Source organism: Sturnira hondurensis, unplaced genomic scaffold, assembly GCF_014824575.4.
Source record: "Sturnira hondurensis isolate 20B ecotype Veracruz unplaced genomic scaffold, ASM1482457v3 Scaffold0022319, whole genome shotgun sequence".
In the NCBI taxonomy this organism is placed as follows: Eukaryota; Metazoa; Chordata; class Mammalia; order Chiroptera; family Phyllostomidae; genus Sturnira; species Sturnira hondurensis.
In genome coordinates, this window is record NW_028094950.1 from 1,898,195 (window position 1) to 2,186,552 (window position 288,358).

General features: G+C 43.2%; 1 long non-coding RNA gene across 2 annotated transcripts; it reads right to left on the bottom strand.

Annotated features, from left to right (window-relative positions):
- Positions 1–19,920: 19,920 nt before the first annotated feature.
- On the bottom strand, positions 19,921–237,831 carry LOC118979398 (uncharacterized). 2 transcript variants are annotated; one of them, XR_005064902.1, is made up of 5 exons: positions 237,664–237,831; positions 237,473–237,561; positions 234,659–234,731; positions 62,260–62,302; positions 19,921–19,980 (listed from the first exon to the last, which is right to left on the bottom strand). It is a non-coding gene; the product is annotated as an uncharacterized LOC118979398 (long non-coding RNA). The 2 variants fall into 2 exon arrangements; XR_005064901.1 differs by lacking the exons at positions 19,921–19,980; positions 62,260–62,302 and adding an exon at positions 202,936–203,127.
- Between the last annotated feature and the right edge of the window lie 50,527 nt (positions 237,832–288,358).

The window sequence follows — 288,358 nt, forward strand, 5'->3', positions numbered from 1 at the left end:
GAAAAGACTATGCCTTCAAACCATTGCTTTGCTGAAGTTATTTGAAGACTCCTAACTTAGAACATGTCTAATAACTTCCTGAGTTATGTATGCTACCTGGCAGTGACCTTTTTGTGTCATTTCTCTGTGATGCTTCAATGTTTTTACCAAAAACTAATTATTTTGTTTAACAAATAAATAGACATATCTATATACGGGGTTTGGCACAAATAACACCTCTTTTATCACATATAGATCTTTTATTACAAAATGATGAGCATTTAATTCTGTAACGTAGCAAATTCACACTCAAGCACACCATACGACATTTTAGGTGAAATGTTCAAATTGCTGTCTATCTCATGCAAGACATTCAAGGACCCTTCCAACCACACTCAGTGGTGTTACTTCTGCCAGACCCTGTGTGTACGTGTGTGTATATATGTGTATATATACACATACATATACACATATATATATGCTTGTGTGTATATTATATATTCATGTGTGTTGCATGTATACATACACATGTGTATTATATAATACATATCCATGAATGTGAGTTTATGCAGGTATATATTTACATAGACATATACATGAATTAACAAAAAATATATTGGTTTGTTCTTAAATGCCACTGTGTAGAGTAACAAAAGTTATTTAAGTGGATGAAAACAGGGCCAGAAAATTATTGAAAAGTAAAATCAATTTCATTGTTCTCCTTTTCAGTTATAATTATCTATAATTATAGAAATATATAAAATTATGTTAGACTAGTATGTATAATTGTCTACAGCTTAGGAAACAAAAAACCTATCATACAGTAATTTTCCTCCCAAGCCTGACATAGAAGGTCACACATTCCAGCAAAGGAAAGGAAAGCTAAACGAAGGGATGCCATTCCATGTGTTTCTGGGCATGAACGTGTGGAGGGGCAGTGGGGCAAGGTCACAAGCACAGGGCTTAAAATCCAAATGAGAATGCCCGCTTGTTGTGCCTCAGGTTCTTAATCATGGCTTGGCTGAGCCAAGAAAGATGCAGGGAAGGTGTCTGAACTCATCTCCCAGGAACTGAGCCCAGATTTGTGCTCTCCCTTAAGATGGACCCAGTGTGTAGCAGTATCCGGGTGTGGGGTGCTGGCTGGGCACTCCCATTCCAGATGTGGCAGCTGGAGCCAGCACCATGTCCACATTCCAGAGTCTGTCTCAGCTGCCTTGAGGTGAAGGCTGTGTCCCCACTGCCTGCCTGGCATTGTGGTACAGGTGACAAATGTCCATAAGGCCTGCCTGAAGAAGCAGGGGTGTCCATGAGCTCTTGTGTTAGGGAGACTTAATGCATGGCCTCAGTCTTGCACACTGCGCAAGGGGAGACACTGCAAGCGCATGAGTCCCTTCCTTCTTTAACAAGCACAAAGGAATCCAAAAACAAGGAAATTAAGTCTTGTTGGCCTCCCTGAGGATGGCACACAAGTAGTGATCGTTAATGAAAAAGGCAAGACATCTAACTTCATTATCTAATTTTCTAGTTGGAGACAATCATTTTTTTCCTCCCATTATCTGCATAACAAATATTCTAATGTCATATTACTTCCACATCCCCCAAATGAGTGTAAGGTAGACAAAGAGAATACACGACCAGGACATAAACTGGAGAAATTCTAAGATGGGAAATTCGTTGAGAAATGATGTTGGGTAGTACATTCATAAGCTGCAGGTAGGAGTAACAACCCTAAGGAGACATCCTGACTCGGTGTTTGTTTTCTCCCCCACTCCCTTCCTGCTAATGGTGGTCTCCACGCCACAATGGTGTGCAGAACAAACAGCTGGGCCTAATGAAGACTCTTTTCCTTCTAATGAAAAAGAGACCAAAAATTTTCTGATAGACTCCTGAAAATCTTGACTCTCGTGAGACCATTCAAAGCTACAAAGGTCAAATGCACATTTTGACCTGGAGAATAATCAAAAGGACTTACATTTGGACTCTGATCCTATAAAGATAAAGGCAGCAAAGATAGAGAGGTGGGCAGTAAGATGGCAGAAGATGGCATGGTGTAAGTGAGATAGTATGGAATAACGCAGTGTGGTGTGGTGTGATCCTAGTTAAACTTTTATGGGATTATTTCCACATCATCCCAAGATACACATTATTGAAATGTGCCCTGTTTATAAATATGCATCTTTATACTACCTGACCCACCCTTCTGGCTCTTATTAATGTGCACATCATTTAAGCAACCTCTAGTATGAACTAAAACCAATCAGTTCCCATAGTTTCCTTTTAAAAATCTATTCTTCAGCTGCTATAAAAAATAAATAGTAGAGGGAGAGAGGGCTCTTTCTTAAACTTAACAGTACAGAAAAAAAAAGGAACAGATAGCAAAATACTATAGAGGTAGAAACTGCAAGCAATTTCAAATTTGCTTCCTTGATAAGTGAGAGTGAAGACATTTGTAGACATCCCCACACATGCTCATACCCTGACATCTTACTGCGCACCAATGCAATAACATTGCACTCAATTAGAAAGAGTGTCAATAGTGAATAATCAGCATGGTCTTTACCATACTAATACGACATAGTCTCGTTTTCTGAATAGGGGTGCTAAGACTAATAAAATTTGGACAAAAACCAAAAGAATTTAATTAAAAACCTATAGACCCATGATTTTTAAGTTAATTTTTGTCTGGGGAAATGCTACCACTCATGGGCTTTGTCCATGTGGTCAGGAAAACAGAAAAGACAATGGGACCTACTGCACCATCCTCATTGTTGCACCTGAAACAGGACATGAGATGCTTTGTCTTGGTCCACCCCAGCCAGCTAGTCCTGTGTTTGCAAGGTCAAATCCCACAATGCTGCTGCAGGTAGCTCCGAAATCATTCATGCCTTAGATAGCAAAATGGGAAGTATTTTCTTATAACAATATTCATATTTTTATTTTTCATTAAAATTAATGTAATAGCGATAAGATAGAAATATTCTAAACTTTACATACAAATATGAAAAAGAGAAGTGATGCATACCAATGGTCCATTTAAGAATGGGCGATGGAACGAAGGAGTGAGAGATGTTAGGGCCAATCCCACTTCAGGTACTGACCAGGGGAGCTGCGTTTGTAAAGTTTTGACACAACCTGAGTCAACAAAGTGACGTGACTGCCAAAGAAAAATTTTTAGGTAAATTAACAGAATTATAATATCCAGATCCACGAAGGTGTTGGTCAGCCCTCTCACGTACAAGGGTAATGTACCCAATTCTGAACACTAGGATGGACGAACTAATAACCTGGAGAGCTGTATTAAATACTGAAGGGTCTAGGAATGTATGACTTAAGGCAAAACTGAAAGCAGAGAGGGCATCTGGCTTGGAGAAGAAGATTTGGAAAGTTAATCGAAATTGTATTGAAATATTTGAAAGTTACTCAGTAGAGGAGGGAATAGTCATGCTGTGAGGCTCTAAGAGGCCAAAGTCCAATTGGTGGACATTGGAAGATGTAAGTTCTTTACTCCATGAAAGGGATCATTTTTGACCATCTGGGGAGGTTATCGACTTCCTATCACAGCAGTGCTCAAATGCAGACTGAACATACACTCAGGGAGGGTACAGTGTCAAGTGGAAAGAACTTACAGGTTCCTAAAATGCAGCAATCGCTCCCCCACGGTTCTCCCAACTCTCCACTTATCCCCTAAGGTCACCATTCGGGCCAGAGCTTCTTGCATAACTTTCATCTCTAGTTTCTTTTCTTTTCTTTTTTCCAGAACTGCTGCTCTCATCGTGGGGTGCAATAGCCCACCAATTTCTTATGCTCTCTTGCTCCCTTGAGGAATGTCTTCCAGTTTGGGTAATTACATTCTGCCAGCCTAAATTATCCCTGCACTTTACATGAGTAAGGCATTTTCTGTAATATCTATCCTAAATTGTTGCATAGTGTTTCTGTGTACCTGTAAATATTACATACAAGTCAAGGTAATAGTCAGAACCGTGGAAACAGCCCGCCCTGTGTACAGGAGAACAAGGCAAGATTAAAACTAATTAAAATTCACTTCGATTATTCATACCCTTTCTGCATGTTTGGGCCTTTATGTGGGCACTTAAGGGAAATTGGCTTCATATAACCTGCACTTATTTTCCTGGGTTTCATGAGTCTTTGGTGGCTCCTATTTCTTTCTAATCCCTATTTTACCCAAAGGGCGCCCCAAAAGGTTTGAAGAGGTAGAGGTTTAGCCTGGACCCCTTTATCATGGAGATGATTTTTAATTACAGCTCTTCAAATTCTATCATAGTCATGGCTGCTCCAGTCAGAGGAGAAATGCCTTTTGCTTGTCTTCCTCCTTATTAAGAGTATTTATTCTCGTTACTTTCATCGCTGACCTTGGGAGTTTATTGCCAATATCATTCCTCTTGTGTGCTTGCTTTCACCCACTCTCGTCCTCACACACACACACATGCACACACACACGCTGGTCTCTGACCTCTTTCCTTTAACGATCCCAGTATCTCAAGATAGCACAGTTTCCATACACACATCATTTTTTCCACCCATGCTTCATATTAGGCAAGGGGTACATTGGAGCACACAGAAACTTGTTCAGAGATGTGAGCATCAGGGAAGTCTGCAGATGCCAGCACTCACTCAGATGTGCAACAGTTCATTGATTATTGGCTCTGAGGCCCTAGACAGCACAGGCTGGGTCTCCTTATCTTCATCTCTCAAGGGTTAACACAAGGTCTAATACAAATGCATGTCCAGAAAATGAGGTTTAAACTGACATGAATTGGATGGAAGAATCGAATTGAATGAGTGAGACTCTAACCTTCAACACCCCAAAGCCCTCTTAAGCATTTGCGCCCCCCCCCCCATGCACGAGCTTTGTTCTCTGATTTCCCGGAGCACATTTCCTCCTTCAGAATAGATCTTGATTTCTCTTTCTGTCTTTGGCAAAGCACAAAAGTTTCCTTATAGGAGTATTCTTTGTCTCTTCAAGATTTGGGTCTGAGAGGTTCATTTATTTATACATGCATTTATCCTCTCACTTGGCAAATGCTTAATGAAATGTACTATGTGCCCAGAACAGCACAGTGTCAGGTGATACAGAGATAAGAGCTGTGTTCANCCCCCCCCCCCCCCATGCAGGAGCTTTGTTCTCTGATTTCCCGGAGCACATTTCCTCCTTCAGAATAGATCTTGATTTCTCTTTCTCTCTTCGACAAAGCACAAAAGTTTCCTTATAGGAGTATTCTTTGTCTCTTCAAGATTTGGGTCTGAGAGGTTCATTTATTTATACATGCATTTATCCTCTCATGTGGCAAATGCTTAATGAAATGTACTATGTGCCCAGAACAGCACAGTGTCAGGTGATACAGAGATAAGAGCTGTGTTCATGAAACACACAGTGTAGAGAGAAAGACAAATATTAAATAAGTACTTATATAAATAATTATTCAATTTCTGCTTTAGAGATGAAAAGTCCAGAACGGGAAGAGTGTAACAGAAAGAACACAATCCCATAGTCTTTACTTGAGGCACAGGGGCATCTATCAGCAATCTTGAATGTTCGTGCTTGTTTGGGACCTGCTAGATGACGATTCACCTGTGGTCCCATGTCCCATCACTTCACAGGCTAGAGACGGGGCTGGAGAGGGAGAGGGAGAGAGGAGGGAGTCAAGAACTAGGAGTCAGGAAAGCTCAGGTGTTGCTTAGACCCCGCTGCAGAGTTCGTGGGGTCCTGGGACAGCCCCTTCCTTTCTGGGCGTCCCCTTCTCTCCAAGTGGGGAGGGTATGTGGCATGATGCTCCTGGTGGCAGTGGCCCTCCAGGTGCTGACACTTCATACTTCTCCAGCAAACACCCTACCTGATGAGAAACAGCAGGCTGGAGGGACTGGCGTAAAGTCACTAATTAGGCAAGGAGCACAACCTAGTTCTACTTCATCTGAACTTTAGATAATTTGCTTTGGAGTTTACTCTTTCCTACCCACAATTTTCTCATCCATTCTAAACTGATTCACAAATGGTTGCAAGAATCTGGGGGCTTATGCTTTTGCAATTCAGACAAGTGACTGGAATATTCCTAGCACATACACTTAATCAAAACAAGCCCAATTAAGCTCACTACTCCAGATTCCACCTCATTAGCTTTCTGTTCCTAAAATATAACAGATGTCATTGCTGCAGGCCCAGAGGTACAGACACATTTTTCAACTAAGCACTTACAATGCAACCTAAGTTAGAGGAAGATTTAATTATTACTTTCATTGTCATGGCTTCCTGTGGAAGCTCATTTTTCACTTAATAGCAATCTCTTCCTACCTAGTTGCCCACTGCCACCAAAACAATGTGTCTTTTTCCTCGAATAGCGAGTTCATAAAGAAGTTTTATACCTATCATCTGTTTTCGTGCCTGGGAGATTGATTTCGGTTGCTCCTGGACTGCTCCTACTCTCTGCACTCGTTATGTGAATGGAAGAAGGAAGAAATGCGACCCAGTGATTCCCTCACCTTTCTTAGCAACGCCTGGGCTGGTTTACTGGCTACTCGGGCACCCTTACCCGAAGGAAGTTCACATTTCATTTTTTCTCAATGCACTTTGGACAATATTGTATTAATTTGCATTACAATTCCTTGGACATGCTTTCTCCTCAATGCCATCAACACTTCTAAACCTGGACCCTATCCTTAAGGACCCTATCCTTAAAAACTGAGAAGAATATGTATGTCCCAGTGATGTATACATTAGAGTTTCCTTTGGGGATTAAAAAATAATTCCAGAAATGGTAACATCTCTCAGAACTTCTAAAACTTTCATTAGGAAATTTGTTAAGGAAATTTGTATCTTCATGGTCCCAGCTAGAAGCACACATTGGCACACAGTAGGTACTTGTTTTTAAGAACTGAAGAAAAATAAATAAAAGGAAGAACTGGATCAAGCTCCACTCCAGGCAATAAAAGAAAAAAAAATGCTTCGCATAAGACTGAGAATTGATGACTGAGTCTAATAAGTGGAATAATTAGTGATTATTTGTCCAAATAGCACGTGGCTGTAAATCTCATTCTTATACATTATTCACGGATTCAATTTTTCAAATCAATGTTAGCATTAGTTCACTAGGTCTTCCTTTTTTAATTAAATATGTCCTTAATTATTGTAAAAATGCCACATTTTGAGATACTAACACTCAGGGAAGTGATGAGTATTCTGGCAAGATAAGTGTTCATACAAGTAGCGCCTCTGCGCTTTCCCTCACAGCCCACGGGGGTGGGTCAGACTGAGCCTCCTATTCCAGGTCAACCCGGCCTCTTGCATGTTTCGGGATTGGGTTTTATTTGGGGGTATGTCTCTCCTCTCATCCTCACTTTGTATTTCTAGGTAAGTACTTATTTTCTAAAGAGACCTAGGTAGTTTTTATTCCTGGAGACATTAAACAACAACAGTCCAACATAGGTACACTCCATAAATGTATCTTAGTTTTCTTTAGACTAGCAAATGGCGGTGGGCTTAGAATTTATAATCCAGTGGGGGACTAAATAACATGTATACCATACATATACACACAATGAGATTATAAATATGATTTGTAATTTTAAAAACTGAGAAGAATATATATGTCCCAGTGATGTATACGTTAGAGTTTCCTTCGGGGATTAAAAAATAATTCCAGAAATGGTAACATCTCTCAGAACTTCTAAAACTTTCATTAGGAAATTTGTTAAGGAAATTTGTATCTTCATGGTCCCAGCTAGAAGCACACATTGGCACACAGTAGGTACTTGTTTTTAAGAACTGAAGAAAAATAAATAAAAGGAAGAACTGGATCAAGCTCCACTCCAGGCAATAAAAGAAAAAAAAATGCTTCGCATAAGACTGAGAATTGATGACTGAGTCTAATAAGTGGAATAATTAGTGATTATTTGTCCAAATAGCACGTGGCTGTAAATCTCATTCTTATACATTATTCACGGATTCAATTTTTCAAATCAATGTTAGCATTAGTTCACTAGGTCTTCCTTTTTTAATTAAATATGTCCTTAATTATTGTAAAAATGCCACATTTTGAGATACTAACACTCAGGGAAGTGATGAGTATTCTGGCAAGATAAGTGTTCATACAAGTAGCGCCTCTGCGCTTTCCCTCACAGCCCACGGGGGTGGGTCAGACTGAGCCTCCTATTCCAGGTCAACCCGGCCTCTTGCATGTTTCGGGATTGGGTTTTATTTGGGGGTATGTCTCTCCTCTCATCCTCACTTTGTATTTCTAGGTAAGTACTTATTTTCTAAAGAGACCTAGGTAGTTTTTATTCCTGGAGACATTAAACAACAACAGTCCAACATAGGTACACTCCATAAATGTATCTTAGTTTTCTTTAGACTAGCAAATGGCGGTGGGCTTAGAATTTATAATCCAGTGGGGGACTAAATAACATGTATACCATACATATACACACAATGAGATTATAAATATGATTTGTAATTTTAAAAACTGAGAAGAATATGTATGTCCCAGTGATGTATACATTACAGTTTCCTTCGGGGATTAAAAAATAATTCCAGAAATGGTGACATCTCTCAGAACTTCTAAAACTTTCATTAGGAAATTTGTTAAGAGCCATACCTTTGTCAGCTTAGGCTGCCATGACAAAATGCCACAAAGCAGGTGGCTTAAACAACCAAAAAATGTTGTCCCAGCTCTGGAGCCTGGAAATCCAAGATCGAGTTGCCAGCCGCTTTAGCTCCTGGTGAGAGTAAGCTTCCTGCCACCTCCTCACTGTGTTCTCACATTGGCTGTTTGTGACTGTGCACAGCGAGACAGCCCCTGAGCTTTCTGGAGTCTCCTCTTAGAAGGGTACCAATCTCATCCGGCAAGGGCCTCACCATCATGACCTCATTGAACCTTAGTTATCTCCACGGACAGTCACATGAGAGGGTAGGGTTTCAACACTGGAATTTGTGAGAGGCAAAGCCTTCAGTCCATAGCACACTGGTTTAATAACAATAAGATAAAAGTTCAACTGAATTGTCTTGGAATCAGAGAATTTGTGTTTTGAGAGGAGAAAGCATTGCTTGCTCTCCTTAGTCATCCATACTCATCTGGGATTTATTCACTTGACTTGGCTTCAAATAATCTTTGGCAGGTCCTAATACTGAAATTCACCATAAACATCTAGGAAATACTGCTACAGAAATTTAAAGAATGTACTACATAGACTGAAGACAAGTTGCAAGAAGGAATTCAATATTTATTTGGAATAACTACAGTATACTCAGGATTTATGCATAGGTGTTCAGGTTGACTGTTACAGAGGAAAGAGCCTAATCGGAAAGAAAAGTTGGGGTATGTGGATGAAGGCAACCAATGGCCTGTGTTTGTAGCCACACCGTCTAGTCAAACCACATTACAACCCACCTGTGGTTAAACAGAATCATGTCACATAAGAGGCAGCAGAGCAGAATGAAGTTTGCCACTATGTCCATTATTGTTAAACTCCTTCAGTCTAAGACAACATTGGACTTGTTCTTGACTTTATCTCCAGGGGCTGGAATAACGCTGATCATAGGCTAGGCACTTAGTAAATGCTTATTAAATGGAATGAACAGGTAATTCTCTACATGCCTTACTAATTGGGTTCTGTTAAAACTAAAGCCTCTTTAATATAAAGCAAGGGTTGGCAAACTCTATACCTGGAGTCAAATCTGGCCCCACCACCTATTTTTGTACAGTCTGTGAACTAAGAACTTTTTTATTTTTTATTTTTAAAAGATTGGGAGAACAGGGATCATAGAAGGGAGAAAATTATGTCACGGTGTCACTTAAAAAATTACCTAAAGTTCTCATTTCAGTGTGCTTTATTGGATCATAGTATTAATGTTACAGAACAAGCAGGGGCCAAGGTTCGTTATGGTCACAGCCCTCTTGGAAAGACATTTCTCAAAGGCACAGATTTGTGAAAAGGAAAGGAAATGTTTATTTAATGCTGTACAGACTTAAAGTAGTAACCTAACATCTTCATTAAAATACCAAAGTTTTTTAAGATACCCACAGGCACACACAGCAGCTCCCTTCTCCCCCTGCCCTAATTCAGGTACCGTAATTCAAGAAAATAAGTAAATTTCCAGGATCCAGGCTCCTGGAACCATCAGCTGTGTCGCTGTCCAAGCAGAATCTATAATTAATCCAAAGCCATGTGGCACCTTCTCATGGTCTACTGGCAAGAGTTCTTTGTACCCATTTTCCAGGCAAAGTCTTTTCTTCCTGGTTCTCTCCTTTTTTCACCAAAGCTGTGAGGGGGTCTCTACTCTGCCAAAAGTGTGTGGCTCTTCCCCCCTTCACATGGCTGTAGGGGTCCCCACTCTGGCAAAACCTCGTGGCTCTCTCTTGTCCTCCAAAGCTGCGGAGAGGGGAGGGTCACCACTCTGGCAAGGCTGAGTGGCAATTCTCTGCTAAGGCCACATGGTGATTCTCTTTACCTGCAGCTACAGGGGTCTGCACTCCAGCAAAGCCATGTGATACCCCCTCAATGGCTGCCGTGTCTGGGTTTAAATCCCTGTGCCAATCTTCCTCTGTACCCCAATTTCTGACTCCTCCTACATTCAGTTACATCTGCCAGCATTCCTGTATTATTCCAAGTTTACTGGGCTGCCATCGTGAGTCATGTCATGGGGCCCATGTCATGGGGCCAATCTTCTCCAAGCTCCCACACAGGCACTGTGACTCAGGGGACCTGTCCCCCAGTTACATTTTGCGGGAGGTGACTTCCATGCCCCTGGCTCCAAGCATGGCCACAGCTATTTAACACATCCAAGTGACCTGCCAAAGGCTACAGATATGTTAAATGATGATGCCATGGATTAGCTGCAAGGCTGTGGCTGTACAAAACAGCCCTGCATGTTCCTGCTCCAGGTGTCCCTTCCCTCAACTCACACCTGTGGGGGAAAAGGGTGAGGACATCTTGTATGTCTCTCCAATATTTCCTAGACACCTTGAGTTCTAGATCCCACTCCAAATCCCTTTTTGCTCACACCCCGCCCCCCACCGCCACCTTGGCTGTACCTTGTATCATTAACATGGTGCTTTTTCTTAAATTCAGACTTAGTAAAGAGGATTTTATTTGATAGGATTATTGGGTGGGGAGGGGACTATGACAATAGGTAGAGTTGAACTTTTAGAATAAAAAGAAGGCTCTGACCATAAGATCAGCAAGCCTCTCAGAAGGGAATGTGCAAGACTAGAAAGACCCGAGGGTTAGTTGGTAAAACATTCATGGGATCAGACAGTAGGTAGAGTCGCAGAAAACTCCAAAAGCAGCCCTTAAGGATGGGCTATATGCTGGCTCAAGCTAAAGGTGAGACAACATTCACAACCTTGTGGGGAGGTGAGATCTTAACCAAAGTTTCATTCAAAAGCAGGTTGGTCCCATTCATCAGTTGGGATAAAACAGTTCAGCTAATTATTAAGAGGCAAATCATGGGAACCTGGAAGATTGGTACCCAGCCTTTTCATGGATAAAGGGAGCCATGAGTTAGTCTTAGATAATCTAAGTCATGGGGAAGGCTTTGCAAAAGACATTTTCTACAAGGCAACAGAGTGAGGAATTTCTTCACATCTCAGTTGCCCAGGATCTCAGGGCTCAGGTAACATCCACCAGGGTCAGTAGCCACATCCATCCATTTCTATGCTGTGTGTGGCTGCTTCCACAATACAAGGCAGCCTGAGTAGTTGCACAGAAATCAGAGGGCCCAGGAAACTATGGCATTTACTGTGTGTCCTGTTACAGAAAAAGTTTGTCAGCTTCTGATATAAAGGCATGGGGCTGGGGGCACATTGGGTTGAATTGGTAGAAATTTTGAATGTGTTAATCTATGAAAAGTAATGTAGTTTAGCAAACTATTTAATTAAACTCTGAGACTGTAGTGAAGACAGTCAGGAAGACAGTGAGTCCCATCTCATTACTGCTGGAGGCTGTGAAGGGCACCTTCTCCATGAGCTCTTGACCCCCTCCCTCCCATGCCTCCCTCCTAGCAGAAGCTCAGTGCATTGAAATGTCTGTCTCCTCCCTGCGCACTTGATTTCTTGAGGGAAGAATAAGACTTTGCTTTCTTTTTTTTTTTTTTTTGAATTCTTAACACCTAGAACAGAGCCTGAAAATCTAGAGAATGAAGAAAACAACACAAGAACAAACAAACTTTGATATTCAAAGTCATTACTAACAAGTATTGCCAAAGACAAGTCTGGCTCCAGGGAGAAGGTAAGAGCAATCTTTAATCACACTGTGCATATGCAAAGCTACTGTTAGAGTGCAAAGAAACACTTTGTTCTCTTTAGTAGGTTAAATATGCCTCTCCACAAATGTGTTAACATCCTTCCTTTGCTTAGCAAATCCTCTTTTCATGAGCTGTTCAAAGGTAAACTGTATCCCCAGGTTGGATTATCATAACCTCCCTATCTGTGCGCATGCATTAAGCTCCTCTCTCCCCTCTTAAGAAGAAATTACTCTTCAACCCTGCATTCATCTCAAATATCAACTAACTTTTCTCTTCACTTTCATAGTCAAACATCTTTAACAAGTCATTTGCATTCTCTTTGCAAAAACTTCTACCTTTAATGACTTTCCTGATACCAAGCCTCCTTTGGGGGCTCTTTCTTTGCCAACTCTTCAATGTTAGTGTTTCCCTAAGCTTTCACTCCAATTCTCTTCTGACGCTCTGCAGTCTTCTTGGATGAGTTTGCTCCCATGGCTGACTATCTAAGGACTCATCATGGACACATCAACAATCTCAGCTCTTAACATTCTCTTTGAGTTCCAGGACTATAGTTACCATTGTCTACTAGAGACACCTTTTCTTGAATGGCCCACAGAGGCCAACACTCTAAAATAGAACTAAAGCCCCTTTTTCCAGCCCTCAAGTTCCTCATCTTAGATTTCCTGTAGCAGAGAATAACACCATCATCCACCCACTGGGGACTCCAGATTATCCAGAATGTCCCTCATAAAATTAGTCACCAATGCCTGTTAATTTATTTCCTAAAGAGCCCTCATATATTTTCACACCTTGCAATTCCACCTGTGTCTATGGTGCTTCTTTTACCTATAACAGCCAATGCTTTTACCTATCACAACCTCTTAATGAGTTTTCTAGTTCTCAGTTTGACCTCCTGTAGATCAAGGTGCACACCAGTTTTAAAATACTTTAGGATAAGTCCAAACTTTCTAATATGATTTAAAAGAACCTTTGTGATCAGGGCCTCCAGACTTGCGTCCCACTTTCCTCCTCTCACTGCACCCCTGACCCTCACACCCCTTCACACACACAAGCCTTTAACCACACAAAAAAATATTCTCTGAGTATGTCTTTCTCTCTCTAGCCTCCAAGTTTTATCCTTTCAGAGTATCTTTACCCCACCCAAACCTTACCCTGTTTCCAGCCAAGATCTGCTCATTATTCACATCACAGCCTAAACACCCATTTCTCTAAGCAGTTTTCTCTGTTGGCCCATCCCACCATGATTCAGGTCTGTTAAGGGGCCTCGCTCTCTTTCCCTCCGAGCCCTGTACTTTTTCTCCCACCCCACAGACCACATTGTGGTTTAATCACCTACTTCCTCATCTAAATCCCACATCATTGGCATGTTGTGTGAAGTCAGAATGCATGCTTATGTTGCTCTGTCCTATATCCCAAATCTTGCTATACCACCAGGCACATGTCTGGCATTCAACAAATAAATGTGAAATAAATACAAGAATGAAATCTTTTCTAAATGAAATCAGTAAAATATATTCCTTCCTTTGTCCCTCTCCAAAAAATTAGCACAGATTATTAAATAAGCAATCAGTTTATAGGTCCCAATCTATAGAAGTAACTTGAAACACTAAAAGGCTTATGGCATATAGATTTTACCAGAAAGTCGTTGCTGTGCTTTTGTTGGCATTGTATTCGGTATTTTCTAAATTAGTTCTGTGGCTTTGAAATATATTCCTTTGGTCAAATTTGGGAATTGAGAGTAAGCTCTTAAATGTGATCAGCACCGTCACTTCGAGGGATGATACGAGATGCTCATAAATGCTAATCTGTGTCTAAATATGCTTCACAGTCATAGCCCTTTAAGAATTCTTGACTCCTCCAGGCAATTGCCCTTTCTGGTATCCCCCCACAGTCTGTTTTCTGAAGCCCACCTTGCAATGGGTTTTCCTTGCCGCCGATTCCCTCCCCCCAGAGCCCACGGGCATGTCACGTACATTTCTGCCATCCCTAGAAAATCTCTGGAAAATCGGGGCAGAGCTTCTAGAAAGATACAAATCATGGCAGGTTTGGCATCAACACACCACCCATTTCAGTTGATTTGCTATTAGCATCTGTGATGAAGCCTGGAGGTGGCTGCCAAACCTTGAATGTCACTGAGATAAAATTTAGCTAGTGGGGCTGAAGCCAGGCTTATTACTGTTCCCATTGTGGAGCTTCGTGACTGTCCTCTCTTGTTAGCGGGCCTCCGTTTGAGCACAAAAAGCATAGATTGCTTGCAAAATCTATCTTAATTAATCATAAATGGTGCCTGATGGGAAGATTGCTGCTTTCATCTTCGTTAAATAAAACACAATCACAAAATCCTTTTCTTGCTCCAGGTTTTCACAGCATTGTGCAGGTTGCCTCCCTACGTATTTGAGATTCTAGGAGGTCTAATCGCATCGGTGTGTTCCTGATAGCCTCATTAGGCGAACCATCAAGAGCCACTCCCGGCCCCTTCTTCACCAGCAGGGCCAAATCCCAAGGAGTTAAATGGGGACATTGGAACAGAAAAGCAATTCCACTCCTTCCCGCCAGCTAATTAAGAAGAAGCGTGAAGCATTGTGCTAAAGACTTCGCTGAGTCGGCCATGCAGCTCCTCAAGGCTGACCTTGTAGCAAAGAGGGAGAACACAGGAGAGGGTCACAGCTGCGTGTAAATGATCGTCCGGAGAACTCAGGTGCTACCAGATGGGTGGCTAAGTGGGTTGTCGTGAGTTTGCTTTGTTCTCCGCCCTTTGAACTCACAACGTTTCCTTTCAAATAGAGAAAGCAAATAATGAAGAACTTAGCCTTCTACTGAAACGGACAATATATAATCAGCCACTTTCACTAGTAAGGTAAGTGCTGCATATTGGGGCCTGAACATGACAGTTTGCCGTGGAACACCCACACAGTACAATGGGCCTGTGTACCTGCATAATGAGTAGTGTAATTGTCCTTTTCTCTCACCAGCCTCTATATAAAGAGCTTCAAAAAAAGAAGATAAGAATTCAATTTCCCATCTTTTCTTGCAGTTTCAGGCAAGGGTCTATAACACTAATCTGACCAAAGAAATATAGGGAGAAATCTGCTGATACCAGTCCTGTTCCCATCTCCTTACTGCTTAGAATGAGGACACGTACCAGCCCTTGGGACTAGGAAGACAAAAGCCACATGCTGAGGATGGAAAGATGAGAAGACTAGAGAAATCTGATTTCCTGATGTCACTTGGATTGGCCTCACGATCCCTGGATTGCCTTTGCCCAGACGTCTTAGGGCACGACACACACGCTGTGTATTTAAGTCCCTATTAGTCAGGACACCTGTTCCAGAGAAAAGAAACCTTTCCTTCCTGATGGAGAACACCAATGACCTATGATTACTTCCTGCCTTTTTTCTTTTAAAGAACTTCCTATCTTTTTCCCTCCGTGGGTCTGTAAGATATATCTGAGTATTGACACAAAAGATCAGACCTGGCTGAGCTCCCTTTCTGACAAATGTGACTGATTCTTAATATTTAGGAGTTAATGTCCTGGAGACCTTGAGTTCTCCGATTCACAAACACCACTTGTCTCAGTCAGAATCCAGCCAGGAAAACAAAACTGACATGGTGCATTTATACAGACGGAATTTAATATGGGAAAATCAGAGGCGACACTGAGGCATCTCAGCAACAACAACAGCAGGGAGCTGTTACTACCCCCAAAGCTGGAGGGACAAAAGGGAGTAGGTAGATGTAAACACAACTCCACCGCTCCGAGACACAGCCTCAGACAGTGGGTGGGCAGATCTCAGAAAAGGAGAGAACCCCTGGGAAGGGAACACATGTAGGATCACAGAGGAGCCTGATGGAGTGAGGGTGCAGACCTCTGAGGAGGTGGCATTGCCAGGCTGTTCTGGGACCTCTGAGGGTGTTCCAGGACAGCAGAAAGATGCCAACTGCTTCAGCCGGGGTTAAGTGCAGGGCCTAAAGAGAGGCTGTTGCTAGGGTAACGCTGCCAAGGCCATGAACACAAAGGGAAAATGGAAGTGTCTTCTGCCTTTTTCTCTTTTCCACTCTCCTTTTACTGCCTCTTATTGGACAAACCTAACAGGAAGCCAGCTGGAAAGCAGCTGGGAAATGTAGTTCACAATGGCCCAGCCTGGCATCCTATCCCAGGACAGAGAGTCACAGAGTAGGTTAGGAACTGTAAGGTGACAGGCAATAACGGACATAGCAAGAAATGTGATAAAAAGTAACTGAAGCTCTGGCTGGTGCAGCTCAGTGGATTGAGCTCAAGCCTGCGAACCACACGATCGTGGTTCGATTCCCAGTCAGGGCACATGTCTGGGTTGCAGGCAAGTTCCCAGCAGGGGACTCACGAGAAGCAACCATACATTGATATTTCTCTCCTTCTCTCCTTCTCTTCCTCTCTAAAGGTAAATAAATAAATAAATTTTAAAAAAATAACTGAAGCATTAAAGGGATCCCATAGGGGCAGTATTCGTGAAGAACTGAAGTTATTTCTGAACGTATTAGGCAATTCTTCCATAAAAACAAAATTCTACTTTTCTGGATAAAAATCTCCAGTAATGTTAAAAACTATAAATACTATTTTTCTTTTTTCAAATTAATGCATAGTCGTTGTAGGAAGATTAGAAAACAGGTATGCAAAAATTAGAAAATAAAATCTACCTTTAATTGTATCATTTATGTTTCTAACATAAATATGGTCAGAAGTTATTGTTCACATCTTTAATACTACACCCCTTTTAATGCTTTGCACGTAGCGTGTCTTTAATTCTCAAAACAGCCCTAAGAGTTAGGTGTCAGTATCATCACCTCTATTTTGCAGATGCGGAAACTGAAGCCCGGAGAGATTAGGAGAACACCTGAGCTCATACAGCAAGCAAGTACGGGGACTGGGCTTCCAACCTAGGCAATCAGACTCCAGAAACTGCACGCTTCACCACTACCCTGTACTACTTACTGCTTTCCCTATGCTGTCTTCAGTGACCTAAAACCCCCTTTTTGACACATATTTGATAAAGATATTTTTACTTAATAACATAAAAGGTGTATGTCCTCATTATTTCCCTAGGCTTCAACCCTTGACATGGAATTATAAAGTCATAGGATCCACCACAGTGAAAAATGGAGGGAAATATCTCATTATTCATGATGGTTACAGTTCATTGTAATCTCAAAAGAGCATAATGAGAGAATCTGTTTCCAGAAGGTCCACCAAAATGGTCATTTAAGTTGTTTACTCTTTGTTTGTTTTCCTTCTATTATTATGTCCATTATTTCTTCTCTTGCTGCTGTTTTTTCCCCTTCTTTTGAAATTTCTATTAAGCCTGTTTTAGATATCCCAAATTTGTCTTCATGGATCTCATACTTTTCTTTCAGTACCTTTTTCTTTTTTCTCTAACTCCCGATCAACTGCCTCAAGTTGAAGTTGATCTTCTAAACCATTGATTGGTTTTCTACGTAACAGACGCTGCCATTCACAAGTTTCTTTGAAGTTTTGAATTCAGCAACCATAGTTTTCACTTCCAATTAGTCATCACTGACCTCAGATTACTTATGATTGTAAAAGCATTCTTAATATCACAGGCACAAAGACATTTGAAATTCAACTGAGTCTATAAATTAGATATTTGCTAAGATTTTTTTCTGTGTTTAAAAGAAATTATTTATAAAGATGTATGTTACCGTACTTCCTTATTTTCAACCACAAAATTGTTACATATGTCTGGTCATTTTTCTGGTTTTTATTTGTCATTGACTGAGAAATAAATATGTCCAGTAATGATGGGTTCTTTTGAAATGATGGCTGTCTCCACTCAAGTATTTCCAGCAGAGCTGAATGGAAATGAAAGAATTTTGAATTTAGTGTAGTTTTTATTTGCCCTATTATAATTCTGTAGCATTTAGAAAGAGCAAAGCCCCTATAGCCATCAACTAGCAGATACTCCCCCCAAAAACCAAGAATTGAAGAACTGTCTTTTGTATTGTGAAGTAATAAAGAAATATATACATTGGTCTCTGCCTCTGATGCTAAAAGAATCTCTTGTTCTAATACTTAGTCTTCCATTTTGCAGTTCTGACACAGAATTCCTAATCCCTTGGAATTCCTTGGGTGATACCTGTGTCTTTTGTCCTAATGTGACTTTTAGGGGGGACTCCTAGAGGGGGGCTGGCCCCTAGGAAGACCAAGCTATGATTGCAAACTTAGAAATTTCAGCTCCATCTCTTCTTCCAGAGAGAAGGGAAAGAGGCCGCAGACAGAGTACTCGATCACGCCTACATGGTGATGCTCCGTAAAAACCCCAGGAGTATGAGGTTCAGGGAGCTCCCAGGTTGGTGTTCACACGCACGTGCCAGGAGGCCGCACACCTCAACTCTGCAGGGACGGAAGCTCCTGCCCCTGGGGCCTTCCCAAAGGCCACCCTGTGTGTCTCTCCTCTGGCTGTTCGGCTCTGTCCTTCGGCATATCCTCGATTACCTAACAAACTGGCGAATGTAAGTGTTCCTCTGACTTCTGCCTGCTCTTCTAGCCAATAGTCAAATATAAGGGGGAGCCCACGACAATCTTCTATTTGCAGCCAAGTCAGTTAGAAGTGGTAGGGAACCTCAGGCTCTCCTCTCACACTGGTATCTGAAGTGGGAGGCAGCCTGGTGGGACAGAGCCCTCGTCCCGGGGGCTCTGTGTGAATTCCGGTTAGTGCCAAATTGCACTGAGTTGTAGGACGCCCAGCTGGTGTCATGGAGAATTGCTTGGTGTGGGAAAAACACCTCACACATCTGACGTCAGACGTGTTTGTTGTGAGTGTGGTATATTGGGAGACTAAAAGGCAAATACACAGGAAAAGTACATTTTCCTTTGAAGTACATGGTAGCTGAAAGTCAGCAGAGCTAAAGTACCTTTCCTTAACAGGTATAACTGCCCACACATCACCAACCAGGCCTGCACTCCCACTAGAATTCGCCTTTCTCTAAAGGATGAACCGAGAGCAGGCGCCGGAGCGGACTCCCCAATGTCTGCGCTCTTTCCAAGGGCAGTGGTAGCGTTGAACCCTCTTCCCATCTCTTTTCCAGGGCAATGTTTGCTGGTAGAGTTCCCTCAGAAGTCTCTGCCCCTCCCGTGCTCAGAAAGGCTTTTCCTTCTCAGTAAATGAAAAGCCAGGTGGCTAGTGCTTCCCCAAACTGACTTTTTCTTATGGTGTAAGTCATGAAACTTCTGATTCACAGATGGCACTCTTTCTGGTTTCTTGACCTGACATAAATATTTCCCCTTATCTTAATGCTCTTTTCTCATGTTAATAAAAATCTGAAACAAGTATAGTTGCATGCATACGAACAGACTGACACATTTATCCGAACCAAGCGATCAGTTTCTACAACCTTGCCAATGTATCTTTATTCTCAAACCAGAAGTTTACACTTGCACAAATAAATAGTCTGAATCATTTTTTAGAGTTAAAATTTTATATAAGGATTTGTATTCCACATTCTAGCAAAAAGTGTGTGGTTCAGACACATTACAATACTACAGGTCACACCATTTGCTAATACAGAATGTTGTGAAACCTAAATAAACAATGTATTTCTAAGCACCTCTTAACTGATGGCAGATCAGCTACCACATGTGAATTTACACGTTTTCTCAAAGGAAGTAAATACTTTGGTAATTTAGAGGAGGAAATTATCTTGGGTTCAGTGTACTTCCAGTGTTGAATGCAGTTCTGAAGGGCTTTATGGGTAGCCTTGAAGCAAAAGGAAGAAAAAGCAAAATGTCCTTCTAAAGTATGCTGATAAGTAAGTAAGTAAGCATTCTAAAGTATGACTCAGATTAAAAGCAATGCAATGTCCTTCAGGGAAGTGAAACTTATGTTAGTAAGCAATACAGAGTACTGTTTCCAAAACACCAAGAAAGTCTGAAGTTCCTATGGCTCCTTAATGATGACTTAGTGAAGTCTGGGTCAGCTCTTGGTGTTCTTAGACATTCTTGCCCAAGGTAACAGGCACATGCAACAAGTCTCCTTTGGTAATCTTCAAGACAAATTTGCCTGTCTAAACCTGGGATTATTATTATGACCTTATGTTCCTACTTACATTCCATAGATATGTCCTCCCCTTGCTACAAAAGATTGACTTTATTAGTCATTACTATTAGCTGCAACAAATCAGCATGTGACTTTTTGGAAACTAGAATAAAACAAATTCCCTTCCATGGAGACAATGCAAAGGAAGGGGAAGAGCCTTTGAGGATTTCGGTTGGGGCGTCATGATGATAGCCTGCAGGTTCAACAAAAGAACCCTTCCTTTTCTAGTAAATCTTTCTAACAAATAGAAGACATATTCACACTAAAATTATAATGAAAATTACATTGCGACTATAAGTTTAATAACTGTTGGAGATTTTCCCAAAGCCGAAGATGAAAAACACGGAAAAGGGCTGTGGTACTGAGTAAGAACATAGGGATGGAGGAAAAACTTCAGCAAACAAAAAGCTCCAACTGGGAAAGTCACCCGGTGCTGGCATTATTAAAAATGAGCCCATCAAAGAATCTGCCAATGTTCAACCGTGGCTCTTTATCAAACCTGCCAAGTCAAATAAGAGCCAAAGTGACGGTCAGATGATGGGTACAAATCCATCTCCATCACCCACCTTGATGTTTATGAAAAGTGACTTGAAAGAATATCTAATTCACATACACCAATAAAATACTAGTAAGTAACTGAGAACAGGCATCGGGAATCAGCAGGACTGATGCCAATTCAGATGCATTCTCCACTTGAAGACCAGGCAGGAAGTTCTTTTTTTCTGTTTTCCAGTTTGAATCCCAGAGCTCTTACACTGCCATGAAGGTAGTGATGCAAGCAACCGCATTACCGCTTTTATCAGAACTGCGTGTCTTTCGATCCTCTGATGCGGGCTGGGCCAGAATGTGGCCTCGGGCACCCAAAGCTAACACTCTTCAGTGGTGGGAAACAGGAGAGGGAGGGACAAAGCAGGGGTTTGATGGATGGATGTAGCTGTGTTAGAATCAGGAACAAAAATCATATAAACTTAGGATAAAAACATCTTTTCATTCCCCTTATACCATGGAAGTCCATCCAATAGCATGCCATTTGGAAAGGACATCATATATTAAATTGATTAAAGCGTGCTTTGAATTTAGTGTGGGTTGTGACATCTCAGGTTGGGATCTCATCGGTCATCTTCTTTGAAAGGAATGGGATGGTTGACTGGCTTTCCACAGAGATGTTCAGGGTAGGCGAGCCTGCCTAACTTGAATTGTAAATACAAATGTTACTTTGGATCTAAATATGACATTTCAATCAGTCAGCAATTATTCTCCATTTGCTCAAGACCTTGTGTTCAAAGATCTATACGGAGGCCTTGGGTGGTGCACCATCTAATTGATAAAAGAGGAGGAAACCACTTTTTAGAAAAATAAGAATAGGCCATTATAATTCACTTTTAACCACGTTGCAGTGACTACACACCCTCTAAGTGTGTAGGGAAGGTGATTGCCGTGAGGGCTAGAACTACCAGAGAGACCAGAATTGATGTAGCGAGATCTGAATGGACCAATAGGATTTCAATGAAGGAGGAGGATATTTTGGGCAAGGAGAAGAACACAAGCAAGGGCAAGGAGAGGGGACTAGAAAGAAAAATAGTTTTCTTTTAACTTTAGCAAATAAGCATTTCCTTGCCTCTTGACTTTCCTACTCTGTCTTAACAACTATCTCTGAACTAGTGAAATGATGAATGGCCCCAGAAAAAAAAAATATGGAGCATACAAATAAGTGATGGTAGATTTAAAAATAGAAAATCATCAGGAGTTGAAACCATAAAAGAAAAATTAAATTGCTGGGACTATATAATGGATTCAAATTTTCAGTCACACACTGATATATGCAAAAATGTAATTTATTTTTCTATAGTCAAATATAATTTCTATCATTAAACTCTCATTTCTGCTCAGTAACAGAAAACTGATATGAAGTTGCTTTCAGGTAAATTTCTTCCTATTCAGGTACTTCTCAGTCAATTCAGGTCCATAATGTAGCCATATTCAGAGTTTTTAAATCACTCTTGGATTTTATTCCTTCTCTGCCTTTTCCCCAGACTGATTCAAATCTCTAGGAAACAAACAACCATCATTACAAAAGCAATAAGGGAGAGAAAAGGAATCTCCACTCCACATCTCATGGTTACGTCCTAAGCGGCCCTTCTCTGAGATGTCCCGTGTCTTATGTGGTCCTCAGATATGCCCCCTCCTGCTGACACCCACTGAGGGGAACAGTCATCTCCTTGGAGGACTGGGGTTCACCGTCTCTGTCCAGTTACTTTACTGACGTGTCCGGAGTCCTCCTTCAGCCTCCAGGTTGTAAGGCCAGTATAATCACTCAGGGTCTTTCTTGTTCACATCCTTAGGGTTCCCATGCTCTTTCGGTCCTTCCTCACTCTTTCTCTGACTTTCCTGTGAGCATTGGGAAGGCTAACCTATTCTTCTAGCCCGTCCTGAAGCCCTAAAGGGTCTGAGTTGCCAGCAGATACTGTGCCCTCTAACAAACCTCCAAGCATCTCTTCTCTAGAATATTTGCACCACTATATCCAAGAGACATAGCCTACCAACTGTCTGTCAGAAGAAGGCTGGGCTGGACAGACAAAGCTCAGATACACGCTGTTCCCGCCTGCATTTGTCCACACCAGTGTCATTCGCATTATCCCCAGGGGTTAATGCAAACAGTGTCACAAATTCAACAACTGTCCTCTCCCGCTTCCTCTCATCTCTTAATGAGAGATTTTTTAATTGGCTTTATTTTGAGAACTTGGTAGGATAAGGAAATTGAATCCGCCATAGCTGTTCTCATTTTCCATTTTTTGCTGCCTTATAGGTAAAAGTGCCTTATGAACTTAAACATAAAGAATATGGTATATGTATTATTCCTTCTCCGGACAACTCAAAATTTGAAGGATTATAAGCAGCTAAACTAAGAGGATGAGAAAGAGTACAACACACACCAAAATTATAATTTACCGATCAGTCTACTACATCTAGGACTTTGATGTTAAAAAGTAAAACAATAAACTGAAATGTAATGGTGACTCAAGCATTGAGCAAGCCTTGAGTATGATGTCTATGACTCTGAGACAGAAATTCCATTCATTCACTATTTATTTACTCAACTACTTATTAATTTAATAATATCCATCTAGCACCCATAATGGCAAGGTATTGGGATACATCAGCAGACAATATTTCTGTTCTTACTGAGTGAACATTATAATGGGAAAAGATAGACAATAGACAATAAACCAATAATTTTTAACAGCTTGTAAGTGCTATAAAAATTGGCTATTGGGATTAAAACTCTGGAGGTGAAAGCTACCTTGAGATCAGTAGTTAGAGTGAGGGATACTTTAGATGAATAGTTAGAATGACGTTTTTTTTTTCTTTTATAGTTTTTAATCAAGTCTAGACTTTCCAACCAAATAATGCCTGAGAAGACTGCCTTACTAAGCTAGAAATACAACAACTAATGAGAATAGGCTCCACAAGGCTTCCTCCTCCTAAAATGGAGCTTTAAATGCTTGGAAACAAGGAGTGCTCCAGACTCCTGCTTTGTGCTGCTTTTGTGAGAGTTTAATTGCTTTTGAATGCATATGAATGTCGATTGGAACCAAGCTAAATATGTCTTCTTGGAGACAGAGCATTTGGTCTTTCTTTCAAGCTCTTTTGTTTGCTTGAATTGGCTTTGTAGTTTAACAGATGTTTTTGGAGGAAATGGAGACATAAGCTTTTATAATGCTGAAAATTAAATGAGAAACAATACTCTTCTCCTCACCTTCCCCCAAAATATGCAACCCAGCAAAATTGGCAACCCACCTTACACTGCAAAAAAATCTTCACTCTTAGAGGCTACCCCTTCCTAAAATTAAAGATAATTTTTGTGTAACTAGAGTTCATTATATATTATTCATTCTTTGGGGAGATACATAATTGAATGTGTAAGTGATTATCCTTTTAGCCCTGGGGAAAGATAGTGTTTCCTAGATTCATCAAATTTCCTCCCTTTAATTAAAAATAAAGTAAAATTGCCTTAGGAATATGAATGCCTAGATATTCTGGGCCAGGCCTTACCCCTCCAACCTTCTAATCTACCACATAAGCAAACTGCTTGTGTAAACTCAGAAAAAACCCTGCACACACTCTCTGCATGTTTTTGCCACCTTTGCTTGTGTGACTTGGTTCATTTACCTAGGCTCCAAAACTTAACATTACTTGTGTGCTACCCTTGCTACTATATTATTGGAAGGTCCTTACTGGAAGATAATAGAATACAAAGGGCATGAGCTTTGAAATTAAATCCATGCTAATTTTAACTATAATTTTCTGCATTTGTAATCTTGGATCAGTTAACCTTCCCCAACCTCAGTTATCTCTTCTGTAAAATAAGAATTATCTAGATAGAAGTTTGTATGACTGTTATATATATATATATATATATATATATATATATATATATATATGTGTAAATTATATAATATATCTCAGTGACTGGTACAGACTCTCACTGGAAAGAAAATAAAGTTATTCCTTTTATTTTATTTTATTTTTTTACGATTATATTTATTTATTTATCTTTAGAGGAGAAGGAAAGAGGGAGAGAAACATCAATGTATGGTTGCCTTTTGTGTGCCCCTGCTGGGAGTTGGCCTGCAGGGAACTGGACTACAACCCAGGCATGTGCCCTGACTGGGAATCGAACTGCGATCCTCTGGTTCGCAGGCCCAAAGTTATTCCTTTTAAACATGGAGGCTCTGAACTTCTGGTTTCTGGTCCAGAGTTTGAATGTCATTGTTCCCACTCACACAGTAATAAAAAAGCTGGACACACAGACAATCAAACACTCTTCTCAGAGTCATCAGAGAACTGGTCACAGGGAAAACTTCTTCAAACATGAGAGACAGATAGCAGACACGGAAAAGCCTGGCCTACCTGCAGCAGAAGTCCAGGTGCAGAAGCCTGCAGCTGAAGGCACCCAGGTGGGCGCCCTCTACACTGTAATTGTAGGGCTGGTGGAGATTCGGTGTGGACGGGCAGGAGAGTTGAAAACTCATCTCACTTTGCAGTCCAACCACCAGCAGCCCTACCAGGTTCTCACTGTAAAGACTGGAGAAAAATCTCCTCTATGTCTGCTAGGAAGACAGGAAAAATAAGCATTCTAAAACATGCTGAGCACTTTCTGTTCTCTTTCACAAGGTCTGATACAGGGTGCAGCCAGGGGGGGCCCAGAAAAGATTTGGAATGGTGTCCAGAACTCAAAGTGTACAGGAATATTGGGGGAAATATTAAGATATCCTCACCGCCCCCCCCCCAAGGTGTCAGTTGGGGGAAGGGATGAATGGAGCAGGGCCATTGAGAGCTGTTTTGCATAGCAACAGTTTTGCAGCGAACCTCTGGAATGGTCATTTAACATATCTATTACCTTTAACTGGTTTCATAGATATGTTAAATAGCTGTGGCCAAGTTTTGGGCCAGGGAGAAGGGAGTGGCAGCTAACCAGGCTGGAACTGGAGCTGCTTCTCTGAGAGAGGGCCTGCTTGAGAGCCATGTGGCTTTAGCAGAGTGGTGGAAAACCAGGCTGGAACTGGGGCTGCCTCTCTGAGAGAGTGCCTGCGAGAGAGGCATGTGGCTTTAGCAGAGTGGGGGCTAACCAGGCTGGAACTGGGGCTGCTTCTCGGAGAGAGTGCCTGCGAGAGAGGCATGTGGCTTTAGCAGAGTGAGGACCCCCTCTTGGCCAGGTGAGGGGGAGAGCCACGCTATTTAGAAAGATGTAGACCCCTGTAGCCATTAGGAGGGAGAGCCATGCAGTTTCAGCAGAGTGCAGACCCCCTCTTGGCCAGGTGGAAGAGAAAACCACGCAACTTTGCCAGAATGGAGATCCCTGCGGCCAGGTGAAGAAGAAAGACGCGGCTTTGGTAGAAGAGGCCCACACGGCTTTGGCGTGCTCCCTTTGGCTGAGTAGCCTGGAAAGCAGGAGAGACTTTGACTAGAACTTGGTACAAAGAACTCTTGCCAGTGGAAGGTGCCGCATGACTTTGGATTAATTGGAGATCCTGCCTGGACAGGCAGGCGACACAGCTCACGTGCCAGCGGCCTGAAAACGGACGTGTGCTCTTTTCCCGATTTACGGTACCCGGAGTTGGGACAGTGGGAGAAGGGAGCGCTGTGTGTGTGTGTGTGTGTGTAGGTGTATACCCTTAAAGACTTTAATATTTTAAGGAAGGCATTAGGCCTGAATAGCATTAAATAAACATTTTGTTTCCTTTTCACAAATCTCTGGCATTGAGAGATGTGTTTCCAATTGGTGGCGGACAGAAGAGCCCTATAGATATTAGTGTATCGTTCTTGGGAGGGGCCCCTGTTTTCTGTAGCAGTTTTTGGCATCCCTCGGTGGGCCAAGTATTGCCCCCCCTCGGACCCTTGTTCGGTAACAGGTCCACTCTCCAGGAAAACTATTTCACTGGAGTCTAAACAAATGGGGTTTAACCAGCACCTAGCTGACCAAGGGAAGGGAAATACCCCGCCCCAGCCACCTCTGTTCTTTGACACAGTGGGAAGAAAACGCCAGGCTCACTAAAAGACTGAAATCAAACCACAGGACTGACAAATGCGTACTATCGTATATATTAACAGAGGATTAAAGCTTAAAGAACTACAAGTCTCAGGCCTCATTGAAGGAAGAGTCTCTCAGGACACCCACCCAAAGACAACAGGGAAACAAACAAAAATGACACTAAGGGAAATTTTAGCTTCTTACACTACAGTTACAGCAAACAATGAAGTCAGCCTAAGCCCTAGCCAGAAAAACATGAAATCTCGCCATAAAGACCTATCTACCTCATTGAATTACAAGGCACACTACTGGCAAAAATCAGTCTGAAGAGACAAAGTGAGTATCAGAACCAGACGCAAATATGTCAGGAATGATCACACTGGAAATCTAAGACAATGATGATCCATATGCTATGGACACTAATAGAAAAAGTGAACAGTATGCAACAACAATGTATAACGTAAGGAGACAGATAGGAACGCTAAGAAAAAAATCAAAAGGACATGCTAGAATTCAAAATTCTGTAGCAGCAACAGGAATGTCTTTAATGGACTGATCAGTAGTAAATTACACCCAGTCAAGGAAAAATATCAGTAAGCTTGAAAATATGTCAGTAGAAACTACTCATATTGAAATGGAAAGAGGAAAAATGAAAAAAACAATGGAGTATCTGAGATCTGCATAAAAATTACTAAAATTGTAACATATGCGTATTATGAGTACCAGAAAGGGGGGGGAGAGAGAGAAAAGAGAAGAAGAGAGGGGAGGGGAGGGGAGGGGAGAGGAGAGGAGAGGCTGAAAAAATTATTTGAAGAAATAATGGCTAAGAATTTTCCAAAATTAATGACAGATAACAAATCAGATTCCTGGAGCTCAGAGAAAAGCAAACACGGTGGGTAGGTGATAACAAAAATCTATACCTAGCCACACCATATCCAAACTGCACAAAATTAAAGATAAAGCCTTGAAACAAGTCAGAGGGGAAAAAAGCACTTTAACTATAGAGAAATAAGGATAAGAATTACAACTACTTCAGAAACCATACAGGAAGAGAATGGAATGAAATATTTAAAGTGTTGAGGAAATAAAAGCCTACCAACTTAGACTCCTTCACCCTTTGAAGTTCCCCTTCAAACATGAAGAAGACATAAAGACTTTCTAAGATGCACAGAAATTGAGGAAATTTGCAGCAGTGTATTTGTCCTGCAAGACATGTTGGGACAAATTCTTCAGAAGAGAAAGAAAATAATATAGGTCAAAAACTTAGATTTAAAATAAGAAAGAGCTTTAGAAAAAATAAAGTTAAAATGTTTTCTCTTATTCTTAAATGATCTAACAGATAACAATTTGCTGAAAATACTAATGACAACAAATTGTTGGATGATTATAGTTTATGACTAAGTGTATGGGTAACGGTAATATTACAAGGGGTTGGAGGGAGGAATTGGGAATATTGCTATAAGATACAGCATTATTTGTGAGCAGTACAGTTACATTTGAAAAATGGACATCGTATCATCTACTCATCTATGGTTAATTCATTTAGGACCCTTTAGCTTAAGCCAAAATAGAACATACTGGCTGTCCTGACCGCAAAGTCCAGAAATGGGGTTGGAGAGCTTGATGCTCGGTTCAAATGATGGCTCTAGAGCAATTTCTTCCGTCTCTCAGAAAGGCTTTCGGAGGCGGAACTGTCACATTCAGAACGATCTCCCTGTGGGTATCTGTAAGAGCACCGAAGCCGCTCTAGACTCAGAGGAGAGAAGGACCTACTAAACACCGAAGATTCGGGGTGATTTACGAGCCTAAGGTCACAACTGGGTAGCTGAACAGGCAGATCACGTTCACCAGGAGAACACCTCGTGCTGCCTGTGTTATTCACAGGTGCCCCACTTAGATCTAGAAACTCTGTGAATGCCACCAGAAACAATGTTTCAAGGACAGCGGAGAGGTGGTGTGTGAGACAATTTCCAAACAATGGAACACAACAGTTAGTACATCATGAAATCATTTTGGTGAGCTGCAACCAATTTTCCAAGTATTCTTTTTGTATTGTTTTTTTACTTTTAGTAGATGAAATAGAAGAGGATGGTATGAAGAACAAAAAAGAAGAGAGAAAGGAAGGGATAGGAAGGGAAGGGGAAGGGAAGGGGAAGGGAAGGGGAAGGGAAGGGGAGGGGAGGGGAGGGGGGAGGGGGAGGGGAGGGGGAGGGGGAGGGGAGGGGAGGGGAGAAGAGGATACTATAGGTAATAAAAGTAAATATTACTTTATAAAATTTCTATTCTATATCCAAGTGTTTACTTACTAGGTTGCAGTGTTAAATACTTTCTTATGAAAACCAGTATCCTAGTAGAAAATTAAAATATGATTATCAACAAAGATAAGGATGCAAAGCAAGCAAAAATCTCTATAAGAATTCATCACATCAGGAAAGACTATATATAGTGAGTACTCAACTGATATTTATTGAATCTTTTAACCTTATATTTTGACTGATATGCCTCTTGTCATTGAACTGAGTTTAGTCACACCATCTAGAAGACAGTTTATTCTTCCATGCATTAGAATCTCTGAAGGCATTGGCACGATACTTGAGTTAAGTGTTTAAACTACTCAGGTTTCTGAGTAGCCTGAGCTGAAGCTAGAATAATGAGGTATTCCAAAACTAGGTGACTTTGGCAACTGCAGAGACAAGAAGGGGTGCACAGGGGATGTATGACATAAACACAGCTTATCTTTGACCCCACATCTCCCCCACCCAGAGATCACCCACCCTCCCCATTAACCCAAGCCAGGCCCTGCACTCCAGGTTTCATACGCCCCATCTGTTTTCATAACACAGGTCTGTAGGATAAATACTGGCTCAAAAGCAGGGTAACTTACTCTGTTGGAAAGGACAAGAAAGATGGGGAAAGAAAGTAAGAAGGAAGCAAGGAAGGAAGGAAGGAAGGAAGGGGAAAAAGAAAAAATAATGGCAAGATACTTTGTACTTTTTCCAGATCATGCATACCTAAAATAAGAAAACAAACCCTGGAAGAAATTAATTTGACAACATTAAGGAGACAGCTGGAATTTTCACATTGCGTGAAGACCCAAGTACACAGCCCAAAGGAAAATTGTAAAAGCCAACAATGGCTGTAACAGTCTTATAAAACGTAGTAACAAATAGCCATAGAAAAAAATGAACCCAACAATGGCATACCATTTAATTCTAAAATCACTAGTAAATATTGGTTATGTGTGTGAAAGGCGCCAAAAATAGCCAGACAAAAATTAAATATGTTATAGAAAATGAATAGCATCTTTTAAGTGAGGCAAGATTTCTCCTCAGTCACAGCCCTCCTCTCAGCCAATTATAGGGATTGGCATCCCAGTGCGAAGAATAAGTTTGTAAATAAACTGAGGCAAAATGTCCATCTTCCCTTTTTAAATTATCTTCATCTACATCTAACCCCTTGTATTCATATAAGACTTAATAAATTTTACTTAATTTGATCATATCAAATCCTGGAATGTCAGAGCCAGAAGAGATCTTGGATAACCCCCTGTCAAAACCTTGAATTTTAGGAGAAAACTGAGACCAGAAGTTATGCAACTTGGTCAACAGTATCATAATATGACAACTATGGTAGAGCCAGATCGGAATTAAGAGTGAAACAAGACTAACCTGTATCCATGACTCCTTTCTGGCAGGAAAAGGCAACGCAGGTGGCAACACTCACGGACTGATGTGATTTCTACAAAGCAAAGACATTGAAGCAAGACCTGACCTTGGTCTGGCAGACAACTGTCGTCTGGTGGCAGCAGCAGCAAAAGGGCTACAAACCAATTATCAGCAAAAAGATTTTGAACACTGTTTTGATCAATGTAGTGAATCTCACGACTGACCAGACTGTTATGAGCATACCTTCTGTTAGGACGGAAACGACTCTCAATGATTCAGACGTTTATTCTCCAAAGAAAAAAGTAAAGGAACCTGCTCACTCACCAGGAAACAAAATGACCTTCTCTGCCCTTTACAGGTGTTTAGTTTTGAGGTTTAATAAATAAGATGATAATCCTCAAAAGCATTAAGTTTTAAAACAAAGCCGCAAAAACTGCACATTTAATTCAGTTTAGGGAAACTGTACCTATATAATGTGTTTATCTTTCATTATGAAATAATACCAGGAAGTTACCTTGTCTGATTGATGATTTCAAGATTTATAATCTTGCCCTGGCTGGTGTAGCTCAGTGGGTTGAGCGCGAGCCTGCAAACCACACTATTGCGGTTCAATTCCCAGTCAGGGCACATGCCTGGGTTGTAGGCCAGTTCCCAGCAGGGGACTCACGAGAGGTAACCAGACATTGATACTTCTCTCCTTCTCTCCTTCCCTTCCCCTCTTAAGATAAATAAATAAAATATTTTTTTAAAAGATTTATGATCTTAAAATCCTGAGTACCCAGTCTGACACCCAAAACAGGGCATATACAGTAATCTGTAAAGGCACGAGCTTTCTATGATAAGATAAATAAGTCCTGGTGATATAATCTACAGCATGGTGATTATAGTTAGTACTCAATACTGTATATTTGAAAGTTACTAAGAGGCTAGATCTTAAAATTCTCATTGTAAGAAAAAGTAAATGTGTAACTAAATGAGGTGATGGATGTAAACTAAACTTGCTGTGGTGAACATTTCACAGTGCACACAATTATCAAATCATTATGCCATATACCTAGAACTAACACTATGCTGTATGTCAATCAAGCCACAATAAAACAAAAAGAGGCACAACGCAGTGTCACTGAAACTGAACCTGGCCTCTCAAGAGGGATGGCATGTTCCCAAGGTAGAGTTAGAGACAGAAAAAAGATCTGTGCACGCTAAACATGTACCAAGCTAATCTCCATAAATATTGTAAATGTGACCCCACCTCATAAAAATGGCAAAGGCTAAGCAGAGGCTTAATAGGTAACAGCCAGATTAATTTGCTAAGAAACACTCTTTGTCCTTTGGAAAAGGAAGCAGGCATCAAAAACTCAAAGGACTGTCACGGAAAGTATTCTTTTTCTTCCATTTTTTCCTTCTTTTTAAGTTGGAAAGCCAATAGTATTAAATATTTAGGGATGACATTTCTTCTAGACATTCAAGAGACCACATTTTGTGAACACAATGAAAAAGAACAATTCTTAGAAATATAAATAGATGGTCATTTTTTTGTCTCTGCTGGTGGTGTTAAAATTATGCAAGACACAATAACTTTTCGCTGAATGTCTCTCTTCCTAGCTGGGGCATCTTTCAAATGCTAAATGCACTTCTAAACTCTCTCACAGAGCAGCACAGTGAGCTTCCTCTGAAAAAAACCCAGTGATCATGTCCCTTCTTCCTGCGGCAGGAGCCTGTGAAAGAGACCTCAGAGGACTCCCAGCGAGACGATGCTTTTCCATTGGTTGTTTATGGTTAGAAAACTTCAGGCATAGTACAAACCCAGAGAGGTAATTACTTCTATTTTTGTTTGAGAAACAGAGTCAAACACATTCCAAGAACCTCATTAGAAGTCAGGTGCCTTTTTCCCTGAGCCTGCATGCTGTTTAAACTAATAGGACGTGCATGGATGCTCCGTAGGTATCCACTCACCCTTGAGAGTTCACTAAGTTTGTGGCAGCTCTACTCTAGGCATTTTGTAAGCCACGTATAAATATAAGGCATGACCTTGGCCCTCCTGTTGCTTAGAGTGCAGCTCAAAATACACAGGGTAAGTATATTATTGCTCTGAAATAGCTCATTATTCTCGTATATACTGGGCACCGCCAGCAGTTAATGCTCCAGTCATTCTGAATAAGGAGATCGAGATACAAAAGCAAGTTGGTAGGGGCAAGGGGGAGAGGAGGTTTAAGTTGTACCTTTAAAATGAGGAATGCTATCTCTCTTCTCTGCATTTTTTATGGGACTCACATAATGTACAGGCTTGCGATCTACACCCCCAGAGCTATGTCAGTCTTCTCTCAGCACACACGCATATATACCCTCAGGCTTATATTGAATATGATGCATGTGCGTATAAATGTTAAGTCAAATTTTATAAAATTTCCAGAGTTCCGCTGTGCTTTGCTGCCATTTAAGACCTTATCTAAGTCTGAACTTTCAGACAACTCAGCTCAGACAGGATGAGGTGATTTTCACATATTGATCTCTAAACAAATACCCTTCACTGGAACAAATATTTGTTATTGAATTTCTACATATGAGAGATAAAACAATATAGAAAATAGTTCCCCTTACTCAGAGACCTGACTCACGGAGAAAACAGATGACTTTACTGGAATGTGTTTTGGTACAGCTGTTAGGAGTAAGCCAGCACAGAGTAGGGTCATTAAGTCCAGAGCAATAAGAGGAATAAGGTTGGGTGAATAAGTTAGTAGAAAGAAGAGGATTCAAGGGAAAGAGTAGCATGAACGAACTCACCATGTTTACTAAATGAATAAGTACTCCAATGAATGAATGAACAGAACTTTAAAAAAAAAAGGATAATCCATCCATTGGGGAAAATAATATGAGAACGGGTATTACAGAGACAAATTTAACCAGATTAGAAATCTTAGGTAGGGGAAGTTTGGAGGAGTTGATTGGGGCAACTCGGGTAGCGTTCTGGCTCTCGGTTTCTGAAGTAGTGCTGCTTCCTCCTTATTTTTAGCCTTTCTACCCACTGTGATATCAAGGCTGGGAAGCCTGGATCTGACCAAGCCTGACTCTGTCAAGACCAGGTCTGTTCACCCATAGGATGTTTAGAACTGCAGGTGAGCGCTGAGAAAAAGGTATGGCAGTCCTCGACCTGAGTGATGCCATCACAATAGGCATGCACACAAATAAACATACACATGTGGGTGCCGCTGTTCTACACACACACTAGTTTGTCCTAGGACATCTGTGAACTAAGGGATTCTATGCAGCCCAGAAGCCACGATGTCAGAAGAGCTAGAGAATTTGGCCTCTGTGTCACATTTTATATGAGGCCAAGAGTGTGGTGATTTCAAGTCTGTATTTCAGCTGTCGAAGACATCCAAGTTGACTCTACATCTCACCTAGCTAGGAGGCCATGATCATGAATTAGACCCCTAGAGATAATGTGGATAGCAATTTGCCGTGGGAATTAGAATGCAGTGGATTCATCGGCACTGCGTAGTGGCCAGAGCAGAACATGTGGAATCTGACGACCAGGGTTTGGAACCTGTTATCAGCTATGATTTGGGTCTTTGTTCCCTAATCAATTTGAACTACTCTTTACTTATCTGATGAGAGTTATCAATTGCCTCTGAAATGATGAATTCAAAAGAGTCTAACTTCTCAGCCAGTGGTTGCCCTCTAAATACTTCCTTTCCACCTCTCTGGCTTCTCTTAAATCATCTTACCCTTGTGCCCAGTTTTCTCTCTGTTTGTTTCCCTTGCTCCATTTCCTCCGCCCCCTCTTTACACATTTGTGTAATCTGGGTGTGTATGTAACTTTAGTTCTTCAGTTTCCCTGGGGAATCTCATCTTTGATGGCTCTACTGCAATTGAGAAGGAAGTGTTTTTTACACCTTTATCTCCAAGTTTAGCTTCCTTTAACTCCAGATTCAGACATCTGACTACCCACAGAACATCAGATAATCATAACTGACGTAGAGCAGAGTTTGTACTTGTCCTGCTCTTCTTCCAGATAGCACTGGGCCAGGTATGCATTTAGAAGCAATACCTACCTGAGCGGTGTGAACCTCACATGTCACATTTGGTGTATATAGTGGACTGAGGGTAGAAATGGAATCATAAAGCTCAGAGAAAAGAACACATTGAGGAGGAGATGAGAAAATCTGAGCACCAGAGAGGGTAATAACTACAGTAGATGGGAGCACTTCAAATATATTTAAATGCACCGAAATTCATCATTATATTTATTTTCATAAACTCCCTAGTCATCTTTGAAAGATGCTCAGGAGCCTAATGAAAATGGGCCATGGAAGGAAAGAATCAGGTATTACACATGCTTTTCTCAAAAGGAATATATTTCAAGGTAAACAAGTAGCTAATGAAGTAAACTTCCTCTTTTTCTAGGGAATATTATTATGATTGAGTGAAGAAAAAATGAAAACATTAGATATCACCATATTTCATGTAATGTACCATAAGGAAATAATAAACTCAGATGTTGATAATCGATGGCTTCCAACATCACAGAGACACAAGCAGTTAAGATTAGCCCCCTAATGGAAATAAACAATTCCGCATCTGCAGTGTCCTTGCTCAATCATCAGAACCTGAAACTCATCAACTCTCTAAGCCTAATGTCAACTTATAAAAAATTATGTGGATGAAGAGGAAACTTAAAAGAGATCTGAGAGATAGAGCAAACAACATCACTGTATGTCCTTTATTTGGAATCTGGTTGTATAAACTAAAAATAGAGGATATATAGACAATAGACACTGGAGAAAATGTAAACACTGGAAACTTGCTAATATTAAGGAATTATTGTTTATATATGTGAAAATGGTGTTGAGGTTTTTTTTAAATTTTACAATCCTTTTGAAAGTGATACTTAAATATTTACAAATAAAATGATATGATGTTTGGGATTTGTTTCAGAAAATTAAGGCTGAGAGGAAGGAGTAATGCATAGATGAAACAAAATTAGCTCTGAATGGTTGATTATTGAAGCTAGCAATGGATATATGGAGTTTTATTAAACTATTCCCCCTACCACTACATATGTTTGAGATTTTTCATAAGAAATTTCAAAACATCTAGGGAACTTTGCTTAGAATAAGGTCTTAAATATCCAGAGGCTTGTTATAAAATCACTACTAGGAAGGGAACCTGTTCTAGGATATGACATCAAAGATGACTCAGGGTAAGGCAGTACCGTGGACACAGAGCATAATATGGAGCTCTTGGTACACTATTCATTATTAAAGAAGAAGGAGAGGTATTGCCAAAAAGTAATTGAGAAATCTGTCAGTCCCTCAAGTCAATTACACTTTTAAACACTTTTGTAGCCTAAGAATCACTTCGGGTACTGATTAAAAATACAAATTGAGGAACCCATAAAGATCCAATTGGAGAGGGGCTGGGAAGTTAGAAGTTTAACTAGTTTTCAGATGTTCATCACAGTTTGGGAATTAAAGTAGTTAATTTTAAGGCCCAATATGGTATTCAATTTGGAATGCCTTGTAAGCAGTTGGAAGTTGGAGGCAGTTACTAGAATTAGATGAACAAGAAGTGATACAGATTTTGGAGTCATGTTCATAGATTTTCAAAAATAATTCAAGATAGGCACTCTCCAAAGTGGAAGAAAGGACAGAAACTACAGCAGGCAAAGGACACTATTGGCAATTTTGGGTACTAATCACTTGCCATTCTTGCACTCAATGTCCCAACTAATTCAGAATTCCACACACAGACTAATAGGACTAAAGTATCCATTACTTTTAGGGCAATGAATAAAAAAATACAATTGAGACTGGATGCTAAAACGGCAATTCCTATTCTTTCCCGAGTATGGTTGAAGTTACGCAGCCCAGGTAGAGGACTCACCTGGTATGTGTACCTGCTCGCTCATGCAAGCCTTCAAGAGGTTGCCTGGCCTAATATTTTACTACTGAACAGGTATGGACGAAAGCACTGGCCCTTCCAATTGATCAAGGAATTAGGTATCTAGAGAGACAGGTAACTAGGGCCATTTTCCTGGTTTTCTGACATCGTGCATCTAGTTGTGGATAGAATGGCAAATAGATGGCAGGTTCTCCAAAAAGAGTGACCAATAAAAAGACACCAGAAATGTCCCTATTAAACCAACCAACTCACACATAGGCCAAGGCAGAATTCAGAGATCAAAGTTATTTGCTATTCGCACCATTTGGACAAGTCTCTTTATTCTTCTTTGATATTTATTCAAAGTTTGCATAAAATGATGTAGCAAGCTCTTAGTATAATAGAAAACTGAATTGGGTTTTCCAGATTTATTCTGGTTGTTTTCTACAACTAAAAAAGGATCAACAAAGCTGACAATTTTTATTGAAGTTATAAGTTAAAAGTTTTGCGTAGTGGTGATTGCTGGGGGGAGGGAGGTATAAGGGGGCTAAATGAATACAGAAAAAAATACAGTAAAGATTTTTTTAAGTTTTATTTTTTTCAATTTTGTTGAGATGTATGTACCTGGAATATAATAAGTTCCTGATAAATGTTTATTTCTGTTGTTGAATCAAACTTGTTAGGGAATAATAGCATTTATGATAGAGTGTTTTAGAGGAATTAGTTCACTTCATTAGACCTAAAAATTGTAATATTTATTATAACCTTAAAATTTTGAGTCAACCCTGTTGAACCCTGAAAAACAGACAAAGGCATGGGTCTCACATGGTTGCAAACATACTCTGTTTTATAAGCAATCAGCAGAAAGTGCCCAGGTTTGAAATTCAAAGCAGAGTTTAAATCTGACCTCTACCACTTACAACCTGTGCTGCCTTAAGCTGGTTGCTTGACCTTTCTGTCATGTTCTTCATCTGTAAAACAGGTATAAGAGTTGCCTTGGCTATAAAAGAATGATGATAACTTTACATCCTTCCAAATCTTGTTGGAAGAATATACGGAATCACATAACTAAAGTGTTTCTCTTGTAATACAATGTTCACACAGTGTTCTAGTATTCTAATGTGCACTTAAATATATTGTATTGCCACTTTCATAGTTTTAAAACGCTATGACTAATGTGGAACAGATATTCATAGTTACTGTATTTTTCAGACTATAAGACACACTTCCCCCTACCCCACATTTGGGAGGAATAATGGTTGTTAATGCTGCTGTTGAGTTCTGTTTACATTTACATTGGTGAAATATTATGTTATTTATGTTATTAAATATTTTACCACATTTTTTGCTTCAAATTTTTTTTTCCTATTTTCCTCCACTAAAACCTCAGTGCATCTTATGGTTTGAAAAATACTGTATATGTTATAACTATGGAGGCCAATATTCAGTGAATCACTTATTATATTAGTTTGCTATTGTTGTGTAACAATATTACCATGAACATAGCAGATTGAAAAACTCACATTTGTTTTCTTGCAGTTTTTACGGGTCTGTGTCTGGGCATAGTTTGTTTGTGTCTTCAGCTTGGGGTATGACACGGTTGCAATAAAGATGTTGTCTGGGGTTGCACCTCATCCAAGGTTCACCAGGACAGAACTCACTTCCAAGTTCATCGGGTGTTAGGAGAGAGGAAACTCCAAGCCACGTGAGCACTGCAGTATGACACAGCGGGAGTGTGCAGCCTCATACAGCCCATTGCCTGGCTGACCTTTATTGATTAACAGCGAGTCATGGACCTGCCTGCACTACAGAAGAAGGGCTCACACAAGGGTGTGGCAATCAGCAGGTGGAGGTCAGAGGTCCACCTTAAGAGTCTGCCTCCCACACTTACCCAAAGGCATGTTTTGAGGAACAGAGTGAGAATTATAATTACAATTCAAAGTATAATTTTGAGTTCCTATGTTATGCTCCTTCCACTTACACAGTCGGTTCATTTTCAGAAAGCATTTAATGAGTATTTACTATACATAAGCCACTACTCAATGTAAATGAGGGCTGCAATAATGAATATGGTATGAAAGCAAGGGGAATATAGAAGGCACCCAAACAATTATTCCACAATGATAAGAATTTTAAGAAAAGAGGGAAAACTGAGTTGTCGCTGATATGTAGGAAGATGAAAAGTAGAAGAGTAGTTACACCCAATGAAAAAAATATATATTAGGTTCACAGAAATGGACCATGTGCTGGGAAAAACTGTAACTTCCAATAACAAAGTAAAAAGTTTTAACTTCGTTGTGTAAGCAATACAGTATAGGGTTGTTGTTTTATTTTGCTTTTTAACATCTGATTTTCAAGAAAAATAATGTTTTAGTTTTTCTGAAAATAATGCTGCTAAAAATACAGCCAAAGCAAGTCACAGATAAGTTGGCCACAATGGTCGTTCCCTGTTCAAAGATATTTTGTACAGGTGAAAATAGAATTTGGTAAATAATGGTTGTTTTAATGCTCTGTAATGTGCTGCATAAAGAAAACCTCACGATAAGTACTGGCAATGATACCATAGTTATTTCCCCTACATGTCTAGGAGCAAGAACGCTAAGCTGTTATAATGTTAAGCCTTATCAGTGGAGGTATTGAATTGAAAGGCTTTAAGCTGAGGAGAGAAAAATGATTTAAGAGTCTGGATGAATTGCACAGGCCTGCAAAATGGCATTAAATCAGTTCTGAAAAGATTTGAAGAGGACACAACACCCTGTAAGTGTGTTATACATTGGTATCATCAATGAGTGATTGGACAACACAGAAGAGGGAAGCGTGAGGTAGGAATATCAGAATTGCACCAAACACTTAAAGTCTTAAGAGGCATCTGCACCATGATAGTTGACAACTAAGTTTTCGCTCCTTATCACACTGATACTGATCACTGTAAGAAAACTTGCTCTCAAAGCAGAACTCCCAAATCCAGGGACTGATAGAGGAAACTCAAAGACAACATTTTGTTTTTTGTCTTAGATCAACTCAAGAATGTTGTGGCCATGTGTAATTGTGATCATATTGGAAATCAGACTGGGGAAGACTTAGGAAAGCTAGGTTATCACCAAGGGAGAAGGCAAGAACAATGTTCAACAACATGAATTAAGCAAATAAAATAATATCTTAACCTGTACGTCCAGTGCCCTCACGTGGTCTCTTGGCTATCTGGGGACCCCTTGTATGGTGCTATTGTCATCCAAAACAGTGTTTTTAACCCGCATGTAGCATGTTTTCTAGTCAGCAAAGAGAGGGAAACATTTCAGTTGAATATGATGACTAGGTTATTTCAATGTCTTTCTTTCCATAACTGCTAACAATTATGGGTGTGCAAGTGGACACAGTAGATGTCAGCTGATTTTTCTTGATGACCTTGTTCTACCACCTGTTCTAAGCACTTTCCATGTCTTAAATTTTTTTAATCCTCACAAAAACCCCATGAATACATTTTCAGACTAGGTAACTGAGATCTAGAAAAGTTAAACAACTTTTTCAAGTTCTGGCGGTAAGTGAGGATGGAGCCAAAGTTGAAACCTGGCCACTGGGCCCATGAACCCATTCTCTTTTCCACTGTACCCTAAGGACAGCTATTTTGGGTGCTGCCACCAAAAATTCTTTATTTTTCAGCAGTTGGAAGACAATGTGTTGCACGCTCAGGTTTGCAATAAATTAAAAACCAGAATTATTTTTGAGTAAGGCAATAAATTGCAGCTCCAGAGCCTCTAAATCTGGTTTGCAAAAACATTTGAGCCATCCAGTTCATAGACTATAGTTGTCTGTGTCACCTCAGAGGACAAGCGTCTGCACTGCTGTTCCTGGCTGGTTCTCAGAGCCAGATGTCTGGGTAGCAACAAAACGCAGAGGATGGGAGAAGGATGCTATGACCCATCCCTGCTGACATTTGAGGTACTTCAGTAAAGAGCAGTGATACGTTCTCACTTAACAGGCAGGGAGTTGATATTATGACTACTATTTTTACAATGCCATGGGAGGAAAGCGCACTAATATGTTATGCAGTGGAGGAGGATTATAAAATACTAATTAGCCCAAGAATGACTGAGACAGGTGCCTGAAAAGCTAGGTCCTCCCAGGACAACTCCTATGTCCTATTATTTCCCCTTCTAATTCAGACCTCAAAGTAATGGACTAAGGCTAAGGCTTATTTTCTGTAGATTCCCATTCAGTACCTGGAGCTTTTATTGTACTTTCATTTTAACTACAGTTTTAATGACTACAGAACACCAAAAAGTTAATTCTCAGAGTACACACGTACTTTGCAAGAGCTGAAAGCCACTTGTGGCACAGATTCTCAGTCTGGGGTGGCCATAGCACGTGAAGTGATGTCAAAGCAGGTCTCTAAACGTCAGTGCAGTGGCAGCCAGGTAACAGTGGGTCAAGGTGAGAGACTTCATAGGAAATGACTGAGATGAAGAGGCCACCCGCTGGAAGAGACACAGATGCTGGAGGCACTCTGGTTCAGGAAAGCCAATCTCAGGGAAGAGCAAGGCTATGAACCAACCCTTCTCAAACTTCCGTGTGCACTAGAATTGCCTGGAGATTTTGTTAAGATGCTGATTTTGCTAAGAAGGCTCGACCTGGGGCCTGGGATTCCATATTTCTAGCAACTTCCCAGGGATGCTGGTCTGTAGATGGTACTTGGAGTAACAGAGGTACACAGCAAACAGAAAGATGGGCTTTTTGTGGCACTGGGCAGAAGAAAATGGGAGGCATGCCATTCCCCTACCAGGGAAAATGCTCAGGAGGCTGTGCAAGGGAGCACAATCATAGGGCTTTACCCTTAATGCCATAGCATACATTCAACTGACTGTGTTCGTCCAATCACCGGTCATTAAAGAGCTTTTATGCTGGACCTCGTGCTTGTGTAGCAGAAAGTTGGGCCTCTGCCCCGTATGTAGAGGAGACATTGTGGAGCCAGAGCAGGAACTCTAGATTTACATGTTGTGTCTTAAGTGGAGTTTCCATTTGCTACTTGCCATTTTGACCTAATCACGGTTGGCTTTTCTATGAATCATTCCTTCCTTAATTGTAAATCTGGGGGAAAAATACATCTTCTTCTATATTAATCAAGGAGGGCTAATCACCTTAAGAAGCAACTCCCAAAATAAAATGGCTTAACCTAACACAACTCTATTTTTTGTTTGAAGGACAGGTCAATAATGGTGTTTGGCATTGGCTTCTGACATTGTAATTTAGGAATTCAGGATCCTTCCTTCTCACGGCTGCATTTGTCACTATACCATCAGCGTCCCCCTATTTCAGCCAGTGCATGGGAAAGCAAATGAAAAAGCACACAGGAGGAATTTTATCTTCTATCAGCTTGGGCAAGACATGCCGCATAGCAATTCTGCATGTGTTCTATTGACTGGAACTTTGTCTCTTGGCACATTTCACTTCCAGGAAGGCTGAAGACTGTAGTCTATCCTTGTGGTCAGAACAAAGAGGAAATTAGTTTGGTGAATGTCTATTCCATGCTTTCTCAACCAAAGAATTAAGTCTTAATGCCCTATGACACCCATGACATGTGCTGAATTAACTTCTCTCCTATGCAGATAGAATGGAGTCTTCTATGCGCTCTCCTTGGAAAAACTGAGAAAATCGCCACTCAAGTCATTGTGTAGCATTTGAACAATCTCTGCTGTACCTTTGTATCACTGAAGATGGCAAGAAGATTGAATGAGGAAATATGTGTAAATACTCTTAAGATACATAGGACTACTTGAATAAAAGCTGCCACAGAAGAAAAAACAAATGAATCAGTCTCAGGCCGGGGGAAGTAAAAGTCAGAGTGATAGGAGAGGTATCGTGCTCTGTGCAAGGTGGTTTTCTTTTTCTGCATTTCTTTTGCAAGATTTTAAACTTCCTGTTCTCCCTAATGACCTCTTAATTCTCCCTCTGAAGTCACTCTCCCCATAAAGTAGTACTGAACCTTTCCCCCATGCTCAATGTATCACTAACTTCTCTATAAACCCCAGGCAACATAATGCATTTCTCAATTGGCATATTCCATGTGTGCAGTTATTTATTTAGATACTTGCCTCCCACTGAGAACAGAAATCACTTTGTATTCCTCCCTCTTTGCTTGGCACATAGTATTAGGCATTCAATTCACATGTTCTGAAAAGCTTTAGAGTTTTTGTCAGAGCAGAGAGCCCTGTTGTCTGTCTGGATTAAATGGAGGCTCCGTAAGCATGTTTACATCCTCTTAGGTTCAAAAGCAGGGTCCTCGGGAGCTGTCTCATATTTCTTGATACAATTCAGTTGTTAGTGCCATCCTTAAACTGGTCTTTACACATATCCTCAAGTTGGACCAAAGGAAGAAGCACTCGATGGGACTTGGCAAGCATAGTGATGATGGTTTCAGAAACTGAGGTAAGCTGGTGCCAATGACTCGTGGAAGCCAAGAAGGTTTTGTCAATGTTCCCCAAATTATACTTCATGAATATCTACATACAGTATTCCATTTGGGTACATGATGGCTTCAGTACGATGGAGAAGTACATTCTTCCATCCCTCAGTCTTATCTGAGAAAACAGTTTTGTTTCCCGGAATGATTTGGAGCTCTGGTTTATGTCTCTAGAAAAGCTCTATTGAAAAGACGAAGACAGAAGACTGCTTTATCTGTCACTCACTGGTGAATACAAGAGATGAGCTATCTGTCTTACAAACCACCTTCCTCAATTTAGTTGCACCAGAGAATCAAATAGATGTGTGTTTTATCTACTTAATCTCATGAATTCTATGCAAGTCTAGCCCAGTGGCTGACTGTGACAAGCCATCAGAAATCTCTTCTTAATTTTATATCCCCCCATTTCACAATTGCTTGATAAATGATTACATCTGACAGCTTCTAATCCATGTAAGAGTGATCATTGGCGATGAGAGCTTTGGAAGAATTGCATGTATATTGTCCTACCTGTGCTTCCCTTACCTGCTTTTTAATCAACAGATATGCCACACACTGACAGAGTCTTTCATAACACGCTCTATTCAGGGCTTCGGTATAATTTTACTGCTGGTACATGATAAACAGCAAAGACGCACCCCCTACTACAAAAACAGATTTATTAATAAATAGCTGACACTTTGTACTTTTGCGGAATGCCAAAGCAATTAGTGACAACAGTAGAATGATTTTCAATACTCACAGAGCAAAATATCATATTGATTCGAGCTCAAAGCTTTCTCTAAAAAGCAGCCAAGGAACTGTCTACTGTACTTGGCCAATTCTTTTCAGTAGCATGTGGTAAAAAAAGACAATACATCGGTAAAAATGCTTTGAATGTCGTTCCTCTTTGGTCAACTGGATATGTTAACCAACTCACCAACATAGAATGACTAGTAGGATAATGACATCAAAAATTATTTTGGTTTGTTTTTTAATCTTATGTTTGCATATATATGTATATATACACACATAGGTGTTTTATTAACATATATATAGAATATATGTCACCAATATAATTCATCATCTCTGAATTCGATGTAAAATTGAGTTATTCATTTTTTAAAAGCAAAGGGTTTACTGTGGGAGAAAATGGAACATTTAGATTATGAAATTTTAGAATCACAAAGTCATTCTACTATGAACCAGAAGAAATTCAAAGAAATGAACTGGTCCAGGTTCTTCCCTGGGGAAATATGATGTTTTTCCTACTCCCAACCTCTCCTAAATCACACAATATTATAGATCACACATTGAAGCCAGTGAAGAAAACCTGATTATACAGCAAATAAGAATTTGTGAGGGATCTGGAATTCTGCCCTCCCCAGTTCGCAGCACCTGCCCCCAGGGAGTTTGCCTCCATTTCTTCATCTTGTGCTCTCTAAGGCTAGGGAGGCAGCAGAGAACAAACACAGAGAACATTCCAGTCTTCATGGACCTTCTGTTATACTCAGAAGAGACAGACCACAAATGCATAAGAGATAATTAGTATTTTAGGAAATGATAAATGCTATGCAGAAAAGCTGGGTGAACCGAATCGAGTATACCGAGGGACGAGAAAATGAGCTGCTCTATTTTGAATGCGATGATCAAGGACAGCCTCCCTGATAAAGTGATGAATGAATAAGGACCTAAAGGGAGGGAAGAAGGGAGTCAGTCGTGCCCTTTCTGGAGAAAGAGAGCTCTAGACAGTGACCAAGGGGAAAGCACACTTACTATGCTCACATGTATTCCTACCACGTGGCTGTTTTCCCTCTGATTTACTGTATCACGTTCTACCCCTTTCAACTTCTTCATTGAAACTGCTTTGTCTTGCTTCTATCGGAGACTAAGCTAGCTCCACAAATCATCAGCGGCCTCTGCCATGACTCCCGAATCTTGGAACTGTCCCATTTTTGAGCCACTTCCTCTGCTTCTATTCCAGTCTCTCAGCATAATTGTCAGCCTCCCCCTCCCAGGCCCATTTCGCTTCAGAACACCTCCCTGTTCTTCAGCTCAGAAGGGTCGTACATAATCTGTCCCATCACATTCAACACCTGAGGCTTATTTCACCTAGTTTTTTTTGTTGAATTTTAGTTCTAACTCCTGTTTCATCATCCTTTGAGAGAACAATGAGGTGACGGACTATAGAGATTCTGGTTACAAAATGGGCCTGTACCTTACATAGACTCACAAATTACTTATGCCTCCCTATGTACAAATAACCGGGTGCCCACTCTGTGCTGGGCGTGATGCTAGGCGATGGAGAGACTCAGAAGGCCTGTCCTCGGAGTATCCACAAGAGACTCTTCTTTGCCATCAGCAATCCCCACGCGGCTGAAGGCGGCTCCATCCTAGTCCTTTCCACATAAGCGTATCTTGGGGAGCTGTTGCCTTGTATATGTGTGCGTGTTTCACTAGCACTGTGCAAGGTGCCATATGGCAGAACAAAAAGCGAAACAAATGATTTCTCCCAAGGAGTTGGGTGTTTAGTTGGTATGACGAGATACAAATATACACCTGGGAAGCCATGTAGCAAGTGCCATGAAAACCAGAGCCCAAAGCCACGATGAAAGTGCTGTAAAACCGAAATGACTGGTCCTTGCCCCCGGGCATTCCCCAACACTCCATCACCTACTCTAAGGCAAATCGATAACGTGCAAAGGTACCAGCAGTGTTGCTCCTCACAGAGATTTGGACTTTATTGATGACTTTCTTTACTTTTTTTTGTGTGTTATAAAGAGCAAAAATAAATTTTTGAAAATAAATTTGCTATGGTTCTATTTTTAGAAGTATCAGTATGTATCCCTCCTTCTAGATTCAGGCTCTCATTGTAGGTAGGTAAGTATAGGACTCCATTAGCCAATTTTCACTTCTGCTAATAATCTTAGCAGTTTACCTATATTGGTGTGTTTTGGAATCCTACATGCTCACTATTTGGTAAAAGTTATGAGATATGTCTGCTGTGGGACTTTCGGCTATTTTTTAAATCTTCCTCAAAATGCTTCACGTCTGAGAAGCCCTCCTGCCTAAGAATCTGCTCCACCTTTTCCACAACTCTTACACAAGGGCCACAGTCACGGTCCGCCCTATTCTGTTTCTCCTCTTCACTCCCCTGCTCATGCCCGTTAGTATTCCCTGTGTGGGAGCTGCTCCATCAAGCTACAGTCCTGTTAAGTGTGAAGTAAATACATAGAATAATATATTCAGATATTATCATTTCTGGTTGGAAAGCTCTAATGAAAAAGAAATACCTGTGCCAAAGCAGGCATATTAAAGTTAGAATTGGAGGAGCAGCTCTGAGTCTATGGCAGCCCCAGTTTTGCTCAACAAGATAGGATTTGGATAGATATACTTTTCAGGAGTCATCATTTATTTGCAGGCTAACTAGCGAATGTATTATTTATCTATCCTCGTGTCAAATTATTCTCTCTGATGTGATTTGGAACATCCTGGGTGACATTAGTCTGAATTGTCATCTGCCAAAACCCAGGATTCTGTGTGCATGCCATTATTAGCTTGACCCAGACTTGATGACAGCAGATATGATGGAGGGCCTTCTGGGGAGCGGGTCTTTCTAATGATCGTCCCATGCAAATCCTGGTGATTGGCCCTGGATGGCCAGTCAGATCCTGGAAGAGATGATGACATGTTCCTTTCAGAATGAGGAAACTCCTGATTCCCCCCTGCCCACGATGCTACAGCAACAGACATTGCAGCTCAAGGCATGAGCCAACATGGGCTCCAGACATCAGCTTGTGGTAAAGGGTAACTAACCATTTACTGAAAATATGCTTTCCATGTTTCAAGGGTTCCTGTCCACATCACTAATACTACATTTTCCTCAGCTCCTAAGGAGCAGCCAAGCACCCCTTGACTTTTGAGGAACTTAGGACAGCTACTAATCTTAAAGGTCATTCATTCTACAGGGGTATTGTCTGCCCTCTGTTTTCCACAGTCTCCTCTCTCACCAAGACTTAATCTTGTAGGCTAGGGAGGCAGATGGTTAACCAAATGGTGAATTTGGATGACTCGAAGTAGGCAGCAAGGCTTGAAGTATGCTCTTTACCTGTCTACAAATATCTTCTATTAATTAGGTTGACAAATATTAACTGAGTATGTACTCTTCGCCATGCCCAGTGTTAAGCTCCACATGGGTCTTCAAAAAGCTTGCCACCTGTGACAGAAATAAGTGTTGAACATGCGTATAAGCTCATGCATGTCCACTGTTACACCAGATATTTAACCTGTCTTCAAGAACTCACTTTGTATCCACTTCATCATAATTACCACTCCCTTTTATATCTTCTCAAATCTCCTAAACTATGGTACTTCAAATTTGATGCAGTGCGCCTACAGCTGGCACTCAAATGTAACGCAAAATCCATTTATTTAGATTCGATTATTCATCCAGAGGGATGCATTAAAGGATTGAGGACGCTTTGGGAGAAATAAAAAGGAGCTCCCGCACTATCCTTTTAATCCAGGTGTCCATAATCTGGTTGTGGTGAACAAAGCTATACTCATGCAAAATGGGGCAAATATGTGTAGCATGGCGCAATAATAGAGATGAGCCCCATGGGAAGCCAGACAAGCTAGAACAAGTGTGTGCTGACTGGGCAGATGAGGCTGCATGGCAGATTTGGAAAGTCAAGTGTTCCTTAAAGAATTTTGGAGAGCAGAAGAGACACTGAAAACTCCATTAGGCCCTACGGTGGTGGTATTTACCTCTGTTGTTTAATGATATATATATATACTCATACACTGATCGTATCCCTCATGATTCCTGACATCTACTTCACACTAGGTTATATGTAGAACATCGTGTAAATATTCAGAATATTTAAGATGATAATTTTATCTTCTAAGTTGAAGCCCTTTCTCTCAGCATTCTTCAAGATGTTGTAGTTGGCTAACAGTTAAGGACACTAAGGACACTTGATCGGGGCACATTTTGTTATCTCTAAGGAAGAAACCTTTGTTAATCTAACAAATATTAGGTTAGTACGCATGCTTTATGCAAGGCTGTGGTAGGTGCACTTGGACATAAAGGAAGACATAAGCCAAGTAGTGCTAGAAGGAGCACCAAACTAGGGGTCCTTGAGGTTGAGTTCAGCCTTGGGTCTTCCAGTTACTACTATGATCACTTTGAATGAGTCATTTAAACCCTCTCGGCTTCAGTTTTCCCGTTTAGAAAATAGGGACTATCACATTTGCTGTACCTTCCTGATAAGGTTACTGCAAACCTCAGATACATCATAGATATGAAAACATCTTGTAATTAGTAAAGGGCCCTCCAAAGTCCTCCAGATTTCAAAACCTATTCCATGGGAGAAAAACACAAAGACAAAAACAAAACCTTACTATCATTATGGATGGACTCTTCAGATGAAATACACGCACGCACATATTGTGTGTGTATATTCAGTTCTACACATATATATTCAGTTCTACGTATATTCACAGATATTTGCAGCTCTCTCTATAAATGTATATATACATATACATATATAATCATAAATATATGAATGAAACAACTGGGAATCAATTCTAAATTTAAATTGAATTCATATGCTAAGGTAATGACAGTTTCTGGAATTGCCAACATATCTGAAAGTAGGCGGAGAAAATGTGCGGGGGAATGATGCCCAGAATCCTTCCTGGCAGAGACACAAACCCATGTGAGCCTGGGAGGAAGTGACAGGAGACGGCTTGCCCCGCTATGCTGGGGATACAGCCTTGCACCTCAAGTTGCTCAGCTATGGTCATGTGTGCCCAGCGTAGCTTCCCAGTGCCCTTTGAAAAGATCTATTTTTCAACTTCCCTTGGATGGAGATGTCAGCAGCCATCTGAGAGGCATCTGTTTTGTGTGTTCAAGATGACTACATCCTTAAATAAGCAGAGGTGGGGATTCTAACTACAGGGTTATTTCATAAGGGCAGAGTCACCTCGGTTATAGACTTAAGATTTAACAATCTGAGGTGAATTCATTATAACTCTATTCACTTAGAAATACAATGTCATTTCTCATGACCCAGTAAATGAAGTGTAATTACTGAAAGTACATAAATGATAGAACTGAAAATTTTCTCCTCCTGATCATGTTCCCGACAAGAAGCAATTTCACATAGCTAAATAACTGATAACTGGGGAGAAAGACCCAAGACAGACCAAACACTTTGGACAGGAAGTTGGCATTGAAGATCATGTTAAATAATTAGTCTTTTGAGAGATCTTGGGCTTTTTGACAACTTCTAAAATCCTAATGTGAGTTTCTCTGTTCTTAAGAAAATATTTAACTCACACTGAAATTTATTTGAAAAGATAAAAACCTGGGGAATATGAATGAAAATGCATAGCATAGCCCCGTGCCTCTTAAACCAAAAGAGTTGACCCTTATAAACATAACCAATGACTTCCTATAATTCTTTTCTTTCTGGGATTTAAATCCTCTGTGGTGCAAAGCTTACAACCAAACAATACTCTGATTGCATAAAAATATTAATAAAATTCTTCTCGCGGCAGTCAAGTGAAGTCAAGTGCACCATTCTGTGCTGATCCAGGAACCCCAAGTCAGTTCTTTATCTCTTTCAGATTTGCATCATTGAATGCTCAATTTTTAAGCATTATTAGAAAAAAATTATTCTGTCAAGCACTTCTTGCAGAGAAAATCTGCCTAAATGATCTCTTATTCTTAAAATGATGCCAATTCCTTTCCTGAAACTATGCACCGCTCAATGATATATGATTAGAAATTATGAGGCCAATTTTCCAAAGGTGTTTCTTCATTTGCATCGGCAAAAAGAGTACTTATAATTGTCCATGCAAATCAAGGACTTTCATATGCAAATGGGTATATGTGGATGTAATTATGCTGCTCCAATACATGGACTAAGGTTTTAATCTGTTATACAAATAAGTGTGTAAATACACATTTGTATTTTTAGTTCCACTAGGAAACAATTGTGTCCATATGTGTAACTATTGATAGGAACAGAAATGAAAGGACCAGCAAGGGTCACCTGTTATATTCCGGTAACGTTATTTTCGTCAGCCAACACATTATAAACAGAACTGCCTCTCTCTTCTCCCCCCCAAGCCCCTGTTGCAGAATCTTGATCAGCGAGCCAGACTTCATCTTCTGTTATGATCAATTCACTCGGAGCCTAGTCACTTTCACTTTGCACGTTGGTTCCCAATGAGTCTACCCGTCCTCCAGCCTTCTAGACATGCCTGAACTCCGTTTGAGGTGGTTTCCCAGCAGCTGCCTCCACTTCATATAAATCAGACTGTGCAGTTAATGCTGGGGAGGGGTTGCCACTTTACCTAACAGAAGGTCAGTTCTAGTCCCCTGGGAATACATGTCATATAAATGTTTGCCCAAAGCTGTCTTATCTGCCATGTGCTTTCTGAGACATCACAGTTACCCCAGGGAAGATAATATTTAAAGGGATGATCTTCTGTTCTAAAAATCTAAACCACCCAACTATTTCAAAACTAGAGACTTGTTACCACGATAAACCAACAACCCCACTTTTGAGAACATTTTCTTCGCACAGCGAAGGGGTACAAAGTGACAGATCTGTTTCCTGGAGATGATGCTGATACTAATTGATTAGGTAGCTCATTTCTGTCCGACCCAGAACGGATATTTCACTGGATGGATAAATTACATAGTGTTGTCAAACCAGGACACTTCTCCTCCCTTCCCACACTCCTCCCAATGGACTGTGAAAACTAATGACTGGAATAGAGCTGCCTCTTTTGACTACAGATCACAGCCTATGTTACACAAAATCTGAAAAAGAGATGTACAAGTAACAGTTAGGGATCCGCTTACTGGAAACCCTGATGATATAAGCTGGAACAATATTTCCAATCTGAAAGCGCAGCTCCTGATCTGAATAATTATATTTATCTTGCTTTCAGGGGCAGGGAGAAACTAGGGTAATGGTACTTAGATGAAAGCTATTAAAATTACTAGAACATTTAAATGGCTTAATGGGGATAGCACTATAGAATACTGAAATAGTAGACATTGTGAGAGCAAGCCACAACATAGGAGGAGAAATGAATAATTCTGTTGAAGTTTCTAAGAACACTAACCAGTCCATAGGTCATATAAGAGAGTCTGGAGTTGCCCAGAACTATTTGGAAGGAAGGACTGGGGAATGCACAATTGTTTTTGTGATTGTTACGAAATGCTATTCTTATTGCCATACTGGTAGAGCTCAGAATATGTGAATTACAATAATAACTATATTGATAGTTCTACTCAATCAGTATAAGTAAATCTTTGCAAAGTACTTTCCTCCTGAATAAAGTAACATTTTTAATTTTGATAAAATCTAATATGGTCATTGAACATTCAGATCTGGTTCAACTTCAATCAAATTCCACCCTGGGCAACAGCACTTGCCTTTTAAAAAAGCATTTTAAAAGCATTTAAAATTTTTATTGGACTCAAAACTTTCATTGTTGCATCTTATTCCTGCAGCAACAGCACTAGTCTATTATCTCATAAATCTGAACTGGGAGCTACAGAGCCCAGTGTGGATGGTAAAGAGAGGGCGAGAATGAAATAAAGATCAGATAGTAAACGAGATGCGTGTGTTTGTCTTTTCAAAGGGACCTAACGGATAAAGACAAACGCAGTGTTGAATCAGATATCATTCTGCTTAGAAATGTGTGTTTTTCATCACACTGAAGGATATTTTTGTTATGGTATCTTGCGGACGAGGCAGACAAAATAGAAAGAGAATTCTGACTCTTCGACAGTGTGATATGCTGTTCTCCATGGAATGAGCTAAAACCATCAGCTCCGCTTTACTAATTTAAGATAGGGAAATGAGATAATTGTAAAATACAGAGCAAAGCCTAATCCCCAGTGTCTAACTACAGAATCCTCCTCTCTTTATAAAGACAGCTACAGCGATATAATTTATCACCCATCCATTTAAGTAGATGCATTCAGATAATTTCCCAAGATTGTTCTTAATGGAACTAGCTGAGTATCAGTCAAAAATATCACAAAATCCAATGTTAATCCCTTGTCTGATACAAGTTAAAAGACAGTTTGATCTCGCCTGCTGCCAACCAGCCCCCAGCCTTGCATTGTGTTCTCTCTGATTTCCATCATAGACAATTTTATCTCTCAGAAGAGCCTGGAGTATAATCACATTGTAATACAACAGGGGTTGTATGTACTTGTAAGCAAATACTTCTCTTTGGGAAAAACCTCACTTGGTCTTATAGCCTACTGGGACTGGCAGGCCCCCAGCTCCTGCCACTCAGCACAAATACATCTCAGCATCAAGCAGCTAATAGATATTGACACATAAAGCGCTTTGCCTTAATAGATCTGTAGGTACATCTAGCTTGTTTCAAGTTCAATTTGCAAGGAAGCCTTATCTTGGTTGCTATCAAATATGCTATTTACCCTGCCATTTCCACCTGACAGCACCTGATGGTACGGATCTCATTTCGGTGAAACCCAGCTGCCTTCCCCACTTACACATGCCTTCTGTGCTATCACACAACCCTGTCTATACTCACACTACTTCCTGTTCCCTGCCCCTCACTTCCCTTGTTAATTTTATTTATCTTCTGTGCTCAGCTCAGAGGTCACTTCTATACCAAGCCTTCCTCAACCTTGGGACTTACTGCACAATTGACCACATCCTGTCTTGGAGCAACACCTTAAACAGAGCACCTGTGACACATTTTTGTCTTTATTGGTTTATAACCTGGTCTCTCTTCAGTTAGGCTTTAAGCTCTTCGAAGGCAGGAATGGGCCTGTATCCGTGCTTGCATTTCTAACACAAAGTACTACTACGCTGGCATACAGTAAATGCTCGATACACACATCTTCAAGGGATCTTTGCAGAAATATGATCTTTTTTGGTTATATCAGAATGTGGGTTTAAAAGAAACTCCCTAACTAAAATGTGTTCACATTTAACAATCATTCTCCTGTATTGTTTCTATCTGCATGTTCAGTATTATCTCCGTTTTCATAGTATTTGTTCTCAAGGTTTTTCAAAATCCTTAATTGGTTCCAAATAGCATAGTCAACTTATCAGGGAACTACGGTAGACTCTGGAATCAGAGAACTAGTCCAGATAACAAGGCTGGTAGAGAAGAGTCACTCATCGCATCCAGAAATTATAATTTATCAGTCCTGTCACCCCACCAAATGTCTGGGCATTATTGTGAATCAAGAGCCAGCGAGCATGGGATTTCATCTCCCTTCCTCTTCCCTTTGTACCCTGAGCAAGTCAGCAGACAATTGGGAGCCCACTGTGTTCTATGCACCACACTGGACTCTAGAGATCAAAAAACTAATAAAACAGCATCGCATCCTAAAAGAGTTCATTTTCTAGAAAATGAGTTCATTGTCACTAAACTTGTCACAAAACATATGATGAGTAGTGTCGATTCTAAAGGAACTTCTGTAGAAAGGAGTTTACCAACACTGAAACCTATTATAATATATAATAAAAAGAGTTAAGATGAAAATAAACACAGAAACTAAAAAAGAAAGGACAAGGGTGTTCAGCAGTACCGTCCACTTATAATTCCCTGTGAAGTTTCTAGAACGTGAATAACAGCATTTCCTCTGACCCTTATAACTACTTTTAAACTGACATCAAAAGAGCTCTTATTTTTACTAAAATCCTAACAGATTCATTCAAATGGTTTAAAAAAAAAACAGAAGGTCCCTAATCTATTAGATGTCAAGGCATTTTTCTGCCCCTTGTTTAAGTCTATGAGGTTTCTTAGCCAATGGCATTTTAGTTGATGCAAACCTTCTTATATTATTTGTATAGATTGACAAACTGGATAGATCATGAATCCAGATGCCCTTACTTCATTTAATTTCACTGTTAGCATGAACTACTCATTAAGCAGTTTAGCTAATTGTTTAATAATCAGCCGTAACATGAATGACCATTAGTCCAGTGTTTGTCTAGCCTAGTGATAGAGTCACTGCCACTGTACCAATGGCATCCAAAGCTATAAAGTTGACAACTACCTCAATCCACCACAGTGGTGAGTTCTGAAGGGCAGTTCCACCCATTGGTCATGTAGAAACCAGATTTAAATATGCAGGTTTCTTACAAAAGTGCACTCATGCTGAGGGAAGAAGAAATAGCAGTCAAGAGAAACGTGTGTGTGTGTGCACATATACATTTATGGGTTTAAGGACTAGAGGAGATATTTGGAGTCTGACTAACACCAGAGGTTTGGAGAGTTTGGAAAGAGCAGAATCGTGCCATATCACAGTATAAATGACCCACTGAAAGTGTTTGGATTATATGTTTTCTATACAGCTGAAAATGTGGGAGGAATAGCTGTAGTTAAGTGGCTATGGAGACAATTTTAGTGACAACTTTTGAACGGGTAACCTAGCTTCTGTTCTATGCTTTCTTACAAATCTTAAGCATTTTTTCTTTAGAAAAAAATTCTATAAAATTGAAATTGACAGTATGATTAAGCTAAACCTAAGTATAGCCATTATATTTATCTATTTTATCTTTTATGGGGCTGATTATTTATTTCAGTATTCTTTCTTGTCAGAGATATAACCTAAGAACGTTTAAATGGTCTGGCTAGGTTTAAATACCTAGTATCAAAGAACTTATCAGGTATTCTATAAACATCCAGAATTAGTAACCCTTCTCTAACCAACAACTAGCACTAAGAGCTGAGGTCAAAATGGAAATGCTGCCTAAATCATTAGCTACAATTCCCTTATTTGAATAACAGCTGGAGTCTGTCTCGAGCAACATGAGGTCTATAGATGTGTCTAGAAACTGTCAGGAATTGGCGTGTATATACAACTTGTTCCACTTCATCTCTAGGGACCATAAGTCTTGTTAGTTAATCATTCTGAGTTGAAGACCAATTATCTCTTGATTATGTTTCTTGTACACTCTTACAAAAAACACAGCAAAGCCATCAATTTACATTTGGGAATCCCCAAGCGGTATAGGATAACACTCCTTTTCTTATTCCCTTGGATAGTTTATAAATTCAGTAAAATATGAAGAGTCCACAATGATCCAGGGACTGTATAGCGTGATGGAGTGAAGGCAACAGTTCTCCCTAGTCAAGAACTATGAAGGTATCTAACCTGTCAAAACAACTTTAGCACTCTGGAAATTGACCAAAAGCAAAGAAAAAACATAAATGCTTATTTACGAAAACTGTTATACTGTATAGAAACAATGGGAATCTGTGATGTTCTTAACCAGGTCTGTTCTCATCCTTGGTTCCCCAGTGATAGGGCACCCACGGTGAAGCATTTTCCAAAAACCAGTATCTCATTGCCACTGCAAAGGGTATGGGGATCACTGGAGTTGGATTATTGTCACTACGGACTCATAAACTAGGTGGAGTTATTAAAAGGGGTTTCCAGAAGACTGGGTGGCCATATGAGTCCTGATAACTTCTCCATGTATCCTGGAAAGACCCAAGGCTATGCATATGTGCAACCCAACCTAGAGAGGAATCAAACTCCCAACATAACCACAGCTGATAGAACCTCAGTGCATGCCCAGAGGAGATAGGAGAGGATATATCAGATGAATGAAAGCAGGGGAGGGTCGAAGTCAGTCTAATCTAGGAATGTGGTACCCAGCTCAGACACAGATCCCTCGGTAAAAAAAATGGGTTTGAGGAATTTGAGAACAACCTCTTTACATCTTTGTCTCTAAAGACACAGGCCAACACATAGGATTCTGAACTTAACACTAGAACAGAAAAAATAAAAGTGATTAGAGATCATTTTGTAGGCATTCGAGATGCCTACACATTGTAGGAGGGAGAGATTTCACAGATTTAGTCCAGGAAAGTTCTGTTTATTAACTCATAAGCAAACACACACACATACACACAAACAATCCTCAGGGGAGGGATGAATCAGAACCCAGAGCTGCTATAATACAGAATGTAAAATGTGCAGTTATCATATATGCAAAGAAAAAAGTGCAACTCATAATCAACAAAGAAAGAACCACAAAAAAGTAGTTATTAAAGACAAATTAAAATCAGTAGTTGAAAAAAATCAATAACTGAAATTTAAAATTCACTGCAGGAAATTAACACTATATTTGATGCAGCATAAGAAATAATCAATGAGCGTAAGTATGGATCAGTAGAAATTATCCAATCTAAAGAACAGGGAGAAAAAAAGATAAAGAAAAATAAACATGGTCTCAAACATATATGAAACAATATGAAGAATACCAACAGATGTGTAAGGAGAATACAAAACAGCACAGATTGAGAGGAAATAAAACCTGTTAATATGATAATGGAAAAATATTTTAAATTTGAGAAAACCCTAGTGATCTATAAATATGAGAGGCTCAACAAAAAACACAAAAGAGTCATACTTAGACCTTCTATAGTGAAATTATTGGAAGTCAAAGAAATAGTGAAGGCAACAGAGAAAAACATCTCATCACATACAAAGGAACAATGAAAGGACTATCAACTGACTTCTCTTCCAAAATGATGGAGTCTAGAAGATATAACATATTTAAAGTGCTGAAAGGGAAAAAGTAAATGTATCAAGCAAACATTCTATATCTAGCAAAATTAACCTTCAAATGTGAGGTTAATATGAAGATATTCTCAGATATACAACAACAGAGAAAAGCCATTCCTGTCAGGCTGATTCACAAAAAATGCCAAAGGAAATCTTTCAAGATGAAAGGAGTGATGCCAATTCAAATCCAAAATAACAAATGAAGAGCACCAGGAGTGATAAATGACTTGCTAAATAAAGAAGATTTCAAAATATACATTTAAATAATTTTTCTCTAAAACTTAAAAATATGCTCAAATAAAGTAAAAAAATACATTGTTTCTATTTATATAACATATAAATATAATATACATAACAATGTTAGCACAAAGTCAGGATAAAAGGATATACATTGGAGCAAAGATTCTATAAGCTTATAGTAATTAAGCTAGTATTATTTTGAAGTATATTACAAAGAAGATATAATTCTGAGAGCAGTTGCTAAGATAGTAATTTAAAATATCAACATAGAAATTAAAATGGCACTTGTAAATATTGAGTCAAAAATAGTAAAGAAGGAAAAGGGGGAAAATATTAATAATTATGTATGATGTAAATAGCCTACACAGCCCCACTCAAATGACACAGACGGTCAGACAGTGTAAAAGAAAAACAAACTTCATTAAATGTTATCTGCAATAGATACACATTAGATTCAAAGGCAAAAATATATTTCAAATAAAATAATGTAAAAATAAATATACAACATGCAACCAGTGTCCAGTAAAGAGCTGCAGTGGCCATGTTTATAACACCAAAAATGAACTTTGAGACCAAAAATATTACTAAAAGCAAATGTGGACATTAAAATCATCATCAGAGATGTATACAAATTATAAATATATATACCTACAAATAAAGCCCCAAAGTACATGAAGCAAAAACTGAAAGAATTAAAAGGAGAAATAGACTATTACTAATAATGCAGATTTCAATGGCTTCCCCACAAAAATAGACAGCCTAGAGAGAAATCAGCAAGGAGGGAGAGGACTGGACTGACCCTCTCAAACAAGCTACTCTTACTAACACCGATGCAGCACTTCGACCCAAGTCCACAGGACACACACTCTTCAAACACACGTGACACGTGACCCAGGAGAGAGCACTTGCCGAGGCATAAAACAATCTCGGAAAGTATAAAAGATTGAAAGTATGTGAAGTTTAATTTCTAACTACTTGAAATTAAATTGGAAATCCAACATAGGAAGAAATCTAAAACAACCCCAAAATAGCGACATTAAACAATAGACTTGAAGTAATCCATGAGTCAAAGTCGAAATTTTAAAATAGTGAACTATTAAAACTATGAAAATATGTTAAAATTTACGGAATGCAGCTAAAGTGTTAGAAGGTCTGAAACTTTAAATATCTATATCAGAAAGAAAGAAAAACTCTCAAATCTATCACCTAAGTGTCTATTTTAGCAAATTATATAAAGAAGAGCAAACTAAAATCAAAGCAAAAAGAAGTAAAAAATAATCATAAGTTTTAGAGTGAATTAATGAAAGAAAAGAACAAAAACATAATAGAAAAAAAATCACTAAAACCAAAAGTTGATTCTTAAAATAATAAAATTGACAAACAATTAGCTAGATGAGCAAGAAAATAAAACAAAAGTAACATGAAGGGGGCAGCACTACCTTCCCTACAAAAATTTAAATGTTTGTAAGGAAATAATAGCTTCACTGAATAGTTACAAATCAGGTAAGTCAAAGTATATAGATGAACATCTAGAAAGATACAGCCCTGGCTGGTGTAGCTCAGTGGATTGAGCGCGGGCCTGCAAACCACACGATCACGGTTCGATTCCCAGTCAGGGCACATGCCTGGGTTCCTGGCCAGTTCCCAGTAGGGGACTCACGAGAGGCAACCATACATTGATATTTCTCTCCCTCTATCCTTCCCTTCCCCTCTAAAGATAAATAAATAAAAAATCTTAGAAAATCATTATAGAAAGATACAAATTACCAAAATTCAGTCAGAAAAGGAAGAAATATAAGGAATTTGAATTAGTAATTTAAAGCAAAATATAACCAAAGACACTGAAATACAGAACAGGCTGACAGGGACCAGAGGGGAGAGGGGAGAGAATTTCAGGGGAAATAGGGGAGGGATTCACAGCAACAAGTATAAAGGACACATGGACAACAACTAACGGGGATGGAAATGGGAGGGAGGTGGGTAGCACTGGGGGGGTGGGCTGGGATGGGAGTAAAAGACAGAAAACTGTACTTGAACAATAATTAAACTTTAAAAATGCTACAAAAATAAATACAAATAGAATATTCTTTTTTAATTTTTAAAATATTCTTACAGAGAAAATTTTAGGCATAACTGGCTCCATTAATGATTTATATTCAACATTTAAAAAAGAAAGGACCCCTGTCCTTCACAAGCTCTTCCAGAAAATATAATAAAAGGGAATACTTCCCAAGTCATTATACATGTCCAATGTTACTGTGAGAAAAAAAGTTACAGAAACATTAACAAAACAATAATATAGGGCAGTAGCAACTATGAATACAGATGCATAAATTTTTAACAAAATATAAGCACACTGAGTTCAGCAACATAAAATAAGGATTATCACCATGACCAAGTAAAATTCATACCACGAATGCATGGATGGTTAAATATCTAAAAATCTATTATGGTAATGTGCCAGTTTTAGTAAAAGAAAGGACAAAATCCACATGATAATACCAAAAGATGCAAAGAGCTTGCAGAAAAAATTCAACACCCTTTCATAATAAAATATCACTACAAACCAGGGATGGATATAGGATCTTCTTCAGCAAAAATACACACACACACAAACAAAATCCTTAAATCTCACATCACATGTCATAGTGATAGACTGAATGATTTTCCCCAAGAATAAGGAAAATGGAAAACACATTCTTCTCCATTCTCTTCATTTCTATATAACATTGTACTAGCAAGTTTACATTAAGGCAAGAAGGAGAAGAAGGGTGTGTGGAGAAATTAAAAGAATTCAAATTTGGAGAAACAAACCTGTCTTTATTGGCAAATACCATAATCCTAAAGGTACCTTCCCCCCTTACACAAAATTCACAAGAATGGGTAAATGAGTTTAACAAGGTCACAAGACACACAATTAACACCTAAAATCAAATAAATGATATACATTATTAATGAGCCATCAGGAAAATAAAATAGAAAAAAACAACTCTACCTGAAGAGCATCAAAAAGAATAATATGCATTAAAGTTAATACACACTGTAAAAGATCTGTACACTGAATAACCATAAAGCATTTTGTTGGAACAAATTATATTTAAATAAATGAGGACACATGTTCATGAGTTAACTTTTTCTGCATATCGATGCAGTGTTTCTCCAAAGTGATCTACAAATTTAATAACAATCCTTGTCAAAATCCTTGCAGGACTTTTCTGCAGACAACACCAAGCTAGATTTAAAATGCAAAAACTACAACAGCCAAAACTTTTCCCAAAAGAACAAGTTTGAAGGACTCCAACTACCGGGTTCCAAATTTCACTACCAAACAAGAGGAAAAGGGACACAACACAGGTGCTGGCATGAGGCTGAGTACGCAGGTCAGCAAAACCGAACCGAGAGTCCAGAAGTTAGCCTTTCTGGTTACAGTCATTTTTGACACATGCAACTCAGTTATATTTTAAATAAGTGGCACTGGTATAATTAGACATTCACATGCAAACTTATGAATAGATGCTAGCCAAAAATTCATTCAGAATCAGTCATTAACTTTAATGTAAGAACTAAAATGTAAAACTCTTCAAAGGGAACATAAGAGTAAAATTTTTGGTCTTTGGGTTAGAGAAAGAGTTATCCGCTACAACATCAAAATTTTGAGACATATAAGTAATAAATTATAACATATAAATATATATATAATATATTACATTTCGTTACAATGAAAAACTATTACACTTCCAAAGACACCATTAAGAAAGTGAAAAGACAAGTCTGAGACTGAGAGAAAATATTTTGAATATATATATGTGTGATAAAGTACTCTCATCTATAATATAGACTATATAACAGTATAAAACTAATCATTTAATAACATGATATAGCGGCATAAGATGGTATACTACAATACTCTATGACAACTCAAAAACAAGAAAAGGGACCCAAAACTGACAAAAAACTTACATATACCGAAGGTCACACACAAATGGCTGAAAACTTGCTGCGCGTTTTCAGTAATTAGGAAATGAGACCAAGCCTGCAATGAAATGCCCTCACTCCCTACTGGAACAGTGTGATCCAGAAGCTGGACCGTAGAAACTCCTGGGAAAGCTGCGGGGACACCGGGACCCTACACACTGCTAACAGAAGTCAAGAGGGGCAGGTAACTTCAAAAACAGTTTGACAGTTCCTTAAAAAGTGAAACATCAAGTCTTTTATACGACCCAATGATTCCACTGTTAGTAATCCACCATAGCGAATCGAAAACCTACCCACGCGATGATTTATAAATAAATGCAGATAGAAAATGGTCATATTTTAACAATGACCAAAAAATTAACAATCCAAATATTTAGGCAGTGCTAAGTGCCTAAGACAGGAAAGCAAAAGTAGGTTGACAATTGTGAGTACACAAAACAGAGTTTATTCTTGTGTTATTTATTCATTAATTATTGCATGACTTGTTTGTAACTGTGTTTTTGCCCACCCCTGTATAATAAAATATGATGTATACCCGTACTATCAACTTTTCAGTAATACAAAGGAATAAAATACTGATGTATGCTACAACATGTGTGAATTTTAAAAATATTATGCTAAGTGAAAGAAGCAGACACCAAGGACTGATATTGTAGGATTTCATTCATATAAAATGACACCCAAAAGGGTAATGTCGCAGAGACCCAAAGCAGACCCATGCTTGCCTGACCGGGATATTGTTTGTGATTGGACAGTGACTGCCAATCAGCTCGAGGGGACTTTTTTGCATGATTTAACAATTCTATAGCTGTATTATCAGGACAGTTGTGCAACTTCATAAATTCAGCAAATACAAAATGTGTATACTTACAAAAAGTAAATAAGGAACAGTCCCTATCCTCAAACCCCACCATTCACCTGTGTTGGTGGGTGCACCATGAAGCACTCAGATAGGGTCTCCCAAAGGCAAAGAGCTAGATTTTTAAGAGTATCAGTAACACTGGAATTTAAAGCCAGTATTGAAAACGACAAATTGGCACGTTCAGATCCAGTCAGTGTTATCTGAAGCCATGCAAATGAGAATTTTGTACAGGCCCGAACCTGCTTAAATGGCCTGTGACTTCTTTCTGAAACAATGTAGAGTCGTAGAGACCAGCTACATGGTGAAGGCAGGTTAGCTCACTTCAGCATCATTCATCGGGAACCTAGCGGATGGCGAGCACTGTGGACTGAGGATTCAAATGGAACAAAGCTCAGCTTCCTTTACGAGTACAGCTTATAGACTGTGGGCAAAATATTTGACTTCTCTCTGTACCAGTTCCCCCTTTCTGTGAAACAGGGATTCCATGAAAAAAAAATATGTGAACTATAAAGTATGCACTTAGAAAACGTTTCATGCTAACTACAATTCTAAAATAAATGGAAAGTGGAGGAGGTAGGTGCTTGTGATTTTAATAATTGTGGGTTTTCAGGGCATTGCAACTGAATGCTGGCTTTGTTACAGGGGTTTAGAAAATGTTAACAGATGTTCTTTGAATTTAAACCTGCTGCAATAAGCCATGCAAAGTGTCCAACCAGGTAAGTAGAATGAGTCATGATTGATATTATTTCTTACCTGTGGAGCATCACTGTTGCTTTCCAAAGTTGGAGTTTTGTTTCTGGAAGAAAAAAAAAAACACAACAGAATGTCAAGGAGATACGCCTCTTGAATCCACAAAGCTGTCTGGGCTTTTTAGAAGTTCCTGAGAGTCAGAGCTCCCAGGTTGGGAATCAGAACAATAGGTGGGAACTGGAGTGGGCAGAGAAGTGAAAAATCCTATGAAACGCCTGGTGATTCAGTCAAGGCACACACAAAAGCCGGAGAAAAGGCATGGGTGTTCAATGAAACCCAAAGGAACACACGGTTTTTCAAAACTTAAGTTGGGGCTAAATCTATTACAGGATCTAAAGATACAGAATCAAAAATAAAACCCAACCCGGCCCCTGCCTTTAAGAAGCTCACAACTACATAAGAGAGAGAGAGAGATGCTGACAAATAAGTATACGTGTGAGAAAAGAACAATCAGTCACGTCTTCTTAGGCCATCCCATCTTTACAAATTCCAGCAATTAAAAGAAATTTTGTGCCTTGAGGAAAATTCTTAAAATCTCGTACTATAACAAAACCTTATAGCTGATTTAACAGTACAACTTCTGGGGCACTTTTCCTTTTGTCCTACTAGTCAGGACGCTCAGGCTGACTAGACACTCAGTACTGGTTAGAAACACAAAACCAAATTAGTTTGAGCAAAGTAGACAAGCTTTGAAGAAGGTGGATTGATGCTGGGCCTCAAAGATGACCATCTGACCACCTCCCCTTTTCTTCTTCACTCTGTGTGGTAGTTTCTTTCTCTCTTATAGGCTTATTCCCTCCTTCCAAACCCATGCTTACCGATAACTCAAAAATTTATGTTTCGACTTCTCCAGGGAGGGAAGATTTGACATATACACTCTCTATATTGATTCAAAAATCTGGAGAAACACGATCACACTATTCCTGTGTGAGGTCATTAGAAAGTAGAGTCTTCACACCAGAGCCACACAATCAGTCTGGAAGAAGACAGTTCCTTAGAAGTAAGAAGGTACATGTTCCAGAAGAAGGGCCAGATGAGTACAAGCAGTAAACGTAACACTTTCCCACTACATTGTTCTGCTTTAAATCACAGGACCCATCCTTTTCCACGTTTTTTGAATCCTGACCTCAACTCCATCTCCCATTGAACCCTAATACAAATCACGTCTCTCCTGCCACCCGTAGTACATAAACCTGTTTTAAAAATCTCGTTGTGGGAGGCGATACAGCAATGCGCCTCCTAGATTCTGTGCACCTGTAGGAGTTTTGCCGAGGAGCCAGCAAGGGTCTGCACTTCCCCAAGAGGGAGGCCAAGGAGCCCACGCTGGAGGAGCTAGTCAAACGTGGAGGAAATGGAGTGTAATGACACATGTAGCAATGAGGGAGGCATTTTACGTGATCTAGAGAACACAAAATTCTCTGGACAGGTATGTTGAGTAATCAACTTTCTTTACCAAGTATAAGCTCTGAGTGCTTCTGATAATACATTACATTTAATCGTTTTTCCCTTTTACGTATAATGGCACATTAGCCACAAAAAGGATAGGGACGATTATCTTCCCAATGAAATATGGAGTGAAAACAATTTCTGCAATCCCAATGTCTTGTTTATCTATAATGAGACGAGCGCGTGGGGGTGCATGTGTGGTGAGGAGGGGCAACAGGCAATGTCAATCAATTGTATTCATAAACACAGCTTGAAGGCAGACCCTGCATAATTTAGACTCTCCCCTGGCTTGCTGCTTCTGCAAGCCGCCATGCTCAGGTTGCATTACCATTTTGATTGAATGAGCAGGGTCAATAACGTCACTTCTTCTCATCCAAAGCAAGAAAATTATTCTGAATCCAATCATCAATCAATGTAAGTAATCAGTCTATTTAAAACACCTTGGGCTTTCACACGACCAGCTATTCCTAGGAAAACGATCCAAAAAAGCCATAGTGTTTGGCTGTCTTGTTAATCCTACTCCTTCCCCACTAACGCATTAAAAGGCCAGCTAGTATTCCACATGTGCTCTGTCATTAACAAGAGTATGGCAAGGGATTCATTTGAGAAGTTTATATATATTCATTTGAGAAAGGATTTATTTGAGACTCCTGCACTCTGAGACCTCTAGTATCTTGTCTTCATTTGCATATAATTGTTTATCCATTACTTTGCCATGCCACACAGCTACACCATTTTTTTCTATAATTTCTGGAGGTTAATGGCTTTTTCCCTCCTCTGAATTCAAAGTCAACACTAAAGTCAAGAAAATGTGCTTCTCAGAGGGCTGTAACAACACTTGGCAGTCTGTACATTGTGAAAAACGTATTTGATCAGGGAACTTTTGCTAGCAGCATGCCGATGGATCCACACTGATTTCCTTGAGAAATGAAGGAATTAATCCTCATCTTCCATGTAGGTATTGAAAGCAGACCGGGATGTCTTGCACCATACCAACTCTGACTTAGCCTTCACTCAGCCTTCTGTGCAAGTAACTATGACTCCTGTGCAAAAGCGAGGAATAAGAGAGCAGATTCTGAATCTCCCTGAATGGCCAGAATAATCAGCAGGCAGCCGGAGATGAGGGGCTACAGTTACAGCTCTCAGGTTCATGAACCCTCTGACTGGGCACAGTGGCTGGGGGAGATCTCTGCGGCAAAGCTGAATGATGCGGCCGGACAGACGCACCCAACACTATTTGGATGTGTGCTCCGGATGCAATCAATAGATACTTCCCTCCCTTGCTTTCCACCCCCAAATATAGACTTTCTGTTTCTTAAAATTCACCAGAGGAATACTACTTCTAAAAATGTTTTAGCTGAGCGGCTTGATAAATAAAAGATCATTTCAAATGATGATTTTTAAATATAGCTAACACAGTAATAAAGAAGGACAAAGCTCTGCACAAATGCTGAAGGTCATTGGTGAGCTGGCACAGAAATCAGAACGAAGGCTCTGGGGAGGTCTGCCCATATGTAGAAGCTTCAATCCAATTTTTGAAAATTTTATTTTAATTCTGATTCACATACTTATAAAAGATTCTATTTTAGCCGTTTAGAAGTATACAACTCAGTGGCATTCGTTCTACTCCTATTGTTGTGTAACCATCATCACTACTATTTTGGAATTTTTCCCATCACCCCAAACAGAAACTCTACACCCATTTAGCAATAATTTCCCATTTCCCCCTCCTCCAGGTAACCTATAATCTACCTTCTGTTCCTATGAATTTGCCTATTCTAGATATTTCATGCACATGGAATCATGCGATATGCATCCACTTTATTTTCAAGATTCCTCCATGTTGTAGCACGCATCAGAACTGCATTCCTCTTTAAGGCTCTACGGATTAATCCATCTCCTAAAACCAGTTCTCAGGAAGAGCAGAGCCTCAGCGTCACCTGCCAGCCTCCTCCTCTCTTATCGCTCTGGGTAACCACCTGACATTAGTTGCGTGGCCTTGTGACAAGGCCACAGGTGCCCCTGATAGGTGGTCTTCACACTCTAGAGAACTTGACGTGTTTGGTAGACATTGATAAACAGAACACCGTGCTCCGTCTCCCTCACCAGATGAAGACCCAAACCTTTGTCAAGGTGACAGAGCTATTAAGTGCCTATTCACACAGCAATCAGACACTGGAGCATCAATCAGTAATCATAAAGTCAGGGGCATTTTCTCACAAAGTCAGGAATTCAGAGGGCTTTCATAAGCTAATCAGCAGGCATCAGATAGACAATCAATCTAATTAGCTGCTCGCATTTGGATGGCTCACAAAGCAACACAGTGAGCTTCATTAGTAATGATATTGAAAGTTGTGATCTGTGCAGCATTCAGCTAAAAATGAGTATCTTGTGTGTGTGTGTGTGTGTGTGTGTGTGTGTGTAAATCGCTAAGGAGAATGGAGCTGTACCGCCTGTACCATGTACCAGTTCGAAATGTGGGCACCAGAAACCCGACTGGTGCTACTTCTGCTTCTCCGTTAACCTAAACATAAAGGAGCAGGAGAGGCAATGTATCACCAAGTCTGACAATAGCACATCAATCAACCGTGGGTGAAGTGACCCCCCTTACAGGAAAAGCAAGGCAGAGGGAAGTTAAGAAGAGGTCGGTAATTCTGGGAATTTACTGTTTTTTATGAAAACATCACTGTTTACCTCTAAGTGCAATCCCTCTTGACTTTAAAGTCCACAGCTTCTCTCTGATGAATACCTTCCTTGGACAGAATGAGCACCAAAGCAGTCCAGTAGGTATCTGGGGAATAACCCTCCCAAAGCAAACACCAGCCAGAGAGCTGTCGGCCGGTGGTAAAGGCCCTCTGAGACAGAGACTGGGTCCCTCTTCACGACCCAGAGGGACGGCTGCGTATCCCACATTTTGCCAGGCATTTTGAGGGTGAGCAAGGGCATAGACACGGTCCCTGCTCTCCAGCAGCTCGTCCTATCTTGGGATAACACTAATGAAAAAAATAGCAAACATTAAAAAATAGCATGTTGTTAAGGGCAAAATCTGTGCTACAAATCTGCATATTTTCAGATTTGAGAATTGAACAGAAGGAAGAACACTGATATATTGAATGTCAGAAGAGCCTTCTGGAAAAAGCTAGAGGCCAGGAGCTGGTTGCTTTTGAAGTGGTATATTTCTAAACTGCTAGTGTGTCAGGAGAATTGATAGTCATTTTTAGTGAAGGTTAGAATATACTTCAGAAAGCTAGTACAGAATGGTCACATAATAGAACATACAGGGGAAAACTTATAAATAAACTCCCCCAGATTTCGCTCAGCAAAGCACACTTTTAAGAGCCAGAGTTCACTCTTTATAAATCTCCTTGGTCAATATCTCTTCATGAATGAGAAATAGTAAAAATATTCGGATACCGTGTCACAGCCTGTGCCTAGCTGGACTCCAAGTAACTTCCTTAAAGGAAACGTCTTCTGTTCCACAAGTCTTGAGGAATCCACATCAGAGTTAGGGGTGCAGAAGCGAGGGTCTGCATTTAAGCACCCCTGTATTTGAAGGCTTTGCTCCAAGGTCATCTCCTCTAAAAGGCTCTCTGAGCTTTGTTTCACCTCCGTTTGTGTCCTTTGTACATCTAATGGCACCCACACTTCTAATCCCATGTAGCCCTACAAAGTTTCTTATCCACGTTTATCTACATTTATGAATCCCTCGATTAGACTGAAGACCCCCTTAAAACAATGTTTCCATTTCAGTTTCGTAACCCCGTTCCTTAATATGTATATGATGAATAAATTAATCAATATTTTCCAATTACTTCTGGCTTATGTGACAACATGAGTTCTGTAAAGGAAAGTGCGTTCGACACCGAGGAAGCCATTACGGGGATTTATGAAGAACACTTAGTGCCCGGAAGGCTGTGTGTGCGGTATAAAACCTCACATCTCTGTCTCCCAGGAGTTTGTGTGACAGATCAGTCATGGATTCACACTGCGGGAAGTTTAATATGAGGGTTGGAGAGAAATAACATTCAAAGAATGAAAAATTCTGGTTTATGATTAAAAAAAAATCCTAAGAGGTGTTCAAGGGGCTTGTTATATAGAAAGAAAAGTTTAAAAGGCAGGGAAATAAATGAGGACATGGTATCTTAAGGGAGAGAGCAGGAGCAGGCCGTCCTTTACACAAAGGAGAACACCGAAGTCTTAGAAAATGTATAGTCGCTCCATTGAAGATGTTTAAGCTCCTGTGTTCCAAGATAAAACTTTCAGATGAAAGGTGCCATCAACGGACTAGGCAATAAAATCCCCGTGAGTAAAGTAATCTGTGAGTTTCATTTGTTTTCTTCCTTTTTGATGTCTCGCTGCACAGAGCACTGGACTATTTAAAGTCTGGGCCCCCCTGCGCGTGACAATGGCACCAAACTGGAGGAGTCTGGAGCCGGAGCCCACGGACAGTGCGGCTGCACGCCCCACGGCACCCCCGCTGGCAGGTACCAAAGGAGGTGGTTCAGGGGCTATGTCTGCTTATAGGGTCTGAGCGCTGAAAGGCTTGTCGTTACAATCCGACCTGAGATGAGTGACAGTCAACCGCTGCGCTGTGCAGGGAAACCTGGGTGCCTTGCAGAGAGCAGCGTGGGGACGCGGGTCACCCTGGAAGACTCAGAAGTGCCATCACAGCAGGGGGACTTAACATCTGGGCGTTTGTATCGGTCTTCTAGGACGGCCATGCCAAAAGATCACAGACTGGGTCTTGGCTGGTGTGGCTCAGTGGATTGAGTGCGGGCTGCAAACCCAAGGGTCGCGGGTTTGATTCCCAGTCAGGGCAGGTACCTGGGTTGCAGGCCAGGTTCCCAGAAAGGGGCATGAAACAGACAACCACACACTGATGTTTCGCTCCCTCTCTCTCTCCTTCCCTTCCTCTCTCTTTCTAAGAAATGCATACATAAATAAAATCTTTTAAAAATATCAGAGACTGGGTGGCTTAAACAACAGAAATGTATCTTTTTACAGTTCTGGAGGCTAGAAATCCAAGGTCAGGGATTTGGAAGGGTTGGTTTCTTCTGAAGCCTCCGGTCTTGGCTTGCAGATGGCTGTGCCCACTCTGTCCTCACCTGGCCTTTCCTCTGTGTTTGCATCCTGGTCTCTCTTTCTGTATCTTAATCCCCCCTTCTTCTAAGCACACAGTCATATCTTTAAAGGACCTTGCTTCACATACAGTCACATCGTGAGGTGCTGAAGGTCAAGACTTCAACATCGGAATTTTAGGGGGATGCAGTTCGGCCTCCGACACCAATGTAGCTGCCCCCTAATCTCTACCTGCAGTAATTCTTCAGAAAGTACCTTCCCTGTTCTCCTCAGACGTGTATCTTTTCACTGATCCAAGAAAAAGAATTGCTGATATTTTAAGAGGGTTTACTATTGCCAGGCACAATTCTAAGCATTCTGTATGGATCCACTTATTTCATAATCACAATAAACTTATGAGGGAGGTATGGTTATTAGTCTTATTTTGTTTTGAGATTCCAAAATAGATTTTTCAACGTTGCCCACATTTTAACGCAAGTGTTTGAGAGATAACTAATGTGAGATAAGCTGCCCAGAGTTAGACTGTATAATCTGATGCATTCTGATGCATGTGCTCACCTCTGAAGTCCTCATCCAGTGAAAAGCTCCTTCTGGTCCCACTGTCATCCTTCCTGTCCCTTTCTCTCTGCAGTTCATCCACCTCACCCCCAGGCAACCCTGGCTCTGCTTTCTATCACGGTAGAGTTGCTTGCATTTCCCAGCATTTTATGTGGACAGAACTCACAGTATCTATTTCCTTCTGTCTGACTTTTTCCCTCAACATAATTACTTTTCCAGTCATCCAGGTGGCTGGGCATACCAACAGGTTATTCCTTTTACTGCTGAGTAGTGTTATAACCAGTACCACCGTCTTCCCGTCTTAATAGGATGGATCAACAGTGTTCTCTTCTTGTTCCTGAGATACCATCTCTTATCTTTTTTGGGATCCTCTCGTTTGTGACAACATGGATGGACCACAAGAATATTAAGCTAAGCAAAGTAAGCCAGCCAGAAAAAGCTACAAATCATATGATTTCCCTCGTCTGTGAGGTATGAAACTGAAACGTAAAGGTGTAGACAACAGTATGGTGATTACCAGAGAGATGGAAGTAATAGCAAAGGGTACAGGGGGCCAACTCTGTGGTGAAGGAAGGTGATCTGACTTCAGGTGAAGGACACACAATGCAATATATAGATAATATATCACAGAAATGTACACTTGAAACCTTGATGTTCCTATTAACCCATGTCACCAAAATACATTTAATTTTAAAGTTTTATCTCATTGTCTCTTAGAAATTCTAAAGAGTTATTCCTATGGCAAATAATAATACCACAAACCAAAAACTGCTAAAGCCACTCCTATTAGTGGATGTTGCTAACCAAGAACCAAGGGAGTCTGCCCTGTTACTAGTGTGGGGGAAAAGTGTGTTTTCAGCTTGCAAATACCATGTATGAGCTACAGAGTTAAAGGATTTGGCTTAGGGCTTTTATACCCACACATTCTTACTAATGACATAAATTCCCTTCCTCTTCCCCAACTCTTTTGAAAATCACTGTTCTTTTTCTTTTTCTGTCTGCAGTGCAATTTAACCTCCCACTTGAATATAGAGTATAATTCAATTGAGAGGTGTGTTTATATCACAGGAAACACAATAAAGCATGATGAAGTATTTCTTAAATCGTTTGCAAATGAATGGCTGTGATATTCCCAGGGTGTTCTGTTCTCCTGCAAACTAAAAGCAACTGCGTCTATTTATTAATATATGGATCCCAAATGCCTTCTTGAGACATTTAAAAGCTGGATGAGATGAGCGTGACCTAATGGAAAATCACAGAGAAAGATATTAAATGGAAAATGTGTGCTGAGGCTGGGACAGAGTTTTCAGATGCAGAGTAACAGAGGTATACATTATCTGACGCTGGGATACCAAGTAGATAACAGCAAGATGAAGTAGGGAGAATTGACTCAGGAACCTCAGAAAGGGTCAAAGCTATGGCCGAAGTTAGACATAAGAATAATACCCAGGCCTCCTGACTCCACGTGTATCCCAAAGTGGAAGGTGGGAGTCAGAGAGAATCAACTACCTGGGCACCTGCTGCAATCAGGAGCCAGCTGATCCCGAGTCCTTTGTTACAGGAACTATTGTTCTGCCACGTTAGCTCTCTCAATAACACTTCAAGTATTACGTTTTCCTCTTAGTAGCTATTCTTATTTTAAATCAAAATACATTTCCATTATCCCATGTTTTAATGCAAGGTTACTCATACTTTTGATACTAGTAAAATATCATTTTAACACTTCCACTGAAATAATTCTTTAAATATCACCTTCAACACAGGGATGGGCTGAACATGTAGGAAAGGAAGCAGCAAGCCTTAATTACCCCAGTGGTGATCAAGAATTCCTGGCTGGTGTGGCTCAGTAGTTGAGTGCCAGCCTGCAAATCAAAGGGTTGCTGGTTCGATTCCCAGTCTAGGGCACATGCCTGGGTTGACAGCCAGGTCCACAGTCAGGGGCGCGCAAGAGGCAACCACACATTGATGTTTCTCTCCCTCTCTTTCTCCCCCTTTCCTTTCTTTAAAAAATAAATAAATAAAATCTTCAAAAAAAAGTATTGCAGCTCTAGCCCCGTCTCATCTACCTCATGAATACCCCTTTCACAGGATTAGCAAATTAAGAGTAAAGATAATTTTATGGTCTCATATGGCACAGACAAAAGTATTTGACAAAATTCAGAATCCACTCATTATTAAAAATAAAGTCTCTTAGCAACCTAGGAAAAGAAAATAACTTATAAATCTTAATGAAAGTAAAATATATACATAAAAATATTGCAAGAAAGGCCCTGGCTGGTGTAGCTCAGTGGATTGAGCGCGGGCCTGGGAACCAGAGGATTGAGGTTCGATTCCCAGTCAGGGCACATGCCTGGGTTGCAGGCTGGTTCCTTGCAGGTCAACTACCAGCAGGGGACGCACAAAAGGCAACCATACATTGATGTTTCTCTCCCTCTCTCCTTCCCCTCTAAATATAAAGAAATAAATAAAATCTTTAAAATAAATAAATAAATAAACGCTTAAAAAATGTTTAAAAAAATATTGCAAGAAAATAAGAAACAAAACAAGAATTTACTCTCTCCCACCTTCTATTCCACATTGTACTAGAGGTTCTGGCAGGACAGGTCAGCAAGAGAGAGAAATGCAAGGCCGAAGACTAAAACAGGAAGAAACAAACCATTATAACGCACAGATGATTTGATTGCGTTAGGGCTGCTAAGGGCGTTTAACAAGAACTCTCTATACAAAATCGATCTACGACACTCATCTTTGCTTCAATAAATCAACAGTAATTAAAATACTATATAACATCACTAAAATGTAAAATATCAAATAAGAATTATATGGCTAATGTGGAAGATTTCTACAAACTAAATGATACAACTTAAAACTTTACCGACACACATTAACGGGGAGCTAAATAAAGGAGAGACATGCTGACAGGTTGGGGGCGTCCATTTTTAAAGTTGTCAGTTCGTCCTGTTCTCATTTATTCATCAGTTTTCATCTACATACTCAACTTTATTATATCTGTTTTCATAGTATCCATTATTTTCTTTCCTGCCTCTGTGTGAATTTCCATTCTACCATTATCCCTAAATTTTCCCATAATCATTCTTCCTCTCCCACCATTTTTGTTTTTAATCAAATTTCTTGTCATTTGCTGTCCATATGTTACCTTTTTAATCATCTTCAAACACAGAAGCAAGAATGCCAGGTGCTGGTGCATTTAATTTATTTAAACCTTTTAAACTATTTCCTTCTGATTGCTCTAATAAACGATCTTTGGAAGTAAGCACTTCCTGGTCTTCAGGAAGATCATGACTTCCTAGGCTGTGCAATGCACTGTCATAAGCTCCATGGTCGTCTTTCTCTGTGTCCTTGTCCTTGGGTGAGGAACTGTCTCCTTAGATGTAACATTTGCTAAAAGTCATGATATAGGAAGTTCCCCTAACTGTTCAATTGCTGGATGTCCAACTGGAAGATAGCTTTATGTATATAGCTCAAGATTTTTCTAATACCTCATGGCTTTGGTATATATTATGCTACCAATTGATTAAATATTGATTCAATATATAGCAACTCAAGTCCCCCAAATGTGCTGATATCAATGGTTTTCCCTGTCTCAACCCTGCATATAGTGCTTTTCTTGAAGGTCCATGGCTCCCAAAGTTCTGCATGCCAACATAAATCCTTCCCTTCCTTATTTACTTCATGCAGTTGTATTTTGATTTTAGCCTTTTATCAAATGCTTAAAGAGCAGCAATACAGGCGTAAGTCAAAAGTAAGAGAGAGTAGCTTTCTAGTAATCTAAAAAAAATAGCTATTATGTAGTGGAGAGAGAGGAGAGAGATTTCTGGAAACACAAGATTCCTGCTTGTGTTTCTCACCTAAGGACAGAAAATGCACTGGGTAAAAAGGGATTTTCAAACCAGACTGGAATGGGCATATTTCTCCTGAGCTTGGAAAATGCACCATCTGTTACACACACTCTTTAACCTCATACAGTCAACCTGATAGCAGAAACTCCTTCTCGGGCTAACAATGAGCTCACTGTCAGTCTTAATTTATCCTGCAGTGAGTTACCTTAATAGTAATGCATCGAGGAACCAGAAGTCTCTCACCCTAAATATAGTTTTTAAATACAATGATTGTTTTTTTAAATGTCAGCTGACCTTATAGGACATGACATTCTAGGAACATGATGGACTCAGCCAACAAAAAGACTTGTGCTTCCACCCGTCTCTTAAAGTGCTGGTTTGATTATATACATTTTGTAGTGACTTATACTTGACCTCAAAGGAAAGAAAAGTCCTAAGTATCATACCGGAGATGAAACTTGGAGAAGGAATGATAAACTTTAGGATGTCAAAAACCTCAATGAACCAAGAAATATTGTGTGGTTGGAACCACACAATACTTCCAAGAAATATTGGCCTGTTGGATGTAGAAGCTACGGGGCTGGACTTCGGAATCCACAGAAGGAGAGAACAGGTGATATTTCATACACGTGATGCGGGCTGTGAGAACCGAGAAGCTCCATTGCGGTGGGAATGAAAGGAGCGCACCTACTAACCCGGACACCGTGAAAGGAAACCTGTGTCGTGAGCAGTGTGGGAAAACACAGAGGATGGGGAAAACGTGTGAACCAAAAGGTAGTTTTACAATATCTGTAGCCAAAAGACCAACATTTTTGTTAGGTAATATAACCTGTGTTAAGGAAAGTCTTAAAGCCTAAATTTTCTCTACTACTATGAAATTCTTATCTCCAGAGTAAAAAATGAATTAAAAATGGATCTAGCCCTGGCTGGTGCAGCTCAGTGGATTGAGCATGGCCTGCGAACCACACGATCGCGGTTCGATTCCCAGTCAAGGCACATGCCTGGGTTGCAGGCCAGTTCCCAGCAGGGGACTCACGAGAAGCAACCACACATTGATGTTTTTCTCCCTCTCTTTCTCCTTCCCGTCCGCTCTCTCTAAAAATAAAAAAAAGGAAATAAAATATTTTTTAAAAAAATGGTTCTCGACCTATAAAGATACCTTACTACTGGAATTTTTTTTAAAACATAAAAATACTTCATAGCAATATGTGTATAAACAAGAATTTAATGGGGCCAGATACCCTGGAAATAAAACAATGCTTGTGAACATAAGCTTATAATTAAAAGTAACAAACCACAGAGGAAATGATCCTCCCTAAGGGAAATATTGACAAACAGGAATATTCAATCCCAAAGAACTCAAGATAGTAGAAAAATTAGAACTCCATAAATAGTATGTTCAAAATGAGCACATCTGGCTGGTATAGCTCAGTGGATTGAGCGCAGGCCTGTGAACCAGAGGATTGCGGTTCGATTCCCACTCAGGGCACATGCCTGGGTTGCAGGCCACTTCCCAGCAGGGGACCCAGGAGAGGCAAGAATACACTGATATTTCTCTCCTTCTCGCCTTCCCTTCCCCTCTAAAGATAAATAAATAAAAATCTTTTAAAAAAACAAAAAAAAATGAGTACAGAGACAAGAAGGAAGGGAGGAAGGGGAGGAAGGAGGGAGGAGAAGAAGGGAAGGAGAAACAAAAGAAAAATTTAAAGGAAAACTGTATTTTATAGGAGACTATTTTCAAAGAACTAGCAGCTTTGAAAATAAAACTTAAATGCCATGTGTAGGAATTGTGCACACAACATAGACACAATCGTTCTCGGGGACATTAAGGATGCAGTAGATAAATGGTCCTGAAGACTAAACTGGGGGACTGGAAGTTTCCCATCCTGATTAAAATATGAAATAAGTGAAATCAAGTTCAAGAAGTATGGATGATAGAAGGAGACATGCAACTTATATTTAATAAATGTTCTACCATCAGGTTAGAGAAAATGTTGAAAAGTCAAAATTTGAAATAATAATGTCTTAGGATTTCCCAGAACTGGTGAGAGGTGTAACTGCTCTGGTTAAAACTGCACCCCAACTGTGTGAGCGTGTGTTCAAAACCTCACCCTTACATGCGTTTCCACAAAACTGCAAAACCCTGAAGAGGAGCAGAGAATCTCAGGGACAACCAGAGAGGAAAGGAAAAATATTTACAAAGATTAACAATTAGATCTATCATTAGGGAAAACAGAGATCAAAAGGAACTAAATTCAAGATTTCTGCATTGATTCAATAAACAGCAACTGCCTTAGTAGTGAGAAGAAAAGGGCAGTTCCGGAAAGAGCTGACATCACAGGACTTTGGCAAAACATCTTTATTTCTGTGCTTTAGTGTTCTCATCTGAAAAAGAAATACGATAATTGGGCCTACCACGTGGATTGGTAATTCCTACCGAGGAGAGCTCTGTCTCCTCGTTCTAGCCCTTTCACTGCCATCAGAGCGCCTAAGATTTAAATTTCAGCATCACAGGTANTTTCTGCATTGATTCAATAAACAGCAACTGCCTTAGTAGTGAGAAGAAAAGGGCAGTTCCGGAAAGAGCTGACATCACAGGACTTTGGCAAAACATCTTTATTTCTGTGCTTTAGTGTTCTCATCTGAAAAAGAAATACGATAATTGGGCCTACCACGTGGATTGGTAATTCCCACCAAGGAGAGCTCTGTCTCCTCGTTCTAGCCCTTTCACTGCCATCAGAGCGCCTAAGATTTAAATTTCAGCATCACAGGTACCAAGCACGTCATCAGTTCTCTAGCAAACGGAGCATTTGAGAAGCACCAGAAGGACGCTGCATTTCAAGGGTCAACCATGGGAATCGACAACCAATAATGTGAGTTCAAGTCAACTAGCAAGTCCTTGCAAATATATTAGGGCTCTTCTCATCTGTTACTTGTTCCTTGACCATGAAGACCAATGTGCCCCCTCAGCCTTGTGTCATAGATAGCAAACAAAAACCACTAGGTTGGATGCCAAGGAGTCAGTACCGAGTCTACCAGACTAATATTTCACCCTTGCACCTATTCTCGGAGAAGGCTTTCACTTGAACTTTATCTAAGGGAATCCCAGGGTCACTTACCCCTCCACCCCTACGCACATCACCCATTGTGGCCCCAGGCCTGAATTTTCTTGGGTAAGATCCTTAGGTCTAAACATGGGGATTCCCACTGGTTTCCACTCACACACTGGCTGCCTCAGTGACAGAACCTTTTCAGAAAACACAACAGGCAGGTCTGAGCCTTTGGCATCCTGACGATGAGAACCCATAGTGAATGTATTTTTCTCCAGCGTGTTTCCTGGGGCACAAGTGTCCCAGCACAGTAGCAGGTCCCTGGGCCATTTCTGCGTGGCAGCAGGAGGCTCTGGGAGCCTTCCTGGCTTTGTATTTTACATTTTAATGGTTTTAACCATGCTATCCAGAGAGAGACGAGCCTTGAGGAAAGCAGGTGACATGAGTGAGTTCTTTACCCTTTTATGCCAGAGACGCTTCTCCACTGTCAACAAAGGTCTGAGTCCCCAGAGGAAGCTGTCCATCAGCCAGGGGAAGAGAAATGAACCACCTGAGCCCTGTGGTCCAGGGGAGAGCAGCCTCTGTCGTGAAGGTGTTCCTTCCTGGTGCCCCCAAGCCCCTCGCCAGGATTTTTAGACATCTTTTTTCACTGTCTTCCCTTATCCGAAAATCCCACAGCCTTAGTAGCTAGCGCCCCAGAGTTTACAATTTTCTATTGCCCATAGATGTGTGGGACCCTTTCCAGATATGAAATCCTGTTTGTTTAATGCCACTCCAGGTAGGATGTGGTCAGACCATCTCGGCTTCCCTTTCTTCGAGTTGCCGCTTTGGTACAATGACACTTCCCATTAATCTAATGACTTGCTTCTCTGGAAATCCCTGTAACTTATAACTAAAATGAAAAAACAAGCATGCAGAACAAGCTACATCCCGAGTTGAAAGAAGAGGGCCCTGGAGCGCATAAGGTTTGGCGGTCCCTCCAGAGGTTCTCCTCGGGTTCAGTAGTAAACACTAGACCGTCACAACCCCTTTTGCTCATTCAATGCTCTACTCACTAGAGCCTGCTGCTCTCCGTCTCCTGACTGATGGGGCTGACAAGCCCCAGACCCTGGATGAGGGATGAAAACCAAAAAGCCCATCATTGAGAGCCGTGCATCTGGCTCAGACTAACTCCAGCAAAGCAGACGCTGATTTCCTGGAGACAGAGTGTCGTTAAGGAAAGAAGATTTCACATCTGGAACCGCCAGAGAATCATATATAACTGTAGACAATATAATTGTTCATTGTGGGGTAGCAGCTACAGGGGCTGTCAGATTTTTAGATAATGAGAGACAGTGATAAAAATATCTGAAATGGTTCCGATTGATTTTGAAGGCTGGGGAACACGTGGATAGTCAGAGTTGAGGCGGGAGGGCAAGGGGACAGCAGGTGTGTGAAGGGAAGTCACCTTGTCTGGAGATGGGTGTGCGTTGCTGCCTCCTCCCGAGTTTCACGCCCCACCCACTGTGGGGCCTGGAGGAAGGAGCCCCAGGTATCCCCTATCCTCGGGTGGAGCTCCCACCACCAGGCAGCCCACCAGGCATGCGCTGCTCTGTGCAGAGCACTCTGGCTGGGGAAGCAGACAGAGCCGTGGGGGGGCTCGGGAGGGCTCTGGGAGTCACAGCAGGAAAACATCCAGCTTCAGGATCTGGGTCCCGTGTTCTGCCCACAAACACGACCGTTTCAAGTGACCCTTATCTCTTTAAATACGTAACAGAAATACTTCGATCAAAGTGAGTTTTCAGTAGAAGTCGTCTTTTCATCTTACACCTTTGCACGCAAGTCATTGCTGAGCACAAGTGTAAACTGAGGTCTCAGATAATCGCTCTAAGCGTGCTTCTCTCCTTCCCGTTTGTCTCCACATGGGCATTGTGGAGAGGCAGTTTTTGCAGGCAAGGGCACCTCACCTGTCCGCCACATATTTAAAACTCCCTGCTCCTGGGAAGTGCTGCACGGCTCAAAGATGGCACAGGCAGAGAGGTGACTCGGAACAACTGCACAGGCTGACATGGCCAGCAGGACTGGCCACATCTCCGAGGTTTTCTTCCTCTGTTGGCAGGAGGGGATGGGGGAGGAGTCCTTATCATGCCCGAACTCCAGTCTGCCCTCTAGTGGTCTTTGAAAATTGTTTTCATTGTTCAAGTAGTCTCCATTTTCCTCCCACAACTCCCCACGCCACCCTCCCTCAGCCATTCCCACCTCCCACCCTTGATCTACTCTCTGGCTTTGTCCATGCGTCCTTTATACACGTTCCTTGACAACCCTTCCCCCTTTTCCTCCCATTATACTCTCCTGCCTCCCCTCTGGTTACTGTCAGTTTGTTCTTAATCTCAATGTCTCTGGTTCTATTTTGCTTGCTTGTTTGTTTTGTTCTTTCCTGTCTGCTTTCCTTTCTCTTTCTATTCTTTTTAACCCTTGGCGGACCCCCACCTGAGACACCAGCCTGGATAAAGAAACAGACACATGTTCTCCTACAGGTCCTTCAGCGAAAACTCTGTGAAAAATGCCGACTAACTTCTTTCCAGACCCCAATTTAACACTGCACATAGCTTTGAAACGTCTTGCTGTTCTAAATTATCTGTTAAACACTGCATGTTTTATAAGGCTCCATAAGCTATTTTATAAGGCACTTGGTAGGCACTACCATTAAAATTAATTGAGTTGTCATTAAAAGAAATGCCTCTGACACAAAAGTCATTCTCATCGTCTGTTTTCTCCAGAGTAGCTTCTCATGTGTAGGCTTAGCATTTGCTTCACAACCAGGGCTCACACTGCAGCTCCTGCTTCCTTCCCCTAACCAAGGGCCTCTGTGTTTAGCACAGCATCTGATGTGCATTCCTGGCCCAGTGACATACGTATGCTGTCCTGGATCCCTACGAGAAGTCTAAAACTAGACTTAGATGAGAAATTTTTTTTTTTGGACTCTGTTTTCTCTCATTATTACTGACCGCAAGATGCACTGTGATTTGGGGGCTGGGTGGCTTCCAAGTTTTTTTATTTTAACTTATTTCTGAGATTCTTTTGGAAGTCTTTGCTTTATTTTGCACCTCTTACTCAGTCTAAGAAGTCAGTCGCCTTCAAAGAGAAGCCTTACAAAACAGGATGCTCTTGAGGGGGAGAAGCAGACAGGTTTCTAGGGAGGGACAGCGGGTGACAGGACACACCATCTGCAGGGGCAGGTGGAGGAGGAGGGACTGAGGAGGAAGGCTGGGGCACCCAAGACCAGTTACTAACTCTAACACTGTGCACTAGACCACTTCTGACTCCTAAGCTTTTGACTAGGAGCCTAACGTTTGTTGTCTTCTAGGTCCACCTTCTCAAAAAGATGCAGTTCTCAACTTTACCTTTGGCACTCAGAAGTGGCACTGCTTCCAGAACACATGTTCTGGTGTGATGGCTGTGCTGGGTGACTTTGGACAACTCACTCCACCCTTTTCTCAACTCGCTGTTTCTTTCATTAAGTGTTCCTGCACCTTGCTAAAGATGCAGATTTCTGGGCTCGACCACAGACCTACCGGAAAAAAATCTTCAAAGGCAGTGCTCAGAGAATCCTCATTGCCATCACAAATTCCTCAGGTTCGCCTTAGGAACAACGAAATTGACAAACCAGTCACTTAACTTACAAGACACTGACAGTTGCGGCATCTACACGATTTCAAAGCTCTGGTCGCTGCTGAGACATTGGAGGAAGCGCCCTCTCCCCGCTCTGCTAAAAGCCCTCTTGGCTGGTGAGCGTGGTCAGAACAAACTTGAAGCGCCAACATGAAAAACGGAAGTGCAATTAGGCCTCATTTAGTAACTACAGAGTTACTGGGTAGATTTTATTGTCAAGCCTTTGGGTACAAATTATTTTTTCGAATGTGTCAGCATTTTTCTAATTCAAGTTCTTACCAGTAATCTGTTTTGCTGTGAGTACAGGGTAAACTTCATGCCCAGCAGCTACGGGAGTTAGGAGCTACAACTCATTTACAGAATTCTCATACATTCATCAAGGAAGGAAAGCGTGGGGTATAGAATTGAATTGTAGAGCTCTCGTGCCACTGAAAATCATACGGACCAATTTTCTCATTTTAAATGAGAAGCTTCGACATGACTTTTCTCTTCCTACCCCCATCTCGATCCCCACTCACCATGGCTTGCCTGATTCCAAACAGTCTTCAGCTCAAATGCCACACGCTTAGCTTTGTCGGAGCTGCTCTTTCCATCTCCCGTGCTGCCTCAGCACTTCGTCTAAACTCTAAGACATGCGGCACTTCTGTCTGACGCTGGTTTCGTTTATATGCATTTTCACTCCTAATGAATTCTCAAAGACAGAAACTGCATCTTGTCGATCCCTGAAACTTGTTGGAGCGCAGGGTACTCAGCGTTTGGTAAATTCTGTTGGTGAAACATGGCTCCGGGCATGCTGGGGGTCGGTGGAAGAACTGATACCCCTGCTACTACTGTTAATTGCAGACATGTATTTAATTCTTGCCTTGTTCAGGGTAGAAGTACTTTACATGCATTGTTTCACTTAGTTCTCACAACAAACCATAGAACCATGTATTACTGCTTTTCTTGTTTCAGAGTTGAAAAAACCGAGGCACTGACAGACCAAATACCATGCCCTCGATTATACGAGTTCTAGAAAGGCAGAGAGCCACACTTCGAACCGGGCAGTCGGAATCCAGAGACTTCTCTCCTTACCACACTGCATTGCTGCACCTACGGGCTCACGAGGGCCCCCTCCCGTAGCCATGCTGTTCGCACTGTGCACACTCCATCATGGTCAAAGAGGAGAAAGTCGGCATTGTGAGAAATCTCAGTGTTCCCAGAGGCGCACTCCGTGACATGTTCGAATAACTGAATCTCACAACACAGGCACAGAATTGCAGGATGTCAAGGACAGGACCAGAACTGATATATTTTTAACATCTTTGCAGATTTCTCATGACTTGAGCACATGAGACCTGAGATATATGAAATCAACCCATTGATAACTGTTAAAGGCATGAAAAGTACAAAAATATTCATTTCGGTACCATTCCAGCTACTGATTTGGAAGGAAAAGGCTATGAGAGGTGGTGATGCCGAAGTCTGTCTTGGACAGGAAACCAACACAGAACATATGTATGATCGTCATCTGTAAAAAGGATCACAGTTCTGTGACTTAATCCCAGAACTCTATTAACTGCTTTCTGGGAAGGATCTTGGTTTCCACCCACCAGTTCCCCTCTGTAGCTTTTTCTCTACCTCCACAGGATTTGTTCCTCAGTTTTATTGCTTTCTCTCCTGAAATCTACTAAGTAGGTGGTGCTTGGTAAATCCATCCAACTGATCAGAAACCTGAGCTCACCTGATTTCTCTGCGCCCCTCTGACATGCTCGGTCATGTGTACACCTACCTGCCTGCTTCCAACATCTCACGCTCACCAGAGAGACACTTAGCCCAGCCTCCTCCACGCTCTTTCCTCAGCACAACTCATCCTACCCGGTGCCCTAAACTCCACCAATGCTCTTCTCTGGTCCTCATAGCAACAATCATAGCAACAACCTTACACACACTGCAGGCAGCTTTAGCTGCCCTCTACCTTTATCACACTCCTTACTGTAAAACATCACAACGCTGGTGATTTTGAAGATATTCTTTAATAACTACCTATCTGTGTGTTGGTGTCTCCAACTACAGCATGAGTGCCTAAATATTAGGAAGGATATCTTTTTTTTTAAACTGGTCTTCTCCACAAAGTGCCTAATGTAGTGCCTTGCTTATAGAACTTATTTAATACAGGTATGCCTAATTTAATTGAATAGAAGTACAGAATAAAGAAGACCCTGAACTTGAATGCTCAGTGTTCATTTCTCCTAGCACTAGCACCACCTCTGGTGGGTTTGTTTTTGTTTGGTTTAAGGATTTTGCTGTAGATGACAAAAAAGCCCACAGTCCTTCCTTGCTCCTGGGTGCCCATGCTCTTTGGAATGTGTTGTAATAAGATGGTGCAACTTCTTTTGTAAAGAAGTGGGGTGGTGGAGTTTATTTCTCCCCCACTTGATTCTAGGACAGCCCTGGGACTTGTTCTGGACAACAGAATTCAGTGGAAATGACAGTGGGCCAGTTCTGAACCAGCCCTCGCGAGGCCATGAATGCTCTGCTTGCTCCTTTGGAACCTCGAGACCACCAATAACAAGCGTGGGCTAGGCTGCCAGAGGACCGGAGGTTTTGTCCTGGTCATCTTGCCCCAGCCAACAGTCAACCAACCCCAGATGCATTGCTGCCTGGCTGACCTGCAGCTGAGGACAGGCCCATGGGAAGCCAAAGATGAAACCAAAATCACCCAGCTGAATGCAGGCTAAATTATAAACTAAATAAGTGGTTGTTGCGTGAAGCCACTAAATTTTGGAGTGATTTATTACACATTAGTTAGCTAACTGGTACAGGTTCTCAGTGTTGACCTCCAGTGACTACAGGCCTCATTTGCAGTAAATGAGAACCAAAGCACAGACACCAAGTGCAGGCTGGACCCTACTGGGCTCGTTATCACCCCTCTGCTGTTGGGTGCCAGACAGATTACCAACAGTCCCCACTGCTCTGGTGCCTGCTGTTGTCCCTAGGTTTGCTCAAACCTGCAAGTTTTAATCTCATATTAGTAAAGATGTGGTTGTTCAGGCGATTGGGTTGGTCTCCTGGGAAGTTGCTGCCACCTACATTATTTCAGACTCACCTGGGAGACCCAGCATCTGACTGGTCTTTGTTCAGTCCAGTGGCCCCAGGCCAGAGGCCAATACATGGTGCTCTAATGCTCTTTCCTTAAGTCCTTGCCTACCTACCATGACTCTTGCCAGCAGCACCCAGCATAAAGCACAGCCCCGGAGAATGGGACCTATCTAGACCCGGACAGGTCGGGGGGCACAGGGCACCATAGAGGCAAGAGGTTCTCAAACTTAAAAAGACAACGCTAACTTGAATTTCATTTTTGTTTTCTTTTCTTATTATTATCTTGAGAAAATGAGGCTGCTGTTGCTTCTGTGGAATAGCCTGCCTTGGAGAAGAACTGACAGAATGCTCAATGTCCAGGAGTTGGACGTCTTTGATGTCTAGAAACTTGGTGGAAAGCCCCTCACTGGAAAGTCTACTTCTATTGGGTTCTTTGAAGAATCATGGTCCGAGGCCATACTGAAGTGGGTAACTTACCAAAAAAGACCTCTGTGCCTCCAAGCAGTGGTGTACCAAGGCCAGAGTGTTCGGAGATGCCCGCCCTGGGTACAAGTAGTACAAAGGAATAGTATCTGTGGAGAATTTAAAAACAACACTAAAACAGACAAAGAAGTGATCTGGTGTTTATTATGGCCATGAGCCAGCCCTTCTAAACAAGGCCAGTGATAAGATGCTGCTTTCTGCTGGGATCCCGCCACCCTGGTGCTGGTCTACCCCATATGGGTTCTTCTCTCCTGAGCCTCCCGTCAAGGAGGCTGCAGACCTATTCCAGCAATTCTGGCAAAGGTTCCACCATTTCAGGAGCCTCTCTACAGGAGCTACCTTCGGTCCCTCTTCTCGATGAAGAGACAATAAGGAGAAGTGTGTAATCTTAGAGATTAAAAACACTTGAAAGTCAGACTGTTCTTTGTTACCCACGCACGTAGCCAGCAGAGACTGTGAGGGTTCTTGGCCCCCCTTGTGTGGAGGGGCTTCAATGGAGAAAATAGCCACCTCAAGTCTCATGTTCCAAATCCAGCTCCCCCTCCTCCCTTCAGGGGGCCTGTGACCCATATTTAGAAGCCATATGTCTATATGACTTATATGGGCTCTGATAGCATCGAATGGTTTCCAACTTCTAAGAAGTGTGGCTTCCCGACCAACTGCGTTGCATCAGCGTCACCTGGGCATTGAGTTGAAATGCAAATTCTTGGGCCCATCTTGTACCTGCTGAGCCAGAAATTCTGAATAGTGCAGCCCAGCAATCCCTACTTAACAAGCTTCCCAGGTGATTCTGATGCACGCTAAAGTCAACATCTGCTATTGAAAATGATTCAAGTATATGTTGAAATTATCTATCTATATATCTATCTATGTATCTATCTAATCATCTATCTACCTCACCTTACCTGAGCCCACTGACATTCAAATAGAGTCGATCTGCAAATTTAAATCTCCCAAGAGTTTCTGACACCAACTTCTGATTCAGAACCACTAATCTGGACGAATAAGACTTCCTGTAATCTAAGTCAGACTTTGAAGAGTGTTCCTAGGATGTGTCTCCATAAGGTTATTTTTAACATGAGCTATGCTAATGGAGTAAGTGCATACATTTGTTTGAAGATGACCACGTCTAGAGATAAATGTCATTTCATATTTAGACCTTATAAATAGGTTCCCTATTTATAAGTGCAGGGAATGACAAGAAAACAAATGAAATTGTATCAAGTGCTGAACTGGTTTCAGGTTTTTTAGATGACTACCCCACAAAGTTGTCTCTATTTAAACCCACGACCCGTACTTCAGCACCCTATTATAGTCCCAATTTCTTTGTGAGGTCTCCTCAGGACCCCTCGCTTCTTTTCCTCCCAGCACTTTTCTACGTTCTTCCTCACTGGAACTCATTCAACACTATACAGTTGAATTGTGTCTTGGGCCATTTTCAAATAATGCTTAATAATTTTGGTTTATTATGGATGCTAGTTTCCTAATATTGAGTATGAATCTCCTTCTATTCTATTATATTCCTTATACCCTTCTACTTCAGAGATCACACCGTTTTTACTGGTCATAGAGGAACTATTCAACAAATGTGGTTTGGCAGACACCTGCTGTTATGCTTAGAGGAAATTATAAACCCCTTCTTACTAGTGAGCAATTCTTCATCTAAGAGGACTCTGGTGAAGGCACTTTGAATGTCTGTTTAAGGCTTTGTTTGATTTATCTCCCATGCCATCTAAGACAAGCTGAAATTAGATCCCAGCTTAAATCTTTTCTTGGGGCATGTGGAAACCAGAGCCCTCTGAGGACCACAGATGGGTGCCCTGGAAAAGCTGTGCATCCTTGTCATGCACAGTGTGTAGTTTTATGAGCAGCAGAGACTCCATGGGGATTCTGTGAAACCATTCTAACATCTACCATCTTTATCTGTACAGATAATTTTCAAATGTCGAGCTTCCTCAAACCATTAACCAAGCAAGCCGCTTCTGCTAGACCTCCACATGCACTCCCATCACCCAACCTGGAGTCCCAAGAATTTAGGTGTTCTTACTTCATTTGCAGAGTCCAGACCAATATGTCATTTGGGGTTGCTTATTTGTTTGTTTAATGAAAGTGTAACTAAACCTTAACTGCTGGTGAATGGCAAGTTCAAGAATTGTCAATAGAATGAAGTACCCCTTAAGTTTGGTCAGTTGCTCCAATGTCCACAAGAGTTGTGCTTCCAAGAGAGTCCTAGAAAGGAAATCAATCCTGGGATTGGTTTCAAGTGACTTCACTGCCAATGACTATCTAACCAGTGGTGTCTGGTTGGTTGTGAGCACCCCAGAAGGGATACTTTGCCATATCCAAGGAGAAGGAAGAAAAGAGGTTAGGATCCTTTTACCGCACAATACTGAAACTCTGAGGATATCAGAGCCTTGTACAGATCTTGATATAAAATCAGGGACCAAAAGGAGTGTAATTTTATTAGCAATAAATAAAAACTTAGACAAAGAACAGAAGTTATGGGCAAGAATGGCAGAACAGTCAACTTCTGCTTCTGGTTACGGCACAAAAATCACAGGTGATAGTTATTCCCATTCCCACCGTAATGACAAGAAAATACTGGGCAAGGTAGAAGTCAATGTTTTTGTGTTTTAACTCACTGGGTAACTAAGGACACAGAGAACACTAATTAAACAAAATAAGGAAAGGGGCAAGGCTTTCTAGGAGACAGGGAAACTCTGGCTTCTTTCATCCATGGTAGAATAGCAATAAGCAGAAGAATCCACAAGAGTCAAGTGTAAGGAGATAGCAGCCAACTGCCAACAACTTCAAGTGCATGTGAGGAGGCTGCCTGGACAAATTAGAATTCTATGAGTGAGCCTGCATCTACCTGGAAACACAACTGAGAACATGGGAGAAAACTGAGAGATTATCCCTGTTAGTGAGTGGCGTCTCCCCAAGCCCAGGGCAGCAGCTGCTGAGGACTGTGGATGGGACAGAGAAGTTGAGAGATATTTACTGAAGTATAAAAAGCTTGGATGGTAATGGAGAGCAAAGAGAATGTCCCAGTAACCCAAAAAGCTGGCAGCTGGAATCCAAGACTAAGAAACCTGTAAAAACTCACCTATGCTAAGATCTCAATTTCTCTGTGGACATTAAAAACAAAATTCATTTAATACTACCTCCAACAGCAACCTGGTAGATAAAGGGAAATGCACTCTTCCAGAAATAAATAATATTTTTGTCAGTCTTCTAATATTCCCTTAGGCATACTAGCTCACATGAAATCATGACAATATGGGACACTTTGGCAAAAAAAAAAAAGTATTATAAAGAGAGGAAAGAAGGCCCTGGCTGGTATAGCTCAGTGGATTGAGCACAGGCCTGCGAACCAGAGGATCGCAGTTCAATTCCCAGTCAGGGCACATGCCTGGCTTGCACGCCAGTTCCCTGCAGGCCAACTCCCAGCAGGGGACGCACAAAAGGCAACCATACATTGATGTTTCTTTCCCTCTCTCCTTCCCCTCTAAAGATAAATAAATAAATGAAATCTTTAAAATATATATATAAAGAGAGGAAAGAAAACATCAATAGAAACATAATTTTGCATTCTCTAAATGTTGGAATATTATCCAACATTTGCATTCTCTAAATGTTGGAATATTATCCTGCAAAGAGTTAAAAATGACTGTGGTGAATATGTTAACAGATCTTATGAAAAGGTAGAACTATATGCATAAAGATAAGAAATTTCAACAGAGAGATGAAAAAATAACAAAAAAAATTTAAAAGGGATTAATTAAGCTGGAAATGAAAAACACAATATTAGAAATTAATGACCCACTTGATGATCCGTACAGTGAACTGACACATCAGAAAATAAAAGTACACCTGGAGCATGTAAGTAGTCCAAATTAAAATACCAAAAAAAGCAGCTTGAACAGAGCATCACAGATCTATGGAACAATATCAGATAACCTAAAACATGTGTAGTGGGATTCCTAGAAGAGAAAGAGAATAGGTCAGCAGAAATATTTGAAGAGCTATTGGCTGAAAATTTTCAAGACATGTTGAATGACCTCAATCTACTTAAAGAAGTAGATTAAAGAAATTCATTGAAACTCAGACAGGATAAACTAAAAGAAAATAGAACCACATATAGTCACACTTTTAAAAATCAAAGATTAAAAGGAGCCAGATAAAAAAAGGTTATGTATAAGGAAAAGGCTATGTAAAAAAACCCTAATTTCTCACTCAAATCAAGGCTGCCAGTAGTCAAAAGAACAGCACGTGGAAAAGACTGAAAGAAAAAGCCTTGTCAACCTACAATTCTATCTCAAAATGTTGAGGCAAAATAATGACATTTCTGGACAGGAAAAAAAAACAACACAATTTACTTTCAAAGGCCCCACATTACAACTACTAGGAGCATCTCTACAGGCTGATGGGCCATGATATGAGCAAAGGCGTGAGAAAAGTTGCATATGACTTGTAGATTGGGTAACAGCCTTGTATCAATGTTCATGTTTTTTCAGTTTGGTACCATACTGTGGTTATGTAAGATGTGAACATTTGGAAAATTGAGGTGCATTCTTTGTATTGTTTTTACAATTTGTGTAACCCGATAACATTTCAATATTTAAAGTTAAAGTATGTTAAGGAAGGATTTATAACACCTGATTGCAAAACATACTATAAAGCCACAGTAATCAGGAAACTCTGGTATTAATGTCTTACAGAGAGATCAGGTCTAAAAATCAATGAAGTCGAATAGAAAGTCCAGAATGGAGCTCCTGCAGATATGTTACATTGATTTGTGACCTAGATATTAGGCAAATCAGTAGAATGAGGATCACGTTTTCCATTGGTGCCACTGGAACAACTGGTTCTACGTGCGAAAAAATAATTTGCCACAATATTACCTTGGGCTACACCCAGAAGTCCATCTGAAATGGATCACAAACCTAAATTTAAAAGCACAACTAAGAAACTGCTTTATTTTAAAGAATTTTGCAACCTGAATATAGGGAGAATTTATGATATAGGATACTAAAAGCACAAACTTTAACGGAAACAATCGATAAATTGGACTTTACCAAAAACAAAAATCATAGCTTCCTAAAAGGCACAGGTAAGAAATGAAAAGCAAGCCCCAGACTGGATGCGATATTATATATGAAAGTATTATTTATACATTTCTGGCAAAGAACTGATATTCAAAATTTATAAAATACTTCTATAAATTAGTAATAAAAAATTAAACGATGCAATAAAAAATTGGACAAAATACTTGAACCGACACTTCATAAACAAAAGACATACAAATGGCCAACAAACCTATGAAAAGATATTTGGTGCCATTAGTCATTAGGGAAATGCAATTTTTTTCAATGAGATATTTGACATTGGAATTGTGAATTTTTTTAAAGATGATGATCTCAAATGCTGGTGAAGATTTGGAGCAACAACAGCTGGCAGACTGGCAGAAATATTAGATAGTTCAACACTTTTGAAGAACTGTTTGACAGATGTCAGAAATGTTGGGTATACATGTACCCAGGACCCAGCAATCACATCTCCAGGGAAATTTTTACCCGGAAGTGAAAATCCACATCCGCAAAAGACTTGTAAGACTTGTAACAGCCTTATTCATAACAGTCAAAAACTAGAAACAGGCTAACGGCTCCTCTCTGAGAACACTGATACATACACTTTGGTATATTCGTACGTGGAAAGGGACAAACTACCAACACATCGATGTAGGTGAATTTCAAAAACATGTTAAAAGGAAGAAGTCAAACACAAAAGGTGCATACTATTTATTTGGATGAAATCGAAGGAAAGACAGCACTAAAATGATGGGACTCAGGACATTGGGAGATTCTGGATTGGAAAGGGACAAAAACACTGTCTGAGTTGAAGAAAACGTTCTATCCTTATCTGGGGTACTGGCTACATGGGTGTATGTGAGTGTTGAAATCCATCAAACTGAACCACTTATACGGGTGAATTTCACTGTAAGCAAATCATGCCTCCTAAAGGAAAAATGAGCCGAGGAGGAGAAGGAAGGAGAAAAACATAAGGACAGGGAGGACTGGTAGAGGGGAGGAGGAAAAAAGAAATGGCAGGGCCGTGAAAATAGATCATATGCTAATGCCTGAACCAAAATGTGCCAAATTAATTAAAAACAGGCGTTATAGCTCAGGGTGGTGATATTGGCTCTTCCAAAGAACAAACATTGCTACATATTTTGCAAGTTAACTCACCATTACATTTCCAAAGTAGTAACAATCCAACTGTAAAATTTGCTCTCTTCACATGTGGATAGAGTAGAATCCACGGAAACTGATTTTGCTTTTAATGCTTAGGTTATAAAAATCAGATTTCTGGCTGAATTTCATGCCAAAATGACTGATTATTTCAAGATTTGCGATTGTACATAGCAAGCCCTGTGCCCTCTCTTCTATATATCCAGAGGATAACAGCTTCTTTCTATACCCCAGCAGGATGTAGGAAATTTTCTCAAGGACATGAATGCAAAATTCCTGGAATTTTGCATTCTGTAAACATCCTAGTCTAAAAATTAAAATTTCAGCCTCAGCAAGCTCTTTTTTCTCATCCTCTCTCCTCTTAAGACATATATATATTATATATATAAATTTATTGTATATAATAAATATAAAGTATACACTTATTTTTTAAAGATTTTATTTATTTATCTTTAGAGGGGAAGGGAAGGAGAGAGGGAGAGAAATATCAATGTATGGTTGCCTCTCATGTGTCTGCTGCCAGGAACTGGGAACCGGGAACTGGCCTGCAACCCAGGCATGTGCCCTAACTGGGAATTGAACCGCGAATGTGTGGTTCGCAGGCCCACGCTCAATCCACTGAGCTACACCAGCCAGGGCCTCTCCTGGTTTTAATTAATTGATTAATTAATCTATCACTAATTTTTCTATATTCCATATAATGTACCCAGGATTGCACTGCTCCTTGAGACTCTTAGATTTGCAGTGAGAAGTTGAACTATCTTCTAATCTTGTCTTAGCCGGGCACAAGAGTCCTCCTGGTTCAGACTTAACCAGTGCCGAGACAGGAGTGAGCAGCACATCAAAATGCAGCAATCCCAGAGCTAAAGGAGCCCCCACCCCCCCCACTCCCCCACCCACCCCTCTCCCACCCCCGGCTCTGTGAGATGGCATTCTGCTTCGTAAGTGTCTGTGTAGGGTCAAGGTTATTTTCCCTTAGTAAGACCAAGACAACTCCTCTTTGGCGCCCCTACTATTCACAGCTGCCACTGACACCCTGTGGTGTCTGCTCCAGAGGTCAGACCACAGCTTTCGATTCACACCATTTGATTAAAAAAATCAGAGATGTGTTGCCCTTGGAAATAGGCTGCAGCAAAAATAGATCAAAATATCCAGTGTCTCCAGGAAAGCGCAGGTTATTGTCTCTTTATCCAATTTCTTTAAATTTGTAAAGGCAGGAAGAACTCTAGGTCCCCGAAGAAAATGTACTGCTAAGAGTAGATTTAATAATACAAACTTTTCCCCTGCACGATAATAGTGACTCACAAAAATCGGAACTCACAAAGCATTTAGGGTTGTGACATCCTGGGGAAAAGCAAAAAGTTGGAACTCATATTTATCTTTCCATAATTAGACTTTGCTCTAGCTGTCACAAGGAACATCGCAAGGCTCAGAGACACCGGCAGCATCCAAATTGGGAGTGGTGCTAAAAATGAAGGCAGATTCCACTTTCAAGCACGCTGATCAGTTTAGAGAAATGTCCCAAAAGAAGGCATGTCATTCGGAGTGTTTTTTAAACTTGATGGCTTCTCTGGAATTTCTTCCACCTTTCAGGCATGCCTGTCTACTTGAAAGAGACACAGGCTGCACATTAAATATCTCCAAAGACCTTTTTGGAAAGAGAGATTAATGTGACTGGTCATTAAAAGCTGTGTCAGGGCCTTGTAAACACAGGCACCGTGCAGAGTTTACAGAGCAATCCATCCATCAGCAACAGTCCTTGAGGGCCTGTTCCAAAGACAGTGGGAGCCAAGGAAGGTCCTTGACCAGATGACCGCCATACGGAAAAGGCCGTCTGTCTTATGGAGACTGTGGGTTGGCAATGAGGGCAGCCGAAGGAAGGGGAAAGCCAGGGAGAAGAGAGTGCAATGGGTAAGGGCCTTTGGAGGGCCAAACCCAGGCTGGTGAGAGTCAATGCGGAGTGGGTGACTATGAGAGGCCTTAAAAAAAGAAAGGACAGCCCTGGCTGGTGTAGCTCAGTGCACTGAGGGAGGGCCTGTGAACCAAAAGGTCTCCGGTTCGATTCTCAGTCAGGGCACATGCCTGTCCCCATTAGTGGGTATACTAGAGGCAACCACACATTGATGTTTCTCTCTCTCTCTTTCTCCCTCCTTCCCCCTCTCTAAAAATAAAGAAATAATATCTTTTTTTAAAAAAAAGGAAGGACAGAAATGAAATACCGGGACCTGAAGAGGTGAAGGTAGGTCTAGAACCCAGACAACCACGTCATGAAAATGAGGAAGCCAGTGCAAGCATCAGCACTTGAGGAAGGTCAGGACCTAGGACAGCCTCGGGGGTGCAGGGGAGACGATGCAGAGTGTCAGGGAATATCAGAGCAGTTTGAAGAATGAGGAGTCTTTAGGAGTCTTGGAGAATGAATCACAGCCGAGTGGCTCAAAGAGCACCCTGGGACTGCCTCGCCCCACTCCCCCTTCCACACACACCCTCCATTGCCTTGCTCATCCCTTACTAACCACAAGTCTCAAAGCGGCTTCTGCAAGCCTCCTTCTAATTGTTGGCTGAGGGCTGCCACGTTGAATCTAAGGCAGGACAGAGGAAGTTGGCTCTGGGCAGAGCCATGCCTATCTACATACCCCAGGCACCCTCAAGAGAGAAAAGGCACAGTGTTTTGGAAACGAGCACGTGTTAAGGGAAGAGTTGTCCATCAAGGCCCCAAGAAGTAGTGTGCATCCGGAAAGGTGCAGTCAGCATCTGCAGAGTTCACTGTCCCCGCAAAGTAGCACAGGGGACACAAAGACATAGGAACAGGGAAGAAAATGAAGCAGGGAGGCAAAGAGCGTACTGTCACTTTGCATAGTGGAGCTCTCGAAAGTTGGGAAGAACAGATCAAAAACAGACTTCCGTCAATTCTGTGCTCCTACTAGTTTTCCATTTTCTCTTCTGCACTGTGTAACACTATCTTCCCATTATGCTTGCTTTGTCTGTTGTCAAGTCCTTGCTTTACTGTTTGATCTTACAAATATTTATCAAATGTTTTGTGTTATGTATTTATTACTCTGCTACATGCGAACTGGGGCCAGGTGAGGGCAGAGGGTGAATGCAAGGAAGTGGGAGAACAGCCCATGGGAAGAGGCACAGGGCTGTGGAGGGAAGGTCCGTGCTAACATTCTTCGAGTCCATCAAAGCAATCAAATGGAGGACATAGACACAAATGATGGTTGGAGGGCAGGACGACAAACCAGGTGGAGAAGTCCCACTGAAAAAATACTGCAGAATCAAATGGATGGGCATGTTCTGAAAATCTCCAGGGACGTGTGACAGTGTTCTCAGATCTCTCACTACCGATCACGGGTAATAAAGCACTCTCGTGGTGGAAAGGAAAATGGACTTGAGAGTGAGAACATAATCCCAGTTCTCCCCATCAGCTCACACATAACTTCAGCAAAGCCTCCTGGGCCTCAGTGCTCCCACGTACCCAAGAAGCAAGGCGAAGCGACATACTTCTGGCACTCCAGGCTACCTCTGCCTTTCATGACTCTGCTTTATAACACAATGGGGCTCTGTTTTTCCTGACAACATTCCTAGTGACATTCATTTTCTACTCCCCAAGGACACTTTCCATTTCATCTTTACCATAAGACTTTCCCCCTGATAAATGAAAATATCACATTATTCTCCATGTATCCCAAGTCCTACCTAAGCTCAACCTCAAGCAAAATTGTAAGTTAAACCCACCCTAAAACTCCCTTCCGTTGTCCTTCAAAAAAGAGAATCATCTCTACAGTGCATGGTCTATATTCACCCATCTCTTCACAATGCAAATTTCCATGTCAGTCCTTGAGGAAAGCTGAAGCAAAAGAAACAAGGCAAGGTCTGACTCTTAAGGCAGAAGCCAGTGCATGTTAAATCAGATATGACCTACCATTGCAATATGTCATTTCTGAATTTGTTTGCACATATTAGGAGAGAGCAGATTTTCCTGATGTTATTTCATCATAAGCTTGATCGTGGAAACCATGGAAATGAAACAAATATAGTTTTGTGATTCAAAGGGCTCTCTGACTCTCTCAAACCCATCTGGAGGCGCGCAATCTTTTCTCTGAGCGACCTTGCAGCTACTTCCGTTAACCTTATCAGACTAATGCAGTTACACCTCTGTGAGAGTATTTCAAGGACAGAGACCACATCCAAATCACGTCTCTATTGCACAGTATATGGCACTGAGTAGATGCCCAATAAATACTTGTGTAGGCACCCAATGAACAAGCAAATAAACCCAGCAAGAGGGTAATGTCCTGGTTTAATAGGACACCAGTGGCTGCTGTAGAGAGCAACACCAGGCGCTGTCGGATGGCTCTCTGCCGAGGTACTCATCTCCGTGCTCCCAATTATTTCTGAACTGCGTGCGTGTAATAGCAGAAGCCCGGCTTTGAGCCTCACAGCATGTCAGATTGTGGGCTGCTAGTTCGTTTAATTTACACAGCAATCACACACAAACGCCATCATTATCTTCATTTTATAAAGGAGGTAACAGAGAGTAGGGGAAGAAATATAGCTTGCTTAAGGTTACCTCATCAGCCTGATTTTGAAAATTCAGAGCCATCTAACTCCAAAGAGTGTGCCCTAAGCACATAATACGTGCATCTCCAGAGGCAGCCCTAACAGAGTAGGTCAGTGTCTCAACACGTGTCAACCTAACAGGGGAGTTTGTTCACGAATTGAGAGGGGACAGTTGAAAGCTCACCAACCCAGAGTGTGATCCAAAGTCTCTACTGACTGACTGTGTGCCTAGGACAAAATACTTACTTTTTAAATGTCAGGTTCCTGGTTTGCAAATAATGGCTATTAAACTCTAAAATTTCTTTCTAGGAAATATTATGACTCTAATATGCCTTGTGTTTTAACACAGCGTTTCCCTCTATCGGCTTTTTCTCATTGGCTGGATCTCCTGTCACCCTTCTCTGTGAATACAGATATTCTTTTTAGTTTCAAAAAAAGACAACTGTCAATCTTTGAGCGAAGTGGAAGATGAAGACGAACCAGGTAGGACTGTTAACTGAGGGTGATGTTGGAGGTGACACTGTCCATTTCTACTGCCTCTCTCTGACTTTACGAAATGCACCACATGACAGAATATCCATCGAGGAGTGGCATAATTCCCTGTCTTATCACAGACCTGTGCAAATGGAACAGCTATGCAGAAGGTCAGTCAGTACAAGAGAGGGAAGAGAAAGGTAATATATGCCAAGAAATAATTGGAGCCAAAAAAAGTTTTCATGGGTTGCTATGATTCAAGGAAGAAATCAGAAATGTGAAATAAACATTCATTCAGAAAACACAATGCAACCTCTCCCTTTGCCCTATAGGAATTCAGTACATTCCGTCAACTGGCGAAAAACACAGGAATTTACGTATGCAAGTTACTGGATTGGCTACTATCATCAGCCTTCGATGTGAATTGTGCTGACCTGTGCTAAGAGGAAGGCAGAGGAGGTATTGGTTACATCCTGTACTTCGGGAGCTCCAGATCTCACAGGTAAAACAAGCACAAAACATGAAATAAACAAGAAAAGATGTCATAAAATGTATCATGTTTCCCAGACTCAGCACTGGACCTGACAAAAAGGAAATGTTCTAACAAGTGTTAAACAGAATTAAAGTGAAATGGAAATCTTTGTAGAACCAGCCCGAAAGATCAGAGGGTAAGCTGGTCCAGAGGGGCTCCACAGAGATGAACTCACCCTGGGCAAGATCACAGATCCATCTTTGAGGATTTGTGGCATCTTTAAAACCATGCAATAGCACTTAGAAATTTTCAGCTCTCACTTGACATCCAAATTGTATTTGACTTAGGTCAGTTCAAGAGCAAAATACTGCAAGCATAACTGGTTTATAAGGGTTGGGGTGGGGGTAAGATGCAGAGAGAGATTTCCAAGACACCCTTGGGTTAGCTTTTAATACAGATTCTTTGTGGACCCTCACTAAATAGTCACTCTCAAGTGAAGAAATGAATGAATGATTCCTTTCAAAACACAGTACTTCAGAGAGTTGCATAGTAGCTGAAAAACAAGTGTGGAAGCCAGTGTAGCTCCTTGGCTTGACCCCTTCCCCCTGCAACCTTCCACCGGGACCTTTGAAGGCCTCAGAGCCAACTGCAGCAAAGGGCTAGTGAGGATTGCACACACAGCAGCCACTCCTAACGCAGACCCCGCCTCTGAGAACGACACAGATCGACCCTTCAATAGCAAGTCTGATTTCTCACAATTTTCAGCTGGGTGAGGTCATTAAGCTAACCCTGATATTAACTAGGATGTGGGCTCACACAATATATTCCCTCTATTCTCTCTGCATCAGTTACTGTTGTTTGTGAGATGGGGGAAAAAAAAACCAGAGCTGTTGGAGGGAACAATTATTAAAAGTGATTATGAAGAACTTTGCAATAGAAAGTGCTTGTTAAAATTGAGAAGTACTCAGTGCACCCTTCCCAATTCCCCCCGACTATGAAAACCCCATTTGTAGAAATATAAGCTTGCCTAGACAGCCCGTATTTTGAAGCTTATGCTTCACCATTTAAATCTGTCATCTTGCAAAGTAGCTCATTATTTCAGAAATATGAGCATTTTAAAGATGCTGCAGCAGTTCTCAATCACAAGTTTTCACTGCTTTTATTTAAAATCAGCTACCCTGAAATCAGTTTCCAAATCCACCTTCCAGCACATGGGTCTTAAACAGCAGGTACGTGTGTGCACACTGTGTGCATTTTCAGCGTGATGTCTAGGTGATGTCTCTTTTAATTATCCCTGTTAGAACAGCCTCTCCCCTTTAGAGTTGCCATTCAGTTGAACAATAAATGGCAGAATACATTTCCTCTTATACACCTCATTGAAATGAGCTTTAGTGAGAAGTTAAACTTAGCTAATTTGTTTGCTTTGCATAATTATCATAATCACCCACTAAGTACTACCAGTGAGTAAGTGCTAATATCCTACAAGGACACCAAAGGCACTTTTTCTAAATTCTTCCTTTCAGTCCAAGGAACAGATTCTAGCTTCCTTCCTCATCATGGAAGAGAAAGGGAATCAAAGAAGGTGAAGTCCAGTTAAGACTCTGAGTGTAAGCGAAGTGCGATTTCCCGGGGACAGGGTGACAGCAAATGGAAAGGCAGAGATGACGACAGGAATGAAACAGATTGCGCACGGCAGAGAAGGCAGTGTGCCCTAGCACCGAAGTGTTCGGACTCTGCAAGCAGGCGGCCTTGGCTCTAAAGCTTACCTCCTGCGCTTGGGCACTGGCTTCCTTCCTCATCTGGAATGGAGGCAATAGTAGTTCATCCTTCCCACGTATGTTGTGAGGATCAAATGAAATAATGGGCACAGGGTACTTATAAATGGTTCGACCATTTATAAGAAGTTCTCAATAATGGTTAGCCAGTACGTACAAATGGCATGTGTGTGGGGGGACCCCTAGGAGCAGGCACTTGGACCCCTTCTACTGGAAGAGCCTCAGGCCACGCCCACCTAGCCGCTAAATTCCTCTCTGCACTAAGCCAGTGGGACAGGGAGAAGCAGAGAAACAGTGAAACAGTGTGCGGGAGCCAGAAACCTGGCTTTCATTCCAGCTCTGCTACACGCATTATGTTATTGCGTTCCAGACACCACGCCAGTTGCCTCACACTGAGACGTAATTCCATCAGTGCAAGAAGGAAAAATAGTAACCTTTTGATGTAGGGGTCAATGGCAAGTATGCACACAGAAGCACTTTGCACACAGAGAAAACCCAGCGGCTATAGACCTGGTGGTGTTCATGCAAAATACATAGGACCGTGTCTATTTTACTGCATATTGCACCTGGTTTCAGGTTATCCACACGCGCACTTGGCAACAAAGCGCAAGGTCTTACGGCCAATGTTCCTGAGAGTATTCGCTGGGAGCCATTCCCTCTAAGGGCAGAGTGTCACCCTGGGTAGGTGGGACCTTGCCCCCACTGCCTCTGCCTGCTGCTCCCCCTGCACAGGTCCAACGGGAGGAAGAGAGACCCCAGGAGAACGTGTCCTTGCTGGCGCCAGCCATGTGGAAGCTGACAGAACGACTCCCGCTCTGCTGTGGGGGAAGGAACACGCAATTAAAAGGGAGCGAAGGCTGGGATCAGAATATTCATACAAGGTGGCACGCTCGTTTGCTCTTCACTGGTCTCCTCATTCTGTGTCCTCTCTGGAGGGGCTGCACCTGGCTGTCCCGGAGGTATGTGTTCCAAAGCTGCGAATGAGGAAAGAGCTACCCAGCGCTGTATTCAACCAATGTTTATTAAGTGCCGTCTAGGTGTAAGGGGCTATGCAAGACACCAGGGATACACCTGTGAGTGAAACTGAAGCTTGTCCTTTATTCATTTGTTCATTTAGCAAAGACATGTTAACGGTTTGCTGTGTGCTGGGCAATGCTCTGGGCACCAGGGCTCCAGCCAGGAGGAGAGCACAGTTCCAGCTCACGTGCTTCTTAACAATTGCATTTCAGTGAGGGAGATGAGTCACAGACTAATTGTATAAATTTTAAATATTTCATTGCAGTTTTGGTGCACACTATGGAAGAAAGGTACAGACCACCACGAGCACATTTTACAGGGGTCCTGACCTGGACTGAAAAGTCAGGGAAAGCTGCTTGGAAAATGAAATTTTGTCTAAGGTCCAAAAGCTGAGAAGGGGCTAGCTGGGCAAAAGAAGGGTAGAGGAGGAAGACTTTCAGGAAACTAAAGGTATATGAAGAGTCTCTGATACGCAGAAGTCAGCAACTTTCAAAGAACTGTAAAGGGCCAGTGTGGCTGGAGTCGGGGAAGTGAGGGGCAGCAAGGTAAGAGGAACAACGATAGGCTGGGGCTGCATCATTCAGTCCGTGTAGGGCATGTTAGGAATTCATGCCACAGAAATGGGAAGTATCTAAGGGTTTTACATAATAAAACCTGGGTTGTCGAAGACCACTCCACATACACTGTGGGAACGGGTTGGTAGGGGCAATCCTGCATGTGGGAGAGCCCGTGGGGAATTATTACAACAGTCTCAGCTACAGATATTGTTGGGTAAGGAGGGACAGTGACTTTGAATATGGGGACAAGGGGAGAAAGTGGGGATATTTGAGAATTTATTTCTCATGGCCCTGGAGGCCGAAAAGTTCAACATCAAGGTGCAGGCTGAGCCAGTCCCCAGTGAGAGCTCTCTTCCTGGCTTGCAGATGGCGGCCTTCTCGCTGCGTCTTCACAGGGTGGAAAGAGAGAGCTTGGCGCTCTCCTCCTCCAATTCCACTGTGGTCTCATCTAAACCTAGCTGCCTCTCAAAGGTCTCACTTCCAAACACCATCACCTTGGGCAATGGACTTCATTCCACGTGATTTTGAGGGGTCACATTCCGTCCACAACAAGTGTATAAGCAAAGCACCGAGGGATCTTGGTAAATCGCATTTCCTTCTGACCCAGTAGTGCTAAGGGGGGCGAGGGGGAGGCGCTGAGATCTTGCATTCTTAACAAGCTCCCAGGGGATGGCAAAACTGCTGGTCCAACAACCATTCTTTGAGTGACAAATTTCAAGAATATACAGAAAGGAGATAGTACAAACCGATTCAGAATTCCTTTTTTTTTTTACTTTTTATGAGGAAACCTTTTAAACATATAGAAACTCAGAGAGGATAATACAGTTTAAAAGCTCATATTTTTAAAAATGTTGCCATATTTTTGTCATCTGTATTTTTGCCGGAATAAATATAAATTACAAACAGGTCTTTTGGCACTACTAAGTATGCATCTTAAAAATAAGGACATTTCCTGCATAACCACAATACCATTGTCAACCTCAACAAAATTAATAGTAATTGCCTAATATCATTAAACAGCATAGTCAGATTTGTGTTTTAGGAAGGCAATTCTGAAAGCGCTAATTCCCCCCTGTTTTTATGAGAAGGCATATATGTGTATAAATATGTATGTGTAGGAATATGCATCCATCTATACTTGTTCGTGTGTGCACAGGCGAATGGATGGGTCTGGTGTGTGTGTGTGTGTGTGTCTATGTGCTTCAGGACAGAGAGGAGTCAACACCAGTGATTTCCCCAGCGCCCTGGCTCTCAGAAGGCAGTTGCTCCCTCTGGGTGATGTGGCTGCTGCTTTTCTGCAAGTGGGAAGCTATTTAAGTCCTGGACCGGAACCCCAAGCAGTCCTTTGGCAGATGTCACAACTTCTGTGTGCCCAGTGCATCTCCACCTCAGCAGGAGAAGAAATATGACCAGAAATATAAATGTGTCACATATATCAGGGTCTGAAAACCAGGGAAGCATCTGGAATTCAGCTGAGTCAGGCTGAGCAGGCCAGTTTGCTCAAGACGAGGTTAACAAAGGTTCTGCAGTGAATGACTTGGGTGAGGTGGAGGGCACAGGGGCTCCCATGAGCCTTGGGCTACCCTCCTCATGGTTCTGCGAAAGTCCCCAAGTCTGGAGAGAGAAGACCACAGAGCGAGGTGCTCAACTACCCGTTATGGACAGAGACCTCTCAGAGGAGGGCTTGGTGTATCTTTCTCTTCTCCGTCCTCTCCCCCAGGCTCCTTACCATATTGACAGTCTACTGTTGTCACAGCCAATAGGATTAAAATGTGTGTAGCTTTGCAGAGAAGAGAATTACACTAGCAATGATAAGCAGTTGAAAATGAGACGATCAAGCACAGCCAATGCAGACTGATACATATAAAAGCCAATGGCAGCAGAGCCTGCGCTGCCCAGCCCTGTCTTAACTGCTCACTACCAGCAAAACCAAGTCCCCCCAGCACTCAGCGTGCTCCCATTATCCTGCACGTATTGGCAACACAGGAGACATACGTCAACGCAGGATTGCAAACTACACAGGCACAGGTCCAAGCCTCTGCTGTGCAACTTCCGGTGCTGAGAAGGCTCTTGAGCAAACCACCTGACCCCTGGGAACCTCCTTCCCTCCTTTTGTAAGTGGAGTGGTGAGCCTGGCGTTGCAGCGTCGATGGGAAGAGTGACGTTGGGTCATGATAATTACTATTTCAAACTAAACTAAAACTCGTGGCGGATGCTGCCTATATCTAATATTCTCCGGAATGCCTGCAAAATGCAAACATCAATTTAATAGGGGTTTAATAAATGTTCATTGATGTGCTGACATGTTTATAAAATCTGCAACCATTTATTGAAAAGTTCAGTAATTCATTGAACAAATGATATCATGTACTTGTTATATGTACCGTATTTTTTGGACTATAAGACACACTTTTTTTCCTAAATTTGGGAGGAAAACGGGGGTGAGTCTTATAGTCCAAATGTAGCTTCCCTGTCTCGCTGTGGTGGGGAGGGGCGCAGCAGCCTATTTTATTTATGTTCCTAAATATTTTACCACATTTTTTGCTTCAAAATTTTTTTCCTATTTTCCTCCTCTAAAACCTAGATGTGTCTTATGGTCCAGTGTGTCTTAGGATGGTCCTAAAAATACGGTTAATCCTTGTGAGGGAGGAATCTAAGAGAAAGACTAATAGAAAATTCCTCGTTTTTGTCCTTTTCCACCAAAGTAATTTCTTCTTTCCCTCTCTTACGATGTGTTAGACGTAGTGAGCATATTTTGTTTGAAAACCGATGTTCCCAGACATGAGCTGGAGGACGAAGGGACAGGTGGTATCTGAATTACCTAAACATTGCAATTGTTTGTGGTAGTTTCGGGTCATGCCACAATCACACGAGGCCTAGCTCCCAGCTACTGGACAGGCCAACTGGGGTCTCTCAGCTTAGCCCTAGGATTAATTGGTTGCCATGAAATCCTGAACACGTTTTAACCACAAACCCCACTCCCAGCAAACTGCATACACAGAATCACCAGTTCCTGCATGTGAGGGCAGGAAGCCGCCTGAGCTCCGGGCAGCTGGTGGCGGTGAGGCAAGGGTGCTGGGAAGCCAGCACTCCCAACAGTCAGACTTGTAGAAGGTGGACCCAGGGAAGAGGGCAAAAAAGACAGGGGTGACCCTGACACGTATCGATCTGTCACTCAGCCGTTGACCATGCTGCTCACCCCTGCACAACCCAGATGATGGAGGGGCTGCAAAAGGACCTGGTCTGATCCTTCTCCACGAAGGATTTCACTGCCACCATGTGGTTTGTTTCTCCCTGATGTTTACAAACCTCTCTTCCCTACTCACCTCTCTTCAGTGCGGGGGGGCCCCCAGGAACCGGGAGGAAGGAGATCATGTTAGCATGCCTTTTTAGTTGTAAAGTGTCCGTAAGCATCGTGCAGGACACACTGGCACAGGCAAGATTTTTCTCCCAGCACCACTATTGATCAGCTTATTTGGCACAAAGTGCGGACATTATTAAAAGGGCTACCTGAGAAATAATTGCATCCAGGGGGAACAGCACATACTTTCAATCCAGCCGTGACCTGACACAGAAATTGGCCTCTTTTATCATCGTAATAGCCAACAAGCTTGGCTCTTACCAAAACTGGATTTCAAATCCAGACATATGGTTATACATTTTTAAAAGTTTTGCTCTCGCACGTTGAAAAAAATTCAATATGCTCTAAAATAAAAAAAGGATGTAACCCTTGTAATTATTCGTGGGAGCAACCTACTGTTGCTGTAATGGTGGCAGGGAGGGGGAAGTGCCAACCCGCAGAAAAAACCTCCACGACGGATCCCCTTCCCCCACCAGCACAATGCCCAGTGTGGATCCCTCAATGCTTTAGTACCAGTTATGGAATAAAAAGTCCTGGGCTAGCGTGTACTCTTCCACGTAATCGTATTTGCTGCCATCTGGACTGCTGAAGTTAGAGTGAGACTGTTACGAGATGGAGGGCAGGATGTGGCGTGAAACGTGGATGTCTGCGCCATTTAGCATACCACGAGCACGTCCTTTCAGCTGGCTATTTCTGGGGAAACCCGCTGGCCTCGGGATAAAGAGACGTCAGTTTTAGTTCCAAACCTCACTCGTAACTGGGGATAAGACATTTGCTTAGTAGAAATAAACGGACATTTCATAGGATGATAAATTTAGTCCTAAAACTGAAAGATACACATGAGCTCAAAGGAAACCCTGGAAGTCATCACTAATGTCAGCCATAACACAAGATGTCCACTATTTCCGTACATATCTTCCAACAAGTACAAGCTAATGCAATTAGGAAAAAAAGGGCAATAAAGATGTAAGGTGCAAATTAAAAATGCTCCCATTATTTTGGGGATGACAAATATTTGTAATTTTATAAAACTCAAGACAGTCCAGATAAAACCCATTAAAAACAAATATATATATTTTAAAATATTGTATTTATTTTTAGAGAGAGGGGATGGGAAGGAGAAAGAGAGGGAGAGAAACATCAATGTATGGGTGCCTCTCATGTGTCCCCTAATGGGGACCTGGCCTGCAGCCCAGGCATGTGCCCTGACTGGGTATCAAACCACCGACCCTTTGCTTCACAGGCCCATGCTCAATCCACTGAGCTATGCCAGCCAGGGCTAAAAACAAATATATATCTTAACAAATTTATATAATTAATAATAAAATAAAGTTTTCTTATATACAAAATATAACCACAAAAGATATAGTGGAAGAAAAGATGTTATTAAAAAAGCCACTCCCAAAATAAAATAACTTAAAATCACCTTAAGAAATTCATTGGAACCATGAGAAGGAAAATATACTACTACTAAGAAACATTAAATTAGATTTACTTGTAATGTCATGTTCTAACGTGATAAGAAGACTCAATACTCAAAAAATATGTAACTTCCCCAAAATTAATATATAGCTTTCAAATGTTCCAAATTAAAATACCAAAGGATTTCTCCAGTAACTTGACAAATGATGCTAAAGACTATCTGATAGAATATATACAAAATGTTATCCAAAAGGATTTTGAAAAAGTATAGTAAAGAAGGAGGAACTCAGGCCCAACCACATATTAAAACACATTATGAAATAATCATGATTAAATGTATTTGGTGCTCATTTTACATGTAGGGCTTAATTTATGAGAAATTATATTGGGGCAACTGCTTTGGGGAAAAAAGCAAAAAAGCTTTAAAGCCTCTATCTAACTCCTTATATCAATCAATAAACAAGCAAATACAGTCTTAGAAAAAATTCACATTTATAATTACTGTAACTCCAGAGTCATAAAAATATTTCTAAGCAGGATAAAAACACTTAGAAGCCAAGGGATAAAATATTGATAAATATTAATACTTAAAAATGTGTATCTTCTCTGAGGGAAAAAATGTTAAAAATGAACTGAATAAAATTCATGTATATCACAAAGCAGAGAATTTCCTTTTATACATATGGGTATTTCATAATAATCAAGGAAGAAGGGGAGCAAGACAGTAGAAAATAAGTGGGCAAAGTATAAAATACTCATTTTAAAAAAACAGAAATGGCCAAAAATATGAAAAATGTATTCAAGCCCACTCAAAATTAAAGCCATGCACATCAAAACAAGACACCATGTTTCACTCATGAATTCGATTTAGTGAATATCATATATCATAATTGGTGTTGGCAATGATACACAGACCCCCTAACAGAAAGTTCCCGAGCGTGTACATTGTTTCGTCTCTTTAAAAACGTACAGCACTTGGCAACACACACCCATCTTACAGCACGCAATCTTCCTTGCCTCCAAAACTTCAGTCTTTGGAATTTTTTTTTATAAATGTCTCGGAAAAGATGATCATTGTGTAATTTTAAAATAAAAATATCTCTAAGCAACCTAAATGTCCATTAACCATATACTGGTTAAATTGGATTACATGTATCATAGAAGGGCAAGCAGTAATAAAGAATGGGAAATACCTCTATGTGCCAAAATGGAAAAAGATCACCACCATGTATAAAGCGAAAAGAGCAAGGTGAAGGACAGTGGTCCCATGACTCCTGGGCATGTGACTTTTTTAAGGGCAGTGGGTGGGTGTCTGCACGTACAGGTGTATGTGTAAAGTTTTGAAAAACTACACAAGTGACTTTCACCCATAATGCAGTTGGGTAAGGTAGCTGAAGCAAGTGAAGGCGGCGCGACTTTCGCGTTTTATTTTGTGCCTTTCTGTGTCCGTAGAGCCTTCTGTCCCCTGAAACAGATTAAAGGAGGTGGCCATTAAATTAGGGCTCATTTCGTTTTCTCCTCCATGTTTTTAGTGAAAATTCTAAAAATTATTATTTTCAGAAATAACAGAAAGCATTAATATTTTATTAGTACTATTATTTTATTATATTTTGTATTAATTAATATCGATAGTAGTTAATATTTCATAATTGATAGTAATAGAAATAAGGGTGATGACTACAAAATTAGTACTCCTTTTCTTTATAGTTTTTAATGGAAAATTTTCAAAATCATCATCATTATTATTATTATGTAAATCATTAGCATTTTATAATTAATATTGTATTATAGTTTGTTTCATATTGATAGCCAATATTTTATAATTTATATAAAATAGAAAATATTAATTTTCTAATATTAAAATTTCTGTTCAACTATTTGTCAAAAATACATAGAAATAATAAATATTAAAAATGCATAAATAAAAAGTTAAAATCTACCTGTCATCTTCTTACTACTTAGAGAGGACCCTTCTAAAACAGAGCATATCTTTCCTTCATTTGCTAAGTATACCTATTTATATTATTTGTCAATAGAGTCATATCATGTCTGCTGTTCAGGGGGTGTTTTACATTTGATTTATCATAATCATAAGTCTATTTCAAGTATTGCTTCATTTCATCACTTTCAATGCCTCCATAAGATTACACTGTAATGGCTGTTTCATCATTTATTTATTTAGTTATGGAACCTAATGCACTCGTTGGGGTCCTCCAGGGAAACAGAACCAAATACACATGACAATCTGTCTACATATTCTGAAATGAGAAAATCTCACAAGGCTGCATCTATGGTCGATATCCTTTCTGCGATGTTTACCAGAAATACAGCGTTCTTGTACGATTTTCAGCACCACCCCGGTCTTCCATCCGATTCCCCCAACTGTTTCTGTGCTCCCTGTTCCTACTAGCCAGGACCCCTATTCTATGTAAAGTTAACGTATTCATTTTCATCTGGGTCCTTTTCTCCTCATTTCCTGGAGAATCTCTCACATTCAGCCTTTTAATTCCCCAACTTGATTCGACAGTGTCCAATTTGCCATTCACTTGTCCCACTGAAGTTTTTAACTTGAAAAGCCCGACTCTCATCTCCATACAACCCTCCACGGTCTTCCTGGCTCTTCCCCTCGCACAGTCGTGGCTGCGGTGCACTGTTTGATATTGTTGAGTCCCACATTTTCCATTTCTCGCTCTAATATATTTCCATCTGAGGCTGTTGGTCTAGTTTTGAAGGGTGACCTGCTTTTCATTTTGTTTGTTTTAAAACCTTTAATGTTTGTTGACAGGCATTACTTCCCCTACACTCCCTACCCCTGTTTTCTTTCTTTCTTTTTTTTTTTATTACAGAGTATATCCTCTATCCATTTTTCAACAAATAGAAAGTAGGTTGGCTTCTGCAAGAACTTTGTGTCACTGCTCTGGAACAAATTAAGGATGAACATCATATGTAAAGTAAATTATAATCTGTTGCAGCTCAGACAGCCTCAGCATAGTGGTTGGGTCAGAGCTGGGACTCTGATACCCTTGAAGAGCTCAGTCTCCATACTGCGGGGGGCTCCCGGGGCCAGGCTCAGACCCCAGCTCTTCTAGTCCTCTGCAGGATTCAGGCATCAGTACCAGAGCCATGTCATCAAACGTAGATGCAATCGATAAAAGATACTAAAACACCATTGCCACTAGTGCCAGATGGCCTGAAAATTAGCCTCTGTGACAAGCTGTGCTGCCTTGCCTCCTAGCCCTCACTCAACGCAGACATAGCAGGAAGGGTTTGGGCTGACATCTCCTGCACTTTCTTCCACGACGTGTGTGTGTTCCTGGGGAGGAGTCACGCACACACCCTCTGTCTCCACTTTTCTAAGATGGAACCCTGTTCATTTCAGTCACCACAGATTCCTTGAAACTTCCGCCAGGTAGTTGACACTTCTTCCTGTTCCCAAAGCTGGTGAAAGATTTTTTGTGACTTGTCTTTTCTACTTTTCAATTGAATGTATTGGTTAACAAAAGTATATAGGTTTCGGGTGTCCAGTTCCTCAATACATCAGCTGTATAGGGCATGTATAGGGCATGGTGCGTTTTCTATTGGTTATTGGGATAGTGTGGGAGGAGAGAGGCCATCCTGTCTGGAACAGGGTTCCTCCCAGTGAGTTCTAAATCTTCTCTTTTATTATATTGTTTTTAGAAATAGAATGGTTATCCTACACATGACTGAAATCACATGTTTCTCAACTTTTTCTGTCTGATTTATTTCACTTAGCATGATATTCTCAAGATCTGTCCATCTTGTTGCAAATGCCAGTATCTCTGAGAGCAACAAATGAACAAATAAGAAAAACAAACACAAAAGTCATAGACACAGACAATAGGTTGACAGTTGCCAGAGGGAAGAGGGATGTGATGGTTGGTAAATGTAAAGGGAGTCAAATATATGATGATGAAAGATGATTTGACTTTGGGTGGTGGACACACCATGCAAAATACAGATCATGTATCACAGAAATATACACTTGAAATCTATGTAATCTAATTAACCAATGTTATTCCACTAAATTTAACCACAAAAATGTAAGAAAAATAAATAAATAAAAATGCAATCAACTTGGAAAAAAGAAATAAAATAATTATAACTATCTTCATTTTCTCCCTCCGGCAATTCTTGAAGAACTGTATTTAAAATAAAAGGGTACCATTTTTATTTATTTCTCACTGTTTGGATGCACCTAAATTTCCTCTTAAATCAAATTTATATTTAGTATTTTCATATATTTTAGTAATTGCATCTACATTTGATGAAATGTGGGAGAAACTTATATTTATTAGGTTGTAAATTATTATGCAGTATGCAATTTTGAGTAGCAAAGTTCAACACAGTGCTGTTATGGATGAATAAGGGGGAGATGTACGGTATTACCCAGGAGAAATGAGATGAAAATTTTAGCTCCCAGAAATAATGGAAACAAATGGCTGGATTGTCATATATGTTAAACTGTAAAAAAAAATTATTGCTAACATCTACCACCTGGCTCTTGAGAATACTTGAATGGTACTTGAGTATTGTTTCTCGGAAAATGCAATTTTTAGCTGACTAAGCCACCTGTACCATCTTTCCATTAGCTGCTTTGAATGCATATTTATTCAAATATCGTTTATATATTTGGTTATTGATGCAAATATGTGCATAAAAGAATATAAAAATAATGTTTGTGAGCATGATTTAGCATGGTCTGGGCTTGGTGAGTTGGAAATGGGGCTAGAGATATTGCTGTGAGTTCAGCTGGACAGTAACTGAGTTAAAGATAATTATTCCTCTTCAGTGGCTCTCACCATGACAACTGGCTTCTGAAATTCAACTATTATTCATCTCATATTATTGTCAAAGTTTAAAGGTTGAATTTTATTGACCTCCTTCTAATATCTATGACATGTAATCATCTGGGTATATGAAACCGGATTGTTAACAGCAAGAGCAGCTCAAAGACGCTTTACTGTACACACCTGAGCTGTGCCTTTGCTCAGCCGCAGTGATGATTCAGTGCCTGGGCTCTGTTATATGCTCAGAACCCCCTCGGGGCAGGAATTGAACACGGCATTCTCATCTCCCTGACTATCCAGCTGAAGATCTCTGACAGCCCAAACATCCCAGTTTCTTTTATAGTCAAATATACAGTATCTTGTGACTTAAATCACAAATCCCGGCTCAACTCTCCCACACACAAAAATCAAGAAACGTATAAAAAGAGTCATTAGATTTTTGTGCTGACACTGATAAATTCCCCTGGCTTAAGACCATGTGGGCAAGTATCCTATCCATTTTTTCCCCACTGTCTGATTTAACTCATCTCTAGAATTAAAGGAAAGGAAAGTATCGTTTTCAAAGATCAAGTCCAAAAGAAGCATGTCTCCTCACTCCCACATCTGCTCAGCAGCAGTTAGGGCATTATTAGGTTTTCTAACGTGTCATAAGAAAATACCAAAAACAAGGTGGCTTAAACACCAGAAATGTATATTCTCATAACTCTGGAAGCCAGAAGTTAAAGATCAAGGTTTGGTTTCTCCAGAGGCCTCTCTCCTTGGTTCATAGATGGCCCCGTGTCCTCACATGGTTCTGTGTGTTACCTATGCCCTAATCTCTTCTACTAAAGATACCACGGATACTGCATTGGGCCTACCTAGTCCAGTGTGCTCACTTTACCTCAGTGGCCTCTTCAGGCCTTATTTCCAAATACACTCACATTCTGAAGGCCTGGTGATTAGAACTTCAACATACAAAATTGTATGGGGGATAGAATTCAGCCCATAGCACCATAAAGGAACCAAAAATAATTTTAGGGCATTTTTTCTAACTACTACTATAAGTAAATTCTATTGGCCGTATAAAAATATACAGACTGCATCTTACCTTTCATTAACTTATAGACTCATTCGTGAGATCAGACCCACACATGAACAAGATCACTAATTGGAGAGTACCCCTGTGGGTAATAAGGGCAATGGAGTCACTCAGCTTCTCACAGAACAAGACAGTACCCTTCTCTGCCCACAGGGAGCTTACTATCTAAAAGGGGGGATCAGATCCATAGACAACTAATTCTCACTAGGCGTGTCCACTACTCTCAGTATATGAGCAACATGCCATGGAGACTCAGAGAGGGGTCCATCTCCTGAATTCTTGAGGGAAGAAGCGAGGGTTAGGACTGTTTTGCTGAAGAGACGATGAAGTGAATGGCCATTAACCAAGCGAAGGCCCAATGAGCCCCATTTAGGGAGTGGCGTGGAAATAATGAGGGAGGTGTGGGGGCACGCACAGTGAGTGTCATCACGGGTAGAGCTGCTTGTGTCTAGGTGGTTGGGAAGTGTTTCCAGAGATCAGAAGAAGGGTGAAAAATATTGATTGTGGAATTGCAGGCGTGCAGCAGGACATGGGTGACGTGGAAGCTATGGGCAAGGATAAAGACAGTTTAAGAAATAGCTCTGAGAATAGAATTTGGGGAAACATCTATATTCATGGGTCAAAGGAGGAAGAAAAGCCACTGAAAGGGATTCGTGGAAGGGACACAGGAGAGGCCAGAGTCCAGACAGAGCACAGTAGACATAAAAGGAAGTTAAAAATCAAGGAGAGGGATACATGAGAAGCAGGCAGATGGGAAAATGCAAGCAACTATAATTACTTGTTGTTTACTATCCAGTGAGTCGGAGAGATCACACCGAGGTTCCAGACGAAGGCAAAACATCAGCTCTGGTCACTGGGATGATCTGGTGACCACACAGACTCATTTTCAAGGGAACAACTGGGCTAGACGCCAGACTGGCCCGTGACAGCAGCAGGCAGAGACTGATTCTTGACAGCCAAGCCTAATGAATCACTTTGGCCCTCAGGCCATGCATGATTCAGAGTTAGGGGCAGCTGGCCCAATCAGGGGTGGGGGGTGGGGGCATAGCTGGGAGTACAGCAAAGTGAGGGACATGATGTCTGGCAGGAGAGTCGAAGTAGTCAAGGGTGAGGTTTAATTACACATATACAAATAGATAAACGAAAGTCTTTGGTTTCTGAATTTGATTTTGACTATCACAAACTCATTTCAGGACCAGGTGCTGCAGGGGTTGCTGGCATGCTTCAGCAGTGGACATGGTAAGACAGAACAGCATTCTTAGCCTGGTGCCCTTGAAGACAGGAGCAGGCCTGTCTCTCTTCAGACACCTGAGCAATAGTAAGTGCAGGTTCAACAGGACATACCTGCTGAGACTGCAGAGGAGAGGACCAAGCGACTCCTGAGAGTGTCTCTGCCGGTCACATCGACAGAAACACTGAGGCACACGCAGGTCTGCCGTGCCATACCCCTCCTGTGTACCCCCACTGGCTTCCCATTGGCTGCAGGACAAACTCGGGGCTATAGCTGTAGTCCTCTCAATTGTTCAACTTATGCTTCTGGCCTTTCCTCCGCACACGTCCCCTTCTGTCACCCTGAATGCAGGACCGTTCCTGAAACTCACCAGCACCTCCTAACATCCCTGGGCATCTGTCCGTGCTGCCACAGCGTCCCAGACTGTCCTCTGAAGACCAGATTTCCTCTTTCTTCACCCACCTCATGCAGACCGTATCTGCCATGAGCCAGCTCAAATGGCACCTCCCCTTGAAAACACCTTCCCTCACCCCTTGAGGCAGCATCCCTCCTGCTGTGATTTCACAGTGCCCTGTTCATTAATGTTTGATTGCTTATCTCATTGCATTAGAGTTATTTTTACATGACTTCTGAGCTCCCAAAGAGCAGGGAACATACTTTCTTAGCCTTTTTACTCCCAGTTCCTAGCACAGGGGAGGTTCCCAGCCCATGCTCACTGAATGGACAAACATCCAGTGGAAACTAATGTTTATTGATTACCCAGTGTGGTGACACACTGTGCTAAGTGCTACACACTCATTCTCCCCATCACCACTTGGACAATGTATCTGGGTCATTCCCAGGAGCACTACAGGGTAGGGGAGATGGTGCCTAATTTTGACAACTCCCAACGTCTCCCCGAGGATCCTGGTGCATGTATTCGACAGCGGCAGCCTCCCCCAGGCCTCTCATTTCCCTGAGACCTGTCTTTATCAGTCAAAATGGGGCCTGGCGGCACCAGAGCAGGCTACTGCAGTCCCCACCTCCCTCCCTGCCTGCCCTCCACAGAGGCCCTGGGATCTGGTCTGAAAGTCCCTCCTGCTGCAGCCACGCCCCTGGCTTCAGAGGCGCTTTGCGCTGGCATTTCACTTGCCAACCATTCTCCGGGCTTCATCCATGACCTTTCAACTCCTGTTACCTTCGGGCTCTTCCTTTCCTCCTCGAGGCTCTGCATTTGTTTTGTTGTGTGTGTGTGCGCGTGTGTGTGTTATTTTCAATTTTTCTCTTGCTTCCCTCAACTGCTCAGAAGTCAAAAGTTCGTGACATTCTTCATTGGGAGAATAAATAACCCAAACAAAGGCACACTTAAACGTTCTAAAATACCCAACTAAGATGCCTAGACACATCATCCAAAAGACATTTCTAGAATGTGTTTTTGTCTTTCTGAAGGCTGAAGACAAACTGAAGCCACCTGAGCAGGGGCTAGAGTGAGGTGAGAAAGTCCTAACTTTACCAAACCAATGCTTCCAGGTACCCGAGGGTCTCGCCAGTTACGTTGTGTTTTTATGCATGTCTGAGAACTACAAAGGGCCTCAAAATCACTGCTCTGAAATCTCCATCATCATCTTAAGTCAGAGATGAAAAGATTCCATATTGTGAAAATACTTTAGTGGAGGGTATCTTGAAGGACACGATTTAAATCAGCAGAGAACTGCCTCAATTTCCACTTCCACTGGCCTCAGGCTCGGTGAAGGATAAGGAGACAGACAGCCAGGGTCCCCTCAGAGCTGATTGACAACTGTGGCTGTATGGAAGGCCAGCCATGCACTGCAGGGAGACAGTGGGGGTGCTGACCTCATTGATTTTTGTAACCGGTCACTTCCACCCACACTCATTGTTCTTCCTCCTACACCCATGCGGGCCCTGAGGCTGGGGGAAGGGAGGGCTGCATCAGGTTTCAGTAAGTGCTACCAGAATCTGTGTGAGCCTGAGAGTCTCTCTGAAACCCCGTAATTCAGTGAACTGCCGTCCTTTTAGCATCTCTGCAGTCAATGCCTCTCAAAGAACAGCTCTACAATTGAACTGGAAAATTAGAGCTTTTAGCTGGGCTCCCTGGAGAGGCATATGTAAAACAGAATAATAAATGATTGCCATTTCAGCTCAGAACATAGAATTAATCCTGGCCAAAGAGGGAGTCCAGAGTCCTGTGGGAAGGACCACTGTGGGTCACCGGTCACCACCATTTGCCAGCAACGAGGTCAGCGACGGAAGAGCACGTCTCCTTTGTTACCTGGACTGCCTGTGCCGGGCATCCACGGTTGCATGGAACATTTAGAGAATTCACCAATGGGAACACGACTTCTCCAGGCGGTTTTATTTTTTTCTGCTGGAAAGCGCAGCCTCAGGCAGTGGAAACAATCAGGCCACAAACAAGATGAACACACGTGTCACTCTTTCCAGGAAGGGAGGGGGCAGGAGAGGCATCCCCGAGACCTCGGGGAGGCACGCTGGGTGGACAGAGGTGGAGAAGGCTTTCAGAAACCTCTCTTAGACCAAATCAGTTCGGTCACTGAAAGACCATCAGTGCCGCCTCTTTCACATGGACACACCTGATAGCCACCAGCCACAGGGATGGTGCTGCATTTTGAGCAAGTTGGAGTGAGCGTCTGCGGGCATGTCAGCTTCGGGCAAAAGCAGAGAGAGCCCTGCTACTCAAAGCATGGTCCTCAGTGTTCCTATCCCCCGGGGGAAACGCAGGCTTTCCAACTAAGGTTTAGACCTATTGAATCCAAGCCTTTGTGTTAACAAGCTCACCAGGCAATTCCTACACACAGGGGGTTGGGGTTCAGGGCACTGTTCCCGGGCCTCTGAGAGGCATTGCACAGGCCCATCTGCTGGGATGGGCCTGCCTGGTCCTCATCAAGGCAGAAGACAGATGTGTTTTGCCCGGCATATGGCTGTGCATTGCAAAGACAGACCTCCGTTCCCCTGGGCTTTCTGTGTAGCAGGAATCCATCTAAATGCAGGCCTGTGGCCTATAGGTCAGTCCCCCAGGGGGAAGGTGACCCTCCTTCCCTAGTGAAGCAACAGTGGCTGCCGAGAAAAGGGACCTGCCCTGTAACTGAGCACAGGAGAGGCCATGATGGGAAGCTCTGTGGAGAGAGAATCTTAGGTGGACACATTTGGAGCATCCTCTGGGAAGGGGGTGCCTGCAGGGAGGGCAGTGCTGTGGAGGGTACGGGGAAAGTTGCTCCCGGGGAGCACTAGGAAGGGGAGGAGACACAGATAGCTAAGAGCAAGTCTCTGCGTTCCCCCTGCTTTCAGACTCCTGCCCCTGGTCCAGGTTCCAATCTCACCCACAGACCCCAACTTCTCCTCCCACATCCCGCCCCTACAGCCATTTGCCCCATACTCTACGCCTTTCCACAAACCAAGGATCCCACCACTGTCCAACTTGCTCTCCTACTACCGACCTACTACCCTGCCCAGGCTACAAAACCTCCATCACCGCCCCTACCTCCTCTTTGAGGGTTAGCAATCCTAAATCAGGGAGAAGTTATGGGGAAGGACTACTTAAAACCAAAGGGCATCCCTCCAAGGCTACTGACCGCTGCCCTAAGCTGGTGCATGCTCCTGATGTTGAGTTGAAGGGAAGGCCGGGCATGTGAAGATGTCAGACTAGAGTTGGCTGTGTGTGCCCAGGTCTCAAGGAAAGATTCCCCGAGAGGAGGAGAGCGGGCTGCCCAGTCAGCAGATGCCCTCTGGGACCCAGCCACAGAGGAAAGGGGCGGCTCAGACCTCCTCGGCTGTTTGAAATACGAAGTTCTCAGGACTGGCAGGTAGTAGGGCTGGAGGGCTATGGCTCTAGACTTTAGCCAAGTGTGCTCACAATCTTCTAAAGCCTTGATACTGTGGGTCACATAGCTGGGGTTTGAATCCCAACCTCACTTTCTATGAGAAATTTGCAATTTCTCTTCTGTAAAATGGAGATCTTATAAGGTTACTTTGATGCACAAAATAATAATATACATTCTCTGGCATAGTGGAAAGTCAGTCAGATTTTTTATTCCATTAATTACAAAAAATTTTTAAATAATTATATCTCCAAATGCACTTCTTGTACATTGGAAGTCATTTCTAACCACAAAAGGTTTTCACATATCTGAAGGCTAAAATTTGTACTTGAGGGTTTATTGGTTGAATAGTAGGAATAAAGGCTGCCAATGACTTCAGTCTTTGGAGACAGTTTGATTAAGATGTCTTATCAGTGCAAGCATTGATAAAATGGGGACATCGCAGAGGGAGGGGCGGAGGGGGAGGGGGACCTCTCCTGAACTTGTGTTTGTAAAATGCCTCTAGCCTCATAACAACAGAAGGAAACCCAACATTAGCATCAGGACACAATAAGAGCATCCTGAATCTCCCTCTCCTTGTATGTCTATTGTCAGAACTAGGCATCCTGCTTGCAGGCAACAGCACATCCAAGTATTGGTGACTCCAACTCCGTGCTATTAAGTGTAGTTCTTGGGTAATACAAACATAATTTTTGAAATGCAAACACATGTTCATTTACCAGTCAGTAATCCTGAATTCATTCAATAGAATCTACCAGCTTATATGAGCACCTTCGGAAATCAAATCCTAATCCTCACTCTGAGATAAATCATCTCTCAGCTACAGTATTTAGACATCAGCTACTATCAATACATAAGCTAAAATATTTACAATTAAATGGGTGTTTTGCAACAAATGGTTGAGTGCCAGACATACAAGCATTGTATGTGTGTATTTCAGAGTGAATAAATTGTCACAGCTAAAAACCATATTTTGAAAAGTGTATACATATCAAAAACAATCCAAAGTTCAAACATCATTTTTCCCTCAGTTCAGTGTGATACCAAGAAATGGCATGCCAAGGGCGTCTAATTTTGGAAAGTCTTTACCCTATGGGGAGCAGGGTCTGTGTGACAAGACGCAGATGCATTGTCCACTATAGCATTCACTATTGCCAACAGAACAGCAACATGGTGGAATTTAAGAAGGAATATGACATGAAGAGAGAAGATGAGGAAAAGTGCATCTAAGGGTTTCTTCAAACCAACACGATGTCATCATACTCTCTCTGGGGACAAAAGGAGACAGACAGATGCTCTCAACCAGGGGACTCAAACAGAAGCCCTAACCGTGCCTTAAACTGCTGTGTTCATACCCCCCTATCTCTAGGGGGTGATTCTCTTCCCGAGGGAGGGACCCCTTTCCTCATTTAGACGTCTGTGCTTTGGGCATGAAAATCAATATCTTCCAAAGGGGCTCTGATCTACCATATGTGATGCCCGGGGCTGAAATGTACTCCCAAGTGGAAGGGACAGAAGATAACCAAGAGGACCCCTGGGAGATTTCCGGCAACCCATTTAGCATAAACCAACCGCCAATATCCCTTAAGTACCTCGTCTCTAAAAGGAAGCTCTGAGCTGCAGGGAGCCCAGGAACCAGAGAGCATCCACTTCCAAGAGGGGATGGGCAAACTGGTAGGGGACGGATTCTTTCTCTTTAAAATTGTATAAACAAAGAGAATTTCCAAGCATTGTGTCAAGGGGACTGAGTAATTGCATCTTTGTCCAGGTGCAAAAGATCATTCCATTAGCCACCTCTGCAAGAAAAACAGCGCTAATAGTCACCATTGATTCAGCCTCTGCCATCTTATTTCCTGGAAGAGAACATCATGATACCACGTCAATTGAATGCGGGTATCTCTCCAGAGGCTGACTGGGGTTTTTGGGCAGGTGAAATGTATGTTGGTTCAATTTCAGGAACACATGTAAGAAGCTCCCTATGTCCACTGAGGACAACTCAAAAAGTCCAGACTGGATTTGAAGATGCTCCTCGTAGCCCTGAGCAAAGCAGAGGCTGTGTTATGGAAGCCTCCCCCTCCAACAAGGCTTGGACACCCTCAACGAACTCCACATCCCATGGCTGATCTGAAGGCTTCTTACGACTCCATCCATCTTGTGTACAAAGATAATTTGTGGCAGGCCTCCTTCTGGGGCGGAGAACAGCTATGGATGAAGATCCCAGGGGTTGTGTGCACAAAACACAGCTTTTACTCACCACTCTGCTGACTCATTTGCAAGTTTGAGGCCGAGCTATCTTTGAATAATAAACACTGTTTTTCTCTATTCATATTTCAGCATAGAGATCACCTACAGCACAGTGTGCTAGGCACTAAAAGGAGACCCCTGGTGCACCCCAGGTAACTGCTAGACCCCAGAGGCCTGGTTCTGCTTCTCCACCTTGGATTCAATGACCCTTTCTTCCAGTTCTCAGCCTCAGCCTGCCCTAGGCCATCACTGTGATGCATTTGACTCAGAAACCTAGGGAATCAAATGTTGCCTCCAATGGAACTGCTGTGACATAATTTCTGGCAGAATCTAGCAAACATACTAAATATTTAGGAGGTCACATGTCATACCATTTTGATGGATTTGTGTTTTATTTTGAATTTTGAGAGGGACTTTGCAAAGCAACCCATTCATCCTCTCAATTTACTGATGGGAAACTAAGGCCTGAGACAGGAAGTGGCATGCCGTGGTTGTTGGCTCACCGGAAACCCTGAATCCTAGTCTAGGGCCCTGTCTGCTAGTCAGCTACTAATCAGCCAAATCATTCACCAAGATCTGGCCTAAGTAAAAAGATGGGAAGGGTATTGTGGGGAAATAGCAACTAGAAGCCACTCTGTTGCCAGTATACAAAGGGATTTAATTTGGGGATCAGAGATTAATGAAGAGATCAATGCACCTGCCCACTATAGTCTCTGTAGGGTATTAGTCTCTTCTTCTTTCTCACCTCCCAAAGGTCACATCATGGTTCTCCTGAGCAGACTATTTCCCAAAATCCTGGGAGTAACGTGGCTCACAGCCTCTCTAGAAGGGGGAGGTAGTGCCGAGCTAACGACAGACAACCCAGTATCAGCGGATTCATCAGTGGTTAAAACACTGTGATGGAGCAGAAGGCTTTGACTGTTGAGCAAAGGGGACTGTTGACTTATTAACCAGTTAGCCAGAGAAGTGACTAATCAGAATGAGTCTTTTCTGAATTTCTCCCCTCCCCTCCCCTCCCCTTCCCTTCTTTTCCCTTCCCTTCCCTTCCCTTTCCTCACTAACTTCATGAACCCAAATTGCTCAGAAAATTTCCCACCTCCCAGTAGAGACCACATTCAAGGAAAAGTGTCCTTTCAGACGTTAGAGGCCACGACGGTGCTTGTGTTCTAACCATCACCCTCTGACCAGGAAAGGGGCCAGGTGGTGACAGGGAGCAAACATGCTGGGAGAGCTAGTGGAATGTCACCTCCCCAGAGTTAGGAGCAAACCAGGAAGAGGAGCCTGGGGCTTAGATGCAGACTGATCTTACCCAAAACTTACCCAGACTGACTTGCTAATATGTACTAACCAGTTCAGAGATGTAATATAATACGTTGTGAATTGTTTCCCATGAAAGAAAAAAACAAATCAAAGCACAGATTATCTCCAAATGAGCAAGATGGCAGGTTTGATGAGTATATTGTACAATAATAATCCATTCAACGTATATCTATTGAGCACCTTCTACCTTCCGCACCCTGAGCTATTAGTAGACAATAGAGTTTGTCTCATTCAAAGTTGACTGAGACAAAATCCCTGCCTTCAAGGAGCTGGTAATCTAGCCTGAAGGCAAACTTAACAAATAAGCCACTAAGTGCAATAACAGAAGAGCGAAAGATGATAGGAAACAGCAAGGGGTAAGCATCTGGCTCCTTTTCAGAGGGACAAGCTTTGTGGATGAGGAAATGTTTGCACTGAGTTTTGTAAAGTGGACGGGCATTCCATAGGCAGAACAGTGTGAGTTGTGTGTGTGGGCAGGGGGCTCCTAGACAGAAACGCTATGTGTGAATGCTGACAGGCGCCATGTGATGGTTCAATTTTATGAGTCAACTTGGCGAGGCTATGGTGCCCAGCTGATGGGTCACACACTCGTCTGGATGTGACTGCGAAAGCAGCGTGCAGATAGTGTTAACATCGTCATCAGTTCACTTTACGGGAAGGAGAACACCCTCCATACTGTGGGTGGGCCTCATCCAATCGGGTGAAGGCCTTTTAAGAGCAAAACTGAGGTGTCTGGAAAAGGAATTCAGCCTCGACACTATATGTAGAAATCCTGCCTCGGTCCCCAGCCTACCCTCCTGCTCCACAGACTCTAGACTTTCCAGCCCCCACAATCATGGGAGCCTATTCCTCAAAATCAGTCTATAAACATATATCCTGTGGGTTGTATTTCTCCAGAGAACCCTGATGGCTCCACAGCAGAGGCCTGTTGTGCTGGGCAAGAAGCCAGAAGTCACTGTGGCAGATGCCCAGAGAGGGGTGGGAGATGAACCCCGGAAGGGAGGTTGTCACCGTTACAAAGAACTTCGTATGTGGTACTCAGTGACTGAGGTTTTATCCTATCATGAACAGGGGCCACTGAAGAATTTTAGGCAGTGACTGCCCAGTCTCTCAGAAAAAGCTCTCTGGGACCCAGCGAGTAGAGACGGAATGGGTCAGAGTGGAAGTGACAGCATTGGAAGGGTGGCCTCTGGGGCACTGTCTTCGTCAGTCTGGGCCCCAGGGCTTGGCTCTCACTGTCACTCCCTCATGCCTGTTTCACTAGGTCCTGGCAGCTCCTCCACCTCGCTTTTACAGCGTGTGCTAGGTGAGGTATGTGGGCAAGCCAGGCTATACTGGTGGCACAAATTTCAGGTCGTCCACTCATAAGGAGCCTCAGTGAATGAATGACACGTGAACACAGACACTTTCCGTGCCTGTTACCTTCCTCCCCAGGCCTTTCGGTATTGCCACTGTCACCATCCAGAGTAACACCCTTGGAAATTCATCACCATGTCACATTTTGACACCTTTGGTTTATTTATGAGCCGAGCACTGGGGAGCAGCAAAGCCCCATCTCTAGGTCCAAAGGGCTGCCGATTTGGAGAGAGCTGCCTCTGTATTCACCACCAGCCTCGGCTGTGGGAGACCTATACACATCTGTAAGTAAACAGACTGGGTTGATTCATGCCCCTCTGCAGGCCCCCATTCATTGCCTTCCCTAAAGGCTTGTAGGTGGCTCAGCAGTAAGAAGGCCCCAGCCAGTCAGAGGGCAGCATTCATACCAGGTGATTTGTTTACTGACTGCCTTTCACCGAAAGGACTCCCAGCTGCATTGGAGAAGAATCACTAATCTGCCTGGAAAATGTGACCACCTTCCTACTCTCGCTCTGGAGACAGCCCCCTAGCAGGCAGCACCAGCGCTGGGCAGGGAAGGAATTCAATACCTGCCCCTGAGAACAGCATCACAGAGAGACACGCGGGTCTGACTTGACTGTCAGCCCAGCATGCTGGGCGCTGCGTGCTCCCAACCCAGACAGTGCAGGAAACCGAAAGTGCTTCCTCTTGAGTCCCAAAAGCTTACGTCTCCGAGATAGCTTTCTTCACTCTGAAGCTCTGAAAAGAGGTTGGGGCGAGCTCATGGATTTGGGCGAGTGAGATCCTAAGAGCCTAGCTTACAACTAGATTCTGAAGTCAGGGAATATTCAAAATGCTTTGGCCTGTGTTTTTCCTCACTTTTCCTCTTTAGGGGGGGCTGTTTTCACTCCCTAAGGATTAGGTGATCTAGCAGAAATCTGAATCATTTTCTTTCAGGCAAGTAAGTGCAAGCTGCCAGGAATGACCGAAATGGGGCATTTAAAGAACTCTGCCTGATGAGTGGAGAAGAGGGAAAATGTCACAGGGGGATGGAGTGTCCCTCAAAGATTTGAATGCCTTTTGTTTTCACCAGCAGATGCTTAGGGGCCTTCTCAGTTAGCTCCTCTGGTCACTGGGAAGACGGGCAGGGATGAGAGCACAGGGTAGATTTCATAGTGTAGATATTTTTGCAGAGATCTTGTCTGTGGTTAAAAATTGAACGTATGATGTTTTGCAGCAAACAGCAAACCATGATTAGGGCCCTTTGATGAAGGACAGACACAGGGGAGTCAGAGAGCCAGGACCCCCGCATGACCCTGGGCATATTGTAAAGCCGCAGGTAGGCCCAGCGTTTTCCCTCATTGCAAAGAGGAGAGAAACAGGGAGCAGCACAGAGATCTGCAAACTGCTTCTTGCTCTTCAAAGCCCAAGATTGACAGCCAGTGCTCAGTCCAAGACTTCCTCGTGGGAGACTTGCTGGCTGTTCTGTGCGGTTGTTCTGTTTGAATGACTTTTCCTGCACTCTTTGTTAGTGTAACTAAAGGCAGCACGTGAGTGCTGGGCAATGACTGACAAGCATCACGTGGACATTCTGTACTTTGTCTCGGAGACGACCTTCTCTCCTCTGCTCTAGTCTCCGCTGCTCCACTACTGATCCTTCCCAGACACGGTCTCCACCTGACCACAAGCCCAGAGGGTACAAAAGCATAGCTGATACGTACACCCGCCACCTGTCCTTCTTCAGTCACTTACCCCTCCACTCAATAAGCTACTTGGGTGGCACTTCTTTATAGGAGCCCAAGGTAAGAGATTGTAAACATAAATGTAAGTGTACAGATGCCACCATTTGCATATTCATGGGACCACTTTAAGAACACACAAAAAACCCTACTGAGTTGCAATGCATTTTGAGGGTGGGTCACAAATAATGCAAATCTTAAGCTACCTTTTATAAGTACAATTAACTCATGAACCCTTCATAAGGAGCATGTAAGACACACACATTTGGGATTTTTTTTACTGTAACAGAAAGAAATAGAAACTAATGATTGTAAATTTCTGGATTGTGACATCGTTGGAGAAGAACTGATGTAACGTAAAGTTGCTACGACCCCTGCGAAGATGAGGCCAAATGAGTTCATTCAATAAGAATAGTTCCAGAAAGAATAAACTGCCATTTCATCTTAAAATTATTAGCATACCTAAGAGCAAGTGAGAGATGGTGAGATTCAGAAAACAAAGCCCTGACCAGAAGCACTTCATCTTCACCAGCCCTGCAGCCACCTGGCTTCGGCCACTGGCCACAGGGCAATCCTCGGAGAGGGTGGGAGTTGCCCCGGGAGATTCATTGAGGAGCAGAAAAGGGAAAGAAAATATCAAGAGGATGAACTGTAGTGAATGAGCCACAGTGGCTGGAGGAGACACTTGCCTGAGGCCCATTCCTTGGCTGCTGGTGCCGAAAACTAGAAGGCTCTGACTTGCCTTGACCTGGGAGCACTGGCGCATTGGGAGCTATGCCCCAGAGCAACGAGGGGAGAGGCCCGAATGTGGCTGGAGAAGGCTGGGACACAGAGGCTCTGGCTGGCACAGCGGTTGGCTCTGGTTACCCAGTTGGCATCACTGCTGCTGCTGTGAGTTGCCCTGGGAGGATGGCTACAAGCAACAGGGAGAAATTAGTGGTTGTTTTACTGAATATGTGCTAAGCATCTGTGGAGTGCTCGACATAAGGAGGATATTGAGGTGGAAAAGATGCCACCCTACCCCAGAGTTACTCCCAGTCTAGGAAGGCAGGTAGACGCATGTGTGAGCAATCACAGCAAGACGGTAAAACATGACAGCATCACCTGAGCAGAACTTGGAGGGAGCGGTGGCAAAGAAACATGAAGTGAATGTGAAAACAAATGCCATTGGTACGGGTTGATGAGTTAGACGTTGATTGTGAGAAGCAGGGAACCACTGGACCCAGAGAATTAGAAGTATGTATGTCCATGCATTGCTCTGGCAGCATCTGCAAAGGTCTGGTACAAGAAATGGGTACTGATGGATGCACAGCTGACTGGTGAGAAGCTGTGGACAACAAAGCAGATCAGGACGAGACGGTGAACGGTGCAGTTAGTGCAGAGAGAGTAAGAAAGAAGAAAAGATGTGGGCTCCAGGATCTTTAAGAAGAAAGGTAGTTCTGCAAGAACTTGGTGAATGCCTGTAGGTGCCCTATGAAGGAGAAATTCAGTAACCTCTATGCTTTCAGCCTGTGGGGTGGTGATGACAAGGGCAATTGAGAGGGAGGGGCAAGGGAGGGAAAGAGAGGGGCAGATTCAACAAAACTGGTGCTACCTCACATAAAAGTGACTTGGGACATTCCAAAGGAGGTATCCAGTAGGCTACTAGTCAAGAAAAAGCAGCCATTAGGCAGCTGGATCGAGAGGATGAAAATCTAGAAGATGGTTTATTGTAAAGATCAGCGTTTAGGAGCCCTCACCCCACAGGCATCATCTGAAACTTTGGGAGATTGAACAACGCTGGGTGCACAGCTTTGCCCACTGCAAGTCCTACCGGCCAAAGTGGGAACAGCAGCTACATCGGCTCAAGTCCTGGCCCTTCCCTTTCCCTGTGCTGTGGAGATTAAAAGAACAGAGGGCCCCTGCAGTAGGCGGAAAAGTTTTCCCCCCAAAGATACCCACATCCTAATCCCCAGAACTTCTGTTAGGTTATACAGTAATAGGAATGAAGGTTGCAGATGGAATTAGGTTGCTAATCAGCTGACCTTAAAATAGGAAGATTATTTTGGATTACTTGGCTGAGCCCACTGTAATCACAAGGGTCCTTAAAAATGGAAGAGAGAGAAAGAAGAAAAGTTCAGAACCCGAGAGATGGCACTGATATCTTTTGACCCAGTTTTGCTGCAGAATGATCACAGCCTTGCTGGATGAGAAGCGAACTCAAAAACCCATCCAGAACTCAGGACTCCTGAGTTTGCCCCTCTCTGCAGCCAGGATTCTTCCAGCTAAATTACCTCTCAATTACGTGTGACATAAACTTTCAGGTACTTGGCTCCCTGTTTAATAGTCAGGCAAATAATAGTCATCATTGCTCACGAAAGACCTATAAGATATTAAAAGGAGAAACCAATAAAGTGGGAAAAGAGTAAAGTTGCTCTGACTTGCCCAAGCAGATTGGAGAGCCCCAGTGGAGGTAGCAGGTGACCCTGATTTTTCTTTGTCTTTCTCACCTCTTCATTTTGCCGGCTATAGCTGCTGGGGTGCCAGAGCAGAGAATACCGCTCAGAAAGCTCTTATTGATCTGAAAATGTCTTATTGCTTTGTGGGAAAACATTGCAGGAAGCATTTTTAGATATTGATACCTGTTTGTCAGAGAAAGTACAGCCATTCATAGAGGGTTTCGATGGGTCAGTTTTGTAGAGAGAATCAACGACCTGGAACCCGCACTTGGTTATTTTCAAGCATCTGACTTCTAGGATTCACAACATAAGCCCTAGAATCTTTGATCACATTCTTCCCTCACCTCACCCCACCCTAAGTTGGAGGAAAATATTCCCATGCACTTCCGATCCATGTAATCACTAATCCTCCAATAGTTCACTTGTAAATGGGAGCTTAGCTGATTTTATTATTCTGCAGTATCAAGCATCGTCTGTTTCCAGATGCTCTGAGGAGCAGGTCTGAGCTGCGTGTGTGTGTTGCCGGGCCTTTGCTAATCTATCGCTGGGGGCACATGTTCTGCAGGCTTCACTTTCAATAACTAGCCTGTGTTTTTCCAAATGGATTTACATTTTTATGTTCGACTGATGACTCCTCTAGAGACACATACCGTGAATGTCTGGCTCACTATTATTACATGTACAAGTCATAAAGCTATGTAATAAGACTTATATAAACATGCAAATAGCCTTTCCAGAGAGCAAAGGAACATGATAAGCCCTAAAATCAGAAGCTTTGCAAAGCTGATTGCTCCGCTGGGAAATGACAAGAAGGGGGAGAAAACAGAGAAGTCCATTCGTAAATACATAAATAAGCCTAAGATCTCCAGAAATCTGTGTGGCTGGGGAGCCACCTCCAGTGGTCCTGCCCTGTCCTCCTCCAAAACTAAAATGTGCTCTCCCTGCTCCCCACCAGAGACCCTCCAGGAGCCCCGTCATTCATACCCCCTACCTCCGGGAACTCCACCTTGCGGTGCACCTCTCCACTCAATAGCCTGTCTTGCACTCCTGTGGTCCACAGTGGCTCCTCCCCACTAGAATCCTCTGCTTCACAACCCTCAGCTCTTGATTTCACATTCAACCTGTGCTCTTTCACCTCTAGGGGGTTCGTGTCTTGACTTCCTCCAAAAGATTCCAAGCTTTTCAAGAACACGTGCTTCTTCCTCACAGACTCCCCCACCCACATGTCCTATAGGTGCCACAGCTTCTCCAGGAGCTGCTATGTGATTAGTAGACACTCAGTAACAGCTGCGCCCGTTAGGTCTATGAAGCAGGCTCACAACAGCATCTTTGCATCCTTTCATGCTTACCTTCAGTTCATCCTTCACACCGTGGACACAGTGAATTTTTTAATGCAAATCCAAGCACATCGTCCCTACAGCTCAATAACTCGCCTGAGAAGCCCCTCTCCCAAGTCTGGCTAAGCCCAATGCCTGCCCTCCTCGCCAGCTCACTGAGCTCTCTCTGCCTCAGCTCTCCCTGCACCACGGGCACAGAACTGCCTTCACACCCTCATACTCCAGGAGTCCCCCTGCTACACGTGCCCAGCAGCCTGTGCCTTCGGTCGACAATGCCATCCTTCCGTCTCTGAATGGTTAACATCCACTAAGCGACCTACTCGACATTCACTTCTCGATGATTAAATATTGCTTCTATCTGGAGGTCTCCCTGCTCCTCTAAATCACTGTGAACCCTTCTATTCTGCAGTCACATAGCACCTGATACTTCCCCTTTGTAGTATCTCTGATTGTTATAATTAATTTACATAATTATTGAACTCATCTCTATTGACTGCTGGAACCTGTCCCATAATGACAGCCTAGAGTTGAGCATAGGTTCTGGAACACAATAAGTTCTCTATAAACATTCGCTAATAAATAAGTGAATAAACACAATATGTGATACCTTTTGAGTTGCCCCTTCCTCCCCGGTCTTTTCCTGGCCCAGATATCTTGAATCTTTAGTAAAATGTTGGCCACAAGTACTTCAAGAAAGTCACACCTACACCACCAAGCCCCACAGCTGCCCCAAGCACGTCCAGCTCCTTCTCAGTGCCTGCTCCTTATAACCTTCCTCAGTCACATAATTGAATGACAGCAACAAAGCCAAAAGGTCCTACAAGTGGGAAACACAGCATGTGGGAGTGAACTCTTGACACAGCTGAGAGATCTGTCCTTTCTGAAACCTGTCCTCTCCCCTTGGCTTCCATGCTACCGCATTCCTCCGGACGCCACCCGCCCTCTGACCTCTCCTTCACGGCTTCTTTCATGGGCCCACTGACCTAGACCTGTCCTGTAAACGTGAGTGGGCTGTTCCTGGAGCTCTCTCTGTTCCTCTGAGGCTCAGACGTGTGTGCCCAGCTACCTCCTGCAGGTTGAGTGTCCCACAGGCCCCTCAGTTTGTGGGAAAATGAAATTTTCCTCTTAACTGTTCACTCCCAAACAAAACTAGATGGATAAAATCTCCCCTCCCCTTTGGTCCCCCATCTCAAGGAATGATTCAAGCTGGGTTATGATTCAACTCTGAGTTATCCTTGACCATGTCTCAACCCCTACTCAACTCCACCCCCTACTGCTATCGCCTCCTAAGTGTCCCACAAACACGACCATCCCTGCCATTCCCACTGCCACCCCTCAGTTCAGCATCATCTTCTTCTACCTGGAAACTGTAGCAGTTTTTTGTCTAGTTGCCTGCCCCCGGTAATTGTTTTAACTACAAACCAATTTCCACATTGCAGCCAGAGTGATATTTCAAAAATAAAAATCTGATTATGCCACTCCCGTCCAACCCATCATTGACTCTCCATTGCTCTCCATATTAAATCCAACCCAGCCTGGCATCTCTCGCCACTGCAGCCATCAAAGTATGGCCCAGCCATCCTGAGCCACTAGCTTCCTCACCATGGTTTCAGTCCTTTTGGGCTTTGCATACATGTCTCCCCCTGCCTGTCCGTTCCTACTTGAACCTCCGGTGTTAACAAAGATATTTTCCTTTCTGTAGATTTCCTGATTCTGTCTAGATCAGGGTAATTAGTCCTCCTCTGTGCTCTCACACGAACCGGCCACCTGCATAACCCAGTGCTTACTCTGGGGGTGCTCACCTCTTTAATCTCTGCTTGTGATGTTCTGCTCTTGTACCCTCCCCTCTTTGCTGCTAATTATTAAGAGCCCAGGGTGCTCTGGGCTTACACCAAAGGCATGACCCCTTTGCCCCAAAATCTACAACCTTGAACTCATTAAGATAAAGAGGTCAAGCATAACCGACCATAGGTAAAAGGGCAAATTAAAACAGCATCTGTGTGTTAATGCATTTTAGATTTAGAAGCTAGGAGGAATACAGACCTTTTTTTCTCATGAACAGAGAGGCAACTAATAAACTGTGGGCAAGACTTAGAAAAGGAGACAGATGTTACAGGCCGTGCCCAAGGCACGTTATGGGATCCTCGGTGCTATTAGACTCGGCACAGAGACCGTGTCTGTCTCAACCAGCACTGCAGCCACAGGGAACCAGTTGTTGAATGAATAGGCTATAACTGCAAAAGCTACATATGACTGGCAAAAACCAAACTGTAGAATCCACTGGGTTTGAAATATATTTTTGTTCAACACCTCATTGATTCTGCATGTCTTCCAAAACAAGCAATTTCTGGATGAAGGATGAACAGAGTTAATTAAGGCATCTCTCACAAGGCCAAGCACATGTCTGGGTCGAGCACAGGAGGAGGGCGGGGCCGCAGAAGAGTTGGCTACAGGACAGAAGGGGAGCCCTGGGCTGGGAGTTACAGAACTTGTCCCTGAAAGATGTTCACAAGTTTCCCGTCCTTTGTGCAACTGGGTTTCCTATCCTGTGCATATGGGAGAGGCATACTCACCTTGTGAGGCTGACATAAAAAGTGAAAGAAATAACATTTTTAAAATCATACATCTCATAACAAGTGCTCGTAAATATTAGTTGTATTATTTATTTCATACATCAAGACTCCTTTGTTGGTGAGCTCAGCGACTGGCAGGAGAGACCAGCATAGACATACGCGCACAAACCCAAACTTGCGGGATGGGGTCAGAGCCTCCAGGAAGGAGGGATGGATGCTTTCACAGAGGGACCACCTGAGGCGGGGAAGTTGCGTGCAGTGCTGCATGGGGGGCCTGCCACCTCCCAGGGTCCCCTTTCCTCCTGCCCATCCCAGACTTGTCTCACAGCCCCCATCTGGGCTGGCGGGCTGCTCTCTGCTGGTGCCTCGACTTTTTAGGCCAGGACTATAAACACTCCATATGGAACCAGTGGAAGCGTCTCTCCTGCCTCCAGGTTTATTGCATTAGTGAGTCTCCCTATGAAATATAATTTTATCTATAGCAATAAGGCCAAAATATGATGTCAAGTCATTAAATCTAATTTGGTCCCCCAACTCTTCAGGTGATTTCTTTTGAAAAGTTTATCTCCTTAGGATTCTATTTTTCCTCCTACTCCCTCTGCTTGTGCAACCACCCCACCCCCACCCCCATCCCCTGGAACTTTCTTTTCCTCCTAGGCCAGACCAGGCCTCCAGAAGCCTGTGACACACCCTCTGAACTCCACATGACCTCTGCCTCATTTCCATACAAGTTGGGCCCAGGGCAGAAGAAAGCTGTGCACCACCCCAGCCCCACCCTGGCTGGAGGGGCCCCTGCAGACCCCTCCCTTCTGTGGTCCTTTAAACTGCAACACATTCCACCTACAGAACAGACCACCCTGCCTGCCCCTCCCCTACCCACTTCACCTTTGATGAATGGATTTCTACTCATCTGACAAGATAGAACTGGTCATCTCTTCTAAGAAACTGTCCCAAATTCCTCTGAGAGATATTAGTTCATTTGGCCAGTCTTTTCTGGCCTGTGGGTATAAACTGGTGACACTCACAATAATGTCTACTATTTTGTTCCTTTATACGACCAGCTACAATGTAGAAACTCAGTCTCCTGACAAACATTCCCACCAGAACTTTCTGGATGTTCCCCTTGCAGGGCCCCACCCATGCTCTCGGCGAGGGTAAGTCTGCCCTCACGGGAATGCACCTCCACCTCTGTCTTGGGCAGTGNCCCACCCTGGCTGGAGGGGCCCCTGCAGACCCCTCCCTTCTGTGGTCCTTTAAACTGCAACACATTCCACCTACAGAACAGACCACCCTGCCTGCCCCTCCCCTACCCACTTCACCTTTGATGAATGGATTTCTACTCATCTGACAAGATAGAACTGGTCATCTCTTCTAAGAAACTGTCCCAAATTCCTCTGAGAGATATTAGTTCATTTGGCCAGTCTTTTCTGGCCTGTGGGTTTAAACTGGTGACACTCACAATAATGTCTACTATTTTGTTCCTTTATACGACAGGCTACAATGTAGAAACTCAGTCTCCTGACAAACATTCCCACCAGAACTTTCTGGATGTTCCCCTTGTAGGGCCCCACCCATGCTCTCGGCGAAGGGATAAGTCTGCCCTCACGGGAATGCACCTCCACCTCTGTCTTGGGCAGTGTTTTCCATCAAGTGCCACCGCTGTTCCCAGGAAAACTGTGGTCTCCCCAGGTCCTTCCTTGCGGCTGCGTTCCCACAGCCTCCACCCCACTCAGGAGACGCAGTGACCTCCACCAGACGTGTTCACTCCTCCCCACCCCCATCTACCACCAGCGACCCATTTGGGCAAGGTTTCCAAAGGGGACTCCCAGGGTCAGAGTTCTGCTAACTCCCATGATTAAATAAGTCGTTGGATTCTAAAGTGTTGTTTCTCAAAGTGTGGTCCTTAGACCAGCAGTATCTGCATTACTTGGGAGCTTCTTGAAAATACAGAAACGTGGCCTCACCACAGACCAATATTTTAACAAAATCCCTTGTGAATCTTACATACATTAATGTTTAATAAGCATTACTCTAAATTAAACAAAATTAAGCACATTTCTTTATACCAGTTCCTCAGAGCCTTGAATGTGCTGGTAAGCAGCATAACTCCGAGGGGCACATAAAGTGCAAGGCTTGTGTTTCGTAGAACGTATTATGGGAAATCCTGTCTTAGAACTCCACGGCGATGAATGGTGCCATGGCCAGGATCTGTCTGGGAGACAAGATTTCCTTCTCTTTTACCTTGCTGGTTACCTTCTGTTAGTGGTGTGCTGGTAAATGTTTAATGACCCCCTTTCCAGAGGACAAAATAGCCCTGATTTACTTGGCAATTTCTATGGTTTAAATTCTCCCACTGTGGCCAATTTCAGGCCACCACAGTGATGTCGCTGGAAAGACATGCATCCAGGCGGCTCTCACAAGCCATTAGGAGTTGCCTTGAGAACCCCACTGGTTGGCGAGGGGCAGGGGGGCACTCCAGCTGTGCTGCTTGAACCCCACTAATCACACATGCCGAAGTAGAACACCTACCCCAGGTGTACTTCACTCCTCCACACACCCCTTAGTGGCCAGCACCAGACTATACTCAGAGTTACTCTTCTCTCCACGACTAAGGTGTTCTTACTAGGACGAACCTCACCATCATCCTTCTCTCAGATGGGTGGGTTTCTATGATACCAACTCCACCAACTTGCCAGGTGCGGCCTGAAAGTTTGACTCCGGCTGAAAAACTCACACCCAGAGTCGGAGCTCCCCCAGCACCCACTGGGGCTCCCAGGCAGCACCCCTTTGGCATATAGTGTTACATTTGGCTGCCCCTCTCTTCCTCCTGATACACCATGAGCTCCTCAGGGGCAGAGATGTTCTATGAACAGCTGGATGCCCTCAGTGCCCGGAGCCTGGCACATGATAGGTGCTTGAGGAATGTTAACGAATGCAAGGCCATGTGCACACAGTGGGACTGAACTCTCACCCTCCCTGCTTCTAAATCTCACTCCCCTGCCCTAGGGTTTTGCTCTAGGCCACGGGACTAACTAAAGAGATCAGAGCTGGTGCCTCCTCAGTCCTGGCTACTCAAAGCGTGGCTCAAGACTTTGTCCAGCAGGGGAAGCTTTGAAGAGAGGGGCTGGAATAGCTCCTATGAAGCAAATTACCTGCTTCCCAGCAGGGCTCTCACACTCAGGAAGGCCAGAGTGCTCAGGGATCAGAGACCGGCCACAGTGTCTGGGGGGCACTGGCCTGGCTAAGAGGGTCACAGGGAAAGCCAGTGTCCCGCAGTGGGAGCCGCAGATCTCAGCAGCTGCCGCCACACCAGTACTTCTGAGTCACCTCTGCATCTCTGGGAGGGCTCGGGATTATAGAAGGCGCACTGAGCTGGACCTGCATTTCTCTACCTGCAGTAAGAATCTGAGTATCAGGAACCAGAAAATGAACAGATGGGAAGCGGCCAGGGATGCCTGGCCACAACATCGTGTTATTAAAAATGAAGGGAGATGGTGTATCCTGTGGGCTTTGTCTTCTATCATCCGGGCCACATGTTTTCAGGGAGTCCACTCCTAACTCCTATTACAGCAGTCATTCAACATCTATTTGCTGAGCACCTACTCTGGGCCAGACCCACTGAGCTACGCTGAGATAAGTAAGAGTCAGTCTTGTCCTGTAGACCGAGAGGTAGAGTGGGAACTCTCACAGCCAGGTTCCCACAAGTAAGTGACAGGGCACAGGTCAAAATACAGGCTTCTGGACCCCCAGCCCAGGGTCCTTCCTTTACAGGTTGCTCTGGGGAGCTGCCCTTTGTCTAACTGGTAACGTGTCCCACTTTGAATCTTTGCATGTACCAACCTATGTCATGTTGGGTCTTCCGTAGCCTGTGTTGTAGCCAAAAGCTGTGAATGAATTCACTAAAGATAGTTACTTCTTCCAGCCTTTGAGAAAACTAAAACTGGAATTACACTTCTATCTTCTATTCCACAAGAAGGGAAACTTCCACCCGTTCATTTATTCATTCACCAAGTACATCCTAAGCATCTTCCCTTGCCCAGCACTATCCTAGGCATGTGAAAAGCAGATGTGGGGAACGAAAATGAATCTCTGCCTTTTGGCATTTATACCGCAGCAAGGTGACAGAGAAATGAATAATAAACTTAATTTAAAAGTAGGTTGTGTGTAATATCAAAAGAGGGTAAATGCTATGGTTATATGTTACCTGTCCCATACCACCCAACTATCAGGCAGAGTCTGCTTTCAAAGGAACCTTTGTAAAAAGGGAAATCTCACAGCCCTGCTCTTCTGATTAACCGCCCCCCGCCCCAGTTGTTCCCACCATGTTCGGGATGAAGCCCACAGCTCTGGCCTCCGCTTGCCCTTCCAGCCGGGGCCTTATCACAGATCCCTCTGCTGCCTGACCTCCAGGCGTGCTGTCCCTGCGGACCCATCATGCTGTTGCCCACATTTCAAAGTGTCCGGAAGAAGAACCCGTCACCCACTCCTCCAGGTCTGTGCTGCGCTCTGTCCCTCGGGGAGCCTTTGTAATACTCAAACAACCATGCCACCAACTCTCTCCACGTCCCTGTTAACCCCTAAAAGGTGTGGCCCATGTCTGGTGTACCTTTACCTACCTAGGACCTGTATATAGAACATGTGTAATATGGATTCTCTGATTGAAAAAGTAACAGTATGGGATAGAAACTTACCTGGCTAGTCTGTGACCCAGTGTCACAACCAACGTGGAGGATCTTTAATTCCTGGCCAAGGAAGGGCAGTGGGCATCTCCTTTTTTAGGCTCTGTGTATTATTTAGGTCAGGGATTGGCTAACTATGGCCTGCAGGCCAGATCTGACCTAGCACCTGTTTCTGTGAATGAAGTTCGCACAGACACTCTGGTCCATTACCATACTATCTAAGGCAGCTTTCACCCAACAATAGCTGAGCAGAGTCATTGCGACAGAGACAGTGTGGCCTGCAGCACATCATATTTACTATCTGAATCTTTACATAGAGCTTGCTGAGCTCTACACTAGGCTCTCCCAGACAGAGTTGGTTTGAACAAATTTCTAGCATGTACACAATTCGTGTAAGTTCTAAAGTTAGTCCAGAAACAGGTGCAAAATCCATGTATTCTACCTACTGGGGACACAGCAATCATTTGCCCCTCTGACCTTGCCTCATTACCACAGTTTTACCCATTTCCTCTGAGCACTAAGCATCACAACTTGGCCTCTATTATTTGTGGATCTTATCATCCCATTACTATTAGTAAACCTAATTCTCTAAATTCTCCAACTGTCAGCTGTGGTCTTTAGAGAGAGCCGCCATGGAGTTCTGGTGCCCTTCTTTCTGGTATATCTCTTATTGCTTTGAGAAATGGAGCATCTTCTGGGTCCTCCCACTAAATAGAACCAGCTGGTGAGTCTCCCGGCCTTCCCTAGTACATAATATCCTAGCATGCTCATTTTCCTGCGACTCTTGATCTACCATCTGCCACAGTAGTACTTCTGGCATTTTTACCTTCCTAGATTCGAGCCATCACTATCTCCATGCTTCCCAGAGCCATCCTAACGTGTTCACAGCATCTCCTGGGGGCTGGTAAATCCTGTGTAACAGAAGAAAGCATCTATACTCTAAGCTCTCCCTCACCCACCTTCCCCCCTTGATTTGGCACCTTTAGAACACATTCTCATACACACCCACCCTAGGCACTGTCCTGAGCAGTTCACCCAGACCTGGGATAATGGAGTTAGAGAAAGTCTGCTCTGAGGAAGGGAGAAGTGACCTTAAAGCAAGGGGATCTCTTCAGCCAAGGGCAACACGGAGATTGAGTTAGAACCTGAGTGAGGGGCAGGGGTGGGGGTGGGAGGCTGCTATCAACCAGCAGAACTGCCCACATGTGGAGGAAAGAGTTCTGCAGTACTAAAGGGGGCTGGCTCTGAGTGGCACCACCCAATGTCCGCAGCCAGGGATACTCTGACACCCTCCTACACGGCTGGGTGGTGGCGAGAGCTGTCTACCAGGATGTTAGTTCCTGGCAGCAGGACACCTCACAGGCATACAAATCTTCTCTAAGGGGAAATTTGGCTATCGGAATAGTACAATAGCAAAACCAAGACCTGAAGGTCAGGTGACTCATCCAAAGGTCACAGATGGTTTGTGGCTGACGCTAGACTCCGGGTTGATTCCCGCCTCTGACCCAGAGACCTCTTCCCAGCAGCTGTTACCCTGAGTTTTCCTTCTGCACCCCCATGCAGTTTCAGAGGTGATTTGCGAATACTGAGATGAAGACTCCTAAGCCCCCAAACCTCCACCCAGTGGCCCAAGTACTGAGGATGAGTCTGACAACCGCGCAGGGTGACAGTGCCAGCACCTGGTGCACACGGACAACAGATGGAAGCTTTCCGGTAAACGCAAAACCCAACTCAGCAGGGACCCTATCCAGCTTCCTCACTTTTCAGGAGCAAAGGACATGCCCTGAATCATGCTGTAACTTAGGAAAGAGTGAGGATAAAGCAAGAGCTGGAAAAGATAAAGTCTTGTCCTCCAGAGTTAACTGTCATTGCTGGAGGGAGCATGTGTCACTTCTGTGATGGAATACAGGAGGAATGAATCTACCAGACAGGGGTAGGGAGAAGAGAATACATTAAGGTTAGTGTTTCCACAGACTATATCCCAAGGGGTGTGCATATGTGCACGCACGTATGTGTGTCTGTGTGTGGTGTGTGACCACCAGCAGCCCAAAGTTGCCTCTCTTTCCTGCGGTATTAAGGCTCATGTTCTGGTATATAAGCCAGCCCAGACCAACCACATACAACAAAGTCCAGGCTTCCTTACTTCGTGTTCTCCAAGAATAGAAGGTCACCTTTAGGGTGACCCTGGTAATAGTCGGGTCTTGATTATTATACTTTAGGGGCAGAAGTATGACATGCTCACAGGATATCTCAGTGCACAAATGGAGTTTACCCAGGGCAGGCGGGGGCAGTGCTCTGGATGGGGAAGATGTGAAGCCAAGATCTGGATAAGCAACACTGAAAATGGAATAACTGGGGCAGGGGTGGGTCAAGGGTGCTGGCTTCAATTCCCTGAAGAGTAGCCATGAGACCTGTGCGTGTCTCCAAAGAGCATGAGTTGGAGCGACGGGGAGAGAGCCGCCAGCTCTTCCTAGCACGTGGCTTCCTGGTAGCTGAAGCTATTTAGGATTGCTGACTGGCATCATCCCTCCTCATAGGCGAGTAGTGAGTTTCTCAACCCTTCAGGTAAGCGTTCAGCAAACCATGTGGCAGTAACACCACCCGTAGGGTTTCTAAATTGGGAGGGAGTCTTCAAGAGGTGGATGCTAAGGTGCCTTCCAATCAGATTCCTCCAAGCTGGTTGGCTTGGTGGAAAAGCAAAGGGCAGAGAAGTGGTCCCTATAAATAATACAAGCTGATTTGTGCTCCAGCTATTATAAGCAAAATAGTCTCCTCTGTCTGTGCCTGTGGCTGGACTCCCCTGGGCAACATGGAGTCAACATTCCATTTGTGCCCCAGCTAACAAACCAGAGGAGGTGCGACTCTGTCCCCACCGCAATGTCGCTGCAGCGCGGGTCTCCACCCCCAGCTTCCCTACCCAGAGCCCAGAAAGTGTCCCCAGCACCACCAACATTTCCTAAACATTAATCTAATTCAACCCCCCCCAAAAACACATCAAAGGTAAGTTGGCAGAGTTTGGAAACTGAGTTTACAAGGGTGGGATGGAGAGACAGAGGAGACCTAAGTCAGGGTTTAGCAGACCAACGTATTCCTGGTGCTTGCAGAGGTCTCATTCCCATAGCCAGTGCCTTGGTGTGCAGCGCTGAGTGAAGCCACTCCACGGCACTGCTGCCCCAGCATCTGTCTCATTTGCCCAAGTGGCCTGCAGGGACCTTAAATGGATGCCAGCCCCCTTATGCAAGCACACGTCCTGGACAGCAGCACAGAGTCACAGGCAAATGTAAGTTCCTGGCAGGAGTCTCACAACTGTGAGACTGTGATCAACAGTGCCCACCCCCCACCGCCTCCCTGCACCTGTTTCCCTCAGGCATCCCTCAGATAACCCTCCACGGGGCTTCCCCAAACCCTGCTCTTTTGGTCTGAACTGTCCAATCTGGCCCTTGCCTGGGAACCCCAAAGCCCTCCCCTGATGAACCTTAATAAAAGCATGAGCCCCGTGTCTTCCCTCGCTCTGTCTGCACTCAGCCTTGACCTCTCCGTAAAGCCCTCGAAGCATGCTGGGTACTTCCTCTAGGACTTGGGAATAATAAACTCTATTTCATTTCTCCTGCGGTCTGTTGCTGAACTCCAGCCCCACTTAGCAAACATTAATTTAACCAAGTCATAACCTTTGGGTAAAGAGCTGAAAGTGGATGCCGTTAGGACCCGAGGTCACCTGCGGCCCAGGGTTCCTGGACCCCGAAGACAAGAAGCATCGGCCACACACAGACAGCCTGGCACCCAGTCCGGCAGTTTTATAGAAATGTGGCTGCTTCTTAGAGTCATAAAACACTATGTGAAGGACTCTGCGAATCTGAGAGCTCTTCCCTCATTTGACAAATAAGGAAACCGTTTGGAGTGTTACCGTGCCCCACCTGCATTGCTAAGGGAGTAATTGTCTGAACATGAGTGAATCCCACTTTTCTGACCCCAAGGACGGTGTGCTTTGTCCATCATTCCATGCCATCTCCCTAAGCGCTGCTTTGGGTGAAGCTGACCACTGAGGCAGGCTCTAAGGCAAAGCCAGAAATGTGCACCTGTCCCCACGGGGCCTCCCCTTCCTGGTCCCTCTCCCACTTACTGGATGGGGCAGGGGCTGCCCTTCCTTCCGGCAATCTCCATGCTCCCCGCCCCAGCCCTTCCCGGCCTGGCTCTTCCCAGAAGGACTTGCTTTTCTCACACCAGTTTTCATCCAACTGTGTTTCTTGAAGGGAACTGACCTAAACCGGGTAATCAGAGTAATTCTCCCCGAGGCAGCTGCCTTTCTGAGCTCACACTTTCTCAGAACTTAACACAAAGGCATCTCCGTGGGTGAAATGCAGAGCTATTTTTGACCAAGGGCTCTTTCCCCGTGGCCCTCGCCAATTCCCACACTAGTCCCAGGTGGCAGCACTCCGGTGTGACCCTCCTAGTCTGCCCTTCCACCCCGCAGAGCACCTGTGCCTGAGGCAGCCCGCGCACCACACACAGAGGAATGGCCTGAGCCCGGGGCCTGGGGCCCACCACCCCCACCACCCCCACCACCGGCTCTGCCTGGTGAAGCCAGAAGCCAAAGAGAAGGAGAAATCAATTCTCCTTCTCACAAGGCCGCCACACAGTGGTCGTGTCTAGAAGAGAAAAAATGGCCTCACTGCCCACAGGAAAGGGTAATGACCCAAATTACATACAGCCCGTCGCCTGTCAGATGAGACGGCACCCACCCTGGGGAAGCCACCCAGGGAGCAGGGCTTCCAGGGCAGGCAGGAAGCCCAGGGACAGAGTGACTCCAGCTGCAGACTCCCGGTTTCACACTCAGAGCCTTCCAAGTCCCCTGGGCCCTCCCAGAAAACAGGGTGACTTCAGGGCACCCTGAGCTGGGGTGGGGGGTGGGGGGTCAGGAACACATACACAAGTTACCCTCTCTAAACAAGGCCAGGAAACCAGGAAACCATCCTCTTGACCGGAATCCTTAAAGACTTTTTTTTTTCCTTTTACAGATTTTAATTCTGCAAAATTTTATGGATGACGGAATGGGATAATGAAACCCTGCTGCCTCAAACTGTGAGATTTTGAGGTAAAAGACATCACACTCACAGCACAAGGCGGGACATGGCGCTGGGTCCCTCCCACTTGTGTAACTGGACAACCCTAGGTACAATATTGTCCTCTCTGAGCCTCGTTTTCCTAATAATGAGACTTTACACCATGGCTCTGAATATTAGGCATTTGTTCACTCAAAAGAATGTTTATCAAGCATCCATTCTAAGTGGGGACATACTCCAACAAGTAAATATTAGTAACGGTTGCAGCTGTAATAATAGTCACTGTTATTGCAGTTGCAGAAATCGCAGAAGTGAAGTAGAACCAAGCACTTATTGTCAGGCACCGTTGCAAAAATTTTACATTATTAACTCATTCCAGAGCCCTAATAACCCTATCAGGGAGGTCCTAATGCTATACTATGTTTCATGGTGGAATAAATTCACAAGATAAGTAAATTATCCAACAGCCATAACCATTGCATTCAAGTAGCATGTCCTATTGGAGTAAGAGATTATGAGCAGATCGTTATAAAAGGACAATGGAAAACACCAGATTAAAATTTAGAAAATAGCGGGAGGGAGACCTAATTAGATCAAAGGGTCACGGATGACTGAAGCTAGGGCTGGGAGAGGGGAAAGCGTTGACCACGAGAAGCGTAGAATAAAGTAAGAAGCACCTAACACCCTGTCTAATGCAGAGCAGTTACTTAAAAAATGCTGGTCCCTTCCCTGGCTGGTGTAGCTCAGTGGCCTGAGCTCAGTGGCCTTGAACCAAAGGATCGTGGTTTGATTCCCAGTCAGGGCACATGCCTTGCAGGCCAGTTCCCAGCAGGGGACACACGAGAGGCAACCATACAATATTTCTCTCCCTCTCTCCTTCCCTTCCCCTCTAAAGATAAGTAAATACAATATTTAAAAAAATGCTAGTTCCCCCTTCTTTATCAACTCCCTGTTATAGAAACTTGACATGAATATCCACCAAAAATGTTTATAATCACAGTGTAGACAACTGTATTTCTACGACTGAAAAGAAAGTGATGCAAGCAGACTTGACTGTTGAGCCAGAGAGCCTGCCCAAATAGAGAGGACCAAAGGAGATGGCGGTGCTGGGAAAACCAGGGACTAGCCTGCAGCTCAAAGCAAAAGACACTCCAAGAGCGTGATCTGGTCCTTAGACAAGAGAATACAAGTCATGTGATGGCATCCCCCATCCATGGGACACTTGAGAATAAACTAAGGGTCTTGGCTAATGGTGCTCCTTTCCGAAATTCAGACATTTGTTCAACGACCAGTTAGGGATCTTCCTCTGGATAACAATTTTGATGGGTGGATGTATAGATGGATGGATGGATAAATGGCCTGTCTGTATAACATCTCCAAGTGACTTATTTCAATCATCACCTTCCTATTAAGGAACAACCAATTCATCCTGACAGTAGCTGGGCTGTGAGTTTAATAAATACATCCTCAGCACTCCGACAGGGGACCTATCAGGCTAGTAATGGAAGCTGCACTTTCAGACCAGCTATTTGTGGCAAAATGACTGTTCAATAGTTTTTGAAGCTCCCTGATAATCCGTCTAGTGCATCTCCCATATTCTGTGACAGTCACAGGAAATACTTCAGGAGATGGGAAAACAGCTAAGGTGGAATTACAAGGTACAACAAGGGAGATTCTGCATGTTTTAGATGTTGGGGTTATGCCTAGGAATATATTTGAACTAAATTCTTTATTGATACATTGTGGATCCAACGTAAGTTAATATGGAGATTGCCCTTGCATGTCGATCTGCAGAAAGTGGGTGATAACAAAGAACTCTGAATAGCTTGGTTGTTTTAAGGGCTCTGCAATAAATTGTGAAGAAATGTCATTATAAGCATATGCTATTTTGGGGTAAGTAAATGAAGAGCTTTGGAATATCTTCAAAAATAAGCCAGTAATTTCAAATATTTCCCCTGCAATTTGTTTACACATTTGGATCCAATCACTTTGAATTCTAAGAGAATTTCTTTTCTTTCCTTTATTTTTTAAATAAATGGAGAGGTTTAGGAAGGACAGATCCAGGAGTGTTAGAAAAAGGCCAGCTCAGTGTAAACTGTGCTTTCGATGTAGGGGCTAGAAAACTTGATGGGTCATGGGCTCAATTAATACAGGTATATATTTCAGGTCAAAGGAGGTGAGTTTACTAGTAGCTAAATTTAGAGAATATTAGTAACACCGAATATTCCCAACAAAAGTAATCAAGGTATTAAATATAAAAACTGTGATATAAACTGTTGATGGACCTAGAATTAGAGACTATAAAGGAGAAGATTGAGATAGAAATGTGATAATACTCTTAACGTACTCAAATTTGTTCTTTGTCTTAAGTGAGCAGACCAAAGAATAAGGGGTAGAAATGAGAAGGAATAAAGCTTCAGATCTAAAGGGCCTTGCCAATAAGGGGCCTGTGTGAGCGTCCTTTCCTGGAAGAGTGTGGGCAAAAGACAGCAAAGAAGACCTTAGGTGTGATGCAGAAATTCATGGCAGTAAGGGGCTGAGCCACCGAGTGGACCCCAACATGCCAGTGTGAGTTCATTCCTAGGCTTGCTCATAAGAATCATTAGAGAGCAGGATGACAGCTGGCAGGTAGCAGGGTGGAGGAATTGAGCAGAAAGGAAAAAGGTTCCATGAACATGGACAATAGTGTCATAATTGCGGGGGATGGGGGAGGTGGGTTTAAGGGAACTAAATGGCAATGGGAAAAATACAATGGAAATATGAATTAGAAAAATAAAAATAGAGAATCTAAGTGGGGGCAAGCCATGTGGGCCTTCAGGCAGGCAGGGCGGAAGGATGACCCGGCATGAAACAGCAGAGACTTAGGGAGGGAGGAGGTATTGCACGAGGGAAGGTTATGGAGGGTGGAGGTGCCCTGGTGTTGGAGTCAAAGCGGAGCAAGGAGGACACCCAAGCAGGGGACACGGTGGCAGCCCAGTGTGTGGTGTCAGAGCCGAGCACCGTGAGCAGTTCAGGGACAGTCATGGCAGCCTGGCATCCAGTGTGAGAGCCCAAACAGGGTGACAAAAGAATCCGTGCTGCTTGGCGAGGGCCACCAGAGCCTGGCTGGGTGAGGACTGTGTTGGGCATGGGCAAGGGGCAGCGGTGGCAGCACGGGGTGGAACGTAGGAACAGTGAAAAGGACATCGACTTGGGGGCAGGGCAAGGGCGCAGTCTGGCGTGGGGCGCTGAAGCCCAAGAGAGACAGAAGGAGCTTCTGCAGCGGTGGCTGGGGGTGGGAGAATGGTTCCAGGGACAGGATGTCCATTCCAAGCTGGGGAATTTTTCTAACAAGTCAGGATATGGAGGATCATGGCAGGACCAGGCTTCTCACAGTTGGGGAAAGAAATTATGAATAAGCAAGCAAAAAAACTATAATCAACCCAAAAGTGTCAAGTTTAAAATGGAGTTTAAGGTACAAATTCATGGTTTTAACTATATTTAGCTATACTGAATCACACAGATAGCTGCAGAAATTAGTATACACATGTTTACACAGATGTGTAGAAATTCCCTGGTTCTGCCCACTGAGGACTGGAAGCAGTGACACCCAGTGACAATGAAGACACCTAGTGCTGAGATGTCAGTGTCTGCATGCATCTTCCAGGAAAGGACACCTGGACTCCTTGGAGAAACAGCTCAGTCTGAGGACAGAGCAGGGAAGGTATAAGATGAGCCAGGAACATCTTTTTGTGCCAGAAAATAAGGAGATGCTCAATGAACATGAGAGCACAGAAAAAGGACACAGGAGCCAGTTCAAAGCGGCTCCTTCTGTCCCAAGCTGGGACACTTTAACTATCAAAATAAGTTAAGATAGTAACAGGTTATAATCCAATAAAAACAGGAATTCATGAAGCTCCTGATATAATTACATAAAGAGAGAGAAGAGGAATTTTTCCATTATGGTGGAATGCCAACTGATAACTATGCGAAAAATGATGGCGTTTGAAAATCACCAGCCAGCCACCGTCACAGCATTAATTAACTCCAGCAAGAAACATCCACGGACACTAGAACTAGAGTGTAAAAGTGTGATGAGGCCCGTGATAGCTTCCAAACACATCTCTTCAAAACATGTATTGACAATAAAGAGAAGATATTTAGAAGCCTGACAGCCATCCCCGAAGTCGAAGACGCTGATACCCAGCAAATTGCCCGTTTCTCCCGATTTAAGTTTCCCGTCTTTTATGCATTGCCCATTTTCATCCTTTCTCCATACTCCTTAGGGCATCTGTCTTCCACCCAGTGACCTGTGTGGTGTCCTCATTCATTCTGGATTGCTGGTGCCACTCGCTGCAGACACCTTCTCCTGGACTGTCCTTTGACATTGGGCTGTTCGTGGCACCTTCCATCCTGCAAAAGTTATAAATTTTGAGTTGAATATAGCACTGTTTTCCTCTATAACTTGTGTATGTAGGGTTTTGCTTAAGAAATATTTCCTTCCCCCAAGGTCATTGACATGTTTGTATAAATTCCTTCTAAGAACTTTAAAGTCATATTTTACACATTTGGTCTGTGATCTACCTGAACTTTATTTTGTTTCTAAGAGACAGAAGCGCAGTTTACTTTGATTTCCATAGGGAAAGCCCATGTTTCTGACCCCCAAGCTATACTTCCCCCCTGAGTTGGAAGGGCTCTTCTGTCAATGACCACATTCCTACGGAAGCTCTGGTTGGTTTCTGGGCTCCCCATCCTGTTCCACGACCACAGTAGCTCTGGCCCCAGTGACTAGGGAGAAAAACCTACTTCAGAGCATCAGTTCCTACAGCGAGGACCCCCCAGGAGCTCTGCTGCACTGTGGGCACAGCTGTTTTCTGCAGCCGAGGCAGTGGAAGGAAAGGCAAGAGGACCAGCCATTCCTGAGTCAGGAACATGCCAGCCAGCTCTGGCCTCCAGAAAACTTGACTTTGATCTTCACTCTGCACCAACTAGCCACAGGTTCTCACCCACCTCACAGGCCCTGATGCAGGAGATGGCATGGGCAAGCTTCAAAATGTCTAGCCTCCATTGGAGAAGCGCGCACAAGAGAGCAAGGAAACCTTCAGGCACAGGCTAGCAAAAAAGCACAAAGGACACCCCATGGCCATTGAGTAGGCATCTCCATCCAGAGTGAACATGTTGAATAAGAAAAAACTGGATGCCCACTTTGACAATATATTTAGAAGCGCTCCATTTTTCTGTGCTCTGAATACCACATCATTGTTTATTACATTGCAAATAGTTACATTGCACTGTCTTCCTGGCTCCTGTCTCTCTGGGTTGTTTAAGTTTGAACAAATTGTATCCACTACAGAAAATCTTCTGTGAAGAGAAAGTTTTTGTTCAACAAGTGTATTGAAATATGTTTAAAATGCAGAAGGCACCTGGCAGTTTCCTTCTGTAGTGGTGCAGGTTCAGTCTTAGCTAATATTTGTGAAGGAAATATGCACGACACCTGGGCTAGCAGTGACAGCCGTGAGAGAGCAGGTTCGTATTGATTTAAGTCATTGCGAAGAGTCCATGCATCCCTATTAGTGTGCGATGGCATTTTAAGTAGAAAGGGTGCCACAGAGGAGACAGGGCCATCTTCCCTCATGTCCTCTCGGAGTGTCTCAGCCTGCACCACAGGACGATGGGGAGAACTGAGCAAAAGCCACATGTCAGAGGAGCCCATTTTACGTGAAATGGTCATGTGGGGAGACCCATCAGCTCCTTTGCAAATGGACAAGTCATAAACCCGCCTAATGACTCGGAAACTCAAAATTGCCCCTCTCGTTTTAAAGAATTTTTAATGTTGTCCTCTCCAACGGGCACCATTAACAAAGAAACCCTTCACTTCTCCACATGGTTTCCGTGGCAGGCGAGTGTGTTTTCAATAAGCCCAGAGGGAAAAAGAACGTTCAGTGGGGGGAAGATCCGTGTGGAGAGAGGAGCCCCTGCTCATTCCCGCACCCCACCCAACCCGCCGAGGCAGGGAGACCGCAGGCTGTGCCGACCCCAGCGAAAGTGGAATTTGTCGCAGCTGCGACTGCCTCGTCCAAGGGTTGTGCTCTCGCTCTCACTTTTGACACTGTATAATAATGCTTTCTCCAAGGAACGTTCTTTAATCTTATAATTTGAAAACAAATTCTATTTCAGTCGTCCTTCCGGTAGGCGACCTTTAATGCTTTTGCTATAGGTGAAACTCTGTCATTGTGTTCTGCCTCCCTCCTCGGCTTCCTGGATATCGAATTGCTCAGATGCTGCAGTTTGTCACTGATAATATTGCCCTTTCAAAATTTCTCTGTAAGCAGCCTGAAAGGATCCCATCGGAGCGGTGGTTTCATTAATTTACTTAAATGCATTTCTCAAACAAAGCAGGTTAGTTGTTCTGAAATGTCACAAGCCGAATTGAAAATAATTCTGCAAGATACAGTTGTCCAGGCTCTCCAAGGGGAAGAAGGCGGGCGGGCGCTCCTGAAGGAAGCGAGCTCGTGCGTGGCTGTGTGCGGTGCCCAGGGACCCAGCGGCCCTGCTCGAAGTTGACCAGAGGGCTCCCACCAGCCCCCTGTGGGGATCACGCTGACGACATGGTTTTGCTGTGGGGAATCGTCAGCACTAATCTTTCAGATATGAACGGCTGCTGTCTTGAGAGAGTTGTTTGGAGGCAAAAGACGGTGTGGGAACAGCAAAGTGATGGGGCCTGCGGGGTGGGAACAAGGATGCAGTGTGGCTCAGCTGGGCAAGCTGGCGCCCGGGGAGCATCACGTTGGCCGGAACAGAAGGCTCTGGATCAGGCAGGGGAAATGAAGTTACCTGTGTTGGAAACCCACGTGAATGTGCACAGGCTGTTCAAAAGCATCCATTGGTGTACGTCACTTAAGGAAGAGTAAAATGTATCTTCTTCCAACATAGCTCCTACCATTCTGGACTGTAAATCATCCAGATGTTTATCTCTTCTCATTCCCTGGCTAAGAAAGCAATGACTCTCCATTGTCTACTGAATAATGTCTAATCTTCTTCACATGACATCCAAGGCCCTCCACAAGCTGGCATCAGCTTGTCTTTGAAATCGTAATTCCTCCCCACTGCCCTCTACACACACACACACACACACACACACACACTCGCTTACCTACTCCAGTGAAACCAGATACCCCTCCACTTCCTACCCCTGCCTGGAATTTACCTGCCTTTATGCATCTGTGCCAGCTGCAGACCCTGTCCACTCCCAGGCAGCCTGTCTACCTCTATTGATCCTTTAAAGGCATGAATCTCATCCAAGGCTGCAAGGATTTGCATGAAACTCTCTGAGGCCTCCAGCACAACGGACTGACTGTACGGTGCTCTGTGTCCACACTGAACATCCCTCCAGAATCTGACCTCCCAGGAGGCAGCACCAGTCCTGACCCATCCCTGCACTCCCTCGGTTCTCAGCTCTGCTGGAGAAGCACCAACACTGGGTTCCCACTACCCTAGAGACTCTGGTGCGAGGTCTGAAGTTGGAGTCTGGGTAGAGTAGAGATTTTGTATCATCTTAAACGTGTTCAAGTGTGACTACAGTTCAGGGGTATTAAGTACATCCGCACTGTTGTGCCACCAGCCTCCAGAACTTCTCTATCTTCTCAAAATTAAGCTCTATACCCATTAAACAGCAACGCCCCATTCCCTTCCCCCTTCAACCCCAGAAACCACCATTCTAGTTTCTATCTCTAGAAATTTGACTACTATAAGCACCTCATAAAAATGGAATTGTACAGCATTTGTCTTTCTGGGGGCTGGTTTATCTCCCTTAGCAAACTGTCTTCAAGATTAATGCATGTGGTAGCATGCAACAGGAGTTCCTTCATTTTTAAGGCTAAATAATATTCCACTGAATGTATTATGTTTTCTTTGTCTATTCCTCTGTCACAGCATTCAGTTTGCTTCCACCTCTTGGCTATTGTGAATATGCTGCTATGACTGTGAGTATGCGAATAGATCTTGGAGATCCGGTTTCAATTCTTTGATATGTATCCAGAAGAGGGATTGCCAGATCACAGAATAAATCTGCTTAACTTTTCGAGGGACTTCCATACTGACCCTCCCAGTGGCTGTACCATCTAAATGCTCCGTCAGTGGTGTGTGAGCATTCCAGTTTCTCCACATGCTCACCAACACCTATTATTTGGTAAGGTGAGGGCCTAGCTTCATACTTTCGCAGGTTGACATCCAGTTTTTCCAATACTATTTGTTGAAAAGGCTATCTTTTTCTCATTGAGTGGGCTTGGCACCCTTGTTGAAAATTATTTCACCATATAAACTAGGATTTATTTCTGGAGTTTCTGTCCTATTTCATTAGTCTACATGAAACAGACTATCATTAGGCCAGTGCCATACTGTTTTGATCACTGTCCCTTTGCAACATGTTTGGAAACCAGGGCATATAAACCTCTAACTTCAATCTTCTTTCTCAAGATTGGTTTCAGTATTCTGGATCCCTTAGAATTCCATAAGAATGTTAAAATATATTTTTCTAATAATGCATAAATGTCACTGGCATTCCGATAAAGACTGCCCTGAATCTATAGATTGCTTTGAGTTCTGTACCCCTTCAAAGCAATCTACAGATTATATTTTATTAGAAGCTGTTCAGGAGTTTCTATATGTAGTAGCATAATATAGCTTGAAAACTACCATTTCCGTCTACAGTGGTTAACATAAATCCTTGTAAATAGCCATTACATGAGAATTTGCTTTAATTTATTAATCAGTTACTTAGCACATACTTTGTAACTATTTTGTTCTCCTGAGCAATGTGGGAGTGAAGTTGATTTGAGATAGAAAGAACAAGGCCAGGGAATGGGACTATGATCAAAAGCAGCCGGACTCTGTAAGATAGTGAATCGTGAACGCAAACCACATCTCTAACTACGCTTTCTTCCCAGAAGAAGGTCCCTCACTCACAGAAGAAAGCATGTGCCCCTAGGGACGTGAGGAAAAGGAAGTTGTGAGACAGAGACATGAGGTTTGAACCCATGTCTAGAGCCACGACCAGCTTGCCCTAAACTTTCTCAGGGATTCTTGTGAACGAGACATCAATGGAAGTGTCTTATCATTAGGAATAAAATTCAAATAAAATTGGTTTGATTAGATATATGTGTATACTGCAAAGTTATTACCACCACAGCATTAGCTAACCTCCATCATGTCACATAATCACCATTTCTTTTTTGTGATAAGAATGTTTAAAACCTACTCTCTTAGCAACTTTCAAGTGTATAATAAAGCATTATTAACTATAATCACCATGTTGTACATTACATGCCCAGAAATTATTTGTCTTGTAAATGCCAATTTGTACCATTTGACCAATATTTCTCCATTCCCCAAGCACCACTGCTAGGTCTTGGTAACCATCCCTCCTTATGGTATAAGTGGTATTACACTGTATTTATATTTCTCTGTCTGACTCATTTCATTTGGCAAAATGCATTCAAGGTCCATTTATGTCAACACAAATAGCAGGATTTCCTTCTGTCTCATGGTAGAATAAAAATCCTATTTATATCATGGGGACTCACAATTCCTCCCAATATCCTCATGGACAGAATTTTCCTGAAGACCTCTAGCTTCCTACTTTACTCCCAAGAAGGAATACATAGCTACCCATTGTTCTGGTTTAAAGATAAGTTCTTTCCCTCTTCCTACTACGAAACTGCCCTTCTCCTGGTTCTCCGGGCCTCCCCATTGCTTGCAGTGGCAGGCCCACTGTCCATAGGTCTTCTTCTCCCAGGACGCCCACACCAACAGACCAAAAGGCAGGGAAGTGAGTTCAGGAGCCAGTGCGGAATAACTTCCCAGAAGAAAAAAGTTTGTATATGTGATAACCACAAAAATCCCACAAATTTCTTATAAATTATGAAACATTACATCACACTTTAAAAATTGTACACTTTTCATCAGGATAAAAATAAAAATCTACTACTGATGTGCTCAAATATCCTGTCCTGCCTGTGTGACCTGGGCCATCCTGGTGGCCCAGAGCAAGCTCACTGGTGGTCACATCCACCTGGGAGCCCAGGTCCTTCAGAGCAACCCTGACTGAGACAGCTTGCAGCTCCTAAGCATGAACAAGCTGTCCAGTCAGGACCAGAGCAATGGCTCTTGGCAACCTGGAGGTCTTAACAGAAATCCTCTTGAAAAATGATAGCAGGCTCTCTTCTGGAACAGATATAAAGCCTTGGCTCGAGGAGTAGGAAGAGACAATGAATGTTTACTGTTGGAAGTGTCCCAAGTGAGTCTTCAGCCATCAGTTCTCCCCCTAAAGGAGAGAAGACTGGTGTCGAGGGAATTTCGGGAGCCCGAGGCAGTGAGTGTTCCCTGGAGAGGCAGTGACCACTCACCCCAGTCCCCTGAGCTTCCACTTTTAGAGTGACACTGCCCCCCACACCCCACTGCTGACAGTTCATCACATCCTGGTTGGTGTTGTCCTGGTCGCAGTTCCCATGACCAGGGAGAAACAAGGATGGAAAGTATGCAGGAAAGTACAGCAGCAAAGCCCACAGAAGAACAGTGGAGGGAAGGGGGGAAAGGGAAAGAAGAGTGAAAAGGAAACCAAAAGGAGGAGGCAGGGAAGGAGAAGAGAGGCATCACGGTGGGTACAGTCTCAGGCACTGCCAGGCTTATTTAACACGGCTCAGGATTGCCGTAGGGCTTAGGAACTCTGCAGCAAGCAGAGCCAGAATTCGGGAGTGTTGACCACCGATTTCTTCTCCCTTAAAATACTGTTCATTTAATGCACTTCAGGCTAAATAATCAATCAGTTAACTCCTGAAAAACACCTCTGCACATTCATTCACGTGGGTGAACATGGTCTCCTTGCCCACCTACCTGTCTGGTCCATCCTTCTGAATTCACCTTGGAATAGATATACCTTCGTGCTAAATTCACTTGGCAATTAGTCACATGACACACGAGACATCTGTGTCACTGTTCTTGAAAGTCTTATTAAATATAGGATGAACATGTGTCCAGATTTAGCTCAGAGGGTACTTGTTTATGCAGGTTAGTCCAAATTAATAATTAATAGCACCCCAATTTACTCTCACAAGCATCCTGCGTTAGGAAGATAAATAATACGTTCAGCCTACTTACATGTAAATCCTACGCCATTCCAGACTCCCTAATGAAAATCTAAAAGCTCCTCGGGCGCTCTGACATTCTCCACACCAGCCTGGCTCCTTGCACACGGTGCCCAATGATACGTTTATTGGGAGCATGAATCTTCCTTTTCATTTTAAAAGATGCCAAATGAACAAGCCCTACAAACTTGCGCACAGGTCGGATGCGAGGAGGGAAACTAATTGAACAGAGGCCCCCATTGTTTTCGCCGTGTAGGACTTAAAATGCATCCCATTCCAGAACTGCAGATGACTGTTGCTGTCAGATTTGCATCTGATTTTTAAAGTTCACGGTGAAGGAGAAAGTGCCAGTTCCAAGGCAGGCCTGCTCCCCCCTCCAGAAAGCACAGGCTGCCGAAGCCTTCAGGTCACCTTGGGTTGCTCTGAAATGTATTTATTCCATTTCATCTTCCAGTAACATAAGTAATACTGTCAAATAAAGTGAAGATTTAAATGGCAAACACTCTGAAAACAACAGTCCAGAAAATTAAATCCTTCCTTTCCTATTGAAACATCATGTTCTCCCAGTGAAACTGAAAGTCATTTCTTTACTCCTCCCTCTTCATTTCCTTTTATGGGGAGAAGCAGGGAGATTATTATGTTATCCTCCACCGATTCATCCACCCATTGACCAATACCTATTAAGCATTGTGCCACATACAGAGTTTTGTGCTGTGTGTCAGACGGGAATGATGAATGAAAGGGACAGAGTCCCCTGCCCTCAAAGAGTTTATCATTTGATATGCTAAACAGGCAGCCAGCACTTACAGAAGAATTATGTAATTCATGCCTGATGTTAAGTACGTATGGTTCTTTCAGCAAGCTATTGACAGAAATCCTCTAGAATATAAAAAAAGAACCTCCCTAAGAAGGGGCAACTGGACCAAGACCCAGAGGACAAATAAGAATTAGGTAGGCACAGAAAATAAGAAGACTGTTGCAGACAGAGGTTGCAACAGGTACCTAAGCCTTCAGATGGGAGAGCGCTGTGACTTTGAGAGGTGACATGTGCCAGCATCTCTGGGCACGGTGGGTGAGGTGGCAGAAAAAGGGAAGGCTCCCCTCATCCTGGCCTGGGGCCCCTGGGTTTGGTTTTCTCCTCTTGCCTTTGATCAATAATCTCAAGTTAGTTACTAAGGCCAACCACTAAGCAGGTAGTTGAGTGAACATCCAAGTCACCCCCATGTCTTGGAGACTTTGCGTCGGGCCCCTATCATTTTAGGAAAAGAGGATGAAAATTAGATGCAGAACTCTGGGCCCATGGCCATGACATTGCTCGAAAAGACCACCATCACTTCTACACCAGCTGCTCCACTTCTGAGCCCTCCTCGGTCCTCCCGGGCCTATGCCCTGCCTTGGGAATAACCAACACACCAGCTCTCAATTTTCCTGAACGCCTGCCTGGATATGGCTGAACATGACTACACCAAATGCTCCCAAAGTAAATCAGAAATGGGCACAGTCTCTGCCCTTAAGAAATGTAAAATGGGTGAGGGAAATATTGGGACCAGAGTTCTAGCACGATAGAAGGAAGAATTTAAATTTTGGAGTTAGAGAGACTTGGGTTGAAATGCTGACTCTATCACTTATGAATTTTGTGACCTTACACAATTCTATTAACCTCTCTGAGCCTCAATATAGTAATTTGAAAAATGAAGATAATATCCACCTGCTTCCTAGAGTGGTTGGGAAGATTGAACGAGGTAATATTTGCAGACACCCTGAGCATGTGTGTGTGTGTGTGTGTGCGCGTGCGTGTACAAGGAGGAGATCCAAAGGAAAAGAAAGACGGAACAAAAATGTAGACAAAATCGTTCCACACCCTTAAATGTACAGACTGACAGGGATACAGGCACAAAAACAAACACTCTAATTGCAACATGAAATGAAAACTTAACAATCCAGAAAGAGACGGTGAACTGAAAAAGGAGAGATGGGGTGATCTAGAGGAAGGGACCCATTCAGGAGATGGATAAATCCAAAATACGAAGGTTTGAAATTGTGATATAAAATTATGTTTAAAGTTTTGTTTTATACAATTTGAAATCATGTAAAATCCCTGAATGTAAAATGCATTAACACGTTGTTCTTTTCACAACTATCAGGCCAAATATATTGAAGTTTTCTCACACTCCCAATTACCCAGGTGGTAACGCTTTGCCTGGTAAACACAAGTTTCTGCCTCCTGTGGGTTTGGTCTTAGCTGACCCAAGTTTTCAGCCATGCACAGACTTTGGAGGCCACATTACTTCCAGTAAATACAGTTACTTTACATTTGGGATGGGGCAGAAAAAATGAACAAGGCTTAATCAATAAGGGCCACATAAACAATACAAGGGAGAGGAAAGTGCGAAGGTCAACTTTTACTTTCCGAGCTTATGTGACTGGGTACCTGAGAGAGCTGCTTAGTAAGATCATTGTGACCCGCTGCAGAGAGAAGTGAGTTTGTCACTGAGAAGTATATGAGACTACACTGGATGAATGGATATTAGAGATGTCACTACTTAGATCCACGTGCTTTGTCAAATATCAGATGAGGACACTAACCCCCAGCCTCACTCCAATCAAGAGACCTTCCGATGAGTGTCTTCCTGATTCCTCTGCCCGGTTCCCATAATCCTCAATGTGACTATCTCTCCTTTGGAACTGGCTCTGCTAGGCCTTCTCCTATGTCACAGTGTAATTTGAATAGGTTCCGGCATTGCCTCCTGTGTGCACTACGGGCTCCTGGGGTTGGAGGCAGCAGTACTGGGGTAGGTTGTAGCTGGGCCCATAATGGGAATATTTATAATATTTACAGCACTATGTGCCAGGCACTGTTTTCAATGCTTTTCATATGTGAACCCATGTGATCCCTTCATAGACCTTGGAGGTACATGATAGTGTTATCCTCATCTCACAGGTGAAGACACTGAGGAACAGGAAAAGAGCTAACTGGCCAGGGCCATGCAACATAGCCAGGATTCAAACCCAGGCAGTCTGTCCCTGGAATCCACGCTCTCAGCGCCATGTTGTTCTGCCTGTCCAGCAGGTGACAGTTCATAGCCTCGCAGCTTTGCAGGTACAGCCGATGGGAGGGGGCAGTGTTCCCTGAGACACAGGACTCTGGCATATCTTTTTCTAGAATTCTATCCCTGTCATGAGGCCCTGACATGAAAGGACTGTGGCTCCAGCAAAACTTAGAGGGGGCAAGGAAGCCCCTGGGGGCCTGCTCCACTCAGCTTTCCCCTTATGCCCCGGGTGTATGAGTTTCCTGGGATGCGGTGTCAGAAACTGCAAGTTTCTGAAGCCGGAAAGCCATCCCAACTTCTCGCTTATCCTTTAGATCAAACTGGTTGGACCACCTCAGAACTGAGAGCATAGCACCTCCCTTTGTTTCATTCAGAGGAAACTAACTCAGAAAAAGAACAATAACATACAGGTGGACATTTTAAAACTCCCTGCTGTGAGTATAATGGTGATGACTGACCATTCAGAAAGACCAGGTGGGTACAGCATCTGCTGTGATTAATATACATAAAATCCACTAGGCGCATGTGCGAGGCACCCTCAGTGCCATAACATTTGTGGGAGAAGCTATGACTTAGAACGTGTAGGGCTGCAGGTGACAAAGCCCCATCTCTCAACAGCTTAGGTCAAAGTAGAGACTAATTACTCAGACACTGCTGGATCATCTCAGAGGATGGAGACCAGGAAAATGGCTGAATCTAAAGAACAAACGGAACACGGTCTCTCTCGGGGTCCATTCTCCAACTGCACTCTCGCCCCTCTCGGCAAACCCACTGCACGGTTCTTTCTCTTCCCTTCTGTTTTTATTTCTTCCTCTTCTAATATTTTCTTTTCATGCCCCAGACCAAATTCTTCTGTTTCTCGGGTCCAGGTGGAAGGAAGGAAGTTCTTTCTAATAACACTGAACTATCAATCTTACTGCTACAAGACAGAGAGAGGACTTGACCCGACTCTCTGGGTCTCAAATTCGAACCTTGAGCCAATTAGCTGTGTCCACCAAACAGAATCTGTACTAGCATAGTGCCTCTTACAGCCACTTTAAGGATGAGTAGGGACGAGGCAACTGTGAAAGTATTTCCACCAGCCTTGGTGGAAGGGGGATTGAAGAGACAGCCTAGGGGTGTCTTCTATGAGTAGACACTATGCCAATCAAGGTACCTGGCAGACACCACCTATGAGATAAAGTGGGCCAAGGAGCTTTGTCTTATATAGCATGGGAGCTGTGGGCACCACGTCTCGATTAACGTTCATGGAGAATGTATACAGTTGGTATTCTGTAACAAGAGTCCATCTTTATTACACACTTCGTGTCTGCCAAGAGAATTTAGCAGCCTCCAAATCCAAGAGAATGATGTAATTACCTGTTTTAGAAATGAGAAAACTCAGTTTGGGAGAAAGGAAGTGACCTACTCAAGTGTATTCATCTGGGAAATCACAGTTTCAGAACCCAAATGCGGCTCTGTCTGGCCTCAGACCCAGCGCTCTTGCCACTAAGAAACTCGCTCTTTAATTTTGAAAACATACGGTATTCACTAAGCCTTATGCCAAGTGGAAAAACTCCAAATGCATATTTCCGGTCATTAAAAAAATATTGTAAAACACAGCTATCTGCCTTGTACATACGGCATTTCAGCTTTGATCCCCCTGATCCATCCACAATGAGAGGCTGGCCTTGCTCTCCTTAGGATCTCGAAAGACTCCAGATGGCATTCCGGGACAGACATACAGCTACTCAGTGGTCCTAAGAAGGATTCAACACCAGAAGCCTTTTCACCTTGGCTTTGCAGGGAGGTCTTCTGAGTCCTTAAAGATATAGAAGATCATTCTATGACATAATGACATACTATGACATAAACCGTCACTTTCAGACAAAGGCCAAACAGCTGCCTAGTCCCTGTGTGAAGCCATCTGAGGCTCAGGAAGCCTTTGCTGGGTTTGGTATTCTGAGCATGTTATCTGACTGAACTCAGGTTTTGTTGTTCTTTCTTTTTTTTATAGGTGAGAAAAATGAATGCTGAAATATTTTATTTGGCCTATCTAAGCCCAGAATCACAGCTACCTCTCAATTAAACAACCATACCTGAGATGTCAGAAACCCCAGTGCTGAAACATTTTGGAGGGACGATGCGGTCGGCCAGCCTGGCTGCCTGCGTCCCAGAACACTGCCATCTCCGCTACGGGCACGGTTGCCAGACCACTCTCACGGTCCCCGTTGCCTCCCCCACTTGACTGTATCTTCCTCTCTGTGGCATTGCCAGCATGTAACGGAGTGCCGAGCATGTCATAACTTAGGATGCTCTCCGTGTGGAAGGGAAAGAGGGACGAGGAGGCAAGGGGAGGCCAGAGAGAAAGGAGGGAGAAAAAAGAGGGAGGGACCGACGCAAACCATCTGTCCTAACATTAAGGCACGTTTTAGAGCAAGTCCCCTACAAACCTCGATGAGTATCTGTCCATGCCCAGAGATCATCGTTCTCACACAGACAAGACACCGAATGGCCACTGGACCCCAAAGTCTCCCGGCAGAGGGGAGTCAAGCCCCTTCCTACTGTTGCCCAAGGCTGAGGGCATGCCCGAGGGTCCCCTTCTGTGAGGAGGGCAACGACTCCAACCCACGCTGTCGGTGCGGAAACGGCTGACCAAAGAGAATGGGTCCACTTCTCACTCTCAGCCCAGCGAGGAGACTCTCCCGGTTACGCTGATTAAATTTCCGTTCCTTGTGCACCTTCAACCACTGTCTTAAGAAAAACCTGAGCCTGCAAAATAGGCACTCTGACCCTCACCAAGGAAATAGTGTTAATTATGTATCTTCGGGCTGTGGGGCTTCAGCCGTGCAAATTGAAAAAGTAAACCCAATTTGAGAGATATGTAAATGACAAGCTGAAAGAAGAATTAATATTTAGCTTTGGAAAAAAAAAAAACCCGCGCTCACAGCTCTCCTCATTACGAAGGTTGGTTGTTCTGTAACCAGAAGGGAAAATGAAATGTTGGAAGCTCCTCCAAATGTGCAGTTGAGAATGCCTTTATATTAATGAGGAAAGTGACGTTGATTAATGGGCAGCCGAAAAGCCAGAAAGAAGCTTCTTTCCCTCATCTTCTGCCAATGAGGGAACAGGTAGCCTACGAGGTCCCCGGGCAGAGCAAGAGCCCAGTCCCCGAGTCTGTGTTGGCTGGGGCCCATGTGGTCGGATCGTGCTCCTTTCAAACACACTGACAAGCGCGTCCAGGCTTGAACAAATCAACCCCTGTGAATTAGGCTGCATTATTACAGAAACCCACAGCTTTCAAGCCTCCCTGACCGTAATTGATCAGGACTCCTCTACTGTAGCCCACAGCTAGTCCAGAGAAAGATTTTCTGAAAGTTTAGCTAAATGACAATATTGATTTTTACCTTTAATATTTTCTTACATTCATCACGTGCCTTACATCTGCTTAGTATGTGTTCCCATGGCTCAATGGCCAGATGTATGCCTTTTCCAACAGTGCAGCCAAGGACTCTAGTCCCCATTTTAAAGAATGGAGTCCACATCACAGGGCGGGTGGAAATACTTTCACCGTGAGTGAGAAGTGAGGTCTTTTGACTCCTAGACTGACTGTGCTTCTCCTCAATGATGGCTATGAAGACGGCATCTACTCGGGGAAAGAACTTCTATCTGACTTTGCCACTTTCTCAGCCTCATAAGCCAGGAGCCACCCAGGAGTGAGAAGGCTACCTTCCTCCCTAACCAATCACAAGAAAACAGCTCTCCCTGCCTGTTTCATAGCCCGCACCTTGGCCATTCTCTATTCTTCTCTGTACAGAGAGAGGGCTTTCTATGAACAGTCAGAGGCCTGACTGCATTTGCTGCCCAGCTCTGGACATTGCTACCTGTGCTCAGTTTCAGGTACCTTTTCGAACACTGATGTCCTCTGTAGCTCGTGGGACCTAGGTCCGTGCAATGGCCAAGTGGCTGAAACAAGGGAGGAAGGCCTTGGAGGCCTATAGATCCATGTTCTTTGGCCAAGATCCCAGCCTCAGGGGGAGGAGGCTTAATGAAGTCTGAAGCTTGCACAGCTTTGAGGTCCCTATGAACTGGATGGTTTTTGTCAAAGGCAGGGGATTTAAACACCTGGACATCTACTGATACACTTCTCTTTTCATTTCTGTCTTTCGTTAGTTCAGTGATTCTCACCAGGTACACAAGGAATACCACACAGGATTGTACTATCAAAGACCTGTACACTTTAATTTATGGATAGTATAAAAGCCTTTCATCTGTAGTTTAACTATAAATAATTTTCACCTTATTCATTAATTTTTGAACCTAATCCACACAGGAGATGTGACTTCACAGTATTTTTGCTCATTAAATCAGAAAAGTAAATAATTTCCTTTTCAATGAATAATTACATGATAGACACTTTAGTCCTGTGACCTGGGGGTTGGGAGGAGCCGAACGGAACAGCATCGTGCAGCATCCTAATAAACCTCTGTAGACACAAAAGGAAATTGCATCTCTAATCTCCAAATCTGATTAAATGTGAAAGAGAGGGGTGAGGGTGGGGGTGAAAAAGCCCCACATAATCTTGTGTAACTCTTGAAAGAAAGGCTTCTAAAATCTACCTCATAGGGTTTATAATTTGGAGTCTATGTTTCTCTTGTAAATATGAGCCTGTATATTACTCAAGGATATTACATTGGATCATAAACATTGAAAAGACATTTGAGTTGTTTTTTTCAATGTCTGTGTAATTCAGATGGGAATACAAATCAACAATTGCAAGTTGGCAGATAGCAGCTAGGAAAGATGCAGTGTGGACCCTAGGAGTCAACGTGCTGACCCAGCTCTCTGGTCAGGTTCCGCTGAGGCAACCCCCAGAGATCGCTGCCTAGTTCTGTTGTCCTCGGTCATTCTTAGCAAGTCCTAGACTCAGGTTTCCTTTCACGTACCTCATGAACTCTTCCTGCATTCCTGTTTTCTAACCATCCCCTGGAGTTGTCCTACTTACCCTCTGACGACTGGTTTCCAAACTTGATTTCATTCATCTCATTACATCAACAAATACGTATTGAGAACCTGCTATGTACCCGATACTATTATTCTAGGAATTGGACTTATGTCTGTGGGCAAATATCTCCATGACAATTTATTACATTGAATAATATGGAACTGCTACATCTATATAGGTCAAGTATCAACAATCTCCTGTGGTTCAGCTTAATATCGTAGAGACAGAAAAATAAACATAATTGGGAAGAACTTAGAGAGTGTATTAGAACCTCTTCTGAGGTTATTTCCCTGGACACACACTGATCTCTTATTAGACTCACCACGTCGGGTGGACTCCTGACCTTCGCCGCATTGACGAATGGAGTTCAGCATCCCCAAGACTCAGCGAGGGATCCCAGGGAAAAAGCTGCATTCAGAGGTTGTCCTGCCCTCTACGGCTGCTTGCATTGAATTTTTGGCCTGTGATGAAGTCCAGCTTTCTTACTGGCTCAGTAATGGATTAAAAACCACAGTTATTCTTTATTCAAGAGTATTAGTTATTTTAACAGGATGTGGGGATGGAGGGAGGTAGAAGAAGGTAAACAGGGATAAATGGTGGAGGAAGGAGACTTGCTTTGGGGTGGCGAGCACACAATGTAATTTACAGATGATGTGTTATACAATTACACACATGAAACCTATATAATTTTATCCACAAATGAAACCCCAATAAGGTCAATAATTTTTTAAAAAAATATTGTTAGCTATTTTTAATAGGAGATTTGACAGAAGACTGATTAGTTTTATAGTATCTGAAATAAAAGAAGTCCATGGTGAGTACCGGGACCGTTTTCATTTTCCTATTCTCAGTATGATCATACCTGATACCCGAAACTTGGCTCAGTTCTGAGAGTTATGGCCTTCAGGGTGGTGTTGCTCCTAACAGAATTAGGAAAGACAGTTCTCCTGAGAAAGCAGGTGCCCCTCTGGCCCACTGGGAAGAACCTCTCTGGATCTCCTGAGATTCACACACACCCCTGTACTTCCTGAAGGAAACTGTGCCTGCTGATACAGGAGGAAAAAATGACGCCCCAGAACCGCCAGGTACTTAGGGCCTCACACAGGACTGAGTGGGGGAAAGGCCTGAAGCTGGAGAGAAGCTTTCATTTGTTATCACCCACCTGAGCCTCAGGTTCCCCCAAATAAACTGAGACTCTACCCACTGATTGCTAAATGAAGAGAACATAAAAATGCAAATAGAAAGGTATAAATAAAAGTGCTTTGTAAATGGTAACAGACAGAAGGGCAAATTTCAAAGTGGGGAAATAACAATTTTAAAAACAGAAGAAGCTGAGTCATCACAGGAATTAAAGGCTGAGTCCCCAGGGGGCTAGAGAGAGGATTTCTAGGCAGTGGGGGAAGGGAGGGTCATGCACCTGAGCAGAAAGTCCCCAGGAGGGGCACTGAACCTGGATTTCTGCCTTGTTGGTGTGAGGCTTTATAATGCGTCCTGGCAAGGGGCATTGTGTCAAATGGAAAGAACACTGGTTTGCTAATAACACAGCCCGAATTCGGGTCCTAACTCCACCCCTCCCAACAGTGTGAGCCTGGCTGTGTTAAAGGACCTGTCAGAACCTCAGGTCCTCAGCTGCCAATGGAGGATAAAAGTGCGTGTGGCGTCAACACACTCAAATTTATAAAGTATCCGCACAGAGAAGGGGGTTGTAGAGCAGTAAATTCCTGACCCCATTATGTGCATTATCACATATATTCCTCATATCAAGCTTGTGAGTTGGATTTTTGTTCTTCTCATTTTCAGGATGAAGAAACTGACCTGCCCAAGAAAGTATACAGGCATAAATAGCAAAACTGTGGCACAAACCTAGCTCATTTCCAGTACTGACTAAGGTATTTCCAACACATCAAACTTGTGCCTGTGTAACAGATCAGGGCTGAGTAATTAGTCGGGGCTGGTGGTCGTTTTAAATAGAGTAACCAGATGTCACCCTCCTGAAGCAAACACACACACACACAGGCTGCACGCATGTGCCATCCAGGTCCTTGGATAATTGAGCCCGTGGCCCCAAAGGTGCAGACTGATGACCTGAAGTCATCTTACAGGTGGGATTGATTTCTCACTCTTTGGTACACATGTTTATTCCCACCATATTTTGGGCTATTGCTACAACGCTCCAGTTTCAAACAGTGCAATACTGTCAGTGTCATGAACCAGGGTGATCTACCTGAGAACAAGACTATGACATATGGCTGGGCAGTTGAGATAGTGCCATGGGGTGTATTGGTGCTCCTGCTAGATGAAAGCCAAACAACTTCTAATGATCTTTAGGAACAAGTATAGTGAAAGGGGCATTTGCCAGACCAGTAGCTGCCTACCAGGTGCCAGGGAATGTGTTGATTTGCTCTACAAATGAAACCACATCTAAATATCAGCATCTAAATATCAGCTGCAATTGCAGTCACTACATGATCAAGTTTATGATAGCTCATTGACTTCTCCTACATCCACCTGCCTTCTGCAAAAGCCAAAGGAACAGGTGGAATGAAGATTTGGTAGGAATCACAAACCTTGCATGTTTAAGGTCCTTGGTGATGGCACTCATTTCCACGATCTCCAGAAATGCTAATGCTCTAAATTAGCCAGCGATACACAGCATTGTTTCTCCCTTAGCCAGAGCTTATAGGTCCTGGAATCAAAGGTTTTAAAGATGAGAGTGGTCTTCATTGAGACTAGGAAATCTCTCGTTTTTATCACTAGTGGTCCACGAGAGACAGTTTTGCTTTCTCACCACTTTGGCCTTTTCTGAGCTACAAGACTTAGTTCCTAAGGAAGGATGCTTCCACCAGAGGACATGCTCTACTGAACCTGGCAGTTGAGATAGACACTGAGCACTCTGAGCTCCTCCTGGCAGAAATGGAAAAGGTAGAGAAGGCTGTTGCTGTTGTGCCGAGACAGTGACGCTTTCAGAGGACACCAACTTGCTACAGTATATTGGAGGCAAGGAAGAGTTCATTTGGAATCCACAAGAGCCCCCCAGGCACCTCGTAGCACTCTGGGTCCTGCAATTAAAGTCAATGGAACATATCAACAGCTCAGTATAGGCAGGGCTGGTAATAGCCCCAGAACCTTCAGGGATGATCACCCTACCAGCAGAAGTACTTCTTAGAGGCAAAGGAAATACAAAATACAGGACATAGAGTAGACAAAGGTAGTTACAAATACCAGCTATAAACACATGGCCAGTTGCAGAAACAAAGACTGTTATAATTTTAGGACTCCTTCCTAATTTTAATACAAATATGTTTCAGTACATATCAACCCCATTTTCCCTTCACCTCTCCCATTTGTTTGTCATCTAATATAAGATAGGGTAATGATAGTCATATTGATCTCAGTATCTAGGCTCCAGGATATCAAAGGAAGAATGTGATTCAGCCAGAAGACAAATGCACACCACCCAGAGATGAATAAAAAGAATCCCCATCCACTTTTGGAGATAAAATTATGTGTTTTCAATTGTACGAGGAATAATTGCATTATGTTAGAACATGGCTAAAACATGGTTTTTTAATTGTCTTCATTTGGAAGATAAGTATGGTTAAAAGATGACACACAGACACGGCATGTCAATTTAGCGAAGCTGAATCGTGTGCATCAGAATTCCCATATGAGCTAACGAAGAAATTTGCATGTTTTGGAAGACAGGAGGGAGCCGTAGACAGGTGGTCAGTGCCAGGCAGCTGTTGCAGCTCAGGCACTGCGGTGCTGATCTGCTGGCTCACCTGGCCAGCCTGGGGCAGTGGCCAGGCCCACAGTGACTGCAGCTCCCATTACAGCTGCTCCTTGAGTTTCCGATTCTTGTGCTAGGTGTGTGTTTATCTCTGTGAGAAAGGACCCAGTTTTTCCTGCAGGTTACCTGCATTGTAAAGATGGAGTCCTGGAGATAACTAGAGACTGATATGTCTTCCAGCACATCCTTTGGACTCCAGGACATGCTCCCAAGTTCTAGTTTGTTCCTGCTCTTCTCTCTTTCACAAACATGTTTTCTTCCCAACTGACTATCGTGCCGCTTCAAGTCCTAGCAATGTACACAGATGTAACAGACTTCTATACACTGTGAAACCAGCTCCCATAAACTGCATACTTCAAATCCCTACAACACACCCTTTATTATGTAATTATACAACCACTCCTGTGGTTCTGCTTCTCTGATCCACCCTACCTGTACACAGCTAGAAGTGGCAGACCCAGAGCACACACCCAGCTCATTGCTAATACTAATTCAGAGTACCTGCCACCAAATGACAGCTGCCTCCACCACAATAATTCAGGGCCATGAAACTGGAAGGCATTGGTGGTTTAAAGCAGCGTGTTGACCACCACCCTCCCTCTTGGGGAAATGGAGACATACAGACTGAGTAAAGAGCTTTGAGATATCGAGATGACTGAATGCCTGGTCCAAAGGTGCAGGTTAATGAACTGAAGTCAGCCTGCAGGGCAGGTGTCTGGAAGTATGTCCCACCCCAGGGGCCTCCTTCAACTTTGGCCCCTTCAGCAAATTGCACAATAAAGACAGAAGGTGTGTTGATCAAATTTTCAGATGACACAAGACTGGGCCAGCTAGCAAATATGCCAAATGACAGACTCAAGAATCTGCAGAATTTGACAGGATGAATAATGAGTCACAGCTAACAAGATGAAATTTAGCACGATACAGATGAAGTTTGAGCCTGCACAGCCCTGCCCCGGATGGTGGTGGTACCGACAGCCTTCCTATATTAGGGTACCACTTGAGCTCTCTGTGGGCAGAAGCACGTGATGCTGATGATAGGTCTGCTTCAGGGAAGTGCCCCTGAGTTCAAAAATCATCCCCATGAATACAGACTCACAGAGACTTGGCTTAATAGCAGCTTTTGTGAAAAAGACATTGAGCTCAATATCAATCAATGCTGTGACTGTGTTCAAGTATTCATTAGGTACTTGGGCTTCATTATTCAAAGTGTGGTGCTCTGATACAGATTGAAGATAATCTTACAGCTTTTTCCTGATCAAAATCACATAGCTGAGGTGTGGGGTACAGTCCCAAAGGCCACACTCTAGCTGCAAACCAGAATTTGACTAATACAGTAAGGGTATGCAGTGAGGCTATATGGGGAATATACTAAAGAGAGAATTCATGAGTGTTGGTTCCAAATGATTTAGGAGTTTCCATGTAGAAATAAAATAGATTTATATTTGTACTTCTAGAAAACAGATGGACAAAATTACAGAAAAGAACAGTTCAAACACTGTAAGGAGTAAGTATATAATGTAGTGGTTAAGTTGGGCTTTCAAGCCAACACTACTGAGGTTAGAGCTCACGATGTACTCTCCAGCCATGTGACTTGAACAAGTTACTCACTTTCTCTGGCCTCAGCTTAAAAAGCATTTAAAAGAGGTTATGTGGTCAGAGGTCAATAAATATTTGCTGCTCTTATTACTACAAGGAAGCACGTTCTGATGCTTGAAGCTGTCCCTAAATAGAAAGTCCTGTAGGGTTAGTAGGTGGCATCTTGTGTCTAAATGTGTTTAAGGTATGCCTTCACTGACCAGGGACATCTTGGAGTGGTACTTCTCAGACTTTAACGTACACGTGAATGCCCTTGGCATCTGATTCTGACTCAGCCAACGTGGTGTGGGGCCTGAGCATCTGTATTTCTGACAAGTTCCCAGGTTGTAATAAAGCTGCTGGTCCAGTTACCATATAGTCTGAGCTGCAAGAATGGAGAATAACTCTTCCACTAGGTGGGAAGAAAAGAAATAAGGTCCCCCTATACTAAAACACTTATATTTCATGATGATATCAATCTGAGAATAATAACTATGTTGAAGTCATATTGTGAGTAATCTAGAGCAAACAGCCTATCTTCGTACCCTGTTTTGATGTATTCTGCAAAACACTTTATAAGACATGAGCACTTTATAGAGGAAAATCCAAAGTCCTCACATGGAAGCTGATCTACTTCTGCCAAGGGTTTTATTTCCTAATTGGCTAAACACCTGTTCCAGTTCCGAGCACAGATTTATCTCTATCAGCTACTGATTGGGCTCTGGCCCCTGCCGGCTGTTGTGGCTAAGTATGACAGGGGACAACGTGGGACAACTGTGGGATGTCAGGAAGCCTCAGGAGGAAGACAAAGAAGAGCCAGGGAAGCAGAAAAGAGAGGCTCCCAAGTTACCCACAGGAAAAAGCGACAGTCAACTCCATGGGCCTGGAGGCTGAATGGAACCACATCTGGGGCTAGGAGGGGCTTTGGAGACCACCTGACCCATTCTTTTCAGTTTCCAGGTAGTGAAACAAAGTTCCTGTCAGCAGCTATGACTTCCCAAAAACAAGGCAGGGAGGTGGCACCAGAACTAGAAACCAGGCCCTGCAGTGCATCCCACCGGCCCATGCTGGCTTCCCACCGCCTCCTGGGGATGTCTGCTGGCAGGGCTTCCTGGTCTACCCAGTTTCCCTCCACGCTCCACTGTCCTCTAGGGCGAAGAGGAGTGAGGGAGATTGTGAGGACGCAGTTCATTTCTCAGGATGAAACTGCCCCCAGATATCTAGGAAATGCTTCTGTATCATTCACATTACTCACTGTCCCTGCAGGCATCAAAAAGCAAATGTAAAACAATAATTCTTGGCCTTAACATCTTTTTAAAAGCCAAGAGTCTGGAGCCAAGGGCTGGTTCTCAATATTTTTCCCTAAGGCCCCAGGTTCTTTCCTACCTCCTCTTCCATCTATGAACATCCCATGTTGCGATAAGAGTAGAATTAAAAGGGGGACAGACTCACGTTTCTTTTTGTGAAGGTCAAGTCAGGAAAGGGGAAGGACTCTGAAGCCCTGGCCAAGGGAGCAGTGAATCTGGGAGGCCACACAGAATTACTTCAGACCTGGAAACCCCTACTTCTCACAAATCCCATATTTTCACAGATTGAGAGAGAGCTTAGACCCTCTCGAGGGAGAACTGAAATTCATGAATTCATAGTTACATCAAATGGTGAGCATCAAGTCTTCTCCAGAGGGGCTGGGTACTAGCAGGGTCTCCACTTAGTTCTTAAGCACCCTCTCCTACACGGGGGCGTGGGGGGGGAGGGTATCTGTTTTGGTTTTCAACAAGTCCCTATAACCTATGGATGGAGTTTTCTGCTCTCAACCTCTTACATCCTGTAAAGCAGTTTAGGAATGAAGTGTCATCTCTGTATATGACCTCATCTCCACTCTCTGTCACGTGTGCTTGAGAGACCTCCAGGATCACACATTTATCTGCCACTGCTACGCAGCACGGATGCGCCAATCTCTAGAGTCCAGCCAAACTCACGGATTCAGAGGCTGCTACTCAATGGTGAGGTGACATATGGTTCTCTGTATTTACTTGTTTGGATAATTTTTCACTGTTTCTATAGAAATGAAGGGCTGCTGTTTGTTTATAAAGCTGCCTGGGTCTGCGAGGCACGTGGGTGGGTAGAGAAGTCAACTGCAGGCAGCAGGAACAGGCGGAGCAGGCTGTTGGCGCTGCCCCGGCAATTGTTACCCAGGAGACATGTGAAAACCAGGAAGGGTCTAGGGAGTGGCACGTTGCTCTGCTCTGCCTTTGCCAACACAGGTCTCCAAGACCCCTTACACCCCTTCAGACTGAGAAGCTGTTCCACGTTTAGACCAATGCATAGAGGTGGCAGAGTAAACTTTTCCCCCATGTGTGGTATGAAGCATTGGAAACAGATCACGGTTTTTTTTTTAAATATTTTATTTATTTATCTTTAGAGAGGAAGGGAAGGAGAAAAGGAGAGAAATATCAATGTATGGTTGCCTCTCGTGAGTCCCCTGCTGGGAACTGGCCTGCAACCCAGGCATGTGCACTGACTGGGAATCGAACCGTGATCGTGTGGTTCGCAGGCCTGCGCTCAATCCACTGAGCTACACCAGCCAGGGCGGAAACAGACCATGCTGACTACACAAACGTAACTCAGTCTTGTTGCTGAGCCTGCCATCCTATATGTATCGGCTGGCTTGCCTCCAATGCCCACGACAGTCGATGAGAAGGGCCAGTGTCTGAAGAAGTTCCCACAGAGAGGAGAGAGGGACAGAGTGGTATTAAAGGAGCCCACATTTCAAAACCGCAGCCGCCCTCCTGTGCCAAGGCATCCCCTTACGGGTATTGCTTACGGAGGCCCTGGTACCTTCCTTCCTCCCTCAGGACGGGCCAAGTCCTAGCGCAACAGCAGGGGGCAGACGGGATGGGGTGACCTACGTGAAACAGCCACTTTCGTTCCGCTTGTAGCTGCAAAGGCAGAACTAAGAGCCTCTTATCCATATTTGCATGCAATTTTCTGAGTTTGCTTTAATGGGTATGACATTTCATTAATTCTGATTCATTGTGTACTCAAGCCAAAACACAGGCAGTTTAGTTCCACTTACTGACAGAAAATAGAAGCTGAAAAATTCTAAGTCAGAGTAATAACCGAAGGTATGTAATTACTCATTACCCAATCAGCTACCAGGTTCAAGGGGCAAGAATCGTTTGGAGATAAATTGCAACTTTTGTGAGTGAAACTGACAGGCTGGGTTAGTAGGTGTGTTTCTTTTGATTAATGACACGAGGGAAAAAGGTTTAGAAAAGGTGTTTTCACTGATTCTGCTGCTTCTAGGCTGACCCTGGAAATGTTTCTACCAGTTACCAAGGAAAACATAAATTATTGTGAGCAAAGAGGGAATTTTATAAAACATACAAAAATGTTAGGTCCATAACTTCTCTGTTCTAATTAAAAACAAAACAAAACAAAAAACCTCAAAACCTCAAGATGATAAGTACTAGAATGTACCAGAATGGGTCATTCAGCAACAAATCTCAAATTTCTTAGAAAATTTACTCATTAAAATAAAAAAAACCACACAGCTGAGGTTATTCACTGTAATAAATGAGTATGAGTTTGAATACAGCACAGTTACTGCATGGGTTTTGATGTCCTGCAATATTTTTCCAACAAATCCGATTTCTGGGGGTAGAGCAGACATGTACAGGCATAGTCACAAAATGGATTCAGAAGAACCCTTCCAGGCCCTTGCCCTCTGTGAGTTTCCTGCTTAGAGGCTGTGGTAAGATAAGCAGCCCCCCACCACAGGCAGACACACACCCCCCACACACACTAAAGAGCGGAATCTGAGGGTACCCATCTTCTGACATGAGGAAGGGCAGAGACTGTGTTGACGCACAGGGCAAGTCATTTGATCTCGGAGTGGCTGGGGAAGATCGCACAAGAGAGAGGGGCTTGCGTTGGACCAGGCAGATGAGCTGGAATGGGCTGCAGAGAGAGAACAGCTTGACCAGTACCGCGGCAGAAACAACTTTGAATTGGGATTTTATCAGTAAGGTGACAGGAAGAAGATTCTGATTCGTAAAGGTCAGATGGGGCCCTTGAGGATGGAGGGAGGGAGGGAGGGAAGGAAGGAGATTGTGAATGTGAAGACCGTCTGTTGAATGCAGGGCCATGGGATGTGGACTCGAGGAACTGATGCCATGCCCTGTATGGTTCTTCAGAAACCCTGGTCCCAAGAACTCTCTGTCAGGGACTGGAGTGGAGGGAGGACAGAGGGGCTGTGTGATCCTGATGGTTGGGAGAGGATGAGAACCTGACTAGAGGAGCAGCAATGCCAAAACAGAAAGGGAAGCGGGACCAATGGAAAGGAGACTTGTTAAGGTTTGGGGACAGAATAGGCATTTGCAATGAAGAAGGAAAATAAGTGAGACGGCTCGAAGTTTCTCGGGCTGATCAGGACGTCACTAAAAAGAACCAGCCTTAAGGTAAAGTAATGAATTCTTTGCAGGGAGAAGCACTATATAGAACAGACGTACGTGGTGGGTGTGCAAGCAAAAATCTGACGCGGGAAGCTGAGGCTGAAGGACTAGAGCAGAAATGAGCACCCAGGTCTAGGCCTGGGGTACAGAACACAGTTAGCCCCGTAAGGTTAAAGTCAACTCCAGCACAAAGTATTTCCCCCAACACTATTGCTGAAATAAACCCTACGTGAATTCTGCCTGTGTGGCAGCTCCAGCTCCCACCTCCCCTTTCTGCGGAATCCTCATCCCGACTAAATGCAGGACCTGCAAGAAGAAGGGGTGTCCACATCAGTTTATGTGGGATGAGAAGAGCCATGTGGGGAGGGAAAGTGTCTCAGTCTATCCAGGCTTCTATAATAAAAGTGGCATCCGCTGGGTGGTTTGTCAACAGCCAACAGTTATTTCTCACAGTCTGGAGGCTGAACATTTCAGGATTATGGTGCGGGCAGACGCAGTGTCTGTGAGGACCCACTTCCTCATTGAAGAGGGAGCTCTCCGGGTATCTTTTATGAAGGCACAAATGCCACTCACCGTGGCAAAGCGCCAAAGGCTCCACCTCCTAACAGCCTCACCTTGGGGGTGAGCTTCCATGCAGGCGCCGTGGGAGCAACAAACCCCCAGCCTGTGCCAGAACGGGCGCTGGTAACACACGCTGTTGTGGGAGTCCAGCAGTTGTCATTGTAGTTGATGGCGATGAATGGAACCATGGAATCCGAGAGTCAGAGGTCCCTGGGGGAGCGTCCCTGAAGGTGTGTTTAAACATTTTAGCCATGGAAATGTTTCTTTAATGGAAACTTCCATGGAAACGTTAGCAACTATGTTATTCCCATTGGAGGTTGCGGTGGGATCCGTGGGAGCCTGAGACACCTATGAGACATACTGTTTGCTCTAGTCCCTCTGCCTTACTTTATACTTGAGGACACTCAAGCCCAGACTGGAGAGGCCAGAAAGCATGGCTGAGGTGGGACTGTCTCATAGGGCTGCAGGTCCCCAGGCCAGGTCTACTCCACTGCCCTAGGGAAAGAGGCAGGTCCCCAAACCTGCTCCACATTACCTCATCCCATGATGGATATATAATGGAATATTGTTGGAGTCTCCTTAGAAAATCAATAAAAACCATAATAAGCATCTTTACTGACAAAGATTAAAATGAGGGGAGGTGGCTCATCTTCAGAGACAGGGCAGGGGTTGGAGGAGGGAGCTTCAGCTAAGGCGGGAGGCTCTGGATTTCAAGTTCACCTCCAATGCCAGATCAGAGGGTGAAGCCAACACTCAGAGAATCCTCAGGCTTCCCCAGAGCAGCTGTCATGCCTCATCTTGTTCCCTTAACTCTACCAGGTTGTCCTTTTTTTCTCTTTCTTTTGTTCTTTCTCTTTCTCTTTTAGGGTTTTCCTAAAAACCCTCCCCTCCTTTTCCCCCCATTTCCCTCTCCCGCCTCCCCTCTGGTTGCTGTCAGTTTGTTCTTAAGCATTTGGTCGCTGATAGCCTTTGCACATTCTTTGCACAGCTCCCTCCCCATGGAATCCCTGCTCCAAATTTGTTCCTGCAAAGCCTCTGCAGAGCCATGCTGAACAGCTCAGGGACAGCTTTGCCGAGGCCTCCTCCCACTTTAAAAAGAAAGCAAGAGTCTAATTTGCTATAAACTCTCAGGAACAATAAAACGTTCATTAACTTTAATCGTAAATGCTTTAAGTCTCAATCATTGTAATGAAAGGATAAACAGAAAATTAAAAGTTAAGTACCCTTTTAAAATTTCATATCTTCTATCTTCACCTGGCCTCTTTACCAGACAAAGTCAGATTAAATGACGCACATACTACCTGCCCCCAATTCCATCACAAAACCTTACCTATCTTTCAGGGTCCTGCTCAGAGGGCATCTCTAAACCTCCTCAACTGCAAGGCGTCTGCCCACTCACAGCACCTTAAATCACTGTTCTGGTACTTCTGAGAATTGCACTTGTTTTCATAATGTTTTACTTGTCCTAATAAAACTGGGTTACTTGCCAAATGGTACCACATCTTGAGTATCCCTGTAATTTCAGCCCCAGAAATAGTGTCTCCTGCTCAGCAATTGCTCTAAGATAATCATACATGGACTGAATGAATGGTTTCAATCTCTTTGAAAGGCTAGTAAAAATTCATTATGAGGGAATCAAAGATGCATTAATTTGTTTAGCCTATGTATGTGACTGGATTATGCATCATACTAAAGAATTCCAAAGGCACATACATCATTTTGCTATGCAATCTCACACCAAACACTGGCTAATTACCTATATATTTGCTAGTTACAATATTTACATCCTGAAGTCGAGTACCAGGTTTAAGATAGTCAATTTTCTATTTTAATTTAAATTTGTCTTTGTCTTTGCCTAGGATAAGACTCTGGTGCTTTATACAGCAGGCTTCAGAAAAGGTTGTCCATGTCTTCTGAGGAAAGAAAAGGCTTCAGACAAATGCTTAAAATCTACGTTTCTATCCCAAAAAGTAGGTATGCAAGTCATCAGAAAAGAAATTCATTTCAATCACTTTCTCTGGCCAAAGGTAAGTGGGAATGAATCCAGGAGCTGAGGTCTTAGCGTCTCAGCCAAATCAAAAGGCACAAGTCATATTACTCCTGCTTTATTCTTACTGTGCTCAGAATAGTAACTGAAAACTCTCTTCATAGGTGGCAATGCCTTCATTTGTATAAATGATGACTCTGACATTTCCTGTCCTGAAACTACTGAGATTAATTATACACAGTGTCTAGACTGAATGATCCCTACCAAACCAGCTTACTTTTGTGCTGGTGGGTCTAGTCCTATAATTAGGAGAGTTGCTGCGTGTTATAAGAATGATAGTTCTGCAGCTTAGAAAGAAAAGAAGGTATGATGGTTTTCTGATGTGCCAGCTTGGGTATGCTGAACTACATTTCCCAGGATCCTCAGGGAGATTTTGAAGGAAGGTAGAAGGAAGGCTGCAGTCATTCTGTAGCATACTACATAGTCACTGATCAGTGGTGTGAAGGGGATTAGGACCAGTTAAGTGTGTTCAGGTCAATGACAACAGTTCCAGCTTCTGCAGGATACCCTCACGACAAAAAGGCAGAGGAAGGAGAAACAAATGCAGGTTTCAGGCCATCATAGTGGGGAGGACCTATCTGGCTCATGCTTGCAGGATTTAAGCTTGTGCTTATGGAATTCCAGTCTGCGGGTGATCTTGCCCTCGTGACTGTCTACCTTATGGACTTCAGGAATCCTGCATTAGATGCACAGACAGCCTTACAGGGACTGCTTAACCAGCCCCCACAATTGTATAAGCCAATTCCCTGTAATAATCTATAGGTTGATTACAGGTACATGACAGATGGCTGAATGGATGGACGATGGATGGATAGATAGAAAAATAATAGGTAGATCAATAATTTACTCTGGTAATACTATCTGCTTCTCTTATTGAACTGTGGATGATATTGAAGCTTCCTTCAGAATTCCATGCTCTTGATCTTCACATGGAGCTATTTGTATATACATGGTTGTGTATACATATTTGTGTGTGTATATATATATATATATACACACATTATATGTATAGTTGTACATGTATATACACATTTGTACATACATAGTTGGTGCTGGCTTTTTTAAAAATAAAAGTTACGAATGAGACTGTGTGATTGGAGAGAAAACAACTATTTAAATTCTACCTTCCTTATTGATATCCAAATTCTACTTTACTAATGAAGACTGCAGTCAGTTCTGAATTCAGGCCCTGATTATGCAATAGTTTCAATATGTGTAACTTTCAAACTTACACCACTTAATGTTTAATGTTCAGCTTTCTCACCAGTAAGGTGGAGGTAATAATTTTCTGCCTTAGAGAGCTAATATGAAGATTAAGTGCTATAATATTTATAAAATTCTGAGTATACCATCAGCTTCGAAGGCGCTCCCCCTCCTTCCACACCTTTCAAGTCCCACTGTTGTTCCATTTACTACCTCAAGCCAACCAACCGGCCTCCAACGGCCTCCAAGCCTCCTTTCCCTTTACCCTGCTGTCCCACCAACGTGAACGCCTTTATGTTGCATACTCTGTCTACCCCATATGCTAGATTGTATGTTTTTAGATCAAGAATCAAGTGCTATGCTCCTGTATTAATAATGAAGAAGTGAAATTGCTTAGCGGTTCACCTCTCCCCACGCACCATGACATACATTCCCTCATGGCACCCCCACCGTGAGCATGGTTAACGTTTGTGAACACAATGAAATGACCACAGTCTGTAATCAAGATATACTTTAAAAAGCATTCATCTTCTTCCGTTGCTTATAGTCAGGAGCAAATTGAACGGCCATGACAAGGTAAAATCACTAACAGATGGGCTGGTTATTAAGAAATGCAGGTGATTCAGCCAATACCAAACTTGGCCCACAGAAATGAGCTTTCATCCAGATTTTGAAAGAAAACAAATAATAAAGGGGTGTTGTGGGAAACATATGGTGAAAGAATACTGCTGAATTGCCATGTGACCTGCACCTGTTACAGGGAAAATTCTGGGGAGCTACAGAGTGTAGTGTTTTCTACTTACTATGTCATCAATATAGAGCCAACCTGCTGATCCAGTATTTGTCACCAAGTCCCAAAGCCAATATAGACTTTTAAATAAAGGCAAAATTGTCATTTCAAGGCAAAGATGCCAACTTTTCTAGGGACTAGGCCCCTTTAAAATGCCCGTACTATGAAGACTTTCCCTTGAATTTCAATATTCACTGATGTATGCATTCTACTTGAACAGATTCCATGAATTTCACAATTCTTTTAAAGTAATTTGGATTTTAGTAACCACAAATTTGTCAACATTTATTTTTAAAGCTGTAGTATATGCATATAAAAGAGAAATACATATTTTCCATCTGTAGAAAGTGTCAGAAGGGCACATAGATCTACAGATTCCTTGCTAAATTTTCCATGCCCTTCCGGGGTCCTCAGCACCCTCTCTGGAAACCAGTGTTCCAAGGCAAGTTATTCTGACCTGAGGTGACTAAAGGAATTGATTGGAAATATGCTTTTTAAGCCACTTAGATGTGTTCACATCAAAGGGCATTGAAAATGGATTAACCCTGGGTTTGAAAGAATTGTTTGTCGGGGATCAAAAACTGGTCTTAAGGCTGAAACATAGCATAGGGATAGATGGCAATTCTCTCTGCCTGTAGGTATAAAGAGTAACACAGCCGAGAGATCCATGCTAGGTGCAAATCTCATTACCATTCTATGAATGGTAATGAAAGAAGAAATCCAGCAAGAGCCTCATGTTTCAACTGACTAGAAGTCTTTTGCTGTCAAGGCTAAATTGATACAAAATATCTGGAGGTTTCAGGAGTGGACAGAGTGTAAACAGATAAATTCAGTGTAAACAGTATTATGTAATGCAATTGGAGGAATTATACCAATTTGCGTTAAAGAGCAATGAACTCTTAAACATCAGTTATGTCTCATGACAAGAACTTGGGCATTTCCAAAAGAGTTTTTCTTATCACTTGTTAGCCTTCAAGACAGCTCCAGAAAAAATGGTTGGTTTATGTGGGACACTGTCACAAAAAGGTCTAGAATAAAAACAGAAAATAGACACCTGCCCAGTCTGAAATGTCTGAAGTATTCATACCTAAATGCCATTAGTATTTGCTGTCACTGCATTTAAAAACTAAAAATTCTAGAGTCCAGTCAAAATGGTGGCCAGGGGCAAACATTGTACTCAGAACTTCCCACAAGCACATCAAAATGACAACAAAATTACAGAACAACCATCATTCAGAATGCCTGAAATCTGACTGAGCAGAAATGCTGTAACTAAGGATGTAAAGAGGACAGACATGGAGGCTGACAGGAGAAGCAGAGACCTAGATTAGGCTGGTCCCACACTCACCTGTGGCAGTTAGAATCAAAAGGGATACATTAGCTGCAGATTGACAAGTCCAGCACCCACATCAAGGTTCCAGTGCCGGGAAGAGAAGTTCTCATAACTTCTGGCTGTAAAAACCAGCAGACATAGAGGCGGAGAAAGACGGAGGGCTTCTGGAGTCCCAGGCATTCCTCTTAAAGGGCCAGCACACAAACTTATCCAGACTCACTTGCTCTGGGCTCCAGCACTGGAATAGCAACTCAAAAGGCACCAGAGACACATGGGGAGGACCTGAATTGTCTGGCTTCTGAACAAAGGCTGAAGGGGCAGCTTTCTCCCAGACAGAAGTTATGGCAGAGGCCACTGTTCTTTTTCTGAGCCCTTTCCCCATGCAACTGTCAGGCAGGCACCACATCTGAGTCTTCATCAAACTGGCCAACAGCAATCACTCCACCCTGGTGATTCCCTAAGACCCTGTTCCATACAACTTGCAGGCCCACCCAAACCAGTTTCCAGTGACTTTTCCATACAAATGGCTTGTCTTTGCTAATGCTGAGGACTTTCCTAAAACCTCTCAAAGATTCAGAAACCCCAAACAAGCAGCACCTGGCCTTAATATGCCTGTACCTCTTGCTAAGTGGTTCCAGGCCAAGCACGAGCAGCAGCTTGTTTCAGTTCCAAGTTTGGCCTTTTCTGGGCACCTCTAAGCCCAGCACGAGCAGCAACCACAGGCAGATCACTCTGTAGCTTATGCTGAGTGGCACTGTGCAGGGCACAGGCAGCAGCTAATCTTAATATGAACTCTTGGGAGGCCCCGGAGCCAGTGTATTCAGCAGGCAGCTTCAGGCCACACCAGAGCACCATCCAACTACCTTCATGAGTAACACACTCAAGGGACAAACTCATCAGGCACCAGAGTCCAGCTAAAGTGAGTCTTGCTCTGGGGGGGCGCCCACCCTGCTTGGCACCTCCTTCACTGTAGTCAAAGCCAGCAATCACGGCCAATCAGCTTGGGGATCAATTGCTCCCAGTGATGTGCCAACAGTAATCAAGGCTCAACTACAATAGGACAGTGCACAAAGCTAACAAGTTGCACACCTAGAGCACCTAGCTCAAGTGCCCAGTGGAGGCTGCAGCACTGGGCACTACAGGTACCTACTACATAAGGCCACTCTACCGAGTCTGGGAGATGGAGCTGCTCTACCTAATACATAGATCTGAATATAGAAAAGTGACCAAAGTGAGGAGACAAAGACACATGTCCCAAATGGAAGAACAGATCAAAACTCCAGGAAAAGAATTAAATGAAATGAAGATAAAAAAATCTACCAGCTGCAAAATTCAAAACAATGGTTATAAGGATGTTCAAGGAACTTAGTGAGGACCTCAACAGCATAAAAAACAACATGGAAACCATAAAAACAACAGTTAGAAATGAAGCCTACACTAGCTGAAATGAAGACTAAATCACAGGGAATCGACAGTAGAGTAAATGAAGATGAGAATCAAGTCAGTGAGTTGAAATATAAGAAAACAGAAAATACCCAATCAGAGACAAAATAATTCAAAAAAATGAGGGCACTACAAGGGTCAACTACAAACATAACAACATTTGCATCATCGGGGTGCTGGAAAGAGAAGAGAAAGAGCAAGAAATTGAAAAACTCTTTTATAAAATAATTGACAGAAAACTTCCCTAACCTGGTGAAGAAAACAGGCATAGACATACAAGTCCACAAAGTACAGAGAGTCCTTTACAAGATGAACTCAAAAAGGCCCACAAGAAGACAAATCATAATTAAAATGACAAAAGGTTAAAGACAAAAAAAAATCTTAAAAGTAACAAGAAAAAGACAGTTACCTACAAGTGAGTTCCCGTAAGTCTGTCAGCTGATTTCTCAACTGAAATTTCTATCAGAGATTTCTTCAGAAACTTGATAGATGAGAAGGGATTGGAAAGAAATATTCCAAGTGATGAAAAGCAAGAATCTCCAACCCAGATTACTCTACCCAGCAAAGTTATTGTTTAGAACTGAAGAACAGATAAAGAGCTTCCCATACAACAAAAAACTAAAGAAATGTATCACCATCAAATTGGTATTATATGAGATGCTAGAGTCTTCTTTAAGAGGAAGAAGATGAAGAAGAAAGAGAAGGAGGAGAAGGAGGCAAAGAAGAAGAACAAGAACAAGAAAACTATGAATAATAAAGTAGCAATAAATATGTATCTATGAACAAGTATTTTAAATGCAAGTGAATTGAATATTACAATCAAAAGACATATGGTGACTGAATGAATAACAAAAGAAGACCCAAGCATATGCTGTCTACAAAAGACTCACTTAAGAGCAAAAGACACACACAGATTGAAAGTAAGTCAAAGTAAAGGGATAAAAAAATATTTCATGAAAATGGAAACAAAAAAATGAAAAAGCTTGGGTAGCAATACTTATAGTAGACAAAATAGACTTTATAAGAAGAAACAAAGAAGGACCTGGCAACTCCACTTCCAAGTGTATATCCAAAGAAACCCCCAGCACTAAGTCAAAAAGACACATACATCCATTATTTGTTGCAACCAAGATATGTAAGCTGCCTGGGTGTCCATCAATAGATGAATGGACAAAGAAGAAGTGGTGCATATATACAACGGAATATGATTCAGCCATAAAAAAAGAATGAAATCTTGCCATCTGCAACACTGTGGATAAACCTACAGAATTTATAGTAAGTGAAGTAAGTCAGGCAGAGAAAGAAAGATGCCAAATGATTTCACTTGTATGTAAGACAGAAATAGGCATAGATAACAAAGAACATTTTGGAGCTTGCCAGAAGGAAGAGGTGTTTGGGGGAATGGGTGGAAAAGGTGAAGCAATTTAGAAGTACAACTGGGTAAGTACAGAATAGTCACAGGGCTGTAATGTACAGTATAGGGAATATATAGCTATACTGTAATAACTATAGATGGTGTCAGATGAGCACTGAGATTTATCAGGGTGATCACTTTGTAAGTTACATAAGTGTCTAATCATGGGGTTGTACACCTGATACTAATATATTATTGTGTATCAACAGTCATTTAAAAAGAAAAAAGGAACTAAAAATTCTAGAACTAGATCTGGTCAGAGAAAGAAGCCTAAAAGTTTCAGTAAGCCAGAAAAATTTGTATATACTAGTCCCTTCCCTCACTAGTATAATAAATTCCTATGACTTCTCTATCATATAGGCATTAATATGTGTGAAATAAAGAACCAATCAAGGATGCATTTATCAATCGTGGTTAAAGACCTTGAAGAAAAGATTTGCATTTGGGCATTTCTATTTCATGTACAGGATTGGTTTTTACCCCCCAGAGAAGACTAGACTTTTCACTAAACCTCAAATAAGGAAGGCAGGTCTCAATTCTCTCCCACAGAAAGATCTGCATTGAAAAGATTATTTATAATTCCCCTGAGTCTTAACTTTTTCTTTGACAAACACTCCTCATCATAGGCCATTGTTTGCATGGGAAGTACACTGTGTCTTACGGCAGACAGAGAACAAGGCCTATTCAGATATGGAAAACAATATGTATTCAAATTCCCATTGAATATAATCAAGAGGGCTTGTTTCACAGTATAGACTGATGATTCTGAACCAGCTTCAAGATCTCTGGAACATCTTCTTAGGCCTACTCAAGACAAGTGTGGACTTGGGAGAGCTCATTAGGTTACCCAACTTGACCTCCCAACTTTCTCAGTGAGTACTCAGGCGTAACTCACTGTGACTTCTTAATGCCTGCTGTTCTCTCACTGGCCCAAGATACTCATTGCAAATGTGACATTATGTGTGTGCCAACAACAAGTTTGGGTATGCAAATCTCACACTGTGGGGGGAAAATGCATTAACTGACAAAGAAATTAGGAGCTAATGTAATTCAGCCCCAGACCATTTATTTTGAACTATGTCAGAGATTAGCAAGTGTAGAGAGAAAATAGGGTGAATGAAGGTAAATAAATATAAAAAATTACATATAAACTTTATGTCTCCATGTCTGTGAACTCAAAGGTCCTCTAACTGTGGACCTTTCTCCAGATTTCAGGAAGTCCCAAGAGTTATCTAAGACTCTAGAAGTCTTCTCATGTAGTTTTCTGGCATTTTCACCAGCATCAACTATTAGTCATTTGAATCCAGATTCAGGGCCAAAGCCCATCAAGAGAGGAACATGCTCTCTAAGCCATGCTCACAGAGAAAGTGACTATAAGAAAACTGCCTAACAGAATTCCAGCTCAGGAAGTGCTGGTAGTGGAATTTCAAGAGGTCCTACAAACAGTTTGACGAATCTTGCTAAGACCTGTATTATTTTTTTGGACAGAGCTTTCAGTTAGAAAATAAAAGGGTGAGTAACACACTCAACAAGCACACTTGCTCTATCAAGTAATTTCAGGATGGTGTAGTGGTGAAGGATAAAAGAGGTCAATGAAGTATGGCCAGAAATAGCCGAGGGTGGGCAAGAGGTTCGGGTTTCCATGTTTTGCCTTGGTAACGGTGAACAGAAGTAGGATTGTGTATTAGCTGGGGTCTCACCCGGCAATAGATGACACACTCATATTCACTAAAGGAGCAGTTAATAAAGAAACCATCCACAGGAGTGCAGGCAGAGTGTAGGTAAAACACTCAGGACGGTGCAGTACACTGAGGCTAACAAGAATGGGTCTTCCCACCCCTGTGGCTAAGGGAACAGGTTCTATAACCTGGTGAAGAAGGCTATGTAGACAGAATTGCCAGACAGGAGCTGTGACCTTCCCTCCCAAGACCAAGCAACCTAAGATGACCCTACAGGGCAGATGGGGAATAACTTCCCCACCACACACTCTCCTGCCTCCTGCAGAACACTGTCCGAGGACCTCACTGACTGAACTCAGCCCAGTGCCAGAAAGTATGGGAGCCAGTGGAGGGTGTCTATACAAGACAGTGCCCTACAAGCACAGAGCAAGAACAAAGAGGACAGAGAACACATCTGGAAGGTTAAAGAAGATATTCAGCCTGTAGATTAGGAAAAGACTAATTGTAAAACATCCTCAGATAATAACCATCATCATATGGTTACGATGATACCTTGAGACTCATGCTGAAGCACTGTACATGTATTAGCTCATTTAATCAACTCAATTTTTTTAGCTCAGCTGTCTGACATGTCACTTCTCCCTGGCTGACTTATTCCTCTGAGTAGCTCAGAGCCCTCCGTGCATGGGACCACATATTCATCAGGCTGTAGAACCGCAGCTACAAATCAGAGGTGCCATCACACAGCCAGGCATGCCTGCAGGAAACTAGTCTGCGGCAACCATAGTCCACAGCATCTGTCACCACGCAAGGACAGATAGCTCTACATGGAAGAAGTGGTTTAAAACTTCCCGACAGCTGCTGCCACTGTAGAGAGTATATTTGCACCCTTTAGCCTAAGAAAGCTATCCTACATCAGTTCTTTGTTACACTCAGTGTTTTAAACAGTATACTCCAGGCTACAAAGCCAAAGAGAGCAGTGACAGTTTGGTTGGCCATGTCATGTGAGCTTGGCTCCTGTGCAGGACACACTGGAGTGAGCAGGCAGCAAGTGCACTGCGCTGTGGGAAACTAATCCCCGAGCAGAGCATAGGCCCCTAGCAATGAAATCCTGAGAGTTTCTAGCGAGGGCTGGAATAAAGTCCTGGCCTCCTTCAGATCTGTGCGCAGTGCCCAGGACACCTCAAAGAAAGACAAGAATGACCACTGACTCTGGGCACCAGAGCACGATTAGAAACTCTTCCAGGCAAAGCAGCAGATTCCACTTTTTATGTAAAATAACGGGGAAGGTATTGGAATGATTTGAATGAGATTGTGCAGGAAGTCAAAGAAATGGGCTGCATAGGCCCAAGATGGTCTCTTTATTGCCTTATTTAATGACCACATTTTGGGCCCCTGCAATGGAACAGAAATTCTACCTATTATCATGAGTGAAGATGTGGATAGTACATCTATCCACAGTATATATAGCCTGTTAAGCAAACCCAGAGAGATGCACTTTACATTCTACACAAAAGCTCTAGGCTGTATTTGAACCTATGTTCACACTTTTAATGGCCCGCATACTGAACAAGCTACAGAATATCATAAATTTCTTTTCAAATAAGAAGGATCATCATAAATCTGAAAAGCAAATATTCAATTCTGAAATTAGACTCACTTGACAATTTATATAGATTTTTTTCATTGCTTTAGACTTTGAGTTTCCATGAAAAACTTTCTTCCTCAATCTCCAGAGACTCAAGCTTTCACCACATTGCCCCCCAAATTATTAACATTTTAATCTTGCTTTAATTAACTCTTGTTCCAATGGGATCAAACTGACAAGATGTGAGTTTGCAACCCAGAAGCGGAAAATCTGAAATACTTTATTAGCAGCTCAAAGCAACTGTGAAGACCAGTTTCCAAGCAAATACAACTAACAGAGGAAGATGCAGGAAAACCCTGTCCATTTGTTTTCCTCCCTCAATCTCCCCACCACCACCTCCCCAAGTCCCACCCTTCGCCATTACGTATGTGAGGGAAGCCAGGCCCCCAGAATCTGAAATCAGAAGACTTTCACCTGACAGAGAAGAACATCAAGATTTCATCTCTAATTCAGAAGCTGAATAGGCTAACACAGTTCTTCCAAAATAATGACAGGTATTAAAAGAACTGACATTCCATCCTCCACTCAGCTCCCAGGACGCCCCCATACTCTTATCTCCTACTTCGCTGATTTTTCTCTCTTAGTCTCCTTTGTTGGTTCCTTAATTCTCTCTGGAGTCTACATTTTTAATGGTTATGTGTTCCAGGGTCCATTCTTTGGTTGGCCCATCTCTCTACATATAATCACTTTCCTGGTAATCTCATTAGTCTGTAGATTTAGCTAATATCTTTATATCGGTAATGCCTAAATTTGTATCTTCAGCCTAGATACTTCTCCTTCAGACCCATCTATCACACTGGCTACTCAGTGATGACACTTGGATATCTAACAGACATCTCAACATTCCACTTACCAGAACTCAACCTCCCCCTCCTCCACCTTGCTCTGCCTGGTTTCCCCATCTCAGTTGACCCTTCTGGCTGTCCAGGCCTAAAAGCAGTGGGATCATCCTTGACCTCTCACTTTCCCTCCATTTAAATTGTGTATTTGATTGTGGCTGCAAAATATACACAGAATCTGACTACTTCTAACTAACTTCACTGCTACCAAGTAGGGCAAGCCGTTGCCATCTCACGCCTGGGTTTTCCATCACCTCCTGATCTGCCTCCTTCCTACGTTGCTCCTCTGTTACCTGTTCTTCAGGCAGCAACCAAAGTGACTGGAAGACTTCCTGCTATTAAAGCTGTTGCACTCCCCAAATTGATGTAGGGATTCAACTCAATCCCTACTAAAATCAAAGTTGCCTTCTTGATCTTTTTTGCAGAAATTGGCAAGCTGATTATAATAAAATTTATATGGCTATGCAAAGAACCTTTAATAGCCAAAATAATCTAGATGAGAACACTTCTCCATTTCAAAATGTATTACAAAACTACAGCATAATATTGGCATAAATATATATATATGTATATGTGTATATATGTAAAGATATACATGCATCATGGAGATGACATACATGTGTCATAAAGATCTACATCTATATATACATATATAGATATATACAGTATACATACATATAGATAGATAGATAGATATCTTTACATATATCTATATATATACATATAGATATGTGTATATATCTTTACATATATCTATATATATGGAGAGAGAGAAAGATATACATAATAGATCAACAAAATAAAATCAAGAGTCCAGATATAAAAGTGCCCAGACAATTAAATGGGGAAGAAATAGTCTTCGAACAAATATGCTGGGAAAGCAGGATATCCACATGCACAAAAATTAACTCAGAATGAATCAAAGACCTAAATATCACAGAAAAAACTGTAAAACTCTTGGAAGAAAACATAGGTGCAAATCCTCACAATCATAAATTAGACAATGGTTTCTTAAATATGATAGCAAAACACAAGCAGCAAAAGACAAAAGAGATAAATTGGACTTGATAAAATTAAGTCTGTGCTTCAAAAGACACTCATGAGAAAGTGAAAATACAACCCCCAAAATGAGAGAAAATATTTGCAAGATGTATTATATCTGATAACAACTTAGTACCTAAAATATATAAAGAACTCTTACAATTCAACCATAAAAACATAAACAGCAAAAGGAAAATAATCATATTTTTAAATGGACAAAGAAACAAAATGTGTCTGAAGATATATAAATACCAATAAGCATGTGAAAAGATGTTCATCATTATTGGCCATCAGAGAAATGTAAATCATACAAAATGTCTCTAGTATGGCTAGAATAAAAAAGACAAATAATAACAAGTGTTGATGAGACTGGAGAAACTGGAACTCTCATGCATTGCTTCTGGGAATGTAAAATTGTACAGTTGTTTTCAAAAAAAGCTTGGCAATTCCATAAAATGTTAAGCATGGACTTACCATGTGACCAGCAATTCCACTGTTTGGTGTATATTGAAAAAATTAAAAATATATGCCCATAATGTACATCAATGCAATAGCCTATTATTCAGCCATAAAAATCAACAACACAGATTAACCTTGAAAGCGTTATAAGTGAAGTTAAGTCATACACAATAGGCAACACACTGTATGATTCCATAACACAAAATGTCCAGAATAGACAAATCTAAGAAACACAGAAAGCATACTAGTTGTTTTAAAAAACTGAAGAATATGGAGGAGATGGGTAGTGACTCCTCATGGGCACAGAGTTTGGGGGGTATATGATGAAAATTTTCTGGAATTAAACAGTGGGGATGAATTATGTATGTTATTTAAAAAGATAAATTTATGGCATATAAATTCACCATTGTATATTCAGTGCCTGGCATATGAGAACATCAGAAATATTTAATGAATGAGTGGACTTTGTTAAAACCTTAAAAAATCAACTTCACTCCAAAGAGAAGTATAGTGACCACGTCCCATCACAAAAACAAGGTGGAAAAACTTCACCTACAGAAACATGTTAGTCGGGCTCTTGAACTGTCGGTTTGTGCTCTTTTTTTTTGCCTGTATATTTTAGGGGAGTTCTGAGAAATCTAGGGCACACTGTCCACTATCGTCCGAATATACAAGGCTCAACAAACAAAAAGTGGTATTTAATCAACTCTGTGGTCTGCCATGGGCTAATTGCTAGGGGTGCAGAGATGACTTCCAAACCAGAATTCCAGTGGTCATTCTGACTTAAATTGCCAGTTCAGAGTGCCTTCGCTGCTTCATAGGTCCTCTCCACCTCTCTCTGCCTACCCTACTCACTCTTCCATACTGAGGCCCATTGTTGCCTCTTTCAGGAAGCCTTCCCAGCTACTCAAAGCCACATTGATCTGTGTCCCTCTTATCTGAAGACCAAGTGGTGTTAATGTGACTTACAGAGCCTGACACCAATATGCGTGTGTATTTGTGTGTGTGTGAGCCCATGACTCTGATATTTAATAATGCCCCCATTTAACCCCCCCCCCTTAACCAACAGTAAGCTGGCATGCAGTAGGTTCCTAACAGAGATAGATGGGTGAACAGGTAGTTGAAGATGGTGATTTGTAAGTTTTGTGTTCAGGCAATGTATTCAGGAAATCAGTCTTTTGACAGCAGGAAGAAAAAAAAAAGAACAGAAAATAAAAAAGAATCTTCATGGTCTGCATAAAAGTGGAACTATTACAGGTGGCCCAATTCCCAGTTACTTTGTTCCTGACACCAGAGACCTGTTTTTCAATCAAAATCGCAGCAGCTGAGAAGCTCTGAGGCTGGGCTGGCAACTGGGTCAGAGGTTCCCCATTAGCGCTGGCAGATTTTTCATAATCAAGACACTTCTGAAATGCTGAACCCTACTCCGTGTCAAAGGTTAACGATTCGGTGTGCAGGGACTGAAGCGTGATGCAGGGCAGCAGACAGCTCGGAGAGAGAGATGCCACCAGCGGACCTGCTCCGGCTGCTCTCGTTAGAGTCTCGGATCTATTGGACAGCTGCCTTTTTGCTGAGGAGTGAATGACTCACTAGAGAACATTCATTAAGCAGACTGCATAAATCCTGTTTTTCTCACCCTGGCTCATGTTTACGCATTTGACAGTCCGCATTTTTTAGCAATCCCTCTGTCCGCCATTAAGTCTGGTCATGCACAAGTAAAGAGGATTGCAGAGTGAAGGGGTCACCTGCTGAGTTCAGCATGGACAGGGAGTCTGGGCAATTTTGCATAACAATTATAACTTGCTTTCAGTTGTAAAATATTAGTAGCGTATGAGAGACTAGTTTGGACTATTTCAGGTCCTAAGTATTGAGCAAAATAAATGAAACTTAATTTTGATTAAAATCTGCTGATATTGCTTAAGAAACATGATGGAGACAACTGTTTCAGACAACCAATGTATCTGTAATTCACTAGACTTCTCTGGCTTGCAGATTTTTCTCTCTCCATGGCCCATCGCTGAGGACCGCTCCCCAAGCTCCTCTCGGACCTCCTGCTGTTGTTTCAAACTCAGCATGTTCTAAGGAGGACTGACCGATTTCCTCCATCCTCTGTTCCATATCACTCCCGGACTTCCGTGTTTTCCCATATCTGTCAATAAAATTCTTTCTTTTGCTTTCAAAGCTTCCACATCCTTCACCCATCTGACCAGCTCGGCCTTTAAGTCTAATCCAAGTCTAAAAATGTGTGCATCAGTCAGGGTTCTCCAGAAAAACGAAATCAATAGAGTTTGGGGATGGGGGGGAGTCGGAGTGGAGGGGAAGAGAGAAAGAAATCTGTATTACTCAATCTATCTATTTAAATGTTAATCTCCTCCAAAAACACCCTCACAGATACACTCAGAATAGTGTTTCACCGAATATCTGGGTACCCTAAGCCAATCAAATTGATACATAAAATTGACCATCACAGTATGTCTCTAAGGACTGATCTTTCTATCTCTTCTTCCTGGGTGACCACAGAATCTCTCCTCCTACACTGTTGTAAAAGCTCCTGGCTACTCCCCTGCCTCCAGTCTCTCTTCCTTGCTACTCGGCAGAGCACTTTCAGGCTACACTCAGTCCATTCAACAAACCTTGGCATGATCCCATTGCCCACCAGACAAATCACACTGAACTCACACGGCCCGTCTCCACCTGGCCTCTGCTCCAGTCTTTTATCCTGCCTGACTCCAGTCTACCCTGTGTTTTTCCTCTTCCCTGAAGTTTTGTACCTCCTTGGAACTGTGCTAGGAGCCAAGCCTCTCTTGAATTCCAATCTGACTACCCTGCACATTTTGTTTTTCAAGACAAAAGCAATCCCTACATCTTGTGACTATGCACATTTCTACAAATAGAGGCATTTCTCTCTTTTCTCTATAGAGTTACACACATATAGGGAGATATGTAGATAGAGAGTGTAGAAACAACGGAGACCACCCAAATGAGCACAAGTAAATACCACTTGGAGCTTATCACAGTGAGCAAGTCAGCCACTACTATTTGAGTTTCACAGAAACTCGAAGGCAGGCAGGGGAGGGTAAAAGATGAACACTAAAAACCAAGGGAAGAGGCAGGAATGCCCTGCTGTGATGCTGTCTGCATAGGAGAAGCTAGAGGCCTGCTACCCAAGAGCCGAGTCCCCTGTGTGATTGGTTAGTGGAGCATATTTGGCTTTTTCTGGTGGGTCCTAAATTGGAAGCGGGGGAAAATATTAGGGTAACTGTCAGATATTGTCCTTACTGTTTTGAGCCAATCGCTACAGGAATTGTGGTCATCTTCCTGGACTGGTTGCTGCTGTGGGTCAGAGTTTTGGTTTTTTATAGATGGTCTGGCTGTTGTCTGTTTGTAAAATCAGTCTCTCACAATAGAGGCAGAAAAATTCTAATGGGATTAAGAAGGTAGTAGATAAAGACCTAAAATCACTTAATTTTGTATTAGACCATGACAATGTGAAAGGTCTCCAAGAGACATAACTACATCTAGAGCAAAAGTATAGGCAGATAGTAATATTTTTAGCTGATGTGTGGTGTCAAGCCCTAATCTATGGCTCTGATAAGCTACAGGAAGATTGCTTCCTCTTATGAGACAAAAATTGTATCATCAGAAAAATTTTGCTGATCCATTTCACTAGTTATGTCTCTATTTTTTTATTCTGCCTTATTTTATTAGTTAAAGCCTACAGAAAAAAATTTTAATAATGGGGAACATGCTTGCTATGTTCCTATTGTAAGAGAAACAAACCTAGTTTGTAATCCTTGGGTACGCTAGAAAAGATTGGTCTGCTGTATATTTGCAGGACATCCCCTTGTCCCATATTTGCAGTATTGGCTCAATAATCTCAGCACTGAAAAAGTGTGTAGCCAAGAAGCCAGAGGGAGGGATGCTTTGTCCACAGAGTTGCTGCAAGGATTTTCCACCTGCATTTTATGTTTACTGGCTTATCAATATGCATTGCCTGGAGTAGAGTGGTTCTTCACCCTAGCAGTGCAGTGCATTCATTGGGCAGCTTTTCAACTTGCTGATCCCTGGGGGCCGCTGCCTGACCAATTAGGTGGAAATCTCTAGAAGGAGGGTCAGACATCAGGTTTGTTTTCAAAGCTCTCCAGGTAACCCTAACATGTAGCTAGGGCCACAGTCCACTGACATGGGTTTTCAGACTCCAGTGAGCATAAAAAGCAGCCTGAGAACTTGCTAAAAAGGCAGATCCCCAACACTCAACCCAACCCCTTCCCAGAGATTCTGATTTGCCATGTCTTGGGTGAGGCTCCATTATCTGTATTTTTAACAGGTTTTGGTTATTATCTTTCTAGTGTAGATACTGGCACGCAAAATGATTCAAGACTCTCACCTAAAGGAAAATTTATTCCTGAATAATCTGAAGCAGTACATTGCAACCCTACCTCCGTATCTGACTCACCCGGACAGCCCTGGACAGAGCCCGCCTCCTCAGGTCCCACTTCCAGACATTCTTATTTACAAGCATATCAAAAGCCCAGCTTCTGAAGTTCACTCTCTGTTACTACCCCTTCCTCTGATTTACAAAGCCCCTCCCTTAATCTGCTTCTGCATCTAAACCACATAATACAATTGGGATTTAGATGCTATGAGCAGATAGAGGGAAAGAAATGAATCGTGGGAAATGGACCATTCTTAGTTCTTCAGAAAGCAGTTTTGCTACGGGTCTTCCCTTTGGTGTAGTCTTCTTCCTCGTGATGTGTCTGTCCTAACCTCACTTCTGAGCTATAGGTGTGCTGTCCACCCTGCCGATGGCAAAGGCCCCAGCTCCAGTTGGTAATTGGGATTTCCGTTCAGACACATACTTTGTCCTAATTCATGTAAATCCATCTCAGATACCACCATAGCACTTTCAGTCTGTGAGGACTTTTCAACCTTTCCTCAGGACACATGGATGTTTTACGAGGTCATTCTGAACCAGAATCACTCACTTTTGCCCAATGTTCTCCTAAGAGAAGATCACAATTCATTTTTGTAACAAACATTTATGAGGGTTACTCTGTGCAAGATACTGTCTTATTTCATTATTAACATTATTTCTCACCAACAAGTCCTGTACTTTTACTACCAGGACTCAGACTATGGACGTTCTATTCCAGAGCCACAGTCACTGCCTCTGTGGCTCAGTGTACATGGTGTACAAATGGGCCAGGGCCTCCCATCCCCTCGTTCGATCGCTCGTGGAAAATCCTACCTGCCTGCTGCGTTAAATGGAGTGAAGAGGAAACCTATCTGAGCAATTCAGACAAAGTGGAATTTGTTTTGCTGCAAATGATTCAAATCATTAAATTCAACAAATACCCATTAAGCCTCTATTACGTGTAAGGCTCCACAACCCCTCGCAAGCGCCGATGATAAATTAGATTTGCTTTATGTGAAATCCTCCCTGGTTACTGCTAGGCTGCTGTGCCATATTTTCACTTCTGCTCCACTTATTCCATCTTTTAAAAAAGAGCTAGACATTTCTAACCCGTGTCAAGATCAGACATCCCTGATGAACCAAGTGCTATTTGAGGAAGAAAGGATGAGAGAACCGTGCTGGTTTCGTGAGGCAGGAGAAAGCCCAACGCGACGATTCCTCACTGCCTCCCTTGTCCTTCTCAAAGCAGCCGGAAGCTGGCTGGAAGGGGTCCCTCCCAAGCCCTTCGCTGTCTGAGAATGCTGATTTCTCATTAGCCTGCAGCGGCGTAGACACAGCCCCATCCATTCAACCCCAATGCTCTCCACTCCTAGCTCCATTTAAAGGTTTACACATTCAAAGAAAGTCCTCCCACACCACTGAGGCCAAAAGCAGGCGTCCCTGTCTTTGGGCCCTGCCTACGAGACCAACCCCGGAAGCAGCTCCGTGAAAAACGCCCTACTGCTGGCGCTGATCAGCACTCGCCGTTCAGTGTGGGTAATAAGACTGGGGTTTAATCAGAGCTGATCCGAATTCCTCTCTTGGGCTCCCTTTTGAATATGCTCCATCGAGACTTTGCTTTTACGACTTAATATGCAGAAAGATAATAAGGAGATGAAGACAGGCGTGTATCTGAGTCCCCCTCTGAACTTGGGAAATCAAAATCGCAACAAATGCCTCCCAACCGTCGCGAGTCTGAGGCATCAATGGAGCCAGACTGGGGAGGATGACTCGTTCCGCGTTCTCTCAGACGCCCTGTGAAGGTTGTAAGTAATAAGAGCCTGCACTTGGCCTTCCTCCCTTGTCCTCAGATCAAGGAGCCAGACCCAAAGGAGGTGGTGGGGCAGTGTATTAGGAGATCCGGCTGGCACCTAGATCTCAGCTGGCTGTCTCTAGGAATCAGGAGCCTCATACACAAGTTTTTACTCTGAGATGTCAATTGTCAGGGAAGAAAATAGAAGCCGTTGGCTCTGTTTACTGACTTACTCAATAGTTAATTTTTGAATACCTACCCTTTGCCCCGCCCCATGCTAAGGCTATGTCATATAACCTACCTGAAGACAGGGACGAGCCACGCCCACCCAGAGCTTCCCATCACAGCCAGTGGAAACTGAAGGCAAGGCTGTCCATGTCGGGGGGCACATGAAAGGAACCCTAAGACGGGGTTGAATGGATTTGATGCAAGTGAGACCTCAATAAGCTGGCAGGTCAGAAAAATGCTTGCTAGTGAGAAGTGTTCCATCTGGTGGAGAAGGGTGGACGGAAGAGTTGAGTGTATGGAAAAGAGGATACCTGGGGATGGTTAATTTGTTCAGCAACGTGGCACCCAGACCGAACCACTTGCTAGAAACATCTAAAAAAGCTCATTTTAATGTGTTTGACTTCCTGACTGAGTATGGACAGTCAGGAAACAAAGTCATTTGAAATCAGAGAGTAAATGAATAAGCAACCTTCAGATTTAAAATGACCACTGAAGCCAACTCTAACCTTTAAAAGCATCTTGCAAACCTAGTAAACATGAATATCAGGTATATCAATACAATGGAATATTGTTTAGCCATAAGAGAAATGAAGTACCGATATATGCTACAATGCATATGAATCTCAAAAACATTGTACTGAGTGAAAAAAAAATAGGTACAAAACCCAACATATTATACAACCCATTGAGGTCAAAGGTCAAGAAGAGGCAAATCCATAGGGGCAAAAAATAAATTAGTGGTTGACAGGAGTTGGGGGTGGAGGGAAATTGGGAGTAACTGCTAATGGGTATACTCATCTTTGGGGATAAGAAGTGTTCTACAATTAGCCATTGGTGATAGTTGCACAACTCTGTGAATACGCTAAAACTCACTGAATCGTACACTTTAAATGGACAAACTGTATAGTATGCAAATTATATCTTAAAGCTGTTAACCAAAAAAAAAAAAACCCTGGAGGGGGATAAACGAGTAATTTATGGAGTCACTGGTGAGGAGAAAGGTCAAAATATTAATTAACCCCAGACTTCAACTTCTAAATGCATGTTAACATTTCTATAGAAATCACTAAAAGGAGAAAAATAGAGTACATTTCTAAAAGACAGAAAAATGTAACAAGAAAATATAAAATTATGCATAAGTAAGGTTAAAGAGAAAAAGAAATATAAAATACACAAAATAAAAAGAAATAAAAGTAAAATAGTATAAATACAAAATAAATATAGTATACATATATATATATATATGTAAGGGTAAATATATTGTGTGTGTATATATCAGTAATTATGATAAATATTGACACATAAACTGTTCTGATTGAAGGTGATAAAAATAAATGTAACTCGGTAAGTGACATGTCAAAGGCTAGGAAAAGAAAAGAATGGAGTAAAAGAATGCAAAGATAAATACTACATAAATATTAAACAATAAACTTTATCAATATCAGGTGAAATTGACTCTAGGGGAAAAGCACAACCAGAGAAACAAAGAGAGAGGCTCACTACATAACACTGAAAGTTTCAATTTATCAGAAACTTGTATTCACTCTTAATGTGCATGTACATAACAATATATCCTGAAAATATTTAAAGCCAAACTTTTTCTTTTTTTGTCTTTTATTTCATCTTTATTGTATTTTTTCATTACCTTTTAGGTCCCTTATATCCCCCTCCTCCCAGCAATCACCACACTGTTGTCTATGTCCATGAGTCCCTTTTCCTTTCTGCTCAACCCGTCCACTCCCTCATCTCCCCCCACCATTGGCTGTCACCTGCTCTCCATATATGAGTCTATTTCTGTTTTGCTTGTTAGTTCAGTGTGTTCATTAGATTCCACACATGAGTGAAATCATATGGTATTTGTCTTTCTCTGACTGGTCATCAAACTAAAAAGGTTTTGCACAGCAAAAGATATCATCAACAAAATAAGAAGACAACCCACAGAATGGGGGAACATATTTGCCAATACATCTGATAAGGGGTTAATATCCACAATTCACAAAGTACTTACAAACTCAAGACCCAAAAAAATCCAAATAAAAAATAGGCAAAGGACCTGAATAGACACTTCTCCAAAGAAGACACACAGATGGCCAATAGACATATGAAAACATGCTCAATATCACTAATCATCAGATAAATTTAAATTAAAAGCACAATGAAGTCCCATCTCACACCTGTCAGAATGACTATCACCAATAAATTAACAAACAAGTGTTGGTGAGGATGTGCAGGAAAGGGAACCCTTTTGCACTGTTGGTGGGGAGGCAGACTGGTGCAGCCACTGTGGAAAGCATGGAGATACTTCAAAATATTAAAAATAGCCCTGGCTGGTATAGCTCAGTGGATTGAATGCAGGCCTGCGAACCACACAATTGCAGTTCGGTTCCCAGTCAGGGCACATGCCTGGGTTGCAGGCCAGTTCTCAGCGGGGGATTCACGAGAGGCAACCACACATTGATATTTCTCTCCTTCTCTCCTTCCCTTCCCCTCTAAAGATAAATAAATAAAATCTTTTAAAAAATATTAAATATAGACCTGCCTTTTGACCCAGTGATCCCACTTCTGGGGATATATCCAAAGGAACCCAAAACACTAATTCCAATGAACACGAGCACCCCTACTTTCACTGCAGCATATATACAATCGCCAAGACACGGAAGCAGCCCTAGTGCCCATCAACAGATGACTGGATAAAACAACTATGGACGTTTACACAGTGGAATACTACTTGGCCACGAAAAAGAAGAAAAAATTTACCCTTTGTAACAGTATAGACAGACCTGGAGAATATTATGCTAAGTGGAATTAAAGCTAAAATTTTTCTAACTATAGAGAAAAATAGGAAAGCTCCCAAGTTACTAGAAGATTTTTTAAATATCACTATTTGGGTAACTGTTAACCCAGAGGAAGAAACCATTAAGAATACCAGTTGTAATCATACTATTAACTGTATGACCGAATGCACATTTATAGAACATTCCACTCAACAATTGAAGACAACAAATTCTTTTCAACCAATATCAACAATGATTTGGGCCATAAAGAGAGTCTCAACAAATTTCAGAGGATTTGGAATCCCACTAAGTTCTCTAAGCACAAAGCAAAATGATAAGACATAGCAGCTAACAGATAACTAGGAACAACCTCACATTTGGAAATGTGAAAACACACCCCTGAATCACTCACACAGCAAAGAAGAAATCATATTATATTAGAAAATATCTATAGCTAAACAGTAATATTGTGTAACAATTTCCTGCACTGTGAAATACAATGAACACAGTACTGATAGTGAAATGTATAACCTCAAATCCTGGTATTAGAAAGAGAAATAAGACCGAAAATTATTGAACTAAGTATTTCTCTCAGAAAGTTTTGAAAAACAGTAAAAGGAATCTGTATAAAGGACACATGGACAAAGCCAAAGAGGGTAGATTCGAGGTGGGAGGCAGTGATGGATGGGTGGGGGGGACAGGGGGGTGGAATTGGAGATAACTGTACTTGAACAACAATAAAAAATTATTTAAATAATAGAAAAAGAGAGAACAGCAAATTAAACCCAAAGAAAGTAGAAGGGGGGAAATTATAAAGATAAGAGAAGAAGAAACTAATAAAATAGAAAACTAACACACAATAGAGAAGATAAAACAAAAGCCAAAAGTTGGTTCTCTACAAAGAATCATAAAATTAACAAATCTCTCACAAGATTAATCAAGATAAAAGGTAGAGAATATATGAATAAACAATATTAGGTATGAAAAGGGGACTTAATTACATGTGCCACAAAATTAGTAAGATAAGATTATGAAGAGTTTGGGGCCAACGAATGGAAAATTCTTAGATGAAAAATAACTTTAATTTACCTGAATTAGCAAACATTTTAAAGTGAACAGAGAGAGCATTCCAAGCAGAGAGCACTCTGAGAGAGAAAAGCTGAAGACGCTGACGGTGGAAGTGGCGACAGTCCTGTGGCGCCTGCTCACTGATTCTTCCTACAAGCACTCAAAGGCAGTCTGTGTTGTTCTCTGGGGTGGCAGCCGTGCAAGAAAGAGTGAGTTGGTGTGACTGTCACTTCCGAGGAGTCTGCAGCATGGTGGGAGGAAGTCAAAAGTTCACTGAAGAATTTAGTGATGATGGGGCCTACGCTTTGTACTGAAAGCCATCAGGATGAAGATAAAGAACTGGAGAAGTAGGGTGAAGGGACCTGGATTCAAGATGGAGAAATTCAAACTTTGTTCTGATCCAACAGAGGGTAACGGGAGTCTGGGGGAGAATTTGGACAACTGTAACTGAACAACAACAAAAAAAGGAAACACTGAATTGTTTTGGATTGGCAAAGATTTAAGATTTGGGAAGCTAATATAGGGACATACGTCTGGTGAATGGGATTTTGTAATGTCAAAAGATGAGGCATGGTGACAATTTTGGAGGCTATGGCAGGAGTCAAGATAAGTTGTGACAAACTCCTACATTAGCCTGGGAGAGGAAGACATGGAGCAGAACACTCTGGAGAAGCACCAGTAGGCTTAGTTACTGATTAGATAGTAGGCCCAAGGTAGAGAGAAGACTTAAGGATATCTTAAGATGTCCAAAGTGAGTAAATAGGAATTAAACACATTAGTAACTAATCATTATTTCTTTGTTTCAGAGGAATGGTTGGAAATCAACACAATCTAATGAGCTCTAATTTCTCAATGCAGGTAGCATGTGTCCCGCGGGAGAACCTGAATCTCATTCAGATGTGAAGACCTACCAAGGTCTTTGTTGACAAAGACTGTCAACACAATCTTGACCCAGGAAACTTTGAAACTACGGCCAATCACACAAGCAGTATGAAGAACGTCATCGGGGTCAAAGACATATGAGAATCAACACGGCTCCACACGCCTCCCTTTGGTCCTCACCAAAGTGCGCTGCCCAGAGGTGGGAACTGTGGAGTCGGAGAAACATAATCCCAGAGGCCACTGCCTTCCGTGGCCTTTTAGAATGGGGACACTGGGGACACAGGAGTCTCAGCAAGCAAGGGTCCACCCTGTCGCCATATACAGAACCTTGTGCTGGGTACATACTGCCTCATTCGGCTTCCTACGATGTCAGTCAAACAGACCCCACCAGGGACTGCAACGACACGGGAAAAACCCTGCAGAGGGTGTGAGTTCAGTCTTCTTGTTCTTTGGACGAGGAAGCTGAGCTCTCAAAAGGGAGTATCTCACCCAAAACCGGTAGCTTTTGAGGCATAACTGAGAGCTAGGCTATCCCCTACCACACTGCATACGGCCTCCAGGGAGGTAAAGATCCTTCTTGCAGTGCCGTGGACTGAAGAGGGACCTGGGAGACAATGCTGCATGAAGCAACCTTTTAATTAGTTTGGGGATGATCCTGGTATCCTTCCCAAGCCCTTCCCCGGATCCCAAGGTGGGCTTCATTTTTACACCTGTGAGGAACAGAGTCATGAGCTTTGCCTTGTGATAAGAGGATCCTGGGCGACAGACACAGCAGTGTATCTTCCGGGTGAAGGACGGGGCAAGTGTCCCTAAAAAGCCCCTCAGGGATCCCAAGGAAACCATCATTAACCACTTCCTGTGAGAGGCAAATACTTTTCACTGGAGTAATCCACAGAACACTCCAAGCCCCTTGAGGACAGCGAGGTCTTATGTCTGAATGTCTCCAGGGGCCTGACCCAGAAGTGCTAAGTAGCAAGCATTCAATGAACTCTTCTTGGCCTTCTCCGGGGATGCAGCATTCCAGGTACATTTGCCAACACAAAGTACAATCGCACCTGCATTTTGTATCTACTACTTCGAATAGAGAACTTTTCACAATGCATGACACCCTCACATCCTTCTGTTCTAAAATAACCCAATTTTTCATGACACTCTCACATTCGTCTCTTCTAAAATAATCGAACTTTTCTTCACTGATCTGTGCTCACCAAGTCGTGTATTTTTTTTGCAAATGAGCTCCACTATAACATAGCAGGATGATTAAAAGGTTTCAGACGGTTTGTTTATGCAGTAGTCGTTGACTGCTGCACTTTGGGGGGTTTTCTGTCTGCATTTGAAAGTTCCTGTCTCTTCTGCAATCTGGCTTTCAGCTGTCACTTTTTTTAAAGAATTTTATTTATTTATTTTTAGAGAGAAGGGAAGGGAAGGAGAAAGAGAGGGAGTGAAACATCAGTGTGTGGTCATCTCTCACATGCCCCCTACTGGGGACCTGGCCCATAACCCAGGCACGTGCCCTGACTGGGAATTGAACCGGTGACTCAATGGTTCCAAGCCTGTGCTCAATCCTCTGAACTACACCAGCCAGGGCTCAGCTGTCACTTCTTGGTGCTCTTTTTAATTTCCTCACCCAGGCATCCCAGACACCTTGATTCCCCAGAACTAAAAGGAACATCTCACTCGCAGTGTGCTGCTTCAAAAACTCAATAAATGAGACCATTTATATGGGCCCAAGTGGGGTTACTCCCTGCCACAGGCAGTTGTGCCCCTGGACCACAGTGGCCCTATGCAACAGAAGGCTACCCACACACGATGATGATGTTGAACTTAGTTCAGTATAAAAACAGAACCCTATTTTCTTTGTTTGTTTTCTCTCAGGTTTTCTTGTTGCTGTTCAATTTTTTCAAGTTGCCAAGCTGAATTTTTTCTTACACTTGAGAGATACCAGACAAGCATTTTTCCCCCCTGGTTCAGGAGGTAACCCTCTTTTCTACATTATCACACCAACAATGCCATATTGTAGCTTGACAGCTATAGATAGACAGACATTCTGGACACCTTGATCATCCAGAACATGATTTTATGAAGGAAGCCGCCATAACCTGGATTAGGGAAAACCAAGGATTGCTCTAACCCAGACAACTACATATGATAAGGAAAGCACTGATTTACCATAGACATTTATTAAGCTCCTGCCATGCACCAGGCACAGCACTAGCTGCGAAGATGCTGCCCTCTGAGAGGGACCAAAGGGCTGTTGCAGACTTGGCAGTGAGTGTTGCGATGCCCAGTGCCATAGGCTGAGGGAACGAGACGTGATTTTTTTTAATCCGTTTTGTTTGAATTATGCCAGTTCTTTCTTCTTCCCTGCCCCACATTTTAGTAGCACATAGACGGAGAGTCTTCCCCATGGTAACTGAGCAGAGAGGGCTGGGAGCAATCAATGTGGGAAATGTAGAGGAAAAAGACAAAGGACAAACATCGAGCCACCACTGGGACCCAGGACAGCAGGCGGATTCTTGGGAACAGGCAGGCATTCAAAGATAAGGGAAGCTTGGGCCCAGGAGCTCAGAGACAGGTGGCAGGAAGACAAAGTCTCCTTTTGTTTGGTTTGAATCACTTCCACAGAGACTAGCTGCTGCAACTTACTTTCAAGTTTGATCACATTCACCTTTGCTGTCTGACTTCTTTTGGCCTTGCAGAAAGCTAGGTGAAAAAGCTGGAGAGTCCTGTGCAAGGTCTGTCTGGTGCACCATTTACCAAGAAATAGACATGGAACGGTGAGGCAGTATGCTAACAAGGCCAAGGACACTCTGTGCGGAAGAACAGCTGGAAACCCCCACAGTTTGTTCTCTTCCTCTACTTTCATAGTATGTTTGTTGAATAAGTGAACCTGTTCCTGGGATTCTGAAGAGTGTGAAAAGAAGTTTACTTTTCATATTGTTCAGAAGCACATAGTCTAAAAAATAGCTCATATAATCAAACAACTTCAGCAAATCTTCTGCACTACCTGCCAAGGTCATAGTTTTGATCTTACGTTCAATTATTGATAGATAGTCTGATAGTTTGAGAAAAAGAGAAACAGAGCTTTTTTGAGCTTTGGAAAAAAGAAAGTTCTTTCAGTAGGAGATTCTATCCTGATTATGTAGCTCTTATCAGGAAATCTCTTGAAAGCTGAATTCCAGAAGACAGCTATTGTATAAAAATGCCATTGAAGAATTGAAAATTATCTGCTTCCACAGCTTAGAACAGACCCCAGAGGGATTACACATTTGGTGCAGAACAGAGCTAAAGAATTGTTCTTATGGCCAGAATCAGACTGGAATTCTTGAACTACCTTTGCCCGTACAACTAAACCTCCTTTCACGTTTCACTAGAAAACGCTCAAAGAAGCAGATAAGAAGGCAGGAGCGTGGTCATTTTTGACTAAGGTCGTCAATCTGCCATTCATGATGCCACCAGTCGGGATTTGCAACAAGAACGGATTGAGTCATATTACAGTGGAAAAGGTGCTCAAGCTCAGAAGCTCTGAAGGGGCAGAGCTTGGCAAAAGGGCGAGAAAGAGAGGGAACAAAGCAGGAGCCCACAGATACTGGCCATGCAGTTATGCGATACGGGGAACCAAAAATGCCGGTGGACTTGTGTCAATAAGGTTTAAACTAATCACATCACCCTTGAAAATGGCTCAAAATACAGCATCTGACTTACAACTTATTATGAATTATGTCTGACACTTCTTCATCGCATTCCAAATTAAAATATCTTGAGGAACCTTTCCAAATGCACGGACCATCGTGCAGATGGTGGGAAGCAAACACCGATTTGCCTGTGCTCCTCCATCGTTCCACCTTCCCCTCCACTGAGTGTTGGATCGAACCTCCCTCCATAAGCACTTCTGACCACATGACAGGTGAACACACTTCCATGCAGTCCAGCTGACCTTGGAGAGGTTACTGCCACACTGGAGCACACAACACACACGGCCAGAACAAGTGAAGGCCAAGCAGAGAAATGCCCTTGTTACTTCCTCTTATCTACTTGGTATGTCACTCAGCCAGTGAAACAGAGAAAAGAAGCCCCAGCAGAACCCACGAGTCACAGAGTGATGCTGGTTCTCCCTGGAACCTTGGGACTCCCAGGTGATCAAAAATGATGAATAATGTGCCTAATGTCTCTGCTAGGCATTGAGAGTAAGCTACACATGAGGCATTATTTTAATCTGCTTCTCACTATCAAATACAGAAACTACTATTTTAATATCTTGTTCAGAGGAACCATTTAAACTAATTATGAATATGGATTTTTATCTAGGATTAATGAAGAATACTTTAAAATGTGCTGTCAGAAAAAAATTTGCCTTTAGGACACCAAAACAAAGAAGTCAGATTCTGATTTTTTTCCTCACATTGAATCAACTGCTCAGTGGGAAAAAAAAGCCTCTATATAAATATATACTCATTAGTATTCTCTTTCCACTGAAATATATATTTATCCTATACGCATTCATCAGCTTTCATGCATGCTGTCAGATGTGGAAAACTAGCCTTCGCATTTACTGACTGCACTGTGGGAAAGAGGGGTCCTTCGTGTGTGTTTAACAAAAGGGGAGCTTTACTGTTTGCGAGACTGAAAAACAAAGGTTCCCACGCCTTTGAGATCTGGTGATTGGTCATCCGTTTTTATGAATGACTGTGAATCACTTTTGTGCTGGCCGGGCTTTGTTTGGAGTGTGAGGCGACTGCTCTGTCTTCCAAGTGAGGGGTTATTAAGGTGCCCTCCCTGGAGGGTTTCAATTTCCCCCGCACACATAGCTGTATATCTACCAAGTATATGTGCCTATCTATGAAATTTCAAATCATATGCTTTGTGTAAAACAGAATATATAATAGACTCGGAAATTGAATAAAACTTATTGGACTCATTTTTTATCCTTTGTGACATTTTTCTAGGAAGGGAGCTCAGACAAAAGGCATTGCCACCAAGGAGCCAGGAATGCGAAGTCCTGTCCAATTTAAATAATCACCCCTTCCCGTCATGTTTTACAAAGAGATGTGTTCAGACTTGCTCCTTGAGCATTGCTACGTTCGGTTCTCAGTTTTTACAAATATGAACAGGAAAAGAGCCCCTCCCTACCACACTTGTGTGTCTCCGTTACTTGAAAACAAATACAATCTTGACAATTGTCTCGTTCTTAAAATGAGAAGGCTTTCTTCTGTGACAAATGGACAGGGGCCTGGCTCGCCTGAGACTGTAGTCTTGTTCAGAAATTCACATTCCTCTTCTCCTCAACAAATAAGGTAGGAAGTAAATTCCAAGATAATAGGGAGTTTGCGGCGAATCAGATCATGTCACCTGCCTTCATAAAACCCGTCATTGGCTACCCAAAGCACGTGGCCCAAACTCCTTGGCACGGTTTGCAAAGCTTTTCATAACCTGCTCTTGATGACCTCCCCAATTTCATCTGCCAGCTGCCCTTTGCTACCCCTCCTGTTCTCCAGGCACCATTTCAACCTTTCAATTCTGGGAATGCATCATTCTCAGGCATTTCAATCATTTTCTCTGTGTGTGTGTGTGTGTGTGTGTGTGTGTGTGTGTGTCTCTCTCTCTCTCTCTCTCTCAGATCCCATGTTGTTGGTCCAAGACTATACAAATAGTGGTTCTGGCTAAAGCCCTGAAGGCAGAAGGGGCTTACCTATATAAGCCACGCGTACCTATTCCTCTGAAAGTGAATTTCTAGTCTCTCAGGATGAAAGGGGCCTAAAGTTGTCATATTGCTATCAAATAAATGGCCACTTGATATTTTCAAGGCATGGCGTTCATTTGGGTGCTCAGCACTGCTCTCTATGTCTGGCAGGCTGGGCGGCTGGCAGTGGCTGTAGATAGATCAATATTGTCCCTGGAACATGGGTCTCATCAAAGTTTCTAGGGGGAGAGCCACCTCTTCCTCATTCTGCCCAGACCACCCAATGCCATGGATAGGAGGGATGAACACGATGCGCTGCGAGATGACCAGAAGGTCTAGATCGGTGTCATCTGCTTGAGCAGCGACTAGCCTCACATGGCTATCGACCGTGTGAAACGTGGCTAATGCAACTGAGGAATTAAACTTTCCATTTTAACACATTTAAATATAAATACTGAAGCAGTGCAAAATACTATTTTTTGTTAAAGTCATTGTTTTGGTAGGATTCAATGTTACAGCAAAGATTACATGAAATAATGTACTATTGTCGTGTTACAGAGCACGTTTCAGGGACTCGCATCGTTCTAGTATTACATGGAAACTCAAGACTGACCAACCAGGTGGCAACAAATTGATGAAGCACAACTTTTCTCAGGCATCAGGGCGATATTGTGTCTATTTGAATATTTTCTATAATCAGTTTGCATGACAGCAATACCTATGTAAAATGTAACTGGTAATTGAAGTGTTTATGACTCATCATAATATAATTAAACTGTTTTCTAGTTTAAAAATAATTATGAATATCCCCATATTGTCATCTGTGTCTGAATTTTTTTCTTTGATTAATCCCTTTTTTATGCAGTCTGCCAACCCCTCTCCCCTCAGACAGCTTGCTGTTCTTTATCTGCGAGTCTGTTTCATTGTGTTTGTTAGTTTACTTTTTTCATTAGACTGCATATGTAACTGAAATCATTTGGTATTTTTTTTTCTCTGAATGGTTCATTTCACTTAGCATAAAGCTCTCCAGGTCCACCCATGTTGTTGCAAAGGGTAAGGTTTCCTTCTTTTTTATAGCTGAGTAGTATTTCACTGTGTAAATGTAACACACGTTTTTAATCTATGTTTTCTTTTTTATTTTTATTGTTGTTCAAGTACAATTGTCTCAATTTCCTGCTCACCACTCACCCCCTGCTCCACCTATCCCCACCTCCCCGCCTCAATCCTACCCCACCTTTGGCTTTGTCCATGTGTCCATATGTATGTTCTCTGATGACCCTTTTTCCCCCATTAGCCTCCTCCCATTTCCCTCTGGTTACCGTCAGTTTGTTCTTTAAAGGAGATAATTGGCAATAGGAGAATTTTGACTTGGGGTGGTGAATACACAATACAATATACAGATGATGGATTATAGAATTATACACCTGAAACCTATATAATTGCATTAACCAATGTCACCTCCATAAATTAAATAAAAATGTAAAAAGAAAAAAGGAAAGATGTAAACAAAAGAGACAAGAATAAATAAATATGAACAAATTTTAAGTCAAAATCAAGCACATGACTAATGCAGACGGAGTGAAGATACAACAGCCAGCACTATAATTGAAAGGCAAAGAAGCAGTGACTAGAAGCAAGTACATCTCAAACTTCATGATGAGTGACAATTATAATTTGATGCAGCAAAGAAAAACAAGAAAAGTTGTTTGGTGTGTAAAAAACATTTTAAAATAATAAGTGAGCAATATTAAGAGATGTTTAGCCAATAATATATAGTGAATTAGATTTTAAAAAATTCCTCTCAATAGTGAAAAGGGAACCACATCATAAAATTAGTTACCTAAAATCAGAATTAAACACCCAACACAAATTTTGTCAGAGTCTTAATGAGATCTGAGCTTGCAATGTTGACCAGCTATAAAATGTCTGGAATCCTTAAACAAAATTGAAAGTGCCTTTTTAGATGTATAGATGGTAAAATAAATCAGGTATAAAAGTTTGTTAAAGAATAATAAAAAAAATCTAACAAAGAAGTTTACAATGAAAAGATCCCCAATTAAGCAACAATTACCACTAGAACAACAGACTTTTCCAACAGCATCAAAAATCAGTTGATTCAAAACTTGAAAAATTGCAAGTACTTTTCATTAGCTTTAGACAAGACATACAATATGAAGAGATATGGCCCAATTAATTGTTTAGCATATTTTGTTTCAACCAACTTCCCAATTTATAAAGAAACATCAATTTGCAAACCTAAAAAAAGCAGACTCAAGGTATACATATTTTTAAGTGTTTTACATATCTCAAAGAGAATTTTCATCCAAATATGAAAATAATTTCTACAACTGTGGATGGTGCTCCAAATATGTTAAGTCAAAACTGGACTTACTGATATTTTAAAACAATCCCTTATTGATTTATCCCAATATATAAAATATATTAGAAATATTTATGTTTCATTTTCTGAAGCAAACTCTAGGGAAGGCATCACTGATCCAGTGGTTAAAATCATAAAGTATATATGTGCAAATAATCACCACTAGCTTATCAACTTTTGAAAAAAAAAGACAATTAATTCAATGACCTTATTCTCATTGGTTGAGTCATGGAGGAGTTACAAAAAGATTTCTTGAAATATAAACTCAAATCTAATAAAGTGTTAACTCTAATTCTAATAAACTATAAACTCCTTAGACAAAAGGAATGCTTACCAAATATTTAATAATCAAAGGCAAAAATGGCAGTGCAATTTATATTTTCCTACTGACACCACAATGTATATGAATAAATTAACTTTGAAACTCTGAGGGGGAGAAAAAAGCTCATTCATGACCTAGGTAGACTTGTGTGCAAATTTATGTTGAAATTAAAACTTTTTGTCATATAAATCAATAATAATGATTATACATAGTTTTTCAACATGAATCATTATGAAAATTTTAATTGCAATTGACAGCATTATGTAAATTGATTGCAAAAACTATAAAAATTTTTAAAAACACTTTTTGATATGAATAAATTTAGTCACTTTGTAATTTTTCAATTTATGCATTACCTCTTTGAATTTAATTTTAATAATATTGAGTTGACAAAAGAATTAATTTGCCTCATTTTAACAGTTGTAATTTTGAAACTGGCACACATGTGCTTCAAAGTCAAATCAATCTTTTTTAAAGAATTGACTTGACTTAGAAGCACAGAAATTAGATTTTGAGTGGTGAGCACACAGTGCAATATACAGATGCTATATTATAAAGTTGTATACCTGAAACTTGTCTAATATTAACCAACATTATCCCAATAAATTTAATTTAAAAAATAAAAATGAATAAAATAATATCTGTCCATGTGACTATGGGTGTTTAAGAAAAATTTTTATTTTTGGTATTTGATTTAGTTATCAGTCAACTTTTCTATGTATGTCTTTAAGCATATTTTATATTCCTTATGTATTGAAATTATAATATTTTGGAAATCTTGAGTTAAATAAAATATACTATTAAAAGTTTCTCATCAGTTTCCTTTTATTTTTTAATGTGGTTATTAGCAAATTTAAATTTTATGTGTGGCTCACATTTTATTTATATTGGACAGCCCTGGCCTAGAGCTTCTCAGTCTATACTGTGATAGAGAATAGGAAAGTTACCATAGCCTTGAAGCCAAATTACAACTGCGTGCAATTGTCCATTCCGCACGATGAGAACCGGAGCTGTTTCTGAACCTCCTTTGTGGTAGCGACGGGGAAGAGCAGCCACCAAGTGAAGGGCTGTACGCCATGTACCGAGGCCACACTGATCTGCTCTTCCAAAAACAACACAGCCAGCAAGGCAGCTACAAGTAGGGCTACTGTTTAGTTGAGCTTATAGTAATTTACCATCATTCTCCAAGCTCCATCCAGTTTTTGCAAGGACTAACTCATGAACTGAATGGAAATACAGTAAGTACCACGACCTGCATCCTGTAACATTTAAATATGTTACTAGTCCCAACCATCCTCTCCAGGATGCAGTACCGATTTGGATTCACTACCTTGGCTGCAGGGGGATAGAGGGGTGAAGGGCAGGTCAGAGTTTTCTCTACGGTAGCTTTGACCCCACAAATGAATGACCTAATATGGTGGTTGAACCAACCACCAAGTTGGTCTCGCTCAGCTGTGTGTTTGAGAATGGGGAAAATGACGCCAGACCTTGTACAGAACCTACTTGCACTTGTTCTAACAGCAGGACTACATGACCTGGGGCCTAAGTGACTGCGATGATAATGGCACCGCTGAGAGAGAATAGGAGTTTGGGAAGAGAGGTAATAAGTCGATGTCCTGAATAAGTTCATCGAGATGACAGTAATTGGGCATCTCTGGAAAGGTGTTCTAAGGGTGGGGCAAAAGTAGGTTTACACTTGTGTGTATGAAAAACAATGTAACAATTAATAAATAATCATACAAGAATTGCCCATGTGTTTTACATACTCGGAACTGTAAGCCTACTTTCGCCCCAACCTGTATGTGTGTATTTCTAGTAGCAAGAGTCTGGATTCTGGGTCAGAGAAAGAAATAGGCCATACAGACTTGAAAATAAATAGGCCTTGAAAACCAAGCATTTGAAAAAATTCCCAAGCTTGAGAGTTGAGCTTGAAAGAATACTCCCTTAGGGGACGAGAGAGGGAAGACAGAAGGCGCCCTCGAGGAGGGAGGAAGAGGAGCCCCAGGAGGACTTCACACAGACAGCTAGTGAGGCAGACCCACCCCAGCACCCAAGGGCCGATCTGCACAAGCACTACACTGATACTTAATTTTCCCGGTTAACGTTTAAATGCTTTTTCACTCTTTATTCGTGATAAACATAGATAGATCTTTGAGGCTGCCTTCCCCAAGGTTAGAGCTCATTCATTTAAATATGCAATAAGAGGAACTGTGTCTTTGCTTAGAAAGTCTCTGAAAATGATCTGGAGGTTAAAATCAACAGCAGGATGAGTTGTCCTGGCTACTGCAGTGTCCTGTCTAGATAGCCCACCATTATACATCAGTTTGAGGGGTGGGTAATACAGCCATCAGCTTGTGCCCAGGACACAGAGCTCCAGGGACGCTCTCTGGATTTGCATCCTTGATCCCTGTTTAAATGTGAGGTCCACTGGCAGCACCATGAAGCTATGGCTGCAGTCTAAACAGCAAAGTCCACTTAGGGAAGCTGACAGCCTCTCTCATTAAATGTTTTCACATTTAATGAAAGGATTTAAAAAGCTTGAGCATGCCTCTCCCCCTGACAGTTTCAGAAACATCATGACCATTGAAACTCACAAGCCTCACATCCAGTTTCACTTCAGTTACCCAGTCTGCACCGCTGCCCCTTTCCTTCCTAAAGCGGAGTTCTCCAGACCCCAATCCAGGTCCCCATGTTCCAGGTCTTTTCAATACCAGCTCCTTCCACCTTCTTGCTTTACCTGAAATGTGGCTTTCTTCTGAGAATCACTCCTGTTTCCCCTCTCATTTTGAGACATAGAATTCTTGCACATTTTTGTAGCTTCTCAAGGCTCTTTCTGTACCACTTCTCCACTGTGGTCCTGTAAAAGCCCTCTGCCCCTTCTAGAGTCATGTCCTTGTATTCATGGACCATCATCTGTCCGTTCCATATCACGTCTTAGTCAGTGAAGACTAGCAGCCAGTCGGCCCACAGTTCTCTTCTCCACCTGGAGCTCTCTGGGCCCAGATGGGTGTACTTCAACCATGCGCTCACTCAGTCCACGATCTTCTCAGCAGGGCATCTTCTCCTGCATTTCACTTTCCTAAATCCACATTATGGGCAGTTTATTATCAGCAAGAACCACTTTGTCTTTGAAATAAAAAATAAATTGGACGCTGCCCTCTGAGCACCATCCGTTCTTACAGCATCCCTCTCACGCCTCCCCCAGCCAATCTCTCAACCCCAGAGAGCTTTTTGGTCCTTTGACACCAGCCCCTCTTACTCTCTATGGGCTCAATCCTATCTCCACTGTCTTCCTTAAGAAAGGAACTCCATGGTCCCCATTCAATCTCATTCTTGGCAATGCCCTCAACTCTGTTACTAATAAATATCCTAGTTTGGATGGAGACAACTGTACTTGAATAAAAACTTTTTAAAAAGAAAAAAAACATACCTATCATCACAAGAAAAAATGTGTAACTAGGTGTGGGGATGAATGTTAACTGGACTTATTGCGGTGATCATTTCATAATATATACATTTATTGCATTATTTTGTTACACAACTGAAAATCTTATGACATTATATAGCAGTTATATCTTAATAACCCCCCCCCCAAAAAAAATCCTAGTCTGGGCTACCATAACCTCTTTCCTAGGCTACTGAAACAGGTAAGGAATTAATCCCCCAGTGTCCCATAGGTTCTCTAATCAACTCTCCAGGGAGAGCTTTTTTGACTGCAAACTGATCACCTCCCCTCTCTGTTTTCAGTATTTCAGAGGCTCCCCAAACTGAGACTGCTTACCAGGAGCCTCTTGATCTACCCATCACCCTCATCTCCTCCAACTCACCTTCACTAACTTCTGCTCTCATCCAACTGCCAGCTACTCTGAGTTCTGAAAACATATATCCTCCCCTTTGTTCTCCTACCCTTTCTTTCCCTCCCCTCCCCTTCCTCTCCTCCCCTCCTCTGTCCTCACCATCCCCCTTCCGAGCTCATCTCTTTCTACAGGATGGTCCCTCTTCCTGGAATAGTTGCTTCTCACCTGTTTCCCTGGCTTTTCCTACTTCTCCTTCAGGTATCCACCTTTCCACACAGCCTTTCCTGGCCCTTAATTAGGATAATGTGCCCTTGTCTTTCACAAATACCACTTTAGCCTTACTAAAGGTCCTGTTACCTGAATTAGAACTGCTGGGGTACCTTCACCCGGCTCTTTCTGCAGGGTGTCCTCCCAGCCCTCCCTTTGTTGTTGTCCTCTGCCCACTTCACTCCTGCCCTTGGAACCCAGGCTTCTCCAGAGGTCAAGCAACTTACCTCCCTCACCTCATCTTCCGCCTCTGGCATGAACTGCCCAGGTCACATTTTCACGAGGTCACCCCTCCTCCCCAGGCACAACTCACTCCTGGACATTCCTCAGTACACCAACCTCTTCATGATACCTTCATGTCTGCATATTTTTTTTGCTTTTTGCTTTAAAAACCCTGTCCCTTCCCCTCTATCTAGAGACGTCCAATTCAACTGGGAAGCGTTAGCTCAGTTGTCAGCTCTGACATGAGTCCAGTTCTCCCCTCTGTGTTGCCTCAACATTAAATCCTCTCAGAGCACAAGGCACTGCCATTTCAGGCTAAATGTGTGCCTTCCACTGGGAAAAGGGTCTTTGAGGGCAGCAACGACATACTCAGCTTTGCATCCCTTAGACTTTGTATGTTAAGGAAAAGAAGGAGAGTTGCAAAATCCTTAGACAAGTGCACTAGAGTTCAAAATTTTTTCCTTGTGCCCCACAGTTTTCATTGTTTCCTTCAACTCAGCTATATTTTTAAGCAATAACAATTGTCAGCAAATCACCCATTAAAATTTATGTGCCATACATTTTGTTTCTAACTAGTCATATTTATAGACAAAACAGTCTAAGCCGCATGGTTTATACTTTCTTGAGGCCACAAGAATTTGCTAAAGGCAAAGTTGGTTGTTTTGACCACACACTCATATTTCACAAGGAGATGATGATATGATTTCATTCTGGACCTAACCACCAGCCTAAGTAAATACGTATTAGAGCAAAACCATTTCGTATGTTCATTATTTCTTCTCATTCTACCAAATCTGCTAACATCTGAATAAAAAGTACGAAAATGAAAAAGAAACAGCAAAAAATATTTGGCTTCTACTCTAGAATTGTATTAATGACTAACTTTCTTGAAAATAATGTTATTTCACTAAAACAGTGAAGCTTTTGGATTATTTTTACTGAACCTCAAAACAACACATTTCTAAGTTGCATTTGTTTTCTGTCTCACTATCATTTGAAGTGAAATTAGTTCCCTGAAACCCCAAATCCTACTGAGTGGTGGCCAAATACACATTCTCAGTGGATCTAAGTTGACCCCCCACTTGGACTTACACTGAGTCTATAAAACATTGGAGATTCGAGGAAGATGAAATATGTATCATTTGAGAATTCTGTTTTACCCTTTGCTGGAATTGATCAGAAGGTCAATGTCAATAAAGTATTTCTTTTTAATTCTGTCCCCAGAAATATGTGTAAGCTTTAAGGACACAACAATTGAAAAAGGGAGACACCATCATTGCCCTCATGGTGCTTCTAGTCTAGAAGGGGGTGACAGGTGATTAAATAAGAAGCTACAGTGCAATATGATAAGTGCTATTATAGGGGAAGAATAGGTTGTCACAGTATATTATGTGTGATAGGTTATCCTAAGATAACATATAGTAAGATGACAAATATAAGGTGTCATAAAATGAACCATCCCCTGATTCTCAAACCAATAGACACCAATAAGTCTGTTAAACTTATTTTAAAGAGTAAAATGGAAGAATTCGGTTTTCAGATTCCACGGTATGTGCTCAAAAAGAATTACTGAATAAACAACTAAGTAAACACAAGGACTTTCCATAAAGGCAAAGGCGATCTCCTTGGGTCACTGGTGACCATGCCTGGGGTCAGGCCCAGTACTATTCAATGACTTGATCCAGAATAGAGCAGAGTGAATGTCAAGCTTAGGAGGAGGGCAGGGACCCCCAAGTAACCACTTTAGGGGAAAAGACCTCACTAGAGCAGCTACAGATGGAAACTCAGCATCCCATCTCTGCCGTTCCCTGGAAACAGGAGCCTGCAGAGCTGAGGCCCCGGGTCTCCTCCAGCTCTGCAGCTCAGGGCTGGGAAACTGCTAGCTACACTCACAAACAGATTACCCCCAACAACCCCGATACATCTGTCTTACGTGGTCCTGGATTTCCACTTAACATTCCCCAAAACAAAGACGCCTTAGAATCCTGAAGAGGATCCGTTTTCTGTGCAAATCTCTGAAAAACCTATCAGCAATGTGACACTTTTTATAATCTCCAAATCAGCTAGGCCCTCGGTATAAAGCTGTTTTATAATGGATTCGAGATTTGTAGTTTCCAGACTTGGCAAAAGTATCCGTGTCGTTGCCAAACCATTTAGCAAGCGCTCCCAGCACTTCAATCTGTCATGGGCTGTTTAATAAGGCGTGTGCTTCCACAGCTCCCCCCACTAGGCTGATTGGAGCTTGTCACCTGCTGGGTGGTTGCCATCGCTCATTTCCAATGAGAGAGAAATGTGCGCGCAATGACCAGAGAGACAGAGAAGCTCTGTACCAGCAGCCAGTTCCCGCTCCTCTTGGGGCATCCCAACGTGCTCCCCTGAGGCCGGGACCCGAGGGTGAAGGGCAACTGATACATCTGCTTAAATGCAGTAGAAAAATGGACCACACCCCAGATGTTATAAGAGCTCTTTCCTCTTCTCAAGACCAGAGGAAAGGAAACAGCCAAGAGCTCAGAGATGTTCAAGAGATCATCTGGCTCAGCCTAAAGCATCGAGACAAATAAAACTTTATTTCAACTTTATAAATATGTTACAGGTAAGGAGAGGACTGGTGTGTTGCTCACAGCCAGATAGCAAATCAACAAAATGTTTGAGTCCAGAAATCATCTCTCTCACATGAAAATGGTCTTCGTCAGAGCTCTCACACTTGTCCAACTAAATCTCTCTAGTTACAGAAGACGGACACACATCTAGCCCAAGGGAAGGACTTGTCACCCACGGAGGCTGACTACGAGCATGAACTTTCTTTGAACTCACACATTGCAATTTTTCAAGTTTTTGTAAATTTTGTATTCAACTCACTGAAGCATGTGTTGGGATTAATACAAAATCATTTCCCCCAATATTATCAGACGGAATTGATGCTTCAGGAAGATGCCACATTTGTTCGGTATCTTTGCCTACCCCGGGGCTATTTGCACCCAAGTTCAAAAAAACACACCTTGCTTTATGAGGATGCAATTGCTGGTTTTCTGGCTTCCTTTACCCCGTCCTAACAGAGTTTTGTTAGGCAAATCTCACTCTTCCACTGAAGCCGTCCAGATGCGGCTCAGGAGTAAGACAAGGGAAGGAGCACCTTCTTCACACAAGTCTTGCGTTTTAAGCTCAATCCTCCCACCTGCAAAGTTATTTCCCAGGCCTACGCCACACCCCCTCTGGCTTGGCAGATAAAGGTATTGAGAGAAAATATCGTTATCCTCTGAAAAAATCTATCCAAGTAAGTTGGTTGCTCACCTTTCAAATGTGTACATAAGAACTACAGCAGTCTGGGAGGCTCAGGGTAATGCTGGGAGTTGGTCAAGAACCCAGAATCAGGGGGGTCTTATGGATCCTGGTTCCATTTGATAAGTCTGAGCCTCTTCTCCTGGGAAAACCAATATTCCATAGTAAAAATCGAATCCCTTCTTCTAAGAGCAATTCATCTGTCTTTTGAAACATATATTCTAATGCAAATTATGTCCAGGCATCTAGAGGAGGAATTAATTAGGTGTAAAACGTTGGACAAAAAAACACATAGTAAATTAAACCACGAGTGCCACATGCATACCCTCTGTTCAGCCCCAAGAGTTCTTATTCTAATTTGCGAATGGTGTGGTATCGTACAGATAAGCACACAGCCACCCTGCAAAATCGGTTGGTCCCTCCTGGGCCGGAGCACCGTAGGACATGGCCCCTGCGGTGTTAATTTTACGTGTCAGCTTCACTGGGCCAGATATTTGCTTAAACATTATTTCTAGGTGTACCTGGGAGAGGGTTTCCAAATGAGATGAACACTTGAATCTGTAGACCGAGTAAAGCATATTGCCCTCCCCAGTGTGGTGGGCCGCATCCGGGCTGTTGAAGGCCTGAATGGAATTGAAAGGCTGAGTAACAACCATTTTTCTCCCTCTTTCTCTCTCCCCCTGACTATCCCTAGGCCGAGACATCAGTTTCCTTCAAGCCTGGACTCAGGCGTGGACTGGAATTTCCACCAGTGGCTCTCAGGGCTCTCTAGATTGCTGACCACCGCGTGGGGGGCCTTGCAGCCTCCGTCATCATAGAAACACATAAGTCAACTCCTACCCCTGTGGAGTACAGACACACACCGTACCATCTCCCTGTGTACTGCACACACGGAGAGGCACAATTATAAATAATTGGTTCTGTTTCTCTGGAAAACTCCACACAACGCAGCACCCCACTGAAGCCACTAAATCTGGAGCCACCCAGAAATGCTCGTGGCCACCGACCACACCCCTGCCACATTCCCAGCTGCAATTACATAGTCCGTGTCTATTTTTTCCTCTCGTTTTGAAATGTTTCCTTTAAAATGGCAGCTTTTTCTTGGTCGGTACTGTCTTTTATGACTGTTGAATAACCGAGTTTTATGGTGTGTCTGTTACTAATAGACTTGGATCCCACAGAGAAATGTGTGTACATTCCTTAAGTTTAATAAAATAGTATGCATATGCTTTTTTATGTGTTGGCAAGGTTTCCATCACACTAGCTGGGTGCAGTTTATGCATTTTTTATTTTCTATTTTAATATAGGCTTTACTACTTGGGATTTCTATAAGTAATGCTGGAAGACTTGGAGCAGACTTTCAGGAGTAAAAGTTGTTACTTAAAGCCTTCCACAATGCATAATTAAGTGCATGGCAGTGAAGGGTGATACAGTACCTTTAATAGATGAGGCCAATACCAGCGGCACCTTTAAGGAAAATAGTTGGCATTCTAACCCTGGCACTGGGGCCTTCGGAAGTCAGATCATTACTCATCCCTCCACATTTATACCAACACCCAGAAGGCCACATGATCTAATAAAGGAGGCAATGACAATGGGGCTGTCTCTCCAAGGGACCCATTCCAACAGTAAGAATAAAGGGATGTCCCTGAATAACTTGGGGAGACAGCAAATCTCCTACAGATTAGGAGGGCACCAAGCATACCCTGTGAGCAGTGGCTCTTTGGCTGCGAGGGGCCGGGGGTACTTGGTCTCAACTGCCAGCTACCAGGCCGCCTTCCCTTGTCCCACTCATAAGCCCAGCGCACACCCCTGCTGGTGCTGTGGCTGCCTACGCAAACCTGCTGGGACAGGCTGGGCCCATGTACCAGAATAACACCTCTCTCTTCTTTTTTTGCATTCGATACCAAAGACTCAGAAGAAAAATATTACTTGAGAAAAATTCCTTTGCCCTCTGCCCCACAGAGACTATGACCAAGAAAACCTCACTGTGGTTCTGCCAAGAGGACTCCCCTGGACACCAAGCCCAGAGCCCACATCAGACACCACAGTTATGTGGTAAGTACCTGCCATACCAGGCCAGTGCCATGTGCCAGGGATGCACCAGGTAGCAAGACAGCGGCCCTGCCTTGGAAAGGAACTCGGACAAAGCAGATCATGTCAATGCAGCGTCACAGATGCTTGTGGCACATGGTGCTGCGAGCTTAGGTCAGGGTCACCGATTCAGGCTAGACTTCAGAAATGGATTTCTGGACAGCACGGAACCTGAACTGAGTCTTGGAGGAAGATGGAAACTTTGGTGAGACAAGTGGAGGTCTCACTTAACTGTCTCCTGCGGTGCCATCCCCTATTCCTAATCTGCTTTTCTCAAAATCACCCAGTGACATAAAAATCCAGGTCCCAAAGCCACAGGGCAGAGTGCCCTAGTTCCTAGAATCCTCAGGGGTCAAGACCACCCCAGGACACAGTCCAGGGGACCACCTGCTGGATGAAGTTCACATCCACACTCTCTGCCCCACTGTCCATCCACACGTCCCCAAAGCTCAGCCCCTGGCACCTCAGAAGGGCACCATGTTCCCTCGGCGCCCAAACTGATGGAGCTTAAAAAGGCTTTCTCCTCTCACGGGGGAGGCAGGGATGTTGGGCAAATATCTAGCCACCTCAGACGAATTTCTAGAAATACAAAATAAATGAGGCTCATATGTCCTGATTGTGAGGGGGATACTTTCCAATCTTTAGTGAATGGTTACTGCATCCAATTTAGATTTCCAGTCCCGTAGCCTAACCCTGCACAGGAAGGCAGAAAAGGCCTCAATTTCCAGGCTTCAAAATGTTGAAAATTGGATATTCTCCTTAAAATTGTGGTGAGCATGTATGTGTTCGTTAACTGTGATTGCCGCAATAAGGGCATACACCTAAAACCCCTTTAACCATTTGAGAGTAAATCGAAGCTCCAACCAAACCCCACAGCACAGCCGTAAGACCGAAGGCTTTTTTTGTTTGCTTTCTCTTCCTTTTCAGAAAGCCAATCACAGTACTGGAGTGGGTGAAACACCTCAAGGAAATAGTCTATAAGATCATATAGTAATTGGGCCAATTTACAGAAGGTAACTGAGAAATGCTTAAAATTGTCATTTCTCCCAGTTATGGCTGAATAGGAAAAAATGTGATTAATAAACAGCTTAAGCAGCAAACAGAAGGTACTTACAACGCATGGGTGCTCTGGGGAGATGAGGTATGGAGAGAATCTTTGTAAGTGCAGGCAGGCCTGAAGCTAAAAGAGGCTGGAACAACTTTTCAAAACATCACATTAGGGGGATATTTGGGCTGGAATTGATTATGAAGATTTTTCTTTAAGTGGCCATTCAGTTATAAGGTCAAACTCTAGTTGAGTGAAGCGGAGCTGAAGTCACGGATAATTTTCCAGTGTGGGTGACAATCCGGGGTCCCGAAGGCTGGACCAGATCTCTGGTCTCCTTCTGTCCAGAAGACAGTGCTGGGCATCACCTCAGCAGCCTGTTGCCAGCATCCAAGAGGAAGAAGGGGCATCTGCTGGGGGACAATGGGCAGAGTCAGAATGGCCCTGGACATCCTCTATCCTAGGCAAAACCCCGGGTTCTCAGGTGTCTGCGTTAATGCAGTTCGATGCAGCTGTGTGGATGCCATTCTGCAAGCACAAGACGGTAGAGCTTGAGACGGGCCTCTGGCATTTAGAAGCGAGGCTCCTCCAGTGACTGTGGCGATCCTGTGAGGTTGAAGGGTGAGCTTACCTTGCTCTCTGTCAGTCGCTCTCTCTACCTGCTTCTTCCTCAGACAACTCTGCAGGGGACTATGTTGATTTTAACTCCCAGGCATCCTTCCCTACTTCTTCCAGAAACAAGCACCCCTTCCTTTGGAAGACTGCATCTTCTCTGCTCCAAACAGCTCTGGAGGGGCTCCCCATGCCTCCTTCTTCCCCTCACAGGAAAGTCAGACCACACAAGTGTCACCCAGTGCAATGCCCCCATCCCTCCGGCCACAGTGACTGGCTCAGCGGTAATGTCATAGCTCAAGGCACACCCATCAGAAGCTTTCTTTGGGGATTTGCACTGAGTGCCTCTTATCCAACAAGTTACGGAGCTGGGATAGCGTCAGCCTATAGTTCGCCGCAGCCCTGCCCTCGCCCCCATGGCCACACCGCAGAAGCCTGGCTGCCGTGGGACAGAGTCCTGTGTGTTATCCCCTCCTCCCTGCCTCCTTTCACCTCTATTCCTATCCTGGGCTTCTTTCCATGAGAGCTTTGCCCTCAGATAATCCCCACTACTTATCCAGTTATGTATAAGAATTACTGCCCCAGCTAGAGTCAGCAGTGGGCCCACAGTAACGAGAAATACAGCAGGTCCTTAAATAATGTTTCTTTAATGTCATTTCATTGTAATATTGATGAGATGCTACAGGAACTGCACTCTTATTTACATCAATTACCCTATGGTAACACTGGCTTCATTACACAACATTTCACTTAAAGTCACGGAACCTATCAATGATGTTACGTGAGGATTCACTTTACATCAAGGGAAAGTGAGACTGGTAGAGAGATTAGAAACCACATAATTTGGGGAATAATCTCAGGTATGGAGGATGCTAACTCTCAAGAAAAGAAGACTCTGTAAGAAAGAAGGTTTCAAAGTGAGCATCTTCAGTTCTGGGATGTTCTAGTAGGTTCAGAAAATAGAACAAAATCCAATATGTAGAAAGGACAAAAATAGTTTTTTAACAATATAGGCAAAGATTAATTATCCAAACGTAGAAAGTTCTTCCATGAAAGATGAGTTTTCTCTTGATAGATTTAGTCATTTGTTAAATGTTAGCAAAGATATTTTTGTAGCGCTTTTCACACTGGAGTGTGAGAAGAAATCGCTGGTCGCAGATTCTAAAATCTGAGGAAGAATCAGGGTAACGGCTCCAAACCAAGGGCTGCATGCGAAACACATTTTATAAAAGCCCCACGGCCAGGTGAACGCAGAGAAGAACCATGGGCTTCCACTTCTCACAAGGGGCATATCAGACCGAATCCCAGTGGTCCTGGTGGCTCTCCGAGTGCTGGGAGTCTAGCTGGAGATGTTGGGCGTGTTGGCCGATCAGCTCAGGGCAAATCAGTGAGACAGAACACCTACAGATCAGCCCCTGCAAGTTGCCTGGATCAGAGCCATGAAAGGCCTTTAGAAGGAATAACCAGGGAACCAGCAACTTGTCACACGCCTGATGGTGTCAGGGGCCCTAAAGTTATGCTCTGTGGAACTGCTGCTCCACTCATTTCGATTCCTGAAATGCTACCACTGAGGTTCACCCGTTACCATAAAGCTTTGGTCACTGCTGAGAGAGAGAAAGAGAGAAATAACGCACATCCTGGAATGGAATCACAACCCCCTGGAGAAATGAAGGCTTACAGAGAGGAGAGCTTCCAGCCCAGCAGGGGCAGCGTCTCTTGCTCTGGAGGCCAGGGCTCCGGACCAGGCCTCAGCGTCCCTCAACAGCCTTCTGCATCAGCTTCCTGCGCTGAGTCCTCACACACTCACTTTCTAATCCATTCTCCACGTCACAACCAGAGTGAGTGTGATCTTCAAAAATAAAGATCTGACCGTAGTACCCACCACCACGTAAAACCCCCTAGTGCCTCCTCATTGACTTCACTATGAAGTGATCTGTGGCGCCACCTAGCAGGCCCACAGCAGCCACAGCACTGCATCCTCAATTCCAGCCCCTCCTGCCTCACGTGGAAGTCCGTGGAATTTTCCATTCACTCCTTCTTATCGCTCATCTCCTTGCTGTGGCTTATGTCATTGCTTCTACCCAAAACATCTCTCTTACTCTTGCTTAACCGTGTCTTCACTCTTCAAGGGTCAGCTCAGACGTCACAATTTAGGGGCCTTTCCTGGTTTCCTGCTAGTCCTGTCTCCGCAACCAAAAGCCAGGTGGCATCACCAAAGGATGAAAGAGTAATGTAAAAGGTATTGACGATGATGACACGCTTCTGACGTAGAGGGCACAGGCCGGACCCCCTGTGTTTAACTCTTACCAACCACATGGCCACAACCTAAGCCAGTTGGTTCCTGTTTCAACTCGAGGGCATTGAAAACGTGTTCTTTAGAAGAAAGTCTCATGTGAGATTCTAGAAGCCACCTCAGTCTCCAGCTTTTGCAGAAGATCAACAGCTGTCCCAGTACCATGACAGATCCGGAACCTGCCACCAGAGATCAACGGGCTGCTGCCCAAGAAGCCAGCTGCTCTGAGGACCGAGGCCAGAATGGGACAGAGCACAGCCAAGTTCCAGCAGAGCTGTATCGCCTCCCAGTGACTCCCAGGAGGCAAGGCCCTGTGCGGGCCGGCTCCAGTGAAGAAATGTACTGTAGATTGGTGCTTCCTGGCATCGGTCCTGAATCGATTATAAAAGTCACGAAATAGAAAAATAGGATAAATAAGAGTATTTCTTTACTCATATGTAAGAGCTATTGAGCGTCCATTTTGTGCTTAAAGCTGGGGGTGGGAGGCTGGGGCAGGAGCCATGCAAGCTCAGTGCACCAACAGTGTCCCATGCCCTCAGGAGACCACAGAACAGGGGCAGAAGATGCTGGGCTATGGTTTTTACTTGAGTCCACAAGGCCCAGGATCAGTGGGACCCAAACCACTGATAGAGGCAAGCCCTCATCTTTGACCAGGATTTATAGGTGAATGGGTGCCGGTTTCAACTGCAAAGGATTAAGGAGGGGCCCACTATGTGACCAGGAAGTCTAACTCCTCCGGAGTTACCAGAACAGAGAAATTAGGACCTGGTGAGAGAGATGTTGGGACCCTGGGAGCGTAAAACAGAGAGAGAGATGGGGGAAAAGATGAGAGCAGGATTACTACGGTGGAATCTGAAAATAAATTATTTTACAGATTAAAAGAAAAAAGTCATCAACACCGAATTTTTGAAAACTGGAATCTACTGCAGGAGGAATCAGGGGACCTCAATGCTGATGTGGGCCCGGGTAGTAAATGTGGATTGATTGTCAGGGCATTTTTACTACACCTGAACTGTATACGTTTAAAGCAAGCTTTCTTTAAAATTCAATAAATGTAATGTTTAAAAATGAAAGACCTTTTATAAAATGAACTCAGGTTAAGCCAGGTTCTTAGAGTCATTACAATCACTGTCATAAGGATGAATTAAGGAGGTTGTTCTGGTCTCCAATTTAATAACACTTTTGACTGCCTCGTAAATTGTGTGATATATGGTAATTTGGCATCCAGCATTTGATTGGCTTGCTCCTCCAACCCTTCCCCATAAATTAATGTCATTGTGAACACAGGTAGGTTCTTTCCTACTTTCCCCAGGTCTTTCTTAAATAGCTGTTAACCCTTGCTTACCACCAAGATAGTATTAATGTATCAACAACCAAAAAAATAGGAATTAAAAGATCCAAGACAACCTCTGATAAATCTATGCAGCTAGATGCAAACATGTATCATTGGAAACCCCTGTTTTCTTCTCAAATAAATAACAAGAAAAAAATTAGTATTCTTTTCTGTGCATTGGTCTCCATGGACGTTCGCAATTATATGGAGCTCCGGACACCACACAGAAAAGAATTCCAGGATTATCCAGATTATTCACTACACTGGTGCTAACCAGGGTAGCAGTGAGGGAGGCAGACCATTAAAGCAGAGATTCTGCTTTACAGTGACGGGGCGGTGTGGGTGGAGAAAGGTACAGAGGACATTGGAGACCACCCAATCCAGTCTTTGTGAGGTCAGAGAAAACTTCTCAGAAATCACATCAAAACTGAGAGAGAACAGAGGAGTAGCCAGGCAAAAACTACACACCGGGGCAGAGGCAGAAGAAACATACCCTGGGAGGTCAAGGACACAACATGTGGAAGTGAGCATTGCGTGTCTGGAGGACTGAATGGGGTGTAGACTGGCCAAAGCATACACCCCAAGAGGAAGAACTTGTGAAAGCTATGGCTAGAGAGGAGTGAAAGAGTCACCCAGAGAAAGGTCACGTAAACCATTTGTTCAGATTTTATCCTTAGGGCAATTTCTAAGCAGGAACGTGTTCTGAGCAGGAGAGTGCTGTGCCTGGAGTACCTTTGTTAGGGCTCTCTCTGACTCTAGCCGGGAGAAGCTTCTGGGTGAGGCACATCTGCAAGCCTGGAAGCCAGTGAGAAGGCAGGCTGCTGTGGTGATCTGGGTGACAAATGATGGCCACCTGGACCTGGGAAATCACAGCGACTTGAGAAGTAAATAATTGAATGGCTGTGGCAAGGGACGGCAAAGAAGCAGCCAGCGATGATGCCACACTGACTTGAGCAAATGGGTGGAGGAGAGTCCAGGGATGAGGAGCACAGGAGGAGGCACAGCGTTGTGAGGGGCTAGAGCTTCCGTGCCGGCGAGGTGCGTTGAGGCACCGGTAGAATCCCCAAGGAGTTAGTAGGGTTTAGATATTTCGTAGGCAGTGGGATAGATGAATCCAGAGCACAAGAAAGATCTGGGCTTCTGGGACGGCTTGCTTTTCCGCATCACGTCGTCTGTAGGGAGATGGGTGCATGCAGGCAGGCTGCAGTCGGGGCCTTAATATGTAGAAATGAAACTGCATGTCAGACGGGGGAAAGTTCACATTCAGCTGTAAGAACCAGGAATGGCTTCAGGGAGATAATTTCTGATTTAAGACCTTTAAAGACGGGTCAGATTTTAGTTGGTTGTTAGAGAAGAAGCCGGCTGTTTGAGCAGCCCACTGCAGAGAAAGGGGGTACCTAAGCAGAAGCACAGAGAAAAATTGAGGGCACTTAAGGGAATTATGAATATTCACATTTGGCTAAGGTTTAAGGTCTGTTTGTAGGTGAGCGAGAGAGAGTGTGGATAGAAAGAGGAATTTACAGAGAGGTAGGAAGACTGGACTCTATTCTGTGATATAAATTCTTCAGAGGTGTTTGAACTCGGAAACGACAGTCTCTATGAATTTCACAGACCACGTCTCATCTTGCTGAGCCTTTATGAAGAAAGTAGGACTAGAGAGGCACCAGCACCAGATGGAAAGTTCTGAACTCAGACAGCTCTGGGTTACAATCCCAGCTTTGCCACTCAGAAGCTGTGTGATCTTGCCACGCTAGTTCCTGTTTCCTTGGGTGTCCGGTGGGCGGTACGATACCCACTCCTCGTGGTTGCTGTGAACTCTCAAGATCACAGCTTTCAGGGAGTCACTACAGAGGAGACAATTACCACATGAAGAAGTGCTGCTGTATCGGTGACAATGGAGATGGTTGTAGTTATGTGTGTCATCTACTCCTTCGCCAGGCTGGCCCCTCGGAGTCGGACATAGCAACAGCAGCTGCCATTTCAGCTGGGGAAGCGCACGCCCAGCTGGGGAAGAACCACTTCCCTTCCTAGAACAAACACGACGAGCCTATTTTGTGCTAGGTAGGAGAGGCGTTCCAGAGCCCAAGGGGGGGCTGTCAGCACTCCCTGGCCCACCCCAGGGTTCCCACAGGCACCTGGGGAACAGCAGCTTGGGCTACACGTCCTCTTCCAGAATAACTTGAATGCGACTTTGGGGACAGGACCCTGTAGGAGACATTTAAAGAATGCCCCTTAACTTCTCCTCCAGAATGCATGACGATGCTATAAAATTGAACATGTAAGACTCAGGCAGCAACCCTTTGCCACCCATCACAGTCTGTCTACCTGCCCACACAAGCCCAATGAGTCAAGTACATTGTGATAACGAAGTTCGGCACAGTACGGACTATATGGCCTTTTGTTTCTCAGAGGTCAATGATAAACTGTGCTTCTTGAGATCTGTTTTCTTACAAGAGGACAAACCCACTTTTATTTATTCACTTTTCCATGAGGGTTAATCCTGGAAGGGCACAGATTCTGTGTCTAGTGCCTTTAGCAAGAAGCTTCCTTCAGAATTTGGCACCAGCCATCCACTGTTTCCATGAGCACGCGTGCCTTTTCCCCAGACGACTTGGGCTTTGTTCAGTTTGCCACCAGGAGTCACCATGTTGTTCTTTGCTATGTACACAGAAGCACATCTCCCAGTTCAGTTTCACCTCGAGCACACATACCTCCAATTTTCAGAACTATGTGCTCTCTCTGGTTCCAGAGACCCGGCTTAGAGCTGGCAAAACCAGCCTCGGATCACAGCCTTCCAGTCACTTTGTCATTTCAGAAGTCCTGTTCCCAGAAGTCTCCACAGGCTCCCAGATGGTGGGAAGAGCCTGGAGATCCTAATAAAGAAGCCTCTACTTAGACGTTGGCCTACTTAGGAGGACCGGTGCAATAGAAGAGGATATTCCAAAGAGAAGAACTCAATCTTCGGAATAGACAGGGGGGAAACAACCACAAGCATGACGCATCAGCTGTCGGGGTCTGCAAAGGGCCTCAGCTGTTACCCTCCCTGCAAGCTAACAGGTGAACTTGCTACAATCTTGGATGCTTTCTTGAGTCAGAGACAAAAGACTTTGTTACAACAAAAGCAGGAGCCAGAGCCCCGATTTCCAGGGGGTCTGCACAGGTGCAGCCAGCTGGGTGCACAGGAAGTGGGTTGCACCACAAGAGAGCAACTGTGACCCTGGGGAAGGCATTGCTTTAGAGCGGTGTGTGACAACACCTACTCTCCCTCTGAGGAGACCCTTCATCCCTCAAAGTTACTTGCCGCAAACAAACCTTGAAAAAATGGTCCAGATAAAGAATGGCTAGTGCCTGACAATCTCAGCACACCCAGCAAGACACATGGGAGCACAGGAGCACCCTAAAAGAGTGTGTCCCTACACTTAGCGCTGTCCAATGGGAGCTCGCCTCTAGCTAACTCAGCATCCCAGTGCACCCTCCCTCCTTTGATACAGGGATCTTGTTCTGAAGGTGAAGGTAAGGGGCAGTAAAGACTCACCAGATGATGCCATTCTGAAGGTGCCTTTATTTCATCAGTCTCCTTAGTAATACCTAAGTGACTGTGACATGATAGCCAAGGGTCTCACACGTGCCCGCACGCATGCACACACCCAGAGAGAGAAATGGAGAAATTATTTCGCTCCTTTTCAAAGCTGTCCCTGGCTTTCTAATGCTGCAGTCAGAGTATTCCAGCCCTGGGGAAGAAACTCCTAGTTCTCAAGGAGTTCACAGTCTGCCACAGGAATCACAGTAACGCAGTAAGCTGTGATAAGCACAGTGACACGTGTGGAGTTCCATTAAGTCTTTTGTTCTCCCTGGAGAAAGGAAGAAAGGCTTCTTTACATGATACGGCAATATCTCATTATCCGCTATTTTTTAATATTGCACATCTTAAAGTCATGTCTTGGGCTGTTTTGTGGTGAAGAGTGAACTGATGAATAATTTAGAATGGTATCTTAGCACCTCTGCCTGCATATAGAAAAAATGTAACCTGACTTAATTGTATGTTGCCATGATAACATTAAGAAAGTCCCCAAGGGGTATCCGGGACATGCCCAGCTTCATGAAAACCCACAGGATGTTACCTGAATTTATATGAACTCTGTCCCCATGCTTGTGCTGCGTGTGTTTCGGGAGGCAGTGCTGGCCTATGTCTCCTGAGAGTGTGGCGTGCACAGCAGCAGTTGCAGTGACTTGCCTTCACTTAAAGAGCTAATTAACTGCTTATCATGATTTCTCATTTGGAAATCAAGAGGCTTATGGAAATCCTTTGGAACCACGAGTTGGAATTCATGCAACTCCATTACTCATTGAAGCCGGAACGCCTTTGATTGTGACAGTTTTTGTGTTGTTCTTGTTTTTTCTTTTTCTTTCTGATGCATCCATAACACTGAAAGCCATCCCAGGCATTGAAACCGTGTGGCCACGTAACAACAAAGTGAGTGCCTGGAGGGAAAAACATGCAGCAGAAGCAAGAATTACCAAGGCAAAATATGTCTGTATTTATATGAAGACAAATTCCACTCAGGGCTGGCCACAGCACAGAAGGATTAGGTCACACTTTTTATGGCAAACAACTAAATGTTATAAAATTGATTGGAGTCAGCAACCTAGACAAGAATTGGAGACTAGGCAGGGTTAGATGGCTCACGTCATCAGGGTCCAACCAATGCAAAGAAGACTAATGGTGAACACTCAATGCCAAGAGTGAGAAGGATGGTCAGAGCAAACTTTAACAATGAAAAACCCATGGCCAGGAAAGCACTGGGTCCACCCCCAGCCCCTAGACATGTGTGGCTTCTACCTCCTGGACACACAAGGCATCCTTCATACCCCTTCTTCCATTCTCAAGGTTAACACTGTGCTTTGTACAACTGGTGGCATTTGTTAGATGCGTGTTAAACTGGAGGCCTATTCAACTTACCCTTGGTGCCTCACCTCCCTCTCCCTTCCCACCACAAACACATAGACTCCATATTCTAGTCTTGCCCCCCATGGTCCTACCCACAGCCCTTTGCTCACTCCATTCCCTCCTCCTCCAGTCCCTTTCCTTTCTCTGCTCTTTCCTCCTCTCTGCCCATCTTGATATATCTGCTCTTCAAGGCACAGCTCCAATGACAGCCTCTCTGTCAGGAACCGCTCTGCCTGGTTTCAGGAATTGTAACTACCCTCCATGGCCATGGCTCAGTGAGTGGCCTCTGGAATTTGAGCCACTGGAGACAAAATGAAGCAAATGCTGCCTCAGCTTACTCCCCTGCCCCCAAAGCATGGTCCATGTGGATGACGGGTAAGACTCCTCACAGTAAGGAGCAACCTAAGCCAGACGTGATCACTTGGGAGGCCATCATGGAAGGACTCAGGAGGCTGCAACAAAGAGGGAACAATGGACTCTTGCCCCCCCCCCCAGCTATTCTGACATAGCCCGAGTCCCCATGTCCTCTGGGAGAAGCACTTCCTGGCTCTAATCCACTTAAGCCTGAAAACCTGATGGGGAGGCAGTGCAGCTCCTTGTCTTGCTAGAGCGGTATCCGGGGTGATCTGGCATAAGAAAAAATTCCTAAAAATCCTGTGAAACCTGCTTTGCTAAGAGTGCTTCCATTCATATGATAAGGGTCCAAGCAGGAAATGAGTATGTCTCCCAAAGTTTCTGCAACCCCCTTTCCTGACAGACACTGACTCAGACTAAGCCCTCAAATTTCTTTGAAATGTTATCTACTGTTTGATCCTTGCCGCCCTGTGTTTCTGTGTATTAGAACCCAATAAATGCCCCTGAAGGAAGGGACTCCTGGCCTTTCTCCTCTGAGAAACTGGCCACCTCTCCTCCCCAAGCAGATCATGTGTTTATAGTGTTACTTTTACCTGTAGTGGACAGGGGCACTTGAGGGCAAAGTCGCCCCCACACCCCTCTAAGAAGCTTTCCTCCATCTTCAACTGCCTTTTGCTTCATCAGAATTCTTTACTCCTTCATCCGTGTTCTCATGAGTTTTCATTATTACTTGTAGTATAATCCCATTTCACTTTCACTCTGTTTATGGGCACGTGTACACTGTTCTCTAGCTCATTTGATTAAATTATTTCTTGAGCACAGTATCCACGTCTTTTTTTCTTTCTGTATGTCCATGACTGAGCACATTACTTTAAATTTAGCATATGCTTCCTAAGTGTGGGCTAAATAGTAAGCTGAATTTACATCTTGGAGTGAGAGAATCATTCTGGATTTCCCCAAAGACGATAGTATGAAAATCCACAAGGAAAGGCATGCCCTCCAGCCTGGGAGCTCACGGAGGCTCCCCAAAAGAGCTGATGATACAGCAGCAGACCCCCGCCCCGTGTGTGGGCCCCACTCTGAAGAATGTGCTAGGCACAATGCAGGAAGAAAGAATTACCACATATGAGAGATGAGAAACTCAGATACCGGGCTCTAAAGGAACGTGTCTGGGGACCCAGGGCCAGCACCATCACTGCCTGCAGCTCATCACCGGGGGCTTCACGCTGGGCACAGAGCAGCGCACTGCGGTGCTATGCAATGACACGTCTGGCCCAAAGTAAATGCTCTTTTTGCTTGTTAAACATCAGAGTGTTTGTTTATTCCACTTGAGCAGCCTCTTTGTGAGTTGGGGCACCCAAATCTCTCAGGCTTTCCAGGTGGCAGTCAAATAATCCCTGCTTAAGGTCTGCACAAGTGGCAGAGGTGCCTTGGGTTGGCTAGATTAAAGGGGAAAAAGTCCAGACAGGTGGAATCATACGACACAATTGCTCCAAAGGCCTGTAGCTGCCCCCAAATCCAAGCTTTCTATGACACATGGGTCTGCCTGGTCCATTGACTTTCTTTAGTCAGCTTCCTAAGGATGGCACTCTTTCAGGAAGAAGATGGCCTGACAGACTCAGGGGAAGATAAGGGCACATGGGAGTCTTGGCTGTTGACTGGAGATTCTTTGACACAATCGGTGATGGATTCAGACACTACGAGCATTCAGGTAAATTCAAAGTGGTTTCCCTTTGACTTGAAGAGTGGAAGCTATTGACAAGCCTACTAAAAGGAGAGGAAAGTCCAGTGGGGTATGAAAGTAGGGAAGAAGGAAAGGGTGTACAGATTATGGCTGGGAAATCCTAACTCAAGTTCAAGGCATTAGGTTTGTCTAGTGATAGTGAAGATCTGAAAATGGTCATGCCTATGGGTACATTGTGGCGACTGAGGAAGAAAGAAACAGTCCCAACACTAGGATATCGGATAGCTATTGAAACCAAAGAGAAAATAAAAAGCTAGGACAAAAAAATCCATTCGGGTGATGGATTAATAACTGAAGAAGATGGCCATCAGTTTAGAAGGCAGTCGTGGATGGAAGTGTGGCTGTAGAAATAAATAAAGAGGTAAATAGAAAGCAGGAAGCACAGAAAGGAGTGAAGAGACACTGGTCTGTGAGAGACACTGTCACCCAGTTCAGTTGCAAATATCCCCGTGAAAAGTCGTGCTTTCAAAAGATCCCTGTCATTTCTCTTCATGAGGAAGATGGTCACATGGCCCTTTGACAGCAAGGTTGGATAGGGAATTAAGAAACAGGGGATGTAAGTGGACTCTGGTATCCCAAGTGGAAAGGGAGACAGGCTAGAAAGAACATGTGTCCGGACCCTTTACCAGGGTACCATAGAAGGAGAGCAGGACGGGGCTAAAAAGATATATTTGAAGGTTGTGACCCTGGGTGGAACAGACAGACACCTTCCTTGGGTCTCTACATATTCTATAACACAAAGGAATAGAGAACTGGTTTTCCAAACTGAGCACGTCACACTAGGACCTGACTGCTGCCTACAGACGGCCCACGACAGGCAAAGCTGGAAGCGAAAGGCACAGCATGAAAATGTGAGATGATGCATTCTGTTACTGCTTCTCCACTAGCATTAGGACATGAGACAGCAACCACTGCTGTCTCCTGACCAGTGATAGATAGAGTGTGTCTTCATTACTAAGTTAGTGGCCTAAAGGAAAATTCCAGACTGGTGTGCCAATCTCTAGCCACCATTGTCATTCCAATAACTGAGCAGCATTTGGATCATGACCAACCTTTTGAGAAGCTTCCAGTCCCCCTCAGGGACAATCGCTCTTCCTCGGACAACTAAGTCCAGACATCGGGAAGTATCACAGCCTGCTGTCTGCTGCAGCTACCCACCTGCAGGCTGTTTCACTGGTACGTAGTCCCAGACAAGGGCAAACTCTCATCTGAAACTTCATTTTGATTTGTGGTCTACTGTCTGTCTCAGAGCTAATGCTTCAGTGCTTCCCCACCTAACTTCTACCCCCCACATTAACTTCCAACTTATTTCCCTCAAATATTAGTGAGTCTCTTCCCAATTGTAATCATTTGGTGCAAGTAACCAGTCTGAAACAATATAACCTTCCATTCACGTCCTCTGGTTTGACTGATGGAACCAGTGATAGAAAAAACCAGGAGGAACCCTTGACCTATGGAAATTCCAAGTTAATAGCAGGTTTTTCCCACCCTCACTGCTCAGTTAAAGCCTTTTGTTCCTTCCTTGATCCAACGCTACTCAAATGTGGCTAATTTTGGCACACAAACTTCTCTGAGGCATTAGAACTCCAAATGGTTCTTTCCCCACCAATTCAGGGGTGTTTGGCAGGGCGTTTTTGAAAAATCCATTTACCCTTTCTACCATCCCACCACAGTTTTCTCTCTGCTTCTAACTTTCTTTCTCATTAACATGGGGCACATCATTAAGTCAAAAGCCACCATGTGCCTCCTCCTAGAAGCACAGAGCAAATTAAAATTTCTAAAGGATTTGAGTTCAAGGCAAGACCTAATTTCTCCTCAAGGCCTTGCTGGTTTCAAAGTAGACCCCTTTTTAGTAACACAGAACACTGACCAGTCAAGTGCCTTTGGACAGGCAAATGGTGATCTTGGGCGTTCCTGGCAGGCAGTGATTAAAAACAAACAGCCCTCTGGTGGCAGGCACAAAGGCTACGCTTCTACCCAGCACCTGACATTGGACACGAATGCAACCACTAAGCATTGGAAGCAGCAAAGCTGAATGCTTTGAGTGACAAGGAATAATAACAAGAGTGACCCCATCTAATAACTGACTATGCACTGCGCCCACATATCCCTCATATCACATTTCGGTAAGTAAAGATCGCCATTCACCTCATTTTCCAGATGAGGAAACAGGCTCGGCAGGATTAGCGGTGTTTACAAACCCGCACGGCAGCACAGTGGCCCGCAGCTCTGATGTCCCGTGACACCAACCCGTCTCTTGTTTGCTGTCCCTTGACCAACAGTCAAATCCTCTAGCCAAGCCCCAGCAGTGACTCGGCCTCTTGGCAGGCCAGGGCAGGCTCCTTTTGGGAAAAGCAGGACATTTTTAATCCCACGTATACCTAAGCATTCATACGTTTTTCTTGGAAAAACTCTGGTGTCACCAGTTTGACGGCAAAGTTGACTTGTGTTGTACGTATTGAAAGTCGGACATGAGCTCTCCGACTCAGTAGATGAAATCTCCTACCCAACACTGAAATGTTTAATGATGGAGTCAAAACTTCCCTGGTGCGAGTTCCCTTTAGGGCACCTCTGAACCTGGGAGCAAACTAACGACCTCCTAGAGCCATGTCGGTCACGGCTGCTCACCAACCTAAGGAAGCTGGAGCTCAGCGAGAGGCTAGTCTGGGAAGTGGCCGCATGTAAGTGAAACGTGGTACCTGCTTTACAGTGAAACAAGCCCAAGTATGAATCTTGGCATCCTCATGATGAGTCGAGTCGCATGGACTTGGGTGGCATGTCACATGTGCTTCTACACCTCAGGTTCCTCATCTGTCAAGTGACAATCATGATGCCTTCCTTTCGGGGTGACCTTATACAAGGCAACGTGCACTGTACTGAGCACAGGGAAGGCCTCAGCAAGGGTTAATACCCTTTGCTACTGTCCCCTTTCCAAAATACATTTAAAGAAAATGACTTTTTACTAAATTAATGTAATATTTATAATATTAAAGTTCACTTCAAATAACTTGTATGTGATTCAATCTATTATGCAGAAGCAAAATGATGATCCATCAGTTTTTCAAATGGACTATGTTTTTCAGATTTCTCAGATGACATTGAATAGTTGCCACACAAGGCAGTCCTCTTCCAGACTTGGAGGTAGACAACAACATTGAAGACAGGATCCCAAGGTTTCCCGTACACCCAGTCCTAGAGCAGCATCAGAGCAATGAAATTAATTTAGAGAATTATAATCAATTTTCTACAATGAACTGAAATGAAGCAGGATGAAAAATATTAGTTCGTCCAACATAGTGAGATGGTATGTTCATTGCGTGTGTGTGTATAGTAGGTACAGCCCTTGTCACTATGCAAGCACTTGTATTCACTCTTTGGGGGAGTCTCTGTCATGAACACCCCCAAACACATGTCCCTTGGGTCCCCAGACAGAGCTGGCCAAGGGAAGAGATAAGGAGAGGTTTTCTTTGGGAATAAGTACTGACTCAGTTTCTTGGAATCATTTGCTTCACTTAATCAAATACAAGTCTTTAATCTTTTATTTCCTAGTCTTATGCTATAAAGAAAGTGGGCTGAACTGAATTTCACTCTCGGGTACTCACTGGTATCACATTTCCTTCTAATGGTTACTATTTCTTTTCGGTGCCCATTTGTCATCTTCTACCACTTCTCACTTCAGAAAACTGGTCTAAACTTCTAGAAATAATACATATGCATATGGGTTTTTTTCACCTAAATAATGTATTTATTTCCCAATCTCAATTAAATTTGATTGACTTTGGTTACAGCTGTAAGAAGAAAATCTCTGAGAGATAATCGGATCAGATAATGTGTTAATGTAATCAGGGCTTCTAGAAAAGGCAATCTGACAGATTAGAAATTGCATCTTTGTGTGGATACTGCCCGAGTTGCCAGTCCTCTTCCCACAGTGGCAGCAGGCTCCTCAAACCTCGGGGGCGCCCCGTCTTCCCATCACATTAGGGAAAGCCAGCCTGAAGCCATATCCGACCACTCTGCCAGAGAAGACTAAGGAACAGGAGGTAAAGATCCCTACTCCGAGTTTCCAGCAGCTGTTGCTGGTGCTTCTAGATGTACCAGAAAGGTACCATTTTGCAGAGCTCGAGGCTGAGGTGTAAAGAGAATGAACAACTCTACCCACCCTTCTGAGGAAGGGATCTCTGCTCTTTTCCGCATGAAATCTAGCAACGCTGTCTTACACGGCAAAATCCACCAGCCACCAACACAGTCTTTATGTTAGCTTGAAATGGAAGATCACCAGTGTGTAAGTCCATCAGCGGACTGGAGGCCCGCTCTTGGCTGTGGAAGACGTTGGGAGGCAGATACATTTAGCCTTTCCCTCTCTCTGCACAGCCATTAGGGACCCTTGCGAGAAACTAGCCAGCGGCCCAGGGAGAAAGGGCAGAGCAGTGCTGAGTGAACAAAGCAGCTATTTAGTGCTTGTAGATAATATCCTACTCCAGCATCAGCGCATCAGCAGAGAGCTTGGCTGGTGAGGGCATCTCCTAGGAAACCATCAGATAACACTGGGAGAGACAGGCTTTAACATAAAAAGAGCTGCAGGGGAAACAACGCAGGTAGCTAGAAATGAGCCGTGTTCCATAATGCGGCAATCACTTCTGGTACAACAAATAGGCCTGCACTGCTCACATGGACGCATCTGTACTCAAAGCGGGGAATCCTAGGCTCCTGACACCAGAGGTCAGCATCTCCCCTACCTACCAGGTGAGATGGGGAAGCAGAATCTGAGCTGTTAGAGAGCTAAGAACCCACCTTTTGGGCCAGCCTTGGGCACTGGCAAGGAGTGGAAGTGATCAGATGGGTTGCACGGAAAGCACTGGGCTGGGATGGAGAGCGGCCAGGCTCCTGAGCCACTGCCCTGCACAGTGTATGCGTCTGTAGGACAGCGGCTGCTGCTAAAATCTGCCAGCCTTCAACCTTTCTCTTTCTTCACTGCCCAGAACCACGTCGTTTACCCTCACTCTCCTCCTCCAAATACACGCACACACTGAGTCATTTCAGAGGTCTGCTCCACTCTTAACCTTTGTTAAACTGCTTCTAGGATTCATCAGGAGGCTAGCATTAAAAAATGTTAGATCAATTTTTGAACAGTCTTCCCTTCATTCATCTGCCTATTTGGTCAAGAAGGCATGTGTGGAAGTGCCTAGTGTCTGCTAAGCACGTTTCTGAGACGAAGCAGAGGTCAGCTGAGCGTCTCCTGGCCAGCCGCAAGGCCCACGTGGATGCCGGCTAAGCCAGAGATAGGACCTGGGGACGCTGGTCCTCTCGCTGGTGACTATTCAAACTCTTGGTTGCCAAGCAACCAGTGGTGATTGTGCAATAATAAATAAACATCACTTTGGAATAATCTTCTGAAGCTTGTCGTTTAGCCTTTTTTTTTTTAAATAAAAAGACTTCCTTGGAGAATTATAGAATTCAGAAAGTGCACATTGTTTCCTGGCTGGATGTGAAATATGGAGCTCCTGTCTGCTTAAGGACATTTCCACCCAAAGGCTTCTCTTGCCTGGAGGTTTCCTGCTGGGATGGTGGGGACCTCTACACCAGAATCACTTCGTGAAGGCACGCTCTGTCCTTCAGCTTTCACGCTCTGACCAGCCACACAGGTGCTTTGATCCAAAGTTTCAGCTGTGATCTGATGCCAAAAGCCTCCTGCAACTCAGCTGAGCCTCCTTCAACTCAGCTGAGCCTCCTTCAAGACAGACATGGTCTGTTACTTAAACCGCAGGGTAAACAAAACCACCAGCAATTTAAAGGGGGACAAATCATTGTCTTAAGAACATAAGGAATGCGACCTTTTTGAAGGAAGAGGTCCAAAACACAGACTAGCATTCTGGAGGGAATATTCATATTCATTCATCACAGGAGTGGAAAGGGCACGGGTTTATGATCAGGCAGATCTAACTGACCCCTAGGCTAGTTGCTTAAAGTCTGCAAGTCAAGCCTCCATTTAATCTGTAATTCAAAAAGGACAATTATCCTGAAAGCTATCAAGCCAAACCATTGTAAGGATTAAATGAGCTCAGTAATGAAAAGTGCAAATTCCAAACCCAGCTCATAATAGATGCTTAATAAGTCCCCCCTCCACGGCCTCGCCTTCTGCTGGACAGAATGTCATTGGTCCGGTTTCAGTTGCAGTTGCTTTTACCGCTGAAACAGGCTGCTTGGAAAGAGCGCTCTTATCCAGCCTCCTCGCAAATGCAAAATGACCGCTCTCTTTAGCATGCGATAGTGATGCTCCCTGCTGCTAATAGGGACAAAGCCGCCCTCTACATTTTTACAAACTCTTTAAAAGACTCTCCTCTCGATCTATAACCACGGCTCTGAGTAGGAGTCCCTCCCCTCACTCACTCTTCTCTTTTCTCTCTGCCCTCACTTGTCCACTGTCTCTTTTATTCTGCATCCACCTTCAGCCCTCACCCTGGACACACTGACCTGCCTGTCCCCTCCTCCTGCTAAATTTAGAGTCCGAGCTGTCTCCCTGGTGTGAGAGGTTGGAGGGCCATGGCAGCAGGCTGCAGAGCTGGGCTTGAGGTGGCTGTCGGCAGTGAGGGAAGGACAAATGTCAGGGAGACCTACTCCCTGGCCACCTCCCCCAGCCCCAGCATTCACTTCCTCTGCAGCCTCTCTTGACAGGCAGGGTAAAAGCTGGAGGGCACAAGGGCCTTTGAAGTCTGGCTGCCTGTCACTGGAGCTCAAAGAGACCAAGGGCTTGTCAGACCACAAGTCACTGGGGCTCCCTCCCTTCCCCAATTAATTCAGTCCGCTCTGGAAGGGAAGGGACTGTGATATGCACAGAACCGAGTCGGAAGCAGAGCATGCTGGCGCAATGCTGCAGCATCTCAAATCTTCCACGCGCTGGAGTCCAGCCGCGCCAGGAAAACTGTTTGCTCCTCCAAGGGTAGTAGCTCCCCAGTGGTTGACCTGGATCCCAGATGCTGGTCCCCCACCCCGTGCTGGCCAACGTCAAGAATCCTGTCACCAGAGCCTCCTCCCTTTACTTTGACTTTATTTCCTCCTAGCCCCCAAGTCTACCCAAAAACAAGCACCAGTCATTTAGAAGAATCAATGAATCTCTGGCCTTTTCTGAGAACATGTTTAGAAAAGAAAAAGTTCAACTTCTCTGAATGCGCGTGACAGGAGCACCAGGAGAGCTGCCGGAAGAGACAGGGAACTCAGAAGGCAAGTGCCCTTCACTCCCCTTTTAGCTTATTCTTCAACTCGCATCACTGTTTCGATACCAAACTGTTCACTGAACTGATGTTGAGTCCCTGCTGTGAGCGAAGCTGCCCCAGGTGCATTCACCCCTTCTCCTGTAGCCCCCTCTCCATGGGGGAACCAGCCCGCATGACAAGGGACTCCCTGGCCAGGCCTGGACAGTTCCAGGCTCCTCTCAAATGACACATGGAGGGGCAGAGAGCGGGGGGACCAAGAATCAGCTCATCGACACCTCTGGAACAGCATCAGGTCAGCGCCCAGATATGCGGCCAGGGGGCTGGAAAGGACAGGGAGAGTTCACTTCAGAAGTTTTAAAGATTAGGATTGAAAGGATTTCTTAAGGGCAAGCCTCATGGGGGGATATGCAGCGTTTAGGGAAGCAGCACGCCGGGCCATGGAGACGTCACTGGGGTAGGATTCCGAAATCCTGGGTTCCGGTGCCAGTCCTGTCTCCAATCAGCTGGATGGGGTGACCGGGTCCCTGGGCCTCTCTGAGACTCAGTTTCCAGAGCTGTACGTAGGAAGCAGCCTGGCCCCCGTCACAGGGGTGCTGTGAGAACTAGGGTCCCTGTGGGCGGGTGAGTGTGTGGTAGCCTGCACTGTGGGGACTGTGGCCGCACAGCTGGTATCAACACTGACCGCGGAAGCAGGCACAGAAGAGGGTGGGAGGACGGCACTCCCCTAAGTTACAGGTCAAGATGCAAAGTGAGGAGGAGGAGCCAAGCACAGCTTTGACAGCTGTAGTGTGATTCCTCACGTTTCATGGCACACGGTGCCCACTGAAATTGGGCTCCAGACACAGAGCCCACTGCCCTAACCGCTGGCTCTCCCTCAGTGTGCCACTGTGTTGCAGGTAAACGGCGCTCGTGCTGGGGTGGGGACGGTTTCTTTCTCCCATGTGTTGTGCTGAGCTCATATAAAGAAAATCAGTGCCAATGCTGGAATGGGCAGGCATCCCAACACTGCGTGTTGTCACATTGCATTTCCACATCCTTTGGTCCCCAGTTTTCTCATTCAATGACACTTCGCTCATTCAACCTCAGGTGAACTAGCTGGGCAGGGGTGTCTCTCTAAGAAAATCCAACACAGAGACATAAAGTGGTTGAGCTGAGCATTTGCCGTGGGCTGTTGTGGGTCCTGCCCTAGACCCAGATTTACCAATCACACCAGAACGGCGTCCCCGTCCAAGAACTGTGACAGCATGTCTATCTGAAGTGGCTCCGCTGGATGGGCCATCCTGTGTCCAAGTACTAAAAAAATGTAAAAACTTGGGTTACTCTGTAGGGGAAAACACTATGCCCTCAGCTTATGTCATGCTATGATGAATTACAAGCCGTTTCAGCAGCCAAGTAATTGTCTTCAGCCAAGAGGTGCCCTGCTAGCTGAGGGGACCACAGGCCGAAGAGGGCCTTTAACAGCGACTGAAGGTCAGCCACCTAGGCCTGCCCTGGCTGAGTTGTCATGCAGCCCCACCCGCCCTCGTCACCAAACCACAGCCCTCACCTCCAGCAAGCCAGCCAGGCTCAGGGGACTGTGAGGCGGTGAAATGGTGCACTTTGTGACTTTGCCTGATGCTGTGGCCTTGTGACATTATTTCCAGCCCAGGGGTATTTGAAGACCACAGCCCTTCCAAGGCAGAATCGTCCGTTAGTTCACACGTGGGTACGGATCACCCAGGATGTTTCAGGCCCGAGTCAAAGGGAGGAACACGTAAATCCTCCCACACGCTTGCAGGGCAATAATCAGATCTGATGCCAGAGGAAGAAGCAGCGACCCCGGTAGAGGACACGGGGAACACCGACCGTCGGGCTGACTCTGCCGCGGATTGGGGGGGAATGGGCGCGTCTCTCCTCTCCTGAGGAAGTGGCTGTGTGAGCTATAGGGATCAGCGCCCACCAGGACTTGTGGAAGCAGAATCTGACTTTATGTCCTCACGGAGAGCCATGGAAATGAATATTTAAAGGCATGGGGTCGTAAAACCGTGGGATATGAGAAAACATCAGCCTGTGAGTCCTGGCTGCTCTATAACACACACATGTTTATGGCTCCCCAGCGCTTTGGGCCCCGGCACAGAAACGCCACACCAGAAAACTGGCATTGCGCCCTTCACCCTGGAAGTGTAAGAGTTACGGAGAACAGGGCTTCTGACCACAGAGCCCAGTGAAGCAGAGGCATGGCCACCGCCCTCTACGTCCGAGTGAGGCCCCTGCTCCTTCTTCCTGTGTCTGCAGCTCAGCACCTGTGAATGCTGGTGCCCAGGACGGTGAGGCGGGCCAGGCAGGAAGCAGATCTTGGGGGGAATCAAAGGACTGGTCAAGGGGAAGATGGATTTTAGGACAAACGGTCCTGTTAAACTTATTCTCTCATTATGGTCGTTAGCAAGGTGCTTTCAACGGTAGGTGCACAAGCTAGAGCTCAATGTTCTCGTCTAGATTCGTATGTTGAAACACTAATCTCCCAACTGCACTGTTGTAACACATGCATGCTTTACTCCACGTGAGGGCCGACATGCAGATACAGGCACATACACATGCACACACATGCACATTTCGTCCCCCCAAAACTGGTACGTGCCACGTTCATTTTGCATAGATTTGTTAAAATAAGGTGTTCGTTTCATTCTGACTTCCCCCACACCCTCTGGATCGATGCTTCCATGGGATGAAGCTCTGAGCGGGAAAAGCCCCAGTCTCCTGCAGCGTTCCCAGAGCCACTGTTTCATCCAGAAGGCCAGCAATGCCCACAGTCCCAGCATCAGGGGCCACGGGGTGCCCTCTGGGCAGGAGCTCCAGAGGAGCTCCAGAGAGCTCAGTCAGCAGGACAGCAGCAGAGCCAACTGACCAGAGGAAAGAAAGCGGCACAGGCCAGAGCCGAGAACTTCATTTCCAGGAGACAGCGCGTCCCTGTCTGGAGCAATCAGGCTGAGAACGCGGCTCCTACAGCAGGAAGGCTGTTCTCCTGAAGGGCCTGGGACCCGGGCAAGGGCCCCGCTGGAGCCAGGATTGTAGGAGAGGAAACAGGGCTCCCGTTTGCCTCTGGGTAAGGGAGTCAGCATGGCCCAAAGGCAAGAACGAGAGGGCTCGGGGAGTACCACAAACTACACGTCTGTGTCCCTCCGAAGTCCACACATGGAAACCCTAATCCCAGTGAGAAGGCATTTCGAGATGGGGCCTTCGGGAGGTAGTCAGGCCATGAGGGTGGAGTCCAGGTGGTGGGACTAGTGTCCTCATAAGAAGAGACACCAGAATGGACACAGCAAGAAGACTGCAGCCCGCAAACCAGGAAGAAGGATCTTGGCAGGAACCCAACTGGCTGGCACCTTGATTTTGAATGTCCAGCCTCCAGAACTCTGAGAAACAAATTTCTGTTGTTTAAGCCACTCAGTCCGGTATTTGGTTATGGCAGTCTTGGCCGACTAAGACAGAGAACAAAGGTCAAGGCTACCAACCCAGAAATCCTGCTCAGGGGGCCATGAACACCAGTTCATGGCTGCTACTTTCAAGCCATCTGATAAAACGGCAGGAAATCCCTCTGAAGCAGGTGGTATGACCTTTGCTTAACTCAGCCAATGGCAGGTCGGAACCTGCTGGGTGCTCAGACCCATGCCCTGCTTTCTGGAGACAGTTTCTGAACTCTATACACCCATAGCCCCATGGGCCAGACACCCTAGTACAAGATATTAAAGAAGAACACGGAGAGAGCGCTGTGAGTTCTCAAACACGCGGTCTGGACAGAAACCCGAGACTGTCTTCAAAATGCCAACTCTAGCCTACATGCACACTGCTTCAACTCCATGGAGTTCTCTGAGTGAAATGATTTCAGCAGAATAAGACTGAGCGCCGGTCCTCCCCTACCCCGAGCCATCTGTCCTTGCCCCTTGGGGTGCCATCGCCCACAGCAGACTCCAGGGACCGGAGTGCAGAACACAGTGTCACCTAGCCACTGTGGCCAGTGCTGGGCAGAGCCAGCCTTCCCCTAAAAGGCTGAAATTGCTTAAATCATGTAAGACACCCCTATAACAGCAGTAGAGGTTGTCGCCGCGGCAGCAACGGCAGCCGCAGTAGTAACAGTCAGAGTAATAAACTACTAGCCAGAGGGGAAAAACGGTGAAATACTGGGTCTTCTTCTGCTCTGCCTCCTCGACAGTCTGATTCCAAAATAGCGCGAAATCACGGTGTGATGAATCCTTACCTGCATCAAGTGCTAAATAAAGGAATATAGAGGTAAATACAAGCCTTCCTAACATTCCTGTCTTCCAGGGTCACCAATGCCCTTCCTGACTAAATAAAAATAATCTGGTTCCTCTGCTGTGACTACAGAAAAGCCTCTTAGCAGGTCCCCTCTCTGAGCGCTGCTGTGAACCCCAGAAAAGGCAAGCAGCCGGCCCCCGAGGGGCTGCCCCTCAACGCCTGCTCCAGACCCACGTGCTGAGCTCCTCCTGCTGACCCTGCACTTAGAGGTCCCGCCTGGCCTCCTCCTGCTCCGCTCCCCCCCCACGTGTGCGTGGGCACCCTCCCTCCTGCCATGCACCACAGGAGGCTGACCCTCAGCTGCAGAATCTCAGCCCTTCAGTGCTATCTGAGGATGAGCCGAGGGAATACAGTGCTGAAAAGGCAGCCTCCACCCCGAATATCCCTGAATATCAGAACCCACAGTGTCCGGTTCCTGTCAACAGTGCAATTCCACAGTGAAGGGCAGATCCCTCTTCAGGCCGTGTGGACGCTCACACACGTCATACACACACAATGCCACATCCCACCGTGAGGCCAGGGCATTCCCTGATGGTGGTTCACCGGGGTTCTCTCCTTGCTCCCCAGCCAGGAGTCCCACGGCACCTTTTCCACAACACCCACGCAAGCGAAACAGTTCACCCCAGAAAACCTCCCCCGGAGCTCTCTCCCTGACCACTGCGAGGGGCCTACGTTCTCCCCGGTCACCCTCTTCCTGCCGGGTTAGGCTCAGCCTTGCTTGGGCATAACCAGATAGCTCACTACAAAGTTTCCCCGGCCACAGGACATTGCTCCTTCCAAGACATTCTACGAACACAGAACACTCCTAGAATCCAGAATAGCTGTGTGGTTTTATCTACGTACTCATCTGGGATCTGCCACGTGTAGAGGCAGCAAAACCCTTAAAGGGCCTCCGGCACAGGTGGCTGGGGTTCACCCCCAAAGCAGGGCCCTGGCCTCCTGTGCTCTTTGCCCCACCCCCATTCCACGTCCCTTGTCCTTTCTCTGCTCTGCTCTGTGCAGAGGCCTGAGGAAGAGGAATGTCCGAGCAGACAGGGCCAGGCAGCAGACAGGCGGTGGCGAACTCTGCCTACCCTGACATCTTAATACTCACGAAGTTTTCAAAGAAACTTCCAACCACAGGGAAACTTCCAGACAAAACTGCCTCCCAGTGAAATGCATTTACCTCTCAGCTCTTCTGCACGGGTACTTCGTGACAGCGTCGTGAGTCTTCCTGCAGCAGGTTGAAATCTTGTCAGCTTATAAGAACAAAGCAGGATGGAAGTGAGTTAGTGTTGGGGGAAAAATGACAGTCAGCCTCCTAATTGCCTCAGAACCTGCTAAGGAGGTACAGCCCCCCACCCCACCTGCACCCACGCTGCCCACAGTGGCCCCACTGGCCTCTTGGAATGACAGGGGCCTCGCTCTGGCCAGCGGTCCCAGGCTCACCTAGGGAAGTGAGCAGGTGGGCGGCAGGCCTGATCCTATGACTGAACTCTCACCACTCTGTGGCGGCCACAGGGCCAGGGACAGTCTCTGTAAGCAACCCCACCAGTTCCGACAGTCAAGATAAGGTCAAAGGTCCCCTCCCCTTTGGGACCAGCTGTCATGGGCTGAGCTCTCACCAGGGGCAGCAAGCAAGGCAGCAGGCGGGCCAGGGAGAGCCACTCTTCCCTCCTCCAAACCCCCCTTTCCAGCCGAGTCCTCCACCAGCTACCCCACCCGCCTCTGCCTTTCACACCGAATCTCAACTGTCTTTCAGGCTCTGCTCACACCCTGCCTCCCCAGAAAACCATCCTGATGCTTCCAGCCAAGGAAACCATCTCCTCTCCGTGAACTGAGTCACCCAGATCCAGCTGCCCTGACCCAGCCCGGGAGGCCTCTGGCTCCGCCCTTCAGTGGGACCAAGCATGGTGTTGCTCACACACACGAGTCTGGGAGGAATCCAGCCCCACCACAGGCACACAGATGCGGGAGGTCAACCCTTTGTCTGTCTTAGAAAGCCCACCACCACCGCCCCCTCCCCCCCCCCCCCCCGCCCGCACGTGGAGAGAACTCCTCTTGCTTCACAGCGCTGATGGCGGCTGGTGGCCTGTCGGCGCTGGTTGGGAGACACTGCCTCCTGACCTGCTCTCGTTCTTAAAGTTCACGGCTTTTCTGGCAGCCACCGGGGACAAGACCATGGTATTTGTCGGGAAAAATCACACATCTACCAAGAGGCTGAAAAAGAGCTGAGCAAAGCATGCCGCCGGCTGCTACTAGAGGCTCCAGAATGACAACCGTCAACAACTTCGGCTCCCCCCACCCCTGGAATGGCCCTGTTACAGCAACTCAGAGGAAGGCCAGGGAGTCCCTGGGGGGCAAGGGGAAGGGCCCAGGATGCAGGAGAGGAGGATTTCAGCTGGGCCTTGGCCTGCAGGAGCCACGGAGAGTCGGGGGCCACCCGGGGAAAGGCAGCGGACTGGGAATCCAGAAACCTGGGTCTAGTCGCAACTTGGCTACGACACACACACTGCAGGGCCTCTGGCCAGTCAGCCAACACCTCGGAGCCTCTGTTTTCCTGTTTTTACTGTTAAATGGGGACAAGAGCTGGCCACTCACGAGATTTCACATGCTGTGATAAAAGAGGGCCCTGCCCAGACCCAGGAGACAGGTAGGGGTGCCCCTGTCGATCTGGAGACAGGAGCCAGGCCCAGGAGGCACTGGGCAGGAGGACGGGTCCGGCCTGGGCTTGCTCTGGGAGGTGAGAGACGAGCGAGGACCAGGCAGGACAACTGCAAAGGTGGACACAGAGGAAACTGTCTTCCGGAGGAGCTATATGGGGCTGGACCTAGGGAGAAACTCAGGCTGCAAAGACACACTCCAGGTTCTTTGCATGAAACCCAGAGCTCCATCTGGGGGAAGAGAGCAGTAGCTGAGGTGGGGAGTGCATGTGGAAGAGCGGAGAGGGCTCTGAAGACCACCGTGCGGTGTTGAACGAAACTGGCTGGACCAACAGACTCCGTGTTCCGTGACTTCGTGTTGAAAAGTTGTTTAAAATTGTCTGGGGGAAGGGACAGTATTGACACCTCAGAAAACTGCAAACAAACTGGAGCTTGTTTTCCAAGAGTTGCTTGTTAAACATTTACCACTGCCCGAGGGCACCCAGTTTTCAGGGAGGGGCTAGAAGGCTGGTGAAAGAAAGTGAGAACGCCAGGGGCAGGGGCAGGAGAAGGGAGCCCAGCTCCCTGAACCCCAGGCGGGAAAGCAGGCCTGCAGAGCAATCTCCACAGGGTGGGGCCACTCCAGCGGAGTGACCTGCACCCTGGCCAACACGCTCAGGGACTTTGGTCACCTGCTGCTGAAAGAGCCAGCCAGCCCCACGCCAGTCGGGGCAGGTGACTTTGGCGTGACTTCTATGCCTGCACCACTGGGTCAGGCACCACCCATGGTCTTGTCCTCATCACCCTAGTGACAGCCAGACTTTTTCCTGACATTTTTCTCTAAACCCATGGCTCTTTAAGAAACAAGGGCATAATGAGAAAGCTATTTTCACAACATCAGAATCTTCCTCTGACAACGTTTGGCCACAAATAATAGAACAATTTGATCCTCCCTGGAACGCCGGCATGAGCGCAAAAACGACGGGATTAGGAGCCTCATTTACTAGCCTGATCGCATTGAGACCCCGCCCCCTACACCCACCAGCCTTGGCTCTCTCGCTCCTGGGAGCCCTCTGCACTGTTCCCAGACTGCGGGCTCATTCTCAGCAGAACGCTGGCAGGCAGCAGTCACATTATGTATCTGCTCAGCGCTCAGGCAAGAAACCATTATGTTCACGGATCATTATTGACATCCTGACATTTGTCACCTCCTTTCATAGCAGTTAAATCCTGCTTTATCTGTAAATGTCACCATGTCATTTATTCATGAAAGGGGTCACATTCCCGAAATAGCATGCTTCAGTTTAAAAGGGGAGCTTGGCTTTATTCACAGCGGGTAATCCTCAAACAAACTTTACTGCTGATGAATGCTTTCTTATTGGAGTTCCTTGGCTTTAAATGACGTCCTCACATGTAGAAGGCAATTCTGTGTCTGCAGACACAAAATCTGAATGTTGAACAAGAGAGAAGAAGGTCGAGATTAGAAAAAGTGAAGGTTGGCTGCTGCCGCCCTAAGTGGTAAGTTAGGTGTAAACAGATTTGAACTTACTGAGAGTAAGCCACAATTTTCATAAGATTGCCGATGCTTCTGGAAATACACCTTTGGCCTTTTTGAATCATTTATGCCTCAGAAACCTCATTGAGATCAGGAGCTTTTTAACTGTCCTGGGCGATCCCTTAGCTGGGGACCCCGGAGGGGAGAGCTCAGCGTACGTGATATGCTCACGCCCCCTCCCCTCCAAGTCCAAGGACACTGGTCAAGAAATGATTAACTCATCTTCGGAGCTTATGCTGGCAGGAAGAAACGTCTCCTTCCTTTACAAAGCTTGCTCAAAGTTCACTTTAAAGGAGGGGAACTATATGATTTATTGTCTGAACCCAGGTACTCTTTTGAGGGAGAGAAGGGGCACTAACAGTAATTAATGGGTACTAACTGACCAACAACCATGGACCCAGACCAGAAAGGGTGCATGGCCACCGGAAGTGTAAGGCTTTACGGAGGGTCTGGTTGAAGTTTACATCCACCAGCTATTAATGAACTATCCCTCAGGAAAGGCCTGTCTGCATGTGGCTCCTGCAGTTACCTGATTCCAACTCAGTTACTGAGGCCAGTGGTTCTACAAGCAAGGTCCACGACCGGAAATGGCCTGAAGAGGTTGTTCAGACTACAGGTGCCTAGTCCTTACTTCAGATCTCCTAAGTCAGAATCCCCGAGGACGCTGCCCACGCCCCTGCATTTCAGCACACCTCCCAGGTAAGGGAGGTGGTAAGCACACTGGAATTTGAGAGGCAACCGCTCTGAGCCAAATCTTTTGCTCTCCCCTCTGTGTTCTGGCCACACTGTGGTGATGGGAAGTGGGTGGGTAAATTCTGCTCTTTTTGCCTAGAAAAGTAACATGCAGATGGGGCGTGAGCTGCAAATAGATTCTCCATTGTGCACAAATACGGAGGCTATGACACCTCCCCCACACTGCCATTAAACATGAACCTACTCCCCCACTCGGAGCCGTGTCGGTAACCATTCCCTACCCACTAGGGGCAGGCTACATGAGCACACACAGCCTCGGAGTAGTTAGAAGATAAGAAAATGGTTAGATGAAATTGAGGTCCTTGAGAAGGGCGACCGAATACAATGAAAACTGCTCGGTGTTAGAAGAGCCAGCGAGGAAGATTTCCCCAGGCACTAATGAGCTCCTTTTTGAGCATGATACAGATTGTAGCAACGATCTCGGACCACAGCTGAACCCGAGTTCCCGTCTGTAAGGCCAGGCCAGGGTCACGGTCATATGGCTATCACTGCCTGAGATAATGTCCACATGAGTCCACCACAGCCATCACTGCCTTGGCAACAGCGGCGGAATGCCTTCATCCTGTGATGGCTGCTGAGAGGGACCGGAGAGTGGAGGCAGGGGGGAGGGACAGCACATTCTGTTGGTGTGGTGCTTTCACATGTGTCCTCTCGTCAATGCCTCCCTCAGTCATAGGTAAGGTTGAGCCAAAGCCCATGCATGACGCAGAGCCCCAGGCTTAGCCCCGACCTTTGTGCCTCTCCACCCTCTGGAGGAAGCACCTGGCACCAGGCCCCACATGGAATACCTACCTGCTCAGGGCTCGGGCAACACCTGCTGGATGCTTCATGTGGCGGAGGTCCCCATCGCTACGGGGCAAGGGGCTTGCTGGGTTGCTGAGCCCCAGCCTGGGCTAGTAACCAGTTCTGACCAAGAGTGAGGATCCAGGGAAGAAGCTGTCATGGGCACAGGAACAATTACTGAGTGCCGACTCTGGGTCCACCTTACCAACGGGAAAATCCTTCCTCCTGTCCATCTGTCATTCTGTAGCCCATCAGCCAAGACCCCTTGTCTGACCTTCCAATGCCTCTGACCTAAATAATGGTCAAGCTCCCGTTATTTAACTGGACGAATTCACTGAGTTCTTCCCATCGACCCAGTCAAGTCTTAAGGTAAAGAGAAGTTCTGGCTAAATTTCAGACCAGTTTCAAAGAATGATAGGCTAGATCTTCCCAACTCCCCAGAAATTTCCGGACAGGCTCCCACCTCCTCACTATTCTGGCTGCCTGGGAAGCTTTGCCCTGAGCTGGGACCTGGGGGGGCAGGGGGGAGCAAGAACCTAGCTCCTGATCTAGCGGGCGTCCCAGTCTAACTGAGAAGACAGATGCCTGCAGGTCAAGGGGAGAGCCAGTCTGCACCAGTCAGAGCATCTGGCCTCAGGCAGCCCCAGGTCTCTGAAGAGCTATGTGGTTTATTTGGAAAAATGTCCTTACCTCTCTGAGCCTCAGTTTCCTAATAAATGGAGAGAATATCGACCTATCAGATTCACTGTCCACTTGAGTGAGAAGATGTCTGTCAGGTGCTTCGCGCGGGGCCTACCACACAGTAGGGACACGTGGTAATGCCCTTCCTTCTTCTTCAGACGCTACATGTAAACGCGGTCTTCTGAGCCCAGTTGGGAGTTACTAACTGCAAACTTCCCCGTGCCCCGACGTGCTCTGTGCCTGCGAGAGCGCCGATTAACCGCCCAGGGCCTCGGGTTCCTCGTCTGCGGAGGTTGATGGCTATCCCTCCAGTGACCCAGCTCCAGCAGTTCTCAAGGGAAGAAAAGCACAGGCGCATTGTCGGACAACTGGGATCTGTCTGGGAGACGGTTTCCAGGGAGGACCAGGGTGGGGTTCTGTTGTGACCACTGGGATTGAAGAGATAGCTCCATTTCCTCCTCTTTCTGGTAAACTGAACTTCAGCTGCAGACATTAATACCCCCACCGCATGGTAGGGAAGTGGTTCTATTTTTACAAGTGCAGCAGGATCGAGCCCTAATCTGTTACGCTGTGACCTTTGCTGGCTCTGCATGAGGGAACTGTAATTCAGGGCAAAACCCGGCTTCGGAAACCTCCGTAGGCCTCGTATGATACGCGTGCTACTGCATATTCTGTAACTGGCCTACATTTCCTTATAATCTTCACAGACTGTTTCTGAATTCTCTCTATAGACTTTTTTGAACTCCAAAAATCCATAGTGTTTCTTAACAGGGATCTGGCCCCCCCGTAAGGGATTGTGGAGAGAATAAGGCTGATTTGGGGCCCCAGGGAGGCTGAGGTGGGGCAACGGAAGCCATTCTGTGACTGTTAAGCCCCTGAACAAGGATTTTGAGCCTAGGGGCCTATCAGCAGGCTGCAGTCATTTCCAGTAGATGGAGATACAGGAAGGAATTTAGAAGTCAGGCCGTATCTAGCCCTTGCTGCATTGGATTCCAAGCTCTTCTAACCTTGAGGAGGGGCGGGTCAGTATAGGACCCAGAGCCTGTATGCCTTCTCAGATACCCTCAACTGTCCCTTTCTTTCTCCTGGCTAGACCGCAGCTGTGCCAAGTTGTCCCCTCGCTTCTGCACTCATACAAAGTATAACATCACGGGACATGGAATCCAGCCTTCTGAATGTGCCCTTGGGTCCAAATGACACAACCTACAAGTGCAATTGAGTCAACTCACTGTGGGCGTAACCTTGGCCAATGAGAAATAGCAATGCAAGGAAACTGGACAGAGAAATAGCCCCTTCTCTCCTCGGCGTGAATTGCTTCAAAGTGTGTTTTTTTCCTTGCAAACCTTCCAAAAAATCCAGCGTACCCAGGACTTCACTCTCATCCCTTTGGGTCTGCACCTCCCAAATAAACTCTACCTACTTTAATTCCCACCACAGGCTTTTACGGGACCTGGGTCGAAGCACATGTAGCTTTGTCAAACGTGAAGGCCAAGTAAATCGTGAGAGACCCCAACAGAGCCAGAGTGTGACCCTGCAGGTCAGAACTCCCATGTGACTTATCTCTAGGCCACATCACCCTGCCTTCGCCTAGCATAGGGCTTGGCACACAGTTGGTATTCCACAAGGAGCTAAAGAATAAGTCTCTGAGAACCAAGTATAAACCTAAGCAACCCTCCAAAATATTTTGTACTTAGAAGAATCAGTTGTGAGCTTCTGCTTCTGCCCACTCTGCCTCTCAGGAGTAACTGTTCTTCCAAGAAGCCCTAGAAAGGGTGAAGCATTATGTACTCACCTGTGTTAAGGTTCTCCAAAGAGAAAGAAGCAGGAATATCTATCTATCATACATATATCCTCTTGAGAGATGAGACAGAAAGAGAGAGAAATTATGAGGAATTGCCTGGCGTGATTATGGAGGCTGAGAAGTCCCTCAGTCTGCTGTCTGTAAGCCGGGAACCTGGGGCAGCTGGTGGTGCCATTCAGTCTGAATGGAGGACCCAGGGCGCCAGTGGTGTCAGTCCCAGTCTGAGGGCAGGAGGGGACCGACCTCCCAGTTCATGCAGCCATACAGGAGGGGGATGAGCTTCCCTGCCTGTTTTTTTTCTACCTAGGCCTTCGGTGAATTGGGTGATGACCATCCGCAGTGCGGGGAGCAACCTGCCTTATGAGCCCACCAGCTCAAACGCTAGTCTCATCCAGAAACACTCTCGCAGGCACGCCCAGAAAGCATCTTTGAGCTGGCACCCTTGCGGCCCACTCAAGGTGACATAAAATTTACTGTTGCATCTCCTCCAGACTTTTACAGTTTTCAAGACTCTTTCACAGATGACGTCCATCTGATACTAAAGCAGACCAGGGGCATAGCGTTTCCACTTAATGGCTATTTAATACACAGGGACACCAACCAAGGCTTACCAAGGTGACAGGACCTGCCCAAGCTCTTCTCAGACCAACTCCGGGCCCTTCAATGTGGCACTGTTATAACTAAAAGAGTGGGGGTCCCCCACAGCAATTCGATGCCACATGTCCTTAAGGCCAGTATTGAGAGGTCACCCTTTACCAAATGGTATATGCAGCCCTACTACCAAGAAGACAGAAAGACACTGAGCCAAATGGAGAAACAAGGAAAACTACTTTTTAAAAAGAAATCTGAGGAATTCAATAAAGCTGAGAGTTATAACCATTGAGAGTGATGAATAAATTCAGGAGAAAAGAGCACTATAAAAAGAGCACCCTTTCGCCCAAATTCTTAACTACCAAACGAAGCAAAAGAACTTAAGTTCTGAGTAATGCCATGCTATCCAACACTAGTGACTCTCTCTATCTAGTATTTTCCTGGGGCCAAAAGCGACATTTGGCTCTGCAGCTAAACACCTGCCAAATAGTAAGTCCTCAAATACCGCCTACACCTCCTGAATTTAGAAATTCCCCCAGGAACCAAGGGATGGGCCAGGAAAGGGTTCCAGATTCTTCTCTCACTGGGAAGACAGAAGGGATGAGGGACTAGGACCTGTCAAAGGCTCTCCTTACCTTAGAAATACCCAGAAGAAGGTGCATACTTGCTTTTTTTCACCATCTGTCAGATCTCCATCTGGGTTACGTGCCTGATGGGTTCCAACTTCAGCACGAGCTCTTCTCCTTAATCGTTCTTCTTCAAAAGCTTGTGCCCCCCACTGACCTCCTGTCTGTGGGCTCAGCCCTGCTATCTCTGACCCAGCCGTCCCAGTGCAAGCCCTTGGCAGAGTGTTTGGTCACAACGGATCTCCATCGTACAACTCTCGGAGGCTCCAGGGGCCACAGCCCAGGAGATCCTGGACTCCCTGCTCTTCCCTGAAGGACCTTTGACAGATTCAGTCATTAGAAAAAAAGCAAAATAAATAAACACAGAGAAGCAGAAGCAGCCCAAGAAAGGGCAGGTGACACATCTACAACCTTCACCGACGAGCACATGTTGCCCCACTAAGGGGTGGAGGTGATTAGGTGTATCGTCTTCTGTGAAGTTGATGGGATTCTGAACAACCCACTCCACTGGGAACATAGATGGAAGCCCGGGACGTTAAAAGAACCTATGGACCTAAAAACAGCTCCTAAAAACAGCACTCGCTGGGCACTAAAGAAAAAGCAGGACCACCTTGTGTCATTCCATGTGGGCTGAAAATCGTGTTTAAGAATGGGCCGTGTTCCTGGTCGCAGGGTCAGTTAAAGAGGGCGGTAACGAGGGAGATCACTGAAAGGAACAGCATGTAGAAGTGAGAGCCCACAGGAGCAGTTTCGGATACAAGCTGGCTGGTAGTTTCCAGCCAAAAGGTGCCCCTAGATTATATAGCCCTAGGAGACAATGGCCACTCCCACAGACCAAGAGAATTGAGACCTAAAGAGGGGCCCAACTAATTAACAGCTTCACTCTATAGATAGTAAAATTGAACTCAAGGAGGCCACTCAAAGCTAGGTAGGGAGCCTAGGTGTCCTCCCCCAAAGCGCGCCCTGTGCACCCACTTCCCCCAATGAGCCGCCCAAGCTGAAATGGTGTCTCAACTGCTGTTTTAAGGAGAAAGGGCAGGCAGGAATCTACCTCTTCCAAAAAGTTCCAGAAAGCGTGTGCTGCTAACCAAGGAGACTTCTGTGATCTGGAAAACACTTTTGTAGGGCAGTTCCTTCCCCAAGGACACAGGATAAGCAGGGGTCCCCATGCCTGGGGGGCAAGGGAGCAGAAACCCCGCTGGGAGGAAGGCAGGCAGCTGCCCCCCCTCTGCCCGTTAACAGCCAGCAGCAGCGGAACTGTCTGCCTCAGATCTGGCCTCCCATCTCTGGAGACCTAAAGAGCTAAAAATTACGTATGGCCAGAGGCAGGGAAATCACCCAGCAAGCTGTGGGCACGCTACTGGATTTGGGCAGCTTCTCTGTTGAATTTTAATGAAGTAATTAAGAGCTAGATAATAGAGATGGGGCTCTGCAGAGCAACGCTCGTGGACCTAACCTCTTTGATATGTTCCTGCATCAGGAAGCAAGTCTATCACTAGATGGCTTCATTAATATGCCAGCCAGCTCTCTGGCTCTAAAAGTGATCTATGCCAAAGTTTGTTAGTCTTTTAAATTACCTGCTGAGCTCCCCTGGAAAAAAAAGAAAGAATGAATGCATTCTTGGGAAAGAACAGTGTCACAAAGGATGCTGGAAGCAGACCCCCTGGGTCTGCTGATGTATCCTTTTCAAAAGGAGTCTGGGTTATAAAGACAAAACAGTCATGGGACCACTATATACAGACTGATCAGAGAGGTGGACTGTGAGTGGCATGGTAGCCCAGAAGAGCAAGAAGCCTGACTCTGCCCGGGACTCCTCTCTTGAAGAGTTGACTATTTGGCAGATAAGTTGGCTACTGGACAGCCTAGATGTTAACCCCTTGGCCCAGAATTGAGACAAAGAAGCCTAGGGCTTGGGCTCCATATGACTCAGACAACTTTTTTTGGAGAAAGCTAATCTTCTACCCCAGAGGTGTACCTTTGTCACCCAGGGTCGGGGAACAGAGCAGAACAGAGTCAGAACAAAAGAAGCCTTCCTTTTTGGCTCCCCTGATACATTTTCCCCTTTTCTCCTATGCCCTCTTGTTCCTCAAGGTCCACTTGAAACCTCACCTCTGTTAGGTTCCTTCCTGTACAATCCAAACAGCTTAGAGATGGGACTCAGTTCAATTCACTCCATCCCTTGTCTCTCTCTCTCTCTTTCTCTCTCTCTCTTTCTCTCCTGTATTATTATCTAAAGAATCCATGATAAAGAAGATACAGCTTCTATTTGAATCCTTCCAAGGACAGGGAGCTTATAATTTCACAAGTTCAATGTCAGGTATTTCTTGCTATAAAAATATAATTCTACTGAGAACTCTCTTTCCTCACTACTTCAATGAAAATTAAAAATAGTTGTCTGGAATGGCAATAATGGGGTAGCAAGAGGGAGCTCTTTGGTGACTGTAAAGCTCTGTCCTGACTGCGGCAAGGTTTCCATGAAGCGATGCTTGGATCTACACACGAACACACACACACAGGGGGGTGGGAAACTGGAGGCATCTGAACCAGCTCTGTAGATCGTTCTGACGTCTAGTTCATGGTATTGTTATTGAACAGTCATTATACAAGCTGTCCGTCTGGGCCGAAGCTGGGTGCAGAGTACATGAGATCTCTCTGCACATCTCCTTGCAATTTCCTGCAAATCTGTGGTTATTTCAAAATGAGAAGTTAAGAAAATAGCTTGCATCCCTTGAAAGATTGCAGTCTGCCATGCACTATTTAAATACATTTGGGGGGTTAGAATGCAGGTATTTGGTTTAGGTGTACCTCACTTAAATGTAACAACCACCATAGAGAGAAGGTAGGTGTAAAGCTGGCACTGGAGCCCAGGTTGTCTGGTACCAGGACATTCCTGCTTAGCCATGACTTTGCCTCCTGACACTACACCTGGCAAGAGAAAGTTGAAGTAAACACCATCAGCCTTGATGCACTATGTTAACCTCTATAACCACTCTGTTAACAGCTGTCACAGAGAGAGAATACTGAATTCCGTCCCTCAAAGGGCTTTCACAGACTACATCTCACTCGATCCTCACAACAACCCTGTGGGACAAGTGTTTATTTCCTGCAACTCTCAAATGAGAACAGTGAGTTCTCAGCCCTCAGACCCCAAACCTCAGGCTCCTCCCACCTTATGTTCCTTCCTACTCTTCTGCTGCTTGTCTCCACTATCAGAGAGTAACACAGTTGTTTTAAAATGCTGACCCACTATTAACTCCAGTCATCCTTTACCTGGAAACAGTGACCTACGAGTCCGATCCCTCTGAGGGGCTGGCCAGAGGAAGAGGATGGGATGGCATCTGTCTAGGTGTCAGCGCTGGCTGCTTAACGAGGTGGCAGGAAGCAGTCTCGGGGGTTCCACCTCCGGCAGAAGTCCCAGGGCATCTTCTCACCTTGCAATGGCAGGTGTCAGCACAACCAGTCACTATTAAAAGTGTGTGTCCTGAAGCCCCCCAGTGACTTTAAATAGAACCAGCTTGCGCTTTCATTGCCTGACTCTGTGCTTCATTCCAAATGCAGGAAAAGGAGTCATAGAAGCGGATGAGCAGATCTCATCCTAATACAGGAGGATTTTAGGAACCTGTATGGAGGGATTATGGTGGAGGGGGTGGGCATACAGAACTTTCCATCCCCAAAGACTGACAACCTAATATAGTTTTTGATATTCTACCATTGGCAATTCATTTCTCTGCCTAGAGAAGTCTTTTGAAACTCCTAGAATTCCCTTTAGAAACACGAATATCTTTGACAAGGATTACCTCTCATGTCTTTATGAAATCAAGTTAGTGGGGATCAGCTGATGGCTAGCAAGCCTTCACTGGGATGAAACATCACAGTGGGGCCTGATTTTTTTGGGGGGGAGGAGTGGGGAAAGAGCACAGAGAAAGGGGGAGGAGGGCATTAATTACATAGTGAAGAGTTTTTCTAAAATGGGAAATCTTCCCTTTAGAAAAAGCCCCTCCAAATTCTAATGCTGAAACCCCAATATCCAGTATGAGCTAGTCTGCAGGTGGGGCCTATGAGAGGTAACTAGGTTATGACAGTGGAGCCCCCATAATGCATTAGTGCCCCGATAAAAAGAGACAGGAGAGAGCTTCCTCCTCTCCCTCTCTCCTCCTCTCCCTCTCCCCCCTCTCCCCCTCTCCTCTCCCCCACCTTTCCTCTTAGCCATGTGAGAATGCCAAGAAGGTGGCCGTCAGCAAACCAGTAAGAGGGCCCTCGCCGGAACCCAGCCACACTCACACCCTGGTCTCCTACTTTCCTCAGCCTCCAGAGCAGAGAAAAACAAATTCCTGTTGTTTATGCTACACTGTTTATGAGATTCTGCTGTAACAGCCTGGAATGCCTGACAGAGAAAGTGATGACGGTTCTAAGTGTGCTCTCTAGCAACCCTCAGAAACCAAAGCTACCAACATCATTCANCGATAAAAAGAGACAGGAGAGAGCTTCCTCCTCTCCCTCTCTCCTCCTCTCCCTCTCCCCCCTCTCCCCCTCTCCTCTCCCCCCCCTTTCCTCTTAGCCATGTGAGAATGCCAAGAAGGTGGCCGTCAGCAAACCAGTAAGAGGGCCCTCGCCGGAACCCAGCCACACTCACACCCTGGTCTCTTACTTTCCTCAGCCTCCAGAGCAGAGAAAAACAAATTCCTGTTGTTTATGCTACACTGTTTATGAGATTCTGCTGTAACAGCCTGGACTGCCTGACAGAGAAAGTGATGACGGTTCTAAGTGTGCTCTCTAGCAACCCTCAGAAACCAAAGCTACCAACATCATTCAAAGGCTCAGGGCATTTCTAAAATTTTTCCTGCGGTTGGCCTGCCCCTCTCACAGCCTCTTCTCTGACTTGCATCTGGATGCTCCTACAGAAAGCCCTGATTTCAGGAATAAACCCTTCTTAAGTTGGCTATGTTTTAATTCACTCCAATAAGATCTCGCATGCATGTATCAGTTCCCTGCTCTGAGCAGGGCAACAGGCTGGATATCAGGAGCAGAAAGGGGATGGACTATGTCCAACTTGTGTTCTCCACAGTCTCCTGCAGGGAAGAAGAGACTTGAGCATTCCAGTTCAGCAACATCTGAGCCCCTCTCCAGTGGGTTTTCATCAGCCTGTCTGTAGCCATCAGATTCTCCTACTGATTCTTGCTTTACCAGAGGATCCATGTGTCAGTCAATGTGTTAGTCAGCTACTGCTTCAAAACAATGAGGCAAAACAAACAATCCCCAAATCTCACTGGCTTTTAACAACAGACATTCACTTTTCTCCCTCATGGGTCTATGGGCAGGCTGAGGTTCAGCTGATCTCAACCAGGTTCCACTAGGCTCGGGTCTACGCTAAGAATCAAGTTCAGGTGTGGTCCATATGTCTCATCATTCTTCATGGACCTGAAGGTATCCAGAGCATGTTATTCTATGGCAGAGAACAAATGTAAGAAGCCAAGCTAAACAACCCAAGCACATTCAAAGCCTCTGCTCATTTCACATACAATAATGCCCCACTGCTTAAAGCCACGTTCAATATCAATGTTGCATATACTCCTCCTCTAACAGGAGGTATACCAAAGTCACATGGCAATGCTCATAAAGGTATCGTCCTATTATAGGGAAGTAGAAAAGAGCTAAGATCAATAACTCATCTGTCAGTCAGTAATAACTAATATACTATTTGAGACAACTTCCCAAGTCCTCAGACACCCCTGACCGAGCAGGGCTTCTGAGACCCAAGACACGACACAGAACCAATTGGCCTATCAGTTACACGGCCTTCCACTGTGACCTAGCACAACAATGGGCCATTGTAACCAAGAAGCAGCTGTAGGCACAAAGGGAGACATCCTTCATTGTGTCTCCCTGGCTTTGTTCCAGGCCCCAGTAGAATACAAACCAGAATCCCAGGCAGCCTTGGCACTGGACTAAGGCAAATCATCCCTGTAACAAGTCTGACAACCAGAGAGAGTAGAGAAATAGGGTCAAATGTCATGAAGCCAGACCTTCCTACCGACTCCCCACTGCTATCCTCAGAGGCTGTAGCGTCCCGGCCCTCAGGAGCAGCTGTGGTCACTCAGTGTTCATGATCAAAGCCTGAGATTAATAACTGCCATTGTCAGAAGGACACACTACGTGCCCAGCACCATGCGAAATATTTTGACACACTTCTGGAAACCCCATGAAACCGGCACTGATCACCCCACTTTACAGATGAGGTTCAGAAGCTAGGTCACTTTCTAACAGCTGTACAGCCCAGGGCTGACAGGTGGTGGGAGTTAAAGATGAATGAGACAGAGGTCATGGGGCTGGACCCTGGCTCTCATGTCAAACAACATCCAAGTGGCTAATCCAGGCCGAGGGTCTCAGTTCTACCACTTGTTACCAACAGGAAAACTGTAAAAGGCCTTCCATATTAATTAGGGGAGAGCTCTGCACAGACTGAGCTTTCTGTGTCCATCAGAGAACAGACACGGGGGTTCCTGGCCTGTGACTTCAAACCTCACCTTATCTCTGACAGCTTGTCCCTGATGGCTCGTCTCCGATACCTTACCTTCAGAGCAGCACCTGTGAGCCACACGGTAAAGCTCGGGGGCAAGAAGTCAAGGGAGAAAAGCCTGGATCGGAAGGGGAGACATTCTCCCTTGGGTCTGACTGTGAGCTCCCTTATCCTGAGTGGTTCAAAATGGTTTCACCCAACCCTGTCCCAGCAGGTGTGTTCCATGGCGGGCTAGGAGGAAGTGGGCGGCTCACACCCCTGCTGATTGGTACCAGTGCCTCTGGCCACAAGGCTACTGCAGAGGGAGTTGCCTGGGGCACGCTGCCATTGAAGAAGAAATATACTGCCAGTCTCCCCAGCTGTACTAGAGCCACAAGCCAGGCTGCCTCTGCCCCTATGAGCTTGGGGAGCAGACACCTATAAAAGTAAGGGGCACAGAAGAAAGGGGTCTAGATGGCTAGACCAGACAGAGCCCCGACTCTCTGAGGGCCTCCTTTTCAGTCCCGTTAGATGACTCAGAAGGCCGCCCCAGATCTGCCACACTCAGAATCCCAGCGTTCCTCTAGTACACAGCCGCCAGGGACAGCGGAGTGATGAAGCTCTCCGATGTGAACCCCACTCACCCTGCTGACGTCATGCTTTCAGCCAGCACTGGAGAATGGGGCTGGCCGGTGATGGACAGTGAGACCGCAAGTCTCCTGAGAAGGACCCAGGAGATTCCTGGTCGGCCAGGAGAACAAAAAGGTGAGCCAGATCCCAAGCCAGGTCAAAGCTGTCTCCTCCTCACTTATGCCATATCCTGTGTGACATCCAGTGGGACAGACGCGTGTGAGAGGAAGGAAAGGATCAATGGGCCCTACATGAGGGCGTCCCCTTGCCAAAGGCCTGCAACCACAGCTGCCCAGCACCCACGTCATTGAGAAAAACATCAGGGCAACCTAGACTCCTAACTCCTCCTTCAGTGTAGTTTCCGTGATAATATGTGACGGAGGCCAGACAAAGCCCCAGAAAATTCCTTCTTCACAACGTCAACATCATAGGTATTTGACTTTGGAGAACCAAAAAAACCAAAAGAGGCACAAATGCTTGACCCAAACTTTCTGGAACAATGAACAGTTCTTTCTGTTGGCACTCTGGCTGGTATTCTTCTTAATCAGTCTGAGAAAAGAAGGGCATTTGGTCAGTTTTTTCACGCCTCCTGCTTTTCAGACTCCAAGAAGCCTTGGCTGGTGAAGTGGCCCTGCCGGGGGCTCACACGGCCCCCATGTCCCGCAGAGCACCGCTCTCGTCTTGCCATACTGCTGTGGAACATATGAAGGAAGCCCCTCGCTTTCTCTCCCTCCAGGAAAGAGCATGTCTAGTTTTGCACGTACATTCTGGCTGATAGGGTGCTCATTAGGCTCATTGATAACAAATAGATAAAATCCTATTGTCTCTGATCCCCCTAGCTGTCCCTCTCTCTACTGCACTATGTGCCTCACATGTTTCCTCTTCTTGGGGGTTTGGGGCCCATAAGAGATGTGGCCTGGACACAGAAGATTCTGAGCACTGGGATCAAGTTCAATCCCCCCAGGTAGAGGGTTCAGCAGCTCGAATTCGGGGGCCATATTGGACAGATCCCTGTACCAAAAACTCTAGCGCCTCTAACAGAGCAGGACTCAAAGCATGCACGCAGTCAGCCTCGCCTCGTTGATGAGTCGGTGGTGCAGCATGGCGCTTTGGTGCGCACCAGCTCGCCAGCTCACCTGAGAGCACCGAACACCAAGGTTAAGGTCACAAATGACGTCTTCTGCCCCATCTCCTGCTCTGAATCAGAGTGACTCCAGTTCCCTACACATACTCCAAGCCCATCCTTTTGCAGATGGCTCCAGGGGAAAGCTCTAAGTGCCTACCGCACAGGCAGGGTGAGGAGCACAACGAACCGTCACGGTCGAGTCAATCCCTGCCCTGCAGAGAAGGCAGCTGTGATGCCTGGGGAATGAACCAAAAAGCTCAGCATGGACTCAGAGACACAGCTTCTCCCACCCCATCTCCCAGACCACCCAGTCCCTCACACCTGGAGCTGCTGAGCCCACCGACGTCTCCCTGGAAGGCACTGGGTCTAGAGGGAACTAGAGTGAAGGAGGCAGCAAATAGCTCCTCAAAGGATTATCTCACCATCATGTTAAGGATCCTAATGTCAGGAATCCAGAAATGTACAAGACCCTGTACAAACAAGGCTTTCTCTTGTTGGAACCCACCCATCCGCAGATGTTCTCTGTGAACTAAATGAAGTGGATGGAGTCATCTGAGCCACAGTCTCAGCCCTCACCAAGCACCCTATTTGGATGGGGAAGCAAGACTCACACAGAAGCAGCTAAGGACGTCATACTATGGACAAACGGACTGTACAGAGGCACAGACCCTCAGAATAGCAGGAATTCACATGAAGGAGAGAGATCACCAACGACTCTAAGTTCCTAAAGGTGACGAAGCCCTAGCCAGCTCCCAGATGGAAGATCCATCAATTTAAGTAGAGAGAAGGCCCGGAGAATTTTAAGTGTGAAACACAACTTAAGCATGGGTTTTGTGGTAAGATACGCACACTGTACATTTTCAGCAATGGCAGAACGGGCCATTCAGTCCCATTGTATGAAATGATGCTTTCTCCTTAGGCTTGATATTAGTTTAAAATAAAATAAAATCATTTCCTGCTTGATTACATTTAGAATCAGAGAAGGATTTTCAGTCTGACCCTCGGTAGTGTTTAAAATAGTGGAAAAGGGCAGCTAAGGCATTGAATAAAATAAATGTTTCTGATCTCAATCCAGTTACTGCTGAATGCAGCAGCGGATTGGAAAGGTAGGTCGCCTCTGGCATTCTCAGCCATGAGAAATTTAACGATGGATGAAAATGGATAAAATCAAGATGCTCTGATAGAATGGAGAGGCTTCAATATCTCAGAAAATTAGGATCCTTGTAACCAATTTTACAATGGTTGGATTATAGCTAAATAGGATTTTAAGTCTATTGCAAATGAAAGGAAATCTAATTTAACTGGGCCACATCATTTTTACTGAAACGTGATAAATGCTAATGTCCTTGCAGGCCACCAGTGGCTTGGCTTGTGATAGCTGACTGCAGCTGTTTGCAGCTGATTGCAGCTGTTTGCAGCTGTTTGCAAGGCGCTCAAGTCTGACCAATCTCAAATTGGCCTTGTCCAGTCCTTAGGCTGAGCCTGGGATCCAGGTGTTCAGGATGGGGTGGAAAAGGAAGGGAAGCCTTCAGATTTCACCTGTTTTGCTCCAAGGCCTTATCACTAGGTACCCAAAGTCACTGACCACTTTTCAGAACCACCTCTCTCTACCAACTTGAGCTTGACCAGAGCTGATCATAATGCCGAGCCTCTCATGTTAATTCTCTGTTTACTTTCCTTATTATTCCTATGTTTTAAGCAAAGTAAACCTTACCCCCCAAAACATCCAAAGGCACCGTTTTCCGACACACAAAAACCAAGAGACAGAGAGGGACGTGCCAGCCTGGCAGACAGACCACGAGCGGCGGCAGGCACAGCTGGTGCACAGACATTAAATGGTAGCAGTGGCACATGCATCACTGAGATGTCCCCGAGCACTCCTACTCTGGGGTCATTCTGTCCTTCATTAGTCGAATAAAATCACTGGAGCCCCTACCTTCCCTCCCACACCACTTCCTTGGGAATGGGAACACGCGGAGGCCACTAGTCCCCAAGGCAACGGCAAACCATGACTGACACCAAATTACAGTTCCTAACCAACTTTCCGGAACACTTGCGGGTATCATAAGAAATTACACCACTGACTAAGGAAACTTGAAACCTAAGTACTCCTAAAGTCTACAAGATATCCCTCATCACACGCCTTTGCCGACCTTGTCTCTTCTCAGCCCCAGACCTGTTGCTGAGGTCTGCCCCTGGCTCAGGTCCGACTCCACCCACCTGCCTGGTCTTTGCCTGTTTCCTGGGCCCCTGGGGCCTGTCCCGGAAACCACCTAATAATAACAATCATGTTCTTAACCACATGACACTGCTTTAGGCCCTCTATCTGCATGAATTCATTTAATCCTCCTACTAGTCTTATCAGAGGGGTAATCTTATATTCACATTTTACAGATTCAGAAGCTAAATAACGCACAAACAGATGAAGTACATTGTCAAGGTTTGGGAAACTAGTATATGGTGGAGGTTAAGATTTAAACCCAGGAATCTGACTCCAGAGCTGGGAGGTCTGAACCGCTGTCTTATACTGCACTGCACCTCCAGGAAAGAAAATCTCTACACCCAAGAAAGGCCAGGTTCATTTCCATACACAAGGCAGTGCAGCATTCCGTGACGGCATGTGAGGCCGTGGGGCCCACTTGTTCAGGCAAACACCAGTCTGGATGTTTCTGTAAAGGTGTTTTTTAGATATAGACTTTGAATAAGAAAATCAGTAACTTAATAAGTGAGTTAAGAAGTAAACAACTAAATAACAGGTAAATAATTCATCGATAAATCAGTAAATGGTATACTTTCGGGAAGTTAATCGCGAGACCACCCTCCACAGTGTGGCTGGGCCTCACTGAAGCAGTGAAGGCCTTCAGAACAAAGACTGAGGTTGCTCCACGCAGAAGGAATTTTCCTTAATACTGTAGCATTGAGTTCATTGTTTATTTGACATTTTCTGAGAATGTAGACCTTACACATTCTCGCCACAGGGAAAAACACAGAGGTACCCACTGAGGTGACGGATGTGTTAACTTGATTGTGATAATCATTTCACAATGTATGCATATATTAACTTGTCATGTTATATACTTTAAAAATACATATTTGTCAATTTGTCAATTATACCTCAAATGAGAATTTCTCTTTTTATTATAAAAACAGTGAATGTTCTTTACTTTAATAAATCCAAAAATACTGGCATCTATAAAGAAATCTGTATCTCCTGAAATCCCATGCCTCAGAGATAATTAAAATTGTATGCTGTTTTAGTCAAGATGGTCATGGATGGTCTCTAAGATGGCATTTGAACAGATGTAATGAAATGAGGGAGTGAGCCCCAAGAATATCGGGAGGAAGAGCATTCCAGGAGAGGAAATAGTAATGGGACAGGCCTCGGACAAGAGCCTGCTCAGCATCTGGTATGTGGCCATCAGTATAAAATGAATAGAATGATAGGAAATGAGACAGGGAAGTGTCCTGGGCCAGAGTCGTAAGTCTAAGTCTTGGTAAGGATTTGCATTTGTCCTAACCATGATGAGGGCCCCTCAATCTTTTGAACAAGAGAATGACTTGATCTGACTACGTTTCTTTAAAAAACAACTCTGGCTGCTGTGTGGGAAAGGAGGGAAGCAGACTGGAACAATACCAGGTAGAAGTCTGGCTAAGAGCGGGGAAAGCAGCTCGGAGTAAAGCGGTAACAATAAAAGTGATCAGAAGTGAGATTTGACATTTACGTTAAAGTTACAACCAACAATATTTGCTTGGCTGTTTCCAAGACTTGGCCTGAGCAGCTGGGTAAACAACCAGACTTCGGCATGCCATCCCTCCTTTCTCTAGGGCTCTTTAAATCCTGTAATCAGACCCCACCTTCCACTCCTTCTGAACTTCCTTACCTGCCCCTGGTCCTCGGAACTTGTGGTTCATTATCCTCAAAGTCCTTGACATCCATAATCCTTCCAGTAAACCTTCCCTAGGTCTTCATTTTTATGTTTTTCAACCACTTTATTGGGGTTCAGTTGACATGCAAAAAGCTGTGCATATTTAACGTACACAAATTAGTGAGTATGGAGATCCATGTAGATGGTGGTGATGGTTTCACAGACATACACTTAACCTCCAAACCCTACGCCTCCTTTCTCTGTCTTAGCCCAGGAGGGCACTCTGCTCCCCCACAGCCTACTTATGTGATGGCTATTGTGACTCCCCCACACTCTTCACACTTCTGGGCCTGGAAGTGATAGGCATCCTTCACGCTCTTCATTGCCACTTCTAACTACTTCAACAAAGAGAAAATCAGAAACTGTGCCACTAGAGAACCAATGAAAGACCCCTTCTTGCTTATAAAATTCTTATTGATGATGGGTATCACCTTCACATCAGAGATGACAGGCAAGTATGAAATTCATTCAAAGATCTTAAGAATACAGCTCTTGGTTCGAGTTTTCAAGTTCTCTCGTGAATGATTCACGCGGGAGCAAAGCTCTCGGAGCACACAGTGCACCCTGCAACACGGGGGTACGGACTCCAAAGCCTCATCGTTCCCCCATGGGAACAGCTGTCAGGGAAGATGTCAATGTCGTGATCCTGATCATGAGGTTTTTCTCAGTAGAATTTCCTGGTTGTGACAGATCAGTTCTTCTGTGTAAAATTTTTACATATGTATTTGGCACGGGCTTTTTTCTGTGTGTGCCCATAAACAAGGAGAATTTCTCCAAGGGAATAAATCCCTTGGGGCCTCTTCACAGCCAGGAAGATTTTACACTTGGACGAGTGAGGACATCCAGGATCCCGTGACGTGTGGCTCGTCCTTCAGATTCTACACCGTATGTGGATAGCAGAACAGTGCTGCGTTTGTTGGGGAAGAATTGTTTAGACAAAGGCATGAGGGAACTTTCTGGGGTGAGGGTGATATTCTACCAGATGTGTGTGTTACGGGCATGTATGCACTGGCTAGAACTCAACAAACCGCACCCCTAAAATGGGTGCACCTTACTGCATGTAAAGCATACCTAAGCAAAATGACAAATGCAATCTTTTCTATCAGGAATGATTGGAATGTAAATTTTTTTAAATTCTGCACATTGATGTGTCCATTCTTTTGCCACTTATAATAAAATAAAATTATAAGAGGCATAGTCAGATACAGTTCTCTCCAAATCAATCTATAAATACTATAAACAAAGTATTTTATAGAACTTGACAAGCTAATATTAAAATTAATGCTGAAGAACAAAAGGCCTGAAATTGTTGTGACATTTGTGAGTAAAAAGACCAAACAGGAAATTATGTTCTGACAGATGTAAAGACTACAGCAAATGAGATGATGAGGTATTGGCATAGTAATGGGCAAAAAAAAAAATGAGAAAAAGTAGAAGAAATTTAGAAATAGACTCACAAGCCTATGGAAATGTAAACAGGAAAGGAAGTAGCTTTAAAATCTATAGATAAACTTGCCAATAAATCCTGTTGGAAAACTGTTCATATGGGAACAGATTAGAGCCCCACTTGACAATACAGATGGGCGGGGCCAAAAGGAGGTTTATAGCTGTGAGTACACAAAACACAACTAATTAATATTTATTAATTATTGTATTATTTTCATACCAACAACTGTAAACCTACTTTTGCCCCACCCTGTGCACATAAAACTTAGATAAACCAAAATGATAATAGCAGAACTTTTAACACTTTTAGATGGAAAAATAGACCCGTACCTTTCTGGTCTTGATAGAGAGAAGAATGTTTTTATGAACAACATTCACAGACACAAATAAACAATAACAGATATGATAGATACATCAGATCATAGCAGTTATTTATAACTGCTTCACAAACCTCCCCACCACCACATTTAATGGCTTATTATGCTCTCAGAGTTGCAATTTGTGCAGAACGTGGTAGGGAAGCTTCCCTCTTCTTCACATCTGGTGCTGCTTGTCTGAGGGTGAAGGACCCACTTTTGAGAGTGTGCATGTGTGTGTGTGTGTGTGTGTGTGGTGAGAACACAATTCCCTTAGCAAAATTTAAGTGCACAGTACAGTGTTATCAACTGCAGTCTGAAATTCTATATCCTTCGCTTGTTTCCCTACCCTGGTCCCTGGCAAACACCACTCCACTCTCCTCTTTTATGAGTTTGACTTTTTAAGGTTCCACATATATGTGAGATTGTATATAGCACTGGCTTTTCTGGGTCTGGCTAATCTCATTTATCACGATGTCCTCCAGGTCCATCTGTGTTGTTGCAAATGGCGGGACATTCTTCCTTAAGACCAAATAACATTCCATTGTGTACATGAATATATCTATTAAAAATTACAGCTACGAGAATACCTGGTTTCCTGCATATTCCTTTATTACAATTCACAGGGGTTGCATGTATTTTACAAAACAAAGGCAAGGCTTCCAACTTGCTTCATTGTGAGGCTCGCTTTGTCATGCTGGTCTGGAACCAAACGCGCAATGTCTCTGAGCTAGGGCTGCATCACCCTTTCTCCCTCCACCCCTCCACGGCTGACACTGCGGTTTTTCCTACATCGTGGCCATGATGAATACTGCCGCAGTGAGCAGGGGAACGCGGACATCTCTTTGAGGGTGATAGATACATTAATTAGCTTGATTGTGGTAATCATTTCACAATGTGTATATATATTATATATCACACTATATACCTTAAGTATACAAAATTTTTACTCATCAATTATACCTCCCCAGAGCTGGGGGAAGATAAAGAACTCACTTTTAAGACAGCTCACTCTCATGGCTGGCAAGCTGGTGCTGGCTGTCGAGTGGAGGCTCAGCCACCGTGGCAGGCCAGGGCCCTTGGTCCTTCACCTTGAGAGCTTCCCCACATTCTGCCGGTGCTTCTTGACAGCGTGATGGCATCCCAAGATGAAGTATCCCAAGATAACCTGGCAGAAGAAAATGGCAATTTTTTGTGACCTGGTTTTCAAAGTCATCTAATACCATTTTTGCCAAACTCCATTGTCAAGGCCATCACGAAGTCCTCCCCAATCTCAGGTGCCGGAGACATAGATTCTACCCCTAGATGAGGAAGTAGCAATGGTCCAGAACAGCGTGTTGAACAGGAGATACGGTGACGGTGGCCTTTGTAATAGCTACAATCTGCCACCGTTAAATTATTCAAATTTTATTTCATTAAATTAAAAACAAAAACTTCACAGACATTAAACACTACAGCACAGATGAAGATTTCAGCACATACCACTACCAAATATATATCCACAATATGTAAAGAGCTCATACAATTAAATTTTAAAAATGCGAAACAATGCAGTGGGAAAAAATAGTCAAAAACACAAATAGACTTGCCTTAGAATAGGAAATCCAAAAATATGAAAATATGTTCAACTTCAGTAACAGTAATCTGGGAAGTTTCATTTTAGCAATGAGAAACCATTTTAAACACATTATATCAGCAAAACTTCTGAAGTCAGTCCATGTCAAACATTGACAGTAAAGTGAAAGAGCCCGTAATCTCATATACTATTGGTTGGCATTTCGGGGCTTAACTACTTTGAGTGCTAGGTAATATCTAGTAAAGCTGATGATGTACATGACGTATATTTAATTTTTACCTCCAGTTTTATACATTAGAAAAATACTCGTGTACCAGAACACAAGTTTACAAAAGGATGTTTATTGCAATATTATTTGTGGCGGGATGAAATGAAAACAATGCATATGTGCATCAATAACAGAAGGGTTATATAAGCATTACAGCTTCATAGTATTAAAATAAATCAAGTAGCTTCATAGTTAAAATAAATAAAGTAGCTCTACAATAAGAAAATATCAAAATACATGAAAGAATATAATGGGAAGCAAAAACTCAAGTTGCAGAATGGTAAGTCAGTATTATGTTGTCTATATAAAGTTTTACAAAATTAAAAACAATCGTACATATTGTTTATGGATATATAGACATATTAAAAAGTATAAAACCACCCTGGCTGGTGTAGCTCAGTGGACTGAGCGCGGGCCTGTGAACCACACTATTGCGGTTCGATTCCCAGTCAGGGCACATGCCTGGGTTGCGGGCCAGTTCCCAGCAGGGGACTCACGAGAGGCAACCATACACTGATGTTTCTCTCCTTCTCTCCTTCCTTTCCTCTCTAAAGATAAATAAATAAAATCTTTAAAAAAAAGTATAAAACCATGTATGACCATATTAAACACGCAATTCAGAATATTAATTACCATAGGAAAAGGAAGGAAAGATGTTGAATGGGATTAGGCTGTAGCACCCCGTGGCCTTTTCTTCTACACCTTACTCTTCAGAAGGATTTGAAAAGGTGATCTTGGCTGCATGTGTCTGACCCAGACCGAAGTGTCAGCCGTGACAACACCTTCCGCAGCAAGTCAGAATGAAGGGACAAGAAGACCCTAGATGGGCCTTCACAACTAGGCAGGAGGATGGATTATAAATCCAGGTATAACACTGCCCAAGACCCCATCATTAAAGGATCATTCTTTTGACTTCACCATTGCCTTCTTCACTGAGTTCTAGACAAGGAAAATGCCTACAGCAGATTATAGCAGATATGAGACCTCCAATCCTCAGAATGAGTTAAGAAGGGTCCAGAATTGGTGACTTCTAGGAGGAGAGGGTGCAGCGCATAGCAGCACACACATCTGGAACCCCCATATACAGTGTCTGGCCAGAGCCCATTTCATGTGCCTGAGTCCAAACCACTCTAGGACCTCCCTCTAAACCCAGGGAACATGGCCAACCGCCCTATACTCCAGGAGACTGATCAGAATGTGAACAAGAGCTAGCTTATATCCAGACGAATATTTAAAATGTTGAAGTCTTGTAAATAATTTAAGTAGCCTAATACTCATTAACTTTAATGTATTCTCCACAACTGCTTCTATAAATGTTAGCTATTGTTTCCTTCTTCTAATTTTTTTTTTAGTTTAACAAAGCTTTTAGTCTTCTTATTGTGAGCAGCAGCATTTGTGACGGAAAATAGCTTCCTTGGATAGAACAACAGAAACTCTCTCAAAATATGAGAAGATAAAGGCAAATTGTTTAGATCCTCCTGCCAGTTCTTTTTCTACTTGACCAAAAGCTGTCTAAACCCCTGGCTGGTATAATGGGCTTCTGAGGGACAGTAGCAACCCCTACAACCTACATAATGACCAAATATTCCATGAATGTTTTGCTTCACAAAGCAGGAGGGCTGGAGATTTTGGCTGCAATCCCCATCCTGCCAAAAATCACTAAGTGACTTTCAGCAAGTCATGGTAGCCTCCGTGAACTCTTCTCTTCGTGTGTTAAACTGGCATCTGGATACTGGCCTTTCTTACACAGGGCTTTCAGAGTTTATATACCTACAGAAAAGGGTTTCAAAACAGTATTGTCTCTTATTGCAAGTGCCTGGGAGATGGCAACGGTTCTATATGAGTACATTCCACATGTAACCACATCAGTCCAAAAGAAAAATGAGACAAGGAGGGAGAGAAAGTAAACCCAGCAGGTTATTTGGATCTTTCCTCCATGACCAAGGCACCTGCTCACACGTCACCTCGTCTCCTACTCTATTCTCCATTCTCCATTCATTCTGTCTCTACCCCATCCTTTCCATCTGGCTCATGACAGGGGCCAAACTACTATCCAAGCAAGGGCTTTCATTGCCAGTGGCCCAGTCTTTCCCCCCTTCACTTATTCCTCGTGCTGCTTTGTTCTCCTAAAAAGCTCTGGGATTTAACTGCTGCATCACACAACACTTTGCCACCCCTTTGACCCGACATGCACATCACTTTAACCCAAGGGGAGGGTCTTCACATTTAGGTAGAAACTGAACCGAAACACACTGGTTTTATTTATACAGTAGGAATGCTTCAATAAATCTTCCAATGACTTTCCAATCCAGGTATGCACAAACTGGATTATACTTTCCTGGGTTTTCTTAATCATCATTCCAGATTAATTACTATATTGTGCCTTCTTCCCAAATGTCCCTTCACTTATGCTTGCAAAAAAAACTGAGATACATTTAACAACAACAATAACAAAAAAAAAAACCCTGAGGTGCTATTCATTCACAAAGTTTATACCTGGAACAAAGAACATCATTATTAACCTCTGCACCACCTTCTCCCACTCTCCAAAAACAGATCCTCACCTCATCTGTACCTGGGTGGTGGCCCTCACCCCCTGCCTCACAGCAGCAGGATGCCCATTTTCTACTTGAGGAAAGGTGGCTTTAATTCTGGGTCACATTCTCTCGAACACTCGGCAAACTCTTGCCCAAANCGACCCGACATGCACATCACTTTAACCCAAGGGGAGGGTCTTCACATTTAGGTAGAAACTGAACCGAAACACACTGGTTTTATGTATACAGTAGGAATGCTTCAACAAATCTTCCAATGACTTTCCAATCCAGGTATGCACAAACTGGATTATACTTTCCTGGGTTTTCTTAATCATCATTCCAGATTAATTACTATATTGTGCCTTCTTCCCAAATGTCCCTTCACTTATGCTTGCAAAAAAACTGAGATACATTTAACAACAACAATAACAAAAAAAAAAAAACCCTGAGGTGCTATTCATTCACAAAGTTTATACCTGGAACAAAGAACATCATTAACCTCTGCACCACCTTCTCCCACTCTCCAAAAACAGATCCTCACCTCATCTGTACCTGGGTGGTGGCCCTCATCCCCTGCCTCAGAGCAGCAGGATGCCCATTTTCTACTTGAGGAAAGGTGGCTTTAATTCTGGGTCACATTCTCTCGAACACTCGGCAAACTCTTGCCCCAATGCTTGACCCTCATAGTGAGAAGCCACACTCTAGGCATATTTTAATCAGTTGCAGTTCACTGATAGGTAGCCTGATGCTTTACTTCTTGCTCAATGTATAGCATCGTTTCTTTGAAATCAGTACCTTCAGTTTAAATGAGTCACTTGTACTTGATCTTTCGATTTCTCTTTAACACAAAATGCAGACCCATCTGCAAGAAATTTCAAGATTGAAATACGGCAAATGTGAGGCAGATGTTGCACTTTTTCTGATATAATAATTATTTTATCATAGCACCTATATTTGACTAAGGGAACATAGAAAACAGGAGACAACTACTGTTAAATAGAGAGCTTTTCTTGTTCTTTACTTAAGAGAATCTCCTGATATTTCCATTGTAACTCCCAAATAGAGGCGAATGACTATACGCCTGATTGTGCAAGGTGTTCGGCTCCGGCTGTCAAGAGAAGCTTCAGGGGATATTTGTTGGGCATGTAAATGTTTCATTCACTGTGGTTGGTTGCCAGTGAGGTGGGGAACCAGGCAGAATCCCGAGTCCAGGCAGCTTACAGTCAGGTGGGGAAAGTGTGGTCCTGTGAACAGTTACAGCTCTGTGTATTATCAAAATCAGGAAATGGACATCAAAGTTTTGAAACATAATATTGTAAGACAGTAAAAAGAAAACATCTTGGAATGGGTAAAATAAAAATATTGGAAATTGTAAAAAAAATTGAAGAAGTTTAACTACATGTAAATATTTTAAAATTTAACATAAAATGTAAATAAGATAAATAGCAAACTGAAAACAAATACTTAAAACATCTAAAACAAATTTCTGTAAAGTAGAAGATAAGAGTTTCTCCAAAGCTTACTTATTTTTAAACAACTACCCTAATGCTCTCCAGTTCCATCCTTGCTGTCACAAAGGGTAGGAGCTCCTTCTTTCTCTCTGCTGCATAGAATTCCACTGTGTAAATACACTACAGTTTTTTGATCCACTAACTTGCTGATGAACACTTAGGCTGCAGAGTGAAAGAAGCCAGGCAGTGAGGGACAAATACCATATGATCTCACCTTTAACAGGAACATAATCAACAAAAGAAAAAAGAAAACAAAATATAACTAGAGACATTGAAATTAAGAACAATCTAACAATAGCCAGAGGGGATGGAGGAGGGGACAGTGGGGAGAAGGGTTTTCGGGAACTACTATATCAAGACCCATGGACAAAGCCAAGGGTGGAAGCAAGGGAGGGAGGTGGGTTTGGCTGGGGTTGGGGGGGCATTGGTGGTGAGAAAATGCAGACAACTGTAATTGAACAACAATAAAGTAATTTTTTAAAAAACTACAATAGAAAAATGGTCAAGTGCATAAATAGATATTACATTTAAAAAATAGATAACAGGCACTTAAAAAGACATTAAACTATAGCTATAATTAAATAAGTGAGAATTAAAATAAGAACTTTAAAATAAATGATTTGCCTAAGATAAAAAGGCTTGATAGAAAGCGAGTTTTCCAAGTTCAAAGGGAACAGACTCTTTCACCCACTGGTGGTAGGAGAGAAAACTGGTACGACGTCTTTAGAGGGCAACTTGGTAACTGATACCCTATCGCTAAGTGCCTATACCCTTTGAGCCAGCATTTCCAAGTATTTATTGTATTGCTATATTTGTATATATAAGCTAAGGCATTTGGTAGTCATGCCAGTTGTTACTAATATAAAAATTTACAAGTAGTGGCCTTTTAATAAAATATGGTTATATCCATATAAAAGAATGCCACAGTACTATTATAAAGAACGAGGAGAATTCATAAGAATATAAAGTGATTTCAAAAATACAGTGTTAAATGAATGAAGTTCAGAAGAGTATATGTTATGCTCTCATGGTATGAGCCTCTTTTAAAATGGATGCACACATATTTCATCTGTGATGGAAGTTTTGGAAGAATGTACAAGGAACAGCAGTGATCATTATAATTTGAGAGACCAATTCTTAAAAGAGAAATACAGTCCACCTAAGTCTCTACCACTGTCTCCTCTTACTTATTCACAGGTAAGTCTAAAGTTTTCCCTCCAGATATGTGTTCAAGCTTCTTTTAGTCCCCAGAAAAATTCTGACCTGAGATTCAATAAATAAATCTCTACATAAATACGGCAGTTAAGTAGCTGAAACCATCTTTCCACTTCCCACCCCAAAATATGGTGGGACAAAGTCCTAAAATTTTTCCCATTAGTGACAATTAACAGTAATTAACATCTAGATAGCAATTCACTATTTATAAAACACTTTCTCACATTAACATTAGCCCTCACAACACACTGTGAAATGGGTATCTCAATCCTCACTTTCCTGATTGAAAAACTGAGATTCAGAAAGTTTAAGTAATTTTCTCAGGCTTGTGCAGACAGTAAATGATGGACTTGGGCATCAACCAGATGTCTTATTTCAAACCCCGTGTTCCTTCCCTGACATTTTCATTGCGTATCTTCCTGTTCTGCTTTAATTTTTTACTATCTGCATGTATTAATTTTTTCAATTTTGGAAAAACTAATAAAATAAAATACTTTGAGAGAAAACCACTAGGTGGTGAGAACAAGGAAAAAATGTTCAATTTGAGTACATGATAGCAACTGCTAGGCGTAGAAAAGTAATTTCATCTTAATCAAGAATACACAAAAGAAAGTACACCCACCCAATGCATACAAAAAGATGCAGTATCTTTAAAGGTTTGCCCCACCAAAAATTATGATGATAATTTAGTCAGCAGACAGGGAAAGAGAATGGAAAAGGATAGGTGGTTCCTATGAATGCAATAACATTCAAGAAGCAGAAAAATAGTATACATTGTTAAAGTGTCACTGGGTGGACAGAAGCTTGGCAGGCCTCAACTACACCGGCGCCATGTTGAGCCATGGAGGAAGTAGCCATGTGGATTCGTGATCACCTGTGACAGCCGTTCACGAATCCTGCAGGTGTTCCAGAGGGATGGGGCTGAGGTCCAACTGTCCACACACACAGAACAGGGTGTGCCAGGCATTCAGCTGCATCTGAGAGCACCTTCAGAGAGATGCACGACTCTGCCCTCCTAAGTCAAGTGTGTCTCCGAGTTCTCTGTGACTCACTTGGTGGGGGTTTGCTAATTTGACAAAAAACATTTCATAACTAACAAATGAGAACATTTTCCCATATGCTTTCCACTTGTAGATGGTGGGGGTAGACAAAGAACATTATACATTAAAATGAGTTCTTTAAATATTTAGGATATTCAGGGGTTTGCCCCACCAAAAATTATCATGATAGCAACTTTTTGACACCATTCTTTCTTATAGTGAACCTGTTAGTTTTCCCTACAAAGAAATGTAATTTTTGTTTTATTATTTTAGTTCACATAAAATGGAGCCCTGCATCAGTCTTGCTTCAACTGTGCTGGAAATACTTTAAATATATTTACATATATATGTATGTATAATGATCTGTTCAATTTCAGTCACATATGTTGTTTCATCTGAAGTTATAAAAATAATTACCTTTTAAGCTTTGAGGCAGATTCATTCTAAATTGAGAAATTTGAAATCATATTTCTTTTCCTGCCTATGAATAAACAAAAAGAATATGAAAACTATTAGACACATGTTCTAATTTTCTTTTCAAGTCACAAGTATTGTGAAAATAATTTAGCCTAATAATACATGTATCTGTTTTGTTAAATCAGTTAATTCATGTTTTATGTTGACTACAACATAAAAGCAATAGAAAAAATTAGTTAAATATGGTGATATAAATATATTTGTTGTTTTCATGGCATTCATTGTCCTGGGACAGAAGAGCAAAAATATGTTCAGTCAAGCCTTAATAATAATAATGAATTGGAGGTGGTTCAAACCCCAAATCTGTATAAGCATATGAATTAAAATTTTAATATATTTATTAAATAAAATATAGTTCATAGTTATTTTACAATTAAAACTTACATCTAGTATATTCACTTCTAAAAATATATCCCAAATAATCTAGTCTCAAATAGAAGAGAAATCATTTGTTCAAAGCCATTTAAAAGTACTACTATTGGTAACTGAGAAAAATTAGAAATCATAGGTAGTTAGACCAGGTACCTGTCAAAAAACAAAGTGCTTTCTCTTCTCGGAAAAGTGTTTTAGCTGAAAAGTGAACGCACATTCAGGAACCGCCTCTCCTTTTCCATTCTCCTTCCCTGTCTGCTGACTAAATGCACAGCACTCTGAGGCCTTACAGTGAGAAAGCATCTCAGGTGGAAAGAGCCTGGGTCCCTGAATCACCACGTGGAAGAAAGTCACGTGTGTTGGACCTTTGCATTCCATTCAGCCATGGAGATTTTGTGCTTTATTTATAACAACACCGAGTGTTATGCTAGATAATACATCAACCAAATGCTCAATAGCACACAACAATTAAAGAAGCTGTAGCACACCAAGACAGCAAGATTAATATGAACATTTCCGGGGCAAACACTGTGTTGACCACCCCCCCACCCCACATACTCAGCCCAGTGTGGGACATGTGGAAATTACTACCTACTCAACAGAGGCAAACACCCATTTATGGAAAGACATTTGCTCCTTTTGGGTTTAACTGCAGTTCTTTTTTCGTTCCCACCTATATCCTGAAGCTGTTCAGCCTTCTGCTTTAAACCAATATTATAGAGCAGGCCATGTAAGAAGCAATAGAGAACTAACTCAAGATTATCGGGCTAATGATATAGCTATCACAGTGTGGATGCTTTGTGAAAAGAACATCACTGCTGGAGAATAAACCCGAACGTGTTTTCTAAGATTTTACCAGGCATCTACATTACATGCATGTGCTAGGCTTTTGTTTGGTGTTTGCCTGGCTGCTCAGATCCTTTGCCTAGTGGAGGAGCAATCCTGCCTAATTACTACACTCTCGTTGCTAAGAATACACTATTTCTTTCTTTATTGGTGTCACCCAGCACAATAGAACAAGGACACAGAATCTGAACTCAACCCAATTAGGGCACTTTCAAGTAGGAACAACAAGAAGAAGCTCTGCATATACCTCACAGAATCTTCACTCCAGAAATAGATCTGAAACATCCAGGTGGGCCAGAGCCAGTAAGTTCACTGTCCTGTCATCGAGTCACCACTAATAGGAGAGAGGATGTCTCTGCATCACCGAGGACTATTTCCTCATATGCCAAAAGGAAACCACTCTTCCCTTGAGGAAGCCAACCCTTCCGATCTCAGAGATACAACAGGTGTTCACTAATAATCTCCCTGGCACAACACATACAAGGAAGCAAGTAAGCAACCCACTGAATTAGTTCTGTATAATAGACTGGCCTTTCTGTTTCCTCTCTAGTCCCCTTACATTTGACTCTCAATATGGAGGCTAAAGTAAACCTTTAAAAACATCAGCTCAGCCCTGGCCATTGCGGATCAGTTGGTTGGGCATTGTCCAGCAAACTGAAAGGTCAAGGGTTCGATTCCTGGTCGGGGCACATGCCTGGGTTGTGGGTTTGGTCATAGGTGAGAGCACGTACGAAGAGCAACCAATTGATGTTTCCCCCTCACATCGATGTTTCTCTCCCTCTTCTTCTCCCTCCCTTCCCCCCTCTCTCAAGTCAATAAGCATGTCCTCAGGTGTGGATAAAAACAATAATAATAATTTAAAATGTCTGCTCATATCAATACTCTCTCAAAGCCCTGCTTTGGCCTCCCATTTCACTCCAAGCAACAGTGGCTTATGGGCCTTTATGATCTGCCCCACCTCCACAATCTCACTTCTCCTCTTCCCTCGCTAACTGTGCTCCAAGAACAGTGGCCTCCTCGCTGTTCTTCAAGTAGAAGAGACCGCTAAGAAGTCCACGCAAATCCTTGATACTCGCTGGTCCCTCCATACGGAAGACTTCTCCTTTCCTAGACATTCCCCGTGACTATAATCCACAGACCTTTTTCACATGTTTGCTCAGAGGTGACCTTCTTAATGAGATTCCTCCCCACACACACCCCCTATCCTTACTTCCTGCTTTATTTTCACTCATATCATGTATTAACTTCCAACATTTTAAATTATCTTCTTAATTTGTTTATTGTCTACCTTCACTTACTACAATAGGAGTTTCATCGAGCAGAAATTTTTTATGTCTATATATATTATCTCATCCATCCCCAACTCATAATCGGTATGAAAATGAATATTCATTAAAAGAATTAAATGCCTATTATGCATTAAAAAGTAGTGTGCCCCCTACTGTTACTATTGTATAGCTTATGTGATTTTAGTAATAAAGCAACAATGTACAGTCTTGGAGAACAACAAGGTACCAAAAACAGAACATGATATTAGAAGGTCTCTTCCAAAAATAAAGTCCTTATCTGTTACCTTCACAAGAATTCAAACCACTATTTCTTTTTTGAATTATTCTACTTGCACCCCATACTCCACCCTGCAGCCGCTAGCACCTAGATGTTGTTGTTCTGCTAAAAAGGGAAAAAAAGACTATTTGAATTTGAAAGTGGTTATTCTACATCTTGATTTCATTTCCACCATCCTCTGTTAATTCCTGAACACCTTACCCAATGTGAGCCCACTGACTTTCCAAATGTTAAAGAGAAGAGATAGCCATTGGGCCCAAAACGAAAATCAAGCCCATTTCTCATTCCTCACTATTTGAGGAAGCCCGGAGTTCAAGAGTTTAAGATACATTAAAAAAATACATTTGATCTCAGTTTCCATACTATGTTTGTACAAAGCTATTGGCTACTTATTTTCTTCCTAGGTTTTTATTTTGGATGTCCTCATCATTGAAACAAACAACAGGAATTTTAAAAACCAACCATAATATAAGCCTGCCTCATCTTCCCCTCAAAAATACTGCAACAAAGACAACATTCACTGATTGTTTCCGTTCCCTCCCTACATTGTTTTCTTGAGAAAAATGCCAACTTAGAACAGAAAGCATTACCTGGATGCATTCCAGTTCAACCCCTAACAGTAACATAGGTGGATACTATGTACTGGTGACCACCCTCCCCAAGAAGAAATATACCTGCCAAGAAAGACCTGCGGTTAATTGGGCCCAAATTTATAACCCCAGTCTAGCAGCCACTGTTTGTAGATTGCAGAGAAAGCTGCAGGCTGAGCCTTCAGCCTGTGCACTTAGCCCTGCTTGGTCAACCCACATAGGAGAGCTCCAAGGATGAAAAGTTGGCCAAAGGGGTGCAGGCTCTTCCTGCCCAATAGAGGCTGCGCAGGTATCCCTTCATTTGCATCTCCACTAATCAATAAGAGTGGCTGCATTCTGATTTGGGCCGAACTGTGGGGATATGGAGTCCTTATCTGCAAGAGGGCAGACCCCTCCGGGACCAGGGCTGGGGACTCCTCTCTAGGTCAGTCAGCTGCTCTCTGGCTTGGGGAGAGCACTCCTTCCCTTCCCACGGAAGACTGTTTCCCTGGCTGGAGCGGCAACACCAACGCTGAGAGGAGCTGCCTTGCCCGCTGGAATGGAGCAGATGAGAGCCATTTCAGCAGACCCCGGCGGAGCACAACAGAGCAGAGAAGAATGGAGCAGAGCCGTCTAGCGAGAGAGGGGCCGAGCTGCAATCCAGGGCCAGGGCCGCCAACCCACACGGCTGCCTTACACCCCTGCTGTTCCACAGCCGAGCTCGGTCACAACGGAGCCGTTCCACAGACACGGTGTTTCATAACTGAGCTGTTTGCACCGAATTTGGTCTCTCTCCCCTCACTGCACCCCAAAGTGAGACCTCCTATTGGCAATAAATTGGTGGCAACAACTTTGATTGACTAACTATAGTTAGCATGTGTTTATAATAAGAAAAAGAAGAGCAACCCTACAACATACACGGAAGCATTTCACAGAGGGGAAAGCTGAACTTTCAGAGACGTGAAGTTGCTCACTGCTGAACTCAAAGGCCCAAATCGAGGCCCGCAGACGCGCCTGTGTTCTTCCATCCTCACTGTGCTGCCTCCGCCCCAGTGAGTCCAGTCCCGGCAGAACCTCCTTCACTGAGACTTACGGCCTCATACTCCCTAGTGTTATTAAGGAAATGAATCATTAGTGTCTGGCAACATTTACCAACTCCTAGTGAACAGATTACATAACACTCTGCATTTAATCATTTACTAAGCAGCTAAATTACTATTTTAATCTAATGTAAAAACAGCTCTTACGTTGTCAGTGTTAATGAGAAATTGTCATATCCATATTACTGACTCCCACTCCTAAATAACTGATATTTCGTTCATATTTTTAGTGTGTGGTATAGTGTTTACTGAAACTTAGTTTCATTTCATTACATAACTTGGAAGGCGCAGATGCTGATGGGATTCAAGTCAGGTATTTTAAATTCAGGAAAAGCAACTACGCTTTACGGTATTAGAATCCAATGGATAAGATTTGTTTCTCTATTCTAGCCTTCTAAGTTTATTAGCTCCTCATGAGGCTGGTCATTAAGATTCAAATGTAGCATCCGGATAGTGCTAAGTTTAAAAGAACAACATCAAAACACAAGAAAAAAAACAGAAAAATGTACCTCTAAGACCAAAAGTTAAAATGTAAGTCAGAAAGCAGCATTTAATTCACCTACCCTTCATTATTTACCAAGTGCACAAGAAATCTCCAAACGGGAAGGGAAGTTCTAAGAGCGCTGTAACTTGGTGATACTGGTAAAATGGTCAGTCAATGATGTCATTTGAAAGTAATCTTAATTCTAGAAAGGATAGGTAGGGTTCTAGGTCAGCAGTAAAGGATAAAACAAAGTAATGCTGGATTTCCAGCCAAGCCATTGCTTACCTTAAACTCATTGTCCAGGATTCAAGGGGGTTGGGAAAATAGGAGCAGAAAAAAAAAAAAATGTGAGCTCCTTCTTCCTTTCTGCAGCATAGAATTCCACTGTGTAATTCCAATGCACCATAGTTTTTTGATCCAGTCATTTACCGATGGGTATCTAGGTTGCTTCCAACTCTTGGCTATCATAAATTGTGCTGCTATGAACATTGGGGTGCATAGGTTCTTTTGGATTGGTTCTTCAGGGTTCTTAGGATAGAAGGAGCTCCTACCTTTTACAACATCATGGATGGAACTGGAAAGCATTATGCTGAGCGAAATAAGCCAGGTGGTGAAAGAAAAATACCATATGATATCACCATTAACAGGAATCTAAACAACAAAACAAACAAACAAGCAAAATATGACCAAAGACACTGAAATACAGAACAGGCTGACAGGGACCAGAGGGGAGAGAATCATGGAGGGAAAGGGGATGGACTCACATGAACAAGTATAAAGGACACATGGACAATAACTAAGGTGGGGGGCAGAAATGGGAGGGAGGTGGGGAGCACTGGGGGGGCAGGGCTGGGAATGTAAGACATAAAACTATACTTGAACAAGAATTAAATATAAAAAAATAAATAATAAATAAATTTAAAAAAGAAAAAATGTGAAAAACTATGGACATTAACTTTCCAAATAAGGAAAACTACATACATGTCCAACAATTCCAATGAACTCCAAGTACAAAAAAATAAGAGGAAAATACCATAGCACACAATTTTAAATTGCCTAAAGTCAGTGATAAAGAAGAAATCATAAGTATAGTACATATGGGGAGGGAAGACATTAAGTAAAAGGAAACAAATATCACAGCGAAAGTAGATTTATTATTAGAAACATTGCAAATGAGAAAACAGTGAAGCAACATGTTTAACTACTAAAAGAAAAAATCTTGTCAACCTAGAATTCTGTATCTAGCAAAAGTTTCTTTCGAATATAAAGGTGAAATAAAAAATGTTTCAATCAGATAAAAGCTGAAACAATCATCACCAGCAGACACACACTACAAGAAATACAACAAAAAAAGAAGTCATTTTTTCAAACAGAAGGAAAATGAGAATAAATAAAAACGTGGGTTTACACAAAGGCATAAAGGACACTGGAAATGCTAACAACATGGTAAGTACACAATTTTTGTTATCACTGCATCTCTTTAAAATATAATTGTTTAAACAAGTTAATAATGCATTGTGGGGTTTGTATAATATGTAGCTAAAATGTATGAGAACAATGTTAAGGAAAGGGAACTATACAATTGCAAGATTTTTATAGACAAACTGGCATAATATCACTCGAAAGTTCACTGATACATTTAAATATGTAACCATAGATCTTAAAGAAACAACTAAATTACCAATACTACAAGTTTTACCTAATAGGCCAACAAAGGAGAAAAAATGCAATGAATCCAAAAGGAAGGTAGAAAGAGAAAAAAAGGAACAAAGAATAGATGAGACACGATAGACTCGGCCCTAACTCCACAAACAGCCACACTGAATGTAAGTGTAAAAGGTCTGGGAATGGCAGTTCAAAACCAAAGACGGTCAGATTAGGTAAAAAAGCAATACCCAACTACCTGCTGCCTACAACAAATGCAGTTTCAATATAAAGATACAAGTAACTTAAAAATAAAAGGCTGGAAAAACATGTACTACAGTAACAATAATCCAAAGGCAAAGTATGGGTGGGAACCAAAAAAATGAAATTTATTTACACAAAAACTGTGTATTTATTCTCACATGTTTAAACTCTAGTCACCCTCAAAGCACTCTCCACTGGATGCAATACACCTATTGAGATGTTTTTCCCACTGCTCAAAATTGAACTCGTCAATTTTGATGCCATTTTAATGTTTCTGTCATTTTTTGTCTCAAATCTTCCATGTCAGCAAAATGTTTCCCTTTGAGAACTTTTTTCATCAGGGCAAACAAACAAAACAGAAGTCACTTGGGGTGAGATGATAGTGAGGGTTAATAGGTGGGACATGAGTGTCATGCTGTTTTGGTCAAAAACTGCTGAACACTCAATGCAGTGTGGGCAAGGGCACTCATCAATCACCCGTCATGAAATAGGCAAACATATTGAAAAAGTCTTCAAAACTTTTTCACTGAAGCCAAACTCAGCCTCTCACAACAACACCAGTGGGTACGCCGATACAGATGGGTTCCTAGAACACTCACCTAGCAGGAGAAGTCTATAATACAAAGGGCCCACCCTCCGGAAGATAATTCTGGTTTCTAATTCTGTTTTTTTGAGGTCTCCTCTCATATATTTCAGAGAAACGCCTATTAACAGAGATTTTTTTAAAAACCCATAATTTTATAATTATAAAGGAGTCAACTTATCAGAAGTGCATACAGTCCTACATTTTTCTGCACCTAATAACATTCAAAGATTACCCTAAACTCAAACACTCGAGATGATTTCACATATTGGTGACCTCTTGGTTCTCTTATGGAGTCTGGTCAGGTTAATAAAAGTAAAAAACAATGAAATCTGATATGCATGCTTTTCATTTGCTGTAAAACTCAGAGATGTCGCTGCAGATGAACCTCGGACTAGGGAAAGGCGGAAGCTCATTCTAGTGATGCATTTAGGGGTAGGTCTGCCCTACTTCACTCCTAAGATTCCACCCAGCAGGTTTGAGCCTGCCTGGGGGGAGAAGCTACACAGGGAGCCGACCCCTGAGTTGACCAGGGGCTGAATTCAATCCTTGGATGCAATCAGTGATTAATTTCTTGTTAATCTCAGCTCTCCTGTGTTTACTCATGTTTCCTCATTCCTACCTCTTCAGCCCCTTTTCTGTTCCTCCAGCCAAGAAACAAAAACACTAGGACATAGACCAAAAGCAAAGAGTCTCATAAATGGAAGAGCAAAAAAATTACCTCCCACATCTATGATTCCGGGCCAGAATTATTTTCCATAGGTAATCCAATGTGTAATCACTACGCATAATCCATTGTTCTAGCACATGGTAAAATGAAGTTAGCACTGATACAACAAACAGACTCTTATATTCTTTTTTTTATGTCTAAAAATTCTGTTGGTATTATTTTCCTGCCAGAAAAGAAAAATAAGTGAAAACGATATTTTAAGAAAGAATGTTTTATGTTTTTCTACCTCAGAAACTGTACCATACAGTATATTCATAGCGGGACAACTACATGATCACAGTGGTGTCCACAAAGTATCTACAAGTCATTTCTAGAGGGGTTTTATTTTTTGGCAGTTGAAAGACATGTCACGATTAATATGAAAATGATTTTCTATTACATTTGAAAGCTCCTCAGGATAAACCTATGTATTCAATGATGCAGGTATTATTTGTTTTCCATTTACTACATAGAAGAGAATGTGCTGATATCAGCAAGGGACATTTGAAAAATGAGAGTGATATGGAAGACCAACTCCTCCCAGTTTATCCAGACCTTTCCCAGTTTTAGCACTGAAAGCTCACATAGTAGGACCTCCTACAGTCCTGGGAAAACTGAGTGGTTAGTTAGTAAGGCACTTTATTGTTTAGAGTTGTGACAAAGATAGTTAAATCTATGGGCTGAAATGAAAAGTCATTTAAACTCCAGACTTTAGTGTCAGGTCTAAAATCAAATATAGTTGCATGACTGGCTATAGAACATTATCATTAATTAAGTGTAGGGTCAGACATTGAATTCTATGTACCTAAACCCCAACATAAAGAACTAACACTACATTATCTCAGACAAATATCTCAGAATCCCAAATTCTCTACTTGTAACACAAGTAAGTTTGGCTTTTGCTAGTTTTGTTTAGAAATAAAAACTGTGGAGTAAGCATAATTCTTTTGATAGTTAATACTTCCATCCCATTTCAAACATAAAAACTAAAGACTGGTTCATTGTAATACATGTTATGACTGAAAATGAGTAGTCACTGGATTCACTGGCTTCTCTCCCCAGAGAATCTTCTGGTACTATTCACAGGAAGATATCTACTGCAGAAGATTAGCCAACTCAATCCCAACAAGATGTCTGATTGATTGAAAGTCCAAATGTCAAAATCTGAGACAAATTTTAAACAGAGCAAAACAAACTTAACATGTGTGGTGCTAAAAAAATCTCATTTCAATTTGCATCCCTCAAATCCTTACCAGGATGACAGTACATATTTTGGGAAGGTGACAACAGACATTTGCTAAAAGGACAGTATACATTTTGATGATAATTTTAAATGGTCTACAGTTTATTACCTAGTAATGTCTTTGTTTTTAGTATTAGGGTAATTACTGGCCTCAGAAAGTGGTTGGGAAGTGGTCGCTTCTCTCATTTTCTGTGAAAGAATTTGTGTAGAGCTGGTATTATTTTTGCCTTAATTATCTGGTGGAATTCACCAGTGAAACTGTTTGGGTGTGGAATTTTCATTATTAAAGTGTTTTTAACTATAAATTCTTTCTTCAATGAATAAATGATTCAGGTTATTTCTTTCTTCTAGACGATGTTTCTGTACTTTCTATACATTTTTATTTTATTATTTTTTAAAGATTTTATGTATTTATTTATCTTTAGAGGGGAAGGAGAGAGGGAGAGAAACATCAATGTATGGTTGCCTTTCGTGCGTCCCCTGCTGGGAGTTGGCCTGCAGGGAACCGGCCTGCAACCCAGGCATGTGCCCTGACTGGGAATCGAACCGCGATCCTCTGGTTCGCAGGCCGGTGCTCAATCCACTGAGCTACACCAGCCAGGGCTTATATACATTTTTAAAGTCATCTAAATTGTCAAATTTATAGGCATAAAGTTGTTCATAATATGCCCTTCTTGTCTTTACAATATTTGAATGATCTATACTGGTATTACTTTTTAAACTCCCGATATAAGTAAAAGTATCTTCCTTATTTTTTCCCAACCAATCTTTTCTTATTGATCTTTCCAAAGACAATATTTTATTTTATCAATTTTTCTATCATTTTTTAATTTCAATTTCATTTATTTCTGATCTTATGTTAATTATTTTCTTCTACTTGATGTATTTACTTTTTTTTCTTAAGGTAGATCTTAAATCATTGATTTGAGAACTTATACTTTTCTAATACAAATACTGAATACTATAAATTTCCCTCTAATGACTGCTTTAGTTCCATCCCATAGATTTGACTATGTTACACTTTTGTTTTCATTTAAGTGAAAATATTTTTAAATATTCCACGTGATTTCCTTTTTAACCTATCAATTGTATTATTTAATTTTTTAAGTTTGGGAGATTTTTCCTGATATTTTTCTGTAATTGATTGCTAGTTTAATTTCATTGTAGTCAGAGAACAAACTTAGTATGATTTTAATTCTTATAAATATGAGATTTGTTCTATGGCCCAGAATATAGTATTGGTAAACACTCAACATGCACTTGAGAATAATATATGTTCTTCTGTCAATGGGTAAAGCATTCTCTGTCAACTTGACTTAGTTGGTGATTCTATTCTCAAGTCTTCTATATCCTTACTTATTATATCAAGGTACTGAAACTTCCTATTGTAATTGTGGATATAGTTCTCCTTTGCAGTTCTCCCATTTTTTTGCTTTGTATATTGTGAAGCCTTCTTATGAAAGATAAATGTTTAGGATGGTAGACAGAAAATCAGAAGCATTTGGAAGACTCGAACAGCATGGTCAACCATCTTGACCTAGTTGACATTTATAGAATGAAGCTACCCACTATTTCCACTTTTAGTAAACAAAGTAATAATAAGTATAATAAGACATATGCAAAAATATTCACTGCATCATTAATTGTAGCAAAGGTTAGTAAGAACTCTTTGTCTACAAATGGGAATCAGATAAATAAACTGTAGTATATTCATAAGATGGACACTATGAAGTAGTTGAAATTAAAAAATCCTATCTTGAAGTATCAAATTGGCTAAATCTTAGAAGCAAAATGCTGAATGTAAGAAGCAAGGTGCATACAGTTTGATAGATTTCAGCTATACAAAAATCCATCAAATTATTTTTTTTTAACAAAAATGAAGTATACAGTATAATCACATCAATATATACCAAAAGATTTTTTATAAAATCTAAACAATTTTTTCTAATAAAAATACTATGTAAAAGAGGAACATGAAGAAATTGTTTAATGCAATTTGAAAAATATGTATTTCAACCACTAAAAGATATAAACCTAGAGATTTAACTAATAAGCCAATAGTGAAAGTAAGTTGGACTCACAATGAATATTAAATTGATCCAAGAGAAAATATAAAAAGAGCAAAAAAGGTACAAAAAAGAGACAAGATAAGTGAAAAACTAGCAAAGTATTAGCTTTTAAATTCTATCACATATGGCCCTGGCTGGTGTAGCTCAGTGGATTGAGCACCGGCCTGCGAACCAGAAGATTGCGGTTCGATTCCCAGTCAGGGCACATGCCTGGGTTGCAGGTCGGTTCCCTGCAGGCCAACTCCCAGCAGGGGATACATGAAAGGCAACCATACATTGATGCTTCTCTTCCTCTCTCCTTTCCCTCTAAAGATAAATAAATAAATAAAATCTTAAAAAAAAATTCTATCACATAAAAATACATTAAGTATAAATGAATTATACAAACTAATTAAAACACACAGATTGAAATACTGGGTTAAAAAGTAAGATTAAACTATATTTTGCCTGTCAGAAATCAACCTTAGTTATAAAGCTACAGAGAGTTTAAAAGTAAAAGGATGATTGTGTGTATATATATACATATATACATATATGTGTGTATGTACATATGTGTGTGTATACATACATATACATACCAGACAATGCTAAACAAAAAGAAGTAGGAGTTAGTTTTGGAAGGCAAAGTACACTTCATACAAAGGAACACTACCAGGTTTAAGAGACATATAGCAATACATTAATGGGGATAATTCTTCAAGAGAATATAAAAATTCTTAATGTATATGCACCTAAAAACAGTTTCAAAATGCATGAACCAAAAATATATGACAGAACTAAAAGCACAGAAAAATAGTTGGACACTTCAACACTATAGTTGGACACTTCAACATTTCCTTCTAATAATCAATAAATATAGGAAATCAAACATCGGGAAGGATACAGGAGATCTATCCTAGTTGACACTCTATCCAATTACAACAAAATAAATATTCTCTTCAAATCCACATGAAACACTACTGACCAATATACCTTAATAAATTTAAAAGAATTTAAACCATCAAAGTGTGCTCTCCGGTCATGAAAGAATTAAGCTATATATCAGTAACAGCAAGATATCTAGAAAATTTCCAAATGTGGAAAAATTAAAAAATATATTTTTCTATTTGAATCAGGGATCAAATAGAAAATTACAGCAAAAATCAGAAAATATATTTAGTTAAATGAAATAAAAACATAATGTAGCAGGATGCATGAGACCCAAATAAAGCAGTGGGATAATATTTAGTATGATGTGCTGATTTACAAAAGATCTCAAGTCAACTACCTGAACTTTTATACTAAAAAATAGAAAAATAAAAGCCAAAGAAAGGAAATAGTAGAGTAGAAATCAATCAAGATGAGAACCAAAAAACTAATTGAGAAACTTAAAGCTGACTACTAAAAAATCAATAAAATTGATAACTCTTTAGCCAGACCAAAAAAAAAAGGAAAAACAGAAGCACAAATTACCAATATCAGAAAATGAATTAAAGTACAGGTACAGTCATCAAAATGAATGAACTATTCAATAAGAGAAAGTTATTTCTATCAAAAGTACAAGATTAAATAGCATAATTTTGTATCAGATACAAATTGGTTAAACCACATAGAAAAGCATTGAAATGATAAGGACTAAAGTCAGGAATTTAGTTACATAAATACAGAGAAAGGATGATGTAATTAGGATTGGACACACAGAGCTTTTCAAAAGTATTGATGTTTCTCAAGCTGGGAAATGAGTATTTTTTTATTGTTATTAGCTAAACCAAAGGAAAAAAATCAATGTTTCCCAATTACTTAAACAATAAATCTGATTTTTTTTAATCCTAAACTGCCTTAACAAGAAGTAGCGACTTTCAGGAAAAGTGTCCAAATGTATCTACAATTTAGCAAGGATGAGGCTAATAGAATTTTTTTCCTTCTCCAGACATATAAACTCCTGCAAACAGTCTCACGAAACAGCACAGACCTTACAAGATGCCTTCTTTTCTTGCAGCGAGAGCAGCACTGAAATGAGCTGTGAATGTTGAAACCTCTAAGCTGAATGAGAAATTCAGTGCTAGCAGTATTCTTTATTCAGAATCTTTTCTGACATAGGTACATTTTTATTTTCCCCCAACCCACTCCCTCAATACAAAGAAATAAACAGGGATAAGGGAACTTAAATGTTTGAATGGTAGAGACTGAATGTTAATTTTTATCTTAGCCATAAAACTCCATAAATCGTAAGAAAATGTTGAATGTTCAATATGGTTTGCTATTTATAACTATTTGTTTTTCAAGAAAATCTGAGAAGTGAGCTCAGCATGTTCATTTCCCCACAACTATGAAAGTGTATCTTACTAAAAAGGCTGATCTCTAAATTTGGCAAAGGAAAAATTCTAGACAAATCTGTTTATCGAGACTCTCTTAGATCCAAGATGGTGAAAGAGTAACTGGATGTTACACTCACCTCCCCCAGGACCAAACTAGAATTACAACTAAAATACAGAGCAATCAACCTAAATGACCAATTGAAGACCAGCCGAAAAGGGGTCTTATAACCAAGGATTTACAGAAGAAGCCACATTAAGACTGGTAGGAAGGACTGATAGGCAAAAAGAGTTGGCCCACACCCACGAGCAGAAGCTGAGATTCCAAAAAGATTTCTCAGGTGCAAACATCCTCCTGAGGAGCTTGGGGTCTCAGCCTCATGCTGTGCACTCCATCCTAGAGCACCAGGTTGGGAAGAGGTGTCCACATAACATCTGGCCATGCAAATCAGCAGGGACACTGACTGCCAGAGTAAGACAGAGTCTGCTACAGGTACAGGTACTCTCTTCAAAGAGCAGCATACAAAATCTCAATTACAGCCACTCACCCCGAGCTCCGCTGGAGAGAGGGAGAAGTGGACTACAGTCACATAAGGAGAGACTGGGGTTTGTGGTTCCCAGGAGAGAGCTGAAGGGATAGACACCACAATACCTGTGCTGAGCCACTCTGCCAAACCACAGATACCATTTTGGGGGGGTAGAGCCCTCCCTTCCCATTTGGCATCAGCCTGAAAGATGCAATAGCCCCAACCTCTGGACTCCCTGTTGCCCCACCCTGCAAAGCTAGCAACCAGCTGAGTGGTCAGATGTTTGGGCCTGAGTGTAGATGTCTATGCAGACTCAGGAGGCATCAGTGACTGAGTTGTGTGGCTCAGGAGAAAGGGCCATGCGCCCAACATTCCCGTGAAATAGACAGATACCACCCCCTCAAGGGAGACACATTATCCTAACTCAATACCAAAGAAAGACACTACAAAGAAAGAAAATTATAGGCCAATATCCCTGATGAACGTAGATGCTAAAATCCTCAACAAAATATTAGCAAACCAGATCCTGCAATGATCGTGCACCATACTTAAATGGGTTTTATTCTGGGGGTACAAGGTTGTTATAACATCCACAAATCAAGAAATGTGACATATCACATAAACAACATGAAGGATAAAAATCACATGATCATATCAATAGACACAGAAAAAGCATCTGATGAAACCCAGCACTCATTTCTGATAAAAACTCTCAGCAAAGTGGAAATGGAAGGAACATACTTCAGCACAATGAAGGCCATAATGACAAACCTACAGCCAACATCATACTCAGTAGGCAAAAATGGAAGCATTTCTATCAAGATCAGGACCAAGACAGGGGTGCCCAATTTCACCACTTTACTCAACGTAGTACTGGAAGTCCTAGCCACAGCAATCAGACAAGAAGAAGAAATAAAAGACACCCACATTGGAAAGGAAAAGCCAAACTGTCACTATTTTCAGATGACATGATACTGTATATAAAGAACCCTGAAGATTCCACCAAAAAAAACTACTAAAACTGATAAATTAATTAAGGGAAATAGTAGGATACAAAATAAATACAACGAAGTCAATAGCATTTTTATACACCAATAATGAACCATCAGAAAGGGAAACTAAAAAAAAAGAAAAGAAAAGAAGACAATCATATTTACAATTGCATCAAAATAATACCTAGGAATAAATTTAACCAAGGATGTAAAAGATCTGTACTCAGAAAATTACAAGACACTGAAAACAAAAATTGAAGAAGATACAAATAAGTGGAAGCATATACCATATTCATGGACAGGAAGAATGAACATGATTAAAATGTCAATACTACCCAAAGCAATCTATAGATACAACAAAATTCCTATCAAGGTACCAATGGCATATTTCATAGAACTAGAACAAATATTCCAAAAATTTATATGGAACCAAAAAAGGCCATACAATCTTGAGAAATCTTTTGATACCTGATATCAAAATACACTATGAAGCCAAAACAGCATGGTACTGCCATAAAAACAGACACATAGGTCAATGGAACCAAATAGAGTCCAGTAATAAATTCACACCTTTACGGTCAATTTATATTTAGCAAAGGAAACAAGAACAAGCAATGAAGTAAAAGCAGTCTACTCAATAAATGGTGCTGGGAAAATAGGACAGAAATGTGCACAAAAATGAAATTAGACCAACTTTCTACACCATGCACAAGAATAAACTCAAAATAGGTAAGAGACTTAAGTGTAAGACATTAAAACATAAAAATCCTAGAAGAAAATATAGGCAGTAATGTGTCAGGCTTTTTAAAATTTAATTGTTGTTCAAGTACAGTTTTCTGTCTTTTACTCCCATCCCAGCCCACCCCCACCCAGTGCTCCCCACCTCCCTCCCATTTCCACCCCCCTTAGTTGTTGTCCATGTGTCCCTTATACTAGTTCCTGTAAATACTTCCCCTTTTCCCCCTGAAATTCTCTCCTCCCTCCCCTCTGGTCACTGTCCCCCTGTTCTCTATTTCAGTGTCTTCAGTTATATTTTGCTTGCTTGTTTGTTTTGTTGTTTAGCTTATTGTAGCAATAAGCTTTGTTTTTTCTCATGCATCTCCTTTTACAAAAAAAAAAACAAATTGGACTACATCAATCTAAAAAGTTTATGCACAACAAAGGAAGCCATCCACAAAATGAAAAGACAACTTACTGACTAGGAGAACAAATTAACTCACCAATGACACATCTGATAAGCAGTTAATACCCAAAAACTATTTTAAAAAATACCTATACAACTCAACAACAAACCAAATGATATCCAATTTTTAAATGGGCAAAGGACCTATGTCAAACATTATACAGCATGACAATACCTATATGGACATAGGGTTGTGGAATGGTAGCAACATCACAGGGCACAGGGTCCCTCAACCACACTGCCACTAATTCTAGTTCATCAAGGATATGAAATCCTCCAAATCACAAACAGGCACAGTAACAGCCTGGAGGGTATTCCAGCATTTTGGCTACCATGGGCAGCTTAAAGAATAGTTTTTTGAACAATGCATGTCATGGGGAATTTTATAGGCAGGTGGTGATAATGAAAGGAATTGCACCACTGATCACATTTAAGTCAAATGGGAAGCCCTATCAGCCACAAGTGTTAGAATAGTCACGCAGCACCATTTACAAGAAACAAGCTCAGAAATGAGTCTTAGAAAAAGTCCCTCTCTAACTGCATCACGGCAACAAAAGCAAGAGGAAGCTGAAACTGCCCTGGCTGGTGTAGCTCAGTGGATTGAGTGCTGGCTGTGAACCAAAGGGTCGCTGGTTCCCAGTCAGGGCACATGCCTGGGTTGTGGGCCAGGTCCCCAGCGGGGGCCAGGTGAGAGGCAACCACATACTGATGTTTCTCTCCCACTCTTTCTCCTTCCCTTCCCCTCCCTCTAACAATAAATAAATAACATATTTTTTAAAAAAGAGTAAGCAGAAACTGAAAAAAGTGAAACCTTTTATAATGATACAGTAGTACAAATTCATTAATTTCAAAAACTATAAGTTCCATCTTGGCGAAAACATAAATCTACACAGCATCATAGGTCTGCTGGACCGCCACGAGGAGGATAGGATTGCATATCTGAATTTAGGTAAAGATTATTTTTAAAAAGAACAACGTTAGCCAATTTAGACATTTATCTTGGTCACATCCTCATAACTACTTGCTGCTTTTTTTCACCCCACATCAGTGCTTTCACAAACTGATGTTACCTTGACCTCTCATGTATTATTTACTTGGTGCGGGTTCATTGCTGCTTAAAATGTAGGCTGTCTTAAAATGAAGGCATGTAAAATAGACAGAACTAACTCATTTATAACCCGGCAGACGTCACTCAAGCACCGGAAGGCAGCCGGGTCCTCGGTCCACAGAGCAGATAGAATGGCGGAGGAGGATGAGGCGGGCGCAGACCCCTGAGGGAGGTAATGTCTCCCTCTCACTGCACATCAAGCTGACGTCAGCTCCGCGTTCCCAGGTAAAACCAGAGGGTTCATAATGGCAAAGCCAGTACCATTGTGAAATTGCTTCTGAGGAGGAAGCCCTAAACACCAACTTTAGCACACACAACCTGAAACAATCAAGGAAAATGACTATCCAAATTACCCTGCAAATCTCTGTGTTTCTCCACAATGTTCTCCTGGCAGAAATGAAGTTTCTACACCCCCAACACAATGGGAAAGACTCCACAGCACTGCACTCCCCGGGCAGGTTAGCCTCTGTGAAGGCATCTGGACCTCTTCATCTCCCCACGAAAAAGGAGGCCAGGGGGAGGGCCACTGGACACGTACCTTTGTATCTGCCAACTGTTAAGAAATGTATGCCACAGCATTTCCAGTGTGCCTTGAAAACCCATTTTAATTATATGTATTATCTCTCATCATACATACTCTTAAATACTAAAAGTGAAAAAATGAACTAAAGTCAATCATGACTATTTTATTAAAAAATTAAAAATATAAAGAACGTGGCTCCATGCACAAATCTGCAGATTCTGGGCACACACGGTGCACAGCTGTTGACTAAATCTGGCCCTGGGGCGGGGGGCGGGGGCAGGATAAAAGGAAACACAATTAGAGGTGAAATAAGCAGGTGTTTTCCTTTGTTTGTTTGCTTTCATTATTTGCGTGGGAAGAGCAACATAACTTCCTATATGGCAAAGTACACACAAGAATTTCAAACTCTCATCTAATTGCTTTGTCTCTTAATAGCAAAGCAACAGTGTTCTTTCTGGAAATAAACTCATCTCCATACCCATGGAGTATAAAAATGTCTTTATGGTCAAAGCTAAAATTAAAACCCATTTGTGACACTAACCCCTACTCTGCCCTATTCCTTAAATATTAAATGAACATGAATGCAGAATTTACTACAGCCTACCTTTTGTCACAGGAAACTAATTTTCTCCCCTCCCCTCTCAGAAATAAACCTCTTGAAGTCAGAAATGATGTGATTCATTTGTGTCCAAAGCACAGATCTTGCATCAGTATTTCTGGAATGATTTGCACCCAGTGGACCCACCAAAATAGCTGCAGTAGGAAGCAATCCTGAGTCCCCGAGGGAAGCGCAGGGGAGCAAGACCTTCTTCGGAATGGAGATATTTGGGACAAGTGGAGTCTGTTTATGCAAAATCCACTTGCTGGTAGTAATGTAGTGCAAGGCAACAAGGTGGGGAAGCTTTTGCCTCCCTCCAACCCCTTTCTGTGCTACTGCTTGCACACTGCTTATATAGTTTCCAACACTGCGGATCCTAACACGCACATGAAATGCAGCTGCACTACCATGTATATGTGTGTGTATACACAGTAATGCAGCTTCGTTTTACGATGTATGTGTATACACAGGTTACACACACATACATCATATATATATATATATATATATATATATGTACAGTGGGCTGATTTCAACTTAAAGGTGTAACATTGGCTGTAATGTTCAAGAATACTTCATGCAGAAGGAGTTGTGTGAAAGAATAATCCCATGCTTGAGTTCTCCAACGAGGTAAATCAGTGCTAGATTAGCACGTGCAAACAAGGGCATCAAAACCGTTTTAACATGTTATGCTTCTACACACTTACAACTTGTGTGTGTGTGAATGGAGAGCACTGAAATAATCATTAGAGGAATACAACTAATTAGACACACTGGCTCTCTCCGTAGTGTTTTTAATAATGACGTCGAACCCTCCAGGCACCACCGCCAGCCCTGCAAGGCCATTTTCAGCAGGTGGGGCCTCCGCAGTATTGACTCGGCCCCAGGGACAGGCCCTTCTCGACCAGCATGAGGACACTACCCAGCTGAGAGAACCCCAAGGGGAAAAAATAGGAATAAAATTAAGAACAATAAATCTAATCCCTATCATACCTGCATACCCAAGGTTTTTCTTCCCAGCTTTTTCATATTTCTAGGGCTGGTTTTATTAAAATGGTGTCACTGCCTTTAACAAGCTCTACTATGTTAAAAAAAACTGGGTTTCATATATTAAGAAAAATTTGTAAAATTTCCCCATGTTAGAAAAAAATTTAATATTTTCTGGTATATTAAATTTTATATCAAATTTAATATCTCTACATATAAAAATAATTTGAAGCCATGCAAATATATATATACAAAAATATTTAAATGTAAATAAGTCCTTAAAATGAAAACATTCACATATTTAAATTTTATCCAAAATTTCCTTTAAAAAATACGCATTTCTCCCCATATCTCAAGTTGACTGTCATCTTATACCTTTGATCCTAAAGTCTTGTCATATTGGATTACGAAGCTTAAAAGGAAAGAACACCTAACATTTGTATTATTTGTACCCTAATTTCAGAGGGTGATCTTCAGCAGCCTTATACTACCCCTGAGTATGGGGAAAGTATTGTCATTATCTATCAGAAAACGGGTGGGATTCATCTAAAAGCCAAGAAGTATATTTAATTTAGATAGCACATCTCTTCTAATGTAATTTTTAATAAGAACGGGGGGAGCCCTGGCTGGGTAGCTCCGTTAGTTGGACCATCATCCCGTGCACCGAGAGGTTGTGGGTTCAATTCCCCGTCAGGGCACATACCTAGGTTGTGGGTTTGATTTCCAGTTGGGGCATGTGCTGGAGGCAACTGACGGATGTTTCTCACATTGATATTTCTCTCTCTCTCTCTCTCTCTCTCTGCCCCTTCCTTTTCTCCCCTTCTAAAACCAATACAAAATATCCTCAGGTAAAGATTAAAAATAGAATAGACTGGAAATACATCTAAATACTCATCTTTGATTCACAGCCACATTCATCCTAGAAAGGCTAATTTACTAATTTTCAAATTAAAAGATGAGTACCAGAAAGTTTTGTCTTGGGTAAGGTTTAAACTCCATTTACAAAGAGCTTCAATAGGCCAGTGGCTTGGATAAATCAAGGTGATGCCAACATCCCTCCGCAGCACTGAACCTGAAGTGCCTGCCCCCACTGCAAAACCACAGGTTTGCTGCTAGAGAAGCCAAGCTCTCAGTGGACCTCAGTACGATAATTACAGCCACACTGTCCCAAGTATAGCTGTGGACACACTCAGGGCAGAAAGCAATAGCACGGGACCTTCATTCACTGGGTTCCGACACAGGTCACTGTTCTGATTTACTTCAATAAGTCTTCAGATCTTCGAGTGATTTCAACAGAGTTTAATCTCTGGCTACCCTTATTGCTCTCCACGGACCTGGCATATTACCTAACCATTACATCTCCGGCCTCAACAAACATCACTGCTCTCCCACTAATTTCATACAAGGCCTCTTTGTTTCTCTAGTTGGTGATTTCCACCCCTAGTATATATTCTAGTAATATTAAAACACACATAAAATGCCCACTTAAAGTTTATAATACACTTAATAGAAAACCTTTGTTCTCAGAATTCTTCACTCTCCGCAGCTCTTGGATATTCTCCATGTTGAGGGAACTGTATGCGAGTAAGCGTGGAGAGGCGGAAAAGTTATTTTCTTCCACTTTATATTCTATTTTCCACAAAAGCTAAACCACCACATTTGTTTCTTGAAAAACTATCCGTTCATTTCTACATGAGACCTTGAAGCCATTTTCAGGTTGTTTCCTATCTTTCCATGGTTATTACTTTTTCCCCAAACCATGTCTTATAAGACTAATAAATTTAACCTCAGAACACTAGAGAAAGGAAATGCATAGAACCAGTTGCCTAACCATTTAATTTTTCACAGCTGCCACCCGAGAAAGGAGAGGAAATATGTAGACATAATATAATATGGAGATAGCATAATTGACTAGATTTTCTTATCAGCAGCTAAGAGAATCTAAAAAGGGATACAGTTAGAGTTTGCTGGGATAGAGTCTAGACTCACGGGTGGATTGCGGCAAACACAGCGGAACGTGCCAGCCCTGAATTCTGCATTTTTAGCACTCCATGCCTCTACGCTGTTCTAGCCAGAATGCTCTTTCTTCCTCAATCTGAAAATTCTACAAAGTCTTCAGAACCATTTCAAATGCCACTCATCAATGAAGTTATACCCCAAATTTACCAAGGACAAATAAATCACTCCCTCCTCATCCCTCCAAAAGCAATTTTTATACATTTCATTATAATTTATAATCCAAAATCCCACTTACACACCTCCCCACCCCCATCGCCAGGGTTATAAATGAAACACATGGTATTATATAAAGTAGACATACATTTATAGCAAACTGAATTATCAATTAGTCTATAATATCTTTCACAGAGGGAAAAAATCAGAGGTCCAATGGCAGAGCAAAATTCAATATATTAACCATATCCTTTGATATCAGAAAGTAATCAAATACATTTAACTCCTTTTCTTTGAAGTTAAAATGACAATCTAAACAAACTGCTCCTCTAGTTCAGTCCTAAAGAAGGTGGGTAATACACCCAGATGCCAGAAATTACTGTAAAACATACCACAAGAGAGATCAGAATGAGGAAAAGGCAAATTCTAAATTGCTGTATCTGAGAGAAACTCCTAACCTGGAAGCAAGAGGGCGGTACTGACATTTCAAGAGAAACCTCCACTCACGGTCCCAACACGGGGGTGCCGGCTCCGGGAGGTGAGAACGGGCTGGAACACACAGAGGAGGGAGCAAACGCCGGCCCAGCCCCAGGGGAGGGCACCCATTCCGGCACGCGGCGGAGCAGCCCCAGATATCCGCACACAGCTTGCCCGTGGAGAAGCTTCTCGCACACAAAATTTAAGAAATTTAAGGAGGCACCTAGTCTCAGGGTTCTGTGAGCCCACTTGGCTACTCGCCAGCCTCACACTAGTCTGTGACCGTCTAACAGGCTGAGCCGCATTGAAAAAAATAAAAGAAAACCAATCTTCTGAAAAGATGCCCATGAGCAGGATGAGTGAGATTACTGTGAAGACAATGCTGTCTATGTGTTCCCTATCCCTCATTGAAGAGCAGTTAGATCTTTAGTTTAGAAAATTAAAATAATTCTGGTATCTTCTTTCTCACTAATAAGACATCGTGAAACTTCTAATATTAAACTAATACACACTTCCCTCGTGGGAAATACATATACTTTC